Source organism: Pantherophis guttatus, chromosome 4, assembly GCF_059756535.1.
Source record: "Pantherophis guttatus breed Tessera chromosome 4, ASM5975653v1, whole genome shotgun sequence".
NCBI lineage: Eukaryota > Metazoa > Chordata > Lepidosauria > Squamata > Colubridae > Pantherophis > Pantherophis guttatus.
Window position 1 is genome coordinate 92,343,488 of NC_142066.1, and position 261,191 is coordinate 92,604,678.

Consider the following 261,191-nt stretch of genomic DNA (forward strand, 5'->3'; position numbering starts at 1 on the left):
AGAACTGGACACAGAACCACCGATTGGTTCAAAATTGGGAAAGGAGTCCGGCAAGTCTGTATACTGTCGCCCTGCCTATTTAATTTATATACAGAGCACATCATGAGAAAGGTGGAGCTAGATGAATCAAAAGTTGGAGTTAAGATTGCCGGGAGAAATATCAACAACCTCAGCTATGTTGATGATACCACTCTAATGGCAGAAAGGGAAGAGGAACTAAAGAGCCTCTTGATGAGGGTGAAGAAAGGGAATGCAAAAGTTGGCTTGAAACTCAACATTAAGAAAACTAAGATCATGGTAACCGGCCCTCTCAGTTCCTGGCAAATAGATGGGGAAGAAATGGAGATAGTGACAGATTTTATTTTCCTGGGCTCCAAGATCACCACAGATGGGGACTGCAGCCAAGAAATTAAAAGATGCTTGATCCTGGGGAGGAAAGCTATGGCAAATCTAGATAGCATACTAAATAGCAGAGAAATCACCCTGCCAACAAAAGTGCGTATAGTCAAGGCTATGGTTTTCCCAGTTGCAATGTATGGCTGTGAAAGTTGGACCATAAGAAAGGCTGAGCACCAAAGAATTGAGGCTTTTGAACTATGGTGCTGGAGAAGACTCCTGCAAGTCCCTTGGACTGCAAGGCGATCAAACCGGTCAGTCCTAGAGGAGATCAACTCTGACTGCTCTTTAGAAGGCCAGGTCCTGAAGATGAAACCGAAATACTTTGGCCACCTAATGAGAAGGAAGGACTCACTGGAGAAGAGCCTAATGCTGGGAAAGATTGAGGGCAAAAGAAGAAGGGGATGGCAGAGAACAAGGTGGCTGGCTGGAGTTACTGAAGCAGTAGGCGTGAGCTTAAATGGACTCCAGAGGATGGTAGAGGACAGGAAGGCCTGGAGGAACGTTGTCCATGGGGTCGTGATGGGTCAGACAAGACTTCGCAAGTAACAACAAATTGTTTGTAAGGACTACATTGTTTTTTTTTAATTAGATTATTTGTGCCAAAACTGCATATCTCTGAAAATAAACTTATTCTGTGTTCATTATTACATTTAGCAATATTATTATGGAATATCTATTCTTTAAAAAGTAGCATGCTGAATTGAATTGATCATCTAGTCCACTATTTTGTTTCTAACAACAACCAGCCGGAAGCCTATAGATAACTTGTATACAAGGCATAAGAGCAACAGTTTTCTCAGATTGTTTTACTCATTACACTGAGTTCAGATATATTTAGTACACCCCAAAATATTTTTTATATTTTATTGTGTTTACTAATCTAGGTGAAATGTTTATATATGATATGCCATACCAGGGGTGGGTTCTACTTAGCTTTACTACTGGTTCGAAACGGGATCTCCTGCTGGTTTTACTACCGGTTCTTGCGAAGCAGTCTGAACCCGGGGCAACCCACCACTGTGCCATATGCTAAATAAATAAATTCTTCCAGCAGCATGTAGGCACAACTTCTCTGTAGTGGATAGCTCCAAGTTACCAAAAAGTTACTATTGTAAATAATTTTGCCTTGAACTAGTGATGTCTTATCTGTAAGATTATATTTGAGGAATTTTTTGATGCAAATAGACAAAATTGTTAGAACAGTCATGTAAGGAATTAGAGACTTCCGGTGATGCTGTCAGGGCAGCACAGAGGGGAAAGGGCGAGCTCCGCTCTTTGACTCTGTTTCTTTCGTGTTGGGGGACCCTTTGAAGGCGTGTTGAAGGCTTGAAGAGCTACACGAAACAGAGGGGAAGCCCAAGGGTCAGCGAGGTGGTGTGCAGGGCAAATGAATTAAAATTGATGATCTAGATAAAGCCCAAGAACTATATGATCAACTGATGGGGATGGAGGAAGATTCGAACAGTAAAGAGAGATTGGAAACACCTAGTTTAGAAGAACAAAGACAAGAATCCGGGGACAAAGATGTGGAAGAAGGAGCCAAAACAAAGAAGAGGAATCAAAATGAAGAAAGGAGTACGAGGACCAGACCACAGAGAATTACAAGAGCAAACAAAAACCAGAGACCAGCAGACAATTAAGACAATAGAAAAAGGAACTAAATTACTGTCAATAAACGTAAACGTAAATGGATTGAATGACCAGGTGAAAAGAAAAAAAATACTTACAAAACTAACAAAACAGAATGTATATGTATTGTGGGGGACTACAATGGGATAATAGATAGAAAAAAGGATTATATTAATGAGAAGGAAAAAGAATGTATTACCGAAAACGTTTTTTGATATGGCGGAAGAATTAAACTTGAATGATATATGGCAAACATTAAACCCCAAAGAGAAAAAAATTACTTTTTATTCCAACCCACATAAGTCCTTCTCAAGAATAGATAAGATATGGACAAATAAAGAACTAAGTAAAGAAGTAGAAAATGTAGAGATTCTCCCAAACATTTGGGCAGATCATAACCCCATGAAAATAATATGGAAAGGTAAAAAAAAGAAAATCAGAAGATGGACATTAAACCCACAGATACTACAAGAGAAGGAATACATATAAAAGATTAATCAGGAATTGACCTTATTTCTAAAGGTAAATAATAAACAATAAACTTCTTTGCAGAACCTATGGGACATAATAAAAACATACAAGAGGAATAACTGTAGCATATATGGCAAAAAGAAATAAAGAAAAACGGAAACAGCAGAATATATTAGTGAAAGAATTAGAACAGCTAGAAAAAAATTTCAAATAAGGCCAGATGATGTACAACTAATTGAAGAAGTAACATTAGTAAAACATAAATTAAACCTAATAGAACAAGCAGAAGACGTTAAAAACATTAAATACGTGAAACAATACCAATTTGAGAATGCAAATAAGCCAGGGAGGTGGTTATCATAGAAAATTAAGAAAAGAAAAGGAAAGTAGAATAATCCACCAACTGCAGGAAAAGGTAGGGGATTTATAAAATAAGGAAGAAGAAATTAAAATGATTGCATTAAAATATTTTGAGAATTTATATACACAGGAGGAAACCGAGATAGAAAAAATAAATGACTATTTAAAAGAGAAAAAGATGCCAAACATAGAGGAAGATAAGAGAATGCTGCTAAATAGGGAAATAACATTGACAGAGCTAAAAGAAGCGATTCAAAAACAAAAAAATAATAAGACCCCGGGATCAGATGGTTTACCAGGAGAATTTTACAAAAACATGGGGGAGCTATTAGAACCCATTCTTTTAGAACTGTATAACGAGGTCCTGTTGGAAGCAAAAATCCCTGTTTCATGGAGAGAAGCATATATCACAGTGATTATGGAAGAAGATTCCGACCCAAATCAAATACAAAACTACAGGCCAATTTCACTTCTGAATGCAGACTACAAGATTTTTATGGCTATCATAGCAGGAAGGATGAAAAAAAATACTAAATGAGATTATTCACTCTAACCAAAATGGTTTCTCCCTTTTAGACAAATTAGAGATAACACAAGAATAGTATTGAACATATTAAGAGTATTACGAGATGCATCCAGAGAAACAAATTGCCCTTGTTTTTCTGGATGCGCAAAAAGCATTTGATAATTTAAATTGGAAATATATGATTAGTCAAATTAGAAAAATGAAATTCGGCGACAAATTTGAACAAATGGTTGAAGCAATTTATTCGTCTCAAAAAGGAGAAATTATAATAATAATAAATGGAGAAATTACAAAAACATTCAAAATAAAGAAAGGAGTCCATCAGGGATTCCCACTGTCACCTCTGCTTTTTATTTTGACTTTAGAATCACTATTGATGAAAATTAGAGCAAATCCAGAACCAAAATTAGGGAACCAAATTTAGAATGGAAGAATATAAATTAATGGCATTTGCAGATTATTTGGTTTTTTGTTTTTTTTTGGAAGACCCAAAGGAAACAGGATCAATATTATTACGGGAAACAGAAAAATATGGGGAAGTAGCAGGCCTTAAAATTAACAAGGCAAAAACAAAAATGATAGTCAAAAATTTAACAATACAACAGAAAAGAGAATTAGAGGGGAAATTAGGATTACAGAATGTGAAAAAAGTTAAATACCTTGGAATTTGGCTGACAGCAAGGTGTTCTTCAATCAAAGAAGACAACTACTAAAGCTTATACAACAAATTAAAATTGATTTGGAAAGATGGGGGGCATTACATTTATCCTTACTGGATCGGATTGCAACGATTAAAATGAATATTCTTCCGAAATTGTTATATTTTTTCCAAACCATTCCCATAAAATTAGATAAGAAATTTTTTATAGAACTGAATCAAATTACAACAAAATTTACATGGGCGAAGAAAAAAGCAAGAATAAAATTATCAGACCTTCAGGACAATAGAAGCAGAAGTGGCTTAGGGCTCCCAGACTGGCGATTTTATTATCAGGCAGCAACTCTAGTTTGGATTAAAGAATGGATCTACTTGAGAAATAAAAGATTATTCACATTAGAATGACCTGATTTAAAAAAAGGATAGCATGCCTTCCTATGGGACAGAGAGAACAAATCTCATTCAAAAAATTTTCAACATAAAAGGGCCGTCGGTCTTACCTGACACACACCTTCTCGTTGGGTAGAGATAGCAGCCAGGCATGGGTTGTACTTGTCTGTTCAGATTGAAGGACTGAGTCTATCATAGTTGTTAAGTCCCGCCCTTGTTGCTAGGGGTTCCAGCTTTTGACGAAGACGAAGAAACAGACCCGACGTATGGGAGAAATGAAAGAGTTAGCAATGAAGACCAGACTGACAAAGGATGGGGCTGGCTGCTGTCTCCACCCAACGAGAAGGTGTGTGTCAGATAAGACCAACGCCCCTTCTCCATTGTGGGTGGAGACAGCAGCCAGGCATGGGACATACCAAAGTTCACTGTCCCTAGGTACGGGCAGGCCCAGTCTGGTCAGAAGACTCCCCTGCATTATGAACCCCTTGCAGCACTCTCTATCCAAATGCCGCCTTGGTGGAGCACTTGTAGTGCTGAATAAAGGGAGAAGGGGAAGTCCAAGTCGCCGCCCTGCAGATCTCAAGCAAAGACGCCTGCGTGGCCTAAGCCGTTGACGTAGCCGCACTGCAGGTAGAATGCACTGTCAGGAATGCAGTTCATACACCTTAGCAATCGTCTGCCGGATCCACCATCTGATGGTCGAGGAAGTCACCCTGCCACCTAAAGAGACTGGGAGAAACGACATAAACAAAGACTCCGTCCTGCAGAAGTCAGCAGTTCTCTTGAGATATACCTGGAGAGCCCTCCAGATGTCCAATGTATGCCACCGCCTTTCTAAGGGGTGGGCAGGGTGAGGGCAGAAGTCTGGAAGGATGAGTTCCTGCAATCGATGAAATGGTGTATTGATCTTAGGGACAAAGGTAGGGTCAAGGCGCAGAACCATTCGATCAGCGTGGAACACACAGACATCACTCTGCATAGAAAATGCAGCAATCTCTGAAATCCGCCTCGCAGAAGTAATCGCCACCAAAAAGGCGACTTTATATGATAGAAGTCGGAAGCTGGTCATCCGTAAAGGCTTGTACGGGGCACCCGTAAGGGAGTTCAGAACCAGAGACAGGTTCCAAGTGGGATACCTGTGCACCACGGGGGGACATAAGTTAGTGGCTCCCCGTAGGAACCTATGTATAAGAGGGTGTTAAGATAAGGAGATAAGGAACCCACAAGTCAGGACCATTGAGATAGCCACCACCTGCCTCCAAAGCGTATTGGGTGAAAATCCTCTGTCAAGCCCGTCCTGGATAAAAACCAGGACCTGGACAACTGAGGCCTGAAGGGCAGAAACCCCCCTTTGGTCACCCCAATCACAAAAGGCCTGCCAAGTGGCCGAATAAATGCGGTCCGTGGATGGCCTCCGTGACGCCTGGATGGTCTGGAGAACGTTGGAGGGGATGTCCCTACTCAGGGCGCACCGCTCTATTGCCAGGTGGTCAGTAGGAGCCACTGGGGATCCAGGTGGACCACTGCCCCCTGGCTGAGCGAGGCCACGCCCTGAGGAATCCTCCAGGGTGGAGGATTCCAAAAACCAACAAAGTTTTTAGGTCTGCAAACCAGGACCTCTTGGCCAATGAGGTGCCAGAAGAACGACTTCTGCCTGCTCCTGTAGGATCTTGCGTACGACCCTTGGGATGAGGGATATTGGCGGAAATGCATATTTATTTATTTATTTATTTATTTATTTATTTATTTATTTATTTATTTATTTATTTATTGAATTTTTATACCGCCCTTCTCCCGAAGGACTCAGGGCGGTAAACACACACACACACACACACACACACACACACACACACACACACACACACACACATATATATATATATATATATATATATATATATATATATATATATATATAATAAAAAGTAAATAATAAATTGAGTCAACTTGGTGTATCTGCTAAGATCTTGGCATAGAATTTAGATGTTTATGCTAACCCTGCTTGTTGAAACAGAAAGGTCTTCAGGGCACGTCGGAAAGTGCGAAGATCTGGGATTATTCATATTCCAGGGGGTATTTTGTTCCAAAGAGTAGGTGCCCCTACAGAGAAGGCTCTCTCCCTTGGAACTACTAGACGACATTGTTTTAATGATGGTACTATGAGTAGGCCTACTCTGTGAGAGCGTATTGGTTGGTGGGAGGTTATCGGTTGCAGCAGGTGGTCTCGTAAGTACTCAGGTCCTAAGCCATGGAACACTTTAAAGGTGAGAACCAACACCTTGAAGCGCACTCGGAAGGCCACCGGAAGCAGTGCAGCTCGCGTAGAAGAGGTGTTACATGTGAGCGCCATGTTGCTCCCATAATTACTCGTGTGGCCGCATTCTGGACCAGTTGGAGCTTCCGGGTGCACTTCAAGGGGAACCCCATGTAGAGAGCATTGCAGTAGTCAAGTCGGGAAATGACGAGGGCTTGAGTGATTGTGCGTAATGAGTCCCGGTCTAGAAAGGGACGCAATTGGCGAATCAGGCGAACCTGATAGAAAGCTCCTCTGGCCACGGCTGTTATATGATCTTCTAAAGACAGTCGTGCATCCAGGAGGATGCCTAAATTGTGAGCTTTCTCTGTGGGGGTCAATGACTCATTCCCAATAGTTAGTGATGGGACTAACTGGCTGTACCGGGATGCCAGCAGCCACAGCCACTCAGTCTTGGAAGGGTTGAGTTGAAGCCTGTTTCTCCCCATCCAGACCCGTACAGCCTCAAGGCACCGGGACATCACTTCAAGGGCATCATTGGGGTGGTTTGTGGTGGAGATGTACAGCTGAGTGTCATCAGCGTACAGATGACATCACACCCCAAAACCACGGATGATCTCCCCCAATGGCTTCACATAAATGTTCAACAGGAGAGGTGAGAGGACTGACCCCTGTGGCACCCTGCAAGTAAGGGGCCTCGAGGTCAATCTCTGTCCACCTGTCAACACTGACTGTGACCTGTCAGAGAGGTAGGACGAGAACCACCGTAATACAGTGCCTCCCCACTCCCAGCCCCTCCAACCGGTGCAGCATGATTCCATGATCAATGGTATCAAAAGCCGCTGAGAGATCTAATAGTACTAGAATAGAGGAACATCCCCTATCCCGAGCCCTCCAGAGATCATCACCCAACGCAACCAATGCTGTTCCTGTGCTGTATCCAGGCCTGAAGCCGGACTGGAACGAGTCTAGATAGACAGCTTCATCCAGGTACTGTGGGAGCTGTCGTGCCACCACACTTTCGACAACCTTTGCTAAAAAGCGAAGGTTGGAGACTGGATGGTAGTTTACTAAAACAGCCGGATCCAGAGAGGGCTTCTTAAGGAGGGGTCTCACCACAGCCTCTTTCAAGGCGGGAGGTAAGAATCCATCGCTCAGAGAAGCATTAATAATTCTCTAGAGCCAGCTACGTGTAACCTTCTGGGTAGCCAGCACTAGCCAGGAAGGGCACGGGTCCAATAAACATGTGGTCGCATTCAACTTCCCCAGTAACCTGTCCACGTCCTCAGGAGTCACAGTATCAAACTCATCCCAGATAATGTCCTCAAGATCTGCCCTCGTCATTTCATCCGAATTAACCCAGTTATAGAGTCCAAGCCTTCCCGAATCTGAGTGATTTTATCGTGCAGATATTGTGCAAAATCCTCAAAGGAAGGTTGTAACTGGAGCACGAAGTATGTTTGGCGGCAAAACAAAATGGGGCTGGCAAGAGAAGGCTGGAAGTGGGAGCGCGAAGCTCTCTAAAGGACTGCCATGCACAGCAATCCTAAAATGGAACTAAGGCTCTCAAGGCCACCTCCGTTAAGACAGGACGGAGAACGTCGAAATCGGTGAGGCTGAGCAAGGCAGGCCGGCAAAAAAGCGGAGTGTGAACGGCAACTGTCAATCACAAGCTCAAAGGAGAGCCACACTCAAGCAGAGGGGAGCACAAAGCTCCGCTTTGTAAATAAAAGGCCAGAACCGCCCCAAGGCTGCCCGACAAGTTCTCAGGGGAGCACAAAGCTCCACGTAATACCCCAGCTAGTGGGAGCGCGAAACTCCACGAAATCCAACAGTTAGCTCCCCCCAGGAGCGCAAAGCTCCATGCCATTCCGGAATGCCTGCCTGTTCAACAGAGGGAAAAAAACAGATGGTAGAATACAGGGAGCTAGGAAAAAAAAAAAAAAACCCACCCCAAGCAGTCAAGCCGAAGCGAGCTGCCAGGGAAAAAAGGGCACAATCCACAAAATGGATCAGCTCTTTCACTCACAGTCAGAAGAGCAAAACACACAGTCCAAATTCCTAAGGAAATAAGCAGTCACAAAGCAGAGAAACAGTCCCACACGCCTGTCCAGTCTGAAGGACTGAGTCAAAAGCTAGAAGCCCCTACCAACAAGGGTGGGACTTAACAACTATGACAGACTCAGTCCTTCAATCTGAACAGAGTAGTACAACCCATGCCTGACTGCTGTCTCCACCCACAATGGAGAATACGAGAAGCTCTAATGCAAACATGGCATGAAATTAAGAAAAAACATTACATGAAAATCCCTAATTGGGTTTCGACGATGGAAGCAATGATCCATCCTTAAGTAAAATGGTAAAATACAGCAAAATTTTAGATAACCAGGGGAATCTAAAAAGTAGGCAAGAATTGGAAGAACAGGGAATAAATATAGATTGGTGGCCTTATCTACAATTAAAATCAAGATATATAAAAGATAAACATGAATATGGCATTGAAATTCTACTAAAACAATTAGATAAAATATTGATTGCTCCAGATGAAAAATTAGTAACCAAAATTTATAATTATTTACTAGAATTTGACAGAGCTAAAGACATAGTAAAAGAAGCTATGATAGCCTGGGCTAGGAATATTGGACATAATATCGAACTAGAAGATTGGGAAATAATTTGGAACAAAAATTATAAATTAACCAGATTGGCAAAAAGAAAATCAATATAAAATGTTTTACCGTTGGTACTTGGCACCCTCTAGACTGGCAAAAATATATCCAAATTTAAACCCCAGTTGTTGGAAATGTGGACAAAAGCAAGGTACCTTCTTTCACACATGGTGGTTACGTTCCGAAACAAAAAAAATATTGGATGAAAATACATAGTTGGATACAGGAAGTAACAGGTTTCCAGATAGAATATACACCAGAATTGTTTCTTCTAGGAATAATGAAAAAGAAATATGAAAAAACAACAACATATATTATCTACATATGACAACGGTGGCAAGATTGGCATTTGCGCAATGTTGGAGAAGTTAAAACATACCTTCCAAAGATTTAATAATTAGAAAGATATTAGATTGCGCCGAGATGGATAAAATGACATTGGAACTGAAAGGACTGATGGATTCAGATTTTTACGTAATATGGGAGAAATATTATAATTGGATTGAAGATAGAAAAAAAGGGAAATAACAGATAGTAGATTCTGTAAAATTATATAGCGTATAGGAGAACATTAGTGTGATGATATGTAAATGGTCACAGTCATGCACAAGAGTTGAATAAGAATTGTTTAATTGTTAAAACCCAATTTAAAAGAACAGTCATGTAAACAATTGATATGAATAATTTATATGTTTCATATGGAAAAGATAATTATATTTTGAATCTTGGTGTTGCTGCGAATGGGTTTCCCATCTATGTCTCTCAGAAATTAAACATTCATAATATGTATGCAAAGGAAAAGGACTTATTGGATCATTTTAGCAGAATATTTAAAGGAATTTATATACCAGAATTAAATCTTTTCTGTCCAGTAAACAGATGCATAAGAGAAATTATTTTTATATTTAATTCAAATCTATTAGAAGCTTATTGACGCATTCCATTCTGTATCTATTCCACATATATTCCAGTTTTCAGCTAGGTAAAAACTGTTGCTAAAATTATCTAAAAACCCATCATCTTTTTAAAAAATCATTACAGACTTGGATGTGTTTATGGTGCTAGGACATCTATTTTTGGCAGTACTATATTTTTATAGCAATAGCATTTAGACTTATATACCGCTTCATAGTGCTTTTACAGCCCTCTCTAAGTGGTTTACAGAGTCAGCATATTGCCCGCAACAATCTGGGTCCTCATTTTAACCACCTCAGAAAGATGGAAGGCTGAGTCAACCTTGAGCTGGTGAGATTTGAACTGCCAAACTGGCAGCTAGCAGTCAGCTGAAGTAGCCTGCACTCTAACCACTGCGCCACCTCGGCTCCATTATAATTTTTATTTCTTTTTTTTTCTCAACTTTTTATTTGTTTCATTATATAAAAGAGGAGAAAAAGAAAAAAAAGACATTGACTTCTGACTCTTAGCACAGTACAAGATAAAAACACGCCCTCCTCAACTTTTTTTTACACTATAACTAGCCATTTCTATAATGACAATTCTTTCTGATCAACAAAGGTCAAAGTTTCTTTTTTTTTCATCACAAGCACAAAATCTAGAAGTGATAGCCAAGTGAAAATATACTGTATTTTCCTCTTTGAATAAAATAATCAATTTAACCATTCCTGCTTTAGCTTCCTTTTTATGGAAATAGTATGTATGTCTACTTGCACCTAATAATCTTTGTCTCTGTCACCATTTTTATTAACAAGATTCATTGTGTTCTTTATAATTCTTTGACCTTAAAGAAAGGGGAAAAAAACTCTTTTTTTCCCTCACCCTTTTTTTAAAATGCTAAACGTTTTTAAAACACGTTTTAAGTCAAAACTTTCTAGTGCATTTTTTTCTTTGAATGCTTAACATGCAAACTTTAAACTTCAGTATTGCATTTAGATCCCTCCCTCCAAACTATCCTTATAGAATATTTTTTTTCTTTTATAAACATTCACACAGAGAGTTTTTCTTTAAACTGATATATTATTTTCTTTAACTTTCTCTTAAAATGGGTACTCTCAAATACATTTTCAATAAACTACTTTAGGTTAGATTACTTTGCCTACTTTAAGAATTACATATTCAAAAATCCATCCTAATTCCAGTTAACTCATTAAATTTAAGGCACTACTATATGTTTAATATCCTGTAGGATCCTAAAGCTGTTCTCAATTACACACACCTAAAATTATTTTAGAATTTCAGATGTAAAAGTAGCTTATTAATTAGCATCAAAAAAACTTCCATTTAGAAAAAACCTGGAAGTATGCAGAAATATTTTCTGTAATTCTTTGCCTTTCTGCCGCATAACCTTTAAAGTTCTTTGAATTGTTTATTTTGCATTTTGAAGTCAAAATATGCTTTTGAATTATACAGGTGTTACTGGTAAGGATTCTTGCTCAAGGTTCTATCAGCTAATTCACTGAAATGCTGTTTTTTATCCGATCCACTGATTTGCTGCTCTAAAAAGTAATATTTCTGAATTGCTGCTATTAGCATCAACTAGAATTACTGTGTGGTTCTCAAGTAAAATAATTCCATTCTCATATGTTTGTCACTAGATATTATACTTTTCTGTATATTTGATTATTTTTATTTTTACAGGTGAAAGTTGCAATCCTTAAATACATAGAGACACTTGCACAACAGATGGACCCAGGAGATTTTGTAAATTCAAGTGAAACTCGTCTGGCTGTATCTCGAATTATTACTTGGACAACAGAACCCAAAAGTTCAGATGTTAGGAAGGTATTTCAAATTATGTTAACATGAGTAAAGTTATTTCTTAAGAACTTTCATTTATCATTTATTGTATTGAATTCTACATTAATATTTTAATATCAATAAAATGATATTGATTATCCATAATAATTTTGAAAAAAAAAATATGTGTTTGTTGACTTTTGTGAAGGACAATAACCAAGCAGAATTTTGACCTAATATAATATAAACAGATGAATTTAAATCATGCAAATTTCTATTTAACTGATTTGGAAATATATTTGCCAATATATCGTATTTTTCGCTCCATAAGACACACTTTTTTTCCCCAAAAGTGGGTGGAAATGTCGGTGTGTCGGTGCCAGTCCTTTGGTGAATAGCAGCTGGGCCATGGAGGAGGTTCCTTTTACAGTGCTGAACCCTACCTCTTCTGTCTTTGTCATTGTCCACCTCTTCTGTCTCTTTTCTGCAGTGCAGAAGTCAATAGGTAGAGCTGGCACATGAGAGGACATCTATCTGCGGTCCTCTCAGGCTCCGCCCAATATGGTTTTTTCTTGTTTTCCTCCTCTAAACCTAGGTGCATCTTATGGTCAGGTGCATCTTATATATATATAAATTGTCATTGCATGAAATGTAATACATGAAGGTGCCTCCTTTGGAAGTAGAATTATAAATATAAAGAATTACTCTTTATATTATGTGGCTTTCAAAAAAGTAGGGCTAACATATAGACCACAATACACTCTTTAGCTATACATTGAGTATCAGAATCTGCCAGATGTGCAAGATTGGAAACTCAATCACTAAATAAATTGCAGAGGCAGTGCATGTATGTTGCCTCCCTTCTTGAAATATATACCATGTTTCTCTGAAAATAAGACCTGGTCTTATTTTTATTTATTTTTTTGCCACCAAAAAAGGCACCAGGGGATGTCTTCTACTGACTCACCTCGCGGCGGCAGCACTGACACCAGGAACCCGTTGTCAGCCCACTTTTTCTGTGGCCACTTGTAGCCATTTGCACACATCACCCCTGGCTTCCGTTTTGCCATCAGAGGTCTTCAGGAAAGGCCTCTGCAGAGCTCCAGATTGATCCGGAAGGGCCTCTGATGGTGAAACAGAGGCCAGGAGTGACAGGTGTATCAATCCGGACCTCGTTTCTCAACTGCAGAGACCTTTCCAGAATTTTTACCCATGCGCCTCACTTCACCCCATGCACCACAGAATGGGCAGGGTCTTAACTATGGCATATTTTGGGGGTAGGGTTTATATTGGGTGCATGTGAAAAAAATGAAGCTGGGGCTTATTTTCAGGATAGGTCTTATTTTCAGGGAAACACGGTACCTCTGACTGTGCTACAAGCACAGCTATTCAGTGGGGAATTTGTTTAGTAATTAAACAGATGTGGAATGCAAAAAAATATTTGATTTTACTTGTCGGGGCATTCTGTTGTTACTGTTAACCTTTGTCCTTGACCAGCAGTGAAATGCACTTACCTTCGCTACTGGTTAGGAAATGTGACCATGTACGCCTCTTCTGCGCATGTGCAGCGGGTCAAAAATGGGACCCCAGAGGGTGAACGGAGCCTCCCGCCGCCAGCTCTACCGGCTCACGCGAGCTGGATAGATCCAGCTGGATTTCACCACTGTCCTTGACTCATCAGGCCATATCCTAGGAACTGACTAAATACATAGACTTTCTGAGACTGGCATTATTACAAGGGCTGTTCTAAAATCTTGCTCAATCCAGGCAATCACCAGGAGTCAACAGTGACTGGAACATTCACTGCATTCCATACCCCCAATAAAAGGTTGCAGCTGCAATTTATCTGGAGACTAGTGCACATCTTTTCTGTATGTGTCTGGCTCCCAAGACCCATTACATTTACAGTAGATAATATTGAATCAGCATTATGTAATCTAAAGTCATCACTATCTACAGGACCAGATTGATTATGTGCTTTTTTCTTGAAAAAGCTTGCTACTGTCCTAGCTGAACCTTTGTGTACAATTTTTGAAGTATCGTTTTGAACTAGTTCTCTACCTGATCTATGGTCATCAGCTATAGTTACACCAATCTTTAAAAAGGGTGACCCTAGTTCAGTAGAAAATTATAGACCAATCTCTTTGTGCTGTGTTACATGCAAAGTTATGGAATCAATTATAAAACAATCCATCATTCACCACTTAGAAACAAACAACTTGCTACCTGACAAACAGTTTGGCTTTAGGAAAAACCTGTCCTGTAATTTAACTTTTGCACTGTAAAAACATCTGGACTACATGTCTTGATCAAGGTAAAGCTGTATATGCAATTTACATAGATTTTTGTAAGGCTTTGATACAGTAGTACAGGGATGTCAAAATAAGGCCCGGGGGCCAGATCTGGCCCACGGGGTGTTTAGATCTGGCCCATGGGGCTGACCTGGAAACCGCAGTGCCTCTGCCAGTGAAAATGGAGCTCGTGAGGGCTATGGGCAGAGGGTTACAGGAGGCTGTTGCAGCCAAAAACGGAGCTCAGGAGCCCTTTTTCGCTGGCAGAGTGCTCAGGCCACCACAGGTGCCCTGACACGAGTGACATCGAGCTGGCCATGCCCACCCCGTCCCCCCAAGGTCAAACACAACCCTGATGCGGCTCTCAATGGAATCAAGTTTGACATCCCTGCAGTAGTACATGATAAGCTGCTGTTGAAATTAAACTCTTACTGCATTTCTGGACCTTTGCACAAGTGGATTGCTGCTTTCCTGTCTAATAGACTGCAGAAAATCAAAATAGGGAACTCGTTGTCTAATCCTGCATCAGTTAACAATGGTGTTCCGGATGGCAGTGTTTTAGGTCCCATGCTTTTTTCGTTCTATATCAACAACTTACGTGATCAACTGAAAAGCAATTGTGGCCTGTTTGCCAATGTCATAAAATCATTTAATACTATAGATAATTCTGTTGTTTTGCAAAGTGATCTCGACTATGTGTCTGAATGGTCAACTATTTGGCAACTTCAAATTTCGATTAATAAATACTCTGTCTTACATATTGGTAAATATAATCAGAATGTCAAGTATAAGCTAGGTAGTATTGATCTAGCAGATGACCCTCACTTTGTCAAGGACCTAGGTGTACTTATTTCTGATGACCTATGTTCCAAAGTTCATTGTAACAGCGTTGCCAAAAAAGCATTAAGAATTGCAAATTTAATTTTGCGAAGGTTTTTTCCTGGAAATATCTTATTACTAATTAGAGCTTATAAACATATAAGCAGGCCGGCCTGGCCTAACTTTCCCTTTATATTGCTTTTTGATTTTATTTTAAACTGGGATGTCTTGAATTATCTAGGACCAGAGTGTTTAGTATATTTTAATTGGTTTTTTATTAACGTTTGTATTACATGTATTTTTATCGTTCGCTGTTCACCGCCCTGAGTCCCTTAGGAATAGGGCGGTATATAAATTTAATAAATAAATAAATAAATAAATAAATAAATAAATAAATAAATAAATAAATGAGTAAATAAATAAATAAATAAATAAATAAATAAATAAATAAATAAATAAATAAATAAATAAATATGCATGCTAGACCAATCTTAGAGCATTGTTCAACTGCTTGGAATCCCTACCATGTATCTGACATCAGTACAATCAAACAGGTTCAGAAATATTTTACGAGAAAAAATTTTCTTCTGTACACAATAGAATTCCCTATGCTACTAGGCTCAAAATTCTCAGTTTGGATAACTTAGAACTGGTCGCTTGTGGTCAGAGATATTGCTATACAAAATTATACATAGTAATGCTTTACCTATAAATGACTTTTTTTGTTTTAATTGCAATAATACGCGCTTTAAACTTAATGTATCGTTCTAAACTTGACTGTAAACAATATGAGTTCTGTAATAGAGTTGTCAAAGTCTGGAGTGCTCTACCTGATCCAGTTGTCTCAGCTACAAATTTTCATAATTTCGGTCTCAAATTGATTTCCATGGACCTTACTTACTTAAGTGGTCAATAGAGGGGGCGTGCATAAGTGCACTAACATGCCTATTGTCCCTGTCATTGTATTTTTCTTTTATTCTTGTTCTTGTTTTTGTTTGACAAATAATTAATTAATAAATAAATAAATAAATAAATAAACAAACAAACAAACAAACAAATGACAGCCAGGCTCTGCTGAATGAGGAAAAAAAATGATATTAGAATCTAACAAGCCTAATAACAGATTATACTCACATCACAGTCTAGTATGGTATATCATACATGGACTACACTTCACTATAGAAGCTAGCAAAACACATTATATGCTCCGTACATCATCGAATGTCATAAGAAGATGGCTTTATTCACACAACTTGTAGAGGTTTCTGATATCTGATTTCTTAAAAAGCTGAAGAACAAATACAGAAGCCTTTTTTTAATGCCACCCAGTATGCAGTGAAACCCAGCCCATTTATTTTGGCAAAATGCTGTGGGTATCTTTTAAGGCTATAGTTGAAAATAAATGTACAGTAAGTGCTGATTTCAAAATTATTGAATATCAAATTCAAGGATTGAATGTATGTAACATTTTACAGAATGATTTATGTGGATCGACCCCTCCCAGAGTTTAGTATTTCTTTTACTGAAATATAAAGAACCCAAAAGGAAGAAAAAAAAGTTAGCTTACTTGTATGTAATTATATTTTAAAATTTCATCATAATTTTAGAATTTCATAACGGAGATATGTGTTATTGGAAGTCCAGGGAAGAAAAAAGAGCTTCATTGAATGTGAATATATTTTACAATTCCATAATTAAGAAATTATCAACAATTGTCCTTCAAGTCTGTCTTAATTATTTTATCATTTTTCTAGGCTGCGCAATCAGTGCTGATTTCTCTTTTTGAACTCAATACCCCTGAATTTACAATGTTGTTGGGTGCTTTACCAAAAACATTTCAAGATGGTGCCACAAAGTTGCTTCACAGTCACCTTCGGAATACAGGCAATGGGGGACAGGTATATTTATAATCATTTACAGTAGCTAGAGATAATTAAACTATGCTGAATTAATACACATATATGCACTTAGTAGTCCTCTTTTATTATTGTTATTTTTATGTTAGTTTTCAAATTGGAACTTTGAGTCTTTATTCTAGAAAAATGCATGAAGCCTTCTTCGGAGATTTTTATATCATTATAAGTATAAATCCAGTAACAATGTTCAAAAGACTCATGAGGAATGTATGTGTGTTTTATAGGGGCCCACGGGAAGCCCATTATCAAGGCCTGTTCCACGCTCACCAGCTAGTTGGTCTAGCCCCATCACTTCACCAACCAATACATCCCAGAACACATTATCACCAAGGTAAGATACTAAATATTAATTGAGAACCAGCACTGACTCTCACCCAACAAAAAGCTTTCACTGATAAAGATGAATTTGTTTCCACCAGGATTTTTCTTGAAGAGTGGCAGAAATTGTTTTTCCCTGCAGAATCAGCCATTTTACAGAGTTCTGCATTTAATTCAGCTTTGTAACATTTAAATAACACAAAGTTTTCAACCAATTTAAATACAAATATGAATTAACTGCAACATAATTTAATTTAAGAAAAATATAGTGACAGAATATTTAAAACATCAATTCCACAAAAATCCTATTGCTGCTTACCATATAATTCATTTATTTTGAAATATGTTCAATTTTATATAGTTTGTAAATTTCTTTGTCCCTTTCTTTTTCTCCTTTTCTTTCTTAGAAGTACTTTCAAATATTTTGTTAAAAGAAAAATATTAATTTGTCTCATTATTTGCCTGGTTACCCTTGTAAATCCCCACTATGAACAGCAGAATGTTTTCTTCCATACCTGTTCTTTGTGATCATATTTTATTTCTAAAATATTAACCCCATCTTAACTCTGTTACAATAGCTGCTCCTTGTCTAAATTTCTAATCTAGCAATGTTTGCCACAGCTCGAAAAGAGGCATATATATGTAAATATTATTTCTAGCCTAATTACTTATTTTAATATAAGCACTCAACTAAATTCCCATTGAGTTTTATGTACAAATTAACACATAGAAATATTCATTAGAGAATCATCAATTGCTGAAATTAAAACTGCTTCACAATATTTTTATTGCTGTTGTTTCATAGTGCATTTGATTACGATTCTGAAAATATGAATTCAGAAGATATATATAGTTCTCTCCGTGGAGTGACTGAAGCAATTCAGAACTTTAGCTTCCGCAGTCAGGAAGATATGAATGAACCTTTGAAACGGGATTCAAAAAAAGAAGATGGTGATTCAGTAAGTATAATGGAAAAATCTGTAAATTGAAAAATAATCAGGGTCCATATCAGAGATGGGTTTCAGCAGGTTCTGACCAGTTCTGAAGAACCGGTAGCGGAAATTTTGAGTAGTTCGGAGAACCGGTAGTAAAAATTCTGACTGGCCCCATCCCCAGCTATTCTCTGCCTCCCAAGTCCAGCTGATCGGGAAGAAATGGGGATTTTGCAGTATCCTTCCCTTGGAGTGGAGTGGGAATGGAGATTTTACAGTATCCGTCCCCTGCCATGCCCACCAAGCCACGCCAACCAAGCTATACTCATAGAACCAGTAGTAAAAAATGTTGAAACCCACCATTGGTCCATACTGATATATTCTTGGGTGCTTGTTTTTTTCAGCCCATATGCAAGAAAACAAAAGATGCATGTTCTTTGAGGTAAACATTACTCAAAGTAAATGGGAATTAGCCCTAATTAAAAAAATATGTGGAGACATAATTATAAGATAATTATTTTTAAGCCCTAGGCTTAAAAAATGCTTCTCATTTTGAATCCTTTTTATGTTTGCATTTACTGGCAATATCACCTGTTGATATAAAAGTGTATGTGTAAGGACAAACAAGCTTAAAACTGAAAAAGAATATATTTGCATCAAATGAATCTTAGAATCATAAAAAACTGATGGCAGAAAAAGACCTACCATATTTTTCAGAGTATAAGATGCACTTGCCGGGAAGCCTGGCATCATGTTTACGAGATGGCAGCGTCCAGGAGGACTGAAGTGCTGCGTCTCTATCGGGCCTTGCAGCGAGAAAGCCAGGCTTTCAATGCCTACAGCTATAGGTAGGAAGACGGGGGGGGGGGCGTCTCGAGAGTGGAGCCTTCGGTGCCAAGTCCCTTTTCTGCCCCCATGAAAATCACTCCCCAACCTAACCCAGCCACTCCAGTTAAATGCGCGTAGGGTGATAGGGTTTGTTTTAAACAGATAAAAAGATCTGTGCTACTCGTTATCAAAATCCAAGTAGAAATGAGGACGCTGCTGATCCTGATGCTGGTAGGCAGAGGCAGATTTTTTCCTCCCCAAAAATTAAGGTGCGTCTTATAGTCCAAAAAATACAGTAGTACTCCTTCAAAAGTGCCCTTTGAATTTATTTTTTTCTTCTTTCTTTCTTTATTATTATTATATTTTTTTCTTAATTTTTGACAGTTGATGAATGAATGTTTGAATCCCATGATTCCCATCACATCAATGAATCCCAAGCATGTTTATACTCAGTTACTGGTGATTGACTCATTATTTCTGCTGGAAGTTGGTTCCAAGATTCCACTATTCTTTCTGGGAAATAATACATTCTAACTTTACTTTTGAACTTACCTCCTGTTTGTTTGAGGTTCTACTTCCATGTTCTTGATTTTTGGTTAATACTGAAAATACTGTCTTCTAGAATCTTCACACCCTTAATATGCTTAATGTTTCAATCATGCCCCCCGCTTTCCCTTCTGTCCTGCTAGCTGTACATATTATTTCCTCTAATCTTTCTTGATATGTTTTGTCCCTCAGACCCTCAGACCCTGCACCATTTTTGTTGCCCATCTCAAGATTTGCTCAATCTTAGCAATATCCTTTTTTAAGTGAGGTCTCCAGAACATTTGGACATAGAATTCCAAATGGGCCTGACTAAAGCTCTATATAAGAGCCAAGGTGGTGCAGTGGTTAGAATACAGCACTGCAGGCTACTTCAGCTGACTGCTACCTGCAGTTTGGCAGTTAAAATCTCACTGGCTCAAGGTTGACTCAGCCTTCCATTCTTCCGAGGTCAGTAAAATGAGGACCCAGATTGTTGGGGGGAAAATGCTATCTCTGTAAACTGCTTAGAGAGGGCTGTAAAAGAACTATGAAGCAGTATATAAGTCTAACAGCTATTGCTCTATAGCAGGATTAGAACCTCGTTTTTCTTGCTGGTGATCCCTCTAGCAATGCACACTGTTTGCTCATTTTGTAGTTATCTGCTATGAGCATACCTAAACTCTTTTCTTCTGCTGCTCTGTCTAACACTGTACCCCCAATACTCTGCCTGATAATTGTTTTTCCCTAAGTACATGATCTTAGAGTTAGAAACATTACACCTGCAGTTTTCACAATTTGCCAGCAGTGCCAATTCATTTTCTTTGTTACAGATACCCCCAGGAATATCAACTCTATTTCACACTTTTGTTTTGTCAGTAAAAAAGTCAAGCCTAGCAAATCCTATCTGCTTTATGTAAAGACCAACCTCTCCCCACTTCCAAGAAAGTACGAACTCTTGAAAACTTTGTATTTCAAAAGGAACCTTTTATTGAAAAGGGATGAAAGCAAGTCAAAATTCAAAGCAAGCTCTGAGGTCCCTCAGGGTATATAGTCCAGGATAAAGGGAATTAGGAACCCCACCCCACCGTCTGATGTGGATTCTCACCAATCTGCTGGTGTGAAGATGGTATCATACCGACCTCTCTGAGAAGCAGATAAGAAGAGCTTCTCAGGGCCATCTTGCAATCCACACGTCCCCCCCCCCTCTCATTTCCCAGGAGGTGAGAATTCTCCAGGCATTACTGGCGCCAGGCAACAGTTATAAATCAGGTTAGAGTTTATACAAAGAGGACCAGGAAATAGGATATTTAGGATATATAGGAAAGAGAACTAAATGTGACAAATCCAAATCCCCCCCTTCTTCCACGAAGAATGGCAGATACACAGATCTGACACTAGGACTGAACCTTGTGATATACCACTTGTGACTGGTCCCTTTTCAAACAGTGCTCCATAAACAATCACACTCTGAGATCTATCCCTGAGCCAACTTCTAATCTATTGAACCACCCAGCAGTTAAGCCATAGCCTGTATATCTTTTTTGTGAGTTCATTATGTAGAACTATATCAGATGCTTTGCTAAAATCCAAATAGGATGTCCACAGCACAGTGTCACATTTGTGACAGTTCTGTGGATATAGCCTGTGGACATTTGTGACATAGTTTTAAAAAGGTTAATCAGATTAGTTTGACATGATCTGGACATTATTTGCCCTCAGTAAAGTGATGCTGTTTTGAGTCCATCAAATTGTGAGATTTTAATTTAATTTAATTTAATTTTATTATTATTTTAGGACTTCAGCTCCTACAGTTGTTAAGATCATTGGCCTATAGTTTCCAGCTTCTTCCCTATTCCCCTTCCTTTGGATAGGTACAATATTAGTTGTTTGCCAATCTTGGGAAATTTCACCCGTTATAAAAGACTGGTTAAACAGACCAGTTAATGGTCTAACAAGCATCTAGAAGTTCCTTTAGAACTCTGGGATGAATAAAGGGGTGAAATCTACTTACCTTCCCTATTGGTTCAGAAGTGCATGCGCCGCCACCTCTAAAAACCCTGGGAAAGAACCTGCACAGCTAGGACTAGTATGATCCCCCAATCTGATTTTGTTACTTTGTTACTTTACTACTTCTGAAAAGACTGAGCAGAAATATTTGTTTAAATGGTTTATTATAGCCAGGTCTCGCTTAACATAAGAATTATTTGCATTTTTAATTTTTGTGATTGCACAGTTTTTTCTCTCTATCAGCTACATTTCTGCTATTTTTTCAGATGTATGTAAGATGGTAAAAGAGATAAAAACAGCATATTAGCAGATACATACATCTGATATGAACCAGATTAGAAATAATTTTCTTTTGCTTTTACTAATGCCTTAATCTCCTTAATTAGGGAACTAATTAAGGGGATTTCTTGATTAAGGATGATTAGGGGTCTGGAGGCTAAAACATATAAAGAACAGTTGCTGGAATTGAGTACGTCTAATTTAATGAAAAGAAAGAATAGTGGTGACATGATAGCAGTGTTCCAATATCTAAGGGGCTGCAACGAAGAGGGGGTCAACCTATTTTCCAAAGCACCTGAAGGCAGGACAAGAAACAATGGATGGAAACTGATCAAGGAGAGAAACAAGCTAAGGAAAAACTTCCTGACAGAATAATTAATCAGTGGAACACCTTTCCTCCAGAAGTTATGAATGCTCCGACACTGGAAGTTTTTAAGACGAGTTTGGACAACCATTTGTCTGAAATAGTATAGTTTTTCCTGCTTGAGCAGAAGACCTCCAAATTCCCTTCCAACTCTGTTATTCTGTATTTTATTCTGACTAATCTGCTTACCTTAATTTTTTAAAAACAATTTTGGATAATATTTTGAAAGTATCTGATGTTAAAACAGTTATCTAGCTCTGCAGATGATCTGTATATATTTTTATTAAAGGTATGTGTATCTGTCTTTGTTAGATTTGCAGTGGGTCTGGAATAGTAGATCTACGAACAGGAACTGGTGTGACTGATACAGGCCGAACAGTTCTTGACAACAAAACCACATTGCTTAACACTATGCCTCCTCATTCCTCCCCACGGTCACGTGATTATAATCCATACAATTATTCTGATAGTGTTGGTTCTTTTAATAAATCAGCTTTAAAAGAGGCTATGTTTGATGATGATGCAGATCAGTTTCCTGATGGTAAGTCTGTCACAAACAGAATTGGGGAATGGGTATATTGGGAGGAAAATTAGAATTATTATATGAACTAAGGGAAATAAATTATATATATAGCAGGAAAATACGATATTCAAGAGCTTTATGTGAAAACAAAGTTTTATTTATTATAAAAATTAAATGTAACATCTGAGATGCATCTGTTAACACTTCATTGCCAGATTTGTTCCCAAATAGGACATTGTATAATGATAGTAAACAAAAAACAATTGTACTAGTAGAATTTAATGGAATTAAATGGAACTTAAGAAAAAAACTTCTTCCAGTAAAAGACATTTGAATGTTCTTATTTTATTTTCCAAAATGAAATTTAATTCAAAAATACATTGAAGAAGATTTATTAAATAATAAAAGGTAAATCTGGCATCTATTCCTATTCAAAGAGTATAAAAGACATTATGGCTTTGGAAATAAATAAACAGCCACCTGAATAATGTTGATTTCCAGTCCCTCTCAATACATGCAATGCATAATCATTATTTATTTAGGTAACTTTTATATGGACAAAATGAGTATGCCCAAGTAAGCAATCTAATATACTGTACTTTATTAGAGTTTTGATTAAAATAGCTCTTTTCAAGTCACACTTGACTCATCATAGATACTTCCATTTAGCTTTCTTTGTACCAGAATTGGTCTGATACTACCTTTTTCTAGTGCTTTTCATTTTATATTACCCATGCAGTCATGCAGATTTTATTTCTAGGATCTAAGGTTCATCTTTTTCTGAAAGATAATATAGTATTTCCTACAATATACAATAGGAATTAATTCTATTGATACTTTGTTAATGCAGCCTAAGAAGAAAACATGGCATATTTTAAGTGTCTTTTAAGATTTCCTTCCGATAAAAGAGGAGAAAGGATCTAAATCTTTGGTTCTTAAACTGGGGTGATTACCCTCAAGGGGTAATTTGGGCATATTTTCAGTTTGGGTTTGTTTGTGACTTGCAGGTCCTGTTTGGGAGTGCCATTGCTAAGATGCTTGTGTAAAATAAATAGTCTGATATTTTTGTGGAAGTAATAACATCTTAGACCAGGAAAGGGTAAATAGGATAAAAAAAATTAAGAACTATTTGATGTGAGATCAAATTCTGGGACACGTATATTTGTTTTCATCCATAAGAATGAATAGCCTAATAGGTAAGGATCTTAAAGTGATCACTGCAGAAACTTCATCTTCTTTTCTCCCCATTGATTTGGCCTTAAAAAGTAGCTTCATTAATAGCACTCTATAGAAAGAGATGGTCCTCTTACTGTAGTCCTTTTTGCTTTTTTTTTTTCCCAAAAAGTCTTGACTCCCAGTAGGTGCTGAAGAGAACATCTTTGTCCATAGTAGGAGATTTTAATGATAAATGCCATATTTTGTAATAAAATATAATATCGGGATTATGTTCCATCTTATGGTTTTTATCTATTGTTTCATAAATATTATATACCTTCACATGTAAAGTAAAAAGAATGGTTACTCTTTTTACTAATTAAATAATTTTACTTTTTCTTTTGCTACAGAACCTTCCCTGGACCATTCTGATCTAGTCGCAGAATTGCTAAAGGAATTATCAAACCATAATGAGAGAGCTGAAGAACGGAAAACTGCTCTTTATGAGCTAATGAAATTGACTCAGGAGGAGTCTTTTGGTGTTTGGGATGAGCACTTCAAAACAATTCTTCTTTTGTTACTTGAAACTCTTGGCGACAAAGAGGTAAATCTCAAAATGGAGAAAGAAAAATCATATAACAGTTTTTTGCTTACCCTTTTAAATTTATAACTTGCCTTTATTTTCACACAACTCAAAGTGGCATACCTAATGTTCTGATATTCCCTTTTGGCCACAATAATAACATTGTGAGCTGTGTTGATCTGAAAGATAATAACTACAGCAAAATTTTCCATCGGGCTTTCATAACTATGGCACGACTAAAATTCACAGTCTCTGTTTTCCAGTCTAACACCTTAACTGCTATATCATTTTGGCTCTCTTGAATGTCCCTCTGGTATGGAAATTCTCAGTCATCCAGGTCATGGTTGTCCCAAAGATGCTTTTTCAAAGCTTTTTCGTTTGTCATCCAGAACTAAAGATGCTTCTTGGATGGGAAGCAAAAAGTCTTCAGGGAAACACAAAGGAAGTCAACTTGCCTTTTTAAAAAGCACCTTTGGGTCCCCCTTGAATTTATGTCAGGATTATGAACTTTAAAAACAGTGCATATTGCTTTTTATGTCTGTATTCTTTAATACAGACAATAGAATACACTTTTCAGCATCTCAGGTCCATAAAAGTAAAGTGTCTCTTAATAAAGTGTATCACAGTCACACCTTGCAGTTACAATAAGATTATAGTTTATTGTATCTTATATAGATATGGAGGATCCCGGATCTACGCACCTTCCGCCGCGCTCTTAAGACCTTTTTATTCTACCAGGCAGGCCTGGCCTAATCTTTTCCCTCTTTTTAATTACGCAAATTTTAATTGGTTATTTAAATGATTGGGGTTTTAATACGTTTGGGCCAAATTTGTTTAATTCGATTTTACTTTGTTTTTAAATTTTGTATCTATGTATTTTTACTGTTTGGCTGTTCACCGCCCTGAGTCCTTCGGGAGTAAGGTGGTATATAAATTAAATAAATAAATAATAATAATACTAATAGCTACTATTTTACTAAAATAATATGTAATGTATAAATATTAAATAAATCTATACTATTCATTATCAAATTTGGTTGTGAAGAAAGAACTTCAATGTTTGGAATAAAATTTCAAGAATGTAATACTATATAGTTCCATTATCAATAATAATGAGTTGGAAGTTATATGAGCAAAACTAATGAACATTCCTTAAACTTTCAGCATGCAATTAGAGCCCTGGCACTGAAAGTCTTAAGAGAGATTTTAAGACATCAACCAGCAAGGTTTAGAAATTATGCAGAACTCACAATAATGAAGACTTTAGAAGCTCATAAGGACCCTCATAAGGAGGTTTGTATACACCTTTGTAATAAATTTAAGAATGTGACTGAAGTAATAATATGGTATTCAGTGAAGAAGATAGAGAATATAGGCTATTTTTTCATAAGACAGATTTCAGGAATTTAAATGAGAAAATCATATTTCCTATTCAAAACTATTCAAATAATACAGATTTTTATGAACAGGGGACATAGAGACCTTTTAACACCTGCTTTAACAAGGTATGAACATTTTATAATCTTTGATCATGGACCTCCTTGCTAAACAAGATCCTTATTATTTTCCCAACAGCATATAATTGTGTATAAAGTTTAAATGCTTCTAGGAATATTATTGTCTGTTCTGTCAGTTTTATTATTAAATAATAATATCAATATATTCATTAGTTTTGTTTTTAAATGTTACAAGACAGAAAATGTGGCAATTAATTACATTTCTTCCTATGAATTCATTTTAATTAGAAATAATGAATTAAGATTTAGATGTAATAGAAATTTAAAAATATACATATCTCATATTTTCTAGAATTTTTTCATTGTAAAATTAGTATAGTTGCAAAGTCAATAAAAGTTGTTGTAAAATATTTCCTAGATATATTAGTTCATTCTTCCAACATATCCAGATAAAATTTCAAGTCTGAAGCTATATTGTTTAAATATTGATACTATTGGAATGCTGCTGTTGTGACAGAAATTTCTATTGTAAAACAAAATATATTGACATTTAATATTCTACATATTGTAATACTGTGTTTCCCGAAAATAAGACATTCAAAAAGTAAGGCCTAGCCCAATTTTTTGGGGTAGAAGTCATATACGCCTTACCACAAAAATAAGCCCTAGTGAAGGTGGGCGTGGCCAGCACAGGAGGCAGCCCTTTCCTTCCCTGGTCATCTCATGGCTGCTCTTAACCGCAGCCTGATCCAGCAAGGGCTGGGAGTTCTGTCTCTCCGGATGCATGGAGATATTTCCAGCGCACTCTTGCTAACCCTAGCCCTGCCCATGGCGCCAGGCAATCTTGCAGCCAAGGGCCTCTCTGTTCTGCCAAGGGCCCCTCTGTTCCACAGCTCACCTCGTGGCTATGGAGCAGGCAATGACCACAGTTTGAAAGGGTTTCCTCTGCACCATTTCTCTTCTCTGCTTCACCCGCCTGCCCACCCACTGCATCTGGGCCTGCCAGGCACCATCCGCCCCAAACCAAGCAGCGGGGAGGCTTCCAGACAGCACCTATCTAGCACCTGCCACCCTGGCAAATGCGAAGCTAAAGCAGGTGGGCTCCTCCAATGGCCTTCCCACCCCCGCCCTGCTTGGGGGCGGCCCATACAAAAGGTGTGAGTATGGGTTGAGTTTGGCATTTCACCTTCCTGCCTTTTGCAAATTTTTGTCTGCACAACAAAAGCAGCAGAAGCTGTCAAAGTCTTTCTTTCTCTCCCCCAAACTCCGTCAGAAATGAGTCTTTGTGAGCACCGCCACCACCTCTTGGAGCAGGACTCCACAAGGCTTGTTGTGCTGTTGCATGCACAAACAGCAGCACCGCCACAAGCTTTGTCATACAGGCACAGCTGGCGTCCTGCCACTCACTTAGCCACCCGCCCCCTTTATCAAGGGGTGGGGCGGGAAGAAGCGAGACGCATGGAGTGAGGCCGTCTCTTCTCCACACACACCCTTGCCAGTCCTGGCAGGGCTCCCTGTCTCTCACTTAGCCACCCGCCCCCTTTTTTAAGGGGGATGGCAGGTGGGGCGGGGGAGAAAGGGTATTCCCAACTCCCGGACCTACTGGCTTCTTCCCAGTAGCTCTTTCTCTGCCTTTCAGCATCGGCTGTCAAAAACAAGGATTTTTGGGCAGAAAATCTTGCCCCACTCACCACCACCCAGGTGCCCTTGCTTCCTCCTAGCCTTTCTTTGCTTACCAGTACTTGATTTCCAGCTCCGTCACATTTCTCGTCATTGTGTGCAGGGAGACAAGTTTGTGGGACAATGGTAAAAAAAAACTTCTTGTGAGAAGTTAGAATTAATTGATTGAACTTTTTTTATGGTAGTCCCACAAACTTGTTTCCCTGCACACAATGGCAAGAAACACGATGGAGCTGGAAATCAAGTACCGGAAGGCAAAGAAAGGCTTGGAGGAAGCAAGGGCACCTGGGTGGTGGTGGGTGGGGCAAGCTTTTCTGCCAAAAAAATCCTTGTTTTGATGGCCGACACTGAAAGGCAGAGAAAGAGCTACCGGGAACAAGCCAGTTGGTCCGGGAGTTGGGAATACCCTTTCTCCCCTGCCCCACCACTCCCCACCTGCCACCCCCCTTGATAAAGGGGGTGGGTGGCTAAGTGAGGGGCAGGAAGCCCTGCCATGCCCAGCAAGTGGGGGGGAAAGAAATGGCAAAAAGAGTCCCATCTCACTCCACGTGCTCCAATGAAAAGCAATAGCAGCCTGGCTGCTTCCCTTCCCTGCCCTCTATGGCACTGGAAGCCAACTGACAGGCACATACTCAATCGCTCATTCATCCCTATCTTTCTCTTTCCCACTCATCAGCCAAGATCAGCAGGCAGATTCGGTGAGCTGAACGCGCCACAGCCGCCCGGGAGGAGAAGAACGTGAGAAATGGGCTCTCGCAGCGCCTCCTCTCCCTCTTTTCTTCCCGGGCGGTGGCAGTGTGTCTGGCTCACCGAATCTGGCCTGCTGGCAGCGGCTCTGACCCGATCCTGGCCAGCAATGCTACGGGCAAGAATTGGCCACACCGATCCCGCTTCATGGCTGCAAAGACAAAGCCTTCACCGGCCACTGCTCAGAGCTCCGGCACTGGTCCCACTCCCCCCAGTCCCAGGTCGACAGGGCTAGGACTGGCAAGAGTGTGCCAGAAACATCTCCAGGCGCCAGAGTGACAGAACTTCCAGCCCTCAGCTGATCTGCGGGCCACGGGCAACAGTTAAGGGGCTGAGCAGCCATGAGGTTATCGCGCTTGCTGCCTCCTGCAACTCAAAAAAATAAGACATCCCTGAAAATAAGGCCAAGCACTTATTTCGGGGGGCAAAAGAAAATAAGACCCAGTCTTATTTTTGGGGAAACATGGTACCATTTAAAAAAAAATAAAACTATGCAAGTATAATATTATTGGATTTCTATATTTTTCTTTAATTGATTAGGTGGTAAGATCAGCTGAAGAGGCTGCTACTATGCTGGCCACATCTATTAGTCCAGATCAGTGCATCAAAGTACTTTGTCCCATCATTCAAACAGCAGATTATCCTATAAATCTGGCTGCAATCAAAATGCAGACCAAAGTTATTGAAAGAGTACCTAAAGAAATTCTTGCTCAGCTTTTGCCAGAGATAGTGCCAGGTTTAATACAGGTAAGAAGATACAGAATCATGAACAATGAAAAGAATGTTGCAAAACTATTTTTCCAAAGTTTATTCAGTTTTTCAAGTAATCTTCTAACTTTATAGAATATTTTACTGAAATATATTTTTTTCAAACATGTTTTAGGATTATCAGTTTTATTTGGATTGATATGCATTTTAATTACTTCTTTTCTAGGGTTATGATAACTCTGAAAGCAGCGTTCGAAAGGCATGTGTCTTCTGCCTTGTAGCTATTCATGCAGTAATTGGTGATGAGCTGAAGCCACATCTTAATCAACTCACTGGCAGCAAAGTAAGTGACATGCTATACCAAGATCTGATTTTGACTTTTTCTAATCTGTGGAGATTCAAAAAAAAAAAGCGGGGGGGGGAGGGTCTTAGGACCAGAAATTTGTTCAGAATCTCAGTTTGGCTATTATTTAAATCTGGGACTCTGTTGTTCCCTTTATTTTTCATGAACTATGTTGATATATATGGAAAATGAAATGTTATAAATAGACTGATATTATATAAACTAATATGGTTGTTGATTCCTTATAAGCATTTGAATAAAACATAAATAGTTTAAAACTTTACAGCAAAATCATGGTAGCTTCATACAGTTATATTATTTCTGACTGTAAATTGGAAAGCTGATAGTTCAGCTCCTAATCCTCTATACATAAGCATCTTATAGGCATGTAGAAAAACTAGAATATTATAGCTTTATATTGTAAGATTTGTCTGTTACAGGGGTAGGTTCTAGATACCTTTACTACCGGTTCATAACAAGGCCGCGCACATGCTTCTGACGTCATCAGACACATGTCAGGGTCAGTGGGCGGAGCCTCCCGCTGGTTTTACTACCGGTTCTATAGAAGTCAGATATCCAGTTCTTCAACAATAGTTTGAATTAGGAGAATTGGGAAAAGTACCATTCAAACCAGTTGTCTTCAGTAATTTGGAGCTATGTGGAATGATAGACATTATTAAAAATGAGAATAATAAATTACATGCAATGATTTAATAAGCATGCTTGAAATAAAAGTTGCTAAAATGTTATAAAGAAAATACAAAGCATGACAGCATCATAATATATCCACTGTTTGGTCTTATAGAATAAACATTGTGCTCATAAATTTGCTGCCCTTTTTTCTCTTCAGTAATTAATTTCTGATTTAGAAAAAACAATAACTGCCATTATATCATAGATGAAATTTACCCTATAAAGCAAAATTAAACAGTTAATTAAATAGTTAATACTTAATTAATAGTTAATTAAATAGAATGCAGAAAAGTTATCTTAACATTGACATTTATGATCAATCTGTTGATAATATCCAATTACTGAGAGGCTTGTACAATTTATTTATTATTTATTTATTTAATTTATTTATATATAAAATTTATTGGCTGTCCATCTTACTATAGGGTAATTCTGTAATTACAGTTACATATAGTTAAAACATGAAAATCAGACATTAAACCAAGAAAAACATGGAGAGGGGAAGGCGGAGTGGGTGGGAAGTTGTATCTGTTATTAATCAACCACCTCCATTTGCTGTTCCCCCACTGGGGCCCCAAGCCAATCAGCAGAGCTACATCATTAGGCCCTTATGAAAAGATAGGAGGGTTGGGGCCAACCTCATATGCCTCCTCTGCCAGCCTAAGTGGTATGGGCCAATCCCAGTGGAGTGAGATTGGGATTGTATTCCATAGTATCAAGTAATATGCCAAACATACAGTATATTAAATTCTGAATAAAGAAAAATCTTATTTGGACAGAATTTATGTCATCTTTTGTTTCAAACTTTTTTAATGGTCGCTGCTATTTAAACAATTTTTAAATGCAATAATACTTATGTAGCTGGACCAAAGACCTTTAACCAGCTCTTCTATAAGCATTCAAAAAAACCTTTGAAATCAATTACAGGTAGTCCTCGGTTTACATTCATTTAATGACTGATGTTACAACGGCATTTGAAAAAAGTGACTTATGACCATTTTTCACACTTATGCCCTTGCAGCATCCCTGTGGCCGCATGATTAAAATTCAGACTTTTGACAACTGGCATATATTATAACAGTTACAATTTCCCAGGGTCATGTTATCACCTTTTGCAACCTTCTGTCAAGCAAAGTCAATTGAGAAATTCATTTAACAACTTGTTACTAACTTAATAATTGCAGTGATTCACTTAACAACTGTGGCAAGAAAGATTGTAAAATGGAATAAATTAAGAATGATTTTTTTAGTAACAGAAATTTTGGGCTCAATTGTCATAAGTGTACCTATAATAGATTTGATTAGACATGCATTTGACTGAAGAAAAAAAATATTATCAGTCATGGAATTATAATTACAAATTATAGCTTTTCACTTATAAAAGTCATGCCACTCAGTGTAAAATACCTAAGCTCTTAGGAAAAAATAAGGAAGTAAAATCAATGAAATTGTTTTTTTAAATCAAGATTGTGATGTTGTTTTAAAAAGATCTTAATTAGTTATCACAATACTAAAAAGTTGAAAACAAATAATTGACATCTAAAGCATGTATCAGTGGTCTGGATATAAGATATAGGACCATATATCAATAGTGTAGATATAAGAATAATGAGTTTCTTTTTATGTTTCCATCCATGAAGATTTAAACACTTCTGTTTTCAGTTTAAAATCAACCTATTTTCTTGTGCCATTTATACATTGCAAACTATGCTTTGTTAAACTATGGGCAGGATCAAAACATAATTTCAGATTTTGAAATTATCAAACAAACTACAGTTCTCCCAATTCAGAAGTCACAAATAATTACTTTAGAACTGAAAGCATCTATCTTTATACTGTAAATGTGAAGATGAAAAAAGGACTGTTATTCCCTATCTGTCTGAATCATTAAGTTATATTGATCATTATACAGTATATAATAAACTAAAACTATTTTGAGAATTGTTGCCAATAAACTTATTGTCCCTTAATCCTTTGAAAATACAACTATTGTATGTTTAATAGCTCTAATTAGGCTTCTTTCCTCTGTATATATCATTCCATTACAAATCTTTTTCATTGTTCTTCTACTGTTCGTTGTTCATTCATTGTTAGTTTAAAAAATTTTTTTTAAATCTAATATGAAATATGTTGTTGATACTAAATATGTTATTTACTAATTTAAATCTGCAGATGAAATTGTTGAATCTTTATATCAAGCGTGCACAAACAGGATCTGGAACAGGTGATGCCTCAGCAGATGTTCCAGGACAAAGCTAATAATCCTGAAATCCATCTTTTAACTAAGAGGAAAGACACATCAATAAAAGGAAAATTCTCAAATGCATTTTTGGAGCTTTTCTCCCTCTCAATCTTTTTCCCCCTAATGAAGGGCTGCTCAGCCTGCATATGACTGTTCCAGTAATTCCATATCCAAGGGAAAAGACAGTATTAATATCACTTGACTGAAGCAAATTATTTTTTTTAACTAACACATCGTGTTTTCTGTTTGCACTCGTCTGTGTGTCTTTCCATTGATGTTTATCAGTGTTAATGTACATTTTCATTTTTCAAAAAAACTAATTAAAAGGAATGCTTTCAAGTCTAAATTTCCTCATTTTTGCTCAACTGCAAAGTAACATGGCTTTTCCTTCCTGGTTTTAATAATCATTTTTGCGGAGGGATGCTTCTGCTTGGATGCACAAAGTGGGAAGACAGAGAATGTTGGATTGAGATGAACTGCAACTAGACCAGTCTCTATACCGAAGATACATCTTTATATATTATCATAATGCCAATAATATGAGCAGAAAGCAGTGTCCTTTTTTTTTTTAATTTGATTTATATGCCTATAGTCTTCTCCGGAGACTCAGGGCGGCTTATAATGCGTTAAGCAATAGCCTTCATTCTTTTGTATATTTATGCAAAGTCATCTTATTGCCCCCACAAACTGGGTCCTCATTTTACCTACCTTAGAAAGGATGGAAGGCTGAATCAACCTTGAGCCTGGTGAGATTCGAACTTACAGTAATTGCAGACAGCTGGTGTTAGTCACAATGCTTTTAGTCTGTTGAGCGACCAGGCCCATAAAGTTTGATTGATCAACCATTGAATGTTTGTCGTATAAACAAAAATTCAATGCATATTAGGAGGACAACTCTGTCCTCCTATATGGAAATCTATATAGAATATAGTATTGCAAAACTGGATAGTATAGCATCTTGCTTTCCTAGATCAGGGTAAGCAAAATCACTTAATGGATATGAATCACCTGTATCATCTTCAAGCAAGATGGTTCAGAATAGAATGCTTTGTATAAGCATGCTTGGTATGTCTACCATTTGTCAGTAGAATACTTCCTCTCAGCCTAATTATTGAAACCAATACTTCTGTTAATCCCATTCACATAAGAATATATGACAGTACTGCAGGAAACTACCACAATGATACGTTGCAAGATTGGAGATTGGTGCGCTGATTATTTTAAAGATAGGGGATGGGAAAACTCATGTATTACAGATCTTAAAACCACTCGTTTGGGAGTTTAATTTGAGTTGGAAAGTGGCCCTAAATTCATTGCATGGTTATTTTGAGATTATGTTGAACTGGTGTTATTGCAGCCATCTGGACTATAAGATATGGCGATGTTTTCAGGTTGTTTCTGTAACATTTTAAAAAGTTTATTGTGAATAATGCATCCTTATATTTATGGAATGAATAGTCAAAGAGAGAATGAAAATAAATCTATTTCTGTTTCTCAGACAAAAATACTAAGAGTCTTAGCTGGGGGATGAGAATAAGATCTGTATGCATCTCACAATACCTAGAATAACTCTTTGTTAAATTATCTTGTTTTAGGGATTGTGTATTTACAGGAGAGATTATAGCAGTGCCAAGGATGATAGGTTTTTCTGCTAGACTAAGATTCTCTCTACCTCTTCAGGGTGAATACTTTTGACTAAGCTGCTATCCATAATGTCTTGTGAAAAACATTGTCTATAAAATAATTATTTTTATTTTATTTTTCTTCTTTTGCTACTACAATATATGTTTAGAGTCTAATATCTTAACATGCAGCCAAATACTGTTTTTAAAAGAATTAATATCACAATTTGCTTATTACTTTGTAATTAACAGAATACTTGCAGCTATCTAATAAGAATTGACTTTTATCAGAAATTATTCTGACTGGAAAATATAAAATGTAATTATTGAAAATGCAATTTGCTGTTGCAAAAAGCTATTTGAGGAAAAAACTTTAGAAATAAATATAAGGGGGAAATTACATTATTCATCACTGGCTTTTTTAGCAGCTGCAAATCAGGAAAATAGTCGTTTCTTCCTCATTCTCTTATGCGTAACATTCTTTTTATTACTGTTCAAGTACATTGTGTATTTATAGTACACTGCTTACCATTGTGGATATACAGGCAATAAAGTGTATATAGCATTACTTGAAAAATTAAATTTTGTATCTATCTGTTTTTCTGCTTTTGTTTAGTGATATTGTAGGAGTAATACATTATAGTACTGGTAGTGACTTAGTTTATGTAAATATATTGCCTAGTTTTAAACTAAACCAACGAAAAAAGACAAGCAATAAAAAGCAACCCAGAAAAAATAAGATTCTGTACTAAAACTAGTCCTATGTTGTTATTTTTTAGACTAAAACTGGGCTTTACAATTTACAACCTAGTAGCTGGATAGCAGAAGAGCTACTTTGATATAATGGTTAAAGGCATCAAGCTACAATCTGGAAGACTATGAATTTTAATTCTGCATTAGATCAGCTTGATGATTTCAAACATTTTTGAAAATGGTAACAAGAAAACTATATGGACTTTTCCAGACAGTTGCTAGATTAGAAGTCAAGACTGCTTGAATGCACACGGGCACACAGGCGCACACACAGACACACACAGAGCTGGATAGCAAATACTGTAATTAAAGAATATCTGATGTTAAGTTACATATTTGGCACTTTGACAGTATTAAAGAATAAAGCTAAAAATATGAGAAATTCCATTTATGACAATAAGATTCTTTAAAGAAGTTAACACCATTGAAAATATTTTTACACTGGAATGTTTAGCGCAGCAAATTCAAAATTTAATAACATACTGTATTGCTGTATTTAGCTGCTAAAATAGTGTCAATGGTTGATCTCTGGAAATGCTGACAAGTACCCTGCAACAAACAGCATTAAGGATTATTTTTCATAAAGCATTAAACTTTCACAATGGCCTGGTTTGCCCCTAAATTATAATATTTGAACTTCATATTGAATAAAAAGCAAACTTGTTAAAATGGGGATGGAGGGTTCATTCTAGAATTCTTTCTTCAAGCTATGCCACACAATCAACACAAGGGAAGGTCTACTTCTCAAGACAATCATTCACCACAGAACCACAAAAGTTCTCAAGCACTGTCCGTCCAGAGGACAAAAGGGATTAATTTCCAGGTTTCTCCTTAATTCTAGACAGTTCTTCGGACTACAAGGGTCCCACCAAAGCCTCACAATCAGCTGGACATCGATTGTTGCTAATTCAAATTCCCATTTCACTCCCCCCCCGCCCCACGAAGCCTAGACATTCTCACCAGAAATCTCTCTTAAATATTATACATTTGTTTAGTCTGCTGATTATTAAATGAACATTGTTAGGCTAACCATGATTTCTGGTGGAGAGATGCTTAGGTCTTTTTACTTGTTTTTAAGCTTGTAACATTATATATAGCTAGATATTATTTATGTCCATGTGTCTATTGATGGTTAATTTGTTAGAGTGCCAGGCTTCTAGAAATGGAGCACAAATCTAGCACAACTCGCCACAGGATAACTCGCTGCCAGACAAGAGTTACACTAATATAAAAGAAATGGTAAAATAGAAAAATTAAAGCAAGGATGCCAAAGGAGGGACAAAATGAAATGTGAATGACAAAAATTAAAATATTTTTTAAATTATTTTAAATAATTAAATTGAATTATTGAATTGTCCTGCAGCAAATTGGCCCGGAGCAAGTTGGCCACAGTGATTTGGCCATGGTGAGTTGGCCCATTCTCCCTGGAAATTCTCTAGCATTTTGGACTTGACTTGGTTTATGATGGTCAGTGTTTCCCAATTGAAACTATGATTAAGATTGTCCATATTGAATATAATATTCAATATAAATGAATAAATAATCTGTTTCATTTTCTGCTGTTTAGGGTTGCTGCAGTGAGGACCTTGAACAGCAGAAAAAGGAAACGGCATTTATGCAACATATTCCCCAAAAATGTATATCCACATAACTTTTATCAAAAAGTGCCTGATCACTCAACCCAATACAGCACAACCAACACAACCCCTAAACAGAATAACACATACATACATACATACATACAAACATACATATATCTTGATCAATACATCAACAGATATCAAGAAACCACCAACAGGAGAGGTATGACCAATGTCCCGGCGGAAAGACAGGCTCTTCGAGTGCTCTCAAGGACTTGTTGATATCTCCGCTGTCCAAGGGTCCCCAGGGATCTAAGTCGTCTCGTAGTGACGACAAACAAGAGCACATACCGGTCAGCACAGGGAATTTGCAAACTCCCTGGAAAGACTGGAAGAAGCTCCTCAATTCGGACAGTGAAGAAAGTGACCAAGAAGTTGCTACGAAGCAGGGGCAGCTACAACAACAAAAGAAGATCAGGAAAGATAGCATGTGACATGGAGGTGAGAGGGTTCTGATTTTGCCTTATTAAAGTTTCTCTTCAAACCCACCTGGAGAATTTACAAGGTGGAAAAGGCTAGCTAAAAGCGAGGAGTGAGAGCGGTATAAGCTCTTAACATCCACTAAATTGGCCGCAAAGCAAGTGAAACTAGAAATCTTTTTACTGTTTTATTGTTTTATTACTGAAGAAAGAATTTGGGGAATTTTAAACCTTTTTAAACTTAATAATAACTGGGACAATGAATTGAATTGGAGATGGAAATCCCATTTGAACAAATGATTTATTATAGAATGGGATGATTGTTAAAAGAATTTTGAATCAATTTTGAATCAACAAAGGAAAACAAGTTAAAGTGTCGTGTAATGTTAAAGGTTGACCTGCAGTGGGGAAAAGAAAAAGATTAAAAAAGAAAGAAAGAAAAGATTCTCTTTGAAGAAACCCCCAACAATAACTGATCTTGACATTTAGCTGAATGATAATTGAGCAGCTGGGAAGGAGAGACAGGCTTTTGAACTTATCTTTGAACTTTTTTCCTACTTTTGTTTTTCTATTTTGGACTTTGAATCTTACACAAACCTTCCTTTTTTTCCCTTGGGATGATTAGTTTATATATTTTACTATAAACTTTTTGAAGTGCTTTGTACTTTTTTCTGAGTTCTGCTGGTGGAAAGAAAAAGTTTTTATTCTTGACTTGTCTTATATTCAGAGACCTCTTTTCTTTTCTTTTCTTTTGACTGAACTTAATAGAGTCAGATTATTAAAAACTTTAGATTATGACATGAAGAGTCAGAAGAAAAATCTTTTCTTTTTTTCTTCTGGCTATCAGGTATTTGATTTTTGTCTCTCTTTTTTCTGTTGTCATTTTTGCTTTTTATTTTTTTGAATTTGTGCCAACTGGACAATTGGATTATTTTTTTTTCTTTTTTTGGTCGGTTTCCCCCCCTTTTTTTTTTCCTTATATTTTACTTCTAAATTTTTATATGGGAGATTGGGAATTTTAAATTTTTGAAGGGAGGTGGTTGATTGTTTTTTGTTTTTTTCTCTAATTCAACCATTGGGTGGATTAAAGATTTGGATTATAATTTAATCATAAATGGATTATAAAATATTAAAATGAAGAAATTTACAGCCCACCTGCATCCTGCATCAAGTCCCTCAGCGGCAGAAACACAGAAAACAGCAGAGATGATGGAACAAAGAAATTTTATGCAATGGCTTCATGATGATATAAAACAAGAGTTAAAAGAGATGAAAGAGGTGATGGGGAAAAAAGAGGACTAGGCTTGTGTTGAAGATCATAGGCCATGGAGATGCAGGCCTTCAGCCACCGAGCTATGGTTGCTGACGACACTCTGGAACCCAGAGAGGCAGCCTGGAAGGAAATGAATAAGGATTCCGACTTTCGAATCGAAGCAGTCCTGTCAATATACTTCTGTAGAGCCCTTCGGACATCCAGGGAGTGCCAGCGCTGTTCGGAGGGATGCCTGGGCTTGGGACAAAAATCAGGTAAGATCACCTCGTGGGCCCGGTGGAAGCAGGTGTTGACTTTTGGGAAAAAGGTGAGATCCAGCCAGAGGACCACCCGGTTGGAATGAAATACGCATAGATTGTCATGCACCGAGAGTGCCATCAACTCCGAGATGCGACGTGTGGAAGTGATGGCTACCAGGAAGGAAACTTTGAAAGTTAGAAGCTTTAATGAGGCCGATCCCAATGGTTCGAAGGGTGATTCTGTCAGGGCCTGTAAAACAAGGTGGAGGTCCCAGGAGGGGTACCTATGCACTGTAGGTGGCCGGAGTTTAGCCGCACCCCGTAGGAATGATCGGACACATGAGTGTTTGGACAGAGAGGGAGAACCTCTAGCAGCCAGAACGGTCGCAAGGGCGGCCACTTGCTGACGCAAGGTATTGGCAGCGAGACCGGAGGCCAATCCGTCTTGAAGGAACTCTAAAACTCTGGAAATGGGTGCGGACACAGGAACTGTACTCCTCCTGGCGCACCAGCGAGTAAACGCAGACCAGGTCGCTTTGTAGATACAAACCGTAGTGCTACGGTGAGAGCCAAGAATAGTGCCAATCACCTCATTGAAAAGTGGTCGTGCTTCAGAATCTCTCTCTCAAGTTCCAAGCGGCTAGCTGGAACCACTGAGGGTTCGAGTGGTAGACGGCTCCCTGACGGAGAGAAACTTGATCCAGGGGAATCCGCCAAAGAGGGGTCAGGACAGACTCAGAAGATCCGTGAACCAACTCCAGTGAGGCCAGTACGGCGCAACGAAGATAACATCCGCACCCTCCTGCAGGACCTTCCTGAGAATCTTGGGAATCAAGTGTATCAGCGGAAAGGCGGAAAGCAGGCCATTGGCATTGGAAGGCGTCGGTCCCCATGGCTCCAGGTGTCTAATACCTGGTGAAGAAACATGGGAGCTGCATGTTCATGGAACTGGCAAAGAGGTCCACTTGAGAATGTCTGAAGATGGTCGTGATCTGTAGAAAAATCTCGGGAAGCAGTTGCCACTCCGCGGAATCGAGAGTAGTCCTGCTCAGCCAGTCCATGCATGTGTTGGAGACGCCGGAAATGTGCTCAGCATGAAGAGAGAGAAGATGAGTCTCCGCCCAGCGACCCAGTTCCGCGGCCTCGCACATCAGGACTCTGGAGCGAGTGCCCCCTTGTCTGTTCACATAGGCCTTTGCTGTCACATTGTCCATTTGTAGAAGTACGTGATGGCCAGACAGCTGATGTTGGAAGTGACGGAGCGCCAGATGTGCGTCGCGCAACTCCAATCAATTGATGTCATTCTGAAGATCTCTGTGGGACCAGCGACCCTGAGTGACATGGGATTGGAAGTGGGCCCCCCATCCAAACAGACTGGCATCTGTGGTGAGAACTAGATGTGGGAGTTCGTGGAAAAGGCTGCCTCTCTCGAGGGCAGGAGACCTCCACCATCGTAGAGATGCCAAACCTTTTGACGTACCCTGATCCGATGAGTCGAGGCACTGGTGCAGGATCGTTGACAGGGCAAGAGGAGCCACTGGAGGGGACGGGAGTGTAACCGCGTCCATGGAATGATAGACAAACAGGAGATCATGAGCCCCAACAATTGGGACAGAGAGAGAAGAGATACTGTCCTGAGGGCCTCAGGCTTCACGGCCTGATGAATGGTGACTATGCACTCTGTAGAAAGGAAAACAAGACCAGAAACGGTGTTGATGCGAGCCCCTAAGTGGACGACCTCTGTAGAGGGAGAGAGAAGACTTTTCTCCCAGTTGATGGTGAAGCCATGCTCCTGGAATGGTCTGAGTGACGCCTGTAGATCGATTTCTGCCTGTTGGGACGAGGAAGAAAGAATTAGGATATCATCCAGGTAACAGAGCAATCTGACCAGCCGTGCTCTCAGATGCGTGGCTACAGCGTCCAAGAGCTTAGTGAAAGTGCAAGGGGCGGACGATAGACCAAAGGGTAACGCTCAATATTGAAAATGAGCGCCATTATAACAGAACCTAAGAAATTTGCGATGAGCCAGCCTGATTGTTACTGTTAACCTTTGTCCTTGACCAGCAGTGAAATGCACTTACCTTCGCTACTGGTTAGGAAATGTGACCATGTGTGCCTCTTCTGCGCATGCGCAGAGTCAAAAATGGGACATGATAACATCCTAGCGGGTGGACGGAGCCTCCCGCCGCCAGCTCTACCGGCTCGTGCGAGCTGGATAGATCCAGCCGGATTTCACCGCTGTCCTTGACTCATCAGGCCATATCCTAGGAACTGACTAAATACATAGACTTTCTGAGACTGGCATTATTACAAGGGCTGTTCTAAAATCTTGTTCAATCCAGACAATCACCAGGAGTCAACAGTGACTGGAACATTCACTGCATTCCATACCCCCAATAAAAGGTTGCATCTGCAATGCATCTGTAAATTGTTTCCAGAACAGACCATTGTGTGTCCCTAAAGCTACATTCACTTTCTTTAAACGGGTTCTGTCATCACATTGCACCTGCATTTTGTAGTCAGATCAGATTAGAAGACAGCGTGAAGGAGAAGCTTAAACAAACAGCCAAGAGAGACGGGAGGATTTTTTGATTGGCTTAAAAGAAAATAATTTTCCCCTTTACTAAGTGTCTGATTCGTCAGCATACACTGCCCATAGGTTAGCTCCAAGCAATCACCGCCCGCGGTCCTTGCCTCAGCCGGAGGGACGGCCGAATAAGAGGACATTGCCATCTGGTAGTGCGTGCTCTGCTATAGACGTGTCCCCGCGTTGAAACGCAGCAGGAAGGAGGCGGGGACGCCAACACCGGAACCGCTCATGCCCCTGGAGGAGAGAGCGGAGCCTGGTAGGCGGGGCACACGCGGGAGCGGTGGCAGCAGAGTTGTCGCGGCGGGCGGTTCCCTTCGCTGCTGCAGTAGGCGGCGGTGCCTGAGCCACAGTTTTTGAAGAGACAGCCAGACCTCGACTAGGTTTGCCGTGCGAAGTTCAGGATGGGGTTGAAAACGGCAATCGCCGTAATGGTGTTGCCTCCAGCGAGCCTCACTTTCTCAGAGGAGAGAGGGCTCCCTCGGGGCTGAGGGGACCTCTTTTTCCTTGCCTGTTTTCGCCCCCGAGTGCGAAAGTCCGGCGTTGCTTTTCAGTTCTCTTTTTCCGACTCGGGCCGGACGCATTCCTGGCCCGCCGCCGCAGGTGGTGACTTTGCCACCACCTTTTAAAGTCACTGGTGGAAGATGGCGTGGGTGCTGAAGATGGACGAAGTAATCGAGTCCGGTCTGGCGCACGACTTCGATGCCAGCCTCTCCGGCATTGGGCAAGAGCTGGGCGCCGGTGCCTACAGCATGAGGTGGGTTTCCCGGAGGAAGGGACCGGGAGGCTCCTTTTGCCCCGGTTTCTTCGCGCTTTTGATGGGGAAGAAGAGCTTGCAGATGGTACTTCCCTTTCGGCGGAAGTTTGACTTTTCTGTTATGCTGAGGTAATTGCTTAACTGGAGCTTAGTTATGTAGCATGAAGCTGTATATTATGCAATATTTACATTTTTGGTAAACTCAATGAATCCAAGCTCTGCAAGCTAAATAGGAAATCTTCACTTTGTTAAAGATTCTAACTACCAGCAAGAATGACTCCTTACATTTAAAGAGCATCTGTCATTTCAGATCTATCATGGCAGTGCCTATTAGTGGGCATCCACTCACCTGCTGCCTGCCATGTTCCCCACTTTGTTGTGTCACTGCCGCATCACCAGCCGTCCCATTAAAGTGAATGGGACTGTGGGTGAGTCAACAGCAGGTCATCTGCTGCAGACAGATGACAGTTGCTCTTTAAAAATTATTATTTAAATCAACTTGATTTAAATCAAGCCTTTTTACTATTGATTTAAATCATATTTAAATCAACTTGATTTAATTCCAAATCCACCCAGATACTCTTTTATGGTATTTTGAACATATACTACCACATTGTGCCTTTTTTTCCTTTTTGCATTTTTTCTTTCATTATAACTGTTTTGTACTTATTTTTTTTATTTTTATTCATGTAAAATTTGTGTACAAAAATATTTTAAAAAACATAGCATATTGTTCTGTTCTGACTATATTTGTCTTGAGCAAATGAAATGGGTCTAAACTTTTTCAGGGTGATTTCTGGATATAAGAAATGCAGGTAGTTTTGAACTTAAAACCATTTAACAATAATTCAAAGTTACTATGGCCTCAGAAAAGTACCTTATGACCTGTTCTTGGATTTATGAGAGTTACTATCTCCAAAATTGTGTTATTTCAGTTTAGGCACTTGGCAACTGGCTCGATGTGTTGCAGAAACCTGTGGTCATGTAATCACAATTTGTGACCTTTTTTGCCACATTCATTGGAAAAGTTGGATTTACTTAACAGCCATGTGATTTGCTTAATAACCATAATAAAATTGTGTCTGGTCATATGATTCATTTTACAATTAAAACTCTGGTCCCAATTATGGTGTTGTGATAGAGGCAAATTAAGAAATAAATGACATTTATTTATTATTTATTAATGCTATTTATCATTTGGCACCTAGGTACTTGCAGAATTATTTTATCCAACTACGGTAGAAACTGCTAATGGTTCCCTGTTTTCATGAAGTGATTGAAGTTAAGACATCTAAACCCACCAACTCATTGCAACTGCTTTTACTAAAGGTTATATTAGTCCATGTAATAGTGTTCCAGAAGTTGGTTAAAATAGAGCTTTTTCAGAAGGCTTTAGAACGTTGATAGGATATTGTAATTTGTTTTCTGAGGTTTTCGCGGGTGTTTGTATGTAGGTCTTTGGTTATTTGGGTTTTCTCCCACGTAAAATTGGAGGTGTCTTGGTGACGTTTCGACGAAGTCTCATTCATCATCTTCAGGCTGGTGTTTTCGGCTTCATGCTTCTAGGAGCAAATTGTGATATTGTAATTGTGTATTCTTATGCTATATTGATTGTTTTTAATTTTACAATTATAGCCAGGTCAAATCAAAACACTTCACGAGGGCTACAACACATCAAAATTATTTTATTTATAATATTAAATTTATTGGTCGCCACACGATAGCAAATTGAGCACTAATAAAATTAGCTGAGGTTGAAGCCCTGATGAAATAAAACTTTCTTACCATGGGTGGTTGATACTTTGTATTATATAATTATGATTTTTCTTATTAACCTATATATGACACGTCTATAAATCTGATTTAAGAAATCATTTCATTCTAATTTCACATATCTTGTTCATTGTGATTTCAAAGTCTCCATGTAGCATGGAGCATGGAAAAGCCAAAATACCCTGCAATGGGAAAGTTAATTTCTATCACCCTAATTTCAGATGCCTAAATTTATCCAAACAGATGTTTCAATATGGGAGTAATTGTTAATGACCTGAAAAGGTGACCTGATTTTTTTTTACAAAAAAGTGTTAGTTATTATACTAATAGCATTAGTAGACCTTATTTTGTCTTGCCATTTTAATTTGAACCATAATTGTCAATTACATGAACTATTCATGAGCTGCTGTCCCTGCTCTTTATGTGTGCAGTATTAATAGTACATGGAAGTGACGAACTGATTGGAATCTCGTTCATTTTTAGACTAGAATAACAGAGTTGGAAGGGACCTTGGAGATCTTCTAGCCCAGTGGTTCTCAACCTTCCTAATGCCGCAACCCTTTAATACAGTTCCTCATGTTGTGGTGACCCCCAACCAGGGGTGGGTTCTAAATTTTTTTATTTTATTTGTTTCAATTTGTATACTGCCCTTCTCCAGCCGGATTCAGGGTGGTGAACAGCCAGAATAAAAAACAGAACATACAAAATTTAAAAACAGTTTAAAATAATTAAATATTTTTGGCCGCAATTTAAAACAAACCCAATTAAAATCAGTTAAATTTAACCAAAAACTGTGGGATCAAGCGAGCCCGGCTAGGTGAAATAAATAAGTTTTCAGGGCCCGATGAAAAGTCGGGAGGTCTGGTATTGTACGTTTCTCTGGGGGGAGGTTGTTCCAGAGGGCGGGGGCCGCCACAGAGAAGGCTTTCCCCCTGGGGGTCGCCAGCCGACACTGTCTGGCGGACGGCACCCTGAGGAGGCCCTCTCTGTGCGAGCGTACTGGCCGGTGGGAGGCTATTGGTGGCAGAAGGCGGTCTCGTAGATACCCCGGCCCTAAGCCATGGAGCGCTTTAAAGGTGGTTACCAACACCTTGAAGCGCACCCGGAAGACCACCTGGAGCCAGTGCAGCTCGCACAGGAGAGGTGTCACATGGGAGCGCCCCGTCGCTCCCATAATCCCCCGCGCGGCTGCATTCTGGACCAGCTGGAGCCTCCAGGTGCACCATGCGGGAGGTGACGAGTGCCTGAGTGACCGTGCATAGGGAGTCCCGATCTAGAAAGGGACGCAACTGGCGTATCAGGCGAACCTGATAAAAAGCCCCCCTGGCCATGGCCGTCATATGCTCTTCTAAAGACAGCCGTGCATCCAGGAGGACACCCAAGTTGCGAGCCCTCTCCGTGGGGGCCAGTGATTCGCCCCCAATAGCCAGCGATGGCACCAGCTGGCTATATCTGGACGTCGGAAGCCACAGCCACTCGGTCTTGGAAGGGTTGAGTTGGAGCCTGTTTCTCCCCATCCAGGCCCGCACGGCCTCCAGGCACTGGGACATCATTTCAAGGGCATCGGTGGGCCTGGGGTGGAGATGTACAGCTGGGTGTCGTCAGCGTACTGATGGAACTCCACCCCGAAGCCACGGATGATCTCACCCAGCGGCTTTACATAAATGTTGAACAGAAGGGGCGAGAGGACCGACCCTTGTGGCACCCCACAAGCAAGGTGCCTTGGGGTCGACCACTGCCCCCCTGTCAACACACATTGCGACCGGTCAGAGAGGTAGGAGGAGAACCACCGCAGAACGGTGCCCCCCCACCCCCAGCCCGTTCAACCGGTGCAACATGATACCATGGTCGATGCTGTCAAAAGCTGCTGAGAGATCTAACAGGACCAGGATAGAGGAGCAACCCCTATCCTGAATCCTCCAGAGATCATCCACCAATGTGACCAATGCCATTTCTGTGCTGTGCCCAGGCCGGAAGCCGGACTGGAGCGGGTCTAGATAGACAGCTTCATCCAGGTACTGGGGAAGCTGCCGCACCACCACACTCTCAACAACCTTCGCAACAAAGCGAAGGTTGGAGACTGGACGATAGTTAGCCAAAACAGCCGGATCCAGAGAGGGCTTCTTGAAGAGGGGCCTCACCACCACTTCTTTCAAAGCGGCCGGCAGGACCCCCTCACTCAGAGAAGCGTTAACAATCCTCTGGAGCCAGCCTCATGTAACCTCCCAGGAAGCCAGTACCAACCAGGAGGGACATGGGTCCAATAAACGTCGCATTCAGCCGTCCCAGGATCCTGTCCATGTCCTTGGGAGCCAGAGGATCAAATTCCTCCCAGATAACGCTCTCAAGACCTGCCTCAGTCATCCCGTCCGGACATACCCAGTCAGAGGCCAGCCCTTCCCGAATCTGAGCAATCTTGTCATGCAGATACTGCACAAAATCCTCAGCTCGACCCTGCAAGGGGTCATCCCGCACTCCCAGATGGAGGAGGGAGCGGGTCACCCTAAACAGGGCGGCTGGGCGATTATCTGATGACGCGATAAGAGCGGCAAAATAGCTAGATTTCGCCGCTTTTATCGCCACTAGGTAGGTCTTAATATGAGACCTCACCAGTGTTCGGTCGGATTCGGAGTGGCTGGTCCTCCAACTACTCTCTAGGCATCTTTTCCAGCTCTTCATCTCCCTCAGTTTCTCGGAGAACCAAGGAGCTAGGTGAGTTCGGTGCCGGGTCAGAGGCCGCAAAGGCACGATGCGGTCCAAGGCCCCGGTGGCTGCACTATCCCAGGCGGCCACCAGGTCTTCAGCTGAGTCATGAGCCAGAGTCTCAGGGAATGGCCCAAGCTCCATCTGAAACCTATCAGGATCCATCAGGCACCTGGGGCGGAACCACCTTGTCGGTCCCACCTCCCTGCAGCGAGGTGCAGCAGTTAGAAAGTCCAGTCGAAGGAGCAAGTGGTCAGACCATGACAAGGGTTCGATGACTATATCCTCTATATCAAGGCCATTCGACCACTGACCAGAGACAAAGACTAAGTCCAGAGTGTGTCCGCCCGTGTGAGTGGGGTCATGAATTAACTGAGTAAGGTCCATGGCCGTCATGGAAGCCATGAACTCTCGAGCCACCTCAGATGTTTCGCCGATAGATGGCAGGTTGAAATCCCCCATGACTACAAGTCTGGGGGTATCAACCGCCACCTCGACTATGATGTTGAGCAGCTCGGGCAGGGCCGTTGCTACATGGCAGGGAGCCAGGTATGTGATCAACAAGCCCATCTGTACTCCACGGCCCCACTTCACAAAAAGGGACTCACATCCAGCTATCTGTGGAACAGTGGTCTCCCTCGGATCCAGACCTTCCTTTATAATAACCGCCACCCCCCCGCCCCTGCCCTGAGCCCTCGGCTGATGAAATGCACGGAAGCCTGGTGGGCACATATCCATGAGGGGAACTCCCCCCTCCTGGCCCAACCAGGTCTCTGTAATGCCTGCTAGGTCCGCTTCCCCCTCCCGAATAAGATCGTGGATGAGGGGGGCTTTATTAACAACGGACCTGGCATTGCACAACATCAGCCGAAGGCTCTGGCCCTGAGAATCTGGACAGCCTGGGGAACGAGAAAAGCATTGGGGACCAGAGTGCGCAATCACTCTAAGATAGCGAGTGCGCACTCCCCAAATATGATGTGGCCCCCGGCTTCCGCCATATCTGCCCCTCCCACTCACTATGCTGATGGAAAAGCCCTCTCTAAATTGAACTCCAACCCCCTCCCTGACCTCCGGTTCTGCATCCCTAGTGTCGCAGCCCTCCACAGAGGCTGGTCTTGAACCCGGTGGATTTCCCCCCAAACCCACCCTAATCCCCCGCGTACACCTTAAAATTTTAGTTAAAAACCCACTTAAAAACCCACTTAAAAAACCCCAAACTCTTCTTTGCCGCATGCCATCCCTCGGGGCTCCAAAGCCCGTCATCAAGATAGGCCCTCGATAACAAAGAGGGCCAAACCTGCGAGAGGGGGGAATCTCGCAGAGCACAGAGTTCGTTCACCTAATACATCTGAACATCAAGGGGAGGTAATGACCCATGGCCAATAACCGGTTTTACTACCGGTTCTGTGGGTGTGGCTTATTTTGTGGGCATGGCTTGGAGGTCATGTGACTGGGTGGGCGTGGCTAGCTGGTCATGTGACCAGGTGGCCATGGCTATGTGTATAGGGACTACTCAGAGGGCTGAAAAAAGTCATTTCTGACAGGTCCTCGCACTTTTGACTGATCCTCACACTTATGACCATCCTCACATTTATGCCTGTGCAGCATTATTAACAACCATGTCACTCATTTCACAACTGCTTCTTTTCAACATGGTGATAAGATAGGACAAAAAACGTAGAATGTGAGGACAGTCGTAAATTCGAGGATTGGTCAAAAGTGCGAGGACCAGTCAAAAATAACTTTTTCAGCCCTCTGAGTAGTCCCTGTGCACAAAAGGACTACCCAGAGGGCTGAAAAAAATGATTTCTGACAGGTCCTCATACTTTTGACCGGTCTTCGCAATTATGACTGGTTATCATTTATGCCCATTGTAGCATTCTTAACAACCGTGTCACTCATTTCACAACTGCTTCTCTTCACCATGGTGACAAGATAGGGCAAAAACGTAAATTGTGAGGACAGTCGTAAGTTTGAGGACTGGTCAAAAGTGCGAGGACCAGTCAAAAATAACTTTTTCAGCCCTCTGAGTCGTCCATATGCATAAAAGGATACAGCAATAGAGAGGGATGAAGGAAGGGAAGGGAAATTAGAGTAGGAGTGAGGGTAAGAGAGGGAGGAAGAGAGGAGGAGAAGGAGAAAGGAAGAGGAAATAGGGAGAAGAAGAAGAGGGGGGAGGAGAAAGTAAGAAGGAAAGAAAAGAGAGAGGTGGTAGGTTTGAGGAGAAAGATTGCTGTACAATAAAAAAGATGAAAGGGAAGAAAGCCAACCCCAAACAAATATAAAGATATTAAGATAAAGAATGAATTGTTAAACTTTAAAGAATAAAAGAGAACAAATAGGAATAAATAGCAATAATTAGAAACACATACAAACATACAAAGTATTTTCTTTGAACAGAATATTTGGCCGGTTCACAAATTTAAACTGTTGTAGGAGGTTAGCACCCACCCCCTTCCTAGAAGAATGAAATATTTTGGGAAATATTAAAAAGGCAGAATATTATATTTCCCTGGATGAGAAATGGAGAAGCATATTTTACAGACAAAGCAGCTCCCACCTTCCTGCCTCCCACCCTTTGTTAATGGGCCAGAGGCAGAAAGTCAATCCTTTGTCAAAGGACATTTGCAATACAATAGCAACAGAAACTAACACAATGGGCCCCATTTCGCAACCGAAACTCACCACACATGACCTGGGAAGCATGTGACCTGGGAAGCACATGTGACCATCAGCCAGCAAGGCTAACTAAGACCCCCATCCCCTGGGAGTCTGACAACCAGTCAGGATACTCTTTCGGGGCCCCAAGAAATGCAAAGCCAGAGAGAGCATAAAAACCTGAGGATTTACTGTATCTGCCCCTTTTCTGTTCAGGAACTCAAGCCATGTGATCCTGTCCACCATTAAACCATCTTTCCAAGCAGTCTCCATGTTTCCAGTGTCTTTTTCCCCACTTGGAGCAGAACCCAGAAGGATATTTCTTCCAACACAATGTTTAGTCAATTCTATTAAATTTACAATTTCTATATTTCCTTTTTATCATATTATCATCTATTTTTTTAAAAAACCATTTTTACCCTTCATCCTCATCTCTAATCTTAATCAAATTCAATTTTTCCCTTTTATTCTATATTATACCCCTTCACATTGTCATCTATTTTTATATCCATCCTCACATTGGTTAATTATGTAATTATGTAATACAGTTGTTTAATACAAATTCAACATTTTAATATAAATCAATTAGTTATATAACTATCTTTTTTGTATATTAATCAATATGAACATGAATATTCCAATTATTTCCATGCAATCCAATTTCTTACAAATCAATTAATTATATTTACCAATAATAATAAACCAAATAATTTCCCCCATATATTCCTTGAAACCACAATTTAACCATTTCTGCTTTCAACACAATATACAATTAATAGTATCTCAATTATTACAATTCCCTAGTTAAATAGAGCTTTTTTTCTTTTGTGTTTTAAAATCTTGAATCTCCTCTTTTGCCCTAAATTTCCCATTGTTTGCAGTTTTGCACCTACCTTTTTTGGTGAGGAAAAAGAAAAAGAAATCTCTCTGCCTCATTTTGTCACGTTGCAGCAAAGACCCTGCTTACTTTCAATTTCGCTTTTTCAGCATAGTTAGGGGAAAAAAATCTGCTCCAGGAATTTACCTCTTTGCAGCTAGCTAGCAACAGAGCCCTCCGCAAAACAGCTGAGAATAGGGCGGCTCTTTGAAGCCCCATGGCAAGAATTTAAAAAATTTTTCCCTCTAACCATCAGCTGGGACTCTGGAGGCAGCAACAGATTGGGAGTGGGCGGGGTAAGCGAACGGCAACCGGCGATCCAACAGAGGCAGAGGGTGAGGGTGAGTGAAGACGTGGGGGGGACGAGAGAGGGCTTTGGCGACCCCTGTGAAATGGCCGTTCGACCCCCAGGTTGAGAACCGCTGTTCTAGCCTAACCCCCCTCTTTAGGAAAAAGAGATTGTTAAAAGGTATGACTACCCAATACTTTTTCACAACAGCAATGCATAATCAGCTAATCAAGCCACCATAGACCTTGCCAAATTCCTTGCATGATGCGAGCTACTAACACAAGGACTTGAAAAGTTCTGAAAGCTATAGAGCCTGGCGTTCTTCTTTCCAAAACACCACCAGAGGCTTAGATTTTTCATATAGTGAGGAGATAGATTTAATAATTAAATGGCTCGGAATTGAATCTGCTGAGCATGCAAAATGAATCGACAATAAACTACCCTGAAACAGGCCTTAAAACAATCTGGGACAGACTTAATAAATGCTATGGCTCAGCAGAAGCAGTGGAAAATGCACTGTTCAAAAGACTTGATAACTTTCCTGAAATACCTAACAGAGCCTATCAGAAACTTAGGGAACTTGGTGACTTACTAATGGAACCTCAAGTAGCTAAGTCAGAAGGTGATTTGCATTCCTTGACACAGAGGTGTCAACCCCATTATACAAAAGTTACCCTATAACTTACAAGAGCCGTGGATCACACATGGGTGAAAATACAAAAGAGAGTACAATGTTCCATTTCCCCGCTTTCTGTTTTTGTGGCCTTCATGTGCCAACAAGCTAAAACAAGAAATGATCTTAGCTTTGTCCTGTGCTGCTCCTTCAGAACATAATTCTCACAAGCCTCCAGTAGCAGTCCACAAAATTAATGTGACTCCTTCAAATTCCCTTCACAGGTCTGCCAGCTCCTCTCACATAAAAACTGAGATCAGAGATCCTGGTTAGCAGTGTCCTCTGCACCAGAAACCACATCTCCTAAAATGCAGGGCCTTCAGGGAGAAGTCTGTGGAAGACTGCAAAGCTTTTCTGAAAGCAAACATCATTTGCTACAAGTGCTGCTCATCAGTCTCTCACTTTGCCAATAACTGTAAGGTCAGTGTAAAATGCATGGAATGTGGCAGCACAGACCATAACACAGTTTTGCACCCAGGGCCAGCACCATGGATTTTACAACACACAGTGACAGTGAGCAGGTTAGGGAGGAAGAACACACTGCTATAGCCACAACAGAAATCAATGCAAAATGCACAGAGGTCTGCAAAGGGACTGCACAGCGGCAAGTCCTGCTCCAAAATTAAAAGTCAGAGTCTAGCCAGCAGGCCAAAGGGACAAAGCCATTAAGCTTTATGCTATTCTAGATGACCAAAGTAACAGGTCTTTAATCAGCCTTCTTTGATGCCTTTGACATTAAAGGCCCCAGCCCTCCATATTCCTTAAAAACATGCACAGCGGGAAAAAGAGCATCTGGTTACCAAGTCAAGTTGGTAGATGGGAAAACATGCCTGACTTTACCAACTCTTATTGAATGCAACCAGATCCCTGACCATAGATCTGAAATCCCTACACCAGATGCAACGATTCATCACCCACATTTGAACCACATAGCACATCTGATACCACTGCTCGATCCTCAGGCTCAGATAGTCTTGCTTCTAGGGAGAAATATTTTACAAGTCCACAAGGCAAGAGTTCAGATCAATGGTCCCCACAATGCTCCCTACTCAGAAATTAGACCTAGAGTGGGTCATTAATGGGAGATAATGTTTAGGAAGCATGCACAAACCAATATCTGTTAGCAGCATGCTGACAAGCACACTAGTGAATTGATATCCTTCTATTTTTCAGCCAAGCCACAACCAATTCTTCTTAAAAGAATCACTGCACATTACCCATTTGCCTTGTCCCTTCATGGGCTTCTTTAGTGACAACCTCGCCTGTGACAGAGACCAAAGTCGTTTAAGCTGCACATGTGGTTTGCAAGCAAGAACATTTTCTGAAGGAAGAATGTTCAACACCTCACAGATCCCGGGTGAATGGAGATTCTTCATCCAATGCAGAATCTGTGGGCAGCCTCACAGTAACAGAAGCAGTGATGTGCTCAAAGCCAAGCCATTGTCCAAATACCTTCTGACATGACTCAGATCCCGTTGCTACCAAATGGTGCCGGATATGAATCAGATGACGTCAGCAATTCTAAGGGAGAAACTACAAATGGGATGTTATATTCTGGACTTAGATCACTGTCTTCCCAGAAACCTCATCAGAAACTGCAGTGGCACTATGTCATTGACAACCATATCAAGAAAAAAGCAATGGCAGTTCACCTAATGCTACCATCTCAGAACTCAAATAGTGGTAGTGGTTGATACTAAGCAGAGAGAGTCATACCCCAGCATATAACTTTTATATATTGTTGCTCTCTAGCCTCATCTAGTGGCCAGAGTGACAAATATCCCCCAACATCTGGATCTGGATGGGGAGAAACAGGCTCAAGCTCAACCCGTCCAAGACTGAGTGGCTGTGGCTTCCGGCATCCCGATATAGTCAGGTGGTGCCATCTCTGACTATTGGGGGCGAGTCGTTGGCCCCCACGGAGAGGGCTCGCAACTTAGGTGTCCTCCTGGATGCACGGCTGTCCTTAAAAGAACATGTGACAGCCGTGGCCAGGGGGGCTTTTTATCAGGTTCGCCTGATCCGCCAGTTGCGTCCCTTTCTGGATTGGGACTCCCTACGCACAGTCACTCATGCCCTCGTCACTTCCCGCCTGGACTATTGTAATACTCTCTACATGGGGCTCCCCTTGAAGAGCACCCGGAGGCTCCAACTGATCCAGAATGCGGCTGCGCGGGTGGTTATGGGAGCGTCATGGCGCTCTCATGTAACACCTCTCCTGCGCGAGCTGCACTGGCTCCCGGTGGTCCTCCAGGTGCAATTCAAGGTATTGGTTACCACCTTTAGACCGCCTGCTGCTACCAATAGCCTCTCACCGGCCAACTCGCTCCCATAGAGAGGGGCTCCTCCGGGTGCCGTCAGCCAAGCAATGTCGGCTGGCAACCCCCAGGGGGAGAGCCTTCTCTGTGGGGGCTCCTGTCCTCTGGAACAAATTGCCCCCCGAGATGCAGAGGATTCCCGACTTATGCACCTTCTGCCGGGCCCTCAAGACGCTTTTATTTCAACAAGCCGGGCTGGCCTAATTTTTTAAATTTTAATTGTCAATTCTTAATTTTTTAAACATTTAATCAGGTAGTTTATTTTAATTAGATATGGGCCAAATGATTTAATATTTTTAAACTTTTTAAATTTTATATTTTGTGTGTTTTATGTTGGCTGTACACTGCCCTGAGTCCCTTTGGGAGAAGGGTATATAAATTAAATAAATAAATAAATAATAAATAAACATATGATCTTTACATACTGTTGTTGCGCTCCAGATAAATAAATAAATAAACATATGATCTTTATATACTGTTGTTGGTATTTTATCTCTTCTGGCTGAAGAGACAAAATACCAAATACAGTAGGGCAAAAAAGTATTTAGTCAGCCACCAATTGTGCAAGTTCTCCCACTTAAAAAGATGAGAGAGGCCTGTAATTGACATCATAGGTAGATCTCAACTATGAGAGACAAAATGAGAAAACAAATCCAGACAATCACATTGTCTGATTTGGAAAGAACGTATTTGCAAATTATGGTGGAAAATAAGTATTTGGTCACCTACAAACAAGCAAGATTTCTGGCTCTCACAGACCTGTAAGTTCGTCTTTAAGAGGCTCCTCTGTCCTCCACTCATTACCTGTATTAATGGCACCTGTTTGAACTTGTTATCAGTATAAAAGACACCTGTCCACAACCTCAAACAGTCACACTCCAAACACCACTATGGTGAAGACCAAAGAGCTGTCGAAGGACACCAGAAACAAAATTGTAGACCTGCACCAGGCTGGGAAGACTGAATCTGCAATAGGCAAGCAGCTTGGTGTGAAGAAATCAACTGTGGGAGCAATAATTAGAAAATGGAAGACATACAAGACCACTGATAATGTCCCTCGATCTGGGGCTCCACGCAAGATCTCACCCCGTGAAGTCAAAATGATCACAAGAACGGTGAGCAAAAATCCCAGAACCACACGGGGGGACCTAGTGAATGACCTGCAGAGAGCTGGGACCAACGTAACAAAGGCTACCATCAGTAACACACTACGCCGCCAGGGACTCAGATCCTGCAGTGCCAGACATGTCCCCCTGCTTAAGCCAGTACATGTCCGGGCCCATCTGAAGTTTGCTAAAGAGCATTTGGATGATCCAGAAAAGGATTGGGAGAATGTCATATGGTCAGATGAAACCAAAGGAGAACTGTTTGGTAGAAACACAACTCGTCATGTTTGGAGGAGAGAGAATGCTGCGTTGCATCCAAAGAACACCATACCTACTGTGAAGCATGGGGGTGACAACATCATGCTTTGGGGCTGTTTCTCTGCAAAGGGACCAGGACGACTGATCCATATACAGGAAAGAATGAATGGGGCCATGTATTTTTTTTTTTTTTTAATTTGATTTATATGCCGCCCTTCTCCGAAGACTCAGGGCGGCTTACAATGTGCTCAGCAATAGCCTTCATCCTTTTGTATATTTATACAAAGTCAGCTTATTGCCCCCACAACTGGGTCCTCAATATACCTACCTTAGAAAGGATGGAAGGCTGAGTCAACCTTGAGCCTTGGCGAGATTCGAACCCTGCAGTAATTGCAGGCAGCTGGTCTTAATAACCAGCTTAATAACAGGGTGTCTTAAACCCCTGTACTACCAAGGCTCTTCTATTGTGAGATTTTGAGTGCAAACCTCCTTCCATCAGCAAGGACATTGAAGATGAAATGTGGCTGGGTCTTTCAGCATGACAATGATCCCAAACACACCGCCCGGGCAATGAAGGAGTGGCTTTGTAAGAAGCATTTCAAGGTCCTGGAGTGGCCTAGCCAGTCTCCAGATCTCAACCCCATAGAAAACCTTTGGAGGGAGTTGAAAGTCCGTGTTGCCCAGCAACAGCCCCAAAACATCACTGCTCTAGAGGAGATCTGCATGGAGGAATAGGCTAACATACCAGCAACAGCGTGTGCCAACCTTGTGAAGACTTACAGAAAACGTTTGACTTCTGTCATTGCCAACAAAGGATATATAACAAAGTATTGAGATGAACTTTTGATATTGACCAAATACTTATTTTCCACCATAATTTGCAAATAAATTCTTTCCAAAGCAGTCTGGATTTGTTTTCTCATTTTGTCTCTCATAGTTGATGTCAATTACAGGCCTCTCTCATCTTTTTAAGTGGGAGAACTTGCACAAGTGGTGGCTGACTAAATACTTTTTTGCCCCACTGTATATTGTTTGAGCTGACCCAACCCGTTTTACCCATCAGACCTAATATTGTCTACCTTGTATTTGGTTCTGATTGTATGTATCCCTATTTTCCACAGTTTCACCATATCTTGTTCTTTCAATAAAGCATTCAGATTTATGCACACGGTCTGTTTTATTGGAGGATAGGTGGGTTTAGCTGTCAAGCTGCACACAGACTAATGTGGTGAGTACAGAACAGGTTAATTGTTCTGTCAGGAAATTTGCTTCTCTCCTTGATTAGTTTCCATCTACTGCTTCTTTTCCTGACCTCAGGTGCTTTGGAGAATATCTTGATTCCCTCTTCTTTGTGGCAACTCCTGAGATATCAGAACACTGCTATCATGTCACCCCTATTGTGCTATCAGAACACTGCTATCATGTTTCCTGATCCAAGATGGCACTGTCGAAAGCTGCCTCGGTGAAATGCTCTCTAATGGTTTCTTTATTTTTTATTATTCTCTGACTCGCTACAGATTTTATACTCAGGAGACTATCTGCAGCTTTCTGTGATCTCACTCCCCCCCCCCCATCTTTACAAAAGCAGAGGAGATTCTAACACAGGAAGAAGCAATTTCCCTGGAGCTATGGATTACCAAAAAACCCAAACAGAGGAAATAGAGATGGAGACAGAGAGGTAAAAGGGCGGGCTAAGGAATAGGGGAAATAGCTCTGCCTTCAATCTTCCTGACAAATTTATGTTCACTAGCTAACAAGATGGATGAAATACTCCTTTTAAACAGATGCAACTCTGATATTCACAGTGAGCTGTCCTATGCTTTATTGAAACCTGGTTACATGATGATATTGATGACATCAGCATGCAGATTCCAGGGTTTCAGATACATAGAGCAGACAGAATTGCAGAATCATCTGGTAAAAAGAAGGGAGGAGGCTTATGCTTATATATCAACAATAGCTGGTCTCAGGATATAACTATAATATATAAATTCTGTGATGAAAACTTAGAGTCTTTACTTATCAACTGTAAACAATTTTACTGTCCATGCGAGTTCTCCTCATTTCTACTAATTGCTGTTTATGTCCCTCCACAAGTCTGTGTAAACAAGGCATTGCAAGGCATCTAGCTGACCAGATTATGGAGGATGAAGCCAAATACCCCAATTCACTGGCCATTATTTTGGGAGATCTAAACAAAGCCATCTTAAGGAAAGAGCTACCAAAATACTTTCAGCATGTCAATTGTCCCACTAGAGGCAAGAATATTTTAGACCATTGCTACACAACAGTAAAAGATGCTTACCTTTACCACGAGCAGTTGTGGGACACTATGATCATTACATGATTCACCTTGTACCTGCTTGCAGGCAAAGACTTAAAACCACAAAATCACAATCCTCAACTGAGGAGGCAAAGTTAAAGCTACAGGCCTGCCTTGACTGCACTGATTGGAATGTTTTCAAAAGTACCTCTGCAGACTTAGATGAACACACAGATACCGTAACATCATACGTCAGCTTCTGTGAAGACCTATATATACCGACCAGGACATACAGTAACAACAAACCTTGGTTCACAGCTAAACTTAAGCAGCTATGTCGTTCCAAAGAGGAAGACTACAGAAAAGGTGATAAAATGCTGTACAATCAGGCCAGAATGTATTAACAAGGGGGCTCAGAGCAGCAAAAAGAAGCTGCTCTGAAAAGCTAAAGAATCAGTTCTCAACAAATAAACCAGCAAACGTGTGGAAAACTCTTAAAAATATCACTGGTTACGGCAAACCTCCTTCCCAGGCTTAAGGAAATCAACAACTGGCAGATGACCTGAACGTGTTTTACTGCAGGTTTGAAAGGAAACTACAGTCACCTATCTCCACAACCCCCATCTCAGACACACCAACAATAGCCAAACCTCCTATAACTGACCCCATCCCAGGGGTGAAATGCTCCCATTTCGGACCAGATCGCCTGATATGGTAGCAATGGTGGTGAGTAGTTCGGAGAACTGGTAGCAAAAATCCCTGCCCCCCTCCTTCTTGCTTAAAAGTCTGTGGTGACCAGTTGGCCCCCATCTTCACCCATATCTTCAATAAATCGCTAGAGATGTGCTATGAAGCAACCTTCTTGCTTCAAACGCTGTATTATCATCCCAGTGCTGAAGAAGACCACCATCAAGAAACTGAATGACTACAGACTAGTTGCTCTAACATCTCTAGTTATGAAAACCTTTGAAAGGCTAGTGCTGTCCCACTTGAAAACCATCACGGATCCGCTGTTAGACCCCCTGCAATTTGCATACCAAGCAAATAGATCAACAGATGATGCTGTTAATATGGTTCTGCACTACTTCGTATAACATCTTGAATCTCCAAAGACCTACGCAACGGTCCTCTTTGTAGACTTTAGTTCAGCATTCAACACCATCATTCCAGACATTCTTCTAACTAAGCTGAACCAGCTAGCGGTACCTGAACAAACTTGTAAGTGGATCATAAGGTTCCTAACAGACAGGAAGCAGCAGGTGAAGTTAAGCAGAATCACATCAGATACCTGTACAATTAGCACAGGGGCCCCACAAGGCTGTGTGCTCTCTCCATTTCTCTCTATATACCAATGACTGCATCTCAAACGATCCCTCTGTTAAACTACTGAAGTTTGCAGATGACCCAACAGTGATTGGTCTCATTCGAGACAATGATGAATCCGCATACAGACGGGAGATTGAACAACTAGCCTAGGTGGGGCCAGAACAATCGAACTGAACACACTCAAAACCATAAAAATGGTGGTAGACTTTAGGAGAAACCCTCCCATACTACCACCTCTCATAATACTAGACAACACAGTATCAGCAGTAGAGACCTTCAAATTTCTAGGTTCTACCATATCTCAAGACCTAAAATGGACACCTAACATCAAAAATATCATCAAAAAAGCACAACAAAGAATGTTCTTTCTGCACCAACTCAGAAAGTTCAAACTGCCCAAGGAGCTGCTGATAAGTTCTACAGAGGAATTATTGAGTCTGTCATCTGCACCTCTATAACTGTCTGGTTTGGTTCTGCAACCCAACAAGACAGACACAGACTTCAGAAGATAATTAGAACTGCAGAAAAAAACCAATTACTATCAACCTGCCTTCCATTGAGGATCTGTATACAGCACGAATCAAAAAGAGGGCTGTGAAAATATTTACAGACCCCTCACATCCTGGACTATTTCAACTCCTACTCTCAAAACAACGCTGTAAGAGCACTGCACACCAGAACAACTAGACTCAAGAACAGTTTTTTCCCAAACGTCATCACTTTGCTAAACAAATAATTCCCTCAACACTGTCAAACTAATTATTAAGTCTGCATTACTATTAATCTTCTCATAATTCCTATCACGCATCTCCTCCCACTTATGACTGTAACCTTGTTGCTGGTATCATTACGATTTATATTGACTGTTTCCTAATATGATTTGATTGCTTATTTGTTCCCTATGATGATCATTAAGTGTTGTACCTTATGATTCTTGACGAATTTATCTTTTCTTTTATGTACAATGAGAGTGTATGCACCAAGACAAATTCCTTGTGTGTCCAATCACATTTGGCCAATAAAGAATTCTAGTCTAGTCTAGTCTAATCTAGTTTAGTCTAGTCTTTCTATTCTAATCTTTATTTTCATTAAACTACATAACCAATTCCAACAACCGTTCTTGACATGTTTTAGCCCTCAGTCCCCCTCAGTCCTCAGTAATCTTTGTTACTCTTCTTTGCACTCTTTCTAGAGTCTCAACATCTTTTTTACATCGGGGTGACCACAACTGGATGCAGTATTCCAAGTGTGGCCTTACCAATACACTTATATATGTGTGTATTAACACTTCACATGATCTTGATTCTATCCCTCTGTTAATGCAGCCTAGAACTAGGTTGGCTTTTTTGGCAGCTATAGCACACTGCTGGCTCATATTTAAGTGATTGTCCAGTAAGACTCAAAGATTTCTCTCACAGTTACTACTATTGACCGAGGTACCACCTATACTGAACCTGTGCATTTGGTTTTTCCATGGCGATGCTACGCAATTCATCGTTGGGATTATCTCATTCCTGTTTGATAGGGGCTGAGAGTGTACTGTGCCTTTAAATCTTTCCTCTGGCCACTCCTCCCTGCTCTGTGGCTCATCAGTTATTTCTCTCAGCCTTAGTATAGGGACGTGAGTATAGTTCTCTCACATTTGTGAGATTTTGCCTTGTAGTTTTTCACTGATATTGTGAATAGCTTTGTATATTTTTGTATATATTTGTATATAGTTTAGTTAGTGAATTTAAATTTAGAATTGGGAGCGTGAATGTGTGAGAGGCTGCTGCGCAGGCAGCTAGCCTTTAGCTGCTAACATGGGCGTCGCTGGGAAGCCGGCTTGACTGCCCCGTTTTAACTTGCAGCAATCGGAGCACATTTTGAAGCTCCGGACAGCTTGACAGCTGTGTTTCTTGGCCGCCGGCATGCGTTTCGGGATTGCTGGCCCGCTGGTTGTCCCTTCGCCGCCATTTCACTCCCTCCTTAGTTGGCAGCTGCAGAGTTCCTGCTCAGGGATTCGAGTTCAAACTCTGCTTTGGAATTTGCCTCGCGGCGCTTAGGGGACTGCTGTCTCTCGCGCCTTGGTTGCCAAGCCTTGAAGTGTCCTTTTTTAGTGCTGGCTGTTTGGAGAGAAGGAGCTGTTGGAGTTTCACGCGCTTTTTCTGAGCGCCATTTTCTCTGCTGTGAAGTTGCTGAGCCGTTTGAAAATTGGCGCCATTTTGAAGATTCTTTGAAGCGAGGCTGCGCTTTCAGGGACTGCCTGCCCCTGGCACCTTTACTCCAGACTTACCAAGAGTGACTTCTTTGTCGTGAGTACAGACTTTGATTTTGGGACTTGGTGGATTTTCAGAAAAATATTTTATTGCCAATTTAACTGTTGGGTCTGGAGGCTGCAATCCTAAAGAAACTTGGTAGTCTTCTGTAAGGTTTGGCTACCCTTTTGCACCTGCTGTTGTGCCTGGGATTTTGCCATGGCTGATCAGGAATTTTCATCAGACCCTGAACAGGTTCCTGTTACCCCTAGGCCTAAGAAGACTTCCAAGAAAAAATCTAGCTGTCATTCCACTACTACAGGACATTCTTCCAGTGGTTCTTCTACCACAGGCAGGGAGGAGCAGAGAAGGCACAAAGCTCTGGAAAAACAATTTTCCAGAGCTCAGAAACAGGCTCAGCAACGGGGGGAGATAGTTGAGGAAACCTCCCAGCAGATAGTGGAGGAACAGGATTTGGATTTGCCCCCCCCCCAGACATCCCAGATGGCAACTTCTGATCCCAGGGGATCCTTCCCTGGCCCCTCTCAAGAAGCCATACCAAGAGGGTAGACCAGGACCTTCGGCTACCTTTATGCCCACTGCAGCTGGCCTCCGTCTCCCAGAGGGACTGGGTTGGCCCCCTCAATTGGACCTTCAAGCTCTGTTTACAGATGCTTTGGCCAAGGCCATTACTTCCGGCCTTCAACAAGGGAGGCTTCCTCAGGCGGGTTTGCCTGCCTGGCAGATGCCATTGCCACCTCCTCCCGTCTCAGCTCCTTTGCTCCATCCTCCCATGCCTCCCCCTCCTCCTCCCATTCCACCTCCTCCTCCAGTGCTAGCTCAAGTACCTCAAGCTCCAGCTGAATCACCTAGTGAGGACTCTTACACTACTGAAAGAGATCACGTTGAATCTGAATTTTCCGATGATGATGACGCTCCCCCGGAGAGACCGGCGTTTACTACATTGTTCAGGCCTGCTGTATTTAAAACGTTGCTTAGGAAGGCTAAGGCTGCAACGAACATGGGCACGATTGTTAATCTGTCTGCCCAGGGGTCAGCTGGGTCACACCCTCATGATGAACTTTTTGCTGTACCCTCCCCTGATCAGGACTTTATTCCATGTCCTGATCTGTTTAAGGAAGTGATTAAGAGGCAATGGGATTCACCAGGGGTACTATCTGCCCCTAGTGGACATGACAAAAAGCTCTATTGTACTGACCCGTCTCTGGAAGATCTTCTCAGCTTGCCTTCTGTAGATCCACCTGTCGTTAATCTCTCCTTATCTGCTGTGCTGTCATCGGACACTGTGGAGGTCTTGAAGTCCGACGAACGAAAGACTGAAATTGCCTTCCGGAAAACGCATCAGGCCGCAGCTTGGGTGGTGAAAGCCGCGACCTCCTCATCTTTATTTAACAGAGCTACATTGATTTGGCTCCGGCAGTTGCAGGAAAGGTTGCCTCCTGAGACCTGAACAAGTTAGTGGCCGCTACAGAATATTCTGCGGACGCATCTTTGGATGCGGCCAGATTTGCGGCCAGAGCAATGGCGTCATCTATCACCTCACGCAGGCTTCTATGGCTCAAGCCCTGGAAAGCCGATTCCAAATCAAAATGGAAGCTGGCATCCTCCCCTCACCAAAGGTCCTCTCTCTTTGGAGCAGCTCTAGAGCCAATATTAGTAGAGGGGAAAGACAAAAAGAAGGTGTTACCTGTAACGCTTAATAGACAAGAGTGCAGGTTTACTCCCTATAGCCAGAGACAGCCTTTCGTGCGGACTCAGGACCCAGGGGGTCCTATTACAATAGATCATCTTCACAAGGGTATGACTGTTTCGCCAATAGATAGGGCAGTAGTGACAGAGGAAGATTCCAGTCCACCTCAAGATGACCTTTTAGAGGTTCTGGTCCCCGCTCCGCTAGACGGGGCAAATGACTCCCTCCCTCTCACTCCCATTGGGGGGCAGCTCCTTCACTTTCTGCCCCAGTGGGAGATCTCCATGTCCGATCCCTAGGTTCATCGGACTGTGGGAGTTGGACTAACTCTGGAATTTCATACAGTGCCCCAAAAATTTTTCATTCATTCCCCAGTGTCCCAACACAAGGTCAAACAGGACAATCTCAGGGCAGAGATACAACACTTACTGGAAATAGGGGCAATAGAGAAGGTCCCAACTTCTCTCAGGAAGGAAAGAGTCTATTCGATCCTATTTTTGGTACCAAAGTTCTCTGGGGGGTGGAGGGCCATCTTGAATCTCAGACATCTCAACAAATTCATTCGATACAAGAGATTCAAGATGCAGTCCCTCAAAACCATCTTGGGTTGTATTCGGAAAGGGGACGTAATGACTTCGATCGATTTGCAGGAAGCATACCTACATGTCCCGATACACCCTCATCATCGCAAGTACCTCAGATTTGTGTACACCGGACAGCATTACCAATACCGAGCGATGCCATTCGGCCTCTCGTCCACCCCGAGGGTTTTCACCAAACTGTTAGCAGCAGTGGCGGCCACCATTCGGCAGATTCCCATCCGCATATTATGTTACCTAGACAACATTTTAATTTTGTCCAATTCTCTTCTCCAAGTGCAGCAGGATATGAGGACCGTTTGCCAGGTCCTGGAGCTCCATGGCTTTTCCATAAATCGCAGGAAGAGTCATCTTCTTCCTTCCAGGTCCATCGTCCATCTGGGTGCTCGGATCGATTCGGAGGCGCTCCAAGTTTTTCTGTCAGAGGAGCGGCAGCAGAACATCAGGGTCCAGCATACCCTGGCTTTGAGGCGAGTGTCTCTGATAAACTTATCTCGGTTGCTTGGCAAGTTTATTTCTTGTTTAGAGATCGTGCCATGGGCTCACCGTCACTCGAGACCACTCCAGTGGTTCCTTCTGCCATTTCAGAGGCTGGGCCAGGGTTCATCCAGGACTACAGTGTCGCTTCCAACTCAGGTATGTGTGTCCCTCAGGTGGTGGGCGTCGGGGGCCCTGGCAAAAGGTTGTCAATTTCATGTGCCCACCAGGATAGTTCTCACCATGGAGCGATCCTCTCCGGCTGGTGGGGGGGTCACTTGGAAAATCAGGTGGTCCAAGGAACCTGGACGCAGACGGACTCTCAGGACAATATCAATGTTCTAGAGTTGAGAGCTGTGCATCTGGCCCTGCTTCATTTTCAGCTGTCCCTATGTCACCGCCATATCCTTGTCCTCACGGACAACATGTCAGCAAAGGCCCACATAAACCGGGAGGGGGGCACCCAATCTCTCCCTCTTATGCGGGAGGCAGAAGCACTATTGGACTGGGCGGAATCTTAAGTCTATCTTCTGGAGTGTTGGCTATTCCTGACAGCTTGGTGTCATGTGCAAATTTAATGAGTTCCCCATCTATCCCCTCATCCAAATAATTGATGAAGATGTTGAAGAGTACTGGGCCTAAAACAGAGCCTTGGGGTACCTCACTGCATATTTCCCTCCATGTAGATGCCTTTCCATTGAGGACTGAGGTTACTGCTGTCTTTACTGGATGCATATTCAAGACTTCGTTGTTTGAAAATGCTGTTTGCCTTGATTAATAAAATGTATAATTCGTATTCTCAAATAAAATTGGATAAATTGCATATCTTGCTAATGCAATATTTGGTTTTACTTTTTAGTTTTTCTTACCAATTGTTACAAGCTCAGTTATTGTCATTGAGAACTATTTTAGTATAGTATTAAGATAGCTATTATGGTTTATTCAGTAAATAACATTTAAATAATCCATGATTACATATCTGTAAATATGGCTGTATCATAGGTTTGATTGATCATTGTATCTCATATGTTAAATTCTGTCCTGCAGGTTTACATGCTAACTTGTAAATAATAAATCTTATATTGTTCAATCAGTAGAATAAGTTTAGGTATGATCAGAAAATTACTATTGCATATACCGTATTTTTCAGACTATAAGATGCACCTGACTATAAGACGCACCTAGGTTTAGAGGAGGAAAACAAGAAAAAACTATTCTGAACCAAATGGTGTAGTAATATATTTAATAAAATATAGCAGAATAATATTTCAACCATGTAAAGTCAACAGCGGTATTAAGAACCATCATCACTGTCATTAACAAATGAGGAAGCTTCAAGCACTCTTCTAATTTTCTGGAAACCCCAAGAACTCATCATCGCTAGTGTCAGAATTTATGAAGCTCAGTTGCTCACAATCACTGATACCAGTTTCTTCGCTATCTTTATATATGATATCATCTTCAGTTCAATCTAAGGCATTGCTAATGCCACATTTTTTGAATGACTGTGCAACGATTTTGTCCTTCACTGAGTGCCATGATGTTTTAACCCATTCACAAACTTGAGTGATAGTGGCCCTCTTCATTCATCCAGTAGGATCATGATTACCAGCAGCCATCCACTCTTCTTCAATATAGACTTTAAATGGTTTGTTGATGGAAACGTTGGCTGGTTAAGACCCCCAGGAATTACAGCTAGATGAGTCTTCACTTCTTTAAATCTCTTCTTTGTGGTTTCACTAATATGTGCTTTAAACTGGTCGAGCACTAATAAAGCAGGTTTTTTCAGAAGCCCTCCAGGACGTTTGGACCACACTTTTTCAACCCATACTCTCATTCCATTTTCGTCCATCCATCCTTTCTCATGAATATGCACAACAACTCCTTTTGGAATTACTTCTTTTGGAAAGGTTTTCCTTTTGAAAATTAACATCAGTGGCAATTTGGTGGCACAGCAGGACAACACAACCATGTAATGTGTTTTCTCATGTTCTGAGGTTTTCACGGTTATGCTTTTGGCATCTTTCAGATCAACAGTCTTATTAGATGGCACATCATAGGTTAGTGGAACTTCATCCATATTCCCAATCTGGCCAATTTCAAAATTATTTTTCTTCCTAGTGTCTATTACAAATGTATGAAAAGACAGAATCTTAGATTCATACTCTTGGCATTTTTTTCACAATTCTAGTTTTGGTGTGCATAGCAAGGCCATATCACCTCATAAATCTGAAGCACCCTGATGGTGATCCAGTAAAATCCTGAATGCCTTTCTCTACAGCAATGCATTTGGCTTCATATATTACCATTTTTGTAGAAACTGCGAAGTCATTATTCCGGTGACGTGTGATCCATTCTCTCATGTCTGTGGCCACTTTGCAGCAAGCCCATGAAAGTTGTGCTTACTTTTATCTTTTACTTTTTGCAGCTGATCCACCTGTTTCCTTACTCTCTTATCATTTCTTCAGTTGGAGGTGGTCCAAAATGTTTCTCTGCTGCTCTGTTTCCATATTCCTCAACATATTTCACTACTTCCAGTTAAAAAATAATTTTTTCTGCTTTGATATTCTTGTACTGGTATGTAGTATTAGGAGGTACCATAGTATCTTTCTGCAAGAAAGAACTGTCAGTAGCTGAAACCATGTTCATACATTCATATACAAGATACCAGTATACTATATACAGTACATGCCACATAAGCTCCTTACGAGGGAAATACAAGGTGCAGGGAAAGAAGAGAAAGCAGCCTCCTTCCCTCAAACTGGCTGCTCCGTTGCCCATTTCTCCATTGCAGCGCAGCTTTTCTGCCCACAAAAGCCTCATCTTTGATGGCCAATGCCAAAGAAGAGAAAGAGTGGTGGGAAGAAGCTAGTCGGCCCGGGAATTGGATAACCTTTCCTCCCCTGCTCTAAACTAACAATAGCAAGCTAAGAATTTTAGGACATTGGTGATTTTTTTCCTCCTGAAAAAAAAAAATCTAGCAATGTTATCTTTACAAAGACAAACAGGCAGGCTCTAACATGCCTGCCCATGTTAATAAAACACAGTCTGCCACCCCCCAAAATGCATCGATGGCTGAAGTGAGGAAGCCATACCACGCCCAACAATGGGGGGGAAATGGATGGCAAGTGAAGTCCTATCTTGCCACGTGTGCCCCAATGAAAGGCAGCAGCAACCCAGCAGCTTCTCTTGCCCGCCTTCTCCAGCGCTGGAAGCCAGGCTATACCTCTCTCTCACTCTGTGTCTCTGGACTCACAGTCCACACAGCCTAGGAAGGGCGCACTTGCAGCAGTGCAGCAAGCGGTGGTGGTGCGGCAGGTGGCAGCAGGACATCCTTGGTGAACTGCTCAAGAAACAGGGCAGGCAGTCATAGAGCGCGCCCAGGCCAGCCAGTGATGGGATCAGCTGATTCTCCGAACTGCATTTTAACACTGTTAATAACAAGCGGTTTGGCTGAACTGGCTGAATTCCACCTCGATGTTGCTGCCTAAACCGAGGAACGCTGGAGCCTTCGCAGCCGATTGGCAGTTGGATCAACCTCCCAGAATACCGCCAATCAGTTGCCTGTTGCCGCCGCCGCACCAACTCCCTCCCCTCTCCCCAGGTATGGCAAACCTCCAGCTGATGATTATTATGATTATTGATTATTCAATGTATAAGACGCACCGAAATGTTCACCCACTTTTTTGGGTGGGAGGAAGTGTGTCTTATATTCCAAAAATATGGTATATCAAATTTCCCAAAATATTTATATTTTATAAAAGGAGGGAGAAATAACTGGATTATATGTTTTTTTCCTCATCCTAGTGATGTTCTGGCACTTCCCATTTTTAAGCAAGAAGACTCTAGCCTTCCATCTGATAATGACACAAAACATCCACCATTTCAATATGTTATGTCTGCTGCAACGTCCCCAGCAATCAAACTGCATGATGAAACACTTACTTATTTAAATCAAGGTAAACATTTGTCTTTTTTGTGAAGGGGAAAGGGATACATAACACACACACACACACACATTATATATATATATATATATGTATGTATGTATGTATGTATGTATGTATGTATGTATGTATGTATATATTATACAGGTAGTCCTTTATTTATGACCATAACAGAGCCTGTCCATTACAGTTGTAACTCATGATGGTGATAATTTGGGTTACCCATGGGCCAGTCCGATTTTACTACATTTTTTTGCAGCAATCAAACAAATGTTGTGGTCATTAAGCAAACACTGTTGTTGTTAAACCCATGATTCGTTAAGGGCCAGTTTTCCCAGAAACCAGAAGATAAATGTCAGGTCTCAGCAAAACCATTGTGAATTGGGACACTGAAAGGGCTCTAAATGTGGTTCGGTTGCTGAGTGTATGAATTCTCAAAAAGAAAAACACAGAAAACTGCAGTAGGATTAGCAGACTTAATTTAAATTTTTCTCTTTAAGTTGATTTAAAAAGAAATATATATATTTAAATGTTATGCATGTCACTATAGTATAAAATAACAATTAGTAGAAAATGTAGTTTTCCTGATTTGTTCAAAGTTGCTTTGTTTGCTTTACTGTTACTAAATTAATAAAAAATTCTATGCATATATATTTAAATAATATATCAAATTGTTTCACTGAGGGTCACCTTAATATAATATTTTAATTCATATTTTTTATCTTAAAATTATTGCTAATTTTGTATTTTGTGACATAAATATACCATATGTAGTCCATACTGTTTTGTAAAAAGATAGAAACAGTGGATTGAAGCCAGATTCAATAATACTTGGGAAGACATTGGTGACAATTAACTTAATATTGCTTTATATACTAATGATGACAAGTGTAAATCTCCTAATAATAAGAAACCAGTTTAAAAATGCATTCTGTTAATTGATTATGATGACCACAGTATTTTGGTTTCTTGCAGTTTCAATCTTTCATATTTAGAACCAAATAGCTGTTTATAGTTTGCTAAATTGTAATTGTATTCTTTTTGCTTTAATTGCATGTAGAATAGCTTTTAGTTGATCTTGCTGATAATGAAAGTTGTACAATTATCTAGATTTCAGAACATCTATGAATCTCAAATATAGCATTTATTTAGGCTGTGCCTAGGAAAAATAAAGTGGCTATTTATGTTCAAACATAGAGACAGAACTGTAAAAAGTTTCTGAAGTGAAAGCCTTGCAAAAGATGTAACATTTTAAAATATTGCATTGTAAACATCTCTGTGTTTTACTGAGAATTACCATTTATTTAGTGAGTCTTATTGTCAAATACTAACCTATCATCTCAGTCTCTCTTCTTTTTTACCTCTTGAAAAAAGATTTTGAGAATTTGAGAGAGGAACCAGAACTAGTTTTTACACAATGTATTTTTCATTCCTGTTCTACTTTGTTCTAAACCAGGGCTGTCAAACTCCCGGCCCATGAGCCAGATGCATGACACGCTACCACGTGCAGGTCTGGTTTAGGGAAGGGGAAAAAAGTCCTGATACATCATGCGACGTTGTGAATTTGACACCCCTGTTCTAAACAAAAAAGCAAATAGTATATCATATTTTTGTTATAATTAATGTAAATTGTTTTTAAAGAGAAACAATTTCTCTTTAACAAGTTTGTACAGAAATATTAAATATACATGCACACATATCTCCCTCTTTCTTTTTCCGATTGGAAGGTCAGTCCTATGAAATTCGGTTGTTAGATAATCGAAAAATGGGAGATATGCCTGAGATCAATGGGAAACTCATAAAGGTATGTTGGTAGCTCAACCTTGACTCTTGTTTCTTTTAAATTCTCTTATTGTCAGCTTTGCAGTAACATTTTGTTGCTCTGGGTGTTAAAATTCCACAATGTGAGTATGGAGGAAGCTTCTGATATACTCTGATCTGCAGGGACAGGTTTGGGAAGAGAATGTTCCTCTTCCAGTATTTCTTCCAGATAACTTTATCAGGAGGGGAGAATAACATTAAAAGCAACTACAAGCATGTGATTACATAGCTCTTTGTTTAAAAAGTTTTATTGGATTTTTATTTTTAAATATATATCAATATCAATACATTAACAGTGTGGCCTCTGGGTATAATTCATTTTGATACAAAAAGCAATAATAATAATAATAATAATAATAATAATAATAATAATATAATAATAATAATAATAATAATAATAATAATAATAATAATAATTTATATATATATAATATATATATAATTATATATATAATTATTATTATTAATAATAATAATAATAATAATAAGCGCATGGACAGCACTTGAAAAACATTGAAGTTTACATGGGCATGGCTTAAGATGGGAACCATCAAGAAAGAAACGGAAGGTTTAATACTCACTGCTCAAGAACAAGCACTACAAACTAATGCCATGAAAGCAAAGATACAAAAATCCACCAACAATCCAAACTGCCGACTTTGCAACAACAAAGTTGAAACTGTTTCACATTTAATATGTGAATGCAGCAAAATCGCACAAACTGATTACAAAGCTAGACACGACCGAGTTGCTAAATTAATCCACTGGTCATTATGTAAAAAATACAATTTACCTGTATCCAAAAACTCATGGGAGCATAAAGTAGAAAAAGTTTTAGAAAATGAGAAGGTGAAGATCGTGTGGGACTTTCGAATAAGACAGGTCGTCATTTGGAACACAACACGCCATATATCATAGTTGTCGAAAACCGAAACATATAATTTATTGACATCACGATACCCGGAGATACCAAAGTCGAAGAAAAAGAACTGGAAAAAATCATGAAATGATCGCGACCTGGCCATCGAAACTACATGACTATGGACAAAACATGTAACAATGATACCCACTGCCATTGGGGCACTTTAATTTAATTTAATTTAATTTCCAATTTATATACCGCCCTTCTCCCTGAGGACTCAGGGCGGTGTACAGCCAAGATAAGAACATAGAATACAAATATTAAAAACAGTTAAAAATATATATAAATTTGGCCCGAAAGTTAAGAAGTCACAAACTGATTAAAAGAATTTAAAAATTTCTTCTTAAGCTAGCCTGGCTTGCTGGAAAAGATGGGTTTTAAGGGCACGACGGAAGGCATTGAGGTCATGGATTCTCCTTATCTCAGGGGGCAACTGATTCCAGAGGGTAGGAGCCCCCACAGAGAAGGCCCTCCCCCTGGGGATCACCAGCCTACATTGTTTGGCTGATGGCACCCTGAGGAGGGCCTCTCTGTGGGAGCGCACGGGTCGATGGGAGGTCGTCGGTAGCAGCAGGCGGTCTCGCAGATAGCTAGGCCCTATGCCATGGAGCGCTTCAACCAACACCTTGAAGCGCACCCGGAAGACCACCGGGAGCCAGTGCAGCTCGCGCAGGAGCGGTGTTACATGGGAGCGCCATGTTGCTCCCATCACTACCCGCGCTGCTGCGTTCTGGACCAGTTGGAGCCTCTGGGTGCTCTTCAAGGGGAGCCCCATGTAGAGAGCATTGCAGTAGTCAAGGCGAGAGGTGACGAGGGCGTGAGTGACTGTGCACAAGGAATCCCGATTGAGAAAGGGCCGCAACTGGCGAATCAGGCGAACCTGACAGAAGGTCCCCCTGGTAACAGCCGTCAGATGTTCCTCCAAAGACAGCTGCCTATCCAGGAGGACTCCCAGATTGCGAGCCCTTTCAGTGGGGGCCAAAGACTCGCCCCCAATAGTCAGTGATGAAGTCAACTGACTATATCGGGATGCCGGGAGCCACAGCCACTCAGTCTTGGAAGGGTTGAGCTTGAGCCTGTTCCTCCCGATCCAGATCCGCACAGCCTCCAGGCACTGGGACATCACTTCAAGGGCATCATTGGGGTGGCCTGGGGTGGAGATGTACAGCTGGGTGTCATCAGCATACTGGTGGTATCTCACCCCAAAGCCATGGATGATCTCACCCAGCAGCTTCACATAAATGTTGAACAGAAGGAGCGAGAGGACCGATCCCTGCGGCACTCCACAGATGAGAGGCCTCGAGGTCGACCTCTGCCCCCCTGCCAACACAAACTGCGACCGGTCGGAGAGAAAGGAGGAGAACCACCGCAACACAGTGCCTCCCACCCCCAACTCTTCCAGCCGGTGCAGCATGATACCATGGTCGATGGTATCAAAAGCCGCTGAGAGATCTAACAGGACCAGAACAGAGGAACAAACCCTGTCCTGAGCCCTCCAGAGATCATCAACCAACGCGACCAATGCCGTTTCCGTGCTGTGCCCAGACCTGAAACCCGACTGGAACGGATCTAGATAAGATGTTTCCTCCAGGAATTGTGGGAACTGTCGCGTGACCACACTCTCAACAACCTTCGCCATGAAGCGAAGGTTGGAGACAGGACGATAGTTAGCCAATATTGCCGGATCGAGGGACGGCTTCTTGAGGAGAGGCCTCACCACCGCCTCTTTGAGGGCAGCGGGGAAGTGACCCTCACTCAACGAAGCATTAATAACGCCCTGGAGCCAGCCTCGTGTAACCTCCCAGGAAGCCAGTACCAACCAGGAGGGACACGGGTCCAGTAAACATGTGGCCGCACTAAGTCTCCCCAAAATCCTGTCCACATCATCGGGAGTCACAGCATCAAACTCCTCCCAGATAACATTCTCAAGACTGTTCCTCGTCACCCTGCCCTGATCTACCCAGTCAGAGTCCAAATCCTCCCGGATCTGAGCGATTTTGTCATACAGGTATTGTCCGAAATCCTCCGCCCTGCCTTCTAAGGGATCCTCCCGCACTCCCGGATAGAGCAGGGAGCGGGTCACCCTAAACAGGGCGGCCGGACGATTCCCTGATGACGCAATAGAGGCGGAAAATTAATTAAATTTTGCCGTCTCTATCGCCACTAGGTAGGCCTTAATATGCGACCTTACCAGTGTTCGATCAGATTCAGCGCGACTGGCCCTCCAACCATTCTCCAGGCATCTTTTCCAGCGCTTCATTTCCCTCAGCTCCTCAGTAAACCAAGGAGCTGCATGGGATCGGCACCGGGTCCGAGGCCGCAAAGGCACGACTCGGTCCAAGGCCCCACCAGCCGCCCGATCCCAGGCGGCTACCAGGTCCTCGGCCGAGTCATGTGCTAGATCCTCAGGAAATGGCCCAAGCTCCATCTGGAACCTGTCAGGATCCATCAGGCGCCTGGGGCGGATCCATCTAATTGGGTCCATCTCCCTGCGGCGAGGGGTCACGGTTTGAAGATCTAGGCGAAGGAGTGAGTGGTCAGTCCATGACAAGGGTTCCATGTCTATATCCCCTATAACAAGACCACTCAACCACTGGCCAGAGACAAAAATCAAGTCCAGAGTGTGACCTCCCCTGTGAGTAGGGCCATGAACTAACTGGGTCAGGTCCATGGCCGTCATGGAAGCCATGAACTCCTGAGCCACCTCAGACGTTTCACCAATGGATGGCAAGTTGAAATCACCCATGACTAAAAGCCTGGGTGTTTCTACTGCCACCGTGGCTATCACATCGAGTAGCTCAGGTAGGGCTGTTGCCACGCGGCAGGGACCCAGGTACGTAAGCAGCAAGCCCATCTGAACCCCACGGCCCCACCTCACAAGGAGGGACTCACATCCGGCTATCTGAGGCACAGTGGTCTCCCTCGGACCCAGAACCTCGTTAATAATAACCGCCACCCCCCCGCCCCTCCCCTGGGCCCTCGGCTGATGGAATGCTCTGAAGCCTGGTGGGCACATTTCAACCAGAGGGACGCCACCCTCCGGTCCCAACCAGGTCTCCGTAATACCCGCCAGGTCCGCTCCTCCCTCTTGAATAAGATCGTGAATGAGGGGGGCCTTATTGACCACGGACCTGGTGTTGCACAGATCCTGAGTATCTAAGCCACCTAGTATCCAAACGGAGCCTTGGGGACCGGGGCAAGCAATTGCTCTCAGACAGCGAGTGCGAGCACCCAACACCTGATATGGTCCTCTGCTCCCGCCATATCTGCCCCTCCCATCTACCGTGCCGATGGTACAACCCTCATAGATATCGTCCCCCATCCCTTTCCCAATCCCTCGTACAGTGCCCCCCAAATCGTTACCCTGTGCCGGGCACGGCTCTGACCCTGATGGATTCCCCCCCATCCGCCATAATCGTCTTCCCACTTGGTACCATGCCCAAGAATTTTACAAAACACATCAAGAAATTGCAGCTTCCTGCAATTCCTTCCTGCAACAGCAGAACTGCAAAAAACTGCACTACTCGGAACATCACATATTTTAATATGATACTTGATTGATACCTAAGACGCTTGCAGCAACCTGTATCAACCATTAGCACCAGTCAATGGTATTTCTGACACATTTTTTTTTGAAAAATTTTTCAGTTTTATTTCTATACACATAACATAAAATGTACATTTTCTTATACGTAATTTATCATACATATGCATGTTTTCCTTAAAGAAAGCATTAAAATAAGGCATTTTAACTACATTTGGAGTTGCTCTTCTACCGTTTCTTCCCTCATTTCGCAACAACCCTTCTTCTTCTCTTCTTTCCCTTCCCTCCCTCCTCTTCTCTCCTACTTTCTCATTCCTCCTCTCCTACCTCATCCTACTTCCCCTTCCTTTCCCCCCACTCCTCTCTTCTTTTCCCCCTTCTCACCTTCTCTCCTATGCCTCTCCTTTACCCTTCCTTCCTCTCCTTTTCCCTTTCTTCCATTCCTCTCCCTCCATCTCCTCTTCCTACCCTCTACTCCTCTCTTCTTTCTATGTTCTTTGCTGTGGAATATTCTCCTTGTTTGGTATCCGAGCAACTACTGTATTCTAATAGTCTATACTTTCTTTCAATTTCTTTTCAGATTTATTCTATTTATCAGTATTATCAACATAATTGTACATTTCTTCTTATTATCTTCTTTCTTTTCCCCCCTCCCATCCCCCTTTTTCATTTACTCTAGCGTCATCTGGGTTTCTATTTCTTTTTTATCCTCTCCCTCATTTAACTTTCTATTATCTAAATCATTTATCTATCCTCTTATCTTCATATTTCTTTTCTAACCATATATAAAATCTTCCCCATGTCTTGAAATACACTGATTCCTCTTTATCTCTTATTCTTAAAGTTAATCTATTCATTTCCGCACAGCCTAAAATCTTTTTTATTACTTCACCTTCTGACGGAATTTTTTCTGTCTTCCAATTTTGTGCAAATACAATTCTTGCTGCTGTTATTATATGTATAGTTAATACACATCTTCTTTACTATATCTCTCTGGGAGAATACCCCCTCATTGATGCTTGCCTGGATTCCGGCCGCCATTTGTGTGTCCCATTTGTGACGGCCGCCATTTTGAGGGCACGTTACTGCCGATTGCCATTTTGAGCCGTTAAACTGACAGCTGGCAGAATTTCTTTGTTTATCGCCACTGTTTGAGCCTGGGGAGTGGCTGTTCCGCTATCTTTTGGACGGCTTAGCCTGATTACCTGGAGGACTACAGCTGAGGCTTATTTGGCTGTTATTTTGGGTCAGTTTAGACACCTAATCAGCCACTTTTCTTTCTGCCTTTGACATTGTGTTGCCTCAGGAGTCAAGTGATCTTTACTCCGGACATTCTTTATTTCTGTGCGCTCGTTATTGATATGATGGCTGATTCGGATCTTTCATCAGACCTCGATCGAGAGATCGAGTCCTCCTAGAACCTTGAGCCAGCACTCTGTTACACGCAAACGTACTAAGTCCAAACATACCACTAAATCATCTGGAACTTCGTGTCCTTCGCGAACGGGATCCCAGCACAAATCTGAATTACAGCGCCGTAAGGCGCTAGAAAAACAGTTTGAGAGGGCCAGGAAAGCTCAAGGTCAGATGTCTTGTCCTGGGGTTTCAGAGGACTTGGGCTCTTCTTCCCACCACCTTTCTAAAGACAGTGTTTCTGTAGCCTCCTCAGCTGGATTCATGGCTACTGACTGCCAACCTACAACATCCTCGAATCTGAGATCCCTTCGCGGGGTTTCTGCCTCTTTACCCAATGTTGCTTTGGATCTTCAACCCGATCAACCTGCCAGGCCCAGAACATTGCCTTCAGCTACCTTCACTCCAACTGCTGCCGGGTTGCATCCAGAGGTGTCCTCAACCCAACTGGACTTACAATCATTGTTATCAGATACCTTGGCTAAGATTATAACAGCCAGTTTGCAGCAGAGTACAGTGACCACACAATCTTCTATGGCACCCCAGGCACCGGGCCGTACAATTCAACCAACCAAGGCGCCTGCCCAGTGTCAAGAGGACTATGTATCATCTGAGGAATCTGACCAGCTGAGGAATGTCCGGAGGACATGGAATTCTCGGAGGACGAGGGCCTCCTGCCCGACAAACCAGTGTTTACTGGTCTTTTTTGACCGGCGGTTTTTAAGTCCCTCTTACACAAGGCTAAATTAACCACACAATTTGGCCTGCTGGCTCCTTCCTTTGCTGATGGTTCCGCTCCATCTTCGTCTACCCATGATGCCGTGTTCCAAGTTTCCAAACCGGACAAGGACATTATTCCTTGTCCTCCGCTTTTTGCTGATGTGGTCCAGAGTGCCTTTAACCAGCCTGGAAACTTGACAGCTCCGAGCAGCTTAGACAAGCGACTTTACTGTGCGGCTACAGAATTGAAGGATATCTTAGCCTTACCAGCAGTTGACGCGCCAGTGGCAAACCTATCATCGTCTTCAGTGGTACCTGCTGACGTGATGGATGGTTTGAAATCCGATGAAACAAAAACTGAGACGGGATTTCGAAAAGCACACCAGGCGGCCGCATGGGCGATCAAAGCAGCCACTGCAACATCATTTTTTAACCGAGCGTCGTTGATTTGGCTCCGTAAGCTGCAGGAGTGTCTCCCAGCTACCGAGACCCGTATCCATCAAGATATCAATAAAATTGTTGCAGCTACGGAATATTCTGCAGATGCTTCGTTAAATGTGGCCAAGTTTGCCGCTCGCTCTTTGGCTTCGACGGTCACCAATCGACGCCTGTTCTGGCTTTGTAATTGGAAGGCTGATTCTAAAGCTAAATGGAAGCTTGCTTGCTCGATTTTCAAAGCCCCAGCCTTGTTTGAAGCAGCTTTAGAACCCCTTCTGGTGGAGGACAAGGAGAAACGTAAAATTCTTCCTTCTTCCTTTCGCAGACCGGACCGGAACTATGTACCCTACAGTCAACGACAGCCCTTTCGGCCTTACTCGGGAGCATCTGGGTCTTTCTCTCATCGACCCTTTGCCCAGGGAGGGGAACGCGTTCCGGACCGTCAACCATTCCGAGACCGTTCTTGCTCTCAAACAGCAAGTAAACGTCCTTTCTGGGGCGGAGGGTTCCAATCCTCCAAACGTGGCAAATGACTCCAGTCTTTCAGGTCCCATTGGTGGTCGTCTCCAGCAATTTTACCACCAATGGGAGCTTTCAACACCCAAGGAGTGGATCCGACACACTGTGCATCACAGACTATGTCTCGAGTTCATCGGGGTCCCTCCAAGTCGTTTTTGTCGCGGTCAGGTCTCGCACCTTCCCCACCACCAGCAGTTGATGGAGGCGGAGATTTCTCATCTGATGTCCCTCAGGGCAATAGAACCGGTACCTGCAGACCAAGAAATGACTGGCTTCTATTCCATTCTGTTCCTGGTGTCCAAGGCCTCGGGGGGTCACAGAGCCGTCTTGAACCTGAAACAACTCAACAAGTTCATCCTGTATCGCAGGTTCAAGATGCAATCGCTCTCGTCGATCCTCGCATATATCAGGCGCAACGATCTCCTCCAATCGGTGGATCTTCAGGAAGCTTATTTGCATGTCCCGGTACACCTGGCACATCGCAGGTATTTGAGGTTCGAATACAATTCCCATCATTACCAGTACTGTGCAATGCCATTTGGACTCTCTTCCGCTCCCAGAATGTTCACAAAACTGGTTGCAGTAGTGGCCGCATCTCTGAGGACTCTACTGATCTGTCTACTATGCTACTTAGACGACATTCTTGTCCTGTCAACGTCTCCACTTCAGGCGTCGAGCGACATGGACGCTGTGTTAAAAGGGTTTCAGAGTCACGGTTTCACCATCAATTACAAGAAGAGTCATCTTGTCCCAACCACCAGGATTCTTCATCTGGGAGTGGTGATAGATACGACCAAAGGCCAAGTCTTCTTGTCACCGGAACGAATACATGATACCAGGACATTAGTAACAACAGTACAGTCCAAGCGATCAGTACCTCTTCCCCAGCTATCTCAACTGTTAGGGAAGATGGTGTCTTGTATTGCTATCGTTCCCTGGGCACGCAGACACACGAGACCACTGCAATGGTTTCTCCTGCCTTTTCAGAAGTCCAAGCGCAGTACGTCTCCGTCGCCGGTTCACCTTTCACCTAAAGTACGGTTGTTCCTGACCTTGTCCCCTGCTCTTCTGGAAGGGTGTGTGTTCCTCAACGTCACCCGTCTCGTTCTGACATCAGATGCCACTCTGGTGAGCTCACCTCCTGGATGCCAGCTGGGGAGCTCACCTCTTAGATCAGGTTGTCCAGGGCCGTTGGTCACAGTCGGAGAAGGCGAACAGCATCAATTGGCTGGAATTGAGAGCTGTTCGCCTTGCTCTTCGTCACTTCCGTCCCATTCTGGAAGGTCAACACGTGTTGATACGGACAGACAACATGATGACCAAAGCGCATGTAAACTGAGAGGGGGGGACACGGTCCAAATGCTTGATGATCGAAGCGGGACATCTTCTGGCCTGGGCAGAATGACACACAGCGTCGCTAAGGGCCGATCATATTTCCGGAACTGCAAACACACAAGCAAACTGGCTCAGCCGGGAACGTATCGACCCGGCCGAGTGGAGGCTTCATCCGGACATTTTCAACGACATCGTTCGCCGGTTTGGTCAACCTCTCGTGGACTTATTCGCCACCACTCAAAATACACAACTGCCCAGGTTCTTCACAAGATACCAGTGCAGCGGGGCGGAAGGCTGCAATGCCCTTCGATATCCATGGGCGACCGGGCTCCTTTACGCCTTTACGCCCCTTCCTCTGATTCCACAAGTGATTCAGAAGCTGTTATCGGAGCGGGTGGAGGTTCTTTTGGTAGCTCCTCGATGGCCGCACAAGTTGTGATACGCGGACCTGTTAAATCTGTCCATTTCACCACCATAGACAATCGCTCAGCACGTAGTCTCTCTCAGCCAGGGGGTCATCGCCCATCCGGAGCCCCAGTGACTCCAGTTGACCGTCTGGCACTTGAGAGGCTCCTGCTGAGGAAGGACAGACTCTCTGATTCGGTCATTAACATCATTCAACAACTCGTATATATCAGGCTTCGTGGAGAACTTTTTCGATTTGGTGTGCTTCCCACCATGTGGATCCCACATCTGCTGCCATCCCAGATGTACTGGACTTTCTTTTGGACGGCTTGATGAGAGGACTCGCTCCGGCTACCTTGAGGCGCCAGGTTGCAGCTCTCGCCACCGTACTGACTTACGAGCCACATCATTCGTTGACCCAGAATCCTCGTATTCAGAGTTTTCTGCACGGAGCCTTCAACATTTCTCCACCGGTGGTTCACCATTTTCCGTCTTGGGATTCGTCGCTTGTACTTCAAGCACTTACCTCTTCTCCGTTTGAGCCGCTGGCTTCTATTCCTCTGAAATTCCTGACGTTCAAACTTACCTTCCTCCTCGCTATTACCTCGGCTCGGAGAATTTCCGAACTCACAGCCTTGTCAGTTCGGAAGGACCTTTGTATTTTCTATTCGGATCGAGTGGTGATGAGACTAGATCCGTCCTTCACGCCGAAAGTAAACTCCTGGTTTCACCGGGCCCAGGAGCTCATACTTCTGAACTTTTGCCCAAATCTTCGGGACCCGCGTGAAAGAAACTGGCACACCTTAGATGTGAGGAGGGGTCTATGTCGGTACATCAGGCGGACGGCGTCTTTTCGGCTCACAGAGGCCCTGCTCGTGTCGTTTCATCCTTCCACCATGGGAAAGAAGGTGTCTGCTGCTACCGTCGGCAGATGGATAAAGGCCTGCATTTTAACCGCCTAAATGAGCAAAAACAGACCTGTTCCGGGCAGGATATTTGCGCATTCCACCCGCAGTGCGGCAGCCACAGCAGCATGGGCAACACAAGCTTCTGTGCTGAATATCTGCCGAGCGGCTTCTTGAGTGTCTCCATCTTTGTTCATACGCCACTATAAAATTTGTCGTTTGCCCTTGGAGGCTTCTTTTGGACGTCGTGTATTGCAACAAGTGGCTACCTACCAGGACTCGGAGCAGTCAGCCTCCCGCCCCTAATGTTTAAGCTTGGGTAGATCCCAGCCTATGGATTGGAGGAGCAGCGTACTGGAAAACGGATGTTGACGTACCTGAATGTCCATTTTCAGGACGCTGCGACTCCAATCCATGCCCACCCTCGTTTGGGCTTCCTGTTCCTGAGTTACTTACCAGTGTTTCCTATTTTGGTTGGATTGCTTGAGTTCCAAGTTTCTTTGTCTTCGTGAGGAAAGACTGACGTGGAGGACCCAGGGTGGGCGTGGTCAGCCAAGGAGAGAAGAGAGAAAAAAATCTGCACTCAGTTTCCCCAGCAACATGAGGAACATCCCAGCCTATGGATTAGAGTCGCAGCGTCCTGAAAATGGACGTTCAGGTACGTCAACGTCCAATTTATGTTCCCCCAATTCCATTAGGTTTTTAATTTTTTTGCAGTTCCTTATCTAACTTCTTATATTCCTGCTCCAACTTCTTTTGAGTTTCCTGTCCCGTTTCTTTCTTTTTCCTGCATATGTCATTGCCAAACCCCTTATATATGCTTTGCTAGTGTCCCATACATTTTGCAATGATGTATCTTCTTTTCTATTTTCTTTGAAGAAAAAGATCAATTCTTTTTCCATATATTGTATAAAATCTTTCTCATTTAATAGGCTTTGATTTAAAGTCCATCTCATTCTTTTTCTTTGTCCTTTCCATATCATTATTGGATTGTGATCTGCCCATATATTTGCTTCTATATCAATCTTGTCTGGATATTAAGTCTATGGACATCCACATCATATCTATTCCTGACCATGACATATGCCTGTTTGAGTAAAATGTATATTGTTTTTCCTTTAAATTTCTTTTCCTCCAAGCATCCTGTAAGCTTAATTCATCTACCATTGTATAGAATGTTTTCGGGAGTGTCTTTCTTGGTTTTTTATTCACTTTTGTAGATTTATAACTAACTCATTATCAACAATCGCATTAAAATCTCCAATTATGCAAATATCTTCATATTCATATTCTAATATTTTCCAGTGTAATTTTGCATAAAATTCTTCTTGATTTTCATTACCCACAAGTAATATTTTTTTATAGTTCATTACAATTTCTACCATTAATACTCTTCCTTCCTCATCCTCATATATTTGTTTGGATTGTATTATCTGTTTGATGTAAAATGCCATTCTTCTTTTGCTTTGACAAGCCAAAGTTGTATGCAATGTCCCTAATTTTATTCGCTCCAAAAGTTTTTTACGTTGCTTTCTAATATGCACTTCTTGTAAGCATATAATTTCTAATTTTAGCTTCTCTAATTTATTGAATATTTTCCTTCTCTTTATTGCCGAGTTTAATCCATTTATATTCAAATATATTATTTTAATTTTAATTTTTCTTCCATTTCTTATTTATTTGTTTTGTCGATTTAGTCATTCTTATCTCCCTTAGTTCCTTAATTTCTTTCGCCCTTGCTCCTTTTCTTAACACTCTCTCTTCTTGTTCTTTTGTTGTCTCTCGTGGCTGTTCTTTCTTCTGTTGTTCATCCCCCTTTTCTTCCCTCAACCTTCCTAACTCTGCTTTCTCTACTGAGTCTAATCTGTATCTTTGTTCTTGCCAGTTCATCAATATTCCTTCTGGAATCAACCATCTAAAATTTATTCCCCTCTATCAAACATTTCGTGAGAAATTGATATTCTTTTCTCAGATTTCTCACTCTTCTTGGAATTTGTTTCAGTGCAACTACTTCTCTCCCTTTGTGCTTTATCGTTGTGTTTCTCATCAGTTGCAATATCTCTGTTCTCCATGTTTTCTGGGTGAATCTGACATGAATTTTCTCTAGGTAGATTATGTCTCATCACGTATCTTGTGTGTACGCTATATATCTCGTTGATTTCACTTAATATCCCTTCCTTACTTTCTTCCATTGCTCCTGCTAGTATCCGTGCAATTTTCTCTGCTAAATTTTCTCCCTTTTCTTCTTCAATGTTTTAAATAAAAATCAGCTTTATCCATTTCCAGGGTTATAATTGTTTTTTCCTGATTTTTATCAGGAAATTGTAAGTCCAGCTCTTCAACTTTTTTCTCCGTTGCTTCTGCTTTTTTCTTCCAATTGCTGCAATCGTTGTTCATTTTTCCCTATCATTTCTTTAACTTCTTTCAATTCTCCTTCCATTTTTTCCATATTTCCTTCCATTTTTTCCATTCTCCCATCTACCTTGTCTAATCTTGTCTTAAGATCTTCATATATAGTCTGTAGCGTATTTTTTAATTCTGTGTTTATTTTCTCTTGCTGTGGTGTGGGTTCTGTTGTCTTTTGCCCAATTGTACCAGATGCTGCAGATATTGATGGTGATGATGAATGTAGTGTTGTTTTCTTCATCTTGTTTTTTCAAATCTTACTGCCCAATTTATAATCCAAATATTCGATTTCTTCAAATTCAAGCTGCCCACTCAAACTCTTCAGGTTCTTGCTACCCACATAGATTTAATCCATACTCCATATAGGAGGGGGAAAAAGGTAGAAAGACTATCTGAAAAAACACCAAATAAATAAATAAATAAATAAAAAGCAGCCAAGATGCCCCAAAAAGGCAAGAAGAAAAAAAAGAAAAGAAAAAGAAAAACAAGAGAGAAAAAAGATTTTTCAAATCTTACTACCCAATTTTATAATCCAAATACTCGATTTCTTTAAATTCAAAATACCCAATCAGACTCTTTAGGTTCTTGATACTCTAATCCACATATATTTGATCCATAAACCATACAAAAAGCCAAGAAAAATCAAACAGCCCAAAAGGGCAAAAATAGAGGAAAAAAAATAGAAAGAAAACTTCAAACCTTCAAAACTTCAAACTCAACTTTTCAAATTACAGTTCTTTAGCCAAAAATGCCTCTTTTCGCAATCTGCTTTCAATTCGTTAAATTACTTTTTCAGCTTTTGTTAATTAGCTTTTATTAATGGCTTCCGCTTCTTCGCAGCTCTTCCGGAGGTGGGGAGGTAGCCTTTTTCCACTCCCTCCCCTCTCTCTTTGTCAATTTTCTCAAGTAAAATAGTTTTAAAAGTTCAGGAGTTAAATATATAAAGGAATCTTGTTTCCAAGACCACAGTTTCTCACTCAGGTGATCACCTCGTTCTTTTTTCCTTCTCTTCTTGTGTGTGGCTGCCCGGCTTTTGACTGTCTTCCCTTGCTGCTGGGTCGGAGGCTGATGCAGACACTTCAGGGAACTTGCGACTTCCCTGATTGTGCCTGCCTGTGCCTCCATTCTTCACTGTCCCTACAGGACAGCTATGATCCCTAAAGCAGCTGAGATATCAGCATTTTCCAGGAGCCCCGGAATTTGCTGTACCGCCGCTGGCACTGGTCACACCACTCCTTTGTGACACATTTTTAAATGTTCAGTTGACTTGAGTTTCATGTTTAATGAATAAAAGAGAATAATAATAATTAATAATAATTGTTGTTACACTAATCAAACAAAAAAATGGAAAACAGCAAATGGGATTCTCAAATTTGTTCTCAACATCAGGCGAGGAATCTTCCAGGGGGACTCATTTTCACAACTGCTGTCCATCATCGCATTAATTCCACTGACAATAATCCTACGAAACACAAAACTGGGATACCAAATCTCAAGCCAACATGGCAAGATAAACCATCTACTATACATGGATGACTTAAAAATGTATGCGAAAAGCCCCAGTGAACGTAAATCAATATTCAACACAGTTCAATTATTTAGCAGCAACACCAAAATGAACTTTGGACTTGAAAAATGTGCTGTATTATCCATGCAGCAAGGAAAAATGGAAAAAATAGAAGGAATAGAATTAGGAAATGGAAACATAGTGAAAGCATTAGCAAAGGATGATGGTTACAAATACCTAGGCATATTGGAAGCAGATAACATCTTGAATGGAAAAGTCAAAGAGTCAATGCAAAAGGAATACATCAGGAGGGTCCGCAAAATATTAAAATCAAAACTGAATGCTGGAAACATAATTAAAGCCATTAATACATGGGCAGTGATATGCTACTCAGCTGGAATTATCAACTGGACTTTGGCTGAACTGGAAAACTTGGACTGGAAAATGCACAAACTTTTGAATATGTACCACGTTTTACATCCACGAAGTGACATTGACAGCTGCCAAGAAAAATAGGGGACAGAGGACTATGGCAAATCACCAAACTGTAGAAGAAGAAAAACAAAGTTTGAATGATTATTTTTCAAAGTTTGAAAAATTGCTGCAGGCTGTGAAAATGAAGAAATTATAAAAACAACATAAACAAAGGCAGAATATAAGGAAAAACAGCTGGATGACAGATTAAATAGATGGAAAACCAAAACTTTGCATGGACAGCACTTGAAAAACATTGAAGGAAAATGTGATGACAACTTTACATGGGTATAACTTAAGATGGGAACCATCAAGAAAGAAATAGAAGGTTTAATACTCACTGCTCAAGAACAAGCACTACAAACTAATGCCATGAAAGCAAAGGTACAAAAATCCACCGACAATCCAAACTGCCGACTATGTAACAACAAAGTTGAAACTGTTTCACATTTAATATGTGAATGCAGCAAAATTGCACAAACTGATTACAAAGCTAGACACAACTGAATTGCTAAATTAATCCACTGGTCATTATATAAAAAATATGACTTACCTGTATCCAAAAAGTCATTGGAACATAAAGCAGAAAAAGTTATAGAAATTCTTGTGGGACTTTCGAATACAGATAGATCGTCATTTGGAACATAACATACCAGATATCACAGTTATCGAAAACCGAAACATACAATTTATTGACATCGCGGTACCAGGAGATGTCAGAGTCAAAGAAAAAGAACTGGAAAAAAATCACAAAATATCACGACCTGGCCATTGAAACTACGCGATTATGTAACAGTGATACCCATTGTAATCGGGGCACTTGGTACCATGTACAAGAATTTTATAAGATACATCAACAAATTGCAGCTTCCTGCAATAACACCAGCAGAACTGCAAAAAACTGCGCTACTTGGAACATTGTACATCTTAAGAAGGTACTGGGTTGATATCTAGGACGCTGGCAGCAACCTGTATCAACCATTGCTACCAGTCAATGGTATTTGTGATGTACTTTTGACTGGTCAGTTGACTGAGTTTCATGTTTAATGAATAAAGTATATAAACAATAATAATTAATAATAATAATTGTTATCTTAATCAAATTTATATAATCCTAGTATTGATATACATGTTTATTTTAGAGTAATTATTCAATATTTCAATGTTTCATTTTAATGCCAATGATATTATTAAGCGTACATAGTAATACCATCTTTCAATCTCTAAGGACATGGACAGGATACTGGGGCTGCTGAACGCGACCACATGTTTATTGGACCCGTGTCCCTCCTGGTTGGTGCTGACCTCCCAGGAGGTTACGCGAGGCTGGCTCCAGGGGATTATCAACGCTTCCTTGAGTGAGGGTGCCTTGAAAGAGGCGGTGGTGAGGCCCCTCCTCAAGAAGCCTGCTCTGGATCCAGCTGTTTTGGCTAACTATCGTCCAGTCTCCAACCTTCCCTTCTTGGCGAAGGTTGTTGAGAGTGTGGTGGCGTGACAGCTTCCTGGGTACCTGGATGAAGCTGTCTATCTGGATCTGCTCCAGTCCGGCTTCAGGCCTGGGTACAGCACAGAAACGGCATTGGTCGCGTTGGTGGATGATCTCTGGAGGGCTCGGGATAGGGGTTGCTCCTCTATTCTGGTCCTGTTAGATCTCTCAGCAGCTTTTGATACCATCGACCATGGTATCCTGCTGTGCCGGTTGGAGGGGTTGGGAGTGGGGGGTACCGTTTTGCGGTGGTTCTCCTTCTATCTCTCTGACCAGTCGCAGTCGGTGTTGGCAGGGGGGCAGAAGTCGACCCCGAGGCGCCTTGCTTGTGGGGTGCCACAGGGGTCGGTCCTATGCAAAGCTGGAGTGTCCTTTCCAGAGCACGAGGCCTGGGTAGATTAATATAGAGGATAGACCCAAGCAGCAGATATCCCCTCTCCACATCGCAGAAATAGTCCAATGGAACGGCAAAGCCAATACAATTAGTTCCAGGAGTTACCAGAACGTGACTGTACACAGTCACAAACTGCTTCCGGGACTCCGGCTCCAGATTTTGCCTCGAGGTTGACTCCTAAAGACTTTCCCATAGATGGGTATAGCCACAAGGCAGTGGAGGTTTGAGATCGGAGTTTTCCTTCTCCTACATAAGTTGCCTTCCAAGGTTAGCAGACACCATCTAACCGGTTTTTCCCACGCACACAGCTAACAAGACTTCCCACTTACACTCAATCAAACAGTAGCCCTGGTAGCGCAGCAGACTAAAGCCCTGTACAGACTAAAGCCCTGGTAGTGCAGCAGACTAAAGCACCTTTGTACCTCATTGGGCAGCTACCACCCGCCTTAAGCTGGGCAACCCCCAGCCAGTAAGTTTCTGCCCCGCCACAGTCTGTTAACCTCACAAGGTGGGTGGGGTTTAGGGTCAAAGCCGACAAGCAGATCGATAACTTTGCACCATGCAACAAATATAAGAAAACTTTAGCCCTAAAGTTGGGCACCTGGAATGTTCGGACAATGACCCCCGGCCTGTCTGACAATTTACAAGAGATAGATGACGTACGTAAGACAGCTGCCATTGATATGGAGTTGAGCAGACTGCAGATGGACATCATTGCCCTTCAAGAGACAAGACTGTTAGACTCGGGATCTATAAAGGAGAAAAACTTCTTGTTCTTCTGACAGGGAAAACCATCAAACAAGTCTAGGGAATATGGGGTTGGCTTCATGGTCAGAAACACCCTACTAGGATTCATTACTCCACCTGCTGTATGAAGTGAAAGAATTCTGTCCTTGCAGCTCCACCCATCAGCAGGGCTGGTTACTCTTATTAGCACATATGCTCTGACATTATCATCTTCAGTAGAATCCAAAGACAAATTCTATGACGATCTGGCTGCTACTGTCAAGAAAATCCCTGAGAAAGAACTACTGTTTATCCTTGGCGATTTTAATGCCAGAGTTGGAGCTGATTATAGTTCTTGGCCCACTTGTTTAGGTCAGTTTGGCTTTGGAAAGATGAATGAAAATGGCCAACGACTGCTGAAGTTTTGCTGCTACTATGATCTTTGCGTTAGCAATACATACTTTAAAACAAAGCCTCAACACAGAGTCTCTTGGAGACATCCAAGATCGAAGCATTGGCACCAGCTCGACTTGATTCTTACCAGGCGCTCCAACCTCCCCAATATTACAATCACACGCAGCTATCAGGGTGCTGATTGCGATACAGACCACTCCTTGGTGTGCAGCAGAATAAAACTGCAAACGAAGAGATTGCATCACTCGAAGAAGGAAGGAAGACCCTGCATTGACATCAACAAGACCCTCAATCAGGGCGAAGTGGAGGAATTTGCACAAGCACTCAAGGAAACTCTCCCAGGCCCAGCTGAAGTAAATGCATCTGAACGATGGGAATATTTCAAGAATGCTGTTTATAACACCGCCTTGTCAGTATTTGGTAAGGAGATCAGAAAGACATTAGATTGGTTTGAAGCCATTCGGAGGAGTTGACGCCAGCCATCGAGGAAAAAAGGAGAGCTCTAATTGCATATAAAGCGTGTTCCAGTGAGCGCAACCTACAGGTTCTGCAAGCTGCTCGTAGCAAAGTCCAACAGACCGCCAGGAGATGTGCTAACGATTATTGGCTGCAGCTTTGCTCTCGGATCCAGATAGCAGCTGACACAGGCAACATCAAGGGAATGTAAGATGGCATCAAGCAGGCCTTAGGTCCAACACAGAAGAAATCTGCCCCTCTGAAGTCTGCTACAGGTGAGATTATCCAGGACCGAGCACAGCATATGGCACTCTGGGTGCAGCACTACTCTGAGTTATATTCCAGAGAAAATGTGGTAACTGAAGAAGCGTTACATAACATTGAGTGCCTGCCTGTCTTGGAGGAGCTTGACAGTGAACCAACTTTAGAAGAACTAAATGTGGCCCTGGACTCCCTTGCCTCTGGCAAGGCACCCGGGAAAGATAACATTCCTGCCGAAGTTCTGAAGTGCTGCAAAGAGAACATCTCCACTGAACTGCATGAAATCTTCTGTCTTTGTTGGAGGGAAGGTGGAGTACCACAGGACATGAAGGATGCAAATATTGTCACATTGTACAAGAACAAAGGTGATGGGTGACTGTAACAACTACCATGGCATCTCTCTTCTTAGTGTAGAAGGGAAGCTGCTTGCCTGTGTCGTACTGAAGAGGCTCCAGGTACTTACAGAGAGAGCCTATCCAGAATCACAATGTGGATTTCAAGCCAACAGGTCCACTACTGACATGGTATTTTCCCTTAGGCAGTTGCAGGAGAAATGCAGTCTTATTTTCTTGCTTTATTTGCCTGTTTTATCTTTTCCTCCATTCTTCCTGCTGTCTCCTCTTTCCTGGACTCTTTGATCTTCATTCATTATCAGTTGTAGGATATTTTCTATTTTCCCATTTATGCCTTGTTTTATTCTTTGTTTTCTGAATTACCTGATACAAATCTCATCATTACACAGTAACCAAGTAACATTCAGTCTGCGGTCAGTTGTAATTTTCCCTGATATGTTGATCTCCAGATGGGTTGGGACTACATTTCCAAGAATTCCAGCTGACTCAAAGTAGCCCAATGTATATTAAAGGCACCAGGTCAGGGAAAAGAAAGTAATATTTTTTTTTAATTGAAAAAGTTTTCAATTACAAATTTTTCCCTCTTTCCCCCCCTAACGCCCCCCTCACCACCCCCTCCCCCCTCCCTCCTATGACTTCTTCAAAATAAAAACCTAATACATAACAGATTATATAATATTTTACCATCCCCTTACTCCCTCCTCCAAATTCTGACCCTTACTCCTAGTGATATTATTAATATTATTACTTCCCCCTCTTACCATACACTTCAAAATAACATTCCATTATAACACTATGTAATAACTTCTGATTTAACACAGTAATATTATTATAACTCCCAATTTATCGATAATCTGCCATTTTTTTCTCCTCCCCCATACTTATGTCTGTATATTAATATAACATTTCAAAATAACCTTCCACTTTAAAACTATATAATAAATCCTACTTTAACATTTAATCTTTTGTGTATATTAATATGACATTTCAAAGCAGCCTTCCCCATATATTCTAGTTTTACATTTGTTCTACGCTATCCATTTCCTCCACTCCCATAAATATATCTCTTAAACATCCCTTTTCTTAATCTGTATAATCAAATCACTAACCTATCTCCACCCACTTTCCTACAAAATTACCATACACAACAATTCTTAATATCTTTGTTCTTCTGCCCATCCTACTAAAAAATATTCCCTTATATAAACAAAATCAATAACTTTAAACTTATAATCCATACAATATCTTCTTTAATATCTTTCCACTGGATTGCTGACTCCATCATCCGAATTAGGGTAACATAACATCCCAATTGCAACAGAATATTCAAAATCCTCAGTTATCATCTGCCCCCATCAATAATGAGTATCTTCGTATATATATAAGAAAAAAGAAAACAACCACCCGAGTGACTTTATAATTGTAATCCATGTAATATCTGTAATAGTGGCTTTCTTCAGGATTATTAATTCCCATTCTCATAATGGGGTAACAGCCAGATCTTCTGCATGCCCCAGCATAACTCTCTTGCCTTATAGCTCAGCATAAGTATAATACGTTGACCAATGAAAAAAAAAAGAAAACCCAAAAATAGATAATTCCAATCCAACAATTTAAGGCCCTTTTCACATCCCAAAATTATGGCATTGCAGAGGTCTGTCACTCTCCTCAGGATGATATTAACCAATACTTCATCTCAACCATCTTTTCATATATTCAGTCATATATTTTTTTTAAAAAACATAACTGGCTTTGCTGTTGCTTAATTTAGAAATTTTTATTTTTGTGAGACCTATTTCTTTTTTTCCTTTCTTTTTGTGGGTTTGATCTCCATCCTAATTTGCTTTCTGCAAGTTGTGTGTAAACTGATCGGTTTTCATTCTGCTTTATAACTTGATCTTGTTGGTTTTGCTTTTGTGACTCATATTTCTTTTCTGTAAGTTGTGTATCAATTAATCGATTTCCATGGTTGTCTGTAGCTTGGTGAGTCGTCACGTTAGAATCCGATACCACTTCTCTCTTATTTATAAATAATCCAGCTGAAGTGTCTGAAGAATCCAAAGGCAATTCATCTACCAAGGCCTCTGTAACTCGATATGTTTCCTTTATTTCTAACTCCTTCTGCTTGTCTTGTGTTGTGCATAAAGATGTTAAGTTCATTTTTAAAAATTTTTGATAAAATTCTTCCGCTTTTTCAACAGTATTTAATTGATATCTTTCTCCTTGATATCTCAATATTATACCAACTGGAGCATTCCATCTGAATAAAATATTTCTTTTTTTAAGCTCAGCCACCAGAAAACCAAATTTCTTTCTTTCCAATAACATCTTAGGCGGGAGTTCTTTATAAATCCAAATCTTTCTTCCAAACAATTGCAAAGTAGACTTAAAAGATTTCTGCACAATATTATTCCTTATTTCTTTATCTGTAAAATAAATCACCACATCTCTAGGCAATTGCCTCTGCTTTGCAATCCAGGAGTTTATTCTATAAACTCTATCGATCCTACAAAATACCTCCTCAGGATGAACCTTTAAAATCCCAGCCAGAACTTCAGAAGATATTTTTCTTAGGTCATCTCTGTTATTTTCCTGTAATCCTCTCAGTCTGATCGCATATTCAGTAAAATTATATTGCATCATTAAAACTTCCTTTTCAATACGTTGTTGTATATTTTCTACATTATAATCAGCTTCCATTTTAGGTTTTTCTTCTAAACTATTGTCTTGGATGTTTATCAAATCATTTTCAATTTTTTCTATTTTATTTTCCAAATTATCCTCAATTTCCTCCATTTTAGACTCTAATAGATTAATATTTGTATCCAACCTGATCAAAAATTCTGAGAAACCATTAGCCATTTTTATAATCTTTTCTTTAGTTTCCTGCTTAAATTTCTCAAAGTTCTGATTCATAATCTCATCCTTTCTTACAATCTCCTCCAGAAGAAATTCAATTATATTAAAATCAGTTTTCTGAGACTGTAGGTTAAGAACTTGTTCATATAGTTTGTGGATGGGGGAATCCCCCCCCCCGCTTGTTTATCCAGCTTTGGAAGCCTAAGCGCCATATTTCCACACAGGCAAACTTTTTTAAAAAGCAAAGAAAAGAAAGTAATATTGATTCATAGATTAAATTATAATGCCTGAGCACTTAAATCTGGTCATTGGAGCTGTAAATGTTCATTGCTTTATTGTATAAAAAACAGGTCCTTTGCCTCCTGGCAAATTGAGGTGACTTCTAACTCTTACAATGTAACTGAAACCTGTAAATTAGGGTTAGATTATAGTAAAATAATTTAATGTATGTCTTAAGGCCTATGAACTTATTTAATTGAGCTATAAGATAATGTTTTCATTTTGGTCCACATATAAATGGATGTTTTCTGGATTATTTTTCTCTTTGAGAAAAGATTCTATACTTGTAATTATCACAGTCTGTTATTCTGGACCATCTGAAAGGAATTTGTACCTTTATATCTGAAAGGAATTTATATCTCCAGGTAAAAAGAGGTGGTCTTATTTTGTTAACTCATCTAATTTTTAAAAATTGAGTAATGTAGAATTGGCAACCTTGACTTTATTATATTATTATATAATTATATAATATTATATATTATTATTACATTATTATAACTAAATTATTATTTGTATTCTATTTTTACTGGGGGAAGTTGATTTTTTTTTATATATTAGAGTATCATAAGAGTAATATTCCATGACAGAAGATTACAATACACTGAACATCAGCAACTAGAAGGCTGGAAGTGGAATCGCCCTGGAGATCGATTACTTGATTTAGGTAAAATCATGACTTAAATTAATATCTTCATAAAAATAAACTGAGAACTGAGTTACTGTGAAATAGTAATATTTAAACACCCGGTTTTAATAATATATTGTACTCTTAATTCTGTAAATTATAGTTTCATTTTGTGAGTTATTTAAAATCTGTTACAAAAATTAATAGACTCACTGGAAGACCTAAGAATACAACTAAAAAAAAGATTTATGTATTTAAATAACATTTCTTATTTTTATTGTTTTAAAACATTGTTTGATTTTTCAATATTTTTCAATATTTTTTTTATAGATATTCCTATGTCTGTTGGAATAATTGATATAAAAACAAATCAAAGCCAACTCAATGCAGTTGAGTTTTTATGGGATCCTGGAAAACGCACATCTGCCTTTATTCAGGTTTGAAATTATTTAAATTGTCAGGTTCACAGAAGGGTAATTCTTTTAAAATAGTGGCTAACCTTTTTGCATTGAGATCTAGGGCTCTTTTTTTTCTTTTCTTTTCTTTTTTATTTCTGATGGCCATAGTAGATATGAAAAATAAAGCAATATTATCAGTATCATTAGAGCTAAAATATTTGTCCTGATTTTTTTGAAGTGGGGGTGTTGATTTGAAGTGATTTAAATGTCAACAGGCATGTGCTTAACATCTTCCACACATAGTAAAAAATCTACCTTTATTATGATGTGCTTTTTTACTCTTTTATACATACCTTGTACTTCCCATTAGTCCAACATGTTTAAGTTTCCTTACCCCAGTAGAATTCTAGACATCTTAAATCTAGTAAAAATAATAATAATAATAATGCTTGTCCTTGTCATTTGGCATTCAAAAGTTTAATGCTTCTGAATCTTGAGTTCCATTTTTTAGCCTGGGTAATATCTACAATAGCTTTATTTTTGATCTAATAATGTATATCATTTTTTTAAAAAAAAATACTAATTGCTTGGAATATATGATACAATGATTTATCTCCCTGTGGCAACACTTTCTAATTTAATACAAAAATGTACTGTATATACTGTAAATCTAAAATGTATGTTAAACACAAAGAAACAGAACATATCTTCGCATGTTACTTTGCTTTCATTATTATTATTTTTAGGTACACTGTATTAGCACAGAATTTACACCTCGGAAACATGGAGGTGAGAAAGGAGTTCCATTTAGAATACAGGTTGACACTTTTAAAGAAGCAGAAAATGGAGAGTACAGTGATCATCTGCATTCAGCCAGCTGTCAAATCAAAGTGTTTAAAGTAAGAAAGTTAAATATATTTTTTGGAGTGACATAAAAAATGGCAATATGGAATTTATTTTTGTACTGATTCCTTCCTTCCTTCCTTCCTTCCTTCCTTCCTTCCTTCCTTCCTTCCTTCCTTCCTTCCTTCCTTTTTTGTTTTTAGCCAAAAGGGGCAGACAGAAAACAAAAAACAGATAGAGAAAAGATGGAGAAGCGAACTGCCCATGAAAAGGAAAAATACCAGCCTTCATATGATACTACAGTTCTCAGTGAGGTAAAAATAATGAAATGCTTTATTTGTTAAGAGCAATGATGCAAAGTATACCTGGCCTACTTTAAGCAGTAAGTTAGGTTTCAAAGGGTGGGGCTTAAGCAAAATATATGTAAAGGCAAAGTTTATCTGGCAATTGTAGATCACAATGAAACAGAAGACCTATAAGATTTAGGATCAAGAAAATAGGTACTCTGTTAAAGCATTTAGTTTTACTCATGGCTATCTCATGTACATATCTTAAAACCCAGTGCTAAAAATATTATATTAGGATTTGTTTTTTCCTTGTCAGTTTGGAACTACAATTGTATTTAAAAGTTAATGGATTCATGGGCAGAGCCTCACTGGGCTTTTGTATTTCTTTTTATTTAAACACCAGTGAGTTTTCTATAACTTTCTAAAGATTGCATATGTTTTTAAAAGGCTTTAAAAAATTTTCCTCACTGTATAATGAAAAGAAATTGATCCACATCTTTGGTGTTTGTCCAGATGAGGCTTGAGCCTATAATTGAAGATGCAGTTGAACATGAGCAGAAAAAGTCCAGCAAGCGGACTTTGCCAGCAGACTACGGTGATTTTCTGGCAAAGCGAGGCAGTGTAAGGGACTTCTGCTTACTTTTCATTGTGCAAGCTATCTTGTGCAGTGTTAGATATAGGACCAATTTCTATCATCCATGATTGAAAACAAAATATTTTTCCTGGGCTGGCTTAATTATATTCACTTTTGCTTACTGCAAATTATTTCATACTTGTTTCTTAGTGAGAAATGCTTCCTAAATCTAACACCTAAGTAAAATGTTAGCAGGCCTGTAGCACTTATAAAAATCAAGAGCTGTAGTTTACACATAAAATGGCTGTGTTGAATAATAAACGGTGTTCTTGAAAGCCAATTTCTCATACGTAATTAATGAAATCAGATATAGCATTAATTAATTAGTTGAGATGTATATTTCCTTATTTTGGCTTGCATGTTTTTTCAAACTGTTTCATCAAAATGGTTGCAGATCCTCTTGCCTTTTTGATTATACGCTTTCCATTTCTTGATTTTTTAATGTAAGAACTATAAAAATTCTTATACTTTGGTTGTATGTATGTTATATGTGCAAATCTGTACATTTTTTCACATTATTGAACAGGGCTAATATAATCCTCTTACAATAAAGGGGATTGTCTAAGAGTTAGAATGGAGGCTGTTTTTAAGAATCAGTCTGCCTGAATAACAGGTCTTTTTATTGTGCTTGCACAATAAGAATAGAACTAAATATAAGTATATACAAATCCTCCTTACTGGTCCCATACATATGTTCCTGTAGCATGTCAATCCTGTGCATCCTTAAAGAGGCTAATGCTAGAGTACTGCTGTTTTCTTTTTATGATACCAACTGCAATTCCTCGTCAATATTGTGTTACAGTAAAAACAATTCCAGAATCTTACCTTTTAAAAACAAATATTTTTTAATCGCACTATTACTTGAAGGAGATCAAGGTGACTATTTTCACCCACTGAATCTTGATAAATAAGTTTTGTTCCGTAGTTTAAATTGAAATTTGATGAGTATGGTTTTTCAGTGACCTTAATGATTGATAAATTGAATTCTGAGTTCAACATGTAATACTTTTGTTCGATGGGGGACTCTGCCAAAGTATTCTCTCCATTCAGTAGATTATATGTTTTATGATCAAGAGCAATTTTCTTAATCGGATATAGCCAAGAATTCCTAACTACTGTTTATGAGGAAATCAGTAAATTCTCTCCCATATATTCCAGAGAATAGTCAGATTTTACAAAGAGCATGATTTTAGTTTAACTACCTTGCTCATTTGACATAAAGTAATTTGATTGATGATTTTAGTAGAAAGATGTGGCCAGCGATTGATGTATCCTTGAGATGGTCTTTACTGCTTCTGCCTTATCAATATGCCAAGTAGAGCAACTGCTAGCTTTTGGGATGGTAAAAGCAAAATCCATGTACAGACAACAGAACTAAATACAAAAGAGAAGTTCTTTTTCATAGGTCAGCTTTTGAATCTTGCAAACTTTGTATTTATAAAGAAATTAAAATTTCCAATGTTCTTAACGTATTTCTTCTTTTCCTATAGCTTTAGCATGGATGCTTTCTGAGATGAGGATTGTTGTAGTCAGATAATTATATACTGCTTCATTAAGTACAAGGAATTGCAAATCTGCTTTGCCTAAGATAGCCAACAATAAAAGCCCACCTGGGAAGTAATGAGCAATTTGCAAAGCTTTGCCTAGTCAAATGTGTTCTCTCAAGTGTAGCTGTTCAACAAGGTAGGGAAAGCATGCACAGCATGGCTTCTGGAATTCTTTCCAATCCTTTAATAATAGCAACACTGCGACCACATGTGACCAGGGAGGAAGAGGGAGGAGATTTAGAATCAAGAAGTTAGCAATATTTTAAACCATACCATCTGCCTCTTCCACGGTGATATATGGGAAATTTCTTCCAGGATTTCTTTTTCTGCAACTTCTCATCGTCCAACCGGTTTTTGAATTCATTTTTATTTTACCAGCTTCTGTCCCCACACTGGATTCGGTTCTGCTCTGTTCAGCATTTGGAGAGTTGTCACAATCAGATCCCCATTCATATTATTTCTTTCCAATACTCTGACGAGTTGGAAAGAATAAAAGGCTTAAATGCTATTAATGCATTTAAATATTTTATTAACTTTAGTTTTTAAATGTATAGTGTTAAAGATAAGGTTATTTGATAATATTGATTTAATCTTGAGAAAAATAAATTTTAACTAAAAATTGAGGGTTTTTCCTCCAATGCATAGTATTGAGAAATTTATTTAATGGCAACCCTATTGTTAATATCTACTTACTTGCAATAATCTACATAGTATATACTATAAATTAAAATGTTATACATTGAATTTACTGCAATTGCTCTTTAACAGTATAATAAATATAAAATATAAACTCTACATTTCAAAATGGATTTAATAATACTTTTCATAACTCTCAGTTCTAATTTTATATTAAACCAAGAAAACTTTAAGAAGCATATCAAAAAATGAACAACCAGTGCCTTTGTAAGAAGTAATGTAAATGCCTACAAATAAGTTGTATTATAACTGAAATATATATTTATGTTGTCTGAAATACATAACTCCTTCTTGCTCATCAGCAATGAACAAAAAACTGTCAATACTCTAATGCTTTGCTATCAGTAATGTATTTGTTTTATTTAGTCACCATTTTTCATTGCTGAGGAGCAAGAAGGTTTTATGTATAGAGATACGACAAGAAAGTGTATTGTTTATTTAGTAGTAGCAGGAGGATACAGTCCACTAGTCTTTCAAAAAAATTTGCTGAAAATGATGTTGCTCTTTCTTTAATTCAGCAAAAGGAAACGAGTGCACTCCAGATGTATAAACTCCAATTCCCTTTGTTAATGGTTTATGAGATTTGGAATCTAAAAAAGGTCTAAATCAATTAATGTCTCCTGAGAAAATATGTGAGAAGAATAGTAATAACTGGCAGCAGTTGCAATGTAATCTGTTCCTAATATAACATTGCACTGATATTAGTTACATGTTTTGCATGATTCTCTACACATCTGCATCATATCCACCATTAACATGTAATCCACCACTTTGTAAAGTGGTGCATAATCTCCATTTTTCCCATCTCAGGCAAAAACTGCTTACCATCAAGTCATAGGTTGCAGCAATTTGCTCTGAGGTGCAAACATAGCACTTGCCAGCAACTTCTTAAACATGTGTTTTTTCCCAAAATTCTACTGGAACTGTGTTTGGCAGCTTCAGGATTCTGGAGAGGCAGTTGCTCTAAGGAGTTACAGACAACTGCTCCCTATTAATCTGAAGCTCTGTGTGGTTAGATGAATTTCAAAGATTCACATTGTTACAGCCTCATATTATTTCCTTCTCATTGAAGATTATAAGAATTTTATAATAAATAATGTACATATACTTAGTTTTTTGGTCCTTTTCTAAAGAGTCCCATTTGCATTTAAAATAATCAGTAATTTACTCTAACCAAGTCTCCAATTACATTTTAATCATATAGGGTTAAAAGATTATTTGTTGTAAAACTACCATTGTGTTTTCTCATTACTTTTTCCATAGATACTTCACTAATTCAGAGTACTTTTAGCATTTAAATATAGAGCTTTGACCATTTTTTTTGCCAAATTGAATTTTTTTTGGTAGCTAAATATCATGAGAGAACAAGTCTGTTATAACCTAAAGAATAAAGACATTACTAACCAAAGATCTTTTAAATGCATGCACAAAAAATAAGAATATTATTTAATAAAATGAGGATTGAAGCTTGTAAAAGTTAATACAAGAACTAAATTCCTGAATGCAATCCTAATGGTAATGATTAAAGTGTTGTTTAATATTTTTCTTTATTCTAGTGTTCACCATGGCCTGATGCGCCTGCATTTGTGAATACCCCTACCCCAAAACCAGCTTTTACTTCTTCTCCACACACTACTTACAGTATCCCAGACAGGTATATTTAACTTCTAAACTGATATGCCATATTAAATCAAGATTGAAGTTCAAGATAATATTAAATGTTATGGCAAAAATAAAATTACCAGTCAGAAATTTGTACACAATTAATGTGATAGCATTCTTTGATTTAAATGTACTCCTGTACATCATTATATGATATGGTGCATCATCGAAATAAAGAGGAAATGGGAAGGGAGTTCCTGGCTAATTAAGCTCTTGAGGAAAAAGATTTCTTGCTACATTATGAAAATAAAGATTAAAGCAGTCTTATTGATGATGTGTTGATAGGACTTGGAGGCAAATAGTATGCCCTATCTGATTCTGTTAGATTAGAAGCTCATGGAATTGGTTTTTTTATTTTTTAGACAAACACACATACAAACATACAATGTATTTTCTTTGAACAGAGTATTTGGCCAGTTCACGAATTTAGACAATATTTAATAATTTCAATTAAATTTACAATTTCTATATTTCCTTTTTGCCATATTTATTCCTCATCTATTTTTTAAAAAATCAATATTACCCTTCATTCTCATCTCAAATCTTAATCAAATTCAATTTTTCCCTCCTATTCTATATTATACTTCTTCCCATTGTCATCCAACATTTTAGTATAAATCAGTTAGTTATATAACTCTTTTTTTGTATATTAATATGAACATAAATAATCCAATTATTTCCATGCAATCCAATTTCTTACAAATCAATTAATTATATTTACCAATAATAATAAACCAAATAATTTTCCCTATATGTTCCTCCAAACCACAACTTAATCATTTCTCCTTTCCACACAATCTACAGTTAAAGTATTTCAATTATTACAGTTTCCCTAATTAGATAGTTTTCCCCTTATGTTACTCATTTTCACATTTTAAGTTCTCCTAATAAACCAAATCGTTTTGCCCATATAGTCCTCCAAATCACAACTTAATCATTTTGCTTTCATCACAATATACAATTACAAATATTTCAATCGTTACAATTTCCCTAATTAAATTTAAAAATATTCTAACTGTTATCCAGGCTACAATTTAATCCTTTCTACTTTCACCACCATATACCATTAAAGGTGTCAGTTGTTACAATTTATAATTATTCGTATTTCTAAAAAAGAAAATAATAAAAAAAACTTATCTAGATTTCAAAGATACAAAAAAAAATATTCCAATATTCAAAAATGAAATATTCATTTCATTTTTACAATTATATAATTTCCCATTTATTTCTTACTACAGTTCATATTTCAATTCTATTTTTATATAGCATCTTTCTCTTTCATTTCTTTTTCTCCCTTCCCATTTTTATTTTTGCCTTTTTCTTTCTCCTTTTTTCTTTTGTATTTTAAAATCTTGAACTCTCCTCTTTTGCCCTAAATTTCCCATTGTTTCCCATCTCTTCCCACTATTTATCCCAGTTTATCCCAGTGTAATCATTCTGTGTTTCACAGATCTGAACTCTTCTATTTTGCCCTGCCTTTCCTGTTATTTTCCATCCTTTTCCTCTCTTTTTTCTTTTCACTGTTAATCCCAGTGTAATCATTTAAGTTTTTTGTATTCTTTCTATTCCACCCTTCTTTCCTTCTTTGTCTCTTTCTGCCCTTCCCATTTTTTCCATTGTTAATCCCAATGTTATCTCTAAAAACCTCATTTTTATTATTACTATTTACATATTCAATTAATTTTCCATAATTAATCTCATTGTCTTTATCGTCTTCTTTATTTTCAATCTCTGCTTCTCCATTTTTGTTTCCATATTATCTTTGAAAATATCTTCTGATAGAATCTGCCCACCCTACCCAGATACCTTTCTTAAGATGGTGATGGCATTCCGATAAGAAAATCACCCTATTAGTAACTCTAGATGTTATAGGTAGCCCTTGACGTTGTTGTTGTTGTTGTTGTTGTTTTTGTTTTATTTCCAAAGTTAAAATACAAACAAAAGGGAACAAGAACAAAACTAAACAAGACAAAAATGTGCATATTAGCAAAAGAACAAACACACATATAGATGTGTGGTGTGGTAACCTAGAGGCCTTACAATCAGGAAACTTGAATTGGATCCTAGATAGCGGCAGGCACAAAGAAACTGTCTGCTGTGATCTCTTTGTAGGCCTCAGGAAAGGCATCTGGCCAGTAAATGCTCAGCTCCATTCAGTTACCCCAACTCCGTCCCAATGCAAGGGATTGCCAGGTTATTAAAAATACAGAGATTGTCCTCCCAGTTGAATACAGATAAGTATATTTGAACAGTAATAGTTTCCGCTCAGTTGTAAAACAGCTCCACAATTTATGAACTTCTACAGCTCTGTTCAACCAATTTGACTTACCATCTATCTACTATAAAAAAGAACAGTTAATAGAAGTTTTTGCTGAACAGAAGTTTATCAAAGCTAAACTTCAAAGCCCTCTGTAAACACACTATTACTATATTTAACCTGCAGAAAGTCCACAACTTCTGATCTACCATAAACCAATTAAAAATCAAATATCCTGATTCTGAATAATAAAATCTTTCCTTAAAATTATTGCTGTTGTAAATATCTCTTCAGCACTTTTGTTCAGGTTTTCCTGTGAATCGAAACAATCTCTTGACAATTGTCTTCTAATTTCATAAAATAAGTCTGTATCCATCAGGTTTTTTTTAAAAAAGGTCCAGATCATCACTCAATTTATCTTTAAGTTTTTTGAATTCTTGCCTCTTTCAGCCTCCTCCAACAAGCCTCTTATTCTCAAACAAAGCTCTTTCTCCAAACCACTCAATTGCAAGTCTGATTTAGCTGCTGTTACCTGCATTGTCATTGTTGGGTGTCATCCTTGGGTTGATTTAAAACTACTATAATTCATTAAATCTTTTATCTGACTTTTCCTTTAGTGCTTGTAAATTGAAAAGCATTTTTTTCAAAGGTAGTCTTCAACATATTACCAGAATTTGGACCAGAATTTCTGTTGCTCTGTGATATGATAGTTAAGTTATCACGTGATAAACCCAATTTATGACCTTTTTACTGTGGTTTTAAAGTGAATCACATGATCATTAAGTGGATCTAGCTTTCCCAATTGACTTTGCTTGTCAGAAGCTGGCTGAAAAGGTAACATATCATGATCATGTGATCCAAAAGGCTGCAACTATTGTGAATGTAAGTGAATTGCCAAACATCCAAATTACAATTATGTTATCCCAGGAGTAGTATGATGATCTTAACTTTGAAGATGGGTTGTAAGTCACTTTTTCAGAGTCTATCGTAACTTTGATCCCTTGTTAAATGAATGGCCATAAATGAAGAACTAGCTACATTGTGATTTTTATTAATAGTGCTTAATGCTTTTCCCATTTTTTATTTATACAAATTTTTGGATTCTTATTAAGTTTATTTGCCACCTATTTTGCTTTGGGGCTACTCTAAGCAGCTTACAATAATAAAAAGGAAGAGATGAAAAGAGTGTAAACCAAACAAATAAAATAATAGAAAAATAAAATGAACAATGAAAAAAAAAAGAATTCTCCACCAAAAAGATGGGCTGATGGAGAGCAAGGGAGGCTTGTAGAGACTGCCATCAGTGCAGCAGCCACCTCCCCCATTTGGTCACCAGGTTAACCAATAGAACCAGGTCTTCAGGTTCTGGCAGAAGGATTTGGGGGGGGGATCTTATCCTATTGGTTAAGATGTTCCAAAGGAAAGGCGCAGCAGCAGAGAAAGCTCTTTTGGATTTTGATAGTTGGAGCTCTTTGACCAACAGAATATTCTGCTGGCACAGATAGGATGAGCTTGCCTTAGTGGGACTGAATATTTCTTCAGGTAAGTTCATCCAGATAAGGTTTTTACCATCAGTACTGTGGGTGGGAGGGGTAGATATGGCGGGAGCAGGGGGCCATATTGTGTTAGGGGAGCGCGCGCCCGCTGTCTTCGAGCGGTGGCGCGCTCCGGCCCCCAAAGCTCCACTCGTTTTCCAGGTGGCGCAGATCCTCAGGGCCCTGGCCTCCGTCTGATGTTATGCAATGCCAGGTCTGTAGTAAATAAAGCCCCCCTCATTTATGATCTTGTTCAGGAGGGGGGAGCGGACCTGGCAGGTATTACGGAAACCTGGTTGGGCCAAGAGGAGGGGGTCCCTCTTGTTGAAATGTGCCCACCAGGTTTCCGCGCATTCCATCAGCCGAGGTTGCAGGGTAGGGGCGGGGGGGTAGCGGTTATTATTAACGAAGGTCTGAGACCGAGGGAGGCCACTGTTCCTCAGACGGCCGGCTGTGAATCCCTCCTTGTGAAATGGGGCCACGGGGTTCAGATGGGTTTGCTGATCACGTACCTGGCTCCCTGCCATGTGGCAGCAGCCCTGCCCAAGCCACTCAGCGTCATCGCCACGGTGGCGGTTGAGACCCCTAGGCTTATGGACATGGGGGATTTCAACTTGCTGTCCGTTGGTGAGGCATCTGAGGTGACTCGGGAGTTCATGGCTTCCATGACAGCCATGGACCTGACCCAGTTAATTCATGGCCCTACCCACACGGGGGGAAACACGCTGGATCTGGTTTTTGTCTCTGGACAGTGGTTGAGTGATCTCGAGATAGGGGATATAGTCACCGAGCCCTTGTCATGGTCTGATCACTCTCTCCTTTGTCTCGACCTTCGAACCACTACACCCCGCCGCAGGGAGGCGGAGCCGGTAAGATGGTTCCGCCCCAGGCGCCTGATGGAACCTGATAGGTTCCAGATGGAGCTTGGGCCATTCCCTGAGGCTCTGGCACACGCCTCGACTGGATAGGGCGCCTGGGAAAGGGCGGCCGCTGGAGCTCTGGATCGGGTCGTGCCTTTGCGGCCTCTGACCCGGCGCCGATCTCATTTAGCTCCTTGGTTCACTGAGGAGCTGAGGGAGTTGAAGCGCCGGAAAAGACGCCTAGAGAGTAGTTGGAGGGCCAGTCTTTCTGAATCTGACCAGACACTGGTAAGAGCTCATATTAGGAATTACCTAGTGGCGATAAAAGCAGCGAAATGTAGCTATTTTGCTGCTCTTATTGCGTCATCAGATAATCGCCCGGCCGCCCTGTTTAGGGTGACCCGCTCCCTGCTCCACCAGGAAGCACGGGAGGACCCCTTGGAGGATAGAGCTGAGGATTTTGTTCAATATCTGTATGACAAAATCGCTCAGATTCGGGAAGATCTGGACTCCGACTGGATAGTCTCAGGGGGAGGGACTGGGGCAGGTCTTGAGAATGTTATCTGGGATGAGTTTGATCCTGTGACCCCTGAGGACGTGGACAGGATTCTGGGTAGACTGAACGCGACCACTTGTTTATTGGACCCGTGTCCCTCCTGGTTAGTGCTGGCTTCTCAGGAGGTGACACGAGGGTGGTTCCAGGGGATTATAAATGCTTCGCTGGGTGAGGGTGTCTTTCCCGCCGCCTTGAAAGAGGCGGTGGTGAGGCCTCTCCTCAAGAAGCCTTCCCTGGACCCGGCAATGTTGGTAAATTATCATCCGGTCTCCAACCTTCGTTTTGTGGCGAAGGTTGTTGAGAGTGTGGTTGCGCAACATTTCCCCCAGCACCTGGATGAAACGACGTATCTGGATCCGTTCCAGTCGGGCTTCAGGCCCAGGTACAGCACGGAAACGGCATTGGTCGCGTTGGTTGATGATCTCTGGAGGGCTCGGGACAGGGGGTGCTCCTCTGTCCTGGTCCTGTTAGATCTCTCAGCGGCTTTTGATACCATCGACAATGGTATCATGCTGCACCGGTTGGAAGAGTTAGGGGTGGGAGGCACTGTGTTGCGGTGGTTCTCCTCCTTTCTCTCTGACCGGTCGCAGTCTGTGTTGACAGGGGGACAGAGGTCGACCCCGAGGCCCCTCATATGTGGGGTGCCGCAAGGGTCGGTCCTCTCGCCTCTCCTGTTCAACATTTATGTGAAGCCGCTGGGCGAGATCATCCGTGGTTTCGGGGTGGAGTACCATCAGTACGCTGATGACACCCAGCTGTACATCTCCACCCCGGATCACCCCAACGATGCCCTTGAAGTGATGTCCCGGTGCCTGGAGGCCGTACGGATCTGGATGGGGAGGAACAGGCTCAGGCTCAACCCATCCAAGACCGAGTGGCTGTGGTTTCCGACGTCCCGATATAGTCAGTTGACGCCATCACTGACTATTGGGGGCGAATCATTGGCCCCCACGGAGAGGGCTCGCAACTTGGGCATCCTCCTGGATTCACAGCTGTCTTTAGAAGAGCATCTGACGGCCGTGACCGGGTGGATTTTTTATCAGGTCCACCTGATTCGCCAGTTGCGTCCCTTTCTGGATCGGGACTCGTTACGCACGGTCACTCATGCCCTCGTCACCTCCCGCCTGGACTATTGTAATGCTCTCTACATGGGGCTCCCCTTGAGGAGCACCCGGAGGCTCCAACTGGCGCAGAGTGCGGCCGCGCGGGTGGTAATGGGAGCGACATGGCGCTCCCATGTAACACCTCTCCTGTGCGAGCTGCACTGGCTCCCGGTGGTCTTCCGGGTGCGCTTCAAGGTTTTGGTTACCACCTTTAAAGCGCTCCATGGCTTAGGGCCTGGTTATTTACGGGACCGCCTACTACCACCAATAGCCTCCCACCGGCCAGTACGCTCTCATAGAGAGGGACTCCTCCGGGTGCCGTCAGCCAAACAGTGTCGACTGGCGGCCCCTAGGGGGAGAGCCTTCTCTGTGGGGGCACCTACCATCTGGAATGAGCTCCCCCCGGAGATACGGAGGATCCCGGATCTGCGCTCCTTCCGCCGTGCTGTGAAGACCTTTTTATTCCATCAGGCGGGCTTGGCCTAATCTCTTCCCTTTTTAAATATGTAAATTTTAATCTGTTTTTAAATTATTGGGGTATTTTAATTTGTCTGGGCCAAATAATTTAATTTGATTTTATCGGGTTTTTAAATTTTGTGTATTTATGTATTTTATTGTTGGCTGTTCACCGCCCTGAGTCCTTCAGGAGTAGGGCGGTATACAAATCAAATAAACTATAAACTATAACTAAACTAGGTAGTCTGGATGTCTGCCATTAAGAGCTTAAAGGTCATAACCCACCCTTTGAACTGCATTCGGAACCAGACTGATAGCCAGTGAAATTTGCAGAGCAGAAGTAGATTTTGGGCCATCCTAAGACCTCCAAAGACTGCTGTTATTGCTACACTTTGCACCAGCTGAAGCTTCAAATGGATTTCAAAGCGCAGAACCTAGCGCAGAACACATTGCAATAGTCCAGAGGATAGATGACTTGGGTTTGGCAACTGAGTGCAGGAAATTGTGATCCAGGAAAGTTTGCAGTAGGTACGCAGACTGGAGCTGTACAAAAGCTTTCCTAATCACCCCCATCATCTAGTCCAGGAGAATCCCTAAATTGCAAACTGGATCTAAATAGAGTATGCAATCCCATCCTAACTAATGATGACAAAAATAAAATCTTGAGGCTCCATGCATCCATAGCAGTCTTCCCAGAATTCAGTTGAAGTCTTTGTCCCCCATCCAGATCCCTACAGCCTCCAAGCACCGTGAGAGGGCAGAGAAAACATCACTCAGGTCACCAGATATAGAGATGTAGAGCTGAGTATCAACAGCATATTGGTGATGTTTCAAGACATGGTGATAAATGATCTCACCCAACGGCTTCATGGAGATGTTAAACAGGAGAGAAGAGAGTATTGAGTCTTGTGGGGGACTGCTAATGAGCAGACTGGAGCTAGATTTCACTACTTACCAACAAAGATTGGGACTGACCTTGGAGAAGGGAGCTGAACCATGCAAAACTCTGCTGCCCAGCCCCCAATTCATGTAGCCAGCCCAAAAGTATATACAATGCTCAATGGGTATCAAAGGCCGCTAAGAGATCAAGGAGAATTGGAAATGTTGCATTACCCCTCTCCCACCAGAGATTGTTCACGAGTGTGACCAAGACTGTCTTTTCAATCAGGCTAAATTCTGACTGAAAGGGGCCCAATAATTCCATTTCATCCAGGACCCCTGAAGCTGCCAATCAACTACCTTTTCTACCATCTTATCCAAATAGGGATGATGGGAGACTGGACGAAAGTTGTCAGGTGGGTTCAAATGATGGTTTTTAAGGAAAGGACAAACTAGTGCCTCCTTAAATCATCTCAGGAATGTCCCCTCATGCAAAGAAGAATTTATCAGTGTATCAACCCACCTACCAGTGACATTTTCTGAAGGCTTTCACCAGCTAGGAGGGACAAAGGTCTAATTGACAGGTGATTGAATTGTCCATTAAATGGAACAGAGTCAAACTATTATTGGATTTTTATTGTAAGCAAGAAAAGTGGCATACAAATAAGTGGAAATAGATTTGCCTAACCAAATTCTATTAACACCAATATTTTTCTATTTTCAGCATGCCAAATGAAATTACCTTACAACCTATCTTAGATTGTTATAAGTTCTGTTTATGACAACCAAATGCTTCCAAAGAGATTATTAGTTTTATGTCGTTACTTTCAAGTAAGAAACTGTTTGCTATGGAAAAACAGCTAATAGGAAAGTAGTTCAGATATACCCTGCCCTGATTCCATAGATTTTTTTTAAAGTTTTGTGATTTTCCTTTGTCACATTTCTGCCTATTTAGTAATTCATCATCTCCAAATCATCAAGGAGAAGGCATTTCCTTAGCAGGTGGTGAGGTAAGTGCCAATTTCTCATCTATCAAGAAATTTGCCATTCTATTTTCAGATTTACTATCTTGAACATATCATAACATTAAAAAGTATACTGCTTTTTCTCCTTTTCTCCAGCAACTTCATCCATCAGGCACAATCCAAGAAACCCAGCAATGGCTGCTTAAACATAGATTTTCCACTTATACAAGGGTGTTTTCTAATTTCTCAGGTAGCTTAATATTTTATAGAGTTTGTTTTGTATTTTAAAAGTAAATAATGTAAGTTTCAATTCATTATATATGTATAATGTATACATATCCAAGGTACTATGTTTCTGATTTAATTGTTATTTCTTTAGCAATCTATAAAAATGACCTTATTGCATCTAAAAGGGAGTGTTTTTCATGTATCTACAGAGTGAATTCAAAGATTTTGCTAAATACTTGCTACCAATATATTCAGTGGAGTGGAAGTTAAAATTATTTTTGGTTCTAATGTATATCATATTTCTTTACCATTTTATTGCCAATCCACTTTGTAAATAACCTCTGCTTGGGTTCTCATCCTAAGGCTGAACAATCTTCAGCCTTGGCCGTGTCAGTCTATATCTGGTTAAGTGTCCTTTCTTTTCTGGACTATCAATGTGCTTGTCAAATAAGAGCTAAGGAGGAACTTCCGGTTTGGTTCCCGTCGTCGCCAGACGGTCGTTTTTTTTTACCGCCAGCCCCGTCGCCTGTTAAGAGCCACTTCGATAATTGAGAAGTGGCTTGGAAAACTCCGAATTCCAGAGGAATCGTGACGAGAGCCGGCGAGACTAGGTAGAGCCCCTGCGAAGCCCCCAGACTGTCTTTTTCTGCTTCTGGGGAGGAAACAGGCGAGGCTCCCTATCCAGCTTGCCGAGGCTCCGGTCCTCGGGGACAACTCTACACTTCATAGAGCCAAACGGCGTGACCAACCTCACCAGCGAAAACAAAGAGAATTTCTAAACAAACAGGGTGAAATCCGGACTTGAACTTCAAAACAGCAAGTATCTGTGTTAGCCCTGTGATTAAACTTTAAAGTGAAAGATTGAAAGTTTTTCTGAAAATGGCGCCCGGCTTCAGCGCTAGGAAAAGCTGAAAGTGAAAGTGGATTTGCATAATTGTTTCAATACGCTACAAAGTAACACTGTCTGCTATAAGCGAAGAGAAAGGAAAACTTTTTTTAAAGTGATCCTGATCTTGATCTAATTTCACCTTGACTAAACCTGGGGAAATTTTTTAGAGGATTTTGTGGAGGAGAAAAGGGAGAAAAGACTTCCTTTTTTGGAAAAGTTAGATCACGTGGCAGAATGGCTTCAAAACAGACCAAGCCAGATGCGAAAGCGGCAGTCCCCCACGCACAAGTCACAACAACAGCCTCCTAGCCAGACACAAAGCCAGAAAAAGGAGACTGATCTTGAAAACTTAAAGGAATTTATTATTCAGGCTTTGATGAGGCAAGAGGAAAATATGGATGAGAAGTTTAAAAAATCTCAACAGGAAATTAAGCAGGAGATCAAAGAAATTAAAGAGGTGGTTCAAGAAAAGTATGACAAGGTGACAAAAAAGTTAATGACAGTTGTGACTGGCCTGTCAGATGCAGTTGTGCAGACTGATAAAAGGGTGGAGGAACTTAGATCAGAAGTAGATGTTAAAATGAAGGAGGCTGACCATAAAATTTTTAATGTTGACAATAAAGTGCAAAGGATTGAAAATGAGGTGACAATGATGCAATTCAGATCTATGGAATTTGCTGTAAGACTGAGAGATATAAAAGAGAATAACAGAGAAGATTTTAGAAGGATTTGTGCTGATGCTTTAGCCGTGATGTTAAAGATTAGTCCTGAAGAAATTTTTTGTAAGATGGATAAAGTTTACAGAGTAAATTCTTGGGTGGCCAAACAAAGACAATTGCCTAGAGATGTGGTGATATATTTTACAGACAGAAGAATAAGAAATGATATTCTGCAAAGGTCCTTTGTCTCTACAGTACAAGTGGAAGGAAGGGAAATTGGAATTTATAAAGAGCTGCCGCTTAAGATGTTAAAAGACAGAAAGGATTTTGGATTTTTAGTGACTGAATTAAAGAAACAACAAATTCCATTTAGGTGGGATGCTCCAACTGGCATAATATTGAGGTTTCAAGGAGAAAGATATCAATTAAATACTGTTGAGAAAGCGGAAGAATTTTATTTCAAAGTTTTTAAAACAGGTTCAATATCCCCACGTACTTCTTCAGTGTTAGAGATAAAGGAGAGTGATAAGGACAAGCAATTTGAACAAGAGACTGAAGAGCAGCGTAAGCAGATGGAGTTGGAGGCAATGGAAATGCAGGGAGCTACAGGGGGATTTCTGGATGAGCCGCTGTTAGATCTCCCTTTAGAAACTAACTGGACCACCTAAAAATACTAGAGAAGTGGCTTTGGAGCTAGCCTTGATGTGTGAAGCTAAAGATCAGCGTATAACTCGAGCACCTTACAAGCAAATTAAAGAAAAACAACAACAGGAAAGGTCTAAACCACAGCAAGACAAGAAGGGAGTTAAGGGCAATGCACAAGAACGTGAAGCCATGGGAGGAGCTAAGCCGAAGACTACCAACTTAGAAGAAAGCCTTCAGCAAATGTTCTTATCGCTTCAAGAGGCTCCAGATGACAATTAAGTTTCTATCTTGGAATGTGAATGGACTAAATTCACCACAGAAAAGGAAGAAATTATTCAATTATTTGAGACAATTTAATAATGATGTTATTTGTTTACAAGAAACCCATATTAGAACACAAGATCAAAAATACCTGATAAACTCCAGATTAGGAGCACAATTTATAGCCTTGAATTCGGAGAAAAAGAATGGTGTAGTGATTTATATAAATAAAAGATTGTTAGCTAAAACTATAGAAGCAGATGACTGTGGGAGGTTTATAACAATTGAACTTTACACAGAAAATGGTCCAATTTTGGTGATTGGAATTTACGCTCCTAATCAACAACAAGAAAATTTTTATAAAACATTGTACTCTACATTGTATTGTAACATTGTATTGTACTCTAAAATATTGCAATGGGATTATAGATCTATTCTAATTATGGGAGATTGGAATGGAATAATTGATCCCAAAAAAGACAAAAAGAGTTTGGCAAAGTCAAGGATTAAATTACCACAGATTTTTTTTGATACGAAAGAAGATTTGGAATTAAAAGATATTTGGAGAGTACATAACCCAAAAGATTCGGATTTTACTTTTTTCTGACAGGCACAAATCCTTCTCTAGGATTGATTTTATTTTACTATCATCTGATTTACTTACAAAAACAAAAAAAACCAAAGATTTTTCCAAGGACTTTAACCGACCATAGCCTGGTATGGATAGAAATTGAAATGGGAAAGACTGAGAGAAAATCATGGAGAGTAAATGAAAACTTGTTTAGATATGAAAAGAATGTAAATGAACTTAAAAAGCAAATGAAAGAATTTTTTGAAATGAATTTAAATAAGGGTACCCCTATTGAAACTGTTTGGGATGCGAGTAAGGCATATATGAGAGGGGTACTGATTTATATGAATTCTAAACATAAACTAAATCGACAAAAGAAAAGACTAGAAATGGAAGCAGAGATAAAGAAAAAAGAACAGTTACTTATAAAAAATCCAACAGATGAAAGAATACGAGGAGCTATAAAACTTTTGAAAGATCAATTCCATATGCTTATGGCGGAACAAACAGCAATTAATTTACAATTTACAAAACATAATATATTTTGTAACGCCAACAAACCGGGCAAATGGTTGGCCTACACATTGAGGAAGCAGCAGAGTACACGGGTTATTGACAGCATTGAGAGTGGAGGGAAGGAAGTTTTTCAACAAAAATTATTAAAGAAGCTTTCTTAGATTATTATAGCAAATTATATGCTAAAGATGATATAAAGAATGGACTTATAGATAAACATCTAGAAGAAAAAAGAGTTATGAAAATTTCTAGTGATCAAAAGGAAAGAATAAATCAACCCATAACAGTTGAGGAGATTACTGTCGCTATTAAACAATTGAAAACAGCTAAAGCACCAGGGACGGATGGATTAACTGCGGTGTATTATAAAACTTTACAAGCAGAAATGATTGAACATTTTAAAGATTTACTTTGTAGCATACAACAAGGGGGAAAAATACCCCCTTCATGGAAAGCAGCTTATATTTCATTGATACTGAAAGAGCAAGCAGGTCCCAAAAAACCTGAAAATTTTAGACCAATATCTTTTTTGAATACTGATTACAAAATTTTTGCAAAAGTATTAGCCAACAGGTTAATGCCAGTTATCTAAGAGGTGATTCATCATGATCAAGCAGGATTTATAGAAGGCAGATACATGAAGGATAATGTTAGGCAAATTATAGATTTATTGGAATATCTTGAGAAGAATAAACAGATCTCTGCAGTGCTGGTGTTTTTGGATGCGGAAAAGGCCTTTGATAGAGTGGATTGGAACTTTCTATTAAAGACTTTAAGAAAAATGGACTTTAGGGATCAGTTTATACAGGCAGTTTCAGCAATTTATCAAAAACAAATGGCACAAATTATTATTAATGGAAGTTTGACTACAAATTTTAGTATTGAAAAAGGAACAAGACAAGGTTGTCCGCTATCCCCATTGTTGTTTATTTTAACATTAGAAGTCTTGTTGAATACAATACGGGACTCAAATTCTCTAAATGGTATAGTTATAAGGCAAGAAGATTATAGGACTAGGGCATTTGCAGATGATCTGGTTGTTACCCTAACACAGCCGATGGAATCAATAATCCAGATGAAAGACATTATAGAAGAATATGGTATGGTATCAGGATTTAGACTGAACCAGAAAAAAACTAAGATGATAGTTAAAAACATGACACAAGATCGAAAACAGGAACTTGAAAGTAAGGCAGGCTTCGAAATAGTATCAAAGATTAAATATGTAGGAGTTCAAGTTGCAGATTCAAATATAAAATTGTTCCAAAATAATTATGAGGTGTTGTGGAGAGAGGTACAAAAGGATATGGAAACTTGGAAAAAACTGCAGCTGTCTTTACTTGGAAGAATAGCAGCAGTTAAGATGAACGTTTTACTTAGATTTCTTTTTTTGTTTCAAATGATTCCGGTGCTTAAAAGTGATAAACAACTGACAGAATGGCAAAGAGGAGTGAATAAGTTTGTCTGGAATGAGAAAAAGCCGAGAGTTAAATTGAAAATTATGCAAGATGTTCCAGAAAGGGGTGGCCTTAAACTTCCAAACCTACAATTGTATTATGAAGCAGCAGCTTTGACGCAAGCAAGTGATTGGTTTGAAAGGACAAAGACTGGAATATTGAATCTAGAAAGTTATGACCTCAAATTTGGCTGGCATGCATACTTATTTTATGAAAACAAAGTGGATAAAGTATTTAATAGCCACATACTTAGGAATTCTTTGATGAGAGTATGGAAGAAGCACCGATTCAAATGGGATTACAAAATACCGTTATGGCTGGATCTTGGTCATATCATGTGGAATATAAATATAATGTCACTCGGGGGGGTTTTATACAAAGAAGTTCTTTTTATGGATGGGGGCAGATGGCAACTAAAGACATTAAATACACTGTTGGAAGAAGGGATTAATTTAACTTGGTTACAGTATAATCAGCTTCAATTGAGATGGAAAGATCAAAAAACTGGTATAATGATGCACGAAGAAGAATTGGTTAGACATATAAAAGAGAAAGGCCCAATGCATATTAAAAGGGTTTATAATGTTTTGTTAGAAAGAGATTCGGAAAATGAATTATTTAAAGATTGCATGATAAAGTGGGCGCAAAATTTTGCAGAACCAGTGATGTTGGAAACATGGGAAAAAATATGAGTCCAGAATGTTAAATTTACACAGTCGCAGAATTTGAGGGAAAATTTTTATAAAATGTTGTATAGGTGGCATTTAGATCCTAAGAAACTGTCATGCATGTATCCTAATGTTCAACCAAAATGTTGGAGATGTGATTGTTTAGATGCTACATATTATCATATATGGTGGAGTTGCAAGAAAGTGAAGGCTTTTTGGATAAAAATTTGGTGGGTTATGCAAAATGTTCTGAAGAAAAAACTCCAATTCTCTCCACAATTGTTCTTATTGGGTATAGTTAAGGGTTTTACATTGGGTGAAACAAAGCTGATATTGTATATGGTGACAACAGCTAGATTATTGATAGGTCAATATTGGAAAATTACCGTTAATCCCTGAAGAAGAAAAGGAAAGGTTAAATGAAAAGATCACTATAGAGGAATTAAAAACGGCCCTTTCTAAAATAAAGAAGAATAAAACTCCAGGCCCAGATGGTCTTCCCGGGGAATTATACCAAAAATTTGATGATGCCCTAAAATTAGAGTTACTAGAAATACTGAATGAGGCTCTGGCGGGTATCACAATTCCAGATTCGTGGAGGGAAGCGTATTTGATGCTTATTTTGAAAGAGGGTGCCGACCCGAAACAGATATCCAACTACAGACCTATCTCATTGTTGAACGCAGATTATAAACTGTTCATGAATATAATTGCGGAGAGGTTCAAAAAAATTTTAAATCGGTGGATACACAAAAATCAAAATGGCTTTCTCCCAGGGAGACAGATCAGAGATAATCTGAGAATAGTTTTAAACACCTTTGAATACTACGAACAACATCCTGAAAAACAGCTGGCCTTAATGTTTGTCGATGCCCAAAAGGCATTCGACAACTTGAATTGGACGTTTATTATAAATCAAATTGACCTAATGGGATTCGGTACTAACTTTAGGAAGATGATTGAGAATATCTATAAAAACCAGAGGGCAAATATACTAGTGAATGGAGACAGAACTCAATTGTTCCAGATTCAAAAAGGAGTGAGGCAGGGATGCCCCCTGTCTCCCTTATTATATATTTTGGCGCTAGAGGTGCTACTTAGAAAAATAAGAGCTAACAATGATATCAAAGGATTAAAGATTAGGAACGAATTATTCAAAACCCAAGCTTTTGCTGACGATGTAGCCCTCATAATGGAAGACCCATTAGAATCCGGTGGAAAATTAATGCAGGAAATACAGGAATATGGAGAGGTGGCGGGCCTTAAACTCAATAAGGATAAAACTAAATTATTAGCGAAAAACATGACAGACCTTCAAAAGGAAGAATTGGAAGATTTATTAGGCCTCCAGACAGTTAGGAAAATAAAATACTTGGGAATATGGATCACCGCGAGATTCTCCTCATTAAAAGATGATAACTATATCCCCCTTCTGCAGAAAACACACCAAGATCTTGAAAGATGGAAAAAGCTCAAATTGTCTCTGATTGGTAAAATTGCAGCGATTAAAATGAATATCCTACCAAAAATTTTGTTCCTATTCCAAAACATTCCGTTATCTTTAGATAAAAAATTCTTTTTGGACTTGAACAAACATATCAGGAATTTTCTGTGGGAGGGCAAGAAATCGCGGATTTCTTTTAAGATACTCCAAGGGAAAAGGAATTTGGGAGGTTTTGGGTTCCCTGACTGGGAACTATATCAAAAGGCGGCAAAAATAATCTGGATTAAGGAGTGGATCAAGTTACAAGATAGGAGAACCCTGACCTTGGAAGGACATGACCTTCTAGAAGGATGGCACTCCTACCTTTGGGATATAAAGAACAAGAAAAAATCATATTTTCATAAACATAAAATTAGGGAGACCCTTATTCACACGTGGGTCAAAATTAGACAGAAGATCTATACGAAAGTACCCAACTGGCTTTCCATCATGGAAGCGTTGGCGGCACCAAACAGGAGAGATGAGTACAAATGGGGTACATACAAGGATATCCTCGATGAAGAAGGGAAACTTAAATCATTGGATCTATTGAGAGATCAGGGCCTAAACTTGGATTGGTGGAACTATTTTCAGATCAACTCAAGATTCCAAAAAGAGACAAATTTGGTATAGCAGCGAAATTTGGGAACTTTGACAAAATTATTTGGGGAACAGATAAGAAAATGTTATCAAAAATCTATAACTTTCTATTAGATGAAGATAGGGCAGAGTCCATAGCAAGAAATCAGCTGAACATCTGGGAAAAAAATCTAGGACATAGACTAAATTTTAATGATTGGGAGATAGCTTGGAATAGAAACTACAAAATAACTAAATCGACAACGTTTAGGGAAAATCATTACAAATTGTTACACAGGTGGTATCTAGCCCCAGCAAGGCTAGCCAAGATGTTTCCAAATCTCTCTCCCACATGTTGGAAATGTGGAAAAACAGTCGGCACCTTCTACCACCTATGGTGGACCTGCCCTGAGACTAAAAAGTTCTGGTCCAAAATCCGACACTGGCTCTGTGAAATAACGGGACAGGAGGTAGACCTAGCCCCAGAGCTTTTCCTCCTAGGCATAACCGAAGAAGGCTTTAACAACAATAAAACCCAACTGATAATCCAGATTATAACTGCGGCTAGATTAACTTTCGCAAAATGCTGGAAAAACAAATTTATGCCCTCAGAAGAAACTCTAATAAATAAGATCCTAGAGTGCGCAGAAATGGCGAAACTGACAAGTGAGTTAAAAAACGAGGACAACTCAAAATATTATGACGTATGGGGTATTTGGTATCACTGGTTGAACAATAAGACAAAAACATGTCCTTAGAATTTGACTTGGCACATGTATTACAGTTATATTGTATAAAATAATGTATAGTTAAGGATGAAGTCTTTTTTTTTACTTTTGTTTCACTATATTGTATAAACACTGCACCTCCGAAAGGAGAGATAGATTGTATATTTTCTTTTTTGTTTTGGAAAACTCAATAAAGTATTTAAAAAAAAATATATTGGAAAAATGATGCTACGCCCACTGTTGAAGAATGGACTTTGAAGATGGCCAGCTTTGCAGAGATGGCGAAGATTTCAGCATATCTAAAAGATCAGACTCAAGAGACTTATGTATGGGAGTGGAAGAAGTGGATAGATTAGGTACAGAATAAATATCAAACTAGGAAATATCAGATAGCTTTTAGCTGAATGTATTATATAGGTGAGCGCAGGGGGTCGCACGTATGTGTGCCCATACCCATAATTCAATGCCCCCTGCGCCCGCCCCTCGCAGCCCCACCGCTTTTGGCATGCAATGGCACGGTGGGCCCAATAGGCCCATTTTTCGTCCTCCTCAGGGTCCAGAGGCTTTCTTTGCCCTCTGGGGAGGGCAAAAACAGCCTTTCCTGCCGCCCTGAAGGTCCTCCGGAGGCCGGAAACAGCCCATTTCCTGACTTCCAGTGGGCCTGAAAGGCCCGAAAATCAGCTGGCGTGCTGAAGTTGAGCTAGGGCAACGCTTGCGTGCCCACAGATATGGCTCCATCTGTCACTTGTGGCACGCATGCCATAGGTTCGCCATCACGGATCTAGCATCTAACTCTGAGCAAATTTATTTATCTTCCAGATTTTTAATTTACCCCAGTATACAATCTTCCAATTGTTTTACAGTGTCACTGTAACACTGCCAAGTGGCTACCCATAGGTACAGAGTAGAGGTTATAGCTTTCTTCACCATTTCTATTGTCACAAAGTGCATTTCACTTACATTGACCACCAGGAAATCCCCCATTAATGGTTTCATGTTTATTGGGAATAACCAGTTGTTATTTTGTAGTGCTATCAATGAGATACAACTGAAAACAGTTGCAAAATACACACAGAATATACATTATGTAAAAATAGGGGGGAGGGTGAAATCCTTCCCTCCACGTATGTGTGTGTAAGATATGCAAAATATGACAGCATAACATAACATTTGTATCTCTTTGTTCTGAGAGATTAAGGAAAGGTAGGCAGCGTATGTGATTGTGATCAAAAAGTCAGTTTGGAATTTCATGCTTGGTCAAATATGTTTTTCTTCTTATGTCATCATTGCTCTAGGCATGTTTTCTGTTACTTCATCTTCTGGAACTCCTTGGTAAGGAGGTCCCATGGATCAGGTCCCATGGATGGATCTAAGAGACTTGAAAAATCTTGGCAAATGGTCCCAATAATATTTTATTTCTAGCATCGAGTTTAAGAATTAGAAAGGAACAGGATCCATTAAATATCTAAGGCAAAGCAGTTGGATAGTTTCTTTTTCCTTGTGGAGGTTACTGGCATCAGTTAAATTCATGTAAACAGAGAATGATTTGGCTATGAGAAGGGATTCTTTTTCATATGGGCATTATTGTTTGGCATAAAGCAAAAAAATAATATTCATCTGTCTCTTCAGAGCCAGCTAAGTTTGTCCACACAGAAGTAGGCAGTTGTGTATGGGTTTTATTTCAGCTAAGTGTTTTTGACATGAAGGTTCTGAAATATCCACTGCTATGCTGTTTAAGCAAAACTAGTGTTAGCAGCTGTTACAGTTTTTTTAAAAAAATGAAAGAACTTAGTATGACATTTATTATGCCATTAATATAATCTTTATCATGTAATAATTATGTTTCTTATGTTTTTATTTTTTCTGTGCTTTTCTGAAGTGTTTTAAGACATCTTGTAAGTGTGCTCTGAATTACCATAAAATATGCAGATTGATTGTCAATCATTGGTTTTAAATGAGTAAATTATGTTTGCTTAGAATTCCTTAAAGTCAATGTTTATATTCACAAAGGTTACCAGTAGCGTAATTCAGAAATAGCATCATCTATATTTGAAAGACAGTTTTATTTTGTAAATTGATTTCTAGCCTTCTCTGTATACATTTTGAATGTCTTTGTAGGTGCTGATTTATTGAAGCTGACAAGAGAAGATCTGGTACAAATCTGTGGTCCTGCTGATGGAATTCGGCTATACAATGCACTTAAATCAAGGTAAATAGTTCATTGGTGTCAACTCTACCTATGTCAATTGTATAAAACATTCTGTCTTAGACTAGAGGGTTTGGGAGATGCTAATTTAGCTTTTCGATTGGCATATGCCTGTGTGAGCTCATGCAAGAATTGGAAGTACTGTGCTCAAAAGAAGAATGTTTTGTTGTACACCTTCAGGGCAGGCCACAGATATGATGCAGGCACTGATGAGCTCAAAGGTAGACTGTAAGACTGATAGCAATGCAGTTGGGCAGTTCTGATTTCTTGAAGACGGATGGGTTTGTTGCCAAGAGACAAACCTCATTTAGGTGAGCTATAACCAAACTAAAGTTCTTGAGGTCATGGCTACTTACTAAATATTAACAATTGCAGATTTTCTATTTGTGAATTAAACTGGCATAATAGATTTTCTTAACTTGCTGTTACTTCTACTATGGTAGTTGTTTTACAAAAATTAGACCAAACATCAATGTCTTACTTCTTTAATTTAAATGTAAAACTTAATTTACCAGTATTGGGATAACTTCAGTGGTTCTGAAATTGATTATGTGGCTAAACAATATCTGAAAAAATTTTAAGTAGTTCACAAAGAATAACATTAAAGTAATATAATAGAATGAGCATATATTCACAGTATTCTTCAAAAGAATATTTATTTCTTTACATTCTAGGTCTGTTAGGCCACGTCTAACAATCTATGTATGCCAAGAGCAGTCAAGAAGTATACGACTGGAAAGGCAACAAGACTCAGGCAATGGAGTAAAGAATGGTGCACTATTTGGTATGTAATTTCTCTTGGTATCAAATATATTGTTCCTGTACCTTGGAATAATGTTCTTTATGTGTCAATTACAGATTTCTTGGAGGCATTGAAACCAGCCTTTTTAAAGAATTAAAAATATTTTAATCTTTTTTAGTGGGACAAATCTATTTTGAATTATATACTATATTGTTATAAATTATTTGTAACAGAACTTGCATTTGAAAAAGTACACAGAAGTGAGTTTATAGCTGGAGGTTCATATACTGGAATGCATAAATAGCTTTCAGTTTTCTAAAATACAATTCAGGTTTGCTATCCTGAAAACAAATCATGCCAAACTGATACTGCTTAATAGATGTATTAATGAGACTTAGATGAGACTAAAAAAGCTTCCAGTCAGGGGTGAAATGCTCCCGGTTCGGACCGGATTGCCTGATCCAGTAGCGATGGTGGCAGGTGGTTCGGAGAACCGGTAACAAAAATCCCTGCCTCCCCCCACCCCATGCCCAGCTGAGCCGCACAATCATCAGAGGCTCTTTTTTTTTTTTTTTTTACTTTTAAAAGCATTTTTTCTACAACTTCTTCCGCCGAAAAAATGCTTTTAAAAATAAAAAAAAAGCCTCTGATGATCGCACAGCTCAGCTGGGATCGTCAGAGGCTTTTCAAAGCATTTTTTTCTGCAACCTCTTCAGCGGAAGAGGTGGTTAAAAAAATGCTTTGAAAAGGCTCTGACGATCCCAGCTGTGTTGCCTGATCAGCAGAGCCTTTTCAAAGCATTTTTTTGCATTTGCAGAAAAAATGCTGTGAAAAGTTTTAAAAAAAAAAAGTTGGCCATGCCCACCCAGTCACATTAACCCCCCCAAGCCACGCCCACAGAACCGGTAGTAACAAATTTTACATTTCACCCCTGCTTCTAATCCAGATAACTCTCTAACGAAAAATATAAAAACACATTCCCTTCAAACTTGATTGACAAGTAGCAAATTCTAAAAAAACAAGTTTGTTGGGATTTCTAGAGTTTCCTAATCTGATTATATTCGGCATCTTAATTCATCTTAGGTGAAGAATCAACTTTTCAGATTTATGGATAGTAGAAATTGAAGCAAATTATGGGTAACTCAAGGGAAAATATTTAAACTTGAAGCATTGGAAATACAGTTAGTTGAAGTAAATTAAATTTAGCAGAGACAAATATAAAGTGTAATGAAGAGATTGAAAGGAGATGTATACATTACAAGGTGTAATTAAGTATAGTGGTACTTAAAAGTTTGTGAACTCTCTTGAATTTTCAATATTTCTGCATAAATATAACCTAAAATGTGATTTGATCTCTATACAAGGCTTATAATCAGATAAAAAAAAATCCAGTGAAACAAATGAGTAAAAAACATTTCTTGTTAATTTCTTTGTTGAGGAAAATGATCCAATGCCATATATTTGTACGTGGCAAAAATAGGTGAACCTTTGCCTTCAGAACTGGTGTGGCCTCATAGGCAGCAATAACTATCCAAATGTTGATCAATGCTGTACATCAGAAATTTTAATCAGAGATGAATCTCCTTGTACAAATTGGTCCTGGTCTTTTCACATTTCTATAGGATACGACTTTGATTTTGTCTATTCCCAAACATCAACTTTCTTTTAACTGTTTTTTGTCATAAAACCTGTGTATTTTTTTATTGTTCTCTTGCTGCATGGGCGACTTTCCCTTGAACTTCAGTTCATGGGCAGATAACCTGACATTTCCCTGAATAATTTAGTGGTGCAGTTCAGAATCTATCAATGGTAGCAAAGGTTCAATGGCAGCAACGCAGGCTGAAACTATGATATTGCAACCATTTTTCACACATGGAATAAAGTTCTGGAATGAAGTGTTTGCCTTTTTGCCAAACAACACTTCATTCAGGCAAAAAAGTTTGTTTTGATCTGACCACAGAATATTCTTCCAACAGCCTTATCCACATGGTCTTTTGTAAAACTATAGGCAGGCATCAGTGTTCTGTTTGGAGAGTAGTGGTTTAATTCTTGCAACTCTGGCATGCGCATATAGTTGTTCAATGTTTTCCTGATTGTGGTCTCATGAACACTGGTGTTTCCCAATGCAAGAGAAGCTTTTGGTTCCTTAAATATTACCTGGGTTTTTGAGACTTACTGGAGTAACACATGCCCTTCTCTTGATGTGATCTTGGTTGGTTGTCCATTCCTGGAGAGGGTAACAATGGTATTGAATTGTGTCCATTTATACACAATCTGCCTTTCAGTGGACTGGTGGAATTCAAATTCTCTGAAAAGAGTTTTGTAACAGGATGAACAACTGTTTTCCAGAGGTCCCGAGAAATCATTGTTTAACCTGTACCTTACTTCCATATATCTGTGTTGTGAAGATCAGACTTAGATGAATTCCCAGAATTCTATTATTTAGGTAAGGCAGGACTTTTACCACCAGATCTGATTATCATCATCCTAGAGCTTCACATACTTTTGCCATATACAGATATTGTATCATTTTTTCTCAATAATTCAATGAACAAATTCAATATTTAACTCAATTATTTAGTTAGGTTCTCTTTATTTAGCTTGGGAGTTGTATGGATACAGAACACATTTTAGGTCATAGTTACAAAGAAAAATTAAAATTTCAGAAAGATTCACAAATTTATACTCATTACAAAATAGATGCCATTTTGTATAAATAAATATTTAAATATAATGTTTCAATGACAAAAGGAGCACGGTTGAATTAATAAGTGCAGTGTATTCAAATTTTGAGAAAAACATTTGGTCGAAAACCCTATAAAATCATATTCTGAGTGCTGTAGTGAGTATTTCCGTAATGATTAAAAACATAAAGGGTAAATTATATAAAAGTATGTGGTGGAAGTTAAGCCATTCATTGAGAAAGGTACACTTGTAAAAATAGAAATGTTCTAGGAATAAAAATATTCTCCCACATGTTCTGTTGTTTCTTCCAGCCATATTGATCTAACTGCCTGTGAAATGAATTGACAGTTTTTTGTATACTGCTTTGTCCTAAACAATCCTGTTTTATGTGGAACATCACAAACTACTACTTAGCCATCAGAATAACTTCAAAAAAATGCCCACTCCATTTCCAGACCAACTGGATCAGCAAAGCCTGAGAAAGAGGAGGAATATTAGATTTTAGATACTTATTAAAAAAGCACATTATGAGATATTCACATATTCACTTCCATATATAAGAATACACAGCAATAAATCTCCTTTCCCAAAGTGCAAGATTGTTTTCCGTCTTAAAAACTCAATTTACAGGAAAGATTCTGCTGTCCGTAGATGTGGCATTTGAAGTCAGGATTGATTACATTTGCACAGAGTAAGATCGTACATATTTATGGAACAAGGGGATGCTTTCACTTAGAAAAATATAGATTTATTTTATTTTTTTTACAAAAAGGCAAAGATCATGCCAGTCCATTTTCTCCTTTCATATATAGCATGGCTTAACTATAGTTCTTTCAATGGCTATTATACTATTTTAGAGTTTATTCTCTATTTCAAAAATTATTTGGAAAGAATATTTTGTTCCTTGGCTGAGTTCTATTTCAAGAATATTATGAAAGATAGTAATAATCTTCATTAATGTTTGGGCCATCTTTCAGCAGCTGGCATTCAGATTTGAGGTTCTGCAGAACTTAATTCAAAGACTTCTACTTGAATTAAAGAGAAAGGAATATATGAAGTGCATCTGCAGGCTGTATGTTTCAAACATCAGTGTGCAGATCGAAATATAAAAATGGTTTTTACTGATCTCTGTGCTAGCAAGCTATGCTTCATAGTACTGCAATTTTATAGAATAGAACACTAATAATTTAATAAAAGGAATAAAGAGGAATTTGTGTTTGAAGAGCCGTACTATGGGGTCTTTTAGAAGACCCTTTCTTAAGATATTTTTTTATTTTAGTTTACCATGCAATCTACTTGGAAGAAATGGCTGCCTCGGAAGTCACTCGCAAGCTTGCTTTGGTGTTCAATATTCCTTTACATCAAATTAATCAGGTTTACAGACAAGATCCTACTGGTATCCATATTCTTGTCAGCGATCAGGTAAATTCCATTTTCCCCTCACTAACACACATTTTACATTTCAAAAATTCCAAAACAACACAATCAGTTTGTGCTTTCTTCCTGGCTTGGTTGCCACTGCTATTACAATTAAGGGTACGAATTCAAATTCTAAATGAAAGACAAGACAATCAACATACTAACCTTGTTTTTTATATTAAATTTATTTTTCATATAGTCTTAGTTAATATTTTGTTTTCCTTAAAATTCAAATGAATTGATCAAATTTTTAATATTACAATACAAACAATTCCTATTAGCTTAACTTTCACCCTATCAATTAAGCAAAAGAATAAAGCAAAAATCATTGAAAAATGATTCTACTTCTTAAAACTGTCTCAGTTCAGGAACAAATGGATGATTAGTAACTCGTCCTTTGACTTAAAATGCTTAGACTATCACTTGTCTGATGTCTTCTTTGTGAACACCAGTGTCTCACTTTTGTTGCCATGTTTCTGAACATTCCAGGTATATAGTATGTAATATGTGACCTTTATTTATAAATAAATATATCAGATCCATATAATAACTATAATATTTTGAAAAAAAGCAATAAAAACTATGCATTATTAGATATTACTACACTTTTGACTAAATCAGAAAAGATGTTCAAATGAGAAAAGAACATTACAGTTATTTGTGGGACTATTTGTTAACTTTTATGTAATATATTAAACTGATCTGACAATTGTCAACAAGGAATAGTATTTATAATCTTCCTCCCTAGATGGTCCAAAACTTTGAAGATGAGAGCTGCTTCTTCATTACCACAATAAAAGGTATGATGATAATCATGAAAACAAAGAAAATCAAACATTATTATCTGCTATATCTCTAATCATAGATTTTGTATTTATGAGATTTTTAACTATATTATATTAATTGAGCTTTCCAGAATTTATTTTTAAGTCCTAGCTTTACATATAATGTTATATCAATTTAGCATGGGAATGAGTCTAAGTGAGCCCTAAACTCAAGTGCAGCCACAGAAAGATTGATTTATTGTATCATTCAAGCATGTCAAGTCATTATTAATCTTATATACACTTGTTAAACCTATGAACTGTGTTTTATGATAACTTGTTTGCCTTGACACTTCTAAAAATTAACAAGTTAGAATTAGGAAAATAAATTCATCTTTGACCCCTCTAAAATGAAATCAAAAGCTTCACCCTACCACACACAAGTTCTAGCATTTAATAAGATTTCTCTTGGTATTTATACATCACATTTAGTCTGAAATGTGAATCATCTAAAATGGTGTACACAGAAGCATTTTATGTCAGAGATACTGTTGTTATCTGTTATACTGTTTGATATTGCTGTATGGATTTATAAATGTCCCTTAAGGGCATGTTCCAAATGGATTTTTGCATGTCTTCACTGAGTTTTGCCCAAGAATTGCTGAAAAGAGCCACACTTTAAAAGATCTTTTTCATATAATTATTACATTTAACCAAATGTTATAACCATAATATATAACCAAAATTAAATTTTAGTCCATTCCAATAAATAGTTCCTCAGACAGAAAAATGTTTGAAAATTATTGGAACATCAATATTAGTGTCAGTTACATTTGTGACGGATGATACTGAAAGGAGAGGAAAAATAGTAGAAAGAGGAAACCGGAATACCACCCCAACTTCTTAGTTATTATTTTCATAAAAAATTTACAAGTTTATATAAATAAATTTAAAAGTTAATAATCTGTTTCTATAAAATCAAATGATAATTGTTCATTCACAAGTCATATACCCTGCTTCCCCAAAAATAAGACCTATCATGAAAATTTATTTTATTTATTTATTTTATTAAATTTCTGTACCGCCCTTCTCCTGAAGGACTCAGGGCGGTGAACAGCCACGAGATAAAACACATAAATACAAAAATTTAAAATGAATTAAAAACGAATTAAATAATTTAGCTGAATTTAAAATACCCCATAATTTAAAACAAATTAAAATTTACATTTAAAAAGGGGAGAAGACCCCTGTTTTAGGGGTTTCCGGTGTGGTAGTGAGGTGTAGGAAGATGGGACTCTGCTCTTTTTACCCGATTTTTTGCACCTGGAGACCGGCAGTGGTAAAGTTGGACCTTGTAGAGGACAGCAGAAGAAAAGGGAACACTCAGAGGTGATGGGGTGAAGGGCGATCCCCCATTGCGGAGAGTGGATTCCCTGGAATCCGGCATGGAAGAGACCAGCCGTTTCTCCGGCTAGGTCCAGAGGCGTGACAGCCCAAGTAAATGGCGAGGAAGTGAAAGAGGGAAAAACAGCAGGAAGTATCGGCAGTAAAAGTTTAAGCAAATAGAACACCGTACTACTACCCTAAATTAAGGAAATCTGTCAAGAAGTGACTGAGTGAGTCTCCAAAGTGTGAAAAGTGACGCCTAAGCAGTGGGAGCAGAAAAGAAAAAACTAAGCAAAAAGAGACAGTATTGAATGGACTGAGAGTGAAAGTGTTTTGTATATTGTGAATGGTGATCTGAAAGACTGCCGTGTTTAAAGACTGGAAGATTTGATGCGATAAAGATAGTGTTGTGAGATTTATGCTGAGAACAGATGAAAACAGATTTTACTTGGAAAGGAAAAAAGAAAGAGAAGAAGAAGCTGTGGAGAAAGGACAGTGACTGTGCAATCTATTGATAGCAGCCATTTTTCATCTTGGAGAAACGAAAAACAGCAGCCTCCTTTTTTGACTATCTTTTTGATAACTTTGGAACTGGACTTAATTATAATTAATTGCCTATCTTTTATATATTTATACATTTACATATTTTCTATCAAATATTAGGAATTATTTCATCTCATATTAGGAATTACCTAGTGGCGATAAAAGCAGCGAAATGTAGCTATTTCGCTGCTCTTATTGCGTCATCAAATAATCGCCCAGCCGCCCTGTTTAGGGTGATCCACTCCCTGCTCCACCAGGAAGCGCGAGAGGACCCCTTGGAGGGTAGAGCCGAGGATTTTGTTCAATATCTGTATGACAAAATCACTCAGATTCGGGAAAATCTGGACTCCGACTGGGTAGTCTCAGGGGGAGGGACTGGGGCAGGTCTTGAGAATGTTATCTGGGATGAGTTTGATCCTGTGACCCCTGAGGACGTGGACAGGATTCTGGGTAGACTGAATGCGACCACTTGTTTATTGGACCCCTGTCCCTCCTGGTTAGTGCTGGCTTCCCAGGAGGTGACACAAGGCTGGCTCCAGGGGATTATAAATGCTTCGTTGGATGAGGGTGACTTTCCTGCCACCTTGAAAGAGGCGATGGTGAGGCCTCTCCTCAAGAAGCCTTCCCTGGACCCGGCAATGTTGATTAATTATCGTCCGGCCTCCAACCTTCGTTTTGTGGCGAAGGTTGTTGAGAGTGTGGTTGCACAACAGTTCCCCCAGCACCTAGATGAAACGACGTATCTGGATCCGTTCCAGTCGGGCTTCAGGCCCAGGTACAGCACAGAAACGGCATTGGTCACGTTGGTAGATGATCCCTGGAGGGCTCGGGACAAGGGGTGCTCCTCTGTCCTGGTCCTGGCTTTTGATACCATCGACCATGGTATCATGCTGCACCGGTTGGAAGAGTTAGGGGTGGGAGGCACTGTGTTGCGGTGGTTCTCCTCCTTTCTCTCTGACCGGTCGCAATCTGTGTTGACAGGGGGACAGAGGTCGACCCCGAGGCCCCTCATATGTGGGGTGCCGCAAGGGTTGGTCCTCTCGCCTCTCCTGTTCAACATTTATGTGAAGTCACTGGGCGAGATCATCCATGATTTCGGGGTGAAGTACCACCAGTACGCTGATGACATCCAGCTGTACATCTCCACCCCGGATCACCCCAACGATGCCCTTGAAGTGATGTCCCAGTGCCTGGAGGCCGTACGGATCTGGATGGGGAGGAACAGGCTCAGGCTCAACCCATCCAAGACCGAGTGGCTGTGGTTTCCGACGTTCTGATATAGTCAGTTGGCGCCATCACTGACTATTGGGGGCGAATCATTGGCCCCCACGGAGAGGGCTCGCAACTTGGGCGTCCTCCTGGACTCACAGCTGTCTTTAGAAGAGCATTTGACGGCCGTGACCGGGAGGATTTTTCATCAGGTCTGCCTGATTCGCCAGTTGTGTCCCTTTCTGGATCGGGACTCCTTACGCACGGTCACTCATGCCCTCGTCACCTCCCGCCTGGACTATTGCAATGGTCTCTACATGGGGCTCCCCTTGAGGAGCATGCGGAGGCTCCAACTGGCGCAGAGTGCAGCCACGCGGGTGATAATGGGAGCGACATGGCGCTCCCATGTAACACCTCTCCTGTGCGAGCTGCACTGGCTCCCGGTGGTCTTCCAGCACCCGCGCTTCAAGGTTTTGGTTACCACCTTTAGAGCACTCTATGGCTTAGGACCTGGTTACCTATGGGACCGCCTACTACCACCAATAGCCTCCCACCGGCCAGTACGCTCTCATAGAGAAGGACTCCTCCAGGTGCCGTCAGCCAAACAATGTCAACTGGTGGCCCCTAGGGGGAGAGCCTTCTCTGTGGGGGCACCTACTGTCTGGAATGAGCTCCCCCCGGAGATACGGAGGATCCTGGATCTGCGCACCTTCCGCCACGCTGTGAAGACCTTTTTATTCCACCAGGCGGGCTTGGCCTAATCTTTTCCCTCTTTTAAAAAATGTAAATTTTAATCTGTTTTTAAATTATTGGGGTGTTTTAATTTGTCTGGGCCAAAATGGTTTAATTCGATTTTATCTGGTTTTTTAAATTTTTTGTATCTATGTATTTTATTGTTTGGCTGTTCACCGCCCTGAGTCCTTCGGGAGTAGGGTGGTATACAAATCAAATAAACTAAATATATTCTAACATATTAATTTCTTTCCTTCCTCCTATCTATATATCTATACTTAGTTATAAAACATTTACTCTTTAATATATTGATTATAGATTTGGTTTTACTTCTTTGCCTACTATATATATTGAATTGGAAGAAATTGTAGCTTAATTTAAGATATCATATGTTTAACACTAATAAGTAAAAATATTGCTGTGTGTAATAGTTGATCAGTATATTAATGGTGGATAGAAAATAGAATTTACAGCTGGTCAGATTAAATTTGCATTTTACTTAGTATAACTTTTGGAGAGATAAAACCGGGGCAATGATCTAGGTAGATATTCTTACAACATAGGATTAAATTCTTTATGGTTCAGTGGAACAATTTTTTTCAAGAACTTAAAATGTCAAACACATCCACAGTTACAAAAACGGTAAAGAAGGCAACCCCATTGACAGCCTCTTCAGCAGGACAAAAATTAATAACGGACATGCCAAATACTGAGAAACTAGGATCAGTTCCAACATTACAGAACATACAAATAGCATTAAACATGATACAGGAAGTAATGATGAAAACACAGGAGTCCATGAACAATAATCACGAAGAAATGAAAGTAGAAGTGGGTGACGGAAAGGGAAATATTAAAAAATTAGATGACAGAATGGGAAAGATTCAAGAAACAATAGCGAAAAACGAGCAAAAAATTACAATAGAGGCAAAGACAGAACAAACCGAAAAGAAGTTGGAATACACGGAGGAGAAATTAACAGCAGCAAACAGCTTGAGGAGACGATAATCCATTTAGAGTTAGAAAGATCTTCTTTCTGCCTAAGATTTCAGAATGTAAAAGACAGCAAAGAAGATCATCTCTGTAACCTTATGAGGGAAATACTGGTAGAGTCGCTACAAATGAATAAACACGAAATTCAAAACAATATAGATGAAGTATATTGAGTTCACACTAACTATGAGCGACGACACAGACTTCCTCGTGAAGTTCACATATAATTGACGAGAAAATCAACACGGAATGAAATTTACAGAACGAGAGAAGAGCGATTAATATATAAGGGAAAGGAAATCATTAAACTCAAACAATTATCGAGAAGGGTCTGAGACAAAAGAAGGAATTATCAGTTTCTCTCCTCAAAATTAATTAAACAAAGAATCATGTTTCGCTGGTTAGTTTCTGAAGGAATGTTGATATCCTGGCAGGAGAATAAAATAAAAGTAGACACGATCGACAAAGCCCAGGAATTCTATGAACAATGTTTTAGAGAAAAATTGGATAGCAGAGAGGAACTTGAATCAAAGAGTCAAGAGGAACACCTGACAGAGGAAATTGAAACAGACCAAGAACAGAGAGAGACGACAAAACAAGGAATTCAAGAAAGAGAAGGAGTAAAGACAAGATATCAAAAGGAGATAAAACCGCAGAGAGAAACAAGAGCGACCAATAAGTAATAAGATGGAAGAAGAGGTGAATTTGTTTTCAGTTAACATAAACGGATTAAATTCACCCATTAAAAGAGGACAAGACAATAACTAAGTTACAAAAATTAAATATGGCTATCATATGCCTGCAGGAAGTGCACATACAAAAGGAAAAAAAATCGTATTTTGGAAGCCCTAAACTAGGAAAATTATTTACATCATTAGCTGAATCGAAAAAATGGGGAATAGCAGCATATATAAAGGAATGGCTAAAACCTAAAAAATTATTTGCCAAAAAAGAGGGAAGTACACTATTGATAGAAATTTATATAAAACAAAAAAGAGTGGTCATTACAATTATATATGCACCAAACATAAGGCAGAAAGAATATTATAGCAAACTATATAAACAATTAGTAACACTAGAATTAGATAACATTTGTATATTAGGAGATTTTAATGGAGTTGTAGATCCAAAAAAAGACTATAAACAGGAACAAAAAAGAATTATGAAAGGAAAACCTTACCAACTGTATTTTTTGACATGGCCCAAGAACTAAACTTAAAAGATACATGGAGAGAAAATAATCTACAAAAGACTCAGTATACCTTCTCCAATCCCCATCACTCGTCCAGAATAGATATGGCGTGGATGGATCCAGAAACAGCAAAAGGGATATCAGAAATAGAAATTACAATGAATATATGGGCGGACCATAGTCCGATAACAGTTAAATGGAAAGTAGAAGTAAAGAAGAAAGGGAGGTGGACCATAAACCAGAGGGTGATAAAAGAAAAAAACTATATTCAGTATGCAAAAAAAGAATTAGAATTATTTTTAAAAGAAAATTGGAATGAACAAACGACCACATAAAACCTATGGGATACACTAAAAGCATTTGTGAGGGGTATATCCATTACATACACAGCTCAAAGAAATAAAAGCAAAAAGAAACAACATATAGACCTGCAGGAAAAACTGGGAAAATTAGAACTTAAATTACAAGAACAACCTTTAAATCAGGAAATTAAAGAACAGAAAAATAACCAAACACAACTTAAATTTAATTATACAGGAAGAAGGGCACAAAAGATTAGAGCAATCAGACAAAATTACTTTGAAAACGCTAACAAACCGGGTAGATGGCTGGCTCATAAATTGAAAAAAGAAAAAGAAAGAAATTAATACAAAGGGACAGTACATTTCCAGAAAGACAAAATAAAAACCATAGCGATAACTACTTCCAAGCTCTGTGCAGACAAGAAAAAATAGAGGAGAGCGACATTAAGAGATATTTGAGAGAAAGGAGCCATCCAATCATATCAGATTTAACTAAAGAAATATTAAATGGGAAGATAACGACATCTGAGTTAAAAAGGGCAATACGAAAACAAAAAAATAACAAAATGCCAGGCCCAGATGGAATCCCGGCTGAATTTTATAAGAAATTCCAAGAATTATTAGATAATTTGTTATTGCAAACATACAATGAAATATGGAGAATGCAAAGATACCAAAATCCTGGACAGAAGCCCTAATAACACTCATCCCCAAAAGCAACACCGAAAAACAGAAGATTCAGAATTATAGGCCAATCTCGTTGTTAAACGCCAATTATAAAATATTTATGGTCATAATAGCAGAGAGGCTTAAAATTATACTAAATGAAATTATTAAATCAGACCAAAATGGTTTCTTCCCAACAGATACATCAAAAACAATTTGAGAACTATAATAAACACACTTGAATATTATGAAGCCCACTCAGATAAGCAAGTAGCTCTGATATTCTTAGACACGCAGAAAGCTTTCAATAACCTGAAATGGGACTTTATGATTAACCAACTAATAGAAATGAATTGGGGGGAAAACTTTATAGAAACGATCATAGCGTTTTATTCGACCCAGAGAGCAAAAATAATTATAAATGGTGAATATACGGGAAGTTTCAATATAGAAAAAGGAGTATCACAGGGATTCCCTCTGTCTCCCCTATTATTCATTCTATCCACAGAAATACGAATATCACAAATTAGAGAAAATTAGGACATAAAAGGATTAAAGTACGCATGCGCAAGATGGCGGCACTAGCTGAGATCGCGGCTTGAGGATGGGCACTGACCTACCTTTTGGGACCCTTTGAGGGTCGCCCTGAAGACCTGGCGACCCTGGTCCGGTTGGGGGAACTTCCTCCCATTCGGGGGATGGTTTTCTGCTCCCTCTTGAACATCGCGGTGGGAGCAGAGCACAGCGTCGGCGAGGCTCGGAAGCCTCGGAACAGCTGAGAGGTGGCGGGGCGGCGTTTTTCCCCTCCAGCTGGAGCTCACCGGGAGTGGGAGCAGTGGCGGTGGCATTGCGCTGAGGGCGCCTATCACGTAGACATTGCCCCAGGCCCTGGCTTTGTTGAGGTGCTGTTGGGGCTGCCGGTTTCCTGGAAAAATCTCAGGGACACTGCCGGGATTTCTGTATGGCAGTGGGGGATGGCGACAATGGCAGCAACCGCGAAGACTTCCAGCTGGCTCTTGGCGAGGAGAGGAGCCCCCTATGGCCTTGATGAGGGGCGCTAATGTGGCCGAGGACCATCTTTTCGAGCCAGGATAGACGATGACTGGGTGTGTTATTGAGGGGGGGCCTCCGTTTGGGTGTCTTAGAGCGCCCTCGGAGGTTGGGGGGGTTAAAGCGTAATCCCCCCTCTTTCCATCTTTCCCCCCTTGGAACACGCCCTTCTCGGACTTGCGCCCTCTTTTGGCTTCACCTCACCGACACAAATAGCTCGCTTATTCCACCTGAGCCCTTCCCCTACTTGTATGGAGGACTAATATCATCTGAACAGGAGCTGGTATATGACTCCATGCCACCAGCTGAGAGGACCAGCCAAGACCCTAACCACCGTGAGAGGGTGGCTTGGGCTCTGGGCCCCACGGGCCGAGCTGGGATGGCATTAGCTATTTTGCACTTTGCACTTTGTACCTGCTGGCAGGGGAATGACCATCGGACAAACCGCCGTGAGAGGGCGGATTGGGGATTTATATCCTGGGTGCTGCACTGTTTCTGTTGTACCATCATTCGGCACCTGCACTTTATACCTTGCTGGCAGAGAGACAGACCATCGAATCCGCCGTGAGAAGGCTGATTTTGGAACTATATTATGGGTGCCGAGTGCGCAAGTTGGACCATTACTTCCATCTCACCAGTAGAGGGGGCAGACCATCGGGCCAAGCCGCTGTGAGAGGGCGGTAGGACTTATCCCTCCCCCCCTGGACTGTGTCGACCTGGAGACGGACTTGGCCTCTGTTGTGAGAGAACAGCGGACTGGGTCTTGAGTCCTTTTGTGGCTCCTGTCTTCTTATGTTCTCCCTCGGACTTTTCTGTATGGACCCTTTAGGGGACGGTCACCCCATCCCTGGGGCAAGATGTACGCAGCAGCGGAGCTTCTTGGTCTGTGAGATTCCCCCCTCTCGCAGGCTTGGCCCTCTACGTTATCGAGGGCCTACCTCGATGACAGATTTTGGAATCCCGAAAGGTGTCATGCCGCAAAGAGGGGACTGAGGGTTTTTTAAAATTTGTCTTTGCGTAAATTTTTAAGGGGTTTGGGGAAGGGGAGGGAGGGTTATAGGTCAGGCTTGGCACAGGGGCACGAACTGGGAGGTGTGGAGCCGGGTGTGGAGGGGCTTAGTGTAAGTATGGAAGAGGGCGATTCCATCAGGACCATGGTTGGGAGGGGCAGATACGGCGGGAGCAGGGGACCATATCGTGTTGGGGGGCACGCACCCGCTGTCTTCAAGCGGTGGCATGCCTCGGCCCCCAAGGCTTGTCTCGTTTCCCGGGTTGTCCAGAGCTTCAGAGCCCAGGCCTTAGGCTGATGCTGTGGAACGCCAGGTCCCCCTCATCTGCGAGTTAATTCAGGAGGGGGGAGCGGACCTGGCGGGTATTACAGAGACCTGGCTGGGCCAAGAGGGGGGGTCCCCCTCGTAGAAATGTGCCCACCAGGTTTTCGAGCATTTCATCAGCCGAGGGCCCAGGGCAGGGGTGAAGGGGTGGCGGTTGTCATTAAAGTCTTGATCCGAGGGAGACCACTGTACCACAGATAGCTGGATGTGAGTCTCTCCTGGTGAAGTGGGGCCATGGGATGCAGATGGGCCTGCGGATCACTTACCTGGCTCCCTGCCACGTGACAGCGGCCCTGCCCAAGCTTCTCAACGTTATTGCCGGAGTGGCGGTTGATACCCCCAGACTGGTGGTCATGGGGGATTTCAACCTGCCGTCATCTGAGGTGGCCCGGGAGTTCATGGCTTCCATGACAGCCTTGGACCTGACACAACTAATTCATGGCCGTACTCACATGGGAGGACACATTCTGGACTTAGTTTTTGTCTCTGATCAGTGGTTGAATGGCCAGGTTATAGGGGATATAGCTATTGAGCCCCTGTCATGGTCTGACCATTCTCTCCTGAGGCTGGACTTTCTGACCACTGCACCCCACTGCAGGGAGGTGGAACCGATTAGATGGTTCCGCCCCAGGCACCTGATGGATCTGGAGAGATTCCAGAGGGAGCTTGGGCCATTTCCTGAGGCTTTGGCTCACGACTCGACTGAAGATCTGGTGGCCGCCTGGGATAGGACGGCCGCCGGAGCTTTGGATCGTGTCGTGCCTTTGTGGCCTCTGACCCGGCGTCGCACCTGCCCAGCTCCTTGGTTCACCGAGGAGCTGAGGGGGATGAAACACCAGAAAAGATGCCTAGAGAGTGGTTGGAGGGCCAGTCGCTCCGAATCCGATCAAACACTAATTAGGTCTCATATTAAGACCTATTTAGTGGCAATAAAAGCGGCAAAGTGTGATTACTTTTCCACTCTTATTGCATCGGCAGATAACCGCCCAGCCGCCTTGTTTAGAGTGACCCGCTCCCTCCTACATCAGGGAGTGCGGGAGGACCCCTTGCAAGGGCAGGCTGAGGATTTTGCACAGTATCTGCACGATAAAATCACTCAGATTCAGGAAGGCTTGGACTCTGACTGGGTAGATTCTGGCGGGGTGGCTGAGGTGGGTCTTGAGAACATTACCTGGGACGAGTTTGATCCTGTGACTCCTGAGGACGTGGACAGGATTCTGGGGAGGTTAAACGCAACCACATGTTTACTGGACCCGTGTCCCTCCTGGCTGGTACTGGCTACCCGGGAGGTTACATGAGGCTGGCTCCAGAGGATTATAAGTGCTTCTTTGGGGGAGGGTTTCCTGCCGCCTGCTTTGAAAGAGGCGGTGGTGAGGCCCCTCCTTAAGAAGTCTTCTCTGGATCCGGCTGTTATGGCTAACTACCGTCCTGTCTCCAACCTTTGCTTTATTGCGAAGGTTGTTGTGAGTGTGGGTGCGCAACAGCTCCCGCAGTACCTTGATGAAACCATCTATCTAGACCCATGCCAGTCCGGCTTCAGGCCTGGGTACAGCACGGAAACGGCATTGGTCGCGTTGGTTGATGATCTCTGGAGGGCTTGGGACAGGGGTTGCTCCTCTGTTCTGGTCCTATTAGATCTCTCAGCAGCTTTTGATACCATCGACCATGGTATCATGCTGCACCGGCTGGAGGGATTGGGGGTGGGAGGCACCGTGTTGTGGTGGTTCTCCTATCTCTCCGACCGGTCGCAGTCTGTGTTGGCAGGGGGGCAGAGGTCGACCTCGAGGCGCCTTGTTTGTGGGGTGCCACAAGAGTCGGTCCTCTCGCCACTCCTTTCAACATTTATGTGAAGACGCTGGGTGAGATCATCCGTGGATTTGGGGTGCGATGCCATCTGTACGCTGATGACACTCAGCTGTACATCTCCACCCCAACGATGCCCTTGAAGTGATGTCCCAGTGTCTGGAGGCCATGCGGGTCTGGATGGGGAGGAACAGGCTTCGACTCAACCCTTCCAAGACCGAGTGGTTGTGGATGCCGGCATCCCGATATAGCCAGCTGGCGCCATCGCTGGCTATTGGGGGCAAGTCATTGACCCCCACAGAGGGGGCTTGCAACTTGGGCATCCTCCTGGACACACAGCTGTCTTTAGAAGAGCATATGACGGCCATGGCCAGGGGGGCTTTTTATCAGGTTCGCCTGATATGCCAGTTGCGCCCCTTTCTGAGTCGGGATTCCTTATGCACAGTCACTCATGCTCTCGTCACTTCTCGCCTGGACTACGCTAACGCTCTCTACATGGGGCTCCCCTTGAAGAGCACCCGGAGGCTCCAACTGGTCCAGAATGCGGCCGCGTGGGTGATCACAGGAGCAACATGGCACTCCCATATAACACCTCTCCTGCTCGAGCTGCACTGGCTCCCGGTGGTCTTCTGGGTGCGCTTCAAGGTGTTGGTTCTCACCTTTAAAGTGCTCTATGGCTTAGGGCCAGGGTATTTACAAGACCGCCTGCTGCTACCGATGACCTCCCACCAGCCAATACGCTCTCACAGAGAGGGCCTCCTCAGGGTGCCGTCGGTCAAGCAATGTCGGTTGGCGGCCCCCAGAAATATACATATTTCCAAAGACATTTATTAAGAAACGCTCTTTTACAAGTCTGGGAAAAAGTTAAGAAGGATCATTATACAAAAGTCCCAATCTGGCTATCAACTATGGAAGCAATATTACACCCAAACACACAGACTTGAGCAAAATGATAAGATATGCAGAACTACTTGATGAGAAAGGGGAATTAAAATCAATTTAAGATTGAAACAACAATGATTAAATATGGAATGGTGGCTGTATTTACAAATAAAAACTAGATTCAAAAAGGATCAGGAGCAATATGGCGTATATAGAGAACAATTGGATACAGATAAAATTTTATTAGGATAGGATAGATAGATAGAAAATTTTATTAGGGAGAAAAATGATCACAAAAATCTACAATTTCTTATTAAAATACAAAATAGAAGGCGAAACAGTAAAAGAAACAATGATCTGTTGGGCAAAAAACCTTGGGCACAATATAGAATTAGAAAAATGGGACAAATTGTGGGATAGAAACTATAAATTAACAATGGCAGTAGCCTATAAAGAAAATTTGTATAAAATGTTCCATAGTTCGCACTTGGCACCAGCGAAATTGGCCAAAATGTTCCCAAATCTATCACCTAATCGTTGGAGATGTGGTTACAAATTAGGCACATACTACTATATGTGGTGGATGTGCCCCAAGATAAAAAAATGTTGGCGTAAAATTAAAAATTGACTGGAGGAAATTACCAAATTAAAAATGGAATTTAAACCAGAACTCTATTTATTAGGAATAATTAACCCAAAAATAGACAAATCTTTACAACATCTAATACTTCATATATTAACGGCAGCAAGGATTACTGTCACACAGGGATGGAAACAAAATAATGTACCAGGAGAGGAAACAGTAATTTGAAAAATTCTACAATGTGCAGAAATGGATAAGATGACACTGGAAAATAAGGAGAGGGAAGAGTCGGAATATTATAGAGTGTGGAATAAACTATATGATTGGTTAGAAAAAAGAAATCAACATAACAATTTGGAATGTTAATTAAACCGGGTTAAAACTAGGAAGTGTAAATTGCTGAACAGTGTCAACTGGATAATGATGGTTTTGTAAATAGATACTAATGTAAATATAAGTACATAGATGAAAGATTGAATAAGAATAGAGAATACATATCCATGTCAATACAGTAAGCTGTAAAATAATATATAATGTAATGCTATATTTGTTACGTGTTTTTAATGTATTTATGTTTTTTCTTGTATTTTTCTTTGTTTTTAAAACTTAAAAACTCAATAAAAATTATTTTTTTAAAAAAGAAAGAGACCTAGCATGTTTTCACATGTGTGCCTACATGTGAAACCCACACCGCCTCACTTTGTGGCCATGGCACTGGTCCATTGCTCAACTTACTGCTTTGTTGTGGCCACACGCAAGCAGAAGTGGGCCGGTGCCCATGCGGTGTCCTGCCGGATGGGGCTGCCAGAGGTGGGTGTGGGTGATCTGACTGTGGGGGCCCTGAGGTAAGCCGGTATGGGGTGAGTAGGGCAGCTCCCCCCGCCTCACAGCGGTGGCACTAGTGTGCCACATGGTCTCCTACCCCGCCATGAGCAAGCAGAAGTGGGCCTTCTGTACATGAAAAAAAAAAATACACCCCCAAAAATAAGCTCTAGTGCTTATTTTGGGGCCCAAAAGAAAATAAGACCTGGTCTTATTTTCAGGGAAACATGGGTAGTAGCTTCAGGATTTTATGAGCCCATAGATTTGCAGAACAATTTTATGGGACCAAAAATCGTTATAAAGTATGATTTCCACCTTTTCATAGACATAAAATGTAAACATCATAAATTTTAATTAAGACATTGCATTAATATTATGAATTTCATTTTGTTATTGCTCATTATTTTTCTTTGCAGCTGAAAATGGTGAAGGTTTCCATATAATTTTGAAGTGATGTTGCCATATGTATGTCAAACTGATATTCCAATTGAAAAATGAAGTCATCAAGAATGGCAAATAATATCAAGTGTCTTCAGAGATCTGATTTCACCATATAGAATGTTTCATATTGAAAACGCAAGTTGACCTTCTAATGAGCGGTTTAGTAAATGAACTTATCACTGCCATAGCCAATTTTCCTCATTAGAGGTAGAAATTACCCAATAAGCATGGAAAAAAGCGAAGTGCATAGAAGTGTTTGCCCTTTCTTGAAACAAATAAAATAGGCAAGCTATGGCCAGTACCTTGAAGCATTACTGTTTCCTATTACACTGTATCTGGTTGAATGTAAACTAATATTGGGCATTTATCTTCCTGTGCCAGTTTGGTTATTACTTGCTTGTGCTTTTATGTTGGTTTTATTTTTTGATGTTAGCAGAGCACATAGTAACTTGTGTGGAGATAAGTAATATGATAATAACAATCAGGTTTGGGATCTTGAGCATAAAGCTATCAAAACAACATTCTCTATATAATATGTGTATAAAGTGTGGATGTAAGAAGTGTAAATGTCAGGGCTTGTTAAAGTCCTAACCACATGAAAATTAAGCATGCATCAAAGCATATTATCAATAGTACCTAACTGAGAAATTTATAAAATAAGATCTCTGAGGTACAGCATTTTGCTTTTCAACAAATTCCTTGAGAAAATTTGCCTATGCATCATGTTTTTAGTTTCTTGAATGATACACTCCTGCAGCTACGCTTTTTTAAAAAAAAATCTGTAAAATAATAGTGATTTGAAATTTCTTAATAGAGAAAAGGAAATGTAATTGTCACAAAAGTTAAATATTTGAAATTAAGCAAGGTTCCATAAACCAAACAATACTTTTAACAAAATATAGGTGCACTCCTGCATTTTCCCATGTTCACTCCCACGTGACAACTGTCCCTTTCTCTTTTTTCCTCTGGCTGTACTGGAAAGACCAGTCTTAGTGCCTATTCCATACAACCAAATACTTAACTAGCAGTTGCACATCTTAATGAACTGTACAAATGTTTTCAAATATTACTGAAGATCATAGCATTCTAGAAAAATAATATTTGACTCTTCTGGATTGTGTATTAATATATGTATTTGTTAGAAATTAAGACACAAAAGGTAGATTACTTCAATACTTGCTTTTTTAATCAAATCTTGAATGCTGTAGTGAAAGGGTGAAAAGCACCGCATGTCAAGTAATGTTTTTTATTTCAATTCCATTTTTACTTATGCCTAAGTGAAGTGCTTGAACTATATAATTATTCTAAGAAAGTCAGTTAATTACTTGTATTTGGATGAATGTTCATTCCCTTATTTTTTCATGACCTACACTATTTTGCACTGATACAGAGGGAGCATAGTTTGTGAGCATAAATTGTTTTTGAGTTGTTCTTGCCTATAAATTATTTTTTATTGTACTTGAGTGTCTTCAGTTCACTTGATGTGCCATGTCAACACATTTTTCAAATTTGTGAAGAATCTTCAAAAAATGTAAAAGTTGTACAATAGTTTTGTTCATTTGCATTTAATTAATGGCACCAGCAAATTGCTTTTTGTTTTTGGATATGATATATACATTTCAATTTCAGTAAAAACATTTTCCAATAATGTTGTAAATATTTTTCTTTCACTGTTTGCAGTCCATATTGAAAACATAGGTGCTGCTGAGATATATAATTTGGAGAAATGTGTCATCCCTTTCAGCTGGAACTAGAATGTGCACTGGCTTATAAAAGAACTGTGCTCAGTTGAATTGGATGTGCTGAATAACTTTTTTAAAAAAAAATACTGCTAAAGATTTGCCACAATAAGTTTTAAATGATTAAATTTAGATCTAACTATGAATGCCTTCATTCACTAGTAACCAGTACCAAATTTAAATTAAATATCTGTTTAATAATTTCAGTTTCATGAATCGGGCCATTTCCGGCCTCTGGAGGGTTTCCGGGGATGGGGGGGAAAGGTTGTTTTTCCCCTCCCCAGGCTCCTAGAAAGGCTCTGGAGTGAAAAATGGGCCTTCCGGTCCTACTGGAAGTCAGCAAATGGGCCGTTTCTGGCCTCCAGGGGGTGAGGAAGGCCGTTTTCGCCCTCCCTAGGCTCCTAGAAAGGCTCTGGAGCCTGGGGAGAGCGAAAACCAGGCCTTCGGGTCCCACCAGAAGTTGCAAACGGGCTGTTTCCGGCCTCCGGAGGGCATCTGGGGGTGTGGGGAAGGCCATTTTCGCCCTCTCCAGGCTCCTAGAAAGGCTCTGGTGCCTGGGGAAGGTGAAAAACGGGCCTACTGGACCCACCGTGCCATCACGCACCAAAAGCAGGGGGAGCATGGGGGGTCACGCATACATGCATGGGGGTGGGTGGGCCACATTGAATTATGAGTGTGGGTATACACACACGCAAACCCCCCACACTACCCCTGCTTTTGGCACGCGATGGCAAAAAGGTTCGCCATCACTGCTCTATACAAATACAAAAACAGTGTTTTAATAAGATTGTTATTTTAAAATATTTTTATTTGTGTTTAAATCCTACAGATATTAGAATGCATTGCAAATCTATTTTACCTTTTACCTGAATATAATACTTTCTTCAAATTCGGTGCTGAAGAAATTTGAGATGGTATATTCAATAACTTTCATTCTCTATCATGCTTTTTTCTTTATTTTAAAAAAAGTTGCTTAAAAGTGGTTTATTTTTCCCAAATAAAACTTAACAAAAGTTTATTCCTTTGTACAAGAAAAATTTAAGGATATGGCAGAAAATTGGATTAGATTGATTACGTTGCTTAAACTGTGGCTTACTGGTATGTGAGAAACTTGTATTTATTGCTCTTCCTTCACAACTCCAAGGTGATTAGAAGTTTTTAACTGTAATTAATTGAAAGCAAAACCCAGTAAAGAAACCCTGGTTATACTTTGTAAAACAATCGTTAAATTGGTTTTAATTATTGAATTAGCCACAGTTTAAAATGATCAGTGATTGAAAATGGAAGCAAATATGTGATTTCTTTCCAGTTACAAGGGATGAATGAAAATAATGCCTCCATTGTTGTAAATTGCCGGATCAATTTACTGTACAAGTGCACAGTAAGCAGTGAGATGTTCTTTAGCATCTGCTCTTTCATTTCAGTGAGCAGGAAGCTGCTATGGAGAAAGTATACGTTGTTTTTTGTGAAATGGAAGCTTACTTGATTTAAGCATATTATAATTGAATTTTAATTGCCAAAGAAATCTTTCCCCAATTGAAACACTACTGTTTTTTTGTGGGGATGATGGTGTTAATTTAAATATTCTCATTGTATGTTACAATGAGAAGTGTTGAATCAAAGACAATTGACAGATCACTCAGAGAAGCTATCAAGTTTGACATTTCACAAGAAAACACAAATAGCATTATTGATAGTCTTAATACTGGAAGGCTTGTCAAGATGATTTCCTCACATGCTGAAAGCAGAACTAAGAAGTTCAAGACTTGAAATTTGCCAGGAATTGTTGAGGGACTACAAGAATGAAACAGAAGAATTTATTCACAATAAATTCTTGTGACAGCCATTGAAATGCAAGTTTGTCATTATAAATAAAAATGTCAGTCCATGGATAATCTAATAAAGAAGAAGAAAAAATAAATAAAAATCAGAATCCAGACAAGCAAGAAAACTCATGGCTATTGTTTTCTTTGCTGCACAGATAGCGTTACTCACATAGATTTATTTGAACTTGGCACCACTTGATCAGATTGTAATACTCTGAATTTTAGACTTTGTACCTCTGAAGAAGCCTCTAAAGAAGCAAGTGGTGAAATCGGATCTCGCCATCTTAGCCATCATGTAGTCAAGAGTTGGTGCCAAATGACTTCCACATTTTCCCAAAATTGAAGGAATATCTTATTTATTTATTTATTTATTATTTATTTTATTATATTTCTATACCGCCCTTCTCCTGTGGGACTCAGGGCGGTGTACAGCCAGGATAAAACATAGCATATAAAATTTTAAAACATTTTAAAAAACAATTAAATAATATTGGCCCGAATTTAAAGTAACCCAATTAAAACCGAAATTCGATTAAAAACTAAGAGGATGGGATCAAGCCAGCCCAGCTAGATGGAACAAGTGTGTCTTCAGGGCCCGACGAAAAGTCCGGAGGACTGATATCGTGCGTATCTCAGGAGGCAGGTCATTCCAGAGGGCAGGCGCTGCCACAGAGAAGGCTCTCCCCCTGGGAGTTGCCAGCCGGCACTGCCTGGCCGACGGCACCCCGAGGAGGCCCTCTCTGTGTGAACGAACCGGTCGGTGGGAGGCTATCGGCGGCAGAAGGCGGTCTTGCAAATACCCCAGCCCTAAGCCATGGAGCGCTTTAAAGGTGGTCACTAACACCTTGAAGCGCACCCGGAAGACCACAGGAAGCCAGTGCAGCTCGCGCAGGAGAGGTGTTATATGTGAGTGCCCCGTCGCTCCCATAATCCCCCGCGCGGCCGCGTTCTGTACCAACTGCAGCCTCCGGGTGCACCCCAAGGGGAGCCCCATGTAGAGAGCATTGCAGTAGTCCAGGCGGGAAGTGACGAGTGCTTGAGTGACCGTGCATAGGGAGTCCCGATCCAGAAAGGGACGCAACTGGCGTATCAGGCGTACCTGATAAAAAGCCCCCCTGGCCATGGCCGTCATATGCTCTTCTAAAGACAGCCGTGCGTCCAGGAGGACGCCTAAATTGCGAGCCCTCTCCATGGGGGGCAGTGATTCGCCCCCAATAGCCAGCAATGGCACCAGCTGGCTATATCGGGACGCCGGAAGCCACAGCCACTCGGTCTTGGAAGGGTTGAGTCGGAGCCTGTTTCTCCCCATCCAGGCCCGCACGGCCTCCAGGCACTGGGACATCACTTCAAGGGCATCGTTGGGGTGGCCTGGGGTGGAGATGTACAGCTGAGTGTCGTCAGCGTACTGATGGAACTCCACCCCAAAGCCATGGATGATCTCGCCCAGTGGCTTTACATAAATGTTGAACAGAAGGGGCGAGAGGACTGACCCTTGTGGCACACCACAAACAAGGCGCCTCGGGGTCGACCGCTGCCCCCCTGTCAACACGGATTGCGACCGGTCAGAAAGGTAGGAGGAGAACCACCGCAGAACGGTGCCCCCCACCCCCAGCCCCTTCAACCGGTGCAACATGATACCATGGTCGATTGTATCAAAAGCCGCTGAGAGGTCTAACAGGACCAGGATAGAGGAACAACCCCTATCCCGAGCCCTCCAGAGATCATCCACCAATGCGACCAATGCCGTTTCCGTGCTGTACCCAGGCCGGAAACTGGACTGGAGTGGGTCCAGATAGACAGCTTCATCCAGGTACCGGGAAAGTTGCCGCGCTACCACACTCTCAACAACCTTCACAACGAAGCGAAGGTTGGAGACTGGACGATAGTTAGCCAAAATAGCCAGATCCAGGGAGGGCTTCTTGAGGAGGGCCCTCACCACCGCTTCTTTCAAAGCGGTCGGCAGAACCCCCTCACTCAGAGAAGCGTTAACAATCCCCTGGAGCCAGCCTCATGTAACTTTCCAGGAAGCCAGTACCAACCAGGAGGGACACAGGTCCAATAAACATGTGGTCGCATTCAGCCATCCCAGGATCCTGTCCACGTCCTCAGGAGCAACAGGATCAAACTCCTCCCAGATAACACTCTCAAGACCTGCCTCAGGCCTCCCGTCCGGACTTACCCAGTCAGAGGCCAGGCCTTCCCGAATCTGAGCGATCTTGTCATACAGATACTGCACAAAGTCCTCAGCTCGACCCTGCAAGGGATCATCCCGCACTTCCAGATGGAGGAGGGAGCAGGTCACCCTAAACAGGGCGGCTGGGCAATTATCTGATGACGCGATAAGAGCGGCAAAATAGCTAGATTTCGCCGCTTTTATCGCCACTAGGTAGGTTTTAATATGAGACCTCACCAGTGTTCGGTCGGATTCGGAGTGGCTGGTCCTCCAACTACTCTCCAGGCGTCTTTTCCGGCGCTTCATCTCCCTCAGCTCCTCAGAGAACCAAGGAGCTAGGTGAATTCGGTGCCGGGGCAGAGGCCTCAAAGGCACGACACAGTCCAAATCCCCGGCGGCCGCACTCTCCCAGGCGGCCACCAGGTCTTCAGCCGAGTCATGAGCCAGAGTCTCAGGAAATGGGCCAAGCTCCGTCTGGAACCTATCAGGATCCATAAGGCGCCTGGGGCGGAACCACCTGGTCGGTCCCACCTCCCTGCAGCGAGGTGCAGCGGTTAGAAAGTCCAGTCGAAGGAGCGAGTGGTCAGACCATGACAAGGGTTCGATGACTATATCCCCTATATCAAGGCCACTCAACCACTGACCAGAGACAAAAATCAAGTCCAGAGTGTGTCCACCTATGTGAGTAGGGTCATGAATTAACTGAGTAAGGTCCATGGCCATCATGGAAGCCATGAACTCTCGAGCCACCTCAGACGTTTCACCGATAGATGGCAGGTTGAAATCCCCCATGACTAAAAGTCTGGGGGTACCAACCGCCACCTCGACTATGACGTTGAGCAGCTCGGGCAGGGCCGTTGCCACGTGGCAGGGAGCCAGGTACGCGATCAACAAGCCCATCTGTACTCCACGGCCCCACTTCACAAAAAGGGACTCACATCCGGCTATCTGTGGAACAGTGGTCTCCCTCGGATCAAAACCTTCCTTTATAATAACCGCCACACCCCCGCCCCTGCCCTGGGCTCTCGGCTGATAGAATGCACGGAAGCCTGATGGGCACATATCTACGAGGGGGACTCCCCCCTCTTGGCCCAACCAGGTCTCCGTAATACCTGCCAGGTCCGCTCCCCCCTCTTGAATAAGATCACAAATGAGGGGGGCTTTATTTACCACGGACCTGGCATTGCACAACAGCAGCCGAAGGCTCAGGCCCTGAGAGACTGAACAGCCTGGGGTGCGAGAAGGGCTTTGGGGCTCGAAGATAGCGAGTGCGCGCCCCCACCACATGATACGGCCCCCTGCTCCCGCCATATCTGCCCCTCCCACTCAATGCGTTGATGGAAAAGCCCTCAACAGAATGGACTCTAATGTCCCCCTTACCCCTGGAATCCGCACCCTCCACGGCCCCATTGACAGCTGGGCCGGACCCCTTCCCCCGCGGGTTAACCCCCAAACCCACACAACCCTCCCGCCCCTTAAAATCCCTTAAAAATCTATCAAAAAGTTTCCTTAAAAAATCCCTCAATCCCCTTTTTGCAACATGCCACCTCTCAGGGTGCCAACGCCCGTCATAAAGGTAGGCCCTTGATAAAGTAGAGGGCCACACCTGCGAGAGGGGGTAGTCTCGCAGAACAAGTAGCTCTGTTAGCGAATACATCTAATCAATCAATTAATCAATCAATCGGGGGGAAATCGACGGCCTGGGGGTAATCAAGATAGTCCAAAGTCTGGAAAGGGATATTCAATCAATTCCAAGTCAGTAAACTCCACAGCTCTCTCACAGCAGTGGATGGAGTCTTAGGCCGCTTCACAGATGTTTGCTTCCTGGGCTAATGTATTGTTAGGAGTTCTTGAACAGATTGTGACATTATTTTGTGATGGTTTTAAGAAATTCCTTTGTTGACACAAATTCATAATGAATGCTGATTATGTTGAGAAATACAGTGTATTCAGAAAGTATTCAGACCCCCTTCATTTGTAAATTTTTGTATGCTACAGCCTGATTCTACAGTTGTTGTAATTCATTTTTTCCTTATTAATCTACACTCAATACCCCATAATGGCTAAGTGAAAAAAGAATTTTAGAAATGTCTGTAACTTTATTAAAAAGAAAAAACGGAATTATCACATTGGCATAAGAAGTCAGACCCTTCACTCAGTATTTTGTTGAAGCATCTTTGACAGCAATTACAGCCTCGATGCTTGTTGGGTATGATGCAACAAGCTTTACACATCTGGATTGGGCGATTTTCTATCATTCTTCCTTGCAAATCTTCGCAAACTCAATCAGGTTGGATGACGACTGTCAGTGGACAGCCATTGTTGGGACCCTTCAGAAATGTTCAATAGGGTTCAAATCAGGGCTCCGGCTGGGCCACTCTAGGACATTCACAGAGTTGTCCCTAAGCTACTCCTTTGTTGTCTTGGCTGCGTGTTTAGGATTGTTGTCATGTTGGAAAATGAATCTTCAGCCCAGTCTGAGGTCTTGAGCGCTGTGGAACAGGTTTTCATTGATATCCCTGTACTTTGTTCCATTCAGCTTTCCCTTAAGTCTGACCAGTCTCCTGTCTCTGCTGCTGAAAACATTCCCATAGCATGATGCTGCCATCACCATGCTTTACTGTTGGGATGCTATTAGGCAGGTGATGAGCAGTGCCTGGTTTCCTCCAGACAAAATGTTCAGAATTGAGGCCAAACAGTTCAAATCTTGGTTTCATCGTACCAGAGAATCTTGTTCTTCACAATCCTGGTGCTTCAGGTGCTTTTTTTGCAAATAGCTGCAGGTTTTTCTCTTTCTCCAAGTCTAATTTGATTTGTTATAACAATTTCATATAGTTATCTTTTTTAATAGTTGCACAACTTGCTATTAACTGAATTCTTTTTATTTTTATTGAAAAGTTTTATAAGGAATACAAACGTTTTCTCCCCCCCACCCTTCCCCCCTCCCTCCCCCCAACCCCTCCCAAATACTCTAGTAAGTTAACAATTTGCCTTACATTACTTTTCATTTGTCTACCATTTATAAAACCAGTTTGATCATGATGAATCATTTGCTGCATAACTGTCATTAATCTATTTGCTAAGATTTTAGCAAAAATTTTATAATCTGTATTTAGAAGTGAAATCAGCCTATAGTTTTTTGGATCTGTATAATCTTGACCTTCTTTTGGGATCAAAGAAATAAAAGCTGTCTTCCAAGTTGGAGGTACCTCTCCTCCCTGTTGTATATTATTAAATAATTCCTTCAGTGGTTCCACCATTTCCTCCTGTAAGCTTTTATAATAAACAGCTGTCAAACCATCTGTCCCAGGAGCTTTACCCACTTTCAACTGCTTAATTGCAAACAAAATTTCCTCAGAAGTTATCAATTGATTTAAACTATCCCTCTGCTCTTTTGAAGTTGTGTAAATGTTTTCTTTCTGTAAATATCTATCTATATCTATATCTTGAATTTTATCACCGGCATACAGCCTTGAATAAAACTCTAAAAATGATTTTTTAATCAATTCTTGCTCATAAACCTCTTTACCCTTGTAGTTTATTTTCTCTATAGTCCTTGATTTTTGCTTTTTCCTTATGCTAACCACCTACCTGGTTTATTAGTGTTACAGAAAGTATTATGTTTAGCATATTGTAAGTTAGTTGCCACTTGATCTACTATTAACATATTAAATGGACCTTTCAGTAAATTAGTTGCCTCTTTAATTTTCTTATCTGTTGGATTAGCTATTAAAGCTCGTTCCTGTTTTCTAATCTCTTCTTCTAATTCTTTTCTTTTTTCCCCCTGTTTTTCTATATTTATTATTCAGATTTATCAAAATGCCTCGCATATATGCTTTACTTGCATCCTATACCATTTCCATAGATGTACCCTTTTGCATATTCATAACAAAAAATTCTTTCATAAATTTTTTACACTCTTTTACATTTTCTTCATATCTAAACAAATTATCATTTAACCTCCAGGACCTCCTAGGCCCTTTTCCATACTCCAGTTCCAACCAAACTGGACTATGGTCTGTCAGTGTTCTTGAACAAAACTTCGTATTCTTCACCCTTGAAAAAAGGTCATTATAATTAGTATAAAATCAATCTTTGAAAAGGATTGATGTCTATCGGAAAAGAAAGTAAACTCTTTTTCTTCTAGGTTTCTTTCACGCCAAATATCCCTCAACTCCCAATCGTCCATCATCTCCAAAAACGATTTGGGCAATCTTGCTCTTGTTAAAACATTTTGCTTAGGTCCCTTCTTGTCCTTTTTTACGTCCAAAACACCATTCCGGTCACCCAATAGGATACAAATCTTGTATCCCCATTGTATCAACTTTGAATGTAGAAGATTATAAAATTTTCCCTGTTGTTGGTTCGGGGCATATACTCCAATTAACAGTAATTTTTCTCCTTTTATTAAAAGTTCAATAGCTAAAAATCTTCCTTGATCATCTGCTTCAATTAATTTGGCAATTAAGTCTCTTTTCACATATATGACTATACCATTTTTCTTCTCTGGTGCTGCTGCTACATAGTGTATACCTAGTCTTGTATTTGTCAAATATTTTTGATCTTGTATCCTAATATGAGTCTCTTGTAAACAAGTTACATCATTCTTAAATTGTTTAAGATAGTGAAATATTTTCCTCCTCTTCTGTGGCGAATTCAAACCATTGACATTCCAGGTTAAAAATCTAGTACCCATCTCTGGGCCTCTGAAGCATCTGGAGCACTTTCTGATGGTCTTGCCTCATTTGACCTTTAGGTCTGGCTCCTCCGACTGCTTCTGTTTTGGTAGTTTCTTGAGTTGCCATCTGAAGTTGTTGCTGTCTTAATTCTTCCTTGCGTTTAGCTGTTGCTGCTCTAGTCTGTCTTTGATCCTTCAGTTCTTCTGATATATCAATTAAATCCAAATCTTGAACAGCAATCTGGATGTGTAGCAATTCTTCTTGACTTGTCGAAACTCCCCCCTGGACTACTGTCATCAGCTCTTCTCTCTCTCCTTTGATTACTTCCTTCTTTCTTTTTCCTTCTGGTGATTTGGATGTCCCAGCCTTTAACACATTGGCGTAGAAATCTCTTGCTTTCCATATTGTATTAAGGCGATATCTCTCTCCTAAATATGTCACCACTAGGCTGGCTGGCACTTCCCATCTATACTGTATTTCATGTTTTTTCAGTTCATCCACCAGAAAGGTATAATCTCTTCTAGCTCTCAACATTTTGGGAGGAATTTCTTTCATTGTCACCTCCTGGCCTTCCACCTGAAGCTTGTTTTTAAAGGTAGCTTGTAAAATTTCATTGCGTAATCTCCTTGTAGTAAAATATATTACAATGTCTCTTGGTAAATGTTTCTGTCTGGCCACCCACGAATTGACACGATATATCTTGTCAATCTGCCAGCCTAACTCCACTTTCGTCCCCCCCCAACATCTGTGCCAATGCCTCTGACATCATTTCTTTCAAATTCTCTTGTTTGTTTTCCTTCACCCCTCTTATTCCTAAAGCAAATTCCATATCCCTGTATTGAATCATTGTTACATCAGCCTCAGCCCTTTCAATTCTATTCTGAGTCTCTCCTAATTTATTATCCAAAATTTCTGTAGATTGTTTAATTTCTTCAACTTTGTCATCCAATATTTCAATATTGCCTGCCAGACATGCCAGTAATATATCTTCCCTAATTTTCTGATTCCGAATTGAAATGTCCTCTGAAATAGCCTGTATTTTTTCATTAGTTTCATTAATTTTTTCATTAATCACAGTGGCAAGTTTACTCTGTGTGGCTATTAGGGCTTCTTGTATCATTTCAAACGTTAAAGTCTGGGATCTGTTGGGGTGGCAGAGGCTTGCATTCTAGAAGTGTGAGCTGGGGAACTTCCAGCCCTCCCAGTTCCTTTAATAGAAACAGTCTTTACAGGTTTTGAGGCCATTTACAATTTGGATTAATCTTTATATTTTAATCAGAAGCCAAAAGGAAAAGTTCATCAAAGTCAAAGTTTTCCCCAATCTTAAATTGATGTCTTAAAATCCTCCTTCTCTCATTACAAAAGTTCTTTTCAGGCAAGAGGCTACCAGTGAAATGAAACTTTCCTTTAACTTTCACTTTGCCCGGGAAGAAGGTTTCCAAGCCTCCAGACAGCTGTTTTTCTGCTGTTCTGGAGGCTTTTACGGTGCTGGGGATCGGGCGCTCACAGAGGAGTGTCTACGAGGCACGCGGAACCAACCGGAAGTTGCTATTAACTGAATTCTTAAGTATTTAACTTTCTTAACTATCTGAATATCTTCTCCACTAGCTTTTTTTTCTTTTCTTTCTCTGTAACATTTTTTTTAAAAAAATAATCTTTATTTACATTTCATTAAAAAAGAAAGAACAAACAACATAAAATGACAAACATAACAGTACAACAATAAATATACGTACTTCCATATAGTACCATAGTACACAAGTATTCGGTACTATGACTCTAAATTATATTCCGGAGAAGGCAGAACATCTTATATCTCTTAATGCATCACTTAGGTCTGTCCGACCACAATTATCTTATATAATATAAATATCTCTTCAAATACCAGTCCTCAACTAAAATGGGTTATAGATTCCTCTTTTCTAACCATTTATAAAATTTGTCCCAAGCTAAACCTACTTGTGTTTGCTCTCTATCCTGTAGTTTTTTAGTTAGCGTATCTGCTTCCGCACATTCCAATTTTTTTTTTATAATAGCCTCCTCTGTTGGGATATTTTGGTTCTTCCAAAATTGTGTGGTATGTCAGTCTCGCCGCTGTAATGATATGTAATGCCAAATACCATAAATCCACATTGTATTATATAATACTTTACCACCCCTCTATTCTCCTCCCTGTGCACTATAAATTTCTACATAACAATAAACTGTTTTGCCCCCATATACTATACATTTCTACACAACATTTAGCTAAAAGCTATCTGGTACTTCCTGGTTTGGTATTTATTCTGCACATAATCTATCCAATTCTTCCACTCCCATGCATAAGTCTCTTGAGTCTGGTCTTTTAAGTATGCTGATATCTTCGCCATTTCTGCAAAACTGGCCATCTTCAAAGTCCATTCTTGAATTGTAGGCATATCAACCCTTTTCCAATATTGACTACTCAGTAACCTGGCTGCTGTCACCATATACAATATCAATTTTGTTTCACCCACTGAGAAACCCTTAACTATACCCAGTAAAAACAAATGAGGAGAAAATTGAATTTTTTTCTTTAAAACATTTTGCATAACCCACCAAATTTTTATCCAAAAATCATTTTAACTGCTGCTATTCTTCCAAGTAAAGACAGCTGCAGTTTTTTCCAGGTTTCCATATCCTTTTGTACCTTTTGCCACAACACCTCATAGTTATTTTAAAACAGTTTTATATTTGAATCTGCAACTTGAACTCCTAGATATCTCACTTTTGATACTATTTCAAAACCTGCCTTCCTTTCCAGTTCCTTCTTTTGATCAACTGTCATATTTTTAACTATCATCTTGGTTTTTTTCTGATTCAGTCTAAATCCTGATACCATACCATATTCTTCTATAATGTCTTTCATCTGAATTATTGATTCCATCGGCTGCGTTAGGGTAACAACCAGATCATCTGCAAATGCCCTTGTTCTGTAATCCTCTTGCCTTATCACTTTCCCTTCAAAGTGCTCAAGTCCCGTATTGTATTCAACAAGACTTCTAAGGTTAAAATAAACAACAATGGGGATAACGGACAACCTTGTCTTGTACCTTTTTCTATACTAAAGTTTGTAGTTAAGCTTCCATTAATAATAATTTGTGCTGTTTGTTCTTGATAAATTGCTGAAACCGCCTGTAGAAACTGATCCCCAAAGTCCATCTATTTTAAAGTCTTTAATAGAAAGTTCCAATTCACTCGATCAAAGGCCTTTTCCGCATCCAAAAACGCCAGCACTGCAGAGATCTGTTTATTCTTCTCAAGATATTCCAATAAGTCTATAATTTGCCTCACATTATTCTTCATGTATCTGCCTTCTATAAATCCTGCTTGATCATGATGAATCACCTCTTGAATAACTGGCATTAATCTGTTGGCTAATACTTTCGCAAAGATTTTATAATCCGTATTCAGGAGAGATATTGGTCTAAAATTTTCCAGTTTTGTAGAGCCTACCTCCTCTTTCAGTATCAAAGAAACAAAAGCTGCTTTCCATGAAAGGGGTATTTTTCCCCCTTGTTGTATGCTACAAAATAAGTCTTTAAGATGTTCAATCATTTCTGCTTGTAAAGTTTTATAGTACACCGCAGTTAAACCATCCGTTCCTGGAGCTTTAGCTGTTTTCAGGTGTTTAATAGCAACAGTAATCTCCTCAGCTATTATTGGTAAACTCGTTCTTTCCTTTTGATCATTAGAAATTTTTATAACTCTCTTTTCTTCTAGGTATTTATTTATAAGTTCATTCTGTATATCATCTTTAGTATATAGTTTGGTATAATAATCTAGAAAGGCTTCTTTAATTAGTCTTTGTTGAAATACTTCCTTCCCTTTATACTCAATACTCCCAATAGTCCGAGTACTCTGCTGTTTCCTCAGTGTGTAAGCCAACTACCTGCCCAGTTTATTGGCATTACAAAATGTATTGTGTTTCGCAAATTGTAAATTAGTCGCTGCTTGTTCCGCTGTGAGCATATGGAATTGATCTTTCAAAAGTTTTATAACTCCTTGTAATTTTTCATCTGTTGGATTTTTTATAAGTAACTACTCTTTTTTCTTTATCTCCCCTTCCAATTCTAAGCTTTTTCTTTGTCGATTTGATTTATGTTTAGAGTTCATATAAATCAGTACCCCCCGCATATAGGTCTTGCTCGCATCCCAAACAGTTTCAATAGGGGTACCCTTATTCAAGTTCATTTCAAAAAATTCCTTCATTTGTTTTTTAAGTTCATTTACATTTTTTTCATGTCTAAATAAATTTTCATTTACTCTCCAAGATCTTCTCTCTTTCTTTCCATTTCCATTTCTATCCATACTGGGCTGTGGTCAGATAAAGTCCTCGAAAATATCTTTGTTTTCTTTGTTTTTAAAAGCAAGTCAACTGTGAGTAAAATAAAATCAATCCTAGAGAAGGATCTGTGTCTATCTGAAAAAAAAGTAAAGTCCAATTCTTTTGGGTTATGCACTCTCCATATATCTTTCAGTTCCAAGTCTTCTTTCAAATAAAAAAAAAAACTGTGGTTGTTTAACACATGATTTTGCCAAGCTCTTCTTATCTATTTTAGGATCTATTACTCCATTCCAATCTCCCATAAGTAGGATAGATTTATAGTCCCATTGTAGTATTTTAGAATGCAGTAATTTATAAAAATTCTCTTGTTGCTGATTAGGAGCATAAATTCCAATCACCAAGATTGGGCCATTATCTGTAAGAAGTTCTATTGCTATATATCTTCCACAATCATCTGCTTCTATAATTTTTGTTAGCAATCTTTTATTTGTATAAATCACTACACCATTCTTTTTTTCCGAATTTGAAGCTATAAACTGTGTTCCTAATCTAGAATTTAAATTTAAATCTTTTCTATCTCTCAACATCTTAGGTGGCAATTCTTTGTAGATCCCAATCTCTCTTCCATCCACTTGAATAGTAGAAACAAAAGATTTTTGCAAAATATCATTTCTTATTCTTCTATCTGTAAAGTAGATCATCACATCTCTAGGCAATTGCCTTTGCCTTGCCACCCAAGAATTCACTCTATAGACCTTATCAATTTTGCAAAAAATCTCCTCAGGGTCAACCTTTAACATAACAGCCAGAGCATCAGCACAAACCCTTCTCAGGTCTTCTCTATTGTTCTCTTTTATACCTCTGAGTCTCACAGCAAACTCCATAAATCTGAATTGCATCATTGTAACTTCATTTTCAAGCCTTTGTGTTTTATTATCAACATTAGAAATTTTTTGATCAGCTTCCTTCATTTTAGATTCCACTTCTGAGCTGGATGTTCCACTTCCTTATCAACTTGGAGCACTACTTCTGACAAACCAGTCACAGCTGTCAGTATTTCCCTTTTCATCTTGTCATATTTTTCTTGAACCATCTCTTTAAATTCCTGCTGTGATTTTTCAAATTTCTGATCTAAAGCCCCAGCAATAAATTCCTTCAAATCATTAAATCCAGATTCTTGTGTTTGGGTCTGTGTCTGTGAACTCAAAGGCTGCTCTTTTGGTTTATGAGTGGGGGAGCCCCCTCCATCAGTTTTAGCTGACTTTGTTTGTTTTGAAGCCATTTTTCCACGCAGCCTGACTCTTTCTAGAAAAGATATCCTCTCTCCCTTACCACCACAAAAACATTTCAGGAATTTCCCCAGCTTTAGTCAAGTCTCAAGGGAGAGGGAACAAGTCAAATCACTTTTAAAAGAACTTTTCCTCTTTCTTCAGGCCAGCGCTGTTACTTTTTGTTACTTTGTAGCACAAATAAGCTCAAACAATTCAACTTTTGCTTTCAGCATTCCTTATTGCTAAAGCCGGGCGCCATTTTAAAAGAACTTTCACTTCTTCTCAATTACTAAACTCATTCACAGGGCTAAAAAAACTTGCGGTTTAATTTTAAAGTCCAGATTCCACCCTGCTTATTTTTAACAATTTTCTTGGCTTTCTCTTGTTTCGTTGGACACGTCGCCTGGCTCTGCAATTGCAGAGTCGTCCTTGGAGCCCAGAGCCTCAGCGCGCTGTATAGGGAGCCTCACCCTGCTTCCTCCCCAGACACTAAAAAAACGATCTGGGGACTTCAAAGGGGGCTCTACCTTGTCGCACCGGCTCTTCTCCCGATTCCTCTGGATCGTGGAGTTTTCCAAGCCACCTCTCAACTGCAGAGATGGCTCTTTACGAGCAATGGGGCTGGCGGTCTTAAAAGGACCATCTATCAGCGACAATGGCTCCAACCGGAAGTCGATCATACCCTTTTCTTGACCCATCAAAATTTTATCTAATTCTTGTAATTTTCCATCAATCCCTCTTCCATCCCTATCCTTTTGATATTTAGACTGGATCTGCAGATAACTCTACCAATCCATTTGCACTCCTTGGGCAATTAATTCCTGTTTAGACTTTAACCTCCCTTGTGCGTTCAGTAAGTCTTTATATGTTAATTTTTTGGCCACATTATATAAATTGGGATATGTCACTGCTTCTAGAGGTGCTAACCAACAGGGCGTTTTGATGTAGTACTTTTTACTGACTTTTTCCCAATTTTGGATTAAAATCTTTCTTAAATAGTGTCGGGTAAACCATTTACTTTGTGGGATATTCTCACGCCAAAGTGCTTTATGCCAACCCTGTTGTATATCAAAACCTTCTATCTTAAGGAGCCGATTGTTAGATAAGGTAATCCATTCTTTTACCCAAGTTAATAAAGCAGCTGAATAATAATTCTCCCAACATGGTAGTCCTAAGCCTCCTCTTTCCCTTACTTCTTGCATCATCTTTCTTTTAATCCGTGGTTTCTTCCCCTGCCAAACAAATTTCAATATTATTTGATTCAACTCTATAAAAAATTTCTTAGATAGACTCACTGGTGAAGTCTGAAATAGAAAATTGAAATTTGGTAAAACATAAGATTTCACTGTTGTAACTCGCCCTAGTAATGAGAGTTGTATTTTACCCCATCTATCTAGGTCTTTTTTAATTTGAATTAATAATTTATTGTAGTTGTCCTCCTGTATACTCGAACATCTATTAGTTATCCAGATTCCCAAGTATTTAACTTTATTGACTACTTTTAGTCCAGTTACCATCTGTAGCTCTCTCTTAGGTTCTTCTAGGATATTCTTAGTTAATATATTTGTTTTGTTTTTATTAATTAATAACCCTGCTACAGCCCCAAATTCTTTGATTGTCTCTAATAAGTATAAACAGGATTCTATGCGCTCTTCCAAAATGAAAACCATATCATCAGCAAAGGCTGGGTTTTATATACCTGTTGTCCAATTCTAAGGCCTTTAATTTTTCCTTCTTTCCTTATTTTACGTAATAGGGCTTCTAATGATAAAATAAAAAGTAAAGGAGATAGGGGACATCCCTGTCTTGTGCCCTTGCCAATAACAAATTATTCCGTCAAGTCCCCATTTATCAATAATCTGGCCACTTGTTTAGAGTAAATAGCTTTAATCGCATTTATAAACCTCTGCCCAAATCCCATATATTCTAGTTGCACTATTATAAAATCCCAATTGACTCTATCAAATGCCTTCATGGCGTCTATAAAAACTAATGCAACCTGTTTGCCTGGGTGTTCTTCATAGTATTCCAATATATTTAACATAAATCTCATATTATCCCGTAATTGTCGTGATGGTAGGAATCCATTTTGGTCCATATGTATAAATTCATTCAAAACCCTTTTTAATCTATTTGCCAAAATTGTAGTGAAAATTTTATAATCTGAATTCAAAAGGGAAATTGGTCTGTAATGTTTTATATCTAATGGGGGGGGGATCTTCCTTAGGAATCAAGCTAATATTTGCCTCTCTCCATGAATGGGGAATTTCCGCTTTTCCCACTACTTCATTAAATAGATCCTTCATATGCTCTCCCATAACCTCAAACATTGTTTTGTATAGTTTTGCTGGAAGTCTGTGCCGGGGGTTTTTAGATTCCCGTTTCTTTACTGCTTTTTCAATCTCCATTAAAGTAATTTCCTCCTCTAGTATCTCTTTCGTTAGATTGGATATCCTGGGTAAATCCGAATTCTCTATATAATTTTTTATTGCACCTGATGAAATCTCCTCCCTTTTATACAATTCTTTATAGAAATCCACTGCAATTTTTTCCTTTCCTTTTTTATCTTTTAATAGATTCCTTCTTTGTCTTCCAATTGGTCTATTCGTCTACTCTGTTTTTCTTTTTTTAATCTAAATGTCAGCCATCTTCCTAATTTATTAGCTGATTCAAAGTGTTTTTGTTTTGCTCTCTTTATCTTATCTTTCAATTTATCCAAATCCAGGAGATTAAGCTGATGTCTTAGTAATATTATTTGTTCTTTTGCCCCTGCAGAGAGTGGGTTATCTTGTAATTGTTCCTCAGCCTTTATTAATTTACTTATTAGCTCACCTCTTTCTTGTTCTTCTTTTTTATGTTTATTGGCCATATATTTGATGCTAATCCCTCTTATAAAAACTTTGGCGGTGTCCCATATTGTTTGAAGTGGCATTCCCGGTGTTTTATTCTCTTGAAAGAACAGGGATATTTCTATTTTAAGCTTCTGTATGAACTCAGTCTTTTTTAAGATCTCTGACCTCATCATCCACCTCCTTCTATTTTTCTCCTCCTTCTTTAGTGTAACTAGTACTGGATTATGATCTGCCCAGTCATTCGGCATAATTCTAGTCTCTGTTACTAGAGAGTTAAGTTCTTGTGTCAACCAAATCATGTCCAGCCTGGACCATGATTTGTGTCTAGATGAGTAATAAGTAAATTGTTCTTTGGTCGGATTGTGCTCACGCCATGTGTCTTTCAGTCCTAATTCCTCTCTCATTTCATTGCAAATGACTGGTAAGATTATCCTATCTTGTCCTCCTTTTCTTTTTTGACTTTCCCCTGCTTTATAATCCTGTATCCTATTAACCACTGCATTGAAATCGCCCAGAAGACATACCTGCTCATAGTCCAAGTCACGGATTTCTCTTTGTACTTTCCGGAAGAACAATTTATGTTTAGTATTTGGGGCATAAATTCCTATCAATAAAACTTTACTCTGAGATATTTCCACCTCTAACAATATTCGTCCCTCTTCATCTGCGAAGAGCTGTTTTGGGGAGAGATACTTCTTTACATACATTGCAACACCTCTCTTTCTCTCCTCTGAGGCCGCTACAAACAATTTCCCTGCTTTAGGACATTTCAGTAAGTTAGCATGTGACAATTTGATGTGCGTTTCCTGCATACAGACAATATCCACATTGGTTTTCACAATTTTAGTTAATATACGTCTCCTCTTTGCTGGAGCATTGAGGCCATTGACATTTACTGTCAATAGTCTCACTCCTTGGTCCATCCCTATCTATTGGTCCCTTTAATTTTAGCTGCTAAATGAGTTTCAACCCCGTATTCTTCTATTTCTCCTTCCTCCCCCTTCCTCCCATCTCGTTTCCCCTTTCCTTGGTATGCTTGTGTTCCTCTCTCATTTCTCCACTCCTCTTTCTGATCTTTCTGATTCTTTTTATCTATTTCTTTCTCTCTCTCCCCTTCAGTGGGTCCAAAGAAGTTTTCACAGAAATCCTGTGCATCCTGTATGTTTTCAATTTTAATCTTTCGGTCTTGCCAGGTCACCAAAAGTCCTTCCGGCAATAACCATCGATAAGGCGCGTTGTGTTTTCTTAATTGCGAGGTTATAAACTGATAACTTTGTCTCTTCTCGCACCCTTCTAGGGATCTGCTTTAAAAATGTAATTTGTCATCCCTTATGTGTAATGTTCTGGTCCCTGGCCTTATGAAGGGTTTCATCTCTGAGCGCCTTTTTAGTAAGTCTTATGTGTATTTCTCTAGGCAAATTGTGCCGTCTTGCATAGTTGGTATAAACACGATAGGCCTCATCTATCTCGCCACAGACTTCTTCCTTCTTCCTCCCCACTACTTCAGCAATCACTTCTCCCACAATTTCCTCTAACCGTTTCTCTCTGTCCTCCGCCACATTTTGCAAACGTAAGAAGAAAGCAGACTTCTCCATCTCTAAGAATACTACTTCCTCTTCGAGTTTCCCGACCGCTTGAGCACATCTCCTTTCACAAATGTCTATTTGAGTTTCAACTCTTTCAGTAGTTTTTTCAACCTCAGTCAATCTCTTCTCGTGTTTCATCTCTCCCAATGTCTCTTTGATTTGTTTCATCTCTCCTCGTAATTCACTCATCTCCGTTTTCAGGTCCTTGAAATTTTTAGATGTAGTTTCTTGGTTCTTTTCAATTAGGTCTTGAATATTTTGGAACATTGTCTGCATTCCTTGCATTGTGATTGGTTTCTCTACTGTTGGTAAATTTTCAGCTGATTTTCTTAGGCCGGGAGGCGTTGTGATCGGTGAGGATGCCACTGTAGAGGCTATGTGCTTTTTAGTCACTTTAGTAGAGGTTACTGTAGTTGACATGTTTGCTAAACAAAGAAAGCTTTTCCAAATTATCATACACTACTATTATTACGTATTATTATTATTAGATATTAAATATTATTATGAAGTCTATTTAGATATACACAATCAGTCCACTTTCTCCCTTATTTCATTCCTATCAAAATATACTCTCAAATTCCAATATTTATCAATTCAGTCTTATGTTACAAATCTATAATTAAGTAAAATCTATATGATTATATATGCAAATTATTATATCAATTTATGTTAAGTAATAAATAAATCTAAATAAATAATTAATTACTCAAACTATTAGATCATGATCATTATATACACTTGTACTAAAAGTTGATTAAGTCTTCAAAGAAAAAGGAAAGCTGCTTTAATCCCCACTCTTATTTCCGTTTGTCCAGCTAATTAATATAAACAGGAAAAGGGCTCACTGTCACGCTAAATTCCTAATGAGGAAGGGGGGGTTCAGAGAAAAGAGATTCACCCCCAAATCATCCTTGGCTTTATAAAGTTGATTGTTATATATTGCTCCTTAATCCACTGAGTTTTAGTTCTTATCCCAGCTAGGAGTTTTCACTCGCTCCAATACTTAGTCCAATTCACTCGCCCTTCCGTTTCTCTCCAGTCCTCCAGCAGCAAGATCGCCAAAAGTTTTGTAAATAAAAACTTCCTTCCCTTTCTTATCTGGGCTGCCGCTATTCTCTCCAGTCGCTGTACAGCCCCTGCAATTCTCAAATCAATTTCTCTTTCGTCTTCTTCTCCTTTCACGTTCTGTCCTGCCTCCCCGTGCCGGTCAAAACCGCAGCGTCATTAGCTTTGGGGCCGCTTATACGCGGCCTTCTTGATCTCCGGATCCTCGGGGCTCATGTTTCGTTACAGCGAGGGGGTCGCACACCCTCTCCTTGCCTCCGAAGGAAGCCCCTCTGTTCCCCCCGCCTCTCCGGGGCTGGAAGCGGCTAAAAAAAAGCTGCGGAGCTTCAAGAAACTCATGCCGCGCCGATCCTCCGCCCTGACCGCTGCACCGGAAATCCTTCTCTGTAACGTTTTTGATTAGTATTTTAGTTTTTATTCAGTCCTGCAACTTCACCATATTCTGCTATCATTTTATTAACTTGGGTCCAGTTTCTTGTGGTTCTTCTAGGACCTTAAACTCAAAAAGCCACTTGGACCTGTTTCCCACAGAAAACAAAACACCAGGAGCCAGAAAATCTGGGTGGGCATGGCCAACTCGACATCACACACTCCCAGTCACATGACACACAGCCCAGCCATGCCTACCCAGATTTTGTGGTTCCAGGTGTTTTCTATGGGAAACGGGTATCTCTCTCTCCAACTCCCATCTCTCCCTCCCTCCCATCTCTTTCTCTCGCCCTCTCTCCCATCTCTATCTCCCTCCCCTTCCCTCCCTCCCTCTCATCTTTCTCATATATCTCCCATCTTTCTCTTTCTCCCCATCTCTCTATCTCCCTACCTCTCTCTTTCTCATCTCTCTCTTCCCCCCCTCTCTATGTCTCTCTCTCTCTCTCTGCCTCTATCTTTCTCTCTTTCTCTTTTTCTTTCTTTCTCTCCCTCCTTTCCTTCTTCCCGGATGTCCCCGGAGACAAGACAGGCAAAGTATGGGATGAATCACCCATCCCGTCACCAAGGCAGCGTCCACTGAATCCTTGCAAAACCGGGCAAAGGCGGAGAGAGGGAAGCCGACAGAGTCGAATCGAGCTGAATCTCTCCCTCCCTCTCTCTCTTTCTCTCTCTCTCTCTCTCTCTCTCCCCCCAACTGCAGCAGGAAATGGTGGGCAGCTACTTCTGGCTTTGTTGGTGCTGGACGCATGACCTGCTTTCTGCCCTGAGAGGGGGGGTTGCCAGGGGCAAGTGGGGCATGGAATGGGCTCCAGGAGGAGGAGGGGACCTAGTCTCCCCCATTGTGAAGTGTGCTTTCACTGTGCTGCGCAAGGCACTGCGAGAGCAGCAGGCAGGCCATGGAGGGGATATTGGGTCTTCCTCCTGCCCCATGCCAAAAGGAAAGCCAGCTGGACTTCTCTGAAGCCCCCATACCCTCCCCCTGCTCCCTTCCCCCTCCCCCCCTTAATCCCACTTTGGGACAGAAGAGTGCGCACTGGAAACACGTGTTGGGATGGCCCTCCGGTGCTTGGCCTGCAACTCTCTGCCCTCCTCCAGGTCCACCTTGCTGAGGAGGGGGGAGCAGCCCTGATGCCTCTGCTGCCCCCCCCCGGCCCCAGCCATCGCTGCCCAGCTTCCTCAAAGGTGTGGCACATTTCAAAAGTGGCAGCTCACATTGGAGGTGCAGAACAGTGGGACAGCTGCAAGAACTAGGCCAGGCTTCTCCACTGTCCGACTCGCCAATGGGGGCACTTCTGCAGGCCCCCCCCACACACACACTGGGCTTTTGGGTTTGGCGCTGGGGAGGGGAGTGCTTCCCCACACCGCCCCCTTCTTTCTCTTGGCCCCACCGATGGACGAGGAAGGCCAGGCTTGGGGGATGGCCCCACCCCGCAAGATTTTCCCCCACCATTCTCTCCCAGCCCTCTTTGCTGGCGGCAACAACAAATGTACCTGGCGGAATCCTGTTGCTGCACAAAGGCAAGTACTTTGGGGCACTTCGCTCCCACACTAAGGCAACAGGGTGACAGCTCTTTCATCCCTCTGCCACAACAGGGCCACAGGGAGCCGCAACTGAGGGGTGAAAGAGCTGCATGTGGCTCTAGAGCCACAGGTTGTCGACACCCATTCTAGGATAAATAACAGGTCATCTGCAAATGCCTGTAATATGTACTTTTCTGTTTTTGTTTCCATTCCTTTTATTTCTGGGTCTTGTCTGATGTTCTGGGTCTTGTCGGATGTTAATATAAATAGTAAGGGGAACAGAGGACATCCTTGTCTCGTGCCTTTCCTTATTTTAAAGTTCTCTGTCATGTCCCCATTAACCATCACTTTTGCAGTCTGTTTAGAATATATTGCCTTAATTATGTTGATAAATTTCTCCCTAAAATCCATATATTTTAATTGTAGTAACATAAATTGCCAATTTACGTTATCAAATGTGTTCTGTGCATCTAAAAATATTAATGCATTTGTTTTTCAGAATGTACTTCATAGTACTCCAGCGTGTTCAAGATAATTCTCATATTATTTTTAATTTGCCTTTTAGGTAGAAATCCATTCTGGTCTAACTGTATAAATTCATTCAAAAATCTTTTTAATCTCTCTGCAATTATTGAAGAGTATATTTTGTTCTGAACATATTCTATCCACCTTTTCCATTCCCATTCATAAGTCTCTTGTGAACAATCTTTTAAGTATGCTGAAATCTTCGCCATCTCTGCAAAACTGGCCATCTTCAAAGTCCATTCTTCAATAGTGGGCAAAGCTTCATTTTTCCAATATTTACCTATCAACAATCTTGCTGCTGTTATCATATACAATATCAATTTTGTTTCACCCGATGTAAAACCCTTAACTATACCCAATAAAAACAATTGTGGAGAGAATTGAATTTTTTTCTTCAAAACATTCTGCATGACCCACCAAATTTTTATCCAAAAAGCCTTAACTTTCCTACAGGTCCACCAAACATGATAATACACTGCGGTCAAACCATCCGTGCCAGGAGCTTTGGCTGTTTTTAACTGTTTAATTGCTACTATTATCTCCTCCTCTGTTATAGGATAATTCATTCTTTCCTTTTGTTGATCAGTAATTTTTGTAACTCTTTTATCATTTAAATATTTTTCTATAAGTCCATTCTGCACCTCCTCTTTGGCATATAGTTTGGTATAATAGTCCACAAAAGCTTCTTTAATTAATTTTTGTTGAAAAATTTCTTTCCCTCCAATATCAATACTATCAATAGTCCGTATACTTTGTTTTTTCCTCAATGTGTAAGCCAACCATCTGCCCTGTTTATTAGCGTTACAAAATGTATTATGCTTCGCATATTGTAAGTTTGTTGCAACTTGTTCCGCCATAAGCATTTGAAATTGGTCTTTCAAAAGTTTTATAGTACTGCATATTCTTTCATCTGTTGGATTTTTAATAAAGTAACTGTTCTTTATTCTTTATTTCTATTTCCAATTCAGATCTTTTCTTTTGTCGAAACAGTCTATGTTTAGAGTTCATGTAGATAAGTACCCCTCTCATATAAGCTTTACTTGCGTCCCACACAATTTCAATTGGGGTACCTTTATTCAAATTTATTTCAAAAAATTCTTTCAAATGCTTTTTAAGTTCTGTTGTATTTTTTTCATATCTAAACAAGTTCTCATTTAATCTCCAAGAACGTCTCTCAACCTTATCCTTATTTCTATCCAGACTGGGCTATGGTCAGTCAAAGTTCTTGGAAAAATCTTTGTTCTTTTTGTCTTGACAAGTAAATCATCTGACAACAAAATGAAGTCAATCCTAGAGAAGGATCTGTGTCTGTCAGAAAAAAAAGTGTAGTCCAATTCTTTTGGATTATGTATTCTCCAAACATCTTTTAGTTCCATATCTTCTTTCATGTCAAAAAAGGTCTGTGGTAATCTGATCCTAGACTTTGCCAAACTCTTTTTATCTAATTTAGAATCAATTACTCCATTCCAGTCTCCCATAATTAAAATAGATCTGTAGTCCCATTGCAGTATTTTAGTATGTAACATCTTATAGAAATGGTCCTGTTGTTGATTGGGAGCATAAATTCCAATCAGAAGAATTTGGCCATTTGCTGTAAGCAATTCAATTGCTACAAACCTACCATCTTCATCTGCTTCTATAACTTTAGCTGTTAACTTTTTATTTACATAAATAACCACACCATCAAACTAGAAAGTATCAAATAGCTTTTATTTGAAAATAATGTATTAGAAATATTTTAATGTAATGAGGTAAAAAGAAAAATTATACAGGGGAGGGAGGGGTTCAAGTTTACACATAAGTGTCATATTAAGGGGGTTTTTTGTGTGTGTGTTTTTTTTTTACCAGTTATGAGTATATTATAGGGAAGTCTGGGGGGAGGGGAGGGTTAGGGAGGGTTAGGGAGGTTGGGAAGCTTGGGGGTGGTGGTGGGGGGAAAGGGGTGAAAATGTAATTGTAAAACTTTTGCAATAAAAAAAAAAGAGTATATTTTGTAGTCTGCATTTAATAGTGATATTGGCCTGTAATTTTTTATCTGTGTACTATATGATTCTTCTTTCGGTATTAAAGTTACATTTGCTTCCATCCAGGTATTTGGTATTTTGGCCTCTAACAGTACTTCATTATAAACTTCCAACACTGGCAAACCTAAAGTATCTTTTAAGCATTTATGAAGTTCTGCTGGTAATCCATCTGGTCTTGATGTTTTATTATTATTTTTTCTCTTGAAGCCTCTGTTAGTTCCATCATCGTTATCTTTTCATTTAACATAACCGTCACTATTTCAGGCACTTTGGGTAATTCAGCTTCTCTAAATATTGTTTTATTTTTTCTTCTGACACCTCTTGGTTATATAATTTTTCATAATAATTCTGGATTATTTTCTTTTTGATTTCATTTTAATAGTGAAGGGTAGGTACCCTTTCCATCTAACAAACTGTATCAATTTTTTCTCTTTCTCCTTTTTCAGTTTTTTATTTTTATTTTTATTTTATTTTATTTTGAATTTGTATACCGCCCTTCTCCCTGAGGACTCAGGGCGGTGAACAGCCAAGTAAAAACATCAAATACAAATATTAAAATACAGTTAAAATATACATATATAAATTTGGCCCCATTAATTAAAAACAATAAACAAAACACTTAAAAACACTTTAAAAAATTAGGCCAGCCCGGCTTGCTGGAAAAGGAAGGTTTTAAGGGCATGGCGGAAGGCACCGAGGTCTTGGATTCTCCTTATCTCTGGAGGCAATTGATTCCAGAGGGTAGGTGCCCCCACAGAGAAGGCCCTCCCCCTGGGGGTCACCAGCCTGCACTGTTTGGCTGATGGCACCCCGAGGAGGCCCTCTCTGTGGGAGCGCACGGGTCGATGGGAGATCGTCGGTGGCAGCAAGCGGTCTCGAAGATAGCTAGGCCCTATGCCATGGAGCGCTTTAAAGGTGATAACCAACACCTTGAAGCGCACCCGGAAGACCACTGGGAGCCAATGCAGCTCGCGCAGGAGCGGTGTTACATGGGAGCGCCAGGCTGCTCCCGTCACTACCCGCGCTGCTGCATTCTGGACCAGTTGGAGCCTCCGGGTGCTCCTCAAGGGGAGCCCCATGTAGAGAGCATTGCAGTAGTCAAGGCGAGAGGTGACGAGGGCATGAGTGACTGTGCACAGGGAATCCCGATCAAGAAAGGGCCGCAACTGGCGGATCAGGTGAACCTGACAAAAGGTCCCCCTGGTTACAGCCGTCAGATGTTCCTCCAAGGACAGCTGCCTATCCAGGAGGACTCCCAGATTGCGAGCCCTCTCTGTGGGGGCCAACGACTCGCCCCCAATAGTCAGTGATGGAGTCAACTGACTATATCGGGATGCCGGGAGCCACAGCCACTCAGTCTTGGAAGGGTTGAGCCTGAGCCTGTTCCTCCCCATCCAGATCCGCACAGCCTCCAGGCACTGGGACATCACTTCAAGGGCATCGTTGGGGTGGCCTGGGGTGGAGATGTACAGCTGGGTGTCATCAGCGTACTGGTGATATCTCACCCCAAAGCCACGGATGATCTCGCCCAGCGGCTTCACATAAATGTTGAACAGGAGGGGCGAGAGTTTATATGCTAACCATATTCCTGGTTTGTTGGCATTTTCAAAGTAGTTTTGTTTTGCTCTTTTAATTTTTTGTGTTAGTTCTACTGTTTCCATTAAATTAAGTTTGTGTTTTATTAGTTCCATTTGTTTTCTGCGGTTCTTTCTGTAACTCTATTTCCAGTCTTTTATGTTCTTCTGCTAATCTTTGCATCTTTTTCTTGTTCTTTTTTGCTGTGTAATTTATAATTAGTCCCCGAATATAGCGAATCCATCTTACTTTTTTCCTTTGATCTTTCCATTTTATTTTTATTGGTTTATGATCCGCCCATACATTAGTTTCAATTTTTATCTCCTGTACATTTGCTCTTAATTTCGGTGTCATCCTTATCATATCCATTCTTGACCATGATTGATGTCTATCTGAGTAGAATGTGTATTGACTTTTCTCTAAGTTAATTTCTCTCCATGTATCTTGGAGTGATAATTCTTCTGTCATTTTTTTAAAGTCTTTGGTAGTGTTTTTTGTGCCTTTTTACCTATTTTCCTGCTTCTATAATCCAATTTTGCATCCACAATTGTATTGAAATCTTCTAGCATACATTTCATAATCCATTTCAGTTATTTTCATATGAAGTTTTTTGTAAAATTCTTCTTGTATATTATTTGGCAGTACTTGTTTTTGGTTTATTATTATCTCCACCATCAAAATCCCCCTTGTTCATCTATGTAAATTTGCTTGGCATTTATTGTTTCCTTTATATATAAAACCACCCCCCTTTTCTTTTGTTGTGCTAATGAAAAATATACTTTCCCAATTTTGGGGTATTCTATGTTGTTTTTTGATATGGAGTTCTTGGGGACAAATTAAGTCAAGTTTTAGCTTTTGTAATTTTGTGAAGGTTTTTTTCCTTTTCATTGGTGAATTGAGTCCATCTATGTTAATTAATAACATCTTAAATTCTTCTTCAATCTTCTCACTTATATATAGGTCGTATTGTCCTAGTTGATTTTATTTCTTTCTATTCCTTTGTCTTTGCTCCTTCTCGTTCTACTTGTTCTATTTTCTCGGCCTCACTTTCTTCTTGCTGCATAGTATTTTCCATATTTACTGGTTCCTTGTTTCTTTTACATTCTGCTTCCTCTCCCCTTTCCTGTTCTTCGGTGGTGCCAAATTGATATTCATGGAATTCATGTGCTTTATCTAATGAGTCCAATCTATATCTTTTTTCATTCCAAGTTACTAATACTCTAGTGTCGACCATCTAAAATTTATGTATTTGATCAGCTGACCTGTCAGGAATTGTCTTCTTAAGTTTCTTACTCTTCTTGGCACCTGTTTCAACACCACAATTTCTTTGCCTTTATATCGCAATGGTTCATCTCTTGCTTTTTTGAGTATTTCAACTCTTTATCATCTTAACAAATCTGACATAATATTTTGGAGATTATGTCTTCTCACGTAACTTGTGTGTATTCCCCTTTTTCCCTGTTCTATATTTTGAAATCTCAGAAAATAAGAAGCCTTTTCCATTTGCAATGAAATCACATTTTCCTCCAGCTCTTTGTTTTCCTATGTCAGGCTTTGGTTCATTTCCTCCATTTTTTTCTATTTGTTCACATTTTTCTTCTATTATCTGAATTCTTTGTTCATTTTTTGCTATCATTTGTTGAAGATTTCCTATTATTTCCTCCATATTTTGTATTGTTTTGTAGGAGGTTAGCACCCACCCCTTTCCTGGAAGAGGGAATATTTTGAAATATTATTTTGGGAAATATTAAAAAGACAGAATGTTATGTTTCCCTGTATGAGAAATGGAGAAGCATGTTTTTAAAGACAGAGCAGCTCCCACCTTCCTGCTCCCATCCTTTTGTTAATGGGCCAGAGGCAGAAACTCAATCTTTGTCAATGGACCTCATCTGCAAGACAATGGGACCCATCTAGGACGAAACTCATCACATGGCACCTGGGAAGATTACATCAGCCAGCAAGGCTAGCTAAGACTCCCAGCCCCTGGAAGTCTGACAAGGATACTCTTTCTGGGCCCCAGGAACTTCAAAGCCAGAGAGAGCATAAAACCTGAAAACTTGCTGTATCTGCCCCTTTTTCTGTTCAGGAACTCAAGCCATGTGATCCTGTCCACCATTGAACCATCTTTCCAAGCAGTCTCCAGTGTCTTTTTCCCCACTTGGAGTAGAACCCAGAAGGATATTTCTTCCTACAGTTTCTTTCACCTATCCCAATTCACTTTTCACCTCATTGTGGTTTTTTGTTATAGCCTCCTGTAGAGATTGGAACATCATCATGTCTTTTTGGAGTGAATTTGATTTTTCTGATTGTACCATACTTTCTATTGACCTTTGATTTGATGGGCTTGAAGCTGCAGATGATGGTGCAGATGTTGTTTTCTTTCCTAATTTGCTTAAGTTTGGATTGCTTGCCATTTCTGCTTGTTTCTTTTAACCAAGTTAATTTAAAACTTTTAAAACCCAAATTTAAATTTAAAACCAAACCAGCTCCTGACCCCACTATTTTAATCTATTAGTATACCAAGGAGAGAACATACTTTTCCCTTCAAATTTTCCACCAATTTCACAATCTTTTAACTTTTATAATCCACAAAGTCTGTCCATAAATTAATCCCAAAGCGACGTACAAATAATTGTTTTTCTTTCTTCTTCTCTCAGTAGTGTTTGTAATCAACAAGGCCCACCAATTCCCCAAAACATTATAGTTCTCAGTTAACTGTTAGATGTATTTATAATCCCAAAGCGTTGAACTGGGAGGAAGAACAAAATACACTATTTGCAGTATCTAGCCAGCCCGGGAACAACAACAAAAAAGAGTAGCAAAATAATCCACTCGGTAAAACAAATCCAAGCTGTTTCTCTGCTTCACTTTGCTAGTTACACTATATTTGTAATCCACAATAATTCAAAGCATTTCAATGTTTTCACAATGTATCTCCAAACCTTCAGTGTAAACAGTTTGCAAATGTTATTTTGTTTCAGAATCCATTCTAAAAATAACTACCCCAGTCATAACAATCTTCTTCCTTTCACTTGTAATGTGTTCTCCAACCAGTAGATGTTGCTCTTACTCATTTTCTCCGTTTTTACTACAGTATTTATCTCAAACTGTCTAAAAGAAAACTTTTTTAGAGTCCATCCAAACTAAATAACCACAGGATCAGTTCCAATATTTTTTAAATGTAAAACAAAACAAAAAAAAGGGGGGGAGGGAGCCAGTCCAGGCTTTCCTGTAATTTTAGTGCCTCTCTTTTTTTTCTTTTTTTTTTTTGGATTTAAATAATTCAGGTTTTTTCCAGATCTGTCAAAGGTTCAGAATCTTAGTCACTACTAAGCTTTGGGGAGGGGAAAAAGGACACCCTGCCTCCCCCTCTTGAGTCTCGCTCTCAAAAAAAGAAATTATTTTGGGGAAAGTTCCACCCAGAGGCTAGAAATATTCTTGCCCAGATTACTCATGCTGCTGCTCGGTCTTTCTCAATATCTTCTTCAGTCGGACTGTCCCGGCTTGGTCTGGCTGTAATGGTCGTCTACTTCTGCCAGTTTGGTCCATCCTCTGGACCTGCGAGTGGTTGTTTTCCTCCTTGCGATCCACGGAGTGTTCCCTCTACCTTTGCTAGCTCTCTGGGGTGACTTTTGGCCCCCTGAGGTCCTCCTGGCAGGTAGAATTCACCACCATATCTCTGTGATGTCAGCTCCGCCCTTTCTCCTGAATTTTGATCACATGACTGAGCCACTGCAAAAGTCTCAACTTTCAGAACCAGTCATAAATTCATTTTTTTAGTACTATCATAACTTTGAATTTAGCATAAGGACATATATTCTTCTGGATGGGTATTTATTTATTTATTTATTTATTTATTTTTTATTCGGCTTATATGCCGCCCTATCTCACAATGGACTCAGGGCGGCTCACAACAATAAAACACAAGCCACAATAAAAATAAAGACTAAAATCTAAAAAATTTAAAATTAACCCATTAAAACCCTTAAAACCCCATCATCAGACCAGGTCAAGGGATTTGAAAAGCCAGGTTTTTAATTCTCGGCAGAAGGTGCGAAGGTCGGGCGCTAGTCAGAGCTCCAAGGGAAGTTGATTCCATTTACCTCTTTTGTCCGCAGTAATTCATTTTTATAGTAACATAAAATATTCTTGCTCATCTAATTTTGATGAAATACAAAGGAAGGATAGTTAATGTAATGAAATACAAGATGGAAAACTGTATGTAATAAGAAAAGAATCCACATAAAAAAGCTGTTGTCTCTTGATTGTAAATATAAAGGCCCCTGTGCGAAAAGAAGTCATTCTAACACTTAATTCTAATTTCTAAGGAACATTGAAGAGCCATCTGCTGTCCGGCCTGCTCCATTCAGCCTTCCACTCAGCTCCACTGTTGCTTTCCCGGTTGATTTCTGCGGTGTTCTCAGGCTCTGGCCCACACGCTGCCCTGTGGTGCTGCTGGCTCTCTCCTCCCTGCTGCTCTGCTGCTTCTTTTTGCTCTGGAGCCACGTGGCTCCAGTTTGCTGTCTGTAGCACTGGGGACACTGCTTCCAGCAGCAAACAGGACTGCCTGGATGGTCCCCAGAAAGCTTGTCTGTCCTCTCTTCCCTTCCTCCCTGCTCTCACCGGCTCAGTGATCCACAGGAAGTTCGCCTCTCCTCCCTTCTCCTCTTCCCTGTTTTGCTCTCTTACTGGCTCTCCTGTTTGTTGTTTGGTAGTCATTATGCTGCCCTCGGTCAGCTGGTCTCTCTGACCCACAGCTGTTTTTCATCCCTGCTTCGCAGCTGGCCCCACTCACTCACTGGCTTGCCTCTTTATTCTCCACTACTTTGTTGCCTGAAATTGGTTTGTCTCTCTGCTCACCTCCTGCTACCAAAGATTATTTCTAAGAACAATAAAAGTAATTTCACCAAAATGGGATGGGGTATAGTTTTCCATTGCGCTGCTCCTCCAATCCATGGATGGGTAGTATCTCCTAGTTGCTGGGCAGAACTGAGTGCTAATCACTTCCCTTAGTTAGGCCACTCCCACTTCCACCAATCAGCATCAGTCTTTCTCACTCAGTTGCTGTGGGAACTTGGCAATTTGAGTGCTCTTCAATTGAAATTTAATCCTTCCCTTTTATTATTTTATCTTATTATTTTTTTCCTGTTCTTTTCGAGCTAATTTGAGTTTCTGTGTGAAGAAACCTCTGGTGCTGTGTGCTGAGGGCGAGCTTGGGGCTCCAAGCTGCCAGGCCTATCTCCCCACCGATCGGGGCTTCAGCACGCCGGATTCCAACCCGGCTGGGCGGATCCGTGCTTTCCTTGCCGCTGGCGACACGCTAGCTTACCGGGGAGCCGGTAAAGCTGCCGTCGCATCAATCCACACCTTCAGCGGCGCCGGAGTGCCTGCCTTTGTAATCGGGCGGCCTCCGATGATCTCCAGTCAGCTGTGAGGCGCGAAGAGGGTACAGCGGCTTCGGAAGCAAGCGCTTGCCGGGAGAAGACCTTCGGCGCGTTTTAACTTCAACGGATTCAAGCTCCAGTCTGCTGAATAGCAGGGCGTGAGTCAAAAGCCTCCTTCCCCTCAGAGTTTAGCTAGACGCCTCAACAGGTGCGCAGACTGTGGCCGGTCGCCATTTTGTTTCAAGTTTTTGTCGGCGTGGCGGCCGCCATTTTGAGGGCATTTTTTTAAAAAAAAAAAAGAAAAAGAAAAAGAAAAAGAAGAGAAAAAAGGGACAATAAAATCAAAAGCAGTGACCTTGGGGACTCTTTTTGCTGCACTTGAATAATTGCCTGCCTGCCTCATTGGGTTCTGAGCCCAGCGACTTCTGGGCCTAAGTTAACCCCTACTTAACGAAGTCCTCACTGTGGGCATTCCCTTGAAGGGGCCTCGGTGTTGCACTATTGTGTTCCCTTTGTGACTCTGCTCGCCCTGTACCCTGCCCTCATACACCATGGCAGACATACCTTTGTCTTCGGACTCAGAGGGCGCCTGCAATTACCCTGCCTCCCATCACAAGGCAGGCAAGAAGAAAGCGAAGTCCAGAAGCCATAAATCAGGTTTGGCTTCTAAATCTGCTAATATCAATAAAGCTGAACAGAGACGCCATGAAGCTTTGGAAAAGCAGTTCGAGAGGGCCCAACAACATCAGGCGGCTCTGTCAAGACAAGTTGCCACTTCTGAGGGCCTTACGGAACCTTCTGGTACCTTACAAGCTGGTGCCTCTGCAGAATCATCAGCAGGGCTCACAACTTCAAATCTACACCGCTCCAGAGGTGTATCAATGTCACTGCCAGATGTTTCTAGCCATTTTGATGCATCCTTGGCATGCAGGCGGATACCAGAGGCTACCTTTACACCTACAGCGGCGGGGCTCCGCCCTGAGGTTCCTGACACTTCTGTGAACTTTCAAGCCATGTTATCGGATGCCCTGGCTAAGATCCTGGCAGCAGGCATGCAACACAAGACGGCTAGATCCAATATTCCCTGCCAGCCTTCTCAAACCCAGATTCCTGACAATGAGGCTGTGCCTAGTACCAGTAAACAGTGCCCGGTCGAATCTTCTTCAGAGGAGTCTGAAGATGGAGAAATTTGTCCAGAGGATGTCGAATTCTCAGAGGATGAGGATCTCCCCCTGAGAAGCCCTCCTTCACAAATTTGTTTAGACCTTCTGTCTTCAAATCTTTATTGCATAAAGCCAAGATGGCTACAAGATTTGGTATTGCTGACGGGTCTGCAGACAAACCAGCTGACCTGCAGCACCCTCACGATACTCTTTTCCAAGTGTCTTCCCAAGACCAGGATCTGATTCCGTGTCCTCCCTTATTTTCCAACGTTGTTAAATCTGCTTTTGGCCAACCAGGTTCCCTGACAGCTCCGAGTGGCCTGGACAAACGCCTTTATTCTGCTGAGTCACAACTAGAGGAGCTTCTTGCAGTACCTTCTGTGGACGCTCCGGTCACAGCCCTATCTACTTCTTCACTGCTGACAGCGGACGTGGTGGATGGCCTTAGGGCGGAGGACCGCAAAATGGAGATGGGGTTTCGCAAGGCACACCAAGCGGTGGCTTGGGCTATAAAAGCGGCCACGGCTATGTCATTTTTCAATAGGGCCTCGCTGATATGGCTCCGCCAGCTGCAAGAGAGGCTTCCCCCTTCTGATACCAGGCTGCACCAGGATATTAACAAGCTGGTGGCAGCAACAGAATATTCCGCAGATGCCTCTTTGACGGCGACAAAATTTGCTTCTAGAGCGATGGCTGCAACAGTTACCAACAGACGCCTCTTCTGGCTGCGCAATTGGCGTGCAGATAACAAAGCCAAATGGAAATTGGCATCAGCACCTTTTACAGCTCCGTCTCTGTTCGGTCCTTGTCTGGATCCAATTTTGATAGAGGATAAAGACAAACGCAAAGTGTTACCATCTTCCTTTCGCCGCTCTGACCGGAGATATGCACCTTATGCTCCGCGTCAGTCCTTTCGATCTTCGGGTTCAGGAGGCTCATACTATCAGCGCTCCTATTCCCAGGCATCTGACCGGTCATCAGAGAGACAGCCATTTCGAGACAGAGGTCAGAGCCAATACCAATCGAGGCGTCCATTTCGAGGCTCCTCTTATCGACCTCCACGCAGGGGAAAATGACTTGTTGCTACAAGGCACCATTGGAGGTCGGCTCCAGCAATTCTCCCTCCAGTGGGGCCTCTCAACAACCGACTCTTGGATCCTAACAACCATTCATCAAGGCCTGCGATTAGAGTTCCATACGTTACCGCCCACCACCTTTCGCCGCTGCCCCATTCCTCGTTGCAAAGTCCAGAGAGAACTCATGGAAGCGGAAATTTCACACCTCCTCTCCATCAATGCAGTGGAGCCAGTCCCAAAAGGCCAGGAGAGAACTGGATTCTACGCTACCTTATTTCTGGTGCCCAAGTCATCGGGGGGCCACAGGGGCATCTTGAACCTGAAACGGCTCAATCAGTACATCTTGTATCGCAGGTTCAAGATGCATTCCCTCAGTTCAATCCTGGCGTCCATCAGGCAAGGGGACTACCTTCAATCTGTCGATCTGCAAGAAGCATACCTGCATGTGCCTATACACCCGTTGCATCGTCGCTATCTCCGCTTCGAATACAACAACATGCACTTTCAGTATCGGGCGATGCCTTTCGGACTGTCCTCGGCCCCCAGGACTTTCACGAAACTGGTGACGGTGGTCGCGGCTTCCATCAGATCGTGGTCCATACGTCTCAGCTGTTACCTAGACGATCTACTAGTAATGTCAGCGTCACAGTCGCAGGCACGCAAGGACATGGAGGTGGTCCTCCAGACGTTCAGGAACCACGGGTTCACCATCAACTGGCAAAAAAGCCATCTGACACCTACGACGAGACTTCAGCACTTGGGAGCGGTGATCGATTCTCAGCGGGGCCAGGTGTTTCTGTCTCCAGATCGAGTTCACGACATCAAATCTACGGTACAGGTCATTCAATCTCAGAGGAAGGTTTCCCTCCTTCAATTGACTCAATTGTTGGGAAAGTTGATATCCTGCATCCATGTCGTTCCGTGGGCACGCAGACACTCCCGGCCCCTCCAATGGCTGTTGCTTCCCTTTCAGAGAGCGCACCGCAGCACATCGACGCATCAAATTGTCTTACCTCCTCAGATACGTCTATCGCTCACTTGGTGGAGGTTCCCTGCACTACAAAAGGGGTGTGTCTTTCTCGAGACGGATCGAGTGGTCCTGATTACCGACGCCAGTCTCTTGGGCTGGGGCGCACATCTGCAGAATGCAGTGATTCAAGGTCAGTGGTCTCCAGCGGAACGGGCGAACAGCATCAATTGGCTGGAGTTGAGGGCTGTTCGTCTCGCTTTACGCCATTTTGTCCACGACTTAGAGGGGAGACATGTGCTAGTCCGGATGGACAATGTTACCACCAAGGCACACATAAATCGGGAGGGAGGCACACGTTCCAAGTCCTTGATGGTGGAGTCGGAAAGTTTGTTAGCTTGGGCGGAACGGCACACTGCTTCTCTAGTGGCGGACCACATCTCGGGTCAGGACAACATCATGGCGGACTGGCTCAGCAGGGAACACATAGACCCTGCGGAGTGGTCCCTCAAACCTGCCCTCTTCCAACAGATTGTGCGTCACTTCGGTCCTCCCCAGGTGGACCTCTTTGCCACGCCCCTGAACGCCCAGCTACCGAGGTTCTACACACGTTACCCAACCAGTGGAGCGGAAGGTTACGACGCTCTGCGCTGTCAGTGGCCTCACGGCCTCCTCTATGCCTTCCCCCCTCTACCGTTGATTCCACGCCTAATTCGGAAGATGTTATCGGAGGGAGCCGAGTTGATTCTGATTGCACCTCAGTGGCCTCGTCGGCCCTGGTATGCGGATTTAATGGGCCTATCTACAGCTCCTCCGTGGCCGCTTCCGCTGGAGAGGGACTTGCTCAACCAGGGAGCCATCTTCCACCCCGATCCAGGTTGGCTCCAATTGGCCGCCTGGCGCTTGAGCGGCTCCAGCTACAAAAGGACAGATTATCCTCGGATGTGATTAAGGTGATTCAAGCGGCCAGACGGCCCTCTACTACTAGGATTTATGAAGCCTCTTGGCGTGCTTTTTCGTCCTGGTGTTTGTCCCATCACGTGGACCCAACATCGGCGGATGTCCCAGATGTACTAGCTTTTCTACATGATGGCTTAGCTAAGGGGTTAGCTCCCGCCACTCTTCGTCGACAAGTGGCAGCCTTATCCACCGTCATCTCATGCGAGAAACACCGGACTCTCTCTCACAATCCTAGGATCAAGAGTTTTTTACATGGAGCTTCCAACATCTCTCCGCCTGTAATACACAGATACCCATCTTGGGATCTTCCCTTAGTACTCCAAGCGCTTACCACTTCACCCTTTGAACCCCTAGCCTCAGTGTCTCTGAAATTTCTGACGCTTAAGGTCACTTTTCTACTGGCTATTACATCGGCTAGACGTGTTTCTGAACTCTCTGCCTTGTCTGTTCGCAAGGATCTTTGTATTTTTCATAGCGATAGAGTGGTTCTGCGTTTGGATCCATCTTTCTTACCAAAGATAAACTCAAGATTTCACCACGCTTAAGAATTAGTCCTGCCTAACTTTTGTCCGAATCCTCACCATCAGTCGGAATCCCTATGGCACACCTTGGACGTTAGACGTGCCCTCCGGCGTTACATCAAACGTACTGAGTCCTTTAGACAGACTGAATCCTTGCTTGTGTCTTTCACTCCCTCTTCGATGGGGAGGAAGGTGTCATCTAATACTATTGCCAGGTGGATTAGGGCTTGCATCACGACAGCCTACGATGCAAGAACACGTCCTCGGCCATCAAAGATTTACGCTCATTCAACTCGAAGTGCGGCTGCATCAGCGGCTTGGTCTACGAATGCCTCGGTGTCTGACATCTGTAGAGCTGCTTCTTGGGCGTCTGAGTCATCCTTTATTCGACATTATAAAATTGATCAATATGCCTCGTCGGATGCATCCTTTGGACGTAGAGTCTTACAACAAGTGGCCACGTCCCAGACAGAAGATTCCAGTCAGCCTCCCACCCGGGGCAATTGAACTTGGGTACATCCCATCCATGGATTGGAGGAGCAGCGCAATGGAAAACGGACGTTGTGCTCCTGAACGTCCATTTTCGGGGCGCTGCGACTCCAATCCATACCCACCCATTCGGCTTCCTGCTCTGTTATTGTATGTTTTGCTTGTTGTAGTTAATCATAGTTGGCCTTGTTCCTGCGCCTTCATGAAGAAAGGCTGATTGGTGGAAGTGGGAGTGGCCTAACTAAGGGAAGTGATTAGCACTCAGTTCTGCCCAGCAACTAGGAGATACTACCCATCCATGGATTGGAGTCGCAGCGCCCCGAAAATGGACGTTCAGGAGCACAACGTCCGTTTTCAGATATACCATATTTTTTGGAGTATAAAACGCACCTTTCCCCCCCACCTAAAACAAGGTGAAAATTTGGGTGTGTCTTATACGCCGAATGTAGCCCTGCCCAGCCTCTGAAATAGAAGCTTCAGAGGCTGAAAACAGGCTCTGGAATAGAGGCTTCAGAGGCGGAAAACAAGCTCTTGAAATGGAGGTTTCAGAGGCTGAACAAAGCCTCTCAAATGGAGGTTTCAGAGGCTGTAAAAGTAAGGTGCAGAGTTCACAACCAACAAACCTATTGCTAAAGTTCACCTCTGGGAGCAGCTGATTCCCCAAGGCTGATCTACCCGCCAATTCCGGGAGGCCGAGCCACCTGCCAATCAATTTTTTCTCCTCCTCCTCCCCAAAAACTAAGGTGCTTCTTATACTCCGATGCGTCTTATAGTCCGAAAAATATGGTAATTTTGATAACTATTCCTTTGTGTTTTTTTCTGTCATTTCATAGCTATTGAATAACCAAAGACCAAAACTGACATGACATTTTAGAGTTTCCTTGTTAACCTCAAATTATTATTTTTTTAATATTTTTTTATTTTTTGAATATACATCAATACTAATACATGAACAGTGAGGCACCTGGGTATCATTCATTTAAATACAGGTAGCAATGATAGTATTAATATTATTTAAATCATACTTATGTAATTATAATAATATTCTTATACATATTTATATTACAATATAACCCTTCATTATTTAATTCTTCAACATTTTAGTCCCCCATTCTAATAACAATAACATTAGAACATACATAGTATCACCATCTTTCAACCACTAATCTTTGTGTCTAGCTATTATTTTTAATATATTATATTAAAACCGTGCATAGTAATATTCCCCCTATTTCTTGTGTCTGCCTCTATACTAGCTGCTAGTAAAGCCAAATCTTGTTTTACCAAACATTTCCTCTATCCATCATCTCTTGCCCATTTTAATATTTCAATTCTTATTTGTTTTTTGACTTGCCTCTCAAATTCCTTCCTTGGGTCTTCATCTCTTTCCTGGTTAGCTTAGATCAGTGGTTCCCAACCTTTTTTTAGTCATGCCTCACCTAAGCATCTCTAAAATCCTGATGCTCCCACCCCTGTGACATATAATTCTTACTATTTAAAAAGTGAACTCCTACTCACATGGAGGAAGCCTAAAAGGCCATTAACTTGGTTTAAACAAGGTTCCAAAGAACATGGCATCCATGAAAGAGAAAAATAAAAGAATGAAAGACAGTAGAAGTACCGAGGAACTTAAAAAAATAATAGTATGAAGGGATATGAAAAAACAGCAAATAAAGTTTCAAAACATATAATAGAGAACTGAAATGCATAAATATAGAATAATTTTAATGAAAGCTTTTTCTGTAATACTTTGATCATATTACAAATTCAAAATACAATTTGAGCTCACCTCAAGATCATATTTACAATGCAATCCTATGCATGTCTACTCATAAGTAAGTACCATTGTCTTCAATGGGGCTTACTCCTGGGAAAAAGTTGTAGGATTGCAGCTTTAGTCTACTTAAATTAGTGAGATCCTTGTGCTTGATGCCTGCTGCAGAGAGATTATATATTAGGCTCCAATTTAGTCAGCTTCATTCTCAAGTCTCCAGTAGCAAATCATTTACAGCACTAAAGCCACGTTCAGTTAAATATGAAGATGGGAACGGTAACAGCAGTTTTCTTTCAAAGTAAGTTGATTTTGGCTATTTAGTTTCTGTCTCATCACAAAGCCATGCCATTGTTCCTTTTATATTGAATAAAGTTTTAAAGTTTTTTCTCACATAAATGTGACAAAAACTTATGAAATGATGCAAATGATTAAAATAAAAAACTATTAAAAAAAGATGGCACAGAAAGAGGGAAATTTAAAAAACACTTAGCTTAATTTATGAATAAGTTTGTCATGAATGAAAGGGGGATTGTAACCTATGATCCCCCTGCTCGTTCACTCAGTTTGAACCTGCAGTTTAGTGGGGAAATGCTTTGGTAGTTCAGTAGGTGGAGGTGAATCACACAGGCCTGGCAAGGCCCACACATGCATGGCCCAGCCCCAGATTGTTCTGAGAGAAAAGTTTTGTAAGATACGGCCTGGGAAAACACAGACTAAAAATAACTGTAAATCTAACAATTTCTTACTTAAACTTGGGTCCTGGTTCTGTATCCTCACAGAATCCTTGCCAGACTCGTTTCCCAATTTTGAACCAATCAGTGGTTCCGTGTCCAGTTCTCACTGTTGCTTCTTGACCTGCATATAGGTTTCTTAAGAGACAAATAAGATGGTCTGGCACTCCCATCTCTTTAAGAACTTGCCACAATTTGTTGTGATCCACACAATCAAAGGCTTTAGCATAGTCAATGAAGCAGAAGTAGATGTTTTTCTGGAACTCCCTAGCTTTCTCCATGGTCCAGCTTATGTTGGCAATTTGATCTCTAGTTCCTCTGCCTCTTCGAAATCCTGCCTGTACTTCTGGTAGTTCTTGATCCACATACTGCTGGAGTCTAGCTTGTAGGATTTTGAGCATAACTTTACTACCATGTGAAATTAGTGCAATGGTGCGATAGTTTTAACATTCTTTGGGATTGCCTTTCTTTGGAATTGGAATATAAACTAACCTTTTCCAATCCTGTGGCCACTGTTAAGTTTTCCAAATTTGCTGACAAATTGAGTGTAGCACTTTTACTGTATCGTCTTTTAAGATTTTGAATAGCTCAGCTGGAATACTGTCACCTCTACTAGCTTTGTTGTTGCTCATATTTCCTAAGGCTCATTTGACTTCACATTCTAGGATGTCAGTGACCATCCTATCGTAGTTATCAGGGATGTTAAGCTTGTTCTTGTATAGTTCTTTGTAGTTTTGCCACCTCTTCTTAATCTCTTTTGCCTCTATTAGGTCCCTGCCATTTTGGTCCTTTATCATGCTGATCTTTGCATGAAATGTTCCCTTCATATCTCAAATTTTCTTTCTTTCTTTTTTTTTGTAAATTTTTTTTTTACAAAAACACATAATACATCAATCCTTCTATGTGTCATCTCAGTGTTTCTTCAGTGACTTCCTCTTTTGTTGTTGTTGTTGTTGTTATTGGTTAATCTTTAGTGAGATTCACAGCCTTTGAGGCTGGTTAATAGCTCAGCAGCTCAAGTCCTAACCAAGGACTTATTATTATTATTATTATTATTATTATTATTATTATTATTAATTGGACTTATATGCTGCCCTCTCTCCAAAGGACTCAGGGCGGCTCACATCAGCGAAACAATCCCAATAAATACACATTAAAACAGACTAAAACAGACTAAAACCAATTTAAAACCAATTTAAAACAGTAGACCCCATCAGTCCAGGCTAGGGTGTTTAAACAGCCATGTCTTAAGTTCGCGGCGGAAGGTACGAAGGTCCTGGGCCAATCAAAGACCCAAGGGAAGTTGATTCCAGAGGGTGGGCACACCCACAGAGAAGGCTCTACCCCTGGGGGTCGCCAGCCGACATTGTCTAGCCGATGGCACCCTGAGTAGGCCCTCTCTGTGAGAATGCAGCGGGCGATGGGAGGTCAATGCTGGTTGCAGGTGGTCCGACAGATATCCTGGGCCTAAGCCATGAAGGGCTTTATAGGTCAACACCAGCATCTTGAATCTCACCCGGAGGGCAACCGGCAACCAATGCAAGTCACCCAGGAGAGGTGTAACATGGAAGTATCAGGATCCTCCCATCACAACCCGCGCGGCCGCATTGTGCACCAGCTGAAGCCTCCGAGTGGTCTTCACGGGCAGCCCCAGGTAGAGAGCATTGCAGTAATCAATCCGGGAGGTGACTAGCGCATGAGTGACTGTGCATAGGGCATCGCGATCCAAGTATGGGCGCAACTGGCGCATCAGGCGAACCTGGGCAAACGGCCCCCTGGTCACTGCTGTTATATGCTCCTCCAAGCCCAGCCGTGAATCCAGGAGGACACCCAAGTTGCGCCCCCTGTCTACAGGGGGCAATACCTCACCCCTATAGTCAGAGATGGGACCTCTCGTTCGGTCCGCAATGCTGGTAGCCACAGCCACTCGGTCTTGGCTGGGTTGAGCCGAAGCCTGTTCCTCCCCATCCAGAGTGATGTTACTCCTCCTATCTTTATTTCTTCCTTAATAATTTCCATTTCCCTGTTACAACATTTCCCCCACAATACAATACATTTAATATAGCATTCTCATATTTAATTATTAATATCTTTATCTCTTTTCTAACCAATCGTAAAATTTCCCCCATATCTTAAAATATTCCGTATCCTCTCTTTCTTTAATCATCAAAGTTAATCTATTCATCTCTGCACAATCTAGAATTTTTTTAATTACTTCCCCCTCCAAAGGAATTTTCTCTGCTTTCCATCTTTGTGCAAATACTATCCTTGCTGCAGTTATTACATGTATAATCAAGTATATATTTTCTTTACTAATTTTTTAGTAAATTATCTTAATTATTGCAATCTTTCCCATAAGTGATATGGGAATTTGTCAATTTGTCTTTTTAAGTTATAAAAATTGTCCTCTTTTATCGTTACACATCTTGAAGTTAGTTGTATTCCTAAGTATTTCACTTTTTTCACAATTTATATATCTAATTTCTCCTTTAATTCTTTTTTGTTTTTCTGCAGTATTTTTCACCAATATTTTTGTTTTTTCTTTATGTATTTTTAAACCTGCCACCTCTCCATATTCCTCTTGTTTTTTCTAATAGTTTAGGGCCTGTCCTTTGAGGTTCCTCCAGGATAAATACTAAGTCTTCCACAAAGGCTTGTAGTTTATATTTCTCTTTTTTGATTTTCATCCCTTCATTCCGTCTTATATTTCTATTTAGCACTTCTAAAGTCAACACAAATAACAATGGGGATAATGGTCGTCCTTGCCTTGTTCCTTTTGTTATATTAACTTTTTCTGTCATCTCTCCGTTCATCATTATCTTAGCTGATTGTTTGTTATAGATAGTTTTTATAGTGCTCATAAATCTCTTCCCAAAGTAAATTATCTGTAATTGGTTTATCATAAACTGCCAATTCATGTTGTCAAAGGCTTTCTGTGCATCTAGAAACATCAGCGCCATTTGTTTTTTTGAGTGTGTCTCATAATATTCCAAGATATTCAAAATTATTCTCATATTGTTTCTAATTTGCCTTTTAGGTAGAAACCCATTTTGGTCCATATGAATAAATTCATTTAATAATCTCTTTAGTCTGTTCGCCATTATTGAAGCGAAAATCTTATAGTCCACATTTAATAATGAAATCGGTCTGTAGTTTTTTTATTAATTGCGAATCTGAATCTTCTTTAAATATAAGTGTAACATAGGCCTCCATCCACAAGTCTGGCATTTTTGCTTTCACTAAAAGTTCATTAAATATTGCTTAATACCTCTTGAAATGTCTTATATAATTCTGCTGGTAGTCCATCCAGACCTGGTGTTTTCCCATTTTTTTGTTTTTTAATCGCTTCTGTTAACTCCATCATTGTTATTTTTTCTTCTAACATCCCCTTATATTGTTCAGGTATTTTAGGTAAGTCTGATTCTTCTAAAAATTTTGTTGTTTTCTCCTCAGATATTTTCTCTTGATAATAAAGTAATAATTTTGAATTATTCTCTTCTTTTCTTCACTTCTAAAATGTATTTTCCCCTTTTCATCTTGTAGATACTTTATTGCTTTGTTCTCCTTCTCTTTTTTTATTTTATATGCTAACTATCTTCCCAGTTTATTCGCATTTTCAAAAAAGTTCTGCTTGGATGCTCTTAATTTATTTGCCAAAAATTCTTGCTCATTGAAATTTATTTCATGTATTTTCATTTTATTTATTTCTTAATTTTATTACTTTGTGTATCCTTTTGTAATTCTTTCTCTAATTTCTTGTACTCCTCTTCCAATTTCTTCTGTATTTGTCTTTTCCTTTTATTCTTCTTTCCCGAATGTTATTGCCAAGCCTCTAATATATGCTTTCATTGCATCCCATACGTTCTGAAGTGATGTATCCTCCTTTTAATTTATTTTAAAGAAAAACTCCAGCTCTTTTTCCATAAATGGTTGAAATTCTTTTTCATTTAAAATTATTTGGTTCAATGTCCATCTTGTCTTTTTTCTCTGACCTTTCCATATTATTGTTATTGGATTGTGGTCCGCCCAAATGTTTATTTCAATGTTTACTTCTTGTATGTTATCTATAAAATCTGTTGAAATCCATATCATATCTATCCTCAATCACGACAAATGTCTATTTTAATAAAAGGTATTTCGTTTTTCTTTCAAATGTCTTTATGTCCAAATATCTTGAATACTTAATTCTTCAATCATTGTGAAAAAAGATTTTGGAAGAGTTTTTCTGGGTTTCTTGTTTATCTTTGTTGTTTTATTGTCCAAGTCTACATCCATTACAGTGTTAAAATCACCCATTATACACATATGTTCATAGTCCATTTCCTAAAATTTCCTATAAAATTCTTCTTGTTTATTATTTGGTGCCTATAGCGCTATCAAAAGTATTTGTTTAGAATTCATTCTTATTTCCACCATTAAAATCCTGCCTTCTTCATCCTCAAATATTAATTTGGGCTCTAATTTTTCTTTAATATCTAAAACGACTCCCCTTTTGCTTTATTGTATCAATGAAGTAAATATGGCTCCTAATTTTGGATATTCTAATACTTTTATATGTTGCTTTCTAATATGTACTTCTTGTGAACATGTAATATCCATCTTTAACCTATTTAATTTATTTAAGATTCTGTTCCTTTTTGTCGCCGAATTTAGTCCATTTACATTTATTGATACTGCTTTTATTTCTTCTTCCATATTTTATTTTACTTATTACTAGTTTTTAATTTCATCGCTCTCATCTCTCTTTGTTCCTTTGGATCTTTTGATCTTGCTCCTTCTCTTAGTACTCTTTCTTCCTGTTCTTTTGTACTTTCTCCTTTACTTTTTTTTTTTGTCTTTATGTTTAATCTCTCTTGCTACTCCCAATTCATCCTCAAATGGTCCGCAGAATTGTTCATAAAATAGCTTCGCTTTTTCAATTGAATCTAATATATGTCTCCGTTCTTGCCATGTCACCAAGATTCCTTCTGGTATTAACCATCTGAAACTCACTCCTTTTGTTATTAAAAATTTTGTTAAGAATTGATATTCTCTCCTCAAATCTCTAATTCTTCTGGGTATTTGTCTCAGTACTATTATTTCTTTGTCTTTGTACTTCAATGCTGTACTTCTTGTTGTTTGTAGTATCTCTGTTTTTAGTGCTTTCTTTGTGAATCTTACATGAACTTCTCTCTGTAATTCATTTCTCATTGCATATCTTGTATGTACTCTAAAAACCTCGTCAATCCCATTTAGAATCCAAGAGAGTCCGTCATATCACCGCAACACTATCCACGCCTCCTCCATATCTCAAATTTTCTTGAAGAGATCTCTGGTCCTCCCTATTCTATTGTTTTCTTCTATTTCTTTACACTGTTCATTTAAGAATGCATTCTTATCTCTTCTAGCCATTCTCTGGAATTCTGTATTCAACTGGGTGTATCTTTCTCTTTCTCCCTTGCCTTTCGCTTCCCTTCTTTCCTCAGCTATTTGCAAAGTTTCCTCAGACAACCATTTTGCTTTCTTGCCTTTCTTTTTCTTTGAAAAGGTTTTAATTGCTACAATGTTGCAAACCTCTGTCCATAGTTCTTCAGGCACTCTGTCTATCAGATCTAATTCCTTAAATCTATTTGTCACCTCTACTGTATATTCATCAGGGATATGATTTAGTTCATACCTGAGTGGCCTAGTGCTTTTCCCTACTTTCTTCAATTTAAGCCCAAATTTTGCAACAAGAAGCTTATGATCTGAGCCACAGTCAGCTCCTGGTCTTGTTTTTACTGACTGTATAGAGCTTCTCCATCTTTGGCTGCAGAGCACATAGTCAATCTGATTTCTGTGTTGACCATCTGGTGATGTCCATGTGTAGAATCATCTCTTGGGTTGTTGGAAAAGAGTGTTTGCTATGACCATCATATTATCTTGACAAAATTCTATCAGCCTGTGCCCTGCTTCATTTTGTAGTCGAAGGCCAAACTTGCCTGTTATTCTGGTTATCTTTTGGCTTCCTACTTTAGCATTCCAATCCCCCATGATGATAAGGATATTATTTTTTGATGTTACTTCTATAAAGTGCTGTAGGGCTTCATAGAACCGGTCAATTTCATCCTCTTCAGCACCAGTGGTTGGGGCATAGACTTGGATTACTGTGATACTGAATGGTTTGCTTTGGATTCGAACTGAGATCATTCTGTCATTTTGGGGATTGTATTGCTTTTCGTACTGTTTGAATCTGAGGGATTCTTGCCCATAATAGTATACCTGATAGTAATCTGAATTAAATTCACCCATTCCTGTCTATTTTAGTTTGCTGATTCCTAAGATGTTGATGTTCAGTCTTTTCATCTCTTGTTTGACCACGTCCAGCTTGCCTTGATTCATGGATCTTACATTCCAGGTTCCTACGGAGAAAAAATCTTTACAGCATCGGACTTTCCTTTCACCACCAGATGCATCCACAGCTGAGCGTCCTTTCAGCTTTGGCCCAGTCGCTTCACTCTTTCTGGTGCTACTAATACTAGCCCTCTGCTCTTCCCCAGTAGCATATTGGACACCTTCTGACCTGAGGGGCTCATCTTCTGGTGTCATATCTTTTTTCTTTTTGATACTGTCCATGGGGTTTTCATGACAAAGATACTGGAGTGGGTTGCCATTTCCTTCTCCAGTGGATCACATTTTGTCAGAACACTCTGCTATGACCTGTCCATCTTGGGTGTCCTGCATGACATAGCTCATAGTTTCCTTGAGCTACGCAAGCCCTTCACCATGACAAGGCAGTAATCCATGAAGGGGAGAACAACCATAATAAAACCAAAACAAGAAAAAAAAAATCAGCTTTATAGAATTTGAAAAGGAATGAAATTGTGCACTGATATTGTTCAACAAAGGAAATTGTTCAATTGAGTGGGACTTGCACACAGTAAAATATACAGTCTCATCCACTGATTTTTTTTTTCAAAAGCTACATGTAATCATTCTATTTTTGGCTTTCTCATGTATATTACACTGTAACCATAAAGCTAATTATAAATTCTATAAAATTTATTGTAAATTATATATCACTAAAAGATTAGTGCTTTATTCCTGGCATATTGTAAGCTGTCCAGAGTATTGTAAACTGTCCAAAGTCACTTTGTTGAGAGTTAGGTGCCTATAAAATAAATAAATAAATACATACATAATGATAGATATGTCGTAGAATTGGTAGATTTTACTTAAGAAGCATTATTGGTGCCAAAACCAATGTCCAATTTGGCAATTAAAAGAATCACTTGGAGCTGGACGGAAAGGTGCTGCCTAAATAAACATTTATGGAAATAAGATCTGTCTCATTAACATAGAAAAATTGTACAGTTTAAATTAATCATGACAATGACATACCGTATTTTTCGGACTATAAGACGCACCGGTTTATAAGACACCAAGATTTTGAAGAGGTAAGTAAGGGAAAAAAAGGTTTTTTTGCCCTGCCTAGCCCCCAGGAGCACTCTGCAGGCCTCCCAAACTGTCTGTGTGCCCCATTTTTTGCAAAAACAGTGTTTTTGCTCTTCCCCAGGCCCCAGGAACACTCTGCTGCAAACTCTCTGTGCACCCATTTTTTTGCAAAAATTGGGGCGTTCTTGCCCTCCCCCAGTTCCCAGGAGCACTGTGCAGGCCTCACAATCCCGCTGTGTGCCCCGTTTTTTGCAAAAACAGGACTGTTTTTTACCCATTTATTGCAAAAACAGCATTTTTGCCCTCCCCCAGCCCCTAGGAGCACTCTGCAGGCCTCCCAAACCCTCTGCACGCCTAAATTTTTGCAAAAATTGGGGTGTTTTTGCCCACCTCCAGCCCCATTTGTGAAAAACTGTACACAGAGGGTTTGGGAGGCCTGCAGAGTGCTCTTGCGAGCTGGAGGAGGGCAAAAATGACACTTTTTTTCAAAAACGGGCCCATTTTTCACGCAAACCCTCTGTGTGCTCCGTTTTTCACAGAAACGGGCCCGTTTTTGCCCTCCCCAGTCCCCAGAAGCACTCTACAGGCCTCCCTAACCCTCTGCACACCCTGTTTTTGCGAAAAATGGGCTCATTTTTCACAAAAATGGGACGAGTGGGGCAGGGCTTCAGGAGGCCAAAAATGGCTGTATTCAGTGTATAAGATGCACCAACATTTCCACCCTCTTTTAGGAAGGAAAAAAGTGCATCTTATACTCTGAAAAATATGGTATTTTGGTACAAAATACAAGATGGTATTTTGATAATACCATTCGAAAATATGGTATTTTGGTACATATGGTACAAGATGTTAATCCATTTGATCTTGTTTAATGTAAGAATAATGGCTCTTTGCTACAGTTATAGATTTCTGTACAACTCCAATATAGTTTGGCTATGCCAAAATCTAGTTAATAGATTTTTCACAAGATAATCTGTTTTACTGGTTATATTTCTGGGAGACCTAGCAACAACAAGGCTTTAATTTATGGAGCAAGCATAAACTATAGATACCACTTTTAAGAAACAGCGTCTAAACCATCTTTTCCCTGCTCATTATTTAGTTTCATCATTCAGATGAAACTCAGAGACATAATGATTGTGAAGACCATTTTCCTGATGACTGATCCATGCCTATTGAGGAACAGAAACATCATATTAAGAAAGAGGGGGAAAACATGAATCTGAGCAAATTTAGGAGGATGTAACAAGAGTGAGTCAATAACAGACTCCCATGGGGCCATGCCGGGGCAACTCTGTAAGCTGTCCTGAGTCCCAAGCTTGCTTGAGCCTTGCTAGGTGGTGATGCAATCTCCCCAGGTTGCCATGTGGTGAGTTCTGTTGCTAGATGGCTAATCCTGTTAGTTGGTAAGGGCAATTCCTACTATGGCTCTGCCTGCAGGAGGTAGATCTTTGTTATGTGGAATAGACTGGCCCAGGCCTTAATAGCTCATTGACAAAGGGGGGAGGCTGAGTTTCTGCCTCCCTTTTAGGGGAAATATTCTGCCCTTTTAATATTTCCTAAAATACCTTATTTTCCTACGAGAGGGGGACTGCTAACTTCCTGCAGCATTTTATTTGTTATTTTCTGCTAGAAAATATATCTTTTTATATTGTGAAAGTGGGATTTTATTGGAATGAATTTGAATTATTGAGTTAGTACTACTTACATTAATATATTCATTATTTCACTCAATCAATTGGGATATCATACTTAAAAAGATTAAAATTACACTTATGCTTTTATTTCAATCTAAATCTGAAATTCATGGATTTTAAATTAATTATTACGACTGTATGCAATGATTCAAGAGTTGCCTTGGACCTCACTCAAGTAAGCATTTCTTCATAAAAGTACTTTGCCTTTTTCAGCTTCTATGCAAATCTGAAAAATATGCCATTGCTTTCAGAAAACCACTTATTGAAGTTAATACAACTCTTAAATCAGCCACAACTCTCCCATGCTCATGCAGAAAGCCTGAAAAATGTTTTAAAATTTAGCTCAGAAGTATTATGTTTGCATAAATTTTGAATCACTAACTTACTAACTTAAATAGTTAGTATTACTACTAATAGTTAATAATGTGTGACTATTTTAGCTGTGACTACATTTGTATAAAGAATTCATTGGTGCTAATCTTATTATACTGGCAATAATTCAGACTTTCTTTCCGTGCATTTGACTTTGGCTGAATGAAGTGAACATTTTTATTCTCAGGTTAAGTCAGGGTTGATTTAGATTAAAATTGATGCAGATCAGGGGTGAAATGCTACCAGTTGGGACGGGTTCTGCCATCTGGGTAGGGAAAATTTTGACTGGTTTGAAGAATCAGTAAGGAAAATTTTGATTGGCCCCACCCACCTGCCCTCCCACTCCTCTCATCTCTTTTATAGTTTATTGTTTATTAGCTCAGCTGATTCGCGCGGCAGAGCAATGCCTCAGCTGAGCTAAGAAACAACAAATGAGTCTTAGTCCATTTGCCCTCAGCTGGAATAATAAAGAGAAACTTTCTATGGCTTTTTTCATCCCCCCTTCCCCACCAAGCAGGAAAAAGAATACTAGCTTTAATGATATGTCTGGGTGTTCAGCTAAGAACAATTATCACCTCCATACAATGTTGCAAAGCTGCAAACCACCTTGCCTGAATTGAGAAACTGCCTCAAAAGAAACTGCCTTTTGCTTCCTCTGGAGCAAAAGCAGAGAGCCTCTTCCAGGGAAGATTTCTCTGTCTTCTATTTTTCTTCCACAGCAGAACAAAAAAGCCTCTTCCTGTGAAGGCTTTTCTAGTTCTTTATTTTGATTTTCTTCTGGAGCAAAAGAAAGCCCTTTCTAGTGAAGCAGGTCTACTGGTTAATTGTTCTTACTGTCAGGAAGTTTCTCCTTAGTTTTAGGTTGCTTCTCTGTTTCTTCAGTTTCCATCCATTGCTTCTTGTTTTGCCTTCTGGTGCTTTGGAAAATATATTGCCCCCTCCCACTTCTTTCTGGCAGCCCCTTAAAAGGGTGTTGCCTATCACACTCTTGGGCAAAGCATGTGAGCCATTTCCTCCTTTCAGTGGTCCATGAAAGTACATCTATAGTATGTAGATAATAAAGCTGAAAAAAGGTGAACAACATTTTTACAGAACTATAGATATGTTGATGCTGGGTGTGACAAGGAATGGCTGGGAGGGGAGGGGCCAGGTGAGGCACCCCTTGACACGAGTGACATTGAGTTGGCCATGCCCACCCAGTCACATGACCACCAAGCCACACCCACAGAACCAGTAGGGAAAATTTTTAGATTTCACCACTGCTGCAGATGTATATAGCATAATAATAATGTTCCTATAAAATGGGCAAAAGAAAACTGATGAGGTCATCTTATGGATATCATTATACGTATATGGCATTACATATATTGTATATGAATATACATAAAGGACAACTGTATTGTAAGTGTGATAAAAATACAGCCAAACCTGCACCTAGATTGTGGAAAGTACCTTTTCTTAAATATTTACTCTTTCTATTAGAAAAGGAGCTCTATGTATATAATCATTTAAAGACTATAACCTAGAACCGAGATGGTGAACCTATGGCATGCGTGCCACAGGTGGCACATGTCATATTGGTGGGTATGTGAGCTCAGCTCTGGCGCGCATGCACGCACTGGCCAGCTGATTTTCAGGCCTTCTGGGCCCACCAGAAATAGGGAAACAGGCTGTGTCCTGCCTCCAGAGGACCTCGGGGGGCTGGGGGAGAGTGGGGAAGGCGGGCTGGGGGAGGGTGGGGAAGGCCTGTTTTTCTCTCTCCCCAGCCTCTAGAGCCTTTCTAAGAGGGCAAAAACAGCCTTCCCCACATTAATGAGGTGCTGCATGATCACCTGTATAAGGGTGTCCTAGTCTATTTAGATGACATCCTCATTTTTACCAAGACGATGAAGGAGCACATAAAGCTGGTTGGCCAAGTACTTAAAAAGCTCCTGGCCGCACACCTCTACACTAAATTGCCTAAATGTGAATTTCACAAAACCTGCCTTGACTACTTAAGTACCGAGTATCAAGTGAAGGTGGAGATGGATCCTGGAAAATGAAAGCCATCCTGGAATGGAACCCCCCTCAAACCCACAAGCAACTACAAACCTTTCTAGGGTTGGCCAACTTTTACTGTCAGTGCATCCTCTCATTTGCCAAGATAGCCCTGCCAATCACTGAACTGTTAAAGACAGAAAAGGGAGGGCAATTTAGACATCTCTGCGCACTCGAGTATTTTCTTAATTGTAAGCTCTTCTGGTGGTTGAATTTTCTCTTTCCAATACTGTGCGTATGCCAGTGTATTGGGCACAGTGCTCCTTCAGAAAAATAGGGAAGGGAACCTGCAATCGTGTGCATACTTCCAGAAAGCTCACCAACTCCGAAAGGAGGTGGGCAGTGTGGGAGGAGGTTTTTGCTGTCCAATGGGCATTATTGACCTGGCACCACTTCCTGAAATGCAAAATGCAGTTCAAAGTATGGACTGATCACAAGAAAATGGAGGCACTTAGGACCCCTTGGAAGCTCTCACCCAAATAAATCCAATGAGTGCAATACTTTAATTACTTTGATTTCACTTTAAAGTACATCCCAGGGGGCAAAAACCTCCTAGCAGATGCCTTGTCCCAAATGCCATAGTACAAAAGCAATTGCAAAGAAGTGGTCAGCTCCATCATTCCCCTTCTCCAGAAAGCAGCACAAGTCATTATGAGGAATCAAGCCTGAGGGAGGTTGACTGAGCCCAATGGAGAATTAACCCAGAAGCTCAAGACCAAATTACAGGCAGACCCCTGGCTGAGGGATAACAGACAGCTCCTGACTCTCAGGGAGGGGTTAGCATGGAAGGGTCCCAAATTGTACATCCTAAGCACTCTCTGGGTCCATGTTCTGCCGAGAAATCATGACGCCAAGCAAACCAGCAACTTTGGGTTTTTAAAAATGTGGCACCTAGCTAGGAGGCAGTTTTGGTGGCCAGGAATGAAGAAGGACATTGAGAGCTATGTAAAAAGCCATGCTATACGTGCCACAATTAAGGAAAGGCCAGGGAAACCTGGGTTGCTACAACAAGAACCATCTCGACCCTGGGAGGAGATAGTAATGGATTTTATATTGGAACTTCCGGAAAGGGTGGGGACACCGCAATTTGGATTGTGATTGACCTTTTTTCCAAGCAGGCTCACTTTATAGTGTGTCCCGGGCTCCCATCTGCCCATAAGCTAGCAAAACTGTTCCTGAAGCACATCTACCAATTACACGGTGTCCCAAGAAGAATCATATCAGATCATTCTGTTTACGCCCAAATTCTGGAAGGAGTTCATAAAGCTAATTGAGTCCTCCCATGGGCTGAGTTCAGCTTTTCATCCAAGTACCAATGAGGCCATGGAACTAGCTAATGCAATGGTAGAGTAATATTTGAGGTGCTATGTCAACTACCAACAAACTAATTGGCCAGACTACTGCCTTTTGCAGAGGTGGCATACAATAATGCTGTGCATAGCAGCACAGAGCTTACTCCCTTTAAAGTGGCCAGGGCTGAGTTCGTTTGCATGCCTGAATACCCTCAGGAGCCCCCTTCCTCAGTAAGCCTAACAGAGTGGGTGGACTCTCTGCAAAAGGCATGGGGAAATGTGAAACAGGTGGTAGCCAAAGCCACAGAGATTCAAAAAGAACAAGCGGACAAAAGATGATCCCCTCAGAGACCATTTCACGTAAGAGAGAAAGTTTACCTTTCTACCAAGTACCTAAAACTGAAGTAGCCTTGCAAAAAACTGGGTCCTAAATTTATAGGACCTTTTCCATTGTAAGAATCATCAACCCAGTCACAGTAGACCTGAAACTCCCACACCTTCTAGGGCAGTGATGACTAACCTTTTTTTTCCTTGGGTGCCAAAAGCGTATTGCGTGTGTGCACGTGCCCACACCCATAATGCAATGCCCCTCCTGCATGCCCCGCTCCCTGCACATGTGTGTGATCCCCACACATGCACATGAGACCCCTCTCCCCACGCGCATGTGTGCATGATCCCCCCTTTTGGCCTCACATCCCAAAACACACTGGGGGGGGAGCCTTTGCCTCCCAAAACAGGGAGTGGGGAGAAAGCCTCCAAAATGGCTGGGGCAGGGAAGCCTTTGTCTCCCAAAATGGCTGGGAAGGGGGGGGGAAGCATCCAAAATGGCTGGGTGGGGGGAAAGCCTCCAAAACGGCTGGGAAGGGGGAAAAGCCTTTCCCTCCCAAAACATCTGGGGGGGGGAAGAAGCCTCCAAAATGTCTGGGAGGGGGGGGAAGCCTTTGCCTTCCAAAACGGTTGGGGGGGAAGCCTTTGCCTTCCAAAATGGCTGTGAGTGGGGGGGAAAGCCTTTGCCTTCCAAAATGGCTGGAAAGCTTTTGCCTTCCAAAATGGCTGGGGGGGGGGAAGCCTCCAAAACAGCTGGGGGGGGGAAGCCTCCAAAACTGCTGGGGGGGAAGCCTTTGCCTCCCAAAACGGCTGGGAGGAGGTAAAAAGCCTTGCCTCCCGAAACAGCACTGGGAGGGGAATCTCCGGAGATCTGGGAAGGCACAGGCAGCAGAAAATGAGGAGAAAGGTGGGTCCCCCCATGCTTGCAGGAGACCCAGTAAGAGCCTGTAGTACAGTGGACTAAAGCACTGTTATTAACATCTGCTGCTTGCAATTACTTCAAGTTCAAATCTCACCAGCTCAAGGTTGACTCAGCCTTCCATCCTTTCAAAGGTAGGTGAAATGAGGACCCATGTCAGAAGCCACTTGGGTGAAGAGTAGGGATGTTAGAGCAGAGAAGTTAGTCAGATATTCCATGACAAATATCCCCAGAAGCCAAAGAAACTGCCTGGTGATGGGGTGGTGGTGGTGGTGGTTCGGTGATAATAGGAAATTAACCTGTCTATATTTGATATTTTCCAGGTATTCTTCAGTCACTAGGGAGATTCGACTCTCAACTTCAAATCGAACCTGGCAGAAGCCATTTTTCTGTTCCTCCATTGCCACACAGAGTGGGGAGGTGGGGAGGATGAAATGCTTCACTAGACAAAACAGAACCAAGGTCATCTCTACAAGTGTACCTAAGAAAGATGTTTTTAGAGGAAGACCTTAGCCTCAGATTGCTAATTTGCATGGGTTCGTTAGTCAGGATCATAAAAGAGGCATTTTCAATCTTTGTATTCAGTTGTAACAATAATAGATGTTACAAAATTATTGTTAGATGATGACATAAGTACAGCTTTCTACCAGCTACTGCCTGTTCAACTCTCATAACATCTAGCTGTCATGGACATTCATTATCACTTGCATTCATAACATTCATTTTACAGATTAATAGATTGATACCTCCTGAAAATTTAAAATATCTTAACTCAGACCACATTTTACCAAAGATATCAATAGTAATGAATACGAATGGTTTTGTTGAGTCTACTTCAACTGATTATGGTTTAAACACATATTTATGTTATTTCTTTGGCATCATTATAAAGATAGTTTGCCTCCGTTTTCTTCCAGGATATTTTTTCAACTTCTTAATTTAAATTCAGGACCTCTTGGTAGTCTATCCAATTTAGATGGGCACTTATCTATCCATGAAATTCTAGGTAGTAAAAAAGATGAACAAAGAATTGCATTAAACTAAATAAATAAATGAAAATGTATTGAGGCTTAGCAAAACCATACATCTATCCCTTGCAAATATCCCAAATACAACAATTGGGGAAAAAGTCAGGTCTTCACCGCCTTATAAAAACCAATAGAATGGGTTGGGGGTTGTCAAGAGGCTGTTCAGTAGAGCAGGTGTGATAACAAAAAAAGCATCCTGGAAACATATCCTTGTATCAGATCCCAGATATTTTACAGGGACGCTGGAATTTTGGTGGGAGGAAGTGGGGGGTAGGAATGGAGTGATCGATATATGAAGTTTCTGTTTCCTCCATTACTGTGCTAATCTATATATAAAGTTTCTTTTTCTGTTTCCCTGCAATGATGTAGTGTGGGAGGGGTTTGGTTAGCATTACTTTAAATAGCTGTTTTTAAGTGAGAAGCTTCTGTTCTTGCCTAGATCTCTTGTTATCACAAACTTTTCAATAAAAGCTCCTTTTGGAACAACTGCAGTTTCAAGAGTCCTGCTTTCTTGGGAAGATTGGAGAGGCAAGACCTTACATTAAGCAAGAACTGCAAACTGGTCAACCCAGAAAGGTAACAGCCCTACCATAGGGACCGTACACAGCATGTCTGCCCAGAGCAGTGACCATGAAGAGGCTGAAGACTGGGGGAGAACCCCACCCCGCAAATTCTCAATTGGGTCGAGGAGAACATTGCCTCAAGCACCACTGCCAAGCAGACACTTCCGGTGCAACTGTCAAGGCGGAGGATCGGCACGGTGCGAGCTTCGTTGTGCCGATCAAATTTCTTGATGCTCCGCGGCTTTTTTTAGCTGCTTCCAGAGGCAGGGGGAACAGAGGGGCTTTCTTCGGAGGCAAGGAGAGGGTGTGCGACCCCCTCGCTGTAACGAAACATGAGCCCCGAGGATCCGGAGATCAAGAAGAAGGCTGCATATAAGCCAATGACGCTGCGGTTTTGACTGGCACAGGGAGACAGGGCAGAACGTGAAAGGAGAAGAAGAAGAAAGAGATTGATTTGAGAATCGCAGGGGCTGTACAGCGACTGGAGAGAATAACGGCAGCCCAGATAAGAAAGGGAAGGAAGTTTTTATTTACAAAACTTTTGGCGATCTCACTGCTGGAGGACTGGAGAGAAACGGAAGGGCGAGTGAATTGGACTAAGTATTGGAGCGAGTGAAAACTCCTAGCTGGGATAAGAACTAAAACTCAGTGGATTAAGGAGCAATATATAACAATCAACTTTATAAAGCCAAGGATGATTTGGGGGTGAATCTCTTTTCTCTGAACCCCCCCTTCCTCCCTAGGAATTTAGCGTGATAGTGAGCCCTTTTCCTGTTTATACTAATCAGCTGGACAAATGGAAATAAGAGTGGGGATTAAAGAAGCTTTCCTTTTTCTGTGAAGACATAATCAATTCTTAATATAAGTGTATATAATAATCATGATCTAATAGATTGAGTACTTAATTATTTATTTAGATTTATTTATTACTTAACATAAATTGATATAATAATTTGCATATATAATATATATTTTACTTAATTATAGATTTGTAACATAAGACTGAATTGATAAATATTGGAATTTGAGAGTATATTTTGATAGGAATGAAATAAGGGAGAAAGTGGATTGAATGTGCATATTTAAATAGACTTCATAATAATATTTAATAATAATAATACATAATAATAGTAGTGTATGATAATCTGGAAAAGCTTTCTTTGTTTAGCAAACATGTCAACCACAGTAACCTCCACCAAAGTGACTAAAAAGCATATAGCTTCTACAGTGGCATCCTCACCGATCACAACACCTCCAGGTCTAAGAAAATCAGCTGAAAATTTACCAACAGCAGATAAACCAATCACAATGCAAGGAATGCAGACAATGTTTCAAAATATTCAAGAATTAATTGAAAAGAACCAAGAAGCTACATCTAAAAATTTCGAGGACCTGAAAACGGAGATGAGTGAATTAAGAGGAGAGATGAAACAAATCAAAGAGACATTGGGAGAGATGAGATCAACTCTGACGAAACACGAGGAGAGATTGACTGAGGTTGAAAAAACTACTGAAAGAGTTGAAACTCAAATAGACAATTGTGAAAGGAGATGTGCTCAAGCAGTCGGGAAACTCGAAGAGGAAGTAGTATTTTTAGAGATGGAGAAGTCTGCTTTCTTCCTACATTTGCAAAATGTGGCGGAGGAGAGAGAGGAACGGTTGGAGGAAATTGTGGGAGAAGTGATTGCTGAAGTAGTGGGGAGGAAGAAGAAAGAAGTCTGTGGCGAGATAGATGAGGCCTATCGTGTTTATACCAACTATGCAAGACGGCACAATTTGCCCAGACTTACTAAAAAGGCGCTCAGAGATGAAACCCTTCATAAGGCCAGGGACCAGAACATTACATATAAGGGACGGCAAATTACATTTTTAAAGCAGATCCCTAGAAGGGTGCGAGAACAGAGACAGAGTTACCAGTTTATAACCTCGCAATTAAGAAAAAACAACGCGCCTTATCAATGGTTATTGCCGGAAGGACTTTTGGTGACCTGGCAAGACCGAAAGATTAAAATTGAAAACATACAGGATGCACAGGATTTCTGTGAAAACTTCTTTGGACCCACTGAAGGGGAGAGAGAGAAAGAAATAGTTAAAAAGAATCAGAAAGACCAGAAAGAGGAGTGGAGAAATGAGAGAGGAATACAAGCATACCAAGGAAAGGGGAAACGAAATGGGAGGAAGGGGGAGGAAGGAGAAATAGAAGAATATGGGGTTGAAACTCGTCTAGCAGCTAAAATTAAAGGGACCAATAGATAGGGATGGATCAAGGAGTGAGACTATTGACAGTAAATGTCAATGGCCTCAATGCTCCGGCAAAGAGGAGACATATATTAACTAAAATTGTGAAAACTAATGTGGATATTGTCTGTATGCAAGAAACACACATCAGATTGTCACATGTTAACTTACTGAAATGTCCTAAAGGAGGGAAATTGTTTGTAGCAGCCTCAGAGGAGAGAAAGAGAGGCGTTGCAATGTATGTAAAGGAATATCTCTCCCCAAAACAACTTTTCGCAGATGAAGAGGGACGAATACTAATGTTAGAGGTGGAAATATCTCAGAGTAAAGTTTTATTGATAGGAATTTATGCCCCAAATACTAAACATGAATTGTTCTTCCGGAAAATACAAAGCGAAATCCGTGACTTGGACTATGAGCAGGTATGTCTTCTGAGCGATTTCAATGCGGTTGTTAATAGGACACAATTACACAATTGTGTAATTACAAAGCAGGGGAAAGTCAAAAAAGAAACGGAGGACAAGATAGGATAATCTTACCAGTCATTTGCAATGAAATGAGAGAGGAATTAGGATTGCAAGACACATGGCGTGAGCACAATCCGACCAAAGAACAATTTACTTACTACTCATCTAGACACAAATCGTGGTCCAGGCTGGACATGATTTGGTTGACACAAGAACTTAACTCTTTAGTAGCAGAGACTAGAATTATGCCGAATGACTGGGCAGATCATAATCCAGTACTAGTTATATTAAAGAAAGAGGAGAAAAATAGAAGGAGGTGGATGATGCGGTCAGAGATTTTAAAAGAGACCGAGTTCATACAGAGGCTTAAAATAGAAATAACCCTGTTCTTTCAAGAGAATAAAACACCAGGAATGCCACTTCAAACAATATGGGACACGGTTAAAGCTTTTATAAGAGGGATTAGCATTAAATATATGGCCAATAAACATAAAAAAGAACAAGAAAGAGGTGAGCTAATAAGTAAACTAATAAAAGCTGAGGAACAATTACAAGATAACCCACTCTCTGCAGGGGCAAAAGAACAGATAATATTACTAAGGCATCAGCTTAATCTCCTGGAATTGGATAAATTGAAAGACAAGATAAAGAGAGCAAAACAAAAACACTTTGAATCAGCTAATAAATTAGGAAGATGGCTGACATTTAGATTAAAAAAAGAAAAACAGATTAGACGAATTGACCAATTGGAAGACAAGGAAGGGAACCTATTAAAAGATAAAAAAGGAAAGGAAAAAATTGCAGTGGACTTTTACAAAGAATTGTATAAAAGGGAGGAGATTTCATTAGGTGCAATAAAAAATTATATAGAGAATTCGGACTTACCCAAGATATCTAATTTAACGAAAGAGATACTAGAGGAGGAAATTACTTTAATGGAGATAGAAAAAGCAGGAAAGAAACAGGGGAATCTAAAAACTCCCAGCACAGATGGACTTCCAGCAGAACTATACAAAACAATGTTTGAGGTTATGGGAGAGCATATGAAGGATCTATTTAATGAAGTAATGGGAAAAGCGGAAATTCCCCATTCATGGAGAGAGGCAAATATTAGTTTGATTCCTAAGGAGGATCCCCCCCCCCATCAGATATAAAAAACTACAGACCAATTTCCCTTCTGAATTCAGATTATAAAAATTTTACTACAATTTTGGCAAATAGATTAAAAGGGTTTTTGAATGAATTTATACATATGGACCAAAATGGATTCCTACCATCACGACAATTACGGGATAATATGAGATTTATGTTAAATACATTGGAATACTACGAAGAACACCCAGGCAAACAGGTTGCATTAGTTTTTATAGATGCCATGAAGGCATTTGATAGAGTTAATTGGGATTTTATAATAGTGCAACTAGAATATATGGGATTTGGGCAGAAGTTTATAAATGCGATTAAAGCTATTTACTCTAAACAAGTGGCCAGATTATTGATAAATGGGGACTTGATGGAAGAATTTGCTATTGGTAAAGGCACAAGACAGGGATGTCCCCTATCTCCCTTAGTTTTTATTTTATCATTAGAAACCCTATTACGTAAAATAAGGAATGAAGAAAAAATTAAAGGCCTTAGAATTGGACAACAGGTATATAAAACCCAGGCCTTTGCTGATGATATGGTTTTTATCTTGGAAGAGCCCATAGAATCCTGTTTATACTTACTAGAGATAATCGAAGAATTTGGGGCTGTAGCAGGATTATTAATTAATAAAAACAAAACAAATATATTAACTAAGAATATCCCAGAAGAACCTAAGAGAGAGCTACAGGAGATAACTGGACTAAAAGTAGTTAATAAAGTTAAATACTTGGGAATCTGGCTAACTAATAGATGTTTCCACCATGGAAGATCCGCCCAGGAGACATCTCAACGCAAAGCAAGGCTTGCAACTTGAGAGGAGGTTTCCACCTCTAGAACAGAAGGCTTTTGGTGTCAAATTTGACGGGAATCCCCAACAACTAGGATTTTTCCTCGCACATGTACTGACCTACATGCAGGAGTATAGGAGGGATCTCCCTACAGAAGGCGCCAAAGTCAGGGTTGTCACCCTGGCTCTAGAAGGATCAGCTGCATATTGGATGGTGAACTTCCATAATGCAGATGCACTGGAGCTCTACAATTTCAATCATTTCATGACAGCCATGAGATGAAGATTTGAGGACTCCCTAGCCGACCGCAAGGCTAGAGACCACATAAGGCACATTAGACAGGGACGCCGTCCAGTCACCGAGTACATCGAAGAGTTTCATGATCTGACTTGCCACGTAGATTGGCCAGAGGAAATACGTGTGTTGGTTCAAGGATGGCTTAAATGACAGTGTACAAAGTGTACAAATGACACGACAGTGTACAAAGCCTGCATTGCCCACAGAGCCCCAATCTGCCTGGACAGCTGGTGTGTCTTGGCTGAGGAAGTGGAAATCGACCAAGCTCGAAACCAGTACTATGCAAACTGCTCCTGGAACAGATCCCTGCTGGAAGACAGAAAACCAAAGCTTGCTCTGCCCTGCCATGGGAAGGAAGGTCACTGCACAAATGAGTGCTGTATGAGAATGTCCACCTGAAAGAAGCAGGTCGGAGGGAAACCCTTAAAGCCACCACCGCGTTCCAAAGATATCACCTTGAAGACCCATGCAGTCGTTGAGTTCCCATCGGAATCAATTACGGTGCGAGGAACTCCAACCCCTCCGGTGGAGGAAACCAGTCAGTTGGAGAACGACTACAAAGACCCTTTGGTGAGTGGGGTTAACCCTGTCACACTGGAATTACAACTCCCTAAATCACCCCATTTTCCATTGTAGCTTATTGAAGCCTGAAGTCACCTCTGATCTTCGTCTGGCTACTACCCCTGTTCCGCCCCCTATTATGGTAGAGGGTGAACAACATTTTGAGATTCAGGAAATTCTTGACTCTAGGAAATTCCATGGGACCACTCAGTACCTGGTTGCTTGGAAACACCTCCCCTTCTCACACAATAAATGGGTTCACAAAAACACATGCCTGCCCCTAAATTAGTATGTATATTTCATCAATTGTACCCTGACAAACCTTGTTGATTTTATGTTTTGTCTCCCCTTCCCTCTTTTGTTTTCTTTCCGGTGGATTTCCCATTTTTCTAGGGGGTGGCATGTCGAGTCCCAGATATTTCTACAAGGACACTGGCATTTTGTGGGAGAAAGGGGGAAGGATTGGAGTGATCTGAATATGAAGTTTCTGTTTCCTGCATTACTGTGCTAATCTCTATATGAAGTTTCTGTTTCTCTGCAATGATGTGGTGTGGAAGGGGTTTGGTTAGTATTGCTTTAAATAGCTGGTTTTAAGTGAGAAGCTTCTGTTATTGCCTAGATTTCTTGTTTTCACAAACCTTTCAATAAAAGCTCCTTTTGGAACAACTGCAGTTTCAAGAGTCCTGCTTTCTTGGGAAGATTGGAGAGGACCTTACACCTTAATTATCAGTTTGTTTGTTTCTGAGATGAATCCTATCTAGCAGGACATTAAAAACAGCCATTGAATCCCAAACTAAAGCTGTATTAGCATATAAGATGACAATGGATTTAAATTCTCAATTGACTTCCAGAGAAACATTATGGTACATCCTTTTAAGATTTATTTGCGACCATGACAATGTTGAATCTTCTGTATAAATCATGTAATCCTCTCCTTAATCTATTCTATTTCAAAAAAAGTGATATTTTAAAAATTATTTTACTAGGTGCTTTTGTGAATACATCCCTTGATATATGGAAATTACCAGCCAATGTACATAGAGCTTCCTGAGACTATGATCTCAGGGAAGGGGGCTTCCAGCCAGTTGCAAAGTTTCTCTAATCTGTTAAGGAATGTTGAATTACTGGGTCAACATAAGCAAGAATTACGGACCCAATGGTAAAAGAAAGCTCAGGTCTGTATTAGTTGGAAACATGTGAAAGAGGCCTTCATTCTTTAGTGGATAGACAATGGTTAAGATGATGATGATTTGATATGAAATTCTCTACATACAAAGCCATTCACTGGCTTTGATTTGCTGAAAAGGGTGCCATCTTGAATCCTTGCTTGTTTTATGGGTGTTCTAATGATTCATAAGAATACACAAAGTTTAAGAAATTTTACAAACCTGGATTTTACAAACTTTTCTTGACTTTACTACATAAGTCAACATATGAGAAAATAAATTATAGTTAGTTAATAAGATTTTTACATTTCAGGAGAAGATTACTGAAGAATTTTTAAAGGGATTTTATTATTTCAATTTATAGCAATTGGATTGTACATATCAGAATTAGCAACAAAATTAGCACCTATTTCCTAATGAGGAATGACCCTCCCCCACAAAAAACACATTTTATTTATTTATTTATTTATTTAATTTATATACCGCCCTACTCCCGAAGGACTCAGGGCGGTGAACAGCCAAACAGTAAAAATACATAGATACAAAATTTAAAAACAAAGTAAAATCGAATTAAACAATTTGGCCCAAACAAATTAAAACACCCCAATCATTTAAAAACCTATTAAAATTTGCATAATTAAAAAAGGGAAAAGATTAGGCCAGGCCCGCCTGGTGGAATAAAAAGGTCTTAAGAGTGTGGCGGAAGGTGCGCAGATCCAGGATCCTCCGTATCTCCGGGGGCAGCTCGTTCCAGATAGTAGGTGCCCCCACAGAGAAGACTCTCCCCCTAGGGGCCGCCAGTCGACATTGTTTGGCCGACGGCACCCGGAGGAACCCGGGGTTCTATGGGGTACTGGCCGGTGGGAGGCTATTGGTGGTAGTAGGCGGTCCCATAAATAACCAAGTCCTAAGCCATGGAGCGCTTTAAAGGTGGTAACCAAAACCTTGAAGCGCACCCGGAAGACCATCGGGAGCCAGTGTAGCTCGCGCAGGAGAGGTGTTACATGGTAACGCCATGTCGCTCCCATTACCACCTGGGCGGCCGCACTCTGCACCAGTTGGAGCCTCCGGGTGCTCCTCAAGGGAAGCCCCATGTAGAGAGCGTTACAATAGTCCAGGCGGGAGGTGACGAGGGAATGAGTAACCATGCATAGGGAATCCCGATCCAGAAAGGGACGCAACTGGCGAATTAGGCAGAACTGATGAAAAATCCTCCCGGTCACGGCCATCAAATGCTCTTCTAAAGACAGCCATGAATCCAGGAGGACGCCCAAGTTGTGAATCCTCTCCGTGGGGGCCAATGATTCGCCCCCAATAGTCAGTGATGGCGCCAACTGACTATATCAGGATGTCGGAACCCACAGCCACTCGGTCTTGGATGGATTGAGCCTGAGCCTATTTCTCCCCATCCAGATCTGCACGGCCTCCAGGCACCGGGACATCACTTCAAGGGCATCGTTGGGGTGGTCCAGGATGGAGATGTACAGCTGGGTGTCATCAGCATACTGGTGGTACTTCACCTTGAAACCACAAATGATCTCGCCCAGCGGCTTCACATAAATGTTGAACAGGAGGGGCGAGAGGACCAACCCTTGTGGCACCCCACATATGAGGGGCCTCAGGGTCAACCTCTGCCCCCCTGTCAACACAGACTGCGACCGGTCAGAGAGAAAGGAGAACCACTGCAACACAGTGCCTCCCACCCCTAACTCCTCCAACCGGTGCAGCATGATACCATGGTCAAAAGATATCAAAAGCCGCTGAGAGATCTAACAGGACCAGGACAGAGGAGTACCCCGTCCCGAGCCCTCCAGAGATCATCTACCAACACGACGAATGTCGTTTCTGTGCTGTACCCGGCCTGAAGCTCGACTGGAACGGATCCAGATACGTTGTTTCATCCAGGTGCTGGGGGAACTGTTGCGCAACCATGCTCTCAACAACCTTCACCACAAAGCGAAGGTTGGAGACCGGACGATAATTAACCAACATTGCCGGGTCCAGGGAAGGCTTCTTGAGGAAGGGCCTCACTACTGCCTCTTTCAAGGCGGCGGGAAAGTCACCCTCACCCAATGAAGCATTTGTAATCCCCTGGAGCCAGCCTTGTGTCACCTCCCGGGAAGCCAGCACTAACCAGGAGGGACATGGATCCAATAAACAAGTGGTCGCGTTCAGTCTGCCCAGAATCCTGTCCACGTCCTCAGGGGTCACAGGATCAAACTCATCCCAGATAACCTTCTCAAGACCTGCCCCAGTCCCTCCCCCTGAGACTACCCAGTCGGAGTCCAAATCTTCCTGAATCTGAGTGATTTTGTCATACAGATACTGAACAAAATCCCCGGCTCTACCCTCCAAGGGGTCCTCCTGCGCTTCCTGGTGGAGCAGGGAGCGGGTCACCCTAAAAAGGATGGCCGGGCGGTTATCTGATGACGCAATAAGAGAAGCAAAATAACTACATTTCGCTGCTTTTATCGCCACTAGGTAATTCCTAATATGAGATCTTACCAGTGTTCGGTCCGATTCAGAAAGACTGGCCCTCCAACTACTCTCTAGGCATCTTTTCCACCGCTTCAACTCCCTCAGCTCCTCAGTGAACCAAGGAGCCAAATGAGATCGGCGCCGGGTCAGAGGCAGACATTAATTCCAATATTAGGTAACTCACCTACATAACTGAGACATGATTCAAAACAGCAGTGTAAGAAACAACAAGAAATAGAATGAATATAAATAAACGATAGCGTTATCTTTTCAATGGAACAAGCTTATATTCTGAACATTAATATTTTGAACTGGATAATAGTTAAATAATTTTAAAATTTTTAGGCTTCTTGGAAAATGATCACAAAAAGATAACAAGATCTGGAAATATTGTATCTATCTCAAACTATGCAGCAAATGGGGGCTATAGTCCAACATATATCCATTGGATTGGGGAAGGCTCTTGTATGATTTAATTTATAATTTAATTATTTATTATCCTGATTTTTATATAAGTAATTCAAGGATCTTTCCCCTTTTATTCCATCTTTTAAAATGTTATTCAATGTTTCTTGCAGAAAGGATAACCAACTTCTCTGATCCCCTAATATAAATCTTTTGTCTTTATATATTACATGAAAAGCAGAAATTGAACATGTGAAATATTTTGTTATTTTATATACCATTAAAGGTTTCCCTTGATGAATTTTGCATCAGTTAAAGACCTCTTATCAGAAAAAAATCAGAAAGAATTAGCACACTGATTGGTTGTATTTACATGTCATTCAGAAGTAAAAACCAACCACCCCCATCTTGGTCCCATTTGCTGGTCTAAATTCAGCCCATATATGGGTGTCCACAAGATGATAAATGCAGTATTTGCAACCTTTGTGAAATGACATCAGTGGTGGTATTCAGCCAGTTCTATCCGGTTCGGGCAAACCGATAGCGGCAGCGGCGGGAGGCTCCGCCCGGACGTCATCACATCCTGTTTTTGACACTCATGCACATGCAGGATGTGGCGTGTGCGCTCACATTTGTGAACCGGTAGCGAAGACAAGTGAAAACCACCCCTGAATGACAAGATACATTTAACATCTCTCTACACTCCCCCATCTCTCCTGCAAACACCCACCAGTACTTGCAATTAATTACAATTTAGAATACTATATAAACCCAATTTTGGGTATGGGTATTTTGGGTATGGGTATTTTGGTTCTAACTAACCAAATTTGGGTATTTGGGTTCTTTGAACCCAATTGTTGGCTTTTATAACTTATGTCTTTGGGGTTAGTGTTAATGCATAATGTACTGGTGCATAATGTACTACTTCCTTTGCATCAGGTATTGCTCAAACCACATTTCCATCAACAACAATTTACTTGGATCACACAATCAGCTGAATTTACATGACAGGCTGAGTCAAAATAAACCCTTATTTATGATTTAGTGTAAGAAGTGAGCCAAGTAATAATAATAATGTCTAGTAATGCACTTTAAAAAAGGACATATCTTTTATTGTTTATTTTCTAGCTCATGCGTTTCAGCTAACAAAACTGAAAGAGTTATAAAGGTTTAAGACATTTCTAATAAAAAGGCAAACAATAGCTATAGTCCCATTATATGTTAACCTATTATTAACCAAATCAAACTCATGGAGAAAAGGCTTCATTTTGAACAGCATGCTGGCAATAGTAACATATTTGAAAGAAAGAATGATACAATGATACCCTGGATGGGAGCCATTCAGTCTTTTTATATCAACATATTGCCTTTCACAGTGTAAAACTGTGATTGAGAGAAGATATAGCTAAATTTCTTGATCCCCATTTTCTTCTATTTACCCTATTATTTTGTGCTTATTTTACTTATTTTCTGACTCCAGAACATCTTATATAAAAAATATGATATTTAAAATTAGTATAATAATCTAAATAAAGAAAACTTTCAATAACTGTATAAGGAGTATAAAAATTAAAACACAGAGGGAATTTAAAACACTTATGTGACTTTATATAACCTTTGAGGCCCAGAAAGTAGCTTAATTGCTTTATCATTGGCTAGGAACAAATCATCCATTGTACATAAACCATCAAGATTGTGGCATATCAATTCAGGACTCTGCAGTTCCCCACATCCCCTGTCTTTAAATTCTTCTTATATTGTGATACACCTCAATTTGTTCAAAATTTTCCATATTCCATATGGGAGATGGTACACAAGAATATATTCTTCCATAAAGTTGGTCCAATTTTCATTGTAATTTTGTCATAATTTTCATAATTTTGATGGAATTGGTTCTGTCATCCACAAAAAACTTTGTCCTCAATTGGACTTGGAAATAAAAGAACTGCCACATTAAAGTTTAATTGCAATGATAAAAAAAGTTGATCAGGGATGTTCCACCTCCACTGTTCTTGAAAAGTGTCAGCTTGAATAAACCACATGTACCTCCCACAACAAGCCAGTTCTTTGAAGAATCCTTAAAGATAAGTGTCGAGATCCCACACTCGACACGTTGACAACGAGTGCTCCTGCAGATGCAAGATTGACACGATGAGGCTATGGGGGTGGGGGTTGGGTTAATTCTCCTAGCACAGATTGGTGGAGGGGGGTGTTAGGTAGGCAGGCGGACGGTCACCTGGCGGCCGCGGTAGGGTGTGGAACAGCTGCTATGAACTGTCACTGATGAGTGGGGCGTGCCGGCAAGGAGGAGCCTGGAAGGGCGGTGAGGGGCGCGATTATTTAAACAGCGTTAAGTGGCGCCGCCGCCCAACGCCGACTTTGTATTATCCTCATCTGAACTCAGCAACTATTTGCACCACTCTTGGACGCTGAATAAACCGTTTCCTGCTCCAAACCCTCATTGACTTGCAGCGTGGTTTATTTCCGACTACGGGTGACAGCGAGAGAGCTGAGAATAAGCTTGATTAACTCTTTTAATGCCATGCCAGAAACTGAACAAATGGGCATTATAAAAAGGCTAGGCAACCTGAGAGATCTATTAGAAACAACATCCAAAGCTGCAAAACGTTGAGCTGGTCACTCCAACTCCAAGAAAAAGACATATTTTTGAGAAATTTCCTGCTCCTCTATTTCAACATGGAATTTGTACTTGGAAGGGAACACTTTCTTCCCTTTGTTCCCTAATAAAGCATCATTCTACACAGAAAATGCAAGTAACAGGAAAAAAAACCTTAACAGACAGGAGCAAGCAAACTGAGGATGCCCTTGGAATTGAAGTGAGTCATAAGGAAGTCACCCTTTGGTCAATGCTTCCCAGACATAGACTATATTCTGAGTTGCTAGCCTACAAAAGCACCTTATCCAAATTGCTACTCTCCTCAAAACTTTTCTGTAACACTACAGCAATGAAGTGGTGAAGGTAAACAAATATCAAAGTGTGGTTTTTCTGACACTGGAAGAATTTTTTATAATGTCACTTCTATGGAATGACTGTAAAGTTTCGGTGTTTCACCCCAAAATTCTAATGCCCTTTCAACTATTTCCACTAACTATAAGCACAACATTCTATCCAGCTGCTGACTTGAAACATCACTGGCTGGAAGAATAGAACAGTGGATGAGGACCTGATTGAGTTTCTGACCTTATGGCATTCTACAAAACTTAGTTGACTACAGACGAAGAGAAGATTCAATTATCAGGCTTCAGTTCCTGGAAAGAAATATAGGACTAAGAAGTGGGTGTCAGGAGGACTGACTATTCTTGCCAAGACAGAGTTGGATTAGCAAACACAGGAATTGGTCCTCGGAGATGACTCTCCCCATTATTTAGCTGTCAAATCTTCTTATGAATCCTCTGAAATGGTTCTTCTGAATATTTATCTTCTGCCACAGTTATTTTCTCCTAATACTTGGGAAAATCTAAAAAAGGCAGTGTTAACTCAAATTACCTAAAGTCATCGTAATTCTAAACAGGAGACTTCACTGCCAAGATGGGGGCCTTCTCAAAAGATTTTGTCCATTTGAGTATTATTCCCGAAGATTATATAATAAATGACCCCTCCTCCCCCGGTTCTCTAGAGACCCCCCCCAAAAATACTACAAGTTTGCAACTGGTGTTCCTGATTTATAACCTTCACATTTTAAGTGGTAAAAAATCTGGTTTTATATATTCTTTTGTATATCATTCAGCAATCTTAATGTTTATATATTTGCCACATAAAACAAGACTGAATTGTTTTCAAATATCAAACATTTGTGAAAGAGGTTGAGTAACCATCAACCAATCACAGTCCATTTCCAAAGGAGATCTAATACTAATTTATACATGCCCCACGATAAGAGGATATTAGCTTATCTCAAAGGAGGCAGAATAGAAAACTTAATTGGGCCAAGGTTGATACCAAGGCATTAGCTATTTTTTTGAACTCAAAACAGGACCAGAGTTGGAGAAATTCAAGTTCCTCCTTTACCCAAGGTTCAGATAAAATCTTGACCCTTAGATAGATCCATAGATCTATGTCATTCACTGAGAAAAAATTTAATACACAACCATCCTACAAAAACCATCAGCAAGTAAGTTCAAATTGGTTTGAGTCTAACCGTTTATGTAGCAGAAAACTATTGAGGGCAGCAGTGCATTAGATCCTGGAATACTCTACCTTTAAAAACCACATTAAAATGCTAAAAATTAGGCGTAATTATAATGGCTAGCTTTTAATAAAGCCTCCTATAAAGTTAAAATACGGCCAGATCTGGAAATTTCAATGAAAGGGATAAATTCAATTTTCTTCTGGATGTTTTTATCGGGTTTATTGAAATAATGTAAGTTCCAATACAATATTCCTAATTCAGCCTCAATTTGCAAGGATTTTCATGCGACTTTATATTCTAATTCTAACCAGGGTCCCTCGCATAAATAAATTATTGATACCTTAGCTTTTAAAAACGCTTTTCTCACCCTGGTCTCCAAAGTCAGTATCAGAAATAAAATCTATAAAATTTTAAAATCTAATAAGATGTCTGGAAAAGATTTTATACTCCCAGAACCTTTTTAGACTCATATTGATTTGTGGGCCCCACCGTTAGCATGGGCTGTTCACCCATATAAATAATACAGGTTACATTCCAGTTAAATGGGAAGTTGCCATTATAGTCTCCCTATATAAAAAAAGAGACAAGGGGGACCAAATACAGTAGACTGATAAGCCTTAATGGAATTGTGGCTAAAATATATGAAAAACATCTGTTGAGTAAAATAGAAGACTTGAGTAATAGAAATCAATCTTTTAGTGAAGGAACGAGCTGGATTCAAATCGAAGCACTTCACACTAGACAATTGTTTGGTCTCATAACAAAACAAAACAAAATATAATGTTCTAGCCCCAAAGGACTATTCTAGCCCCAAAGCATTTTAATTTTTATGTCAATGATTTACTAGATTTCCTGTATGTCAAAGATCCATGATAAATTAATATCCTTCCATACCCCATTGGACATGGTTCCAATGGCCCATTCCCAAATAGGCCTGAGAAGACTACTGCAAAAGCTAAATACCTACTTTGCTCTTAATTCTTTAAACATCAGTAAGACCAAATCTAAAGTGATGGTATTTAGCATAGAAAGTGTGAAATATAACTGGTGGATAAATGAGGAGCCTACTGAGAAAGTAAATTCTTTTAGCTAACTAGGAGTGGTTTTTAAACATTGGTTTGATTCTAACTGTTTATGTAGCAGAAATCATTTTAAAAGAAGCTTAATAAGCCGAATAAGTACTAAAAGATGATACAAATTATTTAACTACAATTACCCAGGAACCTTGATCCCTATACTGAAAGTATTCAGGGGAAAAAATAGTCCCAATGCTGATTGTGGGGCCTTAATATAGTTACCCCACTTAAAGAAGTTCAGACCGTTTTTTAAAAGATGTGTATTGGGTAAAAAAACACATCTTATGGTCAGAGTGGGAAAAGTATCCATTTCCCACATAGTCATCTGAAACTAGTTTTCACTTACAGGGAAGAATATGAGGGAAGAATATCCATTTACTGGACTCTGATAGACTTCTCAGAGTATGCCTTATGTCCAGATAAGTATGCCCCAGCCCAATTTTCAGCCAGCTTTCCAAAGTTATTTCACAGCATAGGTTTTCTACACAGCAATGGCAAGGGAAACGATTTAAACAGAGAGTCCTCAATATTAGTGCTCAAACAGACCTGGAATTATTGGCTAAAAATAGATTGCTAAATTGGTTGGCTAATAATAAAACAATTTTAATCTGAAAAAATACTTGTCATTGAATCTGACACAATCTTTAAGAAGAGCCTATTCAAGGGCAAGATTTGAGTTATTGGAATCCATGGCCAAATATGGGCACTTCCACCAATGGTCATATTTTGAGAGAATTTCCATATGAACCTGCAAACCCCAGCCATTGAAAACATTTCTCATGTTTTGTTTTTCTGTCTATTGTACCCATCAGGCTTAAATACTTATCATCCCTTTTGGAAGGAACAGCCCACTGGGATCCAAACCACAGATTGTCGTATTTCCTCATAGTCTGAAACGTACGTGGAATTGCTAAGTTTATAATTAAGGCAATCAACTTACAAACCCTTACAAATTGGGATGCCTGCAAGGGAGATTCATTTATCTATTCATTTACTATTTTTCTGCAAAAACACACTTATATTTTATCACTTTAATTTTTGTACTCTTATCTTATTCCAAAATTAGATCATGTACTATATTTTATTTTATTCATAAAGTTATTTTATTGATAAGATAAGCAAGACTAATCAGTAAATAAGCAAATACTGTGTTATCTCTTACTTAATACTATAGATAAAATATTAGGATAAATAATGATACTGTTAGATATGGAGAATATCCAACCAGTAAATCTATCCTATGGAAGATTCCCATCTATCCACCCCTTAAGATGACCATCTCCTTTTCCTTGTCCCTTACTCCTACTTACCCTTCCAAGCCTATGGAGAAGTTTATCTCAAAGTTAAATATTGTCCTGTCCTCACAGGGCATTAAAATAGGTTTCCTTGTTGAGGAAGGAAACTTTTAAAATTAAAAAACATCCATACTTCCCATTAGCAAGTCACAAAATCATACTTTATATATAATGTGTCTGCTAAATCACATTAAACTACAGATTGACCAACCAAATTTTGCTGTACCATGCTCTATGAATTCAGCCTATGTGCTTATTTAGTGTTATAAATTAGGGCTATCAAATCTGGGCTGCCAAAATCTGGAATATCAGATAGATACCACTTATGAATCTTTTGCTGCCATCTAGTGGTCAACTGATTTTATCTTTTAAAAACCTTTTAAAAAGGTTATGTAAACAGGTAATCCTTGACTTACAATCACAATTGAGACCAGAATTTCTGTTGTTAAGCAGGGCAGTTGTTAATTGAGTCACACCCAATTTTGCGACTTTTTGCCATGGTTGTTAAACAAATCACTTGTAGTTGTTAAGTTAATAACATGTTTGTTAAGCGCATTTGGTTCCATTGATTTTGCTTGTCAGAGGCCAGTTGGGAAAGTTGCAAATGATGATCACATGACTCTGGGACACTGCAACCATTATAAATACATGCCAATTGCCAAGCACCAGAATTTTGATCATGTGATTGTAGGAATGCTGCAAGTTTGTAAATGTGAGTACCAATTGTAAGTCATTTTTTACAGTGCCATTGTAACTTCAAATAATTGTTAAATAATGGTTGGAAGTTGAGGGCTTTACACAGCTTTAGTCAGAAAAAAATTATCAGAAATTTTTCAAAGGTTTGAATCTGGACAATGTACAAACTCAACTTGATATACCTGCTTTTCTAAAGTTTAGCTCCTTTGGAGTTATATTAATTACTGGATGCATACAGTGAACCATAATGGTTTTGTTTTAACTCTAATTTAAAAAAATAGCCAGCCATCTTACTTTTCTTCTGTGATTAAAGCCTTGGGTGTTAAACTATATGAACATTTTGAAAGAAAATCTTGTGGCATCTTTTAGATTCATTAAAATCACAAACTTCAATGGGTTTTTTTCCTCTGCACTCTCTTTATAGCCAATTTAGAGTGCAATCCTATGGATCTCTACCTAGAAAAAAGCTCCAGGTTCAAGGGACTGACTTCCAAATACAGGTAGTCCCCAACTTACAACCATAGGTGAGTCTGGCAATTATGGTCGCCAGACTTGATGGTCATAAAGCAGATCACCACATTATCTTTTTTGCAGTGGTTGTTAAACATAGGCTATGGTCATAAATGAATGCAGCAGTCATTAAGCAAACCCATTGTTCGTTATTGGGAAACTGGAAGTAAACTCTGGTTTCAGGGGGGGAAAAAAAGTCTTAGATTGAGATCAAATGCCCACAGAGCCCTACAAACAGCTGTAAAACATCCAAAATGTGGTCATGTGACTGCGAGGGGGATAGCCATCTTAGCTTTGGAATCAGATCATAAGATGAGGACTACATGTAAGCTTGAACTTGTAAGCTTGTAAGTATATGACTCAGGGAGGGGTTCTACTTACCTTTACTACCGGTTCGCAACGGGATCGCACACATGTGCAGATTGCTTCTGATGATGTCAGGGTCAGTGGGCAAAGCCTCCCGCCAGTTTTACTACCAGTTCTATAGAACTAGTCCGAACCGGGGGCAACCCACCACTGATACAACTGCAGCTTCAGCTATTTCAAAGTAAGTGCTTGTGGCTCAAGACTTTATTTAAATGCAATGTGCAGTATAATACATAAAGAATCCTTTAAAATTATAGAGTTGTGTCTTTGTTTATTTAAAGGATTTATTTTCTATTCTTCATTTGAAAACTCTTTTCATACAAAACAAATCACAAAAATCCATATCTCTCATCTGTCAAAATCCCATTTAAATCACGAGGCCTTTGTTCAGCAGAATGATTATAAAAAATTGCTCAAAATGTTCCACATTGTTCTATTTTTACTTTGTTTAAACTTTCTTTTCATTGCTTTATTTTTTTATGATTGAGAGCCGCCTAAAGTAGCCCCATAATGGCGAAGAAATTTAATAATAATAATTTTTTAAAAAGGAAATAAAGAAAAAACAGGGTTAAGCTGAATGACAAGATAGAAAATTAATAGGACGAGTCAGGCATCTTATGAAGCTTGATAAAGACCTTAGGTATTTCTAAATCTGAGCTAAAGACGATGCATGGAAATACTTAGGAGCAATGGTGAATATTCGCTTCTTAACCTTCTTTACTTGTTAAAAGTCACTGTGTTCCATCTTCTACTTCCAGGAGTTCATCAAGGTATTCTACTACTTCACCCTAGGATATGTTATCAGAAAAAATAGGTTACTATTTTAAAAGTTTAGTTTTTGAGACAAATTTCTATTTAAAAATAAAATAAAATATAGAATTGACATTAATGCTGGAATAACCAGTTTGGTCTAATAATTAATCTTCTGGCCAGAAACCAGGAAACAGAGTTCTATTTCCACCTTAGGCGTGAAAACTGCTGGGTGACACTTTCTCCCAATTTCTCAAAGGTACTTTATTGTTTTTAATTTATCTAAAGCTTAAATGTAAAACTCTTTGAAAAGCTAGGCATACAACTTGACAGCAAGAACCCGTGAATGAAACAGAGGTTAGAAAAAGCAAAATGGCAAGGAAAAATGGCAATTATCATGGCAAAAAATTTACTTTTCCTTATATCTCTTTGATCTATCAAGAGATAATTGGAAATCATGCATAATTAGTTATATGGCATTATATTTTCATGGTCTTTGCCATTAAAGGGGAGCTGGATATGTCACAATATAATCAGGTAGTCCTCAATTTACAACCATTCACTTAGTGGCCATTTGAAAGTGCGATGGCGCTGAAAAAAGTGACTTGTTACCATTTTTCACACTTACAATCATTGCAGCATCCCATGATTACATTATTCAGACTTTAGATGCTTGGCAACTGGCATGAATTTATGAAGGTTGGTATTTCCAGAATCATGTAATAAACTTTTTCTGATCTTCTGACAAGCAAAGTCAATGGAAAGCCAGATTTACTTAACAACTATTTTACTAACTTAACAACTGTAGTGATTCACTTAACAACTGTGGCAAAAGCACATCAAATGGGGCAAAGTTCATTTAATGTCTTGCTTAGCAACAGAAATTTTGGACTTTTGGATGAAGTTGAGGACTACCTATAACTGTGATGGCGGACCTATGGTACGTGTGCCACAGGTGGCACGCAGCACCCTCTCTGTGGGCACACGAGTTGTTGCCTTAGTTCAGCTCCACTACACATGCGCACGCATCAGCAGCCAGCTGGTCATCGGGTCTCTGGCACGCATGCGCGGGGAGCATGAAGCATGTAGGGGGCTACGTGTGTATGCATGAGGGCGGGGTGCATGCGTGGGGTATGCATGTAGGGGGCCATGTGTGCATGAACAGGGGGCAGGGGAATGTGTCAGGGACCTGCGTGCATGCGCAGGGTGCGGGGCGCATGTGCGGGGGCCGTAAGCACATTACATTTTGAGGGTTTGGGGTTGCTTTAGGCACTCGCTCCGGAAAAGGTTAGCCATTACTGACCTATAGGCATGGAGAAATGCAAAAACATTGTGTTTTAATTTCAACATGTAAAATTCTTAAAAGCAAAGTCAGAAGCAGAAAAACAAGGGGGGGGGTGTCATAACCAACATATAACCTGATCCTTAGTTTCTTTTCAAAATATTAATTTTGCTTTAGTCTACTTTACTTACTTCTTCATTATCCATCACATACTCTTTAGCAAATTCATACATTTCTTTCTGAAGCATTGTTATGTTGTAATATCGAATGGCTTCCTAGAAAAAGAGCAGCAAAACTATGTGTTAAAAGCCGGACACTGTTTAAAGTCTCAAGGTCAACATGGCAAAAATACGGCTATTCTCATAGTATATGTCAATTCTAATCATGCTACTGCAGAAGTCTAGAATTTTTGATAGACTTGTTAGCCAATTAAACAGAATGCACTACTTTTCTTTCTAGACTGTAATAGGCCAATATTTACTTACAGCTCTGGGGTGGAAATCTTCATCTGCGAGTCCCCATTTATCTTTATGATATTGGTAATAGACAAGATTCTGTTTCATCACTTCATCTTTCTGGTCGAAAAGCATGTAACTAGCAACACATGGAGCTGCATTCTTCAAATCATTCACTGAATTAAATATGCAATAAATCAAGTCAACTTCTCAGAAAGGTACTATTACATTATAACAACATACAGTATACAAATATAATATTTTATTAAACACTTTCATCTGAAATCAGATCTCATGACTGAAATGTGATGCATAGTAGGAGTGCAACTTCTCAACTAAAAATATTCCATTTTAGTATTAAAAATAAATATCCCATGTTAGTCTTAATATCAGAATTATGAGCTATGTATTCTTTCTCTCTGTTCTTCTGCCTTTTTAATTTCATTCTGATAATGGTAATATGTTACAATTCAGCAGTGTCAAACTTGATTTCATTGAGGGCTGAATCAGTATTGTGGTTGTCCTCTGGGGGCTGGAGGGGAGGAGGAGGGGCGTGGCCAGGGTGGTCACAGCTGATTGGGCGTGGTCAGCTTGACGTAGCTCACGTGGGTGGTGCTTGTCCGGGCCAGGCAGTGTTAGGGAGGAAATCCAGGGGTCTCTGGTGAGTGGGGAGGAGGAAGGAAGGTGAGGCGAGGCAGGGCAGCTACAGCCAGAAACCATTGGCCACTGCATGCTTGCCCTTTTTGTGCATGGGGGAAAGGTTTCAGGCTGTAGCCGCAGCCTGCTGGACCCTCAGCTGTCCAGCTAGAAAGGCTGCGGTGCCAAGGAGTGTCGGGTGCACGAGAGCGGCGTTTTGCCAGCAGGCCCAGCAGGAAGAGGGGGAGGGCACAGAGCTTTCCCACCTGCTACTAGACCCAACACTGGTAGTGTTGGGTCTGGTAGCAGGTGGGGAAGCCTGGCTGGGCTTCCCGAAGCGTGGTGTGTGGCGGGGTAGGAAGCAGCACTAGTCCCAAGGCTGGAGGAAGAGGGCCATTCTGCGGGAAGTGGGCCTTGGCAGCGCCCTCCGACTCATCCCGTCATTTACCAGATGCCTCCAAGTGTCCCCGTCTGTGCATGGGCGCCACTTTATAGAGCGGTAAAAGGTTTGCTGCTGCCCCCTGCACCACCTCCTTTGGACTTGTTGAGGAAGGTCTCTGCGGAAGAGACACGGCAGGTGGGATCTGTCACTGCCAACGCTTGCCTCACGGGGTTGTTGGGAGCACTGGAGGGCAGGATCTATGCAGCTCTGAAGGGCAAGGGATGCAGGGCCCAGAGCTCCTGTGGGTGGCTCCTCACCTCACCCTCCCTGGCCTCCCACAATGGCGCTTGATATGGCTGAGCCAGGCCTTCTGGGAATGCCTGCAACCCTCAACTCAGAACAGAGATGCGGCGGGGGGCTGCATGACAGAAGGCCGCCTTCATACAAAATACAAATCCTCCTTGGTGGGGACATGGATGATGAGCCCTCCCCATGTTGTCTCTGCACATCCTTGTGATTGACAAGGCGGCAGTGCACCGCACCTCATTCTCTCCTTAACCAGGGGGCTGCCGCCACTACCACACAGAGAGCATGGGGGAGCATAAGGATTTCAGAGCAGCGGTTGGAGGGGCGCCCAGTTGGAGGGCTGGCACAGTGGGGACGGCAAGGAGGGGGCGACCGCCTCCTGGAGGGAGTGGACTGCTGACAACAGTGGCTGCATCTCCTCTGATCTGTGGGGAAGAGGAGGTGGAGGACAAGGGGTGAGCAATCGATGAGGCAACACTGGCATGTGCATACACTGGGATGGGGTGGGCCGGACCTATGTGCAGGTGTGCTTGCTGGGATGAGGTGGGACAGGTCTGTCCACGCATGCACACACTCCCTGTGCTCATGCACACCCTCTGGAATGGTGTGGCCTAGGCCGAAGTGACACAATTTCCAGGACAGCCGTGCGGGCTAGATCCAACCACGTCCTTGAGTTTGACACCCCGGGCCTGGAGTTTGACACCCCTGATTTAGGTAATCTCTATGTAAAAGATGCAAAGCAAAGTGAGCTTTCATAGTGATTCAATTAGTGCCTTTAGAAAAATCGAAGGGATTATCTACTATGGCAGGGGTCTCCAACGTTAAACACTCAAAGAGCCATTTGGACACATTTTCCACAGAAAAAAAATCACCAGTAGCCACAAAACCTGGGTGGCCATGGCCAACTCGATGTCACTCACTCCCACCCAGTCACATGATGCCTCCAGCCACGCTTTCCCAGGTTAGGTGGCTCCTGGTGTTTTCTTTTCTGTGGGAAACAGGTGTCTCTCTTTCTCTGTCTCTCTCTCTCTGTCTCTCTCTCTCTGTCTCTCTCTCTCTCCCTCTCTCCCATCTCACTCTTATCTCTCTCTGTGTGTGTGTGTGTTTCCTCTTGAACCATTTCCAAAAACAGTGGAGGGTTGGTGGGTTTTTTTTTTTTTTTTTGCTGATATTCTTTCTTCTTCTTTGGGTGCTTTTTACCATATTTAAATCAAGAGTCATTTCAGGTTCCCAGATAATCTAAGCTCTTTCATCCCCATGCTGTGGCTCCCTGTCCACTGAACACACCACTGGCTGGCCCCATCCATTGCCCTCCCCTCCCAGTCACTCCTCACCTGGCCTGAGAAGATAAGAGTGACGGTGGGGGATGGAGACTTGCTCCATATTCCAGAGCGGGAGCAAAACGCCACTGTACTTGCCATATCTCGCAGGCGCTTCTTTTGGCTCTTGTTGGTGGTACGCACACTTTGGTCACTCGGGGACATGCGCAACTTGCTTTCCGCCCTGAGTCACTGGCTTGGTCTGTTCTTGCCACCTCCATAGTCTGCCCGCTACTCTCACAGTGCCTTGCACAGCACAGTTAAATTTAGCACGTTTCACAATGGGGAAGGTGGTGTCCCCTCCTTCTTCTGAAGCCCATTACGATGCAGAGCATCAGTCACAGCCAGGCTGGGCCAGTGTCTCAGGGCAGAGAGCAAGTCGCACATTTCCATGAGCGACTGAGGTCCATGCAGCACCAACAAGTGTCGGAAGAAGCCCCTGCGAGATATGGCGAGTACAGGGGTGCTTTGCTCCCGCTCTGGAATATGGAGTGAGTCTCCATCCCCCGCCGTCACCCTTACCTTCTCAGGTCAGGCAAGGAGTGACTGGGAGAGGAGGGAGAGGGGTTGAGCCAGCCAGTGGTGGGTTCAGCGGACAGGGAGCCACAGCAGGGGGATGAAAGAGCTGCATGCAGCTCTGGAGCCGCAGATTGCAGATACCCGTATTATGGTATATCATCCTGGGCAGAAGATATAACTCAACTACTGAGCAAAACTATTTTCTTCACAGCCAGTATCTATTGGGTAGTGTTGGGCTTCATGTTTTAATGACTGTGGTCTAGACAACCGTTTTGACCAGTCAAAATGGCTATTCAAAATCAGGCACAAACAAAGAATCAATCAGACACCAGCCCACACCAACTTGTACAAGTTGGAAACCAGCTTGGCTAAAGACAAAATGTAAGTCAGGGCACCTGACAAAAATGACAGGTCCCTGCTCAGTTGCCTGTGGTAGTAAACACTGAAGCTCAAAACTGCCTATAACTTGTAAAAATGGCAATATGTACTAATGGTATATGAATTACACATAGTAATAAACAGCAGAGTCTTACAATAATTATAACAAATAACCTGACAGAATCTAATCCAGCATTCATGACATCAATATTTTAGATTTCTGAAATAACCAAGCCTTAACAAACTTTTGGAAAGCCAGGAATATTGGAGGAGGGGGGAATCATCTTCACAGGCAAATGATTCTATAGTAGAGACTCCTGTAAAAAAAAATACCCACATTTGTACTGCTTACCACCAGAAGCAGACAAAATTGTGGATATGATTACATAATTGAAGCCCTGTCACTCTGAATAAATATTTATGGAAAAACAAGAACAGGTGGCTTCAATCGCATCTTGGCTTTTTAGCTCTCATCCAGACATCTTTGCTAGGGTCAGTTTCATTTTAAGAACAAAACTCTTAACTTACATTTATAATAGGCAAACTGCAAGTAGTGATACATAGTTGCCACAAATTTTTCAACAACGTAGCCCCCTATGACAGGTGTCAGATCAATTTCACATCTCAGTTTGCACTTAAGAACTTCAGTATAGTGATCTAAAAATAAAATCTGAACATTACTTAGTTTACTAATTGACTGTCAGAAACAATACTGTGAATTTAGATTACAACACTTGATGCTTGAAAGTCAGTAGGATATGACAATGTTTAATTTTTGGGATGGAAAAAAATACTTAATAAACAAATGAGCATATATTCTCAAAATCACCTGACACTGGCATGACAAATTCATAGAACAAGTCATCAGTAGTTTAACTATTAAAAATAATTCTGAATGTGTTAGGACTATGCAGGGTTTCAAATAATTATTCTGATTCATTTTCTTCTGATTGAGATACTAAAACTGAAAATATAGTGTTTGGAAAAAGGAAATCAAATTCAGAAAAAATATTGATTTTCCCCCCTCAGAATGTTGTTTCACCCCATCCAAATTATCCCTCACAAAACTTTCCCCACAAATTTGAATATGGGAATCTAAAAGAGAGAAATAGGAACATGCAAGGCTAAGTCTACTAAGTAGCATCCTCAATCAAACCCTTCTGCCCTACCACTTATTTGCTTTAATAAAAAAAAAATCTGATATATTTTCATGAACCATGTTGTTAACTTGTACTAACTGCTTTTTCACTAATATAGCTGTATTTCCAATAATTAAGGAGGTAATTAAACATTACACTAATTACTATGGTTTTGAATGCAATTTCAGTCAAAATTTGTTTTCAGATTGATTTCTTGACTGAATTTTTTCTCTCCAATCTAGATTTTAACTATTCATCGGCCTATTTTAGGCCTTGTGAATAATGTGTCACTATATTGTAGGACTAATTCATACAATGTATACACTAAATAGGTAGGACAGAAAGAAAAAGAACAATTTTGTGCAGAAGCAAAATGTTTCTTATATAATGTAATAAGTGATTATAAATATTATATTTAGGCTTCTTTTATATAGAAATTCCTGCTTTCTATTTGCAGTGAAAACTTGATATTACAACCAAATTTAATTAAATATGAAATTGAAAATACATACTGTATATGTAGGCCTAATTTGTTTAAACGAACTTCTTCATCTGCATAATCACCTGAATAACCATATTTATGTCAAATATGAATCACTTCATTTTTAATTCTTATTCTCACACTTCTCCTCTCCCCATTGGCTGAAAACTAATTATTATAAAGCATATAGTGGGTGTGAAATTTAGAAAGTAAGGATTCTTTCAAGAAACCCTTTCATTAATATAGAATACAACTGACCACTTACCTGCAATAGATAGATAAAACTCCTTAAAATCTGTGATCTCTCGGGAGCCTTCGCAGGCAGCTGTACAATCATCATAGGCTTTGTAGAAATCAGGAAGTGCCAGTTCCATGTCTGAAATTGAGGTCCTCCAGTTTTCTCCATTATAGGCCCTAACTGCCCTGACAAAGACAGTCTAAAAGGCAAGAAAAAACTGAAGGAATGTGACATACATTTTATTTGAATGACCTAATTTAAGACCACATCACTATAATGATGGGCTGTATGCTAAAATAAAGCCAGGTCATGACACACACTTGAAAGTAAATCAGGAAGCCTGTAATTGCAGTGTGTGTCTGGCAAGAACAAAGAATCCTTATCTACAGGAAATATGCATGTGTAAATCTTGTAACAATTCTGGGTAGTTAGAAAGCTGATAAAAGTAACAAGAGTTAGACAACTTGCAGATGTTAGCTAACAATTAGGAATAGTGATGGCCTGCAGCCAATAAAATGTGTATTAGATAACACCTGGGGCATTCATTAGTCAAGGTTTAGGAATAGGGACAGCTAGAGACCAATGGAACAAATTGTAGAATTATTACTAAAAAGTTTATTAGATGATATTTCTTATTATCCTGCCTTGTCCCACTTAGTGAAAAGGTATAAAGCTTTCTTAATCCTTTGTTCTTGGTTCTTGGCAGGAGCCCTTTTCCTTGGAGTACTCCAATAAAAAGCAAACAGAAAACCTGCACCTCGTGTCTGGCGTCCATCATTGGCTTCGGCACCAGGCTCAGACCCAAATTGGGGACAACAATAAGCTTATGAAACTTAAATTTTGCTTTGCTTTACTCTGTTTTTCTTGGGCACCAGATCCAAAGAGATCATTTCTCCAATACATAATTTATCAATTACATTTTTCCCCATGAAACTTACATTGCCTTAGATTTATGGAGTCTTCTAATAAAGTCCTGTATTAAAGAATCTGAATGTGATGGATTATCAAGGGACCAAAATTAGGCATTTTCAACAATTCATTTGTAAATTATTATAATAAAATTATAAAAATTATTATTTTTATATATTTTTACAGAATATAATAAAAATGTTCATAAACAAGGGTAGAAACTGTACCTCATACGATTTGATTTCTAAATCTTTAATATAGTCTTCAGCATCAGGCATACTTTTATAATATGCCATATTCCTTTTCATCATTTCATCATCTGGATGTTTCAGAAGAAATGTATGTGCGGCTGCAACAGCTTTTGGAAAATTGTTTGCCTAGTGAAAAAGGATTTGAAATTTTATATATATATATTTTATATAGAAGAGGCGATAGACATCACGATCTCCGGAAGGTTTAAGTTTAAAATTTTTTATTTTAAAACTTGTGCTAAGCTTTCGTCGGCCCCTACCGACTTTGTCAGAGTGTAAAATCCCCATTGAGGAGCTGCTTGCTTTTATGTAATGCTGATCAATTTGGTCATTGCACGTGTAACAGGCCCACACCCTTGCCTTCCCCCTGTAATTATCTTTTTTTCTGCCTTAAGTCATGCTGACGGATGACGATGCACTTTCCCCTGCCTCCTTCCCCATTGTGTGTTGCCTCTTTCTCTCCCTGGGGTGTAACGCAGGGTTATCAGGCAGTGCTTTGAAGATATTTCTCCCGGCTCCCTCTCCCTCATTGTTATGCCTTTCCCTTTTAGGCACGCACGTTTGTTTTGCCCATGATCTTTTGATGGGTCTGCGTTGTTCTTCCTTATCCCCCCTATCTTCCTCATTCTGCTATTTCCCTAACCTACTCTCTTGCCCTCTACCAGGGTTTATCACACCTTCATTGAGCCAAATTGCTGGTAGGTGGGAGGTATCAACTCGTTTATTCATGCTGTGTGGGTGTTTTTCTATCTCGATGGCTCCATAGAGTATATGAAATCCCATGCACCGCCTGCCCCACCACATACATCGGACAAACCAACAGAAGAATAAGTGCACGCATTGAAGAACACAAGAACTCAGTCAGAAAAGAGGAACCAACTTCTTCCCTGGTGTTGACCTTAAAGCCACAGGACATGAAATTGACTTTAAAAAAAACTTCCGGTTGGTGATTTGCAGTGACAGGGTGTTGAGTGAGAGCTCGCTGCTCCTCAACACCTTTTAGCACCGCGTTTTGGGGATCCCCTCGGGGGACGCGGGACCCGGAGAGCCCTGCGGGCAAAAGAGGAAGCCAGGCAAGCGGGAAGTGGGTGCGATCACCTCTCGCTGGACCAGGCGGCTCTGTCTAGCCAACGCGGTGAGCCGGCCATTGATGGCGGGCGCGAAGCAGCAATAGCCAACAAAGACGGGAAGCTAAGAAGAAGATCGGAGGTGCGGTGACAGATTTAAGCCTATTTCCCTATACCTATGATCGTGCGGCAGAGAGGGGATCGGTGGAGTCGGGAGAGGAGTGCTCGGAGCGGCGAGAGGCAGCGACGGAGAGGGTAGAGCAGCTTGCACTCCCGGCGATCTGACAAGCCGAAGAGCAGACGAGAAAGCGGGGGGAGTGGATTGCGTCTGTAAGGAGCTCTGGAGGGTGCGGTGTGGCGAGAGAGTAAAGGAAAAAGGAAAGACCATTGGTGTGGCTGGCTTTTTGTATTGTGATTGAGTGGAAGAAAGCAGGAGAAATACAGTGACTAGCTGTTTGAGGCTTCCAGCAAACAGGAAGTGTGTCCATTGATCCGGAAGAGTGGAATAGCAGTGGTTGAACAAGAAGACGCTCTGGCAGAGACTATTACCATTGAGTTTCGTTGGAGCCCAGCAAAGTGGGAAACTGAAGATCTCCTATTTATACTCTATAACCCCGTAAATACTATAAATACTATAAAACAACATAGTTATACCCACATATCTATATGTTTATATTTCCCTTATCCTTCTCTTGAGTATCTGTGATATTAATAAGTGAACTCTGTTTCTCCCTCTAATTTTATAATTAATATTAATTAGACCTGTTAAGTCATCTTATAGATATATACAAAAAAAAAAAAAAGGGTTGATTATATATGAGAACTTAGATTTCTATAATTATCACTAGTTAAGAAAAAAAAATAGAGTTTGATCATATACAAGAACTCGGATTTGTATCCTACTAATTAAATTATTATATAGGATTTTATATTTATTTATATTTATTGTAATCTATTTATACCTATTTATATCTATTATATTTATTTATATTCAACTTTTATTAAGATCTGAACTTAGAATTTATTAACTCATTAACTCATTGTGGTCAACTTATATAATTTAGAATATCTATTTGTATTTATCTATATCAATACTCTCTATTAATGATCTGAAATTAGAATTTATTACCTTAAAATAATTACGTGTACTGCTAGCCTTTAACAATTTACTTATATTACTTACTCTTTACTAAGATTGAATTTAGATTTTATTTAAGTGATTAATTGACTAGTATTGATATTCTGTTTACCTATTTAGAGGAGAATTATATAATTATATAATTAGTGATTGTTAATTGCCGGAAACTGTATAGCAGCCTACTATAGTAACTTAGAAATTTAGAACTTAGTATTAATTGGAATTTATTGAGTGTGTAGAGAGGACCAATAAAGGAGCGAAATAAAGGTCTAAGAAAGCTCCTCAGAGAAAACGTGGCAAGTGCCACTGGATGAGAATTTGGAGAAAGATAGAGGAGATAATAAGAGACCAAAAATCGGTTCTGAAAGAAATGGCAAGTTTGACCTCCACAATTGTGAAAACCGGTAAAAAAGCGACATCTATACCTACCTTAGCGATGTCTTCCCCAGCCACCCAGAAATCAGCGGAAGGTCTCCAGAAACTAGACAAACCCCCTGTAACTCCTACATTGCAAACGGTACAAACATCTCTTCAGTCAATCCAAGAAACAATGCTTGCGATGCAAGAAAAACTTCTGAATAGTCACTCCGAATTAAAATCAGACATCCATGCTCTTGATTTTAAAATGAATGAGATCCAAACTGCTATAGCTAGTAACGAAAATAGAATTCTAAAAGCAGAACAAAGAATTGAAAAAAATGAGAAAAAACTGGACACAGTGGACCAAACTTTGTCGGCACAAAACAAAGAAACAGAAGACGCGCTGATCCAACTTGAGATGGACAAGGCCTCGTTTTACTTGCGTTTCCAGAACATCCTGGAAGATAAAGATGAGGACTTAGGTGATAAGATGGCGGAGTTGATTGCAGAAACTCTGCAGCAAGACAAGCAGGAAATAATCCGTGAGATTGACGAGGTGTACAGAGTTCAGACAAGTTACGTAAGAAGAAATAGACTCCCCAGAGAGGTCCATGTGCGTTTTGCTAGAAAAAAAGTTAGGGACATCCTGTACAATATAGCCCAGGAGGAAAAAATTACCTATGGGGGAAAAGAAATTAATATTTTGAAACAAATTCCGAGAAGAGTGAGGGAAAGGAGGAAAAATTATAGGTTCTTGACAAATCACCTAAACAGGAGAAATATAATTTTTAGGTGGCTTCTGCCAGAAGGATTGCAAATTTCCTGGCAAGGGAGGAAAATAAGAATTGACTGTCTAAGTGATGCTCAAGACTTTCTAGAACAACTAAGGGGAGGAGAGGAGGAACAAACCAGTAAGGAGGATAACGAGATAGTAAATACGGAAGAAGAGATATCCCAAGAGCAAATTACTAGGGAAGATATAGAAAAGGAGAAGAAAAAGGAGGATACTGAGGAAAGAGGAAAAAAATCAAGACCAGTGAGAGCAGTAACTTTAAAAGGTAAATAAGAACAAGAGACTAGAAACCAATTTTAGGAATGAACGATACCAAGATCATATCGGTAAATGCGAACGGCTTAAATGATTACAAAAAAAGAAGGATAATATTGTCGAAATTGGTGAAACAAAATCCCGATATTATCTGCATCCAAGAGGTTCATATAAAAAAAGATGAAGCTGACTATTTAAATTACTGTAAATTTGGTAAAGTATTTTCCTCACTAGCTGAGAAAAGAAAAAGGGGGGTCGCTATCTATGTTAAGAAAGGAATAATGGCAGAATGTAAATATAAAGATGGAAAAGGGAGAATACTTATAGTTGAAATAATGAGAGGTAACTCTAGGCTGCTATTAGTAGGGGTTTATGCACCGAATAAAAAACAAGAGAAATTCTACAGGAAACTGCAGGAACAGTTGGCAAATTGGGCACATCTTGAAATATGTATGCTAGGGGATTTTAATGGAATTGTAGATCCAAAGCTTGATTATAAGTGTGATATAACCAAAAAGAATAAAAGATCTCCCTTACCAAAGACTTTCTTTGATTTGGTGGATGAGATAAATCTAATTGACATGTGGCGTACCTTACACCCCCAGGACAGACAATTTACATTTTATTCCATCCCACAGAACTCCTGGTCCAGAATCGATATGGTTTGGGTTACTAGAAAATTGGCGTTAGAAATTAAGAAAGTTAACATGGGCACCAATACTTGGGCAGATCATAAGCTCCTTGAAATCAGTTGGTCCCATGATACGAAGAAAATACAACAGAGATGGAGCTTAAGGACCAATCTCCTAAATGAAAAAGAGTTCACACTCAAATTGAATGAAGAAATCAAACGCTTCTTCTTAGAAAACGGGAATCGAGAGACAGCCAAAGAAATTGTGTGGGACACCATGAAGGCTTATGTCAGAGGAGTAGCTATTTCATATACTGCCTTTAAAAATAAGGAAAAAAGAAAGAGTAGAGAAGAACTTACTCAAAAATTATTACAAACTGAGGTTGAACTACAGCAACGACCGGGAGATGAGGCGACGAAACAACAGTGGTTGTTGATGAGACATAGATTGAATCTATTGGACCAGGAGGAGATGGCTCAAAAAATAAGAAGATCTAAGCATTATTGTTTCGAGAATGCTAACAAGTCGGGGAGATGGTTGGCGTATAAACTAAAAAAAGAGAAGGAAAAAAACCAAATACTAGCTTTAGAAGACCCACAGGGCATCCTGTTGACGAAGGAAGAAGATAAATTAGAAAGCATAAGAAAATTTTATGAATGTCTTTACAAAAATGAAGGAATTGAGTTAAACAAGGTAGAACAGTATCTGTTGGAATCCAACCTTCTTCAAATTTCGGAAGGAGAAAAGGAAATGTTAAATGAAAAGATCACCATAGGGGAGTTAAGAACCGCCTTATCCAAAATAAAGAAGAATAAAACTCCAGGCCCTGATGGTCTCCCCGGGGAACTATATCAAAAATTTGATGATGCCCTGAAACTGGAACTGTTAGAAATTCTAAATGATGTTATTGCTGGCATAACAATCCCAGACTCCTGGAGGGAAGCGTATTTGACGATCATTCTGAAAGAAGGTGCCGACCCGAAGCAGATCTCCAACTATAGACCTATCTCACTGCTTAACGCAGATTACAAATTATTTATGACTATAATAGCGGAGAGATTCAAGAAAATTCTAAACCGATGGATACATAAGGATCAAAATGGTTTTCTCCCAGGGAGACAGATTAGAGACAACTTGAGAACAGTCCTAAATACCATTGAATATTATGAACAACACCCTGAAAAACAGATGGCTTTAATGTTTGTCGATGCCCAAAAGGCATTCGACAATTTGAATTGGACTTTCATGATAAATCAAATAGATTTAATGGGATTTGGGACTAACTTTAGGAGGATGATAGAGAATATCTACCAAAATCAGAGGGCAAATACATTAGTGAACGGAGACAGAACTCAGACATTTCAGATCCAAAGAGGAGTCAGGCAGGGATGTCCCCTATCCCCTTTACTTTACATTCTAGCACTAGAGGTCTTACTTAGAAGGATTAGAGCGAATGAAGATATCAAAGGCTTGAAGATCAGGAAGGAAACATTTAAAACCCAGGCTTTTGCGGACGACGTTGCCTTCATAATAGAAGACCCATTAGACACCGGCTCAAAATTAATGCAGGAAGTACAGAATTATGGACAAGTCGCGGGCCTTAAACTTAATAAGAACAAAACCAAAATAATTGTGAAAAATATGACAAACCTACAAATGAAAGAATTAGATGATTTATTAGGCCTTCAGGCAGTTAAGAAAATAAAATATTTGGGAATATGGATTACTACGAGACTCTCTTCATTAAAAGATGATAATTATATCCCCTTATTGCAGAAAACTAATCAAGACCTCGATAGGTGGAGGAGGCTTAAATTGTCCCTGATTGGTAAAATTGCGGCGATCAAAATGAATATCTTACCTAAATTTTTATTTCTATTTCAAAATATACCGATATCACTAGATAAAAAAATTTTTTGGGATTTGAATAAACATATCAGGAATTTTTTGTGGGAGGGCAAGAAATCAAGGATCTCTCTTAAGACACTTCAAGGGAAAAGGAATTTGGGAGGGTTCGGGCTCCCTGACTGGGAATTATATCAAAAGGCGGCAAAAATAATTTGGATAAAGGAGTGGATTAAATTACAAGAAGGGAGAATTTTGACACTAGAAGGACACGATCTCCTTGAAGGATGGCACGCTTACCTCTGGGATACAAAGGATAGGAGGAAAACTTATTTTCATAAACATAAAATTAGAGAGACACTGATTCGTACGTGGCTGGAAATTAGACAGAAGATATATACCAAGTTTCCTAGCTGGTTGTCGATTATGGAAGCTCTAGTGGCCCCAAATAGGAGAGGGAATTATAAATTGGGCACATATAAGGATATCTTGGATGAAGAAGGGAAGCTCAAACCTTTGGAAGTATTGAGGGACCAGGGTTTAACCTGGATTGGTGGAATTATCTCCAGATTAAGTCTAGATTTCAAGAAGATAGAGATAAATGTGGTATTGAAAGGAAATATGGATATTTTGATAAAATTATTTGGGGATCAGATAAGAAAATGTTATCGAAAATCTATAACTTTATATTAGATGAGGATAGAGCAGAGACGATAGCTAAAAATCAGCTAAGCATTTGGGAGAAAAACTTAGGATATGGCCTTAATTTCAATGACTGGGAGATAGCTTGGAACAGGAATTTCAAAATAACGAAATCGGCAACATTCAGGGAAAATCACTACAAAATGTTGCATAGGGGGTATCTAGCCCCGGACAGGCTGGCCAAAATATTCCCAAATTCCTCTGCTTTATGTTGGAAATGTGGAAAGACGGTCGGCACCTTTTATCATCTTTGGTGGACTTGCCCTGAGACCAAAAAGTTTTGGTTAAAGATTCGACTCTGGCTCTCTGAAATAACGGGACAGGAGATAGTCCTGGCCCCGGAATCCTTTCTCTTAGGTATGATTGAAGATGGTCTCGACAATAATAAAACCCAACTGGCAATTCAAATTATTACTGTGGCTAGATTAGCCTTTGCGAAACTCTGGAAATCTAACTCTATCCCCTCTGAGGAAACATTAATAAACAAAATTCTAGAGTGCGCAGAGATGGCTAAATTGACGAGCGAGCTAAAAAGTGAAGAGAATTCTAAGTACTACAAAGTATGGGGAATTTGGTATAACTGGTTAAAGAATAGGATAAAAATATAATAATAGGCTATGATTTGTTAGACACCCGAAATGGACTTAATTGTATAGAAATGTAGAGAATTGTATAGAATTGTATGGTATATTGTATAGTTATGGATGGAATCCATCCAATGTTTGATTCATGAAATGTGTAAACACTGTACCTCGGATCAAGATTGAGATTGTACATTGTCTTTTTAAAAATTGGAAAATTCAATAAAGTATTTAAAAAAAAAAAAGAAATTGACTTTAAAAAGACCAGAACTATTGCCAAAACTGAACACTTTAACAACAAAATTATCAGAGAAGCCATTGAGATAGAAAAACACCCACACAGCATGAATAAACGAGATGATACCTACCAGCCATTTGGAAACCCACCCTTATTGACAAACGAGTCCCTAACACGAGGAATGACACCAGACCCACACTCACAGGGCCACACAGGATGTCACCACCACACATCCACGCGGAAAGCAGACTCAAACCCACACCGATGATGAGGCACGACCACGCACCAGAAGCCAGACCGCAGCTGCATCATTAGCCACTTTAAACCCCTCCAATCCATACATGAAGCAGACTGACACCCATGAAGATATGGCATGACCATAGAACACGAAGCCAAACAACAGCAACACAGCTCACCAGCTCAAATCCCCCTGCAACTCAGACTAACCCGAGCACAATCAAGCCCCCACCCAAACAGAACACCCCCCATCCAATCAGATCACAGCCAAGCCTCCAACCAATCAGAACACACCTCCACCCAATCAGAACACAGCTCCCACCCAATCAGTTCACACCCCCACTAGCACTTAAAAGGAAGAAACAGCTGTGATCACACATTGCTCCTAGAAGCACGAAGCCGAAAACACCAGCCTGAAGATGACGAATGAGACTTCGTCGAAATGTCGCCAAGACACTTCCAATTTTACGTGGGAGAAAACCCGAATAACCAAAGACCTACATACAAACACCCGCGAAAACCTCAGAAAACAAATATATATATATAATTTATATATTTCATTTCATTTATATATTTATTTATATATCTTCTTTTATATATGTATGTCTGTGTGTAATTGAAATTGAGATAAAAACCATAGTAATTAAGACAGTGTAATGTTTAATTTAATAAATTTTTATTATAGTTCAAAAAAGCAAAAACAAATGTGTAATAGTTTTCTATCACGGTGTAACATCACCAAAATATCCATGTATATATACACCAATAATCAGAAAGTAAAAATAGAAATTATTTACATATTCTTATATATTCTTGTATATGTCTATTCTTATAGATAGTGTAATGTTTAATCACCTATTTTGGGTGTCTTCAACCTGTGACTCCGGGGCCACATGCAACTCTTTCGTCCCCCTGCTGTGGCTCCCTGTCTGCTGAACCAACCACTGGCTGGCCCAGCCCCTCGACCTCCTCTCCCAATCATTCCTCGCCTGACCTGAGAAGGTAAGGGCGATGGTGGGGGATGGAGACGCGCTCCATATTCCAAAGCGGGAGCAAAGCAACCCTGTACTTGCCATATCTCGTAGGTGCTTCTTCCAACACTTGTTGGTGCTGCACGGACCTCAGTCACTCAGGGAGATGCGCAACTTGCTCTCTGCCCCGAAACACCGGCCCAGCCTGGCTGTGACTGATACTCTGCATCGTAATGGGCTTCAGGACAAGGAGGGGACACCATCTCCCCCATTTAGTTTTGTTGAATGAAATATACTGCAGTGCCATCTAGTGGCATAAAAGAAAAGACTTTGAATTGGCCATAAAACTTAAAGTTGAACTTGACAATGCTGGCTGAACTGATATGAAAACAGATGTTTAAGAGAGAAAGACATACTAAAAAGGAAAGAAGAGATTGGAGTGCTGACTTTCTTTTTATTTTTTGAACTTTTATTTTTATTTTTTTACTTTTTATCTGCTTTCTTGAGTCTTTTGAAATATTTTGTTTTGGAATTGGTGTTTTTAATACCCCCCCTCTCTTTTGCCTATTATTTGTTGGTGGGAACAATGTAGATAAGATCTTTTTTTTTCCCTTCTCTTTTTCTGTTTCAGCGGAAAAAGAAGTATTTGTAGTTCGTTTAAAATATAAGAGAATTTGGAGTAAGGCAAGAAGAGCTGAAGGATAACTGTTCAATAATTTTCATTTTTTCATCGTGCGTTAGTTTTTGCTTCTTCTTTCTTTCTTTCTTTCTTTTTGGCTTTTTCTTCAGGATTTTTTCTATTTTTTTCTTTTTTTCATTGATAGTATTTTTGGGCATTCCTTTTTTGGGGGGCTGACTGGATTTTTCTTTTTCTTTTATTGTTTTTAATTTTTTCTAGTTCATCCACGGGATGGATTAGATACTTGGATTATAAATAGAAACCGTAAGTGGATTATAAATTGGGTGCATATAACTTTAAGAGATGAAGAAATTTACAGCACATCTGCATTCAGCAGCAAGTCCCTCCATGACAGAAACACAAAAAAATCAGAAACGATGGATTTAAAAAATCTCATACAGATGCTTCACAACGATTTGAAAGAGGATTTAAAAGAAGCGAAGGAGATAATTGGGAAAAATGAAGAAAGAATTCAAACAGTAGAGGAAAAATTGGATTTGACAGAAAAGAAAGTGGAAGAATTAGAAGAAAAATTGACATCAGTGGATAAAAATCAAGAGAGAACAATTATTTCCCTCAAGATGGATCGTTCTGATTATTATTTAAGATTTCAAAATATAGAGGAAAAGAAAGGGGAAAATTTGCCACATGTGATGGCAGAAATGTTGGCAGAAGTGATGGAAGAACCTAAGGAGAAGATATTAAATGAGATTGATGAGGTATTTAGAGTACACACAAGATCCGCAATGAGAAATAAATTACCGAGAGAAGTTCATGTAAGATTCACAAAGAAAACAATAAAAACAGATAAATAACAAGAAATACTGCAATGAAATATAAAGATAAAGAGATAGTAGTGTTGAGACAAATACCCAGAAGAATTAGAGATTTGAGGAAAGAATACCATTTCCTAACAAAACTTTTAATTACAAAAGGAATGAGTTTTAGGCGGCTAATACCAGAAGGGATATTGGTGACATGGCAAGAACAAAGACATAGATTAGATTCTATTGAAAAAGCGAAATTATTTTATGAGCAATTTTGGGGACCATTAGATGATGGAAAATTGGGAGAAGCAAGAGAGACCAGATACCAAGAGGAAACTGTAAAAGAGAAAGAAGAAAGGATAAAAGAACAGGAAGAAAGAGCAATAAGAGAAGGAGCAAGATCAAAAGATGCAAAAAAACAAAGAGAGACAAGATTGAAAATTAGTAATAAGTAAAATATGGAAGAAGAAATAAAAACAATATCAATAAATGTAAATGGATTGAATTTGGCGATAAAAAGGAACAGAATCTTAAACAAACTAAATAGATTAAAGATGGACATCATATGTTTACAAGAAGTTCATATCAGAAAACAACACCCAAAATTATTAGAATATTCAAAATTAGGAGTTTTATTTACCTCATTGATACAACAAAGCAAAAGAGTAGTAGTATTATACATTAAAGAAAAATTAGAACCTAAGCCAATATTTGTGGATGAAGAAGGGAGGATTCTGATGGTGGAAGTAAGAATGAAGTTTAAACAAATACTCTTAGTAACATTATATGCACCAAATGATAAACAAGAAGAATTCTATGGGAAGTTACACAGAAAAATATTAGAATTGGAATATGAAAATATATGTATAATGGGCGACTTCAATGTTGTAATAGATGCTGATTTGGATTATAAAACAACAAAAGTAAATAAGAAACCCAGAAAAACACTTTTGAAGACTCTTCACAATGATAGAGAAATTAAGTATACAAGATGTATGGAGAAATAGACACTTGAAGGAAAAACAATATACCTTTTATTCAAATAGGCACATGTCATGGTATAGGATAGACATGATAACATGTCAACAGACTTAATAGATAATGTACAAGAATTAAGCATTGAAACAAATATTTGGGCAGATCATAATCTAATTATAATAATATGGAAAGGACAAAAGAAAAAGTCTAGATGGACTTTGAACCAAATAATTTTAAATGAAAAAGAATTTCAACTATTTATGGAAAAAGAGCTGGAGTTTTTCTTTAAAATAAATAAAAAGGAGGATACATCACTTCAGAATGTATGGGATACTATGAAAGCATATATTAGAGGCCTGGCAATAACATATTTGGGAAAAAAGAATAAAAAGAAAAGATAAACACAGAAGAAATTGGAAGAGGAGTATAAGAGGTTAGAGAAGGAATTACAAAAGGATACACAAAATAACGAAGTTTAAAAACAAATGGAACTGAAAAAACATGAAATAAACTTAATTGAACAAGAATTTTTGGCCTGTAAACTAAGGCCAGTTAAACAATTTTTTTTTGAATATGCAAATAAGCCAGGTAGATAGTTGGCATATAAAATGAAAAAAGAAAAGGAGAAAATTTATCAACCAGCTACAAAATGAAAAAGGAATTATATGTTATAGAAATGAAGAAAAGAAAAAATAATTCAAAACTACTATGAGAGGCTATATAATCAAGAGATGATACCTGATGGAAAGATAAAACAATTTTTAGAAAAATCTGACCTGCCTAAAATGCCTGAGCAATATAAGGAAGCACTAGAAGAAAGAATAATGATGATGGAATTAACAGAAGCGATCAAAAAACAAAAAAATGGGAAAACATGGGGCCTGGATGGATTACCAGCAGAATTATATAAATCATTACAAGATGTGTTAAGCAATGTAATGCTGGAATTATTTAATGAGCTTTTAGTGAAAGCAAAGATTCCAAACTCATGGATGGAGGCGTATGCTACACTTATACCTAAAGAAGATACAGACTTGAACAAGTTAAAAACTATAGACCAATCTCAATGTTGAATGTAGACTATAAGGTCTTTGCTTCAATAATGGCAAATAGACTAAAAAGGTTGTTAAATGAATTTATTCATATGGCCCCAAATGGTTTCTTACCTAAAAGACAAATTAGAGATAATATGAGGACAATCTTGAATACCTTGGAATACTATGAAGCACATTCAGAAAAACAAATAACGATGATATTTCTAGATGCACAGAAAGCGTTCGATAATGTGACTTGGCAATTTATGATAAAGCAATTACAGATGATGGACTTTGGAGAGAGATTTATAAATATGATAAAAACAATTTACAACAAACAATCGGCAAAAATAATTATGAATGGCGAGATGACAGAAAAAGTTAACATAATGAAAGGAACAAAGCAAGGATGTCCGTTATATCCATTGTTATTTGTGTTAACACTAGAAGTATTAAATAGAAATAATGACGAAATGACTTCCGGTTTGCCTCTTGCCGCCGCCAGACGATCCCTTCGGATCGCCGCCCCATTGCCTGTAAAGAGCCGCCTTTACAACTGAAAGGCGGCTCGAAAAAACTCCATTTCCATGAGGAAATGGAGATAGAGCCGGCGGGGGCAGGTAGAGCTCTCTGCATAGCCCCAAAAGTTTTTTTTTTACTTTTGGGGACGAAGCAGACGAAGCTCCCTATTTCCCCCGCCGCCACTCCGGGCTTTGGGAGACCTCTGCCCATGCAGAGCTAGGCGACAAGAACAAGCCTACAAAAATTAACAGAACAATTAAAAAGGAGATGAGTTGGACCTGTGACCCTGAATCGCAAGTATTTTATTCATTTTACAACAGTTATTGAAGAAGGAAAGGGAAAAGGGGAAAAAAAGAACTTTTAAAAATGGCGACTGCCGAGGCTTGAGAAGGGGCTGAAAGGGAGAGTCCTTCCGTTTTCCATTAAGATACAAAGTAGCGGAATAAATACTTCTGGCTATACTTAAATAAAGCTCTATTTTTGTGTTTTTCTCTTCCTGGAGATCTGATATTGATCTTGGTTGGAAAGAAGTCTTTTTTTTCTTCTTTGCCTCCCTTTTTTTTTTAAAATAGTTTGTCTGTGTGGAAATATGGCATTAAAGCTTGCAAAGCCGGACAAACAAGCTGTGGGGGGGGATTCCCCCATTAATAAATTACGTGAACAAGTTTTAAAGCTCCAGTCTCAGAAAACTGATTTTAATATAATTGAATTTCTTTTGGAGAAGATTGTAAGAAGGGATGAGATTGTGAATCAGAACTTTGAAAAATTTAAGCAGGAAATTAAAGAATTAGTACAATTAAAGTTTGATACTCTGGACCGAAAGATTATAAAAATGGCTAATGGCTTTTCAGAATTTATGATTAAGTTGGATGCAAATACTAACTTATTAGAGTCTAAAGTGGAAGAAATTGAGGACAATTTGGACAATAGAATACAAAAAATTGAAAATGATTTGACAAACACTCAAGACAATAGCTCAGAAGAAAAACCTAAAATGGAGGCTGATCAAAAGACTTGTAATGCAGAAAACATGCAACAACGGATTGAAAGAGAAGTTTTAATGATGCAATATAATTTTACTGAATATGCGATTAGACTGAGAGGATTGCAGGAAAATAACAGAGTTGATTTAAGGAAAATATCTTCTGAAATTCTGGCTGGGATCTTAAAGGTCCAACCTGAGGAAGTATTTTGTAGGATCGATAGAGTTTATAGAATAAACTCCTGGATTGCAAAGCAAAGGCAATTGCCTAGAGATGTGGTGATTTATTTTACAGATAAAGAAATTAGAAATAATATTCTGCAAAATTCCTTCAACTCTACTTTGCAATTATTTGGAAGAAAGATTTGGATTTACAAAGAGCTCCCACCTAAGATGTTATTGGAAAGGAAGAAATTTGGTTTTCTGGTGACTGAGCTAAAAAAAAGAAATATTCTATTCAGGTGGGACGCCCCAGTTGGTATAATATTGAGATATCAAGGAGAAAGATACCAACTAAATACTGTTGAAAAAGCGGAAGAATTTTATCAAAAAACTTTGAAAACATCTTTAGGCACAATACAGGATAAGCAGAAGGAGTTGGAAATAAAGGGAAAACATCGAATTACAGAGGCTGTGGTGGACAAATTGCCTTTGGATTCTTTAGACACCTCAGCTGGATTATCTACAAATATGAGAGAAGTGGCATCGGACTCTAACGTGATGATTTATCAAGTCACAGACAAGTATGGAACAAAAAGAAATATGAGACACAAAAACAAAACCAACAAGATCAAGTTATAAAGCAGAATGAAAACCGATCAGCTGATATACAACTTGTAGAAAGGAAACTAGGATGGAGATCAAACCCACAAAAAGAAAAGAAAAAAAGAAATAGGTCTCACAAAAATAAAAACTTCTAAATTAAGCAACAGTGAAGCCAGTTATTTTTTAAAAAAATGAATGAATATATGAAAAGAGAGTTGAGGCGAAGTATTGGTTAATATTATCCTGAGGAGAGTGACAGACCTCTGCAATGCTGTAATTTTAGGATGTGAAAAGAGCCTTAAATTGTAGAATTGGAATTATCTATTTTGGGTTTCTTTTTTTTATTGATAAATATATTATATTCATCTTGAGCTATAAGGCAAGAGAGCTATGCTGGGGCATGCAGAAGATCTGGTTGTTACCCAATATGATGATGGGAATTAATAATCCTGATGATGAAAGCCACAACTACAACTATATGGAATATAATTATAATGTCACTCGGGTGGTTGTTTTTTTTTCTTTTATATACATATGAGGATATTCATTACTGATGGGGGCAGATGATGACGGAGAATTTTGAACAAACTGTTGCACCATGTTACCCTAATATGGATGATGGACTCAACAATCCAGTGGAAAGATATCAAAGAAGATATTATATGGATTATAAATTTAAAGTCATTGATTTTTTCTATATAACGGAATATATTTTTTTTAACAGGGCGGGCAGTTGCTTAAAGATATTAAGAATTGTTGTGCATGGCAATTTTGTAGGAAAGTGGGTGGAAATAGGTTAGTTTACTGATTGTTTAGTTTAAAAAAAGGGATGTTTAAGTGATATATTTAGGGGAGTGGAGAAAATGGATAGAGTTGAATAAATGTTAAATTAGGATTTATGGGGAAGGCTGCTTTGAAATGCTATATTAATATACACAAAAGATTAAATGTTAAAGTAGGATTTATTATATAGTTTTAAAGTGGAAGGTTGTTTTGAAATGTTGTAATAATATACAGATAAAAGTATGGGGGAGGAGAAAAAGGGCAGATTATTGCTAAATTGGGAGTTATAATAATATTATGTTAAATTAGAAGTTTTTATACAATGTTATAGTTGAATGTTTTTTTGAAATGTATGGTAAAAGGGGGAAGTAATAATATTAATAATATTATTAGTAAGTAAGGGTCAGTATTTAGAGGAGGAAGTAAGGGGATGGTAAAATATTATATAATCTGTTATGAATTAGGTTTTTGTTGTGAAGAAGTCTCAGGGGGGGATGGGTGGTGAGGGGGGGTTAGGGGGGAGGGGGGGAGAAAAATGGGGGAAAAATTTGTATTTGAAAACTTTTTCAATAAAAAAAAAGAAATAATGACGAAATGATGAAATAAAAGGAATGAAAAATAAAAAAGAAGAATATAAGTTACAAGCCTTTGCAGATGATTTAGTTTTTATTTTGGAGCAACCCCAAATAATGGGTCCTAAACTATTAGAACAAATAGAAGAGTATGGAGGGGTGTTAGGACTAAAAATAAATAAAGAAAAAACAAAAATATTGGTGAAAAATATCACAGAAAAACAGAAAAGAGAATTAACGGAGAAGCTAGATATTCAAATTGTGGAGAAAGTAAAATACTTAGGAATACATTTAACTTCAAGATGTGTAACGAATAAAAGAAGATAACTATTATAAATTAAAAAGACAATTTTTTTAAAAAAAATTGATTTATATGCTGCCCTTCTCCAGAGACTCAAGGCGGCTTACAATGCGTTAAGCAATAGCCTTCATACTTTTGTATATTTATACAAAGTCAGCTTACTGCCCCCACAAACTGGATCCTCATTTAACCTACCTTAGAAAGGATGGAAGGCTGAGTCAACCTTGAGCCTGGTAAGATTCGAACCTGCAGAAATTGCAGACAGCTGTGTTAATAACAGGGTGCATTAAACCACTGTACTACCAAGGAAGGAAGATTTGGAGAAATGGAAAAATGGGAGAAATGGAAAAATCTAGAGTTATTATTAATGGGAAAGATTGCGATAACTAAGATGAATATATTACCAAGATTATTGTTTCTATTTCAGACAATACCGATAAAAGTAGAAAAGACATATTTTGAACATCTTAACAAAATAGTAAGAAAATTTATATGGCAAGGGAAGAAAGCAAGAATCAACATAAAAATGTTACAAGATGCGAGATTACGTGGAGGATTTGGACTGCCGAATTGGGAACTATACTACCAGGCAGCAGTGTTGACTTGGATGAGAGATTGGATTCGACTAAGAAATATAAGACTACTAACTTTGGAAGGACATGATTTACAATTGGGATGGCACACCTTTTTATGGTATGGCAGAAGCAAGATGCATACTTATTTTCAAAGACACTATGTAAGAAATGCATTATTACTAGTGTGGGAGAAAATTAGCGATAAATATTATTTGAAAATACCAACATGGTTATCAACAATGGAAGCGTTAATACACTCAATTATTATTAATATTAAAAATATTCTTAGATACAAGGATGTCAGATCCCTAAAAGTGATACTGCCATTCAAGTGAAGGAAGGGGGGACTTGGATTCGATTTACTAGCATGGCCTGTGTCATCAGATATTTTACAACCTATATCCTGGCGCCAAGGAAGCCTGAGATTCCCTTTACCTGCAGGAATTTATATGATAACCATGTGGGTTGTCTCACTTTAAAGGGAAGTGGTGGGAATGCATGTTTGTTCGGGTTCTCAAAGGAAATAGTAAAGAAAACATCTTCACACTTGTGTATTGGCTGAAATCTGCATTCTGACCTAAAGGGAGGGGTCTCTACCACTTTAATCCTACTGCTTTGCCTAAGGGCATTCAGATTGTGCTTTAGCTGGATGGTTTTCACTTCTGCTTAATAAAAGAATCCTTTTGAACAACTACGTTTCAAGAGTTCGTACTTTCTTAAGTTGGAAGGAGAGGCGATCCTTACAAAGGATATATTAACAGATAAGGGGGAATTGAAAGGGAAACAAGAAATAAAAGAACAAGGGATTGAGATGGACTGGTATACTCATATGCAAATACAAACAAGATATGAAAAAGATGCTAAACCATATGATTTTTATTTAGAAATGACAGAACTGGATAAGATACTTACAGAAACAGATAAAAAAAGAATTTAAAAAATATATAATCACCTACTTAGTATTAAATTAGAACAGGTAAAAGAAACAATGATAGCTTGGGCAAAAAAAAATTGAATATTCAATTGAGTTAGATAAATGGCAGCAGCTATGGGAAAGGAATTATAAATTAACAATGTCCACAGCATATAAGGAGAATCAATACAAAATGTTTTACAGATTGCACATGCCACCTGAAAAATTGGCAAAAATGTTTAAAGATAAATCAGCTAAATGTTGGAAATGCCATCAGACACCAGGATCATATGTGGTGGACGTATCCAGAAGTGAGAAATTATTGGATTAAAATTAAAACATGGTTAGAATAAATTATACAAAAACATATGGATTTAAAACCTGAACTGTTCCTATTGGGTATCTTACCATAGAAATTTATTAAAGAAAATACATATTTGATTATACATGTTATAACTGCAGCGAGGATAGTATTTGCGCAAAGATGGAAAACCCCTACAGAGGGAGAAGTAATTAAGAAAATATTGGATTGTGCAGAAATGAATAGATTGACTTTGACAATTAAAGAAAGAGAGGAATCAGAATACTTTAAGATATGGGGCAGTGGTGAAATGTAAAATTTGTTATTACCGGTTCTGTGGACATAGCTTGGTGATGGTGGGGGTAATGTGACTTGGTGGGTGTGGCCAACTTTTTTTTTTTTTTACTTTTAAAACCATTTTTAAAAATGCTTTTAAAAGCCTCTGATGATCCCAGCTGAGTTGCCTGATCGGCAGAGGCTTTTTTCCTTTTAAAAGCCTGAGGATCCCAGCTGAGTTGCCTGATCGGCAGAGGCTTTTTTTCTTTTAAAAACATTTTTTCTACAACTTCTTCAGCTTAAGAGGTTGTAGAAAAAATGCTTTTTAAAATAAAAAAAAAGCCTCTGATGATTGCACGGCTCAGCTGGGCATGGCGGGGGGGGGCAGGGATTTTGCTACCGGTTCTCTGAACCACCCACCGCTATCGCTACCGGATTGGGTGATTCGGTCTGAACCGGGAGCATTTCACTCCTGATATGGGGGCAATTTTATCATTGGTTATAGAAGAGATATATATATATGGGATAATGTTGTAATGAAATAAGTGAAGAAGAAAAAAGAAAGAAGACAGATAAATGTATTACTAGAAAAGCAAGAAATGTGGGAGAAATGTTATAATAAATGAAATGATAATATTAAGATATGATAAATAGTGGAGTAGGAAGAAGACACAAAATATGTACTCAGATGATACACTGAATGATTATGTATTGTATGTTTGTCTATAAAATAAAAAAAAAACAAATCTTCCTTCCAGAAAAATATAAATGATTCAGCTATCATCTTCATCTGTTTATATATTTTGTTTCTTCAAATGCATAGCAGTGAAAAATAATTAAACTTTTCCAATCCAGAGATGATTGGGGACAGGAAAAACATCTGTTGAATTTCTGCCTTCCTGTTTAAAAAGCCTCAATTTAACACACGGAAGAAAACTAGAGAGTGCAGAATGGCTTGTAATCAGAAAGATCCGGATTTCATGAAAACTTTAGAAAGAGGGGGACGCAGAAAAAGGGCGCAACGTGGCAATGGGCTGCACGAATGAGCGGCTACCTTGAAGTAGGCGAACTGCAAGAACTTGTAAGGTTCGCGGCGCTGGAATTCTTCCAGGACTTCCCGGCTGGGCTGAGACTGACGGAAGGCCGGCAGCCCTTGCTTGCAGCGTTTCAGGCACCGCGTTCTGCGTAGCATGTCCCCGAAATAGCGCAGTTCCGGAAAACTTTCGAAACGGTCGGCCTCCTTCTCTTCCTCCATGCGGATAGAGCTACAGTTGAGGTGACAGAAGGCCTCGCTGTCCCGCAGAAGGCGATAGAGCCGCAGGCTTATCTCCAGATAGCTCACGCTCTCGGGCCAGTTTTCGTTGCTGTATTGGTCCAGACCGTAGCGGTAGGCAGACTCCAAAGGCATCAGCTCGTCGCGCGGGAAACTTGTGAAGCTGTAGCGCTCATACTGAGGCCGCGCCCCCACCCAGAGAAGGCAGATAATGGCCACGAGTAGCCGGCGCTTCCACATCTTTCCCAATTTAGAGAACACCACGTAGCAAGAGGAAGAGAGAAAAAAAGTTCAGCCTTCCCGTTCGACTTCGAGAACCAGGCGGGGATCCTGAGGGATTGACGTACAGTTGAACCCCTCCTCCGGACGCGTGCTGGGAACGTCGCACATTTTGGGGAGAAACACATGGGGAAAACCAACTTGCCTTTATTCGAGGGATCTCTCTTAGGAGGATCGGCATAGTCGAGTACGTTAGGAAGCAACGTGGAAGAAGGCTGACCTTGTCCTAACTTTTATATCTCAAGGATGGATCTTTCTTGTCTTCCGCTTTTCCTCATAGAATAGAGATGGTTGGAGGCAACCACCATTCAAAGGGCGTGCTTCAAAAAACCCGAAAATGAGTGTAAACATGTTGCTCTTTTTGTACAGATAGTCCTTGACTTACGACAACAATTGAGCCCAAAATTTTTGTGGCTAAGTGAGACATTTGTTAAATGAGTTTTACTCTTTTATAACCTTTCTTGCCACATTTGTTAAGTGAATCACTATATTTGTTTAGTAACATGGTTGTTAAGTGGATTTGGCTTTCCCATTTGCTTGTCAGAAAGTCACACAAGGTGATCACATGACCTCAGTACACCGCAACTCTTAAATATGAACCAATTGCCAAACATCTGAATTCTGATCATATGACCATGGAGATGCTGCAATGGTATGTGTGAAAAATGGTCATAAATCACTTTTTTCAGTGCCACAACCTTGAGTGGTCACTAAATGAACTGTTGTAAGTCAAGGACTATTTGTATTTATTTTCTGTTTAAACCAGTATTTCTCAGCTTCAATAAATTTAAGATGCATGAATTTCAACTCTTAAGTTTGAAATACACTGAATTAAATTAGTACCAACTACTTCTGGTGCTCTGAAGTTGAATCTGATTCCTAAAGGTTTATGACATCTCCTCTGATGCTCTCTAGAGCTATTGGACCACCACTGCCAGAATTCCCACTAGCCATGCTAAATAGGAAATCCTGGCACTTGTGGTCAATTCATCTGGTGGACATATGCAATATTTGGAAAAATTCAGATGTATGATAAGTAGCAAATTTTGCCTAGCATCTCCTATTATCCCAAAGGTGTTTTTTCCAAAAGGCAAGTGTGTTTTTTTTCCTTTGAAAATGTTTAGCTTCTCATCAAGAAGCTTCTTCGGTTCTGACTGAATGGTGGGGAATGGAAGGTATGGAACCTTCTTGATTTGGCTGAAAGGAGTCAGCAGTTTCAAGAAAGTTCCACACCCATTTGCATTCTGTAGATACAGATACAGTTTCTGATTCAGATGACTCTTGAGAATATAGATAAACCTCCTAAGTGGCCTCGATGATTCTGTGAAACTAATGACTGACTTTCAGAGTCCTAATGAGTATTAATGAATGCTATTTTTTATACAAAAATATAAATCATTCCATTCTGCACCAGTCAGTTAGAACTGAAGAAGCTTCTTGAATGAGAATTGAAAACATTTTCTTTTTTTAAAACACAAGTTTTATTAAATTTTTCTTTTACATACCTATTTTGTGAACAGAGTGTTGACCGGGTCATATCTTATGCATCTTATAACATAGTTATATATTGATTTTATAGTCTATTCCAATCTTCCTTTGTTTTTTCCAAATACAATTTACATATTTCAGTTTCAGCCATAATATTCTTTTTCCCACTTCTTTATCTTTTCTTAATCTCTTCTTAATATACATTATATAAACAATATCACCATCTGCTCTTCAATTCCTAGTTTCTTAGTGTAACATCATCTTATTTCTCCATTTATAAAATATATTTCTCAGTGTCCGCACCACACTTTTTGGTTATAAACACTGTGCTTTATCATATTCAATTCTTACATTGAAACCCTTTAATTTAATTAACCTTCCACATCTTATCTTAATCTCTTCTTAGTACATAATAAACAATATCATTATCCGCCCTTAATTCCTGATTTCTTGTTATAATATCAATTAATTATTTTATTTCATCATTTACAACATATTTTTTCAAAATCCCCATCACACTTTTTATCATTTAAATTTTGTCTCTTGATTTTAGTTATTTTCATAATTAAACCAAATTGCCACTTCATATTTCATCTGCTGTTCTATTTTACAATAAACAATATACATCATCATATTCGCTTCTACATTCACAGTTAATAATATTAATACAGTTCCCTTAGATCTACTAATATATACCTTATTTCCCTTCCTCCTTTCCACTATACTTCCCCTTTTAACCATTTTCTCTTGGTGTCTCCAAAATTCCACTTCTTAAGAGTTTTCTCCTTTCATCCCAATCTCTTAACTTTTTCTTTTTCTTTTTTTTTCTTTTTTTATTTATTGTATCTTTTCTCCTGAATCCTTTTTCTGAGTCTATTACTTGCATAATTCTCCCCAAGTTTTTTCCTAATCTTTTTCCATTTCTTTCTCTTCCCTTTAATTGATTCTTTTTGGGGGGATATTCCCCCCATCCACTCTTTTTTTGCCACTTTAAATCCCAGTGTAACCATCTAACTTTTTACATTTAATTCCTTTCCCTTCAATATTATTTTCTTGCTTCTCATTTATATTTTTTTTCCTGTTTTGTATGTTCTGGCAAAATTTCTGACTTTTTGTTGCCCTTTAATGATTCACGCACCTTGTTTTTAAGCACCTCAATTAATTCCTCACACATCCAAGACTCCATATTGTCAATTTAGAAAATTATTAATATTTTAACTTATATTTAATTAAAATTTTAAAGTCCATATAATCTCTTTTTTATTTTCAAATGATATTCAGTTCAAATGTTTGTCCAATCCACTCCAATTTAAAGCTTTGTTATTTTCCACCTCAGTTGAAAGTCAAGACCATTTTATTCTCTTGTTCTCTGTTTCTACATAGAGCAATAATTTTCACAATAACATAATTAGTAAAATTATCAATAGAATTGTTAGATAAAGTGAAAATTGTATGAACCTCAACACTTTAAAAACTCAAATTACAAAGCATACTACTGGAATATCAGTTTTCTATAAATAATAATAACAATAATAATAATAATAATAATAATAATAATAATAATAATAATAATAATTTTATTTCTATACCGCCCTTCTCCCGAAGGACTCAGGGCGGTGTACAGCCTATTTAAAGACACAAGACAAAACAGCAGTTAAAAATTAAAATAATTAAATAGATTTGGCTCAATTTAAAACCCCAGAAATTTAAAATACCCAATTTAAAATTATTATGTTGATAGGCCAGCCTAGCGGAACAACAGGGTCTTCAGTGCGCAGCGAAACACCCGGAGGTCGGAGATCTTACGTATTTCCGGGGGCAGTTCATTCCACAGGGCTGGGGCTCCCATAGAGAAGGCCCTCCCCCTGGGTGTCGCCAGCCGACATAACTTGGCTGATGGCACCCTGAGGAGACCCTCTCTGTGGGAGCGGACTGGCCGTTGGGAGGCTATTGGTGGCAGAAGACGGTCTTGAAGGTACCCGGTCCTATGCCATGGAGCGCTTTAAAGGTGGTAACCAACACCTTGAATCGCACCCGGAAGACCACTGGAAGCCAGTGCAGCTCGCGCAGGAGGGGTGTCACGTGGGCACAACGAGTTGCGCCCATAACCACCCACGCGGCCGCATTCTGGACCAGTTGGAGCCTCCAAGTGCTCTTCAAGGGGAGCCCCATGTAGAGAGCATTACAATAGTCCAACCGGGAGGTAACAAGGGCATGAGTGACCGTGCGCAGGGCGTCCCGGTCCAGAAAGGGCTGCAACTGGCGAATCAGGCGAACCTGATAAAAGGCCCCCCTGGCCACGGCCATCATATGCTCTTCTAAAGACAGCCATGCGTCCAGGAGGACACCCAGATTGCGAGCCCTCTCTGTGGGGGGCAAAGATTCACCCCCAATAGTCAGCGATGGCACCTGTTGACTATATTGGGGCGCCGGAAGCCACAGCCATTCGGTCTTGGAGGGGTTGAGTCTGAGCCTGTTCCTCCCCATCCAGACCCGCACGGCCTCCAGGCAGCGAGACACCACATCAAGGGCATCGTTGGGGTGATCTGGGGTGGAGATGTACAGCTGAGTATCATCAGCGTACAGATGACACTTCACCCCAAAACCACGGATGATCTCGCCCAGCGGCTTCACATAAATGTTGAACAGGAGGGGCGAGAGGACCGACCCTTGCGGCACTCCCCATGCGAGACGCCTCGAGGTCGACCTCTGCCCCCCTGCCAACACAAACTGCGAGCGGTCGGAGAGGAAGGAGGAGAACCACCGCAAAACGGTGCCCCCTATTCCTAACCCCCTCAACCGCTGCAGCATGATACCATGGTTGATGGTATCAAAAGCCGCTGAGAGATCTAATAGGACTAGGACAGAGGAGCAACCCCTGTCCCGAGCCCTCCAGAGATCATCCACCAACGCGACCAATGCCGTTTCTGTGCTGTACCCCTGCCTGAAGCCCGACTGGCACGGGTCTAGATAGATAGCTTCATCCAGGTGCCGGGGAAGTTGTCGTGCCACCACGCTCTCAACAACCTTCGCCACAAAACGAAGGTTGGAGACTGGACGATAGTTGGCTAATTCAGCCGGGTCCAGGGAAGGCTTCTTGAGGAGGGGCCTCACTACCGCCTCTTTCAAGGCGGCAGGAAAGGCACCCTCACTCAAAGACGCACTTATAATTCCCTGGAGCCAGCCTCGTGTAACCTCCCGGGAGGCCAGTACCAACCAGGAGGGACACGGATCCAATAAACACGTGGCAGCACTAATCTTACCCAGAACCCTGTCCACATCCTCGGGAGTCACAGGATCAAACTCCTCCCAGATAACATTCTCAAGACCTGCCCTCGTCTCCTCCCGTGGACTCATCCAATCGGAGTCCAAGCCATCCCGAATCCGAGCGACTTTATCATGCAGGAATTGCACAAAATCCTCAGCATGACCCTGCAAGGGATCTTCCCGCACTCCCCCCCCGAAGAAGGGAGTGGGTCACCCTGAACAGGGCGGCTGGGCGGTTCTCTGCAGATGCGATAAGAGCGGAAAAATGGTTAGATTTTGCCACTTTTATCGCCACTAGGTAGGTCTTGATATCAGACCTCACCTGTGTCCGGTCGGAATCGGATTGACTAGTCCTCCAAATGCTCTCTAGGCGTCTTTTCCGACGCTTCATCTCTCTCAGCTCCTCAGAGAACCAAGGAGCCAATTGAGATCAGCATCGGGTCAGAGGCCGCAAAGGCACGACGCGGTCCAAAGCTCCAGCGGCCGCCCTTTCCCAGACGGCCACCAGCTCTTCAGTCGAGTCGTGTGTTAGAGTCTCAGGAAACGGCCCAAGCTCCGTCAGGAACCTTTTGGGGTCCATCAGGCGCCTGGGACGGAACCATCTGGTCGGTTCCGTCTCCCTGCGGCGGGGAAGGCGGTAGGAAAGTCTAAGTGGAGGAGCGAATGATCTGTCCATGACAAGGGTTTGATATCTAGGTCCCCTCTACCAAGATCATTCAACCACTGACCAGAGATAAAAATCAAGTCCAGAGTGTGTCCCCCTATGTGAGTGGGGCCTTGAACTAACTGGGTCAGGTCCATGGCCGTCATGGAAGCCACGAACTCCCGAGCCACCTCTGACGCCTCACCCGCAAATGGAAGGTTGAAATCCCCCATGATAATTAGTCTGGGGGTATCAACCGCCACCCCGGCAATGACGTCGAGCAGCTCAGGCAGGGTTGCTGCCACGTGGCAGGGAGCCAGGTACGTAGTCAGCAAACCCATCTGCACCCCACGGCCTCACTTCACACAAAGGGACTCACATCCGGCTATCTGAGGAACAGTGGTCTCCCTCAGACAAAGACTTTCCCTAATGATCACCGCCACTCCCCCACCCCTCCCTTGGGCCCTTGGCTGATGAAATGCACGGAAACCTGGTGGGCACATCTCGATGAGGGGGACCCCCCACTCTTGGCCCAACCAAGTCTCCACAATGCCTGCCAGGTCCGCACCCCCCTCCAAAATAAGATCACAAATGAGGGGGGCTTTATTAACCACCGACCTGGCATTACACAACATCAGCCGCGGACCCTGGGCCTGAGACTCTGCACAGCCCAGGACACGAGTCACGCATTGGGGGCCGGAGTGCGCAACCTCTCGGAGACAGCGCATGCGCACCCCCGACACTTGATATGACCCCCTGAGCCCATCATACCTGCCCCTCCCACTCATTATTTCAATTACACAGCCCTTCCTGTTGTCCCGTTGCTCCCCGGTTAAATTTCCTTTCGCGACCCCTCTGCTGCAGCTAATCGACCCATCATCCCGCTCAGTCGCTATCTGGACCCCCCCAGGTCCGCTTTTACAACCCCCTCCCTCCCTCCCGGGTCCCCCTAAAATTTTCCTTAAAAAATTATCTAAAAAACCCCCCAACCCCCTCTTCGCTGCATGCCATCTCTCGGGGTTCCAAAGCCCGTCATCAAGATAGGCCCTCGATAACGTGGAGGGCCAGGCCTGCGAGAGGGGGGAGTCTCGCAGCGCAAGAAGGTCGGTTGTAAAATACATCCAGTATAGGCCCAAGTTTTGGGATGGTGATAAATATGGCTAGGGAGTCCGCCATGGTGGTATAAAAGGGGGAAGCAATCCTGGGTGTAACTGGAATTCAAGAGTCTCAAATAAGTCCCCACTGTCCTCTCACTACAGCGGGTAGGAATCTTGGCATATCGACCAACAGCCACCCTCTCACGGTGGTTGGCCCCACTTGGCCAAGGAGCAGATGAAGTGGCCCCACCGGTGATGAAAATGCAGTTCTGAACCAGTTCCTTCAGTACATCCCCAGTTGCCTCACTCTATGCGGTAAGCGAACAAAGATAGTTAAGATGGTAGATAGATAGAGGCTTCCGGTGGCTCCGCGGCGATGAGGACGGTCTCCATAGACCGCCAGCCACCCGATCTGTAAAAACCGCCCTGACAGCGCTAAACAGCTGTCTGGCGGTTTGAAAAAAACTCTCCTTCGGGCAAAGAAGGAGAGGAGAGTCGGAGGGGGTGGGTAGAGCTCCCCGAAAGTCACTGGATTAATTCCAGGGACTCGGAGGGTGAGAGCTCCCCAGTTCACCCCTCCCATTGCTCCGGATCGCTGGTGCCTCTGTTAATCAGAGCAAGACGTCTGCATCCAATTCTGCCGGCAAACAGTGAGTTCTAATGATTTCTAACAAGGCAGACAGAGCGGAAGCAAGAGTGCAAGCTTTCTAAAAGAAACAGAACTTAACTCCGTGAATACATTGTTGCAAACCGAGCTCTCTTGAGCTGGAGGCTGGAGAGGAAGCCTTTGTTATGGGCGGAAGGGAAAGTGAAAGTTAAAGGGAAACTGCTTGTTAAGAGCCCTCTGCCTGAAGAGTAAACTGCTGGGGATTGAGTATAGCTTGAAGAGAGGATTGTTTATTTTGAAAAAACTTTGAAACATACTTTGTAAGACTGTTTATAAGATTCTGTGGCTACAAAAGGAAAAAACTCTTTTTAAAAATAAAATGGCTGCTAAACAACTAAAGCCACCAACTTCTAAAGGGGGAGGAGGTTCCCCTGTAGTGACTCAAAAACAACAACTTCCAGCTGATACACAGTCACAAGACCTTAAAGAATTTATAATGGGTGCCCTGAACAATCAGACAGAAATGATGAAAGAATTTTCAGAGGAGTTAAAGAAAATTAAAAGTGTGGTGGAGGAAAAACATGATGAAATAAGATATGACATTGTTTTTGCAGTTTCAGGACTGGCTATTCATATGTTAAAGATTGAGGAGAGAGTACGGGAAATTGATGATGCTAACTTGGAGCTTGCAACTAAAGTAGGAGAGGTTATGATACAGAGAAAGTGGATGATGAAATGGTTATGTTACAATACAGATCAATGGAATTTGCCCTGCGGCTGAGAGGTTTGAAAGAAAAGAGTGGCGAAAATTTAAAAGATGTTTGTTCCAATGCTTTAGCAGAGTTGATCTCAGAAAGGCCAGAAGATGTGGCAGTTCAAATGGACAAAATTTACAGGGTCAATTCCTGGCTGGCAAAACAAAAGCAGCTACCAAGAGATGTGGTGATTTATTTCACAACAAGGAGAATTAGAAATGACATTCTGCAAGCTTTTTACAGAAACAAGATTAAAGTGGATGGACAAGAGCTGGTGGTCCTGAAAGAGCTTCCTCCTAAAATGTTAAGAGACAGAAAGCAGTTTGGTTTTTTGGTGAATGAACTAAGAAACCAGCAGCTCCAGTATAGATGGGATGTCCCATTTGGGATAATAGTGACATACGCTGGGCAAAGACATCACTTAAACACAGTTGGAAAGGCAAAAGATTTTTATGCCAATGTTTTAAAGGCTGGAAGGCCACCCTCACCAGGGGGTGCTAGAAAGCAATTGGAAATTACACAAGAGAAAGATGGAGGGTAACCACAAACTTACGCTCAAGCACTAGCTGAAGGAGCCAATTTGGAAGAAGATTTACTGTTGAGTGGGGGTCCACCACCAACCCTTGAGTCATTAACGATGATACAGCTGCCAAAAGATCAACGATTGACAAGAGCTACTTACAAACAACATCTGGCACAACAGCCTCAAGATTCAACCCAACAAGTCCAAAAAACACAAGCAGTGTGAGGAGCTAGGCCGAAGTCTAAAATGGCGGAGGAGGTTCAACTGATGCTCTCAAAGCTTGGAGCGCCCAGAGATGGCAAATAAATTTTTATCTTGGAATGTCAACGGTTTAAATTCTCCACAAAAAAGAAAGAAAATATTTCACTATTTGAAGCAATTTCAAAACGATGTCATTTGTTTGCAAGAAACGCATATTAAATCCTCAGATCAAAAGTATTTGATAAATTCGAAATTAGGTACACATTTTGTGGCATCAGCACCAGAAAAGAAAAATGGCCTAGTTATATACATTAAAAGAGACTTAGTGGCCAATTTAATTGAGGCTGATACTCAAGGTAGATATATTGCAATCGAATTAACAACACAGAATGGGAAGCTGCTTGTAATTGGAGTATACGCACCTAATCAACAACAAGATAAATTTTATAAACTTTTACATACTAAAATATTACAATGGGATTATAGATCTTTACTTCTAATGGGTGATTGGAATGAGGTAATAAATACCCAGAAAGATAAAAAAAGTCTTTCCAAGATTTCCATGTGTGCTAAGTTGCCTAAATCTTTTTTTGATATTTTGGAGGATATGGAGCTCAGAGACATTTGGAGAGAAAGGAACGTATTGGAGAGTGATTTTACTTTTTTTTCAGATAGGCATCAATCTTTTTCTAGGATTGATTTTATATTAACTACAAATGATCTTTTTTCTAGGGTGAAGAGTACGAAGATATGTCCAAGAACTTTAACTGATCACAGCCTGGTTTGGGTGGAACTAGAGCAGGAAAGAGGGGAAAGGAGGTCTTGGAGGTTAAATGAGAATTTATTTAGATATGAAGATAACTTGTGTGAGCTTAAAAAACAAATGAAAGAATTTTTTGTTAACAATATGAATAAAGGAACCTCGATGGAGATGGTATGGGATGCGTGTAAGGCATATATGAGAGGAACATTAATTTTTTTGAATAATAAATATAGACTAAAACAACAAAACAGACGGAAAGAGATAGAGGAGGAAATTAAAAAGAAAGAACAATTGCTTATAATTAACCCGGGAGATAAAAAGGCAAAAGATATGATTAATATTTTAAGAGAGCAATTTAATATGTTAATGGCTGGGCAAGTAGCAACCAGCATACAATATGCCAGACATAATACATTTTGTAATGCTAATAAACCTGGGAGATGGTTGGCTTACACGATGAGGAAAAAACAAAAATCACGTGTTATAGACAAGATAGAATTTAGAGATAAAGAGATTTATCAACAGAATTTAATAAAAAAGGCTTTTTTGGAGTTCTATACAAAGTTATATGCTAAAGATGCAATTCAAGATGTTGATATTGATAGATACTTAAAGATGGAGATTCCTGAATTAACGCTGGAACAGAGAGAGAGATTGAATCAGCCAATAACTTCCAAGGAAATTGTTGGGGCAATTAAACAATTAAAAATAGGTAAGGCTCCGGGAACAGATGGACTAACAGCTGTCTATTATAAATATTTACAATCTGAAATGTTAGAACCACTCAAAATTTTATTTAATAAAATACAAGTAGGAGGAGGAGTACCACCTTGGAAAACAGCCTTTGTCTCACTAATTCCAAAGGAGGACCAAAATTCCACTAAACCTGAGAATTTCAGGCCAATTTCACTTCTGAATACTGATTATAAGATTTTTGCTAAGATATTAGCTAATAGATTAATGCCAGTTATGCAACAAATAATTCATAATGATCAATCAGGGTTTATAAAAGGGAGACAAATGAGATATAATGTTAGACAAATTGTAAACTTACTGGAATATTTGGAAAAAAATAATCAAGTCCCTGCAGCGTTTATATTTTTGGATGCAGAGAAGGCATTTGATCGTTTGAACTGGCAATTTTTGTTTAAAATAATAGAGAAAATGCACTTTGGGGAATATTTCACACAATCAATTAGAGCGATATATCAGCAGCAAACAGCACAAATTATAGTTAATGGAGGTTTAACAGAGGCTTTTAAAATTGAGAAAGGAACAAGGCGGGTGTCCTCTGTCCCCACTACTATTTATTTTGACTTTGGAGGTACTATTGAACAAGATACGTGATTCAGAAAAATTGAAGGGTATTGTAATTAGACAACAAGATTATAGATTAAGAGCATTTGCAGATGACTTGGTTATTACCTTATCCCAACCTATAGAGTCGGCTCCATATATATTGGATATAATTGATCAATACGGGAAAGTATCAGGATTTAAAGTTAACTCACATAAGACAAAGATGATAGTTAAAAATATGACTATACTTGAAAGAGATAAACTAGCAAGATTAACAGATTTTGAAATAGTTAAAAAGGTTAAATATCTAGGGGTATACATAGCAGCTTCAAATACAAAATTATACAAAAACAATTATGAGGTTCTTTGGCAGAAGGTACAGAAGGATATGGAAAATTGGAAAAAATTACAGTTGTCTTTATTGGGAAGAATTGCAGCAATTAAAATGAATGTCTTACGTAGATTTTTATTTTTGTTCCAAATGATATCTGTGCTTAAGAAAGATGAAAATCTGAGAGAATGGCAGAAAGGTGTTAATACTTTTATTTGGGCTGGGAAAAAACCCAGAATAAAAATGAAAATTATACAAGATACACGTGAAAGAGGGGGTCTCAAAATGCCTAATTTAAGATTATATTATGAAGCAGCGGTTTTATCACAAATTAGTGATTGGTTTAATTTAACTGAGGGGAGAATTTTGAATTTAGAAGGTTATGATTTGTTATATGGATGGCATGCCTATTTGTTATATGACAAAAAAGTGGATAAAGTATTTAAGGCTCATATATTAAGAAATGCTTTGTTGAGGGTTTGGAAAAAATATCAATATAAGTTAAATTATAAGATACCTTTATGGGCAAATCCTAGACATGCAATAGAAAATATAAGTATAGAACAAAAACAGGAGGTGATTACCTATAAAGAGCTTTTTATTATGGAAAGGGCGGTAATGTATTTGAAATCTTTAGATATACTGAGAGAAGAAGGTATAATTTATACATGGTTTCAGTATGGTCAACTTCAAGCTAGATGGAAGGAAGATCAAAAAACTGGCTTTGTGCAAAATGAGGAGAATTTGGTAAAACAAATTAGAGATCAAAAACAAATGCATATTAAAAGGTTGTATAATGTTTTATTGGAAATAGATTCTGAGACGGAATTGGTTAAAGACTGTATGATTAAATGGGCACAAAATTTTCAAGAGCCAGTAATGATGGAGACTTGGGAAAAGATTTGGATTAGAAATGTGAAATTTACACAAGCACAAAATTTAAGAGAAAAATTTTATAAAATGTTTTATAGATGGCACTTAGATCCTAAAAAATTATCATGTATGTATTCTAATGTGCAAGCTAAATGTTGGAGATGTGACTGTGATGATGCAACTTATTATCATATATGGTGGACTTGTAGAAAAATCAAAGCATTTTGAATAAAGATTTGGTGGGTGATGCAGAATATTCTTAAAAAGAGACTGAAATTTACTCCACAGTTGTTCTTATTGGGTATAACTACGGACTGTACAGTTGCAGAGACTAAATTGATTTTGAACTTGATAACAGCAGCAAGATTGTTGGTAGCACAACACTGGAAGAAGGACTTTTTGCCTACTATTGATGATTGGATATTGAAAGTAACTAATTTAGCTGAAATGGCTAAAATTTCAGCATATCTGAAGGATCACACACAAGAAAGGTATATACAGGACTGGAGAAGATGGATTGATTATATACAAAATAAGTATCAGACCAAAAAATATCAAATAGCTTATGAATGATCTCTTTTATTTGTATAAGCGTTATATAAGTGATATTAGAAGTATTATGTTTAAGAAATAGGATTTTATATATGGGGGGGTTAAGAATTTTTTTTAGGGGGTGTTAGTTTAATGATTGGTTATGCAATTTAGTTTATTGTTAAAGGTCAATAGAAATACCTTGTGTTCTGCTCTGGGGAGGGGGAGGGGGTTGTGGGGAAATTGTGTTTGTTTTAAAACTTTTTCAATAAAAAAAAAAAAGATGGTAGATAGATAAATAACGCCAGTCCTAGGCCCAGGAAAAGTCAGTCCACGTTTCCTCAGGCCGATAAACATGCCTTGGAAGGGTATCATCGTCGGTCGCTGCTGCCTGGCCACCGGCTATCCTCTCGGCCAGCTGTTGCACCGCCGTCCATGGCATTGTCAGCGCCCCCATAGGAATCGACCGGGCGCCGCCCACGCCAGCACCCGTGTCTATCCGCCGTTGTCCTCGCCCCCGTGAGGCTTCCAGCTCCGACGGAGAGAAGGTCGCCCATGCTGCCGCTGACGCTGGCGACGCCCACGCCCATGCCGCCACCTCTGCAGCCGATGCTGGCGCTGCCTCAGCTGTTGCTGGGGCCGACATTACTTCAATTGCCGGCATCATAGCTCCCCAGCTGATCTTCTCGCTGGGAAGCCTCAGGAACTAGCCGGGCCAGCCAACAAGCAGCCGACGAGCAAGTTGTTATTGCCGCCGCCGCCGCCGCCCATAAAGCCGCCACAGCCACCGCACTTCAATGCCGCCCCTCCATCAGCGTCGTGGATTTCGAGAGTGTTACAACACTCCTGGCTGGCATAATGTTCAGCTTACCGGGGTGGTGGCCATAGATGGTCAAAACGGCCCCATGGCTCCCAAAATCCGCCCGATATCGGCCATCCCCTCTGCAGAGCTTCAGGACACAACCGCCATCTTAGGCATGCGCAAAGCATTAATCCTTAAGCCTCCTTTCCTATCCTCTCAGGCCTCCTTTTCCCCAGGAATCCCTTCCTATCCAGATTAAGATTTTGTTACAATTATTCATTGATGTTAAAGCATTACAGGTTGTCCACAACTTACAACAATTCATTTAATGAGCCATTCAAAGTTACAACCTCACTGGAAAAAGTGACTTGTGATCATTTTTCACACTTACAACCGTTATAACACTCCTGTGGTCATGTGATCAAAATTCAGCCACTTGGCAACTGACTCATATTTATGATGGTTGCAGTGTCCTGGGGCCAAGTGATCACATTTTGCATACTTCTGACAAGCAAAGTCAATAGGGAAACTAGATTCAAGCCAGATTCACTTCAGAACTGTGGCAAGAAATGTCATAAAATGGGGCAAATTCACTTAACTGTCACACTTACCAACAGAAATTTTGGGCTCCATTGGAATCGTAAGTTGAGAATTACTTGTATTAGTTAGTGTGATGACTCCCCCAGACGCTTTCCCAGATACCTCTCCAGATATCATCTTGGAGGAAGATGAACCAGTTCTGGGCTGATGATAAATTGATCGGTGAAGGAAATAAGCCACACTTCATATTGTAATTTCTCCCACGGATGATTCCTCAGATACCTCTCCAGATGTCAGTTTGGAGGAGGATGAACCAGTCCCAGGCATATCGGGGGGGGGAGGGGGGGAGTTGGTCCATGGCTCCAAGCAACCATCTGAAAGTGATTTGAGCCTACTTCTGCTGATCGCCAGCTGCCAGCAGTTTGGCAGATCGAATCTCACCAGGCTCAAGGTTAACTCAGCCTTCCATCCTGAGGACAGTAAAATGAGGAACCAGATTGTTGGGGGCAATATGCTCACTCTGTAAACCACTTAGAGAGGGCTGTAAAGCACTATGAAGCGGTATATGCAAGTACGTGCTATTGCTTTTTTTTTATAAAAGTTTTTTTTTATTTTTTTAGACAAACACACATACAAACATAAAATGTATTTTCTTTGAACAGAGTATTTGGCCGGTTCACAAATTTAAACAATATTTAGTCATTTCAATTAAGTTTACAATTTCTTTATTTCCTTTTTGCCATAGGTATTCCTTATCTATTTTTTTTTAACAAACCAATATTACCCTTCATTCTCATCTCTAATCTTAATCCTAATCAAATTCAATTTTTTCCTTCTATCTTTTTATACCCCTTCCCATTATCATCTATTTTTATATTTATCCTCACATTGGTTGGTTATGTAACATTACAATTGTTTAATATAAATCCAACATTTTAGTATAAATCAGTTAATTATATAACTATCTTTTTTTGTATATTAATCAGTATGGACATAAATCTTCCAATTATTTCCATGCAATCTAATTTCTTACAAGTTAATTAGTTATATTTACCAATAGTAATAAACCAAATAGTTTCCCCCCTTATGTTACTCATTAAACTGTCCCAATAAACCAAATAGTTTTGCCCATATAATTCTCCAAATCACAACTTATTCATTTCTACAGAAATTCAAAAAAAAGAAAAACTTGTCATTATCTAGATTTCAGATACAAAAACAAATATTCCAGTTATTAATCATTTCATTTGTACATTCATATGGTTTCCCATTAGTTTCTTACTATTCATATTTCAATTCTAAATATATATAACATCTTTCTCTTTCATTTTTTTCTTTTTCTCCCTTCCCATTTTTATTTTTTCCTTTTTCTTTCTCCTTTTTTTCTTTTATATTTTAAAATCTTGAACTCTCCTCTTTGCCCTAATTTCCCCTTGTTTCCCATCTCTTTTCTCTTTTTCTTATCTCCCCACTATTTATCCCACTGTTTATTCCAGTGTAATCATTCTGTATTTCACAAATCTGGACTCTTCTATTTTTCTTTCTATGCTACCCTTCATTCCTTCTTTGTCTCTTTTTGCCCTTTCTGTTTTTTCCATTGTTAATCCCAATGTAATCTCTAAAAACCTTCTTTTTATTATTACTATTTACATATTCAATTATTTTCCCCAAAGTATTGGGAAGTATTCCCATTGTCTTTATCTTCTTCTTTATATTCAGTCTCTGTGTCTTGTTTCTGTCTTTGTTTCCTTGTTAGCTTGACCTCTATCTCAATTTTTGGGTCCTCAAGTTTCGATTCTCCATGTAATATTGTAATTATTCCTTTTATTTCCACTTTCCACATCGAGTACCTCATTTCCATCATTTCTCTAATTTCCTGCACCATTTTGTTCTTTCTATGTTAATATTGTTCCAATTTTAAAAGTTCTGTTGTTTCCTCTCTTTTTTTTCTAAAATCAAACCGCTTGCAAACAAAGCAATCCTCCCCAAAAGTTCTCACGACTATTATCACTGATGCAGTTCAAAATTTTCCAAAACAGTTATACAGGTATAGTTAAGGGTTTTACATTGGGTGAAACAAAATTGATATTGTATATGATAACAGCAGCAAGATTGTTGATAGGTAAATATTGGAAAAATGAAGCTTTGCCCACTATTGAAGAATGGACTTTGAAGATGGCCAGTTTCGCAGAGATGGCGAAGATTTCAGCATACTTAAAAGATTGTTCACAAGAGACTTATGAATGGGAATGGAAAAGGTGGATAGAATATGTTCAGAACAAATATCAAACTAGAAAGTATCAAATAGCTTTTATTTGAAAATAATGTATTAGAAATATTTTAATGAAATGAGGTAAAAAGAAAAATTATACAGGGGAGGGAGGGGTTCAAGTTTACACATAAGTGTCATATTAAGGGTTTTTGTGTGTGTGTGTGTGTTTTTTTTTTTACCAGTTATGAGTATATTATAGGGAAGTCTGGGGGGAGGGGAGGGTTAGGGAGGGTTAGGGAGGTTGGGAAGTTTGGGGGGGGAGGTGGGGGGGGAAAGGGGTGAAAATGTAATTGTAAAACTTTTGCAATAAAAAAAAAAAAAATTTCCAAAACAAAAATTCCAAATTGCAATGCTCTTTTTTCTCCTGAAGATGTCTCTCTACAATCCACAATTCTATTAATTGTTTAACAAAGTGTCCATTTTGTAAAAGTTCTCATTCACAATCTAGTTTCTTTTTTCTTCTTTTTAACTTTGAAAATACCAAATCAATTTTATAGTCCAGTCCAAATTAAACAAATACTTTTCGCTCTCTTTTTTTTTCTCCTTTATTTTATCTTTAGGTATACAGCACTTCTGTTGTAGGGCTTAATATCCAATTATCTTTTATTTTTCTTAGCCTTAAAAAAGAAAGGATAAGATAATTTTATCCAAAAGTCATTTTTTGGGGGGGGAGGTATTATTGTCCCTTTAAATTCCACTTGCATCCTCTTTTTCTCCTTATTTCTAGATTGAATCAAAGTTTGGCTGAACTTTGTGCATTTGTATATAGGCACTTGATGTCTGACGTTGGGTACATTTCCTATGTCTCCTATTTGGTATTTAAATTAGATTAGATTAAGAGTTGGAAGGGACCTTGTAGGTCATCTAGCACAACCCCCCCCCAAACAGGAGACCTTATACCAGTGATAGCTAACCTTTTTGCCATCGCGTGCCAGGAGAGGGGGGGCGGGGGAGGGTTGCGCGCGCACGTGCCCACGTGCATGTGTGTGCAACCCCCTCCCCCCCCGCTCCTGGCATATGATGGCCTGGTAGGCCCGTTTTTCTTTCTTACCTGGTTCCAAATCCTCTCTGTGTATCTGGGAATGGCGAAAACAGCCTTTCCCACTCCCTTGGAGGCCCTACGGAGGCTGAAAGGGCCCATTTCCCAACTCCCGGTGGGACAGGAAGTGACATTTTTTGCTGTCCCCAGCCTCCAGAACCTCTCTAGGAGTCTGTAGGAGCCTCTCTAGGAGTCTCTGGAGGCTGGGGACAGGAAAAAACGTCACTTACTGTCCCACCGGGAGTGGGGAAATGGGCCCTTTCAGCCTCCGTAGGGCCTCCAAGGGGGTGGGAAAGGCTGTTTTCGCCATTCCCAGATACACAGAGAGGATCTGGAGCCAGGTAAGAAAGAAAAATGGGCCTTCCCCACCCCACCCCAGGCCCTCCAAAGGCAGGAAACAGCCGGTTTCCTTACTTTTGGTGGGCCCAGAAGGCCTGAAAATCAGCTGGCCGGCGTGCGCATGCGCCCCAGAGCTGAGCTGGCGTGCCCACTAATATGGCTCCGCGTGTCACCTGTGGCACGTGTGCCATAGGTTCGCCATCACGGCCCTATACCATTTCCAACAAATGGCAGTCCGATCTCTTCCTGAAAGCCTCCAGTGATGAAGCTCACACAACTTCTGAAGGCAAGTTGTTCCAGTGGTGGGTTGCCCCGAGTTCAGACTGGTTCGCAAGAACCAGTAGTAAACCCGGTGGGAACCTCCGCCCATTGACCGGGACGTCATCATAAAAGATCTGCGCATGTGCACGGGTGCGATACGAACCAGTAGCAAAGCTAAGTAGAACCTACCCCTGAGCTGTTCCATTGGTTGATTGTTCTCACTGTCAGAAAATTTCTCCTTATTTCTAGGCTGAATCTCTGCTTGGTCAGTTTCCATCCATTATTCCTTGTCTGGCTTTCAGGGGCCTTGGAAAATAGCTTGACACCTTCCTCTCTGTGGCAGCCCCTCAAATATTGGAACACTGCTATCATGTCTCCCCTGGTCCTTCTCTTCACTAGACTAGCCATGCCCAGTTCCTGCAACGGTTCATTGTATGTTTTAATCTCCATTCCCCTAATCATCCTGGTTGCTCTTCTCGGCACTTTTTCTAGAGTCTCAACATCTTTTTTATAGTGTGGTGACCAAAACTGGATACAGTATTTTAGGTGTAACTAAGGCTTTATAGTGTTAGCTATTCCTGCCAGCTTAGTTTCATCTGCAAATTTGGTAAGTTCCCCTATTTGAGTTTTTCTTTCTTGCCATCTCTCCTTACCTCATTATTTGACTTGTTTTACAAGGGTTTTTGCTTGGAATTAGCTCCTGGAGATTGGTCCCCCTCCCCCTCAATTTTAGTTTAAAGCCCTTCTGATAAATTGAGCCAGTTGTTTTCCAAAAACATTCTTCCCAGTTTTTGTGATTTGCAACCCATCCCTTACCAAAAGCCCACCATGGAGATAGTGCAGACCATGGTCCAGGAATCCAAAGTTTTTTTGGTGATACCAATCCTTTAGCCGGTGGTTCACTTCTAGAATCCCTTGTTCTCTTACCAGATGTTGTAGCATGTAGTAGTATAAAAGGATAATAATCTGTGGGCCTAATTATTTTGGTTAGGTTCTCAGCCACATCTTTGAGTTTTGCTCCAGGGAGACAGCATACCTCCCTAGATCGTATGTATGGTCTGCAGATGGCTGGTTCTGTTCCTTTGAGAATAGAATCTTCTATCACCAACACTCACCTTCCTTTTTTAGGGGGTGCAGTCTGGGGTGCTTTTTTGTTTATCCCAGGTGAGTTTGTGATGTGACTTTTTAGGGATATTAGATGATGTCTCTTTTCTAAGTGTTTGCATGTTTTCTTTGAGGGGGAGGTTGTGGGTCTGAGTATTTTCAACTGGGGGAGAAATTGGTTGCTCATTTTTAATGGGGCTGCTTCTGATCCAAGAACACATAGAGCAGAGAAAAGGCAGGAGCAGTGAGGGTCAACTAGATTACTCATGAGGAGGCAGCCTTCCCCTCTTGATCAGCTGCACAGGAAGCTGGCTATTTAGCATAGTAGACAGATGGAGATGATGCTGGGAACAAAGTGTTTGTTTTCTTCCTGTTGTTCTTGCCTTGAACTTTGGATTGTATCTTTTCAGTGTTTGCCTTGCCTCGCCTTTGCCAATGGACTGGCCTTTATCTTGGAACTTGCCTTTGCCTTGGGAACTTATTTTTGCCTAGTGGACTCACCTTTGCCTTGAGGACTAGTGCCTTGGAAGCTTTAGTAAAGACTCTTTACACCCATGGTATGTGTGCATGCATGAGTGGGACAGCTCTCTGGTTATCCAGTTTTCTGGTTAAACAATTGAATGTGAAAATACTTCGAATAGTTGTTCAATACAATTGAAAATACTTATATTTTATAATAAAGTATGTTTAGTACAACTGTTATGTTTATTGAATAAGGCATTACTTTAAACAGGCTCTCACCGATAAAAAACACTAACAAAAATAAAGAAAAGCCTAAAACGCCAAAGGAACTAAGAAAAGCACAAGGCTATGCACGAAGAGAGAAAAAAACACACCAGTCTTCAGTGACTTAGTGAAAAGACTGGTGCATTATGGGAGCAGGGGGCGTGGCCACAGGACGAAGAGAGAGAGAGATGTTTGAAATATCACCCAGTCAAAAGGAAGTGATGATGAAGAAACCCAGCTATGGACTGCAGGAGCAGTACTCTGGAAAAAAGGTGAACAACATTTTTACAGAATATAGATATGTTGATGCTGGGTGTGACAAGGAATGGCTGGGAGGAGAGGGGCCAGATGAGGCACCCCTTGACGTGAGTAACATTGAGTTAGCCATACCCACCCAGTCACATGACCACCAAGCCACGCCTACAAAGCCACACCTACAAAACCGGTAGGGAAAATTTTTAGATTTCACCACTGCTGTTAAGTGAATCATTGCAACTGTTAGTAACACAGTTGTTAAGTGAATCTGGCTTCCCTATTGACTTTGCTTGTCAGAAGGTCACAAAAGGTGATCACATGATCCTGGGATATTTCAATTGTCATAAATGTGAACCAGTAGCCAAGAATCTGAATTTTGATCACATCACTTATGACCATTTTTCACAAGAACATTGCAGCCTCCCCATGTGAAAAATAAGTCACTCAGAAAGTCAATCAGAATGGTTGGCAGTTCGGTGGTTCAAATCCCTAGTACAAGCCTCCTGTGTGGGCAGGAGGACTAGATGACCTCCAAGGTCCCTTCCAACTTTTACTGTTAAATGTTAAATGTCACTAACTGAATGGTTGTAAATTGAAGGCTTACTGAACTTACTGTAACTGAAGCATGTTAATGTTTTAACATTGTTACGATGTTGATCACAAATACTTGATTCTTTTATTGAAATATTTCATTTTTATGCTAAAAATAATAAAGTACCAATATAATCAAAACAAAACCAAGAATAAATTTAAATTAAATAAATGTTCTTAAAAACTGGTATAGACAAAGCCCAAGAGTTATTAAAAACAGTCTTAAAGCTTGTGTTTGCTGGTGGCTTATAGCAATAATTCAAAAGGAGCACATCTACCTTTCCTAGCTTGATTTCAAAGTTTGTTTCCTTTAAATCTCTTCCAAAAATGCAGAGCGTACATACTGCATTGAGAATACAGAACACCCCACAAACTGGGTGAACTCATAGCAAGCTTTTTTTAAAAAAGTGAGGAGTAATGGAGTTGTGGGAAGCCACCCTCTTTCTAGAAGAATGAAATATTTTGAGGAATATTAAAAAGCAGAATATTATATTTTCTTAAAGGAGAAATGGAGAAACATGCTCTTGGAGACAGAAAGCAACCCCCACTTTTCTTAATAGCCCCAGCAGATATTACAGGCAGCTTTTAGAAATGCAGATTTGGTAATCCATTCAAGAAAGGATATTTTGAAACAAAGGCAGAATGGTAGGATTAGCTATCACCCAAGAGCCAAAACAGGACGAAAGCCATTAAGCCACAATAGGAATTACACAACATCCTTTCAGAACATAAGCCCCTTCATTGCATCACCCTCAGAAACATCAACCAAACTTAGCTGAGATAAACACCTTGGAGTTGTTCTTTGCCTATAGAGCCAGCTATGACCCCTGCATAACCCCTACATGGCCCCATAAGAGTCTGACAACAGCCAATAGAATACATGTTCTTGCACAGAAACAGGAAACTCAAGTGCAAAGCATAAGAGAAGGTATAACCCCCCCCCTCAACTCCATGTGGTCAGCTGCCAATGAACCTATGTGGTTCTGTTCATCAATAAATGAACCCTTTTTCCAATCAGCCTCCAGCTTCCATTTTGTCTCTAGTGCCTTTCTCCCAGCTTGGAACTGAACCAGATGAATATTTCTTTCCACAGAGTTAATACAGCTGGTATAGATGGAATTTGAAGCAAAGATCAGCAAGAGAAGCAGTATATTAAAAAAAACCAAAAACTTCCAGGGACTTCCGGGGTGACGTCACAATGTTGTGGTTCAAGAAAATGGAGCCCCGTTTTCTTGGAGCAAATTTTCGTGTCTGAAAGCCGGTAGAGGCAAGACCCGACCTTGGAGGGGTCGGCTCTGTAGAAGGGACACTCTTGGGGTAATGGGGAGAAGCGCAATCTACTGTTACGGAAAAAGGAACCCCTTGAATTTCGGCGCAAAAGAGACCGCCTGTAATAGTTGGATCCGGAGATGTGGCGGCTTACCTGAAGGAAGCAAGGAGTGAAAAGCAGCGAGAAGCATCGGTTGTTAGAGACAGAATAGACTGAGTTACTGGGCTGCTTCCCTAATCTGGCAGAATTTACAAACTGATTGACAAATGAGGCTCCAAAGGGAGAAAAAGTAGTGCTTTGGTGGTGGAGCGAAAGTTTGACAAGAGGAAAAAGGGTGATCGGAAGAGTTGAAAGGTAAAGAACATTGGAACTGGTGAGAAAGAAAGATTATGATTGAATCTGTGGTGATTGGGAGTGAATGACTGGAGATTGTGGACACTAAAACTGAAAAGACAAGGTTTGGAGAGTGAAGTGAAGTAACAT

At 40.2% G+C, this 261,191-nt stretch overlaps 4 protein-coding genes across 77 annotated transcripts in view; 2 read left to right on the forward strand and 2 right to left on the reverse strand.

Moving 5' to 3' along the window:
* Positions 1–34,664, forward strand: part of CLASP2 (cytoplasmic linker associated protein 2) — a 495,740-nt gene extending 461,076 nt beyond the window's left edge. For 45 of the 50 annotated variants that reach the window (XM_060686009.2, XM_060685988.2, XM_060685994.2 and 42 more), the window contains 10 exons: positions 11,952–12,095; positions 16,915–17,058; positions 17,301–17,407; positions 18,200–18,353; positions 22,642–22,870; positions 24,418–24,611; positions 25,755–25,883; positions 29,015–29,221; positions 29,409–29,525; positions 32,391–34,664. In XM_060686009.2, the coding sequence (XP_060541992.1) occupies positions 11,952–12,095; positions 16,915–17,058; positions 17,301–17,407; positions 18,200–18,353; positions 22,642–22,870; positions 24,418–24,611; positions 25,755–25,883; positions 29,015–29,221; positions 29,409–29,525; positions 32,391–32,477 (1,512 nt within the window). In that variant the 3' untranslated portion in view covers positions 32,478–34,664. Of the gene's footprint in view, positions 1–11,951; positions 12,096–16,914; positions 17,059–17,300; positions 17,408–18,199; positions 18,354–19,043; positions 19,175–22,641; positions 22,871–24,417; positions 24,612–25,754; positions 25,884–29,014; positions 29,222–29,408; positions 29,526–32,390 lie in introns of all 50 variants that reach the window. The other 5 variants (XM_060686008.2, XM_087894105.1, XM_087894101.1 and 2 more) reach the window with 2 other exon arrangements.
* Positions 34,665–41,078: 6,414 nt separating this feature from the next.
* Positions 41,079–236,085, forward strand: UBP1 (upstream binding protein 1). 18 transcript variants are annotated; one of them, XM_060686034.2, is made up of 16 exons: positions 41,079–41,750; positions 66,826–66,977; positions 68,693–68,769; positions 91,161–91,266; positions 91,558–91,664; positions 92,372–92,524; positions 92,672–92,782; positions 93,269–93,376; positions 97,189–97,286; positions 105,896–105,950; positions 106,062–106,155; positions 116,708–116,798; positions 117,470–117,579; positions 121,502–121,644; positions 122,390–122,441; positions 191,360–192,550. In XM_060686034.2, the coding sequence occupies exons 1-16, from the start codon at positions 41,638–41,640 to the stop codon at positions 191,467–191,469; spliced, it is 1,680 nt and encodes a 559-aa protein (XP_060542017.1). In that variant the 5' UTR covers positions 41,079–41,637; the 3' UTR covers positions 191,470–192,550. The 18 variants fall into 18 exon arrangements, 17 of the variants coding, with proteins under 17 accessions (XP_060542017.1, XP_087750245.1, XP_060542019.1 ...); XM_087894119.1 differs by lacking the exon at positions 191,360–192,550 and adding an exon at positions 136,319–137,988 and having other exon boundaries at positions 41,090–41,750; XM_060686031.2 differs by lacking the exon at positions 191,360–192,550 and adding an exon at positions 235,942–236,085 and having other exon boundaries at positions 41,252–41,879.
* On the reverse strand, positions 141,484–144,468 carry LOC148114231 (uncharacterized). The gene has a single exon (XM_087892504.1). The coding sequence runs from the start codon at positions 143,390–143,392 to the stop codon at positions 141,917–141,919; it is 1,476 nt and encodes a 491-aa protein (XP_087748630.1). The 5' UTR covers positions 143,393–144,468; the 3' UTR covers positions 141,484–141,916.
* Positions 210,442–241,126, reverse strand: CRTAP (cartilage associated protein). 8 transcript variants are annotated; one of them, XM_087894124.1, is made up of 9 exons: positions 238,634–241,126; positions 235,710–235,760; positions 219,289–219,438; positions 218,180–218,351; positions 216,823–216,951; positions 212,785–212,930; positions 212,491–212,574; positions 212,261–212,320; positions 210,442–211,055 (listed from the first exon to the last, which is right to left on the reverse strand). In XM_087894124.1, the coding sequence occupies exons 1-8, from the start codon at positions 239,090–239,092 to the stop codon at positions 212,306–212,308; spliced, it is 1,206 nt and encodes a 401-aa protein (XP_087750250.1). In that variant the 5' UTR covers positions 239,093–241,126; the 3' UTR covers positions 210,442–211,055; positions 212,261–212,305. The 8 variants fall into 8 exon arrangements, with proteins under 8 accessions (XP_087750250.1, XP_087750251.1, XP_087750252.1 ...); XM_087894125.1 differs by lacking the exon at positions 235,710–235,760; XM_087894126.1 differs by lacking the exon at positions 216,823–216,951.
* Positions 241,127–261,191: the final 20,065 nt, after the last annotated feature.

What these genes read in the sequence shown, in the direction of transcription:
- CRTAP (XM_060686064.2), bottom strand. Translation starts at nt 239,092, where the DNA reads ATGTGGAAGCGCCGGCTACTCGTGGCCATTATCTGCCTTCTCTGGGTG. An exon ending in TGCAGTTCGCCTACTTCAAG is followed by an intron (nt 235,761 to 238,633) that starts GTAGCCGCTCAT and finishes CAATTTCTGCAG; the next exon opens with GTTCGAATCTTACCAGGCTC. An exon ending in AAGATTTCCACCCCAGAGCT is followed by an intron (nt 212,575 to 212,784) that starts GTAAGTAAATAT and finishes CTCTTTTTCTAG; the next exon opens with GAAGCCATTCGATATTACAA.
- UBP1 (XM_060686028.2), top strand. Translation starts at nt 41,638, where the DNA reads ATGGCGTGGGTGCTGAAGATGGACGAAGTAATCGAGTCCGGTCTGGCG. An exon ending in GACTTTTCTGTTATGCTGAG is followed by an intron (nt 41,880 to 66,825) that starts GTAATTGCTTAA and finishes TCCTCATCCTAG; the next exon opens with TGATGTTCTGGCACTTCCCA. An exon ending in TTTCCTTAGCAGGTGGTGAG is followed by an intron (nt 105,951 to 106,061) that starts GTAAGTGCCAAT and finishes CCTTTTCTCCAG; the next exon opens with CAACTTCATCCATCAGGCAC.
- LOC148114231 (XM_087892504.1), bottom strand. Translation starts at nt 143,392, where the DNA reads ATGGCGGGAGCAGGGGGCCGTATCATGTGGTGGGGGCGCGCACTCGCT.